This window comes from Marmota monax, unplaced genomic scaffold (assembly GCF_021218885.2).
Source record: "Marmota monax isolate L192 unplaced genomic scaffold, Marmota_monax_Labrador192_F-V1.1 WCK01_AAM20220418_F8-fsc00012, whole genome shotgun sequence".
In the NCBI taxonomy this organism is placed as follows: Eukaryota; Metazoa; Chordata; class Mammalia; order Rodentia; family Sciuridae; genus Marmota; species Marmota monax.
Window position 1 is genome coordinate 10,227,133 of NW_026695227.1, and position 288,358 is coordinate 10,515,490.

General features: G+C 35.9%; 1 protein-coding gene and 2 pseudogenes across 1 annotated transcript; 2 read left to right on the forward strand and 1 right to left on the reverse strand.

Moving 5' to 3' along the window:
* Positions 1 to 1,011: 1,011 nt before the first annotated feature.
* On the forward strand, positions 1,012 to 64,314 carry Etnk1 (ethanolamine kinase 1). Its single transcript, XM_046435721.2, has 8 exons — positions 1,012 to 1,435; positions 18,496 to 18,755; positions 36,524 to 36,664; positions 40,642 to 40,784; positions 51,634 to 51,717; positions 53,050 to 53,210; positions 57,692 to 57,765; positions 58,585 to 64,314. Exons 1-8 carry the CDS (start codon positions 1,280 to 1,282, stop codon positions 58,655 to 58,657), a joined length of 1,092 nt encoding a protein of 363 aa, XP_046291677.1. The 5' UTR covers positions 1,012 to 1,279; the 3' UTR covers positions 58,658 to 64,314.
* A 34,971-nt stretch (positions 64,315 to 99,285) lies between these two features.
* Positions 99,286 to 99,836, reverse strand: LOC124087434 (large ribosomal subunit protein uL22-like; annotated as a pseudogene).
* Positions 99,837 to 108,475: 8,639 nt separating this feature from the next.
* Positions 108,476 to 200,550, forward strand: LOC124087141 (heat shock protein HSP 90-beta-like; annotated as a pseudogene).
* Positions 200,551 to 288,358: the final 87,808 nt, after the last annotated feature.

Sequence of the window (288,358 nt, forward strand, 5' to 3'; positions counted from 1 at the left end):
AAGTATTTGTTTTGTGAATTACGAAGGTAAGTAGGTTCTTTTTTTGACAATCAGAATATAAATTTTTGCCAATGAGATAAACATTTTGAATGGTAATTGAGTCCAGTTAGGGGTTTAATTTACTACTAACAAATGTATCCACCGTGAACTAAGGTCAAAGTCTGAAATCAAATCCTAGTCTACTTTATTCCATCATAAAATAAAACTAGTTAAGTCCTTTCACATTACTTGTAGGTTATCCCGTTTCCAGCGTTCCTTTACTAGGAGATATAGCTGTTGAATGATACTGACACTAAAGGTTTCATGGTAGCATTCTGCGAGCTTTCAGGACCCACTCAGGGATGCCACGACAGTCTTAGAGTTGCTGAATCTCAAAACGAATTTTCCTTCTATCCCTTTCATCTTCATCCCAGACAATAACCTGTTCTTCCAGACTTTGAATAACTCTCAGTATGGTCAAACATCTGACACTATATATAACACTTTAAATGTTGTAGTTGTTTACCCAAATATCTTAACTAAATCTGTCCCTAATATTGTGATCTCCATACGCTGCCAATGGGAAATCAGCTGCTAACGCAAACTATGTGATCCCAAGTACACAGCAGCTCCAGGATCAAAACGACCAAATTAACCCAGTCTGCCTAGACTCAGGCCAAGTTCACAGCCTTATCCTGGGGTTATTTCAGGACGTGTCCCTTGCTGCCCCCGCCCCCACCCCTCAAACCCTCAGCCCTAACACCCCTCAAACCCTCATGACCCTCCTGATCTGGGGAACCAAAGCTTTAAGGCCTTGCAGGGTTTGGCAGGGCTCCGACTCCTGCCGAGGGGGGGTGGGGGGAGAAGCCCGGTGTATTCCAGACTAACAGCGCTCTGGGGGCCTCGTGCCATCTCCGCGGCTTGAGACCCTGGGGCGGAGCAGCCATCCCATTGTGCCGGAGGTTAGAAACCCAGCTGGCTCCTGACGCAGCGGAGGCTCCGCCCCGGGCGTGACGCCAGCGTCAGGCCAGTCCCGGCAGCCTCCGCGGTCGACCGCGGTGGATCGCAGAGGAATTTTCCCCGTGAGCGGCCCGGGCTCAGTTCAGCAGCTGTCCAGACCCCGGTCGGCGATAGTGTCGCCTCCAGCCTTTCTCCTACCGCCCTCCCGTCCGTTCGAGCGCCCCCAGCCCTCCCGCGAGGGCGCCCCGGGACGGAAGGAACCACCAGCCTGTCGGCGCCCGCCGTTCTCGTGGTCGCCGTCGCCGTCGTCGTTGTGGTAGTCTCCGCCGTCGCCTGGGCCATGGCCAATTACATCCACGTCCCACCCGGCTCTCCGGAGGTGCCCAAGCTGAACGTCACGGTTCAAGATCAGGAAGAACAGCGCTGCCGGGAAGGGGCCCTGAGCCTCCTGCAACACCTGCGGCCGCATTGGGACCCTCAGGAGGTGACCCTGCAGGTAACGCCCACACCGCAGCCCTGATTTCTCACATCCCTGATGCGGCCCTGGAGGTTTTCGCATATCCCTAGGACCCTCGGAACATCTCTTTCCCAGGCTTTTGGGAAGTGACCCTGTATTTCTTCCATCACACCTAGGAAGGTCACACTCCCCTTTTCTTCATCTTTGCTTATTAAGATTGCCCTGAGAGCAATTTTTCTTTTTCTCGAAGCCGCTACGTAAGTGACGCACCCTTTCCACACCGGGAAGATTCCTGTTCATAGTTTGCCCCTCCTCCCACTCCCCTGACCATTCTCTCTGCAAAATGAACCTTTTTCATTCCTCTTGCATCGGGTCCTCGTCTGTCGTTTCAAGCAACCTCCTCCCATAAATAATGCAGTAATTAATCCTCTCTGATCTTTTCCTCCCTTCCCCCGCGATTTACTCCCTTTAATGCTTTATCCTGCATTTATCTTCCCCAGTCTTCAGATTGGCGAAAATTCTCAATTCCAGAGTAATAACCATGGTCATGCATTCTAGATCTGATTTTTAGTGGCACTGTGTACATTATTTTGTTTGAATTTTTATTTCTAAATTTATATATTTAATGTTGCCTAATATTTGATGTTAGAATGAGCAGTGGTTTGGGAATATTTCCCTTTCCTGAACCACTGTGTTCATAGACAAAAAAACCGAAAGAATTCCCTAAGAATCTAGGAGTTTTCTAATAACGTGGGAGATACCATTTCCTACATGTAACATTTATTTTCAATGATTTGTTTTTAGTATTTACAGTTTGAATTTTAGGATATTTTACCTGAAAATGAAGCTCCTTTTGTCCTTTTTCCTTGCAAATTAAAATTAATCAATAATTTAAAAGCTGTGATATTTGGGGTTTTTAGATCTGAGCAATAATGTAAGAATATTTATTTGAATTGCCAAATCATCTGCTTCATTTTGATGACTGCATGCAATAAATTGTTGAATTTGAATATTCAGAGATGTTTATCGATATAATTCTTAGCTAAAGGAGCTAGCTACCTATACAAAGATAAATAAAAATATGATCAGTGACTAGTTCCAAGAATGGTTCCTAACGCTTGGGCTTTCATAAGTTTTAGTTTCAGTTCTTATTGCCTAGGAGAGTTTTGAGCAGATTAAAAGGAACCATATGTTTCAGAAGAAAAGTTAGACAAAGAATTGCGAAATTTTTAAGGGAGTATTTTTTTGTCCAAGTATAAATGAATAGTGAATCCAAAATGATTTTTGTATATAAGTAAAAAAAACTCACATATTTCCTTTAAGGAAATGTCTTCCATATTAAAACTTCTTTTTTTTTTTTTTTTTAATTTTTTGTGGTGCTGGTGATTGAACCTAGGGCCTTATGAATGCTATGCAGAAAGCGTTTTAGGCAAGTGCTTTACCACATAGCTCTCATATATGCTTGTTATATATTAACTTCTTTTTAGTTTATTTTAGAAGTTTTTAAAATTTATTAAAATGATATATTTTATGGCAATTGTAAATTAAATATCTTTTATTAAAGGCAGTGCTATTTCTTATAAACTCTAGTACTGGCAAATCATGTTAACTTTTTAAATAGTGACTTTAAAATTGAAAGTTTTGAAGGTTGAAATTTCCTTTGGTGTATTTGTCTAAAGAATAGTAATAGCTATGGTGAAGTGCTCTGTGCCAGAGTGATATATTTAAAAAAAAAATTGCCCAAATCAAAATGATATTAGATAGATAAGATTTCTTTTTTTAGGTGAAACTTGGTGAAATAAAGCTAAGGTATAGGTAAACAAAAAAGAGGAAAGGTGATTGTAACATGAAACTGACTTTGATTGTTGGAAAGTAACTAATTACAATTGAATCTTGTTTTTGCTATGGCAACTTTTAGCTTAGATCTTCTAAATTATGAATCTAAATTATTAGATTCATAATTTCATCTTCTAATATAATTATTTATAAGTGATGGTAAACACTATGGCTTGTTTTGTTCTAAGGATGATTATTAGAAATACATTCCTTCCACATGCAAGTAAAGCATTTGGTTAAGAAGCTGGGACATCCATAAGATGAATTGATCACTGTTCATCTGTTAACTCAGTAGATCTGCTTTCTCACATTGTAGGTCATTGCAACTCCTACTTTAATGATGCTTCAGGATTTCTTTAGTCAATTTCATTGGGAATATTTTCTTTTGAGATTTTATTTTCCTTGAAGTATAAGGTCAAAAATCAGACCTCATATTTCAGAAGAGGAAGCGTGTATCACATAATCAACTGATTATAATGTAATTTTAGGACAGTTGGGTATCAGTAATATAGCCTGTGGTTTTTCTGTTTTTTTTTTTTCTTCCTGTGTTGAAGATCAAATCCAGGACCTTGTGCGTGCTAAACAAGTGCTTATTACTGAGCTGTACTTCCAGCTCTAGCCCATTTTTTTCCAAAATAATTAAAAAATATATATAAATTTTTTTTTGTGTGGTGTGCATTTAAAATGTTTTAAACTACTTTAGAAACTTTCTGTAGAAAGTAATACTTAGTTTGTAAACTAGTTCTGCAGACTGGACTATCCAGAACAATCCTAATAACTAAACTATCAGAAATTCCAGAAAGAAGCAAAAAAAAAAAAAAAAAAAAGATTTGAATGCAGTCAAAATGATGCAAGGCCTAATCTTTGCTCAAACTATGGGTACATGGAATAATAAATCTCATTTTTGGATAGAATTTCTGTCTTTACAAGAGTAAAGTATAAAAGGTGGATTTTGACTTTTGGATTGTAGTATCTGGAATAAGGATCTAAGACAATAATATCAGCCATCATGCTTTGTATTTAATAATACTTTATTGTTTATAGAACACTTTAACATGCTCTTTCTCAACTGCCCACTGAGGTGGATGTATACAAATATTGTTAATGTGTATTTTAGATAATGAAACTGAACTTGTGGTTTGTAAATGGCAAATCTGGAATAAGAACCCATTTTATGAATTACTGCTCTTTGACCAAGAAAAGGTTATGTTGATACATTATGATTAAGGCAAGGAAGCCAGGTCTGTATAAAATTAATTTCTTAAGGGGAAAAAACGGCTTTTTTTTAAAGTTTCCTTGAGCGTAAATTTGCATTCCTCTTCCCCTATATGTCACTATTTTAGAAAAGGGATTATTTCAACTTTCCTTTAAGATAGTGATTCCTTTTCTTATGTAAAAACTCTTTCCTTTACTTACCTGAGTTTGGATTTTTGACTTTTCTGCATTTCTTTCTTTGGGTAGTCATTGTATAAAGGAAAAAAAGAATCAAGTCTCTTAGGTTCAACAAAATAATTCTTTTTTTTGGGTACTGGAAATCGAACCCAGGGATGTTCTACTACTGAGCTACGTCCCCAATCCTTTTTATAATTTTTTAAAAATAATTTTGAGACAAAGTCTTGCTAAGTTGCCCAAGCTGGCCTTCAATTTAAAATTGTCCTGCCTTAGCTTCTAGATTCCTTGGGACTATAGGAGTGTACCACTACACTTGACAGTAACAGAATAATTCTTATGATACTCTTAAAATTATTTTTCCTTGTAAAAATGTTGATAAATTCTTACTGTATGTTGTTTTAGGATCTTTCTGTTTGCCATATTGACCAATGTTATTTTTCTCATTGACTCATCTCTGTAAATTTTTTCATGATCTTGGTACCTATAGGACATAATGGCAAAGGTTTGCTAGATTAGTAAAACCAATATTATGTAACATTGTAAAACTAATGTTTATTTCTGCTTAGGATCCCAGTGAGATTGCTTACTATTAAGGTACATTTTATCCATTTAATTTTTTAAAAATATTTTATTTATTTTTTAGTTTTCGGCGGACACAACATCTTTGTTTATATGTGGTGCTGAGGATCGAACCCGGGCCGCACGCATGCCAGGCGAGTGTGCTACCGCTTGAGCCACATGCCCAGCCCTTCCATTTAAGTTTTCAATAGCAAAATTTTAATAGTGGTAAAGAGAATGGAGTTTGAATGTAATGCTAATTTTGAGTCTAGACTCAGTACTTGATTTAACTTTCCTAAGCTTCAGTATCTTTGACTGTAAAATGGACTCAATAACATCCTCTACCTCTGCAGGTGGTTGTGAGGGGGCAATAAATAGTCTCAAGAAAATTATTTTTATTGAGTACCTACTATATATTAGAATTCTTAAATTAAAAATATCTGTTTTTTGAAATTCCCAATTTGATGGGGAAGGGAAAGACAAATAAGAAAATACAATAAAAGTCCTTTTTACATGAATATTCAAATGTTTTCATATGCAAAGATTACATAAGAACATTTTTTAAGTATTTTTTTTTTAGTTGTAGTTGGACACAATACCTTTATTTTATTTATTTATTTGTATGTGTTGCTGAGGATCGAATCTAGCGCCTTGCACGTGCTAAGCGAGCGCTCTACCATTGAGCCACAACCCCAGCCCATAAGAACATATTTATAAAGTGTACTGTTCTTTTGGCCATACTTGAGTATTTTCAGTGTAACTTAATATCAGTGGTTAAATCCAGTTTTTCTATTCCCTATTCCCTGGTTTTGGTGTCTCAGGATAATAAAGTATTAGGGTGGATGGTAACAAATACTATATTTGTATAGCTAAGAGAGCTTGTATTTTCTTTCTTGACACTAGTTAAAAAAAAAAAAAAAAAGCTTCAGTGCTATTTCTGAAGGTGCAGATATTATACTTCCCAAAATCTTCATCTGTAGCTTGTTTTGCCAGTCTTTGACATTATTGGCCTCCTCTTGTCACCTGTAATCTGAATGGGCTAGATCCCCACTCCCCAGTAAAGCCAAAACCTTCTCAGCTGGGAGGATAAATTTCATTAGGGAGTCTGGAAGTATAATTCTTGGAATTGGGGAATTAGTGGTTAATTAGAACAAGGGTTTTGAGGCCAGGCATGGTGGCCCATACCTGTAATCCCAGTGATCAGAAGGCTGAGGTAGGAGGATCACAAGTTCAAAGTCAGCGTCAGCAATTTAGCAAGGCTCAACTTAATGAGACCCTGTCTCAAAATAAAAAAGGCTGGGGTTGTCAATCAGTGGTTAAACACCCTGGGTTTAATCCCCAGTAGCACCCCCCCCCACTCCCCCCAAAAAATTGAACATAAGAACATGGATTTTAAAATGATGATTACCATAGGATGCCATATTAATATAGTAGATTGAGACTACTACAGTTTAAAAAGATGATTTAGAATAAGATAGGATACATCAGAAAGCCTTGCAGATATTAAAGTAAGTATTGTTTGGTTTAACTTCTTTCAGTTTTATATAAAATTATCTTTGTATTACATCAGTTGTTAAATGTATTTCTTCCTGTTGTGCTGGTTTAAAAAAAGTGTAGCTGGTGTGTGTGGTGTAGAGTGCCCATAGCTCCAGCTACTTTGGAGTCTGAGAGGCAGGCAGGAGAAGCCCTTGAGTCCAGGAGTAGAAGACTAGCCCAAGTATCTGGGCTATTTAGTTGTGGATGGACACAATAATTTTTCAGGGAGAAAAACCTGAGAGGTTATGTGTCAGTCCAGACAAGCTGTATTAGGATAGTAGCCTTAGATGGAAATAAAAGACAGATCTGACATTTTAGAAAATAAATGTGGGACTTCTTGCAGGTGAGGAAAGAGGGAAGATTTAAGGAATGGGTTTCTGTGTGTGTTTCATGAGTAGCAAAGATAGGGAAGTAATAGAAAACTTGACAAGAAAAATATAATCTATGATTTGTTAAGTCTTATATTGGGGATTGAAACCAGGGCCTTTCACTTAATAGGCAAACTACTACTGGGCTACAACCCCAGGCTGGTTGTTTTTCTTGATTTTGCTTTGTAGGGTATTACTTATTCTTTGATGTACCAGATTGACTATAAATGAAAATTTAATATCACTTTTAAAATTATGAGGTAAACAAACATTGAGAAATATTCATGAAACATAAGTTGTACCTATGTTAACCTCAACCCTGGGAAAGAAAATGTTTCTAGTATTCTCAGAGTATCTCCGTTTCCCTCCTTGGTCTCCCTCTAGTGGTAACCACAAAATTGGTTTTCTTTCTTTAAACAAGATAGAACGTTTTGTAGTAGTAATTTTTCACAAATAAATTCTCTGAGAAAATAATATGCCAAAATGTGTTAAGATCCTTTTATAAGAGACTATGCAAAAACAAAATCATTTTGTTTTAATGAAAAGATATATTGCAGGGCCTGGGGTTGTGGCTCAGTGGTTGAGTTGCTTGCCCACCATGTGTGAGGCACGGAGTTTGATCCTCAGCACCACATAAAAATAAAATTAAGTTATTGTGTCCATCCACAACTAAAAAATATTTAAAAAATATATATAACAGGATTAAAACTTTGAATAGAAGGAAAAAATGCTTCCTATTGTCTATTCTCTATTCTGTTCTCAAATGTTGTTATGTTCTGTTCTTTTCTGAAACATTTTGTATATTTGTAATTATATGTACAATTTTGTATTCATTTTTTTCACTGGCCTTTCATAAACATTTTCCCATGTTTGTATGGTGTTGACTCTAATTTTTGGTAGCTGCAGATGTATTCAATCATGTTAAATACCACATGACTTAGTTCTTAAAATGACATTGCAGTCTGGGGATGTAATTCAGTGGTAAAATACTTGTCTAACATGCCTAAATCCTTGGGTTCATTCCCCAGCACCACTAGGAAAAACAATAACACTGGGTTTTTAACTTCTAGCCTGTAAAGAAGTAGAAATACATGTATTTTATCTAAGCATATTAATTTTTGTTAAAAAGACAAACACATGCCCTTAATAATTCAAGGCTATAAAATGAAAAGTAAAAATTCCAAATCCTTCTGCTGATCCATAATGGGGGGAGGCATGGAAAAATGGAGGAATTTTGATTGGGCAAAGGGGAGGTGGGGAAGGGGGCATAGGGGCAGGAAAGATGGTGGAATGAGATGGACATCATTACCCTAGGTACACGTGTGACTGCACATATGATGCGACGCTACATTGTGCACAAACAGAATTGAAAAGTTGTGCTGCAGTTGTGTACAATGACTCAAAATGCATTCTGCTGTCATATATACCTAATTAGAAGAAATAAATTAATTTAAAAATTCTAAATCCTTCAACTTTAAATCATATACCTCAAAGGTATTTTGTAAACAATTTCTTTTGTCTTTCTAAAATACTAAGTAAATTACAGATTTAGTTGGGCACCTATCTGTTCATAAATATCAGTAAATATAACAACATTTCTTTTGTATATATAATAAATTATCCTAAATCTTTTTTTTTTTTTTAATAAAACATCTTTGGGCTGAAGATATGTAGGTTAGTAGTTGAGTTTTTGTCTAGTATTTTCAAAACCCTGCAAAATAAAAACAGATACTTTCTTGGCTCATTATAGATACTAATCAACCCCATTTTTTTTTAAACATCATTGAAGCCATTTTTATTTTTTTTGGGGGGGGTTATTCTATCAAACCACTGTGATAGGTAAAATATGGATAAATATTCTAAGTGTATCCATAGTATAAATTTTCAGTGGAATTTAAAGATTATAAATTGTATCCATAAGGGTTCTCCAGAGATTCAAAATCAAATAAATAAATAAATAAATAAATAAATAAATAAATAAATAAAAATTGGCTTGTACAGTTTTGGTAGTTGGCAAGTCTGATATTAGGGCAGGCCAGAAGAGTGGAAATCCTCAGATAGGAGTCTTTAAACAGAATTTCTTCAAGACAACCTATTTTGCTTCTGTGGCCCTTCAACTGATTGGATGAGGCCCATCCGTGTTGCTGAGCATAATCTCCTACATCTTATGTCACCTAATTATAGTTATTAATTACTCTACAAAATATCTTTACAGTAGCTCCTAGATTAAATATAGAGTATCCAATTTTCTCTTATTGAAGTAAGTTGCATTGATTTAAAAATTTGAATGTTAATAACCTTTGCATTCCTGCGGTAAACCCCGTTGGTTGTGAAGTAGTTTTTGATATATCACAATATCAATTGTTAGTATTTTAGCAGTTTTACAACTGTATATATGAACTGGATTAATCTATAATTTTTCCCTTATTATAATGTCCTTGACCAAGTTTTGGTATCAAGTTGGAAGGTGTTTCTTTTCCTGTTTTTTGGAAGAGTTGTTTTTAATAATATATGTTTAGGATCTGTAATGAAGTCTACTTCTTTATTGTTAACTTTTTTTTGTTTTGATAAATTTCGCTAAGAAGTTTTTAACTTTATTGATCTGTTTTTGCAATTTATTGATTTTTTTCAATCAATAGTTTTTAACTTTAGTTTTCCTATTTGATAATTTTGCTCTCTATTATTTCCTTTCTAACCTTATTAATTAATTAATTAATTAATCAATGGTAATGTGAATTGAATCCAGGGGTGCTCTGCCACTGAGCTACATCCCAATCCTAAAGTTTTTAGTTTTTTGAGACAGGGTTTTGCTAAATTTTATCCTTGAACTTTCTGTCCTCCTGCCTCAGCCTCAAGTGGCTGGGATTATAGGTAGAAGCCACCATGCCTAGCCCTAATCTTTGAATGTTAGTGACCTTTTATTTTTCTAGGTTTCTTTTTAGCTGGAAGCCTAGATTACTAATTTTTTGCCTTTGTGTGTATGTTGCAGGGTAGGTACTAGGGACTGAATCCAAGGCCATACTCATACTAGGCATGTACCATACTACTGAGCTGCCCTCCCAGCATCTGATAATTTTATCTTTTAAATTTCTGATATATTATTTATAAGTACTCACAAGTTTTGATATGTGTTGAGAAAGGCTAAAGTCTCTTGTGCAGGCTTTATAGTCTTTTAAAACATAAGAATGGAACATGAGGGCTGTAGCTTAGTGGTAGAGTGCTTGCCTTGCATACGTGAGGCCCTGGGTTCGATCCCTAGTACCACATAAAAATAAAGATATTGTGTCCATCTACAACTAAAAAAAAAAAAAAGATAAAGAATGAGTGAGATGGTACACTTATAATCCCAGTGACTTGGAGGTTTAGGCAGGAGGATCACAAGGTCAAGTCCAACTTCCACAACTTAACAAGACCCTGTCTCAAAAGTGAAAAATAAAAGGATTGAGAATATAGCTCAGTGGTAGAGTGCTGCTGGGTTCAGTCTTTAGTTACCCCCCTCCCCAATATAAAAGAATGTACCATGATCCTGAAACACTTCCTTACCAAGAGAGTGTCCTCACAGCTTGTTCTGAACTTGTCACATTATGTGGCAATATCTTTCCCTGCTTCAGACTCTGTGTGTACTCCTTTGTTCTGCTTAAGATGTATGTCACATGTCACCTGGCCAACTTCACTACTGTGTCTGACCTCTGTGGGAGATGATGAAGTCCTTTTGCTCAAGCATAAGAGGAGGGTGTACAGATCAGTTGTCTGCATATGGTTCTGTGAAATCTGTTAGCTATGGGGGACTGATAGCCCCTACTGAAGCTGGTCTTGCTCTGTCTCTTCTTTTTGTGAGTAAAGCAGTGCTTTACTGCTCATTGTTTTTTTTCCTTGGTGATTCAGATACCAAGATATAGTGGACTGACATACTTATTCTGCTCCTGACTGATAATGGACAACAGATGCCACTTGCTTGATAATATGTATTCATTATCATTCAATTAAAAATGTTTTCTAATTCCCATTGTGATTTTTCTTGTATCACAGTTTACTTAAATGTGCATTCAAATCATTTCCAATGAATTTGTGATTTATAAAAGTTTTAAAAAATTTTTAAAAAGTGATAAAACCAAAATTTATCATCTTCACCTTTTTTATTTTGTATGTGTGTTGTTGCTGTCTAGCCACATCCACTGTTGTTGTCTAGCTCATACCCACTATTTGTGAAAATACCAATTTTTTAATTGAGGCTTATTCAGTATTCAAGCCTGTAGTTCATTTTGGTAGCATTTTATGCAGCCTTCAAAAGAATGTATATTCTGTTGTTAGATATGGCTGTTTTTTTTTTTTTTTTTTTCTTTTTGAAAATCAGGTCTTAAGCAGTATGCTCAAGTTTCCAGCAATTATTGGGGATTCATTTAGTTCTATCAGTTTTTGCTAGATCTATTTTGAAGCTGTATTGATATGTCCCTTTTTATGTCATTTTGTTAAGATCTGTCTGATGTGGTATAGCTGTATCAGTTTTCATTTTGCATGTCTTTTGTAAAGCATCATTTACTAGTATTTTAATTGAGTTATTGAGTTCTTCATTTAATTACTTACATAATTTTTTTCCCTTTACTGTTTTTTTTTTTCCTATTTATCCCATCTGTTTATGTTTCTATTTGTGTCCTTCCTTTTTCCTTCTTTTGATGTTTTCCAAATCTCGGAGGAATTCACATTGTAATATGATATGGTAAATATAGTTAAGCAATTATAGTACAATTTAGGAAATGCAATGGGTTGGGTACTAGCAAGCACTGAGAATTATTTATGCCTTATACAAACTTAGGGCCTGCCTCCTAGAAGAAGTAAGTACTGTGTTAAAATTTTCAAGGAAGTTAATAATGAGTTAATCAGGTCAAGCAAAGGAAGGAAAAGTTTGTCAGATTGCTAGATAGGGTGAGAGATAGCAAGGAACTTGCTACCCTGAGGAGTTTGGAATTTATCCCTTAAGCAGTGTGGAGCCACTTCAAGGTTTCCAACAATTATGTTCCTAATTTTACTTTAGATATATTGTGGTGGCAGTGTAGAGAATGAATTTTGTTTCCCTCCTTGGGGAGAGATGGATAAACTGGAAATGAGACTTACATAGTACTATAAATGGGATATTTACAAAATCCTAATTAGGGTGGGAGTGGGGATGGAAAAAGAGAAGAGGGGGGCTGGGATTTTGGCTCAGCGGTAGAGTGCTCGCCTAGCACGGGCAGGACCCTGGTTCTATCCTCAGCACCACATAAAATTGAAGTCATTATGTTGTGTCTATCTACACCTAATAAATAAATAAACAAATATTTAAAAAAAAAAAAAAGAAAAAGAGAAGAGGATTCAAGAAGTATATAGGAAACTTTTTAGGTATGTGGATGAAGAGAGAAGATTGAAGGAAGATTGCCTGATTTTTGTCTCTGTGGATGAAGGAATGAATGGACTGGTGCAGTGGCATTTGCTTGTAATCCCAGGAGGAAGGAGGAGCACAAGTTCAAGGCTAGCCGTAGCAATTTAAGGAGACCTTGTTTCAAAATGAAAAATAAAAAGACCTGGGAATGTAATTCAGTGGGCTACTCCTGATCCCAGTACCAGGAAAAAAAAAGGGATTGGTATCTGATATTTAGAAATTTTATTATGGCGTGCTTATGTAGTTTTCTTCATGTTTTTTGGGCTACAGTCTTGTCAAGCTTCTTTCTTAGATCCTTGAGATTAGAATTTTTCATCAAATTTTTGGGAAAAATTTTGACCCTCATATTCTTTTTTTTTTTTCCTTTGCAGATTATCTATCTTGGAAGTTTTCTGTCAGCTGAAGCTTTATCCCCCATCCCCACCCCAACATAGGGCTTTGTACATATGGCCTTATGTATGGTAGGCAGGCTCTCTACCACTGGACTAAATCCCCAATCCTCAACTTTTTTAGGCTCTTCTTTGAATAAAATCACATGTCAAAGTCCAATATGTAAAACAGATGAGAACAGATGTGGTGATAGTGTAGTGCATGTCTACATGTCTTTGTGTATGCTGTGGAGATATCAAAGCTTTGCCCATTTGTATTCCTATTCCATTCATTTAGCTAAAAAAAAAAAACACTACTAACGGGAGTACAAAATAGGATATGTAAAAGAAAGCAAATAAGAAAACAAGGCAATTATTAAAGAGGAAATAAACCATCCAGGAAATGAAATATATAGTACACTTCATGTTGGGGTTTTTGGATGGTTGTATATGTAGTAGTGTTATTAAAGATGGATAAAGCAAAAAGTGAAATATACTTATACCTCTTATACCTGTGGGTAAATGAGGATAGGGATATGTGTGTGTGTGTGTGTGTGTGTGTGTAGTTGGTACAAGAAAGCTGTCTTATAAGAATCCCTTAGATAATGTATATACTTTGATATAAAAAAGCAATTTAAGAACGATATCTAAAAATAGGAGTTAAATACTATGGGAGTTGAAAATAGTTTGAATTAGTTCCACTGTTGATTACTATCAAACTTTCAGTGCTAGTTAACTTTTTAAAACCATGTGCCACATACCAAAACAAAAAAGCAGATGGTAGCTTTGAAAGCAGAAGCATTGAATATAAAATCTCTTTCAAGAAACTTGGCTGGGAAGGGAAGGAGAAAGAAATTAGTGTCTAAAAGTAAGTGAGATGTATCGCCAAATCTATTTTTCAGTCTCTTACCACTTGGATCTTTTAACTTTTTTTCTCTTGCTTTTTTAATCTATCTTCATGTTTTATTTATTTGTTTAGGAATTTATACTTATGCTTATGAACTTATTGTTATATTATGTAATTCTCCAATGGAAATTTTAAGGAATTTCTCACTGCTTTGATTAGTTATATCATAAAAGTTAAAAATATAATTTCCTAACATGCTCAGAGAGAATGAATTGAATATTCATATACTCATTATCCAAAATCCACATTTGATTCATTTGTTTTTTTAACCCATTTGAAGTATTTTATTTTTATTTTTATTTTGGTACCAAGGATTGAACTCAGGGACACTGAGCCATATCCACAGCCCTATTTTGTATTTTATTTATAGACAGGGTCTCACTGAGTTGTTTAGCACCTCACTGTTGCTGAGGCTGGCTTTGAACTCCCCATCCTCCTGTTTCAGCCTCCTGAGCCGCTGGAATTCAGGTGTGCACCACCTCACCTGCCCATTTGAAGTATTTTGAAGCAAATCTCAGATCCCAAGTAACTGCCTTCCTGTATTCTAATATTCATTTGTAAAAAATAAAAACAAAGGGCTGGGGATGTACCATAGTAGTAGGGTGCCTGTGTAGCATGTGGGGGGCCCAGAGTTCCATCTCTAGTACCACCAAAAACAAACAAAACAAACAAAAAACTCAGATTTAATTTTTAAGATTTTTAAATTTTAATTTGTTATATATGTATGACAGCAGAATACATTGCAATTCATATTACACATATAGAGCATAATTTTCATATCTCTGGGTTGTACACAAAGTAGAATCACACCATTTGTGTCTTCATACATGTACTGAGGGTAATGATGTCCATCTCATTCCACTGTCTTACCTACCCCCTTGCCTCCTCCATTCTCCTCTCTCCCCTTTTCCCCTTTGCCCTATCTAGAATTCATCTAATCTCTCCCCCCCACCCCCATTGTGAATCAGCATCCTTAAATCAGAGAAAACATTTGGCATTTGGTTTTTTGGGATTGGCTAAATTGACTTAGCATTATATAATCCATTCATTTACTTGCAAATGCCATGATTTTATTTTCTTTTAATGCTGAATAATATTCCATTCTGTATGTATACCACATTTTCTTTATCCATTCCTTCTTCTGAAGGGCGTCTAGGTTGGTTTCACAATTTAGCTATTGTAAATTTTATTGCTATAAACATTGATGTATAAATTGAATTGTATTGTTATAAACATTGATGTTGTTGCATCACTGTAAGTCTTGTTCAATTTCTTTCTTTTGTGTTCTGTAGTTTTCCTTGTAGAGGTCTTTCACCTCTTTTGTTAAATTGATTCCCAAGTATTTTATTTTATTTTTTTGAGGCTGTTGTGAATGCGGTGGTTTTCCTAATTTCTCTTTGAGAGGATTCATCAATGATGTATAAAAATGCGTTTGATTTATGGATATTGATTTTACATCCTGCTACTTTGCTGAATTCATTTATTAAATCGAAGTTTTCTGGTGGAAGTTTTTTGGATCCTATAAGTATAGAATCATGTCCTGGGCAAATAATGATAGTTTGAGTTTTTGTTTTTCTGTTCATATTCATATCCCTTTAATTTCTTTTGTCGAATTTCTCTGGCCAGAGTTTCAAGAATCATATTAAATAGAATCGCTGAAAGAGGACATCCCTGTCTTGTTCCAGTTTTTAGAGGGAATGCTTCCATTTTTTTTTTTTTCCATTTATAATGATACTGGCTTTGGGTTTAACATATAGCTTTTACAGTGTTGAGATATGTTGCTACTATCCCTAGTTTTTCTAGTGTTTTGAACATGAAAGGGTGCATATTTTGTCAAATCTTTTTTCTGCATCTGTTGAAATAAGAGTAACATCAGATGGCTTGGGATGTAGCTCAGTAGGTACCTGCCTAGCATGTGGGAGGCCCAGAGTTAAAAAAAAAAAAAAAAGAAAAAAGAAAGAAAGAAACAACAACAACAACAACAAAACTTAGATGTTTTCTTACAAAATCACAGTGCTATTGTGTCACACTGAATAAAATTAGCAATAATTTGTAGGCATCCTTTAGTAGGCAGTCCATAATCAAATCTCCCCAGTTACCTCAAAAATATTTTGACACTTACTTGTTTGAATTAGAAAACAAACTAAATCTATACATTTCATTGGTTGTTAATGTTTCTTAAGTTTCTTTAAAGTCATATTCTAGCTTATGCCATTAACTATTGGTGATTCATTTGCATAGCCAGATCTACATTCTGGATTTGTATGTTTTTTGTTGTGATTCTTTGTGGTGTTTCCTTAATCTGTATATTTGCCCCATATCCCCAAAGATCTAGAAGCTTGATTCAATTCCAGGTCATGGATGGTACAGTGTATTTCATATTTGTATCATGTGAAGCAGTGTGACATGTTTGTTTAGTGAGTTCAGGAGGTGACGTTTCCTATCATAAAGTTCCCTATCAGTCTTTTACCTAAAGGCAATTAAAGATTAAAGATTGTTGCCTGAACAGTTGTTTCATTGGAAACAAAATGTTTTCATTGTAAAATATTGATTTTTCTGCTTCTGTTATTTCTTCCACATTTGTCGGTTGGTATTCTTTGTTAGAGAACTCTTCTTATAAATTAGGGCTACATGGATATTATGAAGTATAGTTCATAGAAAATGCAGGATACTTTTTTATTTTAAAAAAGTTAGAGGAGTACTGGAGATTGAACCCAGGACCTCACATAAGCTAGGGCAAGCACTCTTCTACTGAGCTACATACATCCCAGCCCCTTTCAACATTTAAAAAAATTTTTCTAAGACAGGATCTCACTAAGTTGTTGAGGCTGGCCTCAGATTTGGGATCCTCCTGCAACAGCAGGCTGAGTAGGCTGGGTTAAAAGTATGCCATCAGGCCTGGTGAGGATAAATTCTTAATTGATTTTAATTGCCATTTTTCATAGTAAGTGATACCTGTATTAATATTAAGCAAAAAAAAAAAAAAAAAAAAAAAAAAAAAAACCAAAACAAATTTAAAGGTATTCTCGTTTTTGGAGTCTGTAAAAAGTTAAGTTTAAATTCTGTTTTTAACAAATATACATGTTATTTTAAAAAATATGTGGTAAGATAAAACAGAGAACAAATTTAGAATACATTATTTACCTGGTATTTAAATGTTGTTAATATTTAAACTAAGGCTAGGCACAGTGGGTGTACCTGTAGTTCCCACCTACTCAGAGGCTGAGGAGGGAGGATTATTTGAGCCCTGTAGTTTCAGACCCATCTGGGCAACATAGTGAGACCCCATCTCAAAAATTTTTTAAACTAAGTATTAGAGGTGATTAGGAGCAAAATTCACTGACTAGTAGTATGAATTTTAGGGATTAAAGTTTAAAAATATAACTAGCCTTACAAAAGCAAATATATATAGGATAGCGCTAATTTGAGAGAACAATGTTGAATGGCATTTTGAGAGTAAAGGCTTTTTACTTCTTTAGGTATGAAAAGAATTTTCTCAGAAGCAATGATAGTTAATATTTATTGACTATGTTGATATAAGTTTTGTTTTTCCTCCTCCCCCTTTTTTTTGTGGTGCTAGGGATTAAACCCAGGGCCTGGTGCATGGATTTAAACTTTCTTTAGAGAAATATTTTGGAAATAATTGTTTTCAAATATTGTTGTAATATTGAGTTTATCTTAATTATCACTGCTTTATGATTTCATCATGAATTTCTTTACAATCGTGTTAAAAATCTTAGTATATAGTTAGCTATGTTTAAGAGCTTTCTTTGTGTGGAGCACTGTTCTAAGTGCTTTCATGTATATTAACTCATTAATCTTTGAATCATTGCTACAAAGTATAGTCTAATATACAGATTTTACATATGAGGAGATGGCATACATAGAGGTCAAGTGGCTTGTCTGAGGTTACTCAGTTTGTAGGTAGCAGAGCTGGCATTCAGACTCAAATGGTCTGGATCTGCATCTCATCCTCTAAACTATTACTGCCTGAAACATTTGATGAACATGTAATTTTTATAAGGTAGATGAAGACATTAATGTTGATAACTGTGGCTTCTAGTGTTTAACTATTAAGGACCTACTATTTGCTGTGAAGATATAGAAAACATGGAAATTTCTTGTATTTGAGGAGCCTAGACTGTCATTTATGATAAGCATTTCAAAATGTTAAATAGTTCTCAGTCTTTATAACAATAGTTAAAATATTTTTCTATATGATGCATGAAGAAGTTACAGAATAGCATGTGTGAATTGATATGGCATTGTAATAAAAACAACATGCTTTTCAATACAGTTTGGTTGATTGAAGTGGGGTCTTGCTATGTTGCCCAGGCTAGCTTTGAACCCTTGGGCTCAAGTGATCCTCCTGCTTGAGCTTCCTGAATAGCTGGGACTATAGGTGTATATCATTGTACTCAATTTTTTTTTTTTTTTTTTTTTGAGTCAGGGTATCAAAAAATCTGCCTAATACATTGTCAGACCCAAAGATTCTTTTATATCAAGAAGTAGGTGTTTTTCTTTTTTCCTCCCGGGTGCTGGATATTGAACCCAGCATCTTACACTTGCAAAGTACCTGCTCTACTGCTGAGCTATGCCTGCAACCCCTAGTGTTTTGTTTTTCTTTTTATTTATTCGTTATATTCAGGTTATCTTGCATTCCATTTTATAAAACATGTAATTGTTTTTTCCCCCCCATGTTTTTCTTTTTCTGACAGCTCTTCACAGATGGAATCACAAATAAACTTATTGGCTGTTACGTGGGTAATACCATGGAAGACGTAGTCCTGGTGAGAATTTATGGCAATAAAACTGAGTTGTTAGTTGATCGAGATGAAGAAGTGAAGAGTTTTCGAGTGTTGCAGGCTCATGGCTGCGCACCACAACTCTATTGTACCTTCAACAATGGACTATGCTATGAATTTATACAGGGAGAAGCATTGGATCCAAAGCATGTCTGCAATCCAGCCATTTTCAGGTACATATCTTTTTCTAAATTTTTCCTTTGAAAAGGAATGTTAAAAGCACTTAAGAAAATATTTTTTAAAACTACTTTTCTTTCTTTGAGCTATTATTTGGTTTACTCTTGGTTTACTCTTTAGAGCTATTTTTGTTTGTGTCTTTTCTTAAGAATTCTCATTTTTGACTACACAAAAGGACTACAAGAGATTTTTGATTAATTGATGTAGGGTCAGGGCTTTCCCTTAGTTTTTTAAAGAAATGTTTGAAATTGAAGGGTTGCAAATTTCTTATTTTAAGCTACTTATTACTTAATTGCTCATGTTTTCATAGTTCTTAATAAATGTCTATTAATTGTTATCCCCTTTTTGCTATTAAGTTGTTCATTATTGAACTCAGTATCTTAGATTTGCTATAAAGAAAATGTATGTATTTGATATATATATATTTTATGATTTTTCTAATATATTTGATGATTTTTCTAAAATCATCTTTAAAAATTCACTTGATGCTCTTAAACTCTAGAAAATGGGTTTGATTTTAAAGTAGCAGGTTCATAGTTCTCATTTTTTTCTTAGCAATTTTTTATAACTCTGAAAAGTTACTGAGTAATACAACAGCTTTTATTTTAATGTTTTATTTATATTTATCAGTATTTACTATATTCAAAATACTTAAAGTTTTTAGAACACAAGAATGTCTGGTGGACATCCTGTTAAACATCAGTATAATGACATTATCATATGTCAGGTAGCTTCCCAAACAATACTGTATACTTTGAAAGAATGAGAGTAAGGATGGTAAGTGTCTTATGAAAGAAAGTTATTAACATCCTGAAAGATCTTGGGTATCAGGGGCATGCTTTAAGAAGTGCTGAATTAACACACTGATAAAAATTGAATGGATCAGTATCATTTGTTTATTGGGTAACCCATATCAGCTAATAAAATAATTTGTCATAGAAAGTTATTCAAATCCTAGGTATTAGCCATCAAGTATATTCTCTTTTAGATGTGTTGAAGGATTCTGATTAATAAATTTGTGCTTGTTCTTATTTTCCTTTTATTTTGAGATGGGGTCTCCCTAAGTTGCCCAGGTTGGCTTCATACTTGAGATTCTCCTCCCTTAGTCTCCTGGGTAGCTGGGATTACAGGTGTGTGCCTGTTTTTTTTTTTTTTTTTTTTTGAGATGGGATCTAGCTATGTTGCATAGGCTTGTTTCAAATTTCCTGCTTGAACTCAAGGGCTCCTCTTACCTCAACCTCTGGAATGATAGGACTAGCAGATGTACATCCCCATGTCTGACTGACTTATCTTTTTGTGTCAAATATTTTGGGTCTTGAGGCTTACATACGTTTATTATTTATAAATCTTTAGTCTTGTTCACTATGGTTGAGAAATACTTGTATAACGGTGTTAAAAGTCTAAAGATACATTGGACCAACGAAAAGCTGGGATTAGATTCAGAAACAAAAATACTCATTGTGTAAGGTTGCTAGATAAGAGCCACATGAGCTTCCTTTGCATTTAAGCAGAAACACAAATGTTTTCAGGGTCATTGTCCATATCCCTACTCCTTAATCCCATATTTACTGAAAAATAAGTCCCTGCTTGTCCACAGCCCAGAAGCTGCATGCCCACAAGTTTCAGTTCCCATATGAATTTTTATCATGAGAGAGGGCAGCAAAGACATCAATAGCGAAAGGTTCTTGGTATTCTTGGTAGTCTTGGCATTCCCTTTTGGTATATGCAAGATACTGACAACATTAATATCCAGCAGTGCCTTGGATATAAAGCCACCAGAACTACAGGAAGGCCATAGAATACTATTTCAGTTCCCCATGGTACTCCCTCCCTCCTTTGGTTCTTCCTCAGAGCTCTTATAAGGAAGGTGTATAATAGTTCTTTGACTATTACATGGTCTCCCAGGACTCCTACAGAGGTTATTCACATTATAAAAGGTATGGGCAGCATCCACATGACAATAGGATCCAGATATACACAAGAGGAGGAGATGGAAACCAAGTCAAATGGAGAATAGTACTGAACTTGAGCAATATGGAACTTATCAAAAAGGTCTGCTACCTTGCAGAAAAGGAAGATGCATAGAGAAAAAATGATCGCTGCTAAACATGAGATGCCTGGACAACTACACGAACCTTGACCAATGCCTATATGACACCCATCAGTCAGTGGACACCCAGCAAGCGCTAGGCCAAGGTGAAATAAATGGTTGTATAGGAACAGCATTGCTGAAACTCAGGCCGTGAAGACTGTGGTGCACCTGCATTTGACACACACTGTGACAAAAAACACACCAATTAATGTCCAGTTGTTTCCCTGAAGTTTTGACCATGGCACTAGAATCTCTGAGAATACTATCTGAACAGGACTACTTTTTTTTTGGATATTCTCCATTTCAGGGGCCTGTCAAGGGTGTGGAGTGATATGTCAGCTGGAAGTTGGCAGACAACTGTTACCAATACTAGAAATTTTCTCTTGAACATAAAATTATAATTTTGTATGTATATTACTTTTTTTTTTTTTTTTTTTGTACCAGATATTGAACCAAGGGGTCCTTAACCACTGAACTACATCTCCAGCCCTTTTTATTTTTTTATTTTGAGACAGGGTCTTGCTAAGTTACCTAGGGACTTGCTAAGTTGCTGAGGCTGGCTTTGAACTTATGATCCTCCTGCCTCACCCTTCTAAGCTGCTGGGATTGCACACTATATTGATTTTTGATGTTGTCAACTTTCTTGCTTACAGACAGTGGAAAAAAAAGTGTTCAAAAGATTAAAAAAAAAAAAAAAAAGGTGCTTAAGTCCAATACCATTTTACTGGTAGTCTTCACTGCCTTTGTAAGCCTTACACTTCTTTTTTTTTTTACATTGGTACTCCTGATTTGTCTTTAATATATCACATTTAAACTTTCAGTTTAAACTGGTGGATACCATCTGCCAGTGAGATCAGATTTAGGATTTTACTCCTTTTACTCCTCAGTCTCATGGTGGAAACTGGATATGTGGAACAGATTTTTTTCTTCTTTTATTGATGATAGTGGAAATTTGTGGAATGAGATGAAATGTTGAAATTCGACATTAGGCTGCTTACCTCTTTCATTAAGTGTACATTTTAGCCTCTGTGGTGGCGCATGCCTGTAATCCCAGCAGTTTGGGAGGCTGAGGCGGAAGGATTGCAAGTTCAAAGCTAATCTCAGCAACAGCGAGGTACTCAGCAACTCAGTGAGACCCTGTCTCTAAATAAAAAATACAAAATAGAGCTGGGGATGTGGTTCAGTGGTTGAGTGCCCCTGAGTTCAACCCCTGGTATGCCCCTCCACCAAAAAAAAAATACAGTATAGAGCCAGATTACCTCAACTTTGTGAGCTGAATGAATTTGGGCACAGTATTAAGCTTTGTGTGCCTTAATTTCCTTATCTAAAAAATTGGAATAATAATGTTGTTGTAAGGATTGAATTTATTAGTATAGAAGTGTAGGTTGGGTGTCCTTTATCCAGAATATCTGGGACCAGAAGTATTTCTCCAAATTTTGAAACATTTGCGTTTATATAAAGAGACACCTTGGGGATGGAACTTAAATGAATTTTGTGTTATATCATATTTAGACTTATGTTTCATATACAGCTTATACACATACCCTGTAGGTAATTTTATACATTATTTTTAGAATGTCCTTGACTTGACAGACTGACCCCCATCATGTTAGATCATGGTAGAATTTAGAATTTTCTACTTGTGGCGTCATGTTGGTCTTCAGTGTCAAATTTGGAATGGTGTTTTGGATTTTGGAAATTCTGATGAGGGGTACTCCACTTGTCTGTTTAAAAAGTTTAAAATATCATTTGGTATATGTTAAGTACTAGGTGTTAACTTTTGTAATATTCCCCCATGTCTTCTCAAATTTTTCTAAACTTCTGCAGATCTTCTAACAATTTAGATAGTAACTTAAAAATTATTAATATTACTTCGGCAAATTATCATGGCTAGGCCTTGTTCTTTGGCTTTATTATGCTTTTGGAAGCACTGTAGTTATTTATTTTTAGTACTGGGGATTTCACTCAGAGACATTTTAAAGTTGAAATTTAGCCAGATGCAGTGGCATGCTCTGTAATTCTAGCTACTCAGGAGACTGAGACAGAAGGATTGCTTGAGTCTAGAAGTTTGAGGTAAGCCTGGACAACATTAGCAAGACTTGCTTTCTTTCTCAGTGCTGGGGATTGAATTCAGGGCCTCACACATGCCAGGCTAGTGCTCTGCCACTTAACCACATACCCTCTAGACCCTATTTCTGAAATAACTAACTAAATAATTCATTCATAGCCATTTTTTTCCTTTTTGGTATTATTTACTTTCACATATAAAGTTCTGAAGTGCTAAAAGCAGCATACACATGTGGCAAAGTATTTGTTGCTACTAACTCCCTCTCCCTTGTTTAAGACAGACAATACTAACTAGTATTGGAACTGTTTCCTCTTTAGCCAGGATTAGACCTCAGAATCCTTCCCAACTGTGTTAGCCAGGTTTCCATTGCTGTGCCAAAATATCTGAAAAAAAAAATCAAAAGTAGCAAAGATTTCTTGTGGCTTATAGTTTTGGAGGTTTCAGTATGTGGTCAATTGACTTCTTGGTTTTTTTAGCCTGTGGGCAGAACGCCATGGCAAGGGAGCATGTGATGGAGCAAAGAGAAGCAAACTAAACGTGTAGACTTTTATTTTTTTGTCATTTCCTGATGACTCAGAAGCAGAGAGAGAAAGGAAGGGAGCTAGGGTCCCCAAAGTCCCCTTCAGGCATCTCCCCAATGACCCAACTTCCTTCTGTTAGGCCCCACCTCCTAAAGTTTCCACCACCTCCAACAGCTCCATCAGCTGGGGCCAAGCTTCAGCATGTGACTTTGTGGGGAACATCTAAACCATAACACAAACTAAGCAATTTTACTACTACTTGCTCTCCTTGAGAAATTTGTTTTGCCTTTTTGGTAGGAGAAAGACCACACAAAATTTACTATGTGCCTAAGTCATGGGAATATTAGAGTCCTATTTTGTCTATTCTTTTTTCTTTATTTTAACTTTAATGAAGAGATTGTTTGATATTAAAAATTTAAGATTTATTTTTTACTAATACTACATTTGTTGGTAATGAATATATTATTATTAGTCTGTTAATTGTTGACAGAATTTATTCCATAAAGATTGGAGAAATGGGGGACTGGGGATATAGCTCAGTTGGTAGAGTGCTTGCTCAGCATGCACAAGGCCCTGGATTCAATCCCCAGCACCACCAAAAAGAAATATCGGAGAAATGACTTACAATATGAAGATGAGTAATATTTCTGAAATATAACATGAGCTGTACATTGTTAATAATCACTTTACATATATTAATAAACAATGCAAAACAACTCTAGGAGATAGGTAATATAATCACATTTAAGTAGATGAGAAAACTAAGCTGCAAAGATTTTAAGTAATTTGCCTATGATCATATGGCTAGTAAAGAAAACCAATGAGTAATTGAAGCTTTAGTTACTGAGAAAAGTTACTGAGCGAATATAAAGAGAAATATTTGGGCTTCATATATATATATATTTTTATTTTTTAATAAGTGATATAATATAACAAAAATATATATTTATATCACTTACTAAAAATAAAAAAATTTGCAGATTTAAAGTGAATAACCAAGAAGTGAATGCAGACTTTTCCATTGATTTCCCACCTTTTTGTATAATTAAGTAGTAATTATTAAGATTATTGTAGAGTTTTCTTTCTTAACCAGAAATCTTTTCATACTCTTTTTTATTGCTATATAAATAGTTGTTATGATTTATTGACAAAATCGTGGAATAATGATTAAAAAAAGTCTGCATGTTTAGTACAGGTGTGTAATCATCATAGGCCTTGCTATATAATATGTAAACAAGATACTAAGCAACTACTGCTCAGAGAACTGGAGAGAAAGTGAGGAAGATCTATGGAATTTTGGAATGTAACAGCAGGGTAATTCTACATATTTTATATGTGTGGATTCATTATAGTGCTTGGCACATAGTAAATTAGTTTTTGTTTTGGGAACTTTCTGGAATTATTTCTGAATATGTTTGATTTGTGATGGGCTAAATCTGTGGATGCAGGCTTGTGAATACAGAGGGTTGACTGTAGTTTTTGTCAAGAACACTAAAGTTACCAGGTATGTGGTATGCATCTGTAGTTCTAGATGCTTTGAGAGACCAAGGAAGAGGGAATTGCACATAGGAGGCCTTCCTGGGCAACGTAGTGAGACCCCATCTTAAATAAAACAAAAACAAGTCTGTATTATGATAAACTTTTTTTTTATTTTTTGTGTTGGGGATGGAAATAAGAGCCTTGTATATGCTATGCATACGATGAACTTTTTTAAAATATCAAATATATAAGTGAACAAACCATGGTTACAAGGCCCCAAAGAAAAGGTTAGAGATAGAGATGCACATTTGTTATGTGATTGTTTAGCTTTTTTTCCTTAAAAAAAATGAATTTTGTATATTTATGATAAAAGGAAACATGACTTATTAATAGGTTATTACCAATTTGGAGTTAGTTATGTCACATTTTGATCTCTTGTTATGAGCTTTAGGGCTTGAATATAGTCTTGGACTTTTAGGAAACTTGGTTGTTAGTCCAATTTGTTGGCTGCATATTAGACTGATTGATTGAGCTTTGACTCAAAAGTCCACAGTACTCTGTGGCTCATTAGAGCATAGTTATATACTTATGATTAAGATTGTCTGCTTGGATAATGTAAAAGGCATTGGAATATGTTTGACCTAGTCTGGGGCAGGAAAAAGAAATTACTCCCCACTGTCTGAGTAATTTACCGTCTGTGACAGACAGTAACCTCACAGGAACGAATAATCTATGTATTATACAATGAACAGCAGAAAAGAATTTCAAAAAAAGTACAAGTAATTTACTGTGTATATGTGGGAAATTAGGAAATGGTTTACTAAGGTCATTTGAACTGGATTTTAAAGAACAGGGGCAGAACATAGAGGAGGTGAGAGAATGTTATTAGTAAAGATAACTAGTTAGACCAAGTTAGCAATTGTACTAAGCTAGTGCTTAATTAGTAATTTCATTAATGGAGATTTATCATGATCTGTTTCATTTGAACGTTTTTGTAACACGTATTGCTGAGATTTTCAGAAAATTTTTAAAATTAAAAAGCATTTAGGAATTTTCCCAAATTACTTTTCAGTATTTCTCAAAAATTTGCCTGTTTTGGGGGAATCTTTACTGAAGTTTAATTAAAAGCACCCAGTGACAGATGTAAAGGAAGAAATGTAGTTTGAAATTAATTGTTGCAGATTTATTAGAAAGCATGCTAGAGGTACTGTCATGGAACTGTCACATTGTGGGTTGCATGTAAAATTGGCCATTATTCCCTAAACAAAAAGCATAACAACTGTCTATATGCTATTCACATTGTTTTTTTAGGTATTATAAGTAATCTAGAGAGAATTTAAAGTATAAGCTAGGATTGTATATGATGTTTGTGATTCTGTATGATTGTATGTACGAATAACTACATCATTTTCTATATGAGGGACTTAATTGAACATCCAGAAAAACTGAATTGAATAATCTGGAGGTTCAAGGGTTCCTGGAACCATTCCATCTAAGTATTCCAAAGGATAATCATATAAATTCTGTTTTTTTCTATTTGAGTTTATTTAAAAAGATTATGAAAAGTTCTTTATTGCTGAGTTTTGAGTTATTTGTATATTTTTGATAATAATCCTTTATTGCATGTGTTTTACTAATATTTTCTCCTATGGCTGAATTTAGCTCAGTTGGAAGAGTGCTGTCTAGCATTGCAAGGCATGGGTTCCATCCCCAACACTGCAAAACAATGTGCCTACCCCTCCTAGCAAAAAAAGCCAAACAAATATTTTCTCTCTGTTTGTCTTTTTATTCTCTTGGCAGTATCTTTCACAAAACAAAGTTTTAATTTTACTGAGTCCTGTTTATCAATTCTTTTGTGGATTTTGTCTTTGATGTATCTAAAATGTCATCAATAAATCTGAAGTTCTGCTAATTTTCTTCTGTGTTTTTTACCCTAAGAGTTTTTTAGCTTTAAATTTTATATTTAGTTCCTTAAATCCTTTTTTGAGATAATTTTTATAGAGGGCATGAGGTGTATGTTGATTCATTTTCTGCTTCTGAATATCTAGTTGTTTAGCACCATTTGTTGAAAAAACCATATTTTTTTCATTGCATCACTTTTGCTCCTTTGTCAAAGATCAGTTAATTTTGTTTGTGTGGGTCTGTTTCTGAGCTGTTTTGTCCCTTATCTGCTTATCCTTTTGCAAAGTCTACAGTATCTTATCTTTAAAGTCAGGAAGTGTCATTTCTCCAACTTTGTTTTTTGTCCTTCAACATTGTGTTACCTATTCTGGGTCTTTTTCTCTCCGTATAAACTTTCAGAGTCGTTTGGTATGTACAAAATAACTTGCTGGGTTTTTTATTTGAGTTCTTTTGAATCTGTAGATCAAGTTGGCAGTATTGAGTCTTATCCATGCACATGGATTATCTCTCCATTTATTTAGTTATTTGATTTCTTTCATTATAGTTCATAGTACAAAAATCTTGTATTTTGTTTGATTTATATCCAAGTTTTTCATTTTTGGTGCAACTTTAAAAGATAATTCTGTTTTATTTTCATGTTCCACTTATTACTGGCATATAGAAAGTGATACTGGCATATAGAAAGTGACTTTTTTTTTCCTTTTGTGTAATCTGAATCAAACTCATGTCCCTGTGCTTGCTAGGCAAGCACTATACCACCAAGCCACATCCTTAATCTGGAAAGTGGTTGACTTTTGTGTATGAACCTCTATCCTTGCTATAATTCCTTATTTTAGGAGTTTTTTCATCAAACGATTTCTTCATAGGTAATCATATTATTTACAAAGTAAAACAGTTTTATTTCTTCACATTCAATATTATATGTATGCATTGTGTTTAATTACATTGGCTAGAACTTCTAGTACAGAGTTAAGAAGGAGTGGTAAGAATGTGCTTGCATTATTCCTTAGTAGGAAAGTTTTGTTTCCTCATCATTAAGTAGTAGTGTGTAGATATTCTTTATCATTCTACCATTAGGGTTTTTTTTTTTTTAATATGTATTGTTTATCAACTTGAGGAAGTTCTCCTTTCATATCTGTTTACTGAAGAATTTTTGATAAATGGATTTTGGATTTTGTGAAATATTTTTTTCCTGCATTTCTCAATAGGTGATGTTCATGTGATTTTTTTTTTTTTTTCCTTTAGCCTGTTGATGTGATGGATAATATCATTTGATTTCCACATGTTGAACCAGTCTTGCATATCTGGGATGTTCTACCTTGCATGATTTGTGATTCTTTTTATACTTTGTTGGATTTGGATTTTTCTAATATTTTGTATTTTATTATAAAAAGTAGGAAATAAGGGCTGGGGGTATAGCTCAATACACAAGTGTTTGCCTATCATATGTGAAACCCTGCATTAAATCCCTGGTAATGGGGGTGAGGGGAGGAACATTAAAGGAAACATATTAATTAAGACATAAAAGTATTTTTTTTCTTTTTCATAAAAGTACTTTTCAGTTCTTCTTTTTTAGAAAATTTTACCTCTCCAGTTCTTTTTATCATATCAGTTCTTTTTCTGTTAACATTTTTTTAGTTGTAGATGGACACAATACTTTTATTTTATTTGTTTATTTTTAATATGGTGCTGAGAATTGAACTCAGGGCCTCACATGTGCTAGGCAGGTGCTCTAACTACTGAGCAACAACTCCAGCCCCATATTTTTCTTTCTTATTGTCTATACCTTTATTTTCCCAGTATTGGATATTGAACCCAGAGTTCCTCTACCACTGAGATGGCCCTTTTTTTTTTGAAACATTGTCTTGCTGAGTTGCCCAGCCTGCCCTCGAACTTGGGATCCTTCTGTCTTAGCTTCTAAAATAGATGGGATTACAGGTGTGTGCCTCTGCACCCAGCTGTTTATAAAATTTGCTAATAGAAAATAAAGTGCCTTAGTCAGATTTTTTAAAAGAACTATATCTTTTTAAAAAAATTTTTTTTGGTTGTAGATGGACACAATACCTTTATTTTATTTATTTATTTTTACATGATGCTGAGGGTCGAACCCAGTGCCTCACATTTGCCAGACAAGTGCTCTACCACTGAGCTATAACCCAGCCCAAGAGCTGTTTCTTTTTTATAAACATTTTATTTTATTAAAAAAATATAAATTGTGGTAAATACACATAACAGAATTTATCATCTTAACCGTTTTTGAAGTATACAACTCAGTTGTATTACATTCACATTATTGTGCAGCTAATTTCCAGGAATCTTTTCATTCTGCAAGTCTGAATTTCTATATCCATTAAATAACAACTCCCTATTCCCCCTTTCCTCTAGACCCTGACAATCATCATCTACTTCATATCTCTATGAATTTGACTACTGTAGGTACCTCATGTAAGTGGAATCATACAGTATTTGTATTTTTGTGGCTGTCTTATTTCACTTAGCATGATGTCCTCAAGGCTCATCTATGTGGTAGCATGTCAGAATTTCCTTTTTAAAAAATTATTTATTTATTTTTAGACTGGGAATTGAACCCCGGGTCTTGTGCATGCTAAGCATAAACTCTACCACTGATTTTATATCTCTAGCTCAACTTTTCCTTTCTTTTTTAGGGCTTAAAAATATTAAAAATATTCCATTATATTATATGCTACATTTTGTTTACTCATTCATACATGAATGGACACTTGGATTATTTCCATTTTTTTTTAACTAATGTGAATAATACTTCTGTGAACAGAGGTGTGCAGTTATAGTTTTGAAGCTCTACTTTTTAAAAGTTTTTTTAAAAATACATACCTGTAATTAAAATTGCTAGATCATGTGGTCATTCTATTTAATTTTTTGAGGAGGCATCTTACTGGTTTTCATGTAGCTGCACCATTTTATGTTCTCATTAATTGTGTACAAGCATTCCATTTTCTCCACATTCTTGCCAATAGTTGTTTTCTGTTCTCTTCCTTTTGTTTTTTTGTTGATCACAGCCATCCTGATGAGTGTGAGATGGCATCATATTGTTCTTTGGATTTGCATTTCCCTAATGATTAGTGATGTTGAACACATATTCATATACTTAGTGGCCTTATGTTTATTCTTTGGATAAATGTCTGTTACCATCCAATTATAATTTTTTGTTTCCTTTTTTGGTGGGGGTTAATGGGGATTGAACTCAGAGGCACTCAACCACTTAGCCACATCCCCAGACCTATTTTGTATTTTAGAGACAGGGTCTCACTGAGTTGCTTAGTACCTTGAGATTGCTGAGGCTGGATTTGAACTTTTGATCCTCCTGTCTCAGCCTCCTGAGCTGCTGGGATTACAGGTGTGTGCCACCACGCCTGGCTGGATTGTTTCTTTTTGTTGAGTTGGGGTTTATAATATATTGTGAATAATTATCCCTTGTCAAATACAGATTCTTCTAGACTTACAAGAAGTTAATTATTCCTGATGAATTAATTATTAAGCTGAAACAATATTATTAGTTGTAAATTCTTTAACATACCCACCCTAGTGAACACTGTAGGTCAACAAACACAGCTCAGGGTGGAATATTGATTGTTCATCTTTAGTGATTATGTGGCCAACAGGGATTTGTTTGCTGCTGCTGCCCAGCATTGAATGAGAGTATCCTATTGCATATTGCTATCCTGGGACTAGGTCAAAATTTGAAGTATGGTTTATGCTGAATGTGTATCACTTTCACACTGTGTGAAAGTATTGTTGAAAGTCAGAGATTTTCTATATGTCATTTGCAAATATTTTCTCTTATTCTGTGGGTTGCTTGTTCATTCTTTTGATGTTGTCCTTTGCACAGTTTTTAATTTTGATATAATCCAATTTACCAATTTTAATTTTGTGGCCTGTGCTTTTGGTGTCATATATAAATAAGTTTTTTCCCTCATGTTTTTGATTTTTTATAGTTTTAGGCTTATATTTAGATCTTTGATGTACTTGAGTTAATTTTTATATGTAGTGTAAGGAATGGATTCAGTTTTCTTTTTTTTTGCATGTAGATATTTATTTTTCCCATTTATTATCCTTTCTCCAATGGTCCCTAGTACCTTTGTTGAGTATCGTTTTGATTGGATATGTGTGAGTTTATTTCTGGGTTCTCTATTCTATTCTGTTTGTCTACATGTCTGTAGTTGTGCGAGTACCATACTGTTTTGATTACTGTAGCTCTGTAATACATTTTTAAAAAATATTTATTTTTTTAGTTGTAGTTGGACATAGTACCTTTATTTATTTATTTTTATGTGGTGCTGAGGTTCGAACCCAGGGCCTCACATGTGCTAGGCCAGCACTCTACTGCTGAGCCACAACCCCAGCCTTGTAAAACATTTTTGAAAGTACAAATTGTACTATTTCCAACTTTATGCTTCTTTTTCAATGTGATCTTAGCTAATCAGGGAACCTTGAGTTCATGTGAACTTTAGGATAGATTTTTCTGTTTCTGCAAAGATCATCTTTGGGATTTTGATAGAGATTGCATTGAATCTGTAGATCTCTTTGGGTTAGGTTGTGTTGTTTTAGCAGTATTGTTTTGCAATCCATAAACATAGAATGTGTTTTCATTAATTTATGTACTAATTTTTTTAAAGCAACATTTTGTTGTTTTTGGTGTAAAAGCCTTGTATTTTATTCTTTATGATGCTATTGCAAATGGGATTTCTTTTTGTTCATTGTTAGGATAAAAATGCAACTGATTTTTGCATGTTGATTTGTATCCTGCAGCTTTGCTGAATTTTGTTTATTAGTAAAAACTATTAATTTTTGTAAAGGAAGCTTTCCTAACAAATTGCATGTTTTTCTTAAGCTCAGTTTGCCAGAAATTTTAATGAGTTTGGTGCTTAGAATTAGGACATACTTAATTTTTAAAATCTCTTACCAAAGCCTAGTTTTAAATATGTAGGTAATATGGTTTAATTGGACTCAGTTGTGTGGTTTAAAAATTAATTTTTTTTTTTTTTTGCAGTTCTGGGGATTTAACTGAGGGCCACACACATACATGCTAGATAGGTGCTGTAACCATTGAGCTACATCTCCAGATCCTATAATTGTTATTTACATATGGGGATTTATTGTAAATAAGTTGCCTTCATTTCTGTTATGGTCTGAATGTTTCTACTCAAAAATGTTTTTGTTGAAGCCTCATTCCCAAAGCAATAGTATTAAGAGTTACCAGAGGTTAAACCCAGCGTGTTTAACCACTGAGCCATATCCCCAACTCTTTTTAAAAAATATTTTACTTTAGAGACACAGACTCACTAAGTTGCTTAGGACCTTGCCAAGTTGCTGTGGTTGGCTTCAAACTCATGATCTTCCTTACCTTTTAGGGGTAATCAGTCATGGAAGAGAAACCTTCCTGAATGAAATTATTGCCCTTATTACAAGAGGCCTGAGGAAGCTTGTTCATTTCTTTGACCATGTAAAGGTGCAGCAGTAAAGTGGCAAAAACCCTTACCAGACATGGTGGAATCTACTAGTACCTGGATCTTGTACTTCCCAACTTCTAGATCCATGAGAAAGAAATTTCTCTCTCTCTCTTTTTTTTTTTTGGTATTGGGGTTTGAACTCAGGGACATTTAACCACTGAGCCACATCCCCAGTCCTTTTAAAAATATTTTATTTAGAAACAGGTCTCACTGAGTTACTTGGGCCTCACTAAGTTGCTGAGGCTGGCTTTGAACTTGTGATCCTCCTGCCTCAGCTTCTTGAGCTGCTGGGATTACAGGCATCTGCTAAGGTGCCTGACTATTTGTGTTATTGTTTAAGACACTCAGTCTTAATGATGTTTTTGTTATAGTAGCCTAAAAGTACTAAAACACTTTGTTAATTTTGCTATACAAAAGATAAAAAGACTAGTAGTTCTGAAATCTGTAGAAATTGACTTAAATTCTAGACTTTGAGAAAAAACTGAAACTAGAAGTGGCTTTCTTACATAAGAAATAAGCAGTATTTCAAATGAATGATGATTTTGTATAGGAAAATACTAGTTTTCCTATACGACTGTAAGGAAATTATATTACCAGAGATAACAGAAAATTCAAAATAAGTTTTTTTTTTATAAGTTGTTAATAGACCTTTATTTTATTTATTTATATGCGGTGCTGAGCATAGAACCCAGTGCCTCACACATGCCAGGCAAGTGCGCTACTGCTGAGCCCCAGCCCCAGCCCCTCAAAATAAGTTTTAATCAACCTTATGATGAATCTGATAGTGGAAGAATCCCTTGGTCTTACGGTAAATTTCTCAGTGCACTGTGCCGAGTCTGTTGCCAGAATAACTGGCTCTAATTCATAAGATATTATGTTAAGTATCTTCTAAATGCTGAGTGTTAGAATAAGTAGAATAATAAGACATGGTCTTTGCTTCTTGAAGTATAACTTAGTCATAGTGTTAGAGTAATAGTAAAAATAACAATCTAGTATTATTAGAGATTAACATAGTAACAGTATTATGGTATATGTATTATTAGAGATTATATAGTAATAGTAACAGTGATAATAATGATTACTATTACTATCATTTAATATTAATAATATTAAGTTACTATTATTACTGTTATATTATTGCTGCTATTCTATTCTGAATTTATAGTAAAATATTGCCTAGCATATCAAATAACATGCTGATACATTTTTACCTAATCACATTACACATGATATTATTTAATATTAACTTTGCATGTTATGTAATTAATTTTATTTTTAAAATGCATTTATAATTAGGGCAAATGTTGATATTTACAGAAGATATTGAACACTAGTTGTTAAATTTTGATGTCTATTTTTGCAAAAATTAATTATGCTATATTATGAGGATCACAGATAATATAAGTCTTTTCTGTTAGATTAGTCATGTATCACCTTATTCAAAAAATGTTTTTAAGGTGTTATATAACACTAAATGTCAGAATTCCAGCCATAATTTTTGAAATTTATTTTGAGGAGTAACTGTATTTGAGAATTTTTTTTTTTTACACAATCACCTATTTGAAAAATTTTGCCTCTGTAGTTTATAGGCATTTATTCTTTATATTACTGTAACTGAGGAAATTGATGTGAAATGGGATGTTAGCCTGTGGGATGTATTGTATATAATTTTGAATGTGAAGTTCATGTCATTATTGAATATAAAAGTTTAAATTAGATTTTTTTGAAAATATTTTAGTTGTCGATAGACCTTTATTTATTTATATGTGGTGCTGAGAATCAAACCCAGTGCCTCACATGTGCCAGGCAAGTGTACTGCCACTGAGCCACAGCCACAGCCACCTGCCGCCCCCCCCCCTTTAAAATATTTTTTTAGTTATTGTAAATTAGATTTTTATGTAGTTGTTTTTTCTTGGTACTAAGGAACATGTGCTATTAAATCTGAAGGAGAACTTAAAAACTATATAATTGGGCCAACTCTTTTGTTTTTCTTATAAGGAATCAGGGAAAATAAATTATTTGCTTAAGTTCAGGTCGCAAATACAATGGCTCAATGTAACTCCAACTAATTTTGTGCACTGTTATAGGTATATTCTATATTGGAAAGGACTTCCCTTTTGTGTCAGATTATCAGTTCAAATTCTGGCTCAGCCCTAGTTAGCCAGCCTTCTGCCAGAAAAGTCAAGGCACTGAAAATTAATTGATATTTTCTATTAGTGGCTATTCATACTTAATAGATTCCATTCACATGTAAGGACTTTTGAAGTTGTGGCCATACTATTTTATCCCTTTTTGAAGTATTTACACTAGAATTGTTATTCTAGTCACTCTAGATGAGCAAGTGGACTCCTTCTAAAATCATGTTTTACAGTTTGTGAGTCAGGGTCTTTTATATCCCTGGGGGGGGGGGGGGTAAAACAATGAAAAATAACAGTATTACTCATTTGCTTTTAAAAAGCATAGTAAATAAAATTTGTTGGATTTAAAGACCTTTTCTGATCTGTCACCCATCTCCTGAATTATCTGTCTCACTTGTTCACTACATAGTTCTGTGACCTTAGATTTTGTTGGCAGAGGTTGCTTGAGTTTTATGTAATGCAGATTGTTTGTTTCTTTAAGTCGCCTGTTTCCCCCTCTTTCAAGTTTTCAAACCAGTTATTATAGCTTAAAATGTGTGTGTGTATGTGTATGCACATATGTAGTCATATTTTCCTTTGTTTTGATTTTATTACCACCTGCCTTTTTTGTCAAGTTACCTGGTGCTTTAGTACTGTAAGTTCAGTTGTGCATTGCTTCCTATGCACATATGAGACTGACATAAAAATAGATTTCTTTCTATATTCTGAATAGCATTAATGAATGCAGGATCAATTCTCTTTGGCTTAGGTTGGGTAGTCACTGTGGCCTATGCGATGAAATGTTCTGGGCAAGTCTTGGTTATATGTTTACTCCTAAATTTAGTAGTGCAAATGGGATACAATTATTTCAGTAAGCTCTATAAGAACCATTTGAACTCAAAAAATGAGGGAAATGGGAACTTCTAAGGAAAGTCAGGATTCTTATTACTAAAAACTAGGTAGATTAGAACAATAGTGTTTATGATAGTATAAAAATCTTATAAAATTATGCTATTAGATCACAGGTTAGTGAGTGATTACTTTAAAGTCATTTGGGAAGCTTTTAATTATCTTGGGTCGATGCCCTGACTGTACCCTGGACCAGTAAAACCAGAAATTCTGCAAGTAATATAAAATTCCTCAGCAATACTATGCAAATAAGAAGGAGGTGGACAGAGTTGATGGAGTATTTAGTTAGCAAGGGTTCAGTAAGAGGGGTATCAGAGAAGTTCCTGTGGGTGAAGCATGATCCCATAGCCCGCAGGAGGCCTCACAGCCAGGAAGGGACTTACAGTTTAGGAAGTCATGGAGTAATCTCCAGTCTGGAAGGAGACCCAGGAAGAAGAAAATGAAGCCTGGGATTCAAGCCCAGTTTCATAATGTATATTGAAAATCTAAAGAACCAGGATCTGTTCCTGCTAGCTTCAGTGGATGTTTGTCTAGAGCAGTAGTTTAGGAGTCTGATTCACCAGTGGATTGCCCATTAGTTGGTCAGAAGTGAAGACAAATGCTTCAAAGTCACTTAGGGTCCTGCTTGAGAGGTCAAATGATGAATCTGACCCTCTCTTGAGTCGTGGCACCATAACTTAACAAAATTATTCTGTGATACTTATTAAGTGTGATAAAGTTGATTTTACCATCACAGTAGGTATAGGGACCACAGCAGTGGGATTTTACAGTAGTTTGGGAAAAGAGATTGGGCTCAACTCCAAATATAGGATAGGCTAGTAGAAATTCGTAGCCAAGTGAGCAGGATGGGTGAGGTCGGTGGATCAAAAATTGCTGAGGTTACATCAAGAGCAAGGGGCATTCTGGCTAAACTAGCCCAACACAGTTCACTGAAGGTAGTCCAGGGTAATCAGACATCACGTAGCTGATGATAGAGGATAAAAAAAAACCTCATCAGTGGTAGATATTGAGGGTATCTGACTTAGCAGGGTTTGTCTGCTAAAACTGGATTTTATAAGGAAATGCATGGAAATACCTAGAAGACATTTGAGAAGCCTGACTAAAGGTTAGTTAAGTGATATCTATGGCAATAGATATAAACTTTATGATGCTAATTTTTTTCTTTTATGCTGTTTTATTTTAAATAGGCTGATAGCGCGCCAGCTTGCTAAAATCCATGCTATCCATGCACATAATGGCTGGATCCCAAAATCTAATTTGTGGCTCAAGATGGGAAAATATTTCTCTCTCATTCCCACAGGATTTGCAGATGAAGACATTAATAAAAGGTAAAACTACTTTCATATTTGCAATTGTTTTCATCGCTTTGCTCTATAATAGGGACTAAAAGGTAGTAATTACAGTGTTTCTATGTATTAAAATTTGATTTTGTTTATCTCTGCGTTGAAGTTTAAAAAAGCTTGATTCTTTGACTTTCAAATGACACTACAAAAGTAACTACCTCTCTATCCCCCTGAAGATCCTGCCCACCGAAGGGGGAGGGTACACAAAGGGGCAAGAAACAAATATTGAGCACATATTTAGAAATAATTATAAAGATCACTATGAATGCATACATTTTTGCCTATTATGAATTTTCCATAGAGGCTTTTTTAAAAAAATTCTTTTTAGTTCAAAGTTGTTTTGAGAAAAGACCAGATCTACTTTGGGACAGTATGGTAATATTGGAACATGGATAAGTTTGGGTTGTCTTAGTTTACTGTGATAACTTAAATGCCAGATAATGAATATTAACATTGATTTGTTGGAGTCTTACACAGCTTTTGTAAGACTGACTTCCCAGGTTGCAACTGACTACAGTATTTCCTTGATTTCTTCATTAAAAAAATTATATATCAGTATTTAGAATCTAAATAATATGAATGTATTTTTATATAGTATGGTTATTACTGATAAAATTAGAAATTTTTATTATGTTCTTTATATCTAAAACATGTGAAGGCTGTATCTTTGTGTTTAGAAAGTCTTTGTTTTTTAAGAACATGTAGGCAAGCAGGACTTTTAAATTTTTTTCCTTGTATGCTACGTTCCCGGCGACATAAACACTCAGACTTTTCGCCCACCTAGGGACTCTATTTGCCAGGTTGCTCTGGCAACCTGACTAAAACACTCAGGGGGTCACTCCAGGGGAACTGGGCTAACTGGGCTGCACAAAATAACCACACAAGAGACAGAAATACCTTTTTCTTTGGGGATGCTGTGACGGCTTCTCTGACCTTAAGGGTCCCCAGAAAGAAAGAAAGAAAGAAAGAAAGAGCACATGCTGACCCCTTTTATTGAGGAGAAGCTATTCAAATGAGGCAAGGGGTCAGGTTTCAGGGGGCTGAGTTCAGCGTCATGTCATCTGCTGTCAGCAGGTTGACTGACATCTAGGTAGGCCACACCCAAGGGCACAGTAAGAGAAGGGAACATACAAAGGACATTTCCATGGAACATTCTATCCTAAACAGGGCAACGGGTAATATTACAAAAGAACAGGTGAGCATAGCTCCACCCATGGGAATGTGGGAAGACATGCCCATGCAGGAAGACACAGTGGCTTGCACCCTAAAAATTGTGGCTATCATCTGGGTTACCTAGGCAACCAGATCACAGAGTGACCTACGACAATGCCACACCAACCAGAAGGGGAGATAAGATGTGGTCATGTGCTAGCTGGCCTCCCACATTGTTTCTTTTTGTTTTTATAGTTTATTAGGGAAAAATTGTCCTCAAGTTTAATTATTTCAAAGTTTAATTTGATCTGCTCTGTGTGGTTGGCCCTCTGTTTCTATAGGCTCTGTACCCACAGATTCAACCAACTACACATCAAAAATACTTGAAAAAAATTACTTCTGTACTAAGATACATTTTTTTTGTCAGTTCCCTACACAATACAGTATAATAGCTATATATCATTTACCTTATTATGTATTATTAGTAATCTAGAGATGATTTAAACATAGGAGAGTATGTGCCTAGGTAAGGGACTTGAGTTGAGCATCTGTGAATTTTGGTATCCTGGAACCAATCCCCTGCAGATACTGAGGGACAGAACTGTATGTGTTTGTATTTGTAAGTGGTTTGTCAATGTTGGAATTTCATAGGGATATTATATTCCTCAAGCTAGAATAGGCAAACTTTTGGAAGTATGTGTAGTATGTTGATATTATGGAAGCCACAGCATAAAAATAGACAATTCCTTCTTGAAATAGCCATTTTATTGAAAGATTTTTGGGGAAGCCATTTTAAAATAATGAGGTGGCCAAGCATGGTGGTGTATGCCTGTTCCAGCTACTTTTGGGAGGCTGAGATAGGAGGATCACAAGTTCCAGGCTAGTCTGGGCAACTTGGTGAGACCCTAGCTCTAAATAAGAAAAATGAAATGTTCTGGGGATGTATGTAGCTTAATGGTATATCCCTTAGCAGAGTGCGAAGGAGAGAGGTAAATGATGATGATGAACAAAGAGTTTTTTAATTTTTAAAGATAATGCAGAGTTGAAAGAGTACAGTATTATGTAGATTAAGAGCCTAAGACTTGGATCCAGATTGAGATCATATCCTAGTTCTGCCAGTAGGCATTTCTGCTGTGTAACATTGGGTAAATTATCTTAACTCATTTCCTCTTCTATAAAATGGAAATAAAAATAGTTTTAGATAAAGTGCTTAATTAAAACAATGCCTGGCTTCATAAGTGCCAAATTAAAACTATTATTATTATTCAAAGGGGATTATTTAGGTCTTTTTTTGCATGTGGTACTGAGAATAGGATGGAATCCTAGGTGAGCTCTGTGACTCTGCGCTATATACCTAGCCCTTCAGGTTGGTTTTGAGCTTATATTTCCTAGACTCTCTAAGTTACACTTTAAAGTCTGTATGGTTAGTGAAACTTTGGAAAAGCAAGTAGTGTACTGTGGTAAATAAGAGAGAGAAAACACTCTGCTTCAATAGAAAATACACAACTAGAACAAAAACAATTAAAATTCCCTTTTGTTTGTGAATGATTATAATCAGCTTGTTGATAATCTTTATAATCCTTTGAACCCTGTTATTTCCATTCAACTCCGTACCTTTTTTTTTTTTTTTTTTTTTTTAAATTCTGGAATACTCATTCCATTTTGAAAGGATTACTTTGTAAGAATTACTTTTAGAAGTTATTTATAGAGAACAGTGCAGTAGTGGGGAAAATACATACAGTTCAGTCATGTAAAAAAGTTATATTGTAAAATGGAAAACTAAGGAATAATTTGAGAGATTATAGAGAAAGAATCAAGAGAACTTGACAAATATTAAGAAGGAAAAGAGTAAATCAACAGCAGTCATCACCTGATGATACTGTTGAGGAATTTAGTAGCCCATTTTTGTCATTTCATTTTTATCAAATTAATACAAATGTAGCATAATAATTAGTATCAAAGAGTATAGAATGAAAAGCCACAGTTTCTAAGTTTCTCTCCTCATGCTGCCCTGCCCTTTCTACTCTCACAATTTTAAGACATTTTCTCGTGAGTTTGTTGTTCACATAATTATATAATATGAATGTACTTATATTTCCTGAATTATTAATGGTACACAATAATCCCATTGATTTTTCTGGAACTTTACCTGCTTTATATTGCATTCACTCTTCATAACTTAAAGTAGATATTTTTAATTTTTAAATAGTTTTTATAACTTTAAATAATATTCTTAAAACTTTTTATTAAATTCTTTGTATTTTTTTATTCATAAAATGGAGATAAATGCAGAATATTTAGAATAATATTTAGTAAATGTTAACAGTTAGCTATTTATGTTACTCTTTCCTCCAATTTTGTAATTATAAATCTTATTTTTCTGCCCAACTTTTTTTTTTTTTTTTTTGTGGTACTAGGGATAGAAAGGGTGCTCTGAACAACATCCCCAGCCCTTTTTATTTTATTTTATTTTATTTTTTTATTTTGAGACAGGGTCTTGTTAAGTTGCTGAGGCTGGCCTGGAACTTGTGATCCTCCTGCCTCAGCCTCCCAAGTAGCTGGGATTACAGGTGTGTGTTACCTTGCCCAACTCTGCCCTACATTTTAACTTTGGCTTTGTTTCTTTTTATGCGTATTTAGTTTATTATAAAGATCTTCTGTATTTCAGCTTTTGGAATACATTGATCTATTAATTCAGGAGCATGTCTAATTAAATGGAAATAACTTACTTAAAATAGATATTAATCCTTAAACTTGAAAAAAATGTCATTAAGATAAACAAAGTATAACTCTTCTTTTAAAACTAAAAGGTTCCTAAGTGATATCCCAAGCTCTCAGATTCTTAAGGAAGAGATGACTTGGATGAAGGAAATTCTTTCCAACCTGGGCTCTCCTGTTGTGCTTTGCCATAATGACCTATTGTGTAAGAATATAATCTACAATGAGAAACAAGGTAGGTATTTGATATTAGCAGTAAGTAAAATTGACTGCTTCTATGTTCTTAATGGTTCTTTGTATTAATAACAATAAATGCAATTCAAATGTAAGGATTAAAAACATTCACAAAGCCTGTAAAGAATTTCTTTTAGGTTATAAAGTCATGGTAAAATATTTTTAAAAATTGGTTGGTAAGAAACAGTTTATGGTTCCTTTTGGATTTTTATGTGTATAATGATTAAATACTGTTTTCACATATAATTCTGAAACCTGTTTGAGGTTTTATGATTTTAAATTATACCTGCTTGTAATGAGGGTTGTAGAAAATCAACAAATTGACATTGTACTGCTTTGTTTTCATATTTACAGAAAATTTCCCACAGTATTGTTAAAGACAGCAGTATTAGAAACAAGTGTGGTGTAGGTTTTCTACTACCTGTTTCTTATGCTGATTAGTTAGACATTTTGATGCTAAGGAGAGAGCCAGAAAGGGAGAAAATGTTATTTGAATTTGCCCAAATTTATATCTACTAAAGTAATAATCAAGAAGCTTTGGTAATAGCTTTTAACATTTTTTGAGTTAGAAATTGATACTTTTTGGTGGAATGTTTTTTGTGAGTGTTCATATCTTGCTGTGTTCGAATTTTCTCTGTTTTCATATCTAAGAAACATTTGATTGTATTATATCATTGGGTAAAGTGGATTGAGGTTTGGTTGCTAAATAATAGATGCCCTTCAAATACTAAATTGAAAGTTAAAAATACAATTTTGTTTAAAGAATTAATATTAATTAAAAGTCTATTGAAACTATGAAGCTATTGCTTTTCATAGGAAACTGGTTTTTAAAGATATTTTAGATGGAAGACCGTATTTTTAATCCAAAGTGTGCTGTTGTGAATATACTAAAGCCAAAGAATTCTCATTAACATGGTCAAAATCATGTTGAATTATTACTATGACCCTTTTTATCATATTATAAGTTTAGACTATTGTAATATAAGGGTTATTAATATTAATAGATGGCTTCAATGTGAAAACCAACCAAAGCAACACTGTCAGAGATGGTAGATGTAAGCACATATTTTAAAGAACGTGTTTATATTATGCTTGTTATGTTTAAAAAAAATTTTTTTAGTTGTAGATGGACACAATATATTTTTTTTAATGTGATGCTGAGGATCGAACTCAGTGTCTCATGCATGTGAGGCAAGCACTCAACCACTGAGCTACAACTCCAGTCCAATGTTTGATATCATGGATTATAGAGTATGTCTTTTGAAAACATAATGAGCCTACATCTTTATCTTGAAGCATCTTAAAATTTTTATGTGGTATCCTTTTTTATTTTAAACTTCAGTACATCCTAAAACATTGGGTACGTGACAGTGTCCATTAATGAGTTGTTGTATTATTACATATGATTATCATAGTATATATGTATTACATTATTTATTAGTAACCAAATCTCAATGCCTTTTGTGAGAAAAAAGCATTAGTTATGCATTAAAGCAATGTATTAGCTTTTAAGTTCAGTTCAAGACCTAATAACACCTTATAACAGAATTTCAAGTGAGGGACTCATCTTACATTTGAAGTGGACACTCAGCTTTATTTTTAACTGCAAGTTAATCAAAGACGATCTATTATTTCCTTTGGAATATAATTTTCACCTTTCATATTTTTGTTTTTATGAGTTTCTTTTGCATATTCATTTCATAGAACAAACTTGTTTATAAAACAAAAAATAAGGGACCAAAAAAATCAGATTACTTTGCCTTAGGTATTTTAATTTTAACAGTTGCCTATATCTAAACTATTCAGTTATATGGAAAATTCCTGTATTTTCAAATAAAATCTTCATGCTTCAATTGGTTTTTTAAGAGGTCAAGGTTGTCTTTTATTTTTTTTTTTTTAAAACAAAGAGTTAAATGAATCATCATTTCGTGTCTTGATTTTTCTCTGCTACACAGAATAAATTTTACAGCTCCACAAATGTAACTATTTTGATTCATATTATTAGAGCTCACCCTTTTTCAGAAGTCCATGTTGTACCATTTGTTTCTTCTTTGTGGTTATGTTTGTGTGCTAGTTTTGGAAAGGTGGTATTTTTTCCCCCCATTAGCAGTCAGTTTTATAATGTTGTTTGGAAGCTAATTTGGACCTCGTGGCATCCATTTGAAAAATACAGTCAGTTCATATATAATTAATTGATATATAAGCATACTCTATGTCCCATCATGTTATATACACGACATTAAAAAACTTCTACAGAATCTTATAGGACACTTACAAAATTGCTCGATTTAAGTTTTCATAGCTGTCCTATGAATAGGACAATGGGACATGGATTTTGAGAAAGAAAATATAATTTGAATGCTCAGTTAAAATATCAAGAAACTATGGTAAGAATTTTATTCAAGTCTTTAATAATAGATTTCAAATTAGGAGCTCATGATTTTGAGGTAATATAACCATATTATTTATTTGAGTCTTTAGTTGTAAGTAGAAGATACCATGCCTCATATTCTATAAATTAAGTAAGCTTAATGTACAATTAAGTAAGTTTAATTCACATAAGTGATTGTAGCATAGATAATTTAGTTATGGCAATAATCTCAGAAAGGTTTATTAAAACTACAGGTGTGATGGGGCTGGGGTTGTGGCTCAGTGGTAGCGTGCTTGCCTAGCATGCATGAGGTACTGGGTTCGATTCTCAGCACCATATACAAATAAATAAAGGTCCATCAACAACTTAAAAAAAAAAAAAGAAACCTACAGATGTGGAATGCAAAGCTATTTACCTTTTTAACTGGTTACCTAAGGAGCCAACTTGAATCTTTTGAGATTGAGATAATTTCCACATAGAATTCTTAATTAAATTGTATATTAGATTCACAGACATATTTGATTTGTTTTTCTCTTTACCTCATTCGTGTGATTTGACCTGAAGGCCTTACTATTTTATTACCTACCTTGTGAGATTCAAATAGATAAAAAAGTAATGGATGAGAGCTCAGTGGTAGAGCACTTGCCTAGATGGATGGCTAAGGCCCTGAGTTTGAGTGCAACATTGTTATCTCCCAAAACACAAAAGATGAAAGCCAAGGGGCTGTCCTTAGATGACATCAAGTTCAGTATTTCTCCATAAAATGTTTGAGACAATTTCTCTCAGAAGTGCAAATTTTAGACAGACTTAAAAATTTTTACAGGACCATCTTGAAAGTCTGTGTCTCCTATATCTATATCTTTATCTCTATCTGTGTATTTTTTATTTTTATTTTTACAGTACTATGAATTGAACCCAAGTGTGCTCTACCACTGACCTATATACTCTCAGTTCTTTTTTATTCTGAGATAGGGTCTTTCTGAGTTGCTGAGGATAGCCTGGAGCTTGTGATCCTCTTGCCTTAGTCTCCTCAGTGCATGGGCAACCATGCCTGGCTCTGTGTGTATTTTTTTTTTTTTTAATATTTATTTTTTAATTTTAGGTGGACATAATATTTTTATTTTACTTTATTTTTTTATATGGTGCTGAGAATTGAACCCAGAGCCTCAGGAATGCTAGGCGAATGCTCTACCACTGAGCCACAACCCCAGCCCCTCTGTATGTATTTTTAAACCATAATAGTTCAGATTTTCTGTTTTAACTAGAAAAATCTCCAGTAAAGGATGTATTCAAGCTTAGTTACAACCAAGAAAAGTTACAGATTTTGGAAAAAGAATATTTCAGTCACTTGAAGTAAATGGTATATAGACCAATTGTTTTATCCTTTTAGAAGTATTTAGATTTGATTTTTGACTATTTACTTCAGAATCTCCTGGGGTATTTGGCAAAAGTGCAGATTTCTGGGTCCCATCCAAGGCAAACTGAACAAGAGCTTCTATAGGTAGGCTTAAAAATCTGCATGTTTAACAGCTTCCCAGGCAGTTCTTTTACTATTGATAGTATAGAATTTGTGTTTGCTTTATTTTTAATTTAGAGATAATGTGACTTAAGATGGTTACTGATAAAATTTTAGATTTAATGTACATAAAATATATAAGACAGACCAAGCACTTAGCAGCTCTCAGTTGCGATTTTTTCCCTTAAGGAGTTAATATGTCTTTTAGGCTTTGTAATCATACTGTGGTCTCCATTAAATATATTCAACTCTATGTTATAGCATGAACATAGTTATAGGCACTATATATACATAAACAATATGCTAACTCGTATATTATCTATACAGTATGCATTTTATAAAATGTGTCTGGTTATGACAAAGTGAAATTCACTAATTTACTACTCACTGTGATTAGTAGATTTATGGCTTATAGGTGTGAGATGATAACTTGTTTTATCTTTGTGCAGTTTTTTCTATCTTAACTGTAACTAGGGTGATTAATTTAAAAATTTTAAAAAGTGTGTAGATGGGAGTATGTATGTTCCTATGCTTTAAAAAAATTTTTGTAGTTGTAGATGGACAGAATGTCTTCATTTTATTTGTTTATTTGTGGTGCTAAGAATTGAACCCAGTGCCTCACACATACCAGGCAAGTTGCTCTGCCACTGAGCTATAGCTCCATCCCTATTTCTATTCTTTCTTAACTATAATTAGGATGATTAATTTAAAATTTAAAAGTGTATAGGTAACATTCTTATACAGTGCATTCAAAGACTGTAAGCATCATGCAGTTTGACCTTTTCACGTGCAAATGTTACAGGAAATGATGCCTCTGTTTGTTCTCACCATGTCAGCTGATAGGATTGAAGAATATGTGAGAAGACTGAGCTTAATTTCTAAAATGGATGATAGCTCTCAAGATTTTTGAAAAGTCAGTGCTAGGAATTAGGTGGTTGATAAACAGTGGCCCATTCCTTGCCCAAAAATATAGGAAAAGAACACTTAATGATTATGATAGAATTTGAAATAAATAAGAAAACAAAAAGCAGTGGTTCTTGTTACAGTGCAGTAAAATAAGACTGGACAGTCACTTTTTAAATTACTCAATTATTGTTTTAATAGACTTTATGCTAAGTGAACAAATTGGAATATTGCTTATTGTTGACTGTCATCTTCAAATTGAATATTTTAATTTCAGTGAATAACTTTTAACTATTGACTTGTCATACATAATTACTGAAGCCTTTGTATTGCTTTCTCATGCATTGATGCTCTTTGTTAGACAGTTTTTTTTGTTTGACTTTTGGTGGCTATTTTATATTTCTCCCTTTTCTTATTTCTTCAGAAAGCTCATATAATTATCTGATATTAAACTTAAGTTTTAGTAATGGCAATCACTGTTTTCTCTGTCAGCAAACTAAGAAGAAGCTGATTTATTGCTCTTTAAAGAAATACAAATAGGTGAAAGAGAAGGAAAGTTTTTTTCTTGGAATTATAGAGTAAACCAGGATTTTGTTTAGAGTTTTACAAAATATAAATAGTAAATGGCTATTGCCATTCTTAGTCATTTTATTGGCTCTAAATCTCATCTATTGTTATTGTTGTTTAATTGATTTATAAGAAATTTTTCCTTTTGTTTTATTTTAAAGTTTAGGTAAACACAAATCAGCCCTGGTACAAGGTTTGCAGATGTTTCTGAGGATCATTCTAGCCTGAGAACCTGTTTGGCCCCCTCAGCAAAGCTAGCCTTGTTAGAGAAATATTTTCATGTTATAGGAAAATATAAATATATTAATAGATGGAACAAGTAGAAATCTGTACATAATCATATGTATATATTTGTGTATAAAACAAATTTATTCTTAGACATAGGTAACTGTCCTCACTCAGAATAAAATACATGCATACAGTATTTGGTACAAATGTCTACAAAGACAAATACATACATGTATTTCTAAGAAATGAACATACAGGGCTGGGGTTGTGGCTCAGCGGTAGAGCACTTGTCTAGCACATGTGAGGCCCTGGGTTCAATCCTCAGCACCACATAATAATAAGTATTAATAATAAAGATATTGTGTCCAACTACAAAAAAAAAGTGCACATACGTATCTATTTTTTTTCTTAAACATTTTGTGAAAATTTTCAAGTATAAGGAAAGTTAAAAACATTGTACAGTGCTCACCCCCTTACCTGCCACCTATATTCTAAAATTTGTTGACAAGTTTGTACTTTATCATATCATTTCATCTATTGGTGCTTAAGTTCATCTTATTTTTACATTTTAATTAATTAATTTATTTTGCAGTACTGAAGCTTTAACCCAAGGGTGATGTACCACTGAGCTATATCCACAGCTCTTTTTATTTTTTTCTTTTGAGACAGGATCTCACTAAGTTGTCCAGATTGACCTTGAATTTGTGTTCCTCCTATCTCAGCTTTTGGAGTCCCTGGGATTATAGGCATATGCCACTATGCGCAGCTTTATTTTTTAAAATATATATTTCAAAGTGTCATAGACATCAGTGATTTTCATGCCTAAGCATGTCAGCATGCATAACATTAATTAAAGCTCAATATTTCCATATAGTGTAGTATTCAAAACTTAATTTTACAAAACTTGACATGATAGTACATGCCAGTAGTTCCAGCCACTTGGAAGCCTGAGGCAAGAGAATTTTTTGACTTGAGCCTTGGAGTTGATGCCAGCCTAGGCAGTGTGGTGAGATCCTGGACCTTAAGAAAAGGAAAATCTTGAGCATATTATTCAATGAATTTTGAAAAATATGTACACCCCTGTGACTCAGACACCTAATATTTCTATAATTTGAGAAGGTTCCTCACACAATAATGAAGGATAATCTTAAACCTGTGTTGTTTTTTTTTTTCCTGGACCACTAGTTAACAGAAAGTAAAATATCCCTAAGTCAAATAATAAGTGTAAATTGATTTAAAAACTTTTTTTGTTTTTGGTGGTTTTTGTTTTTAAACTCATGCATTAAGGCCCACTGTCTTCAGTCATATACTTATTAAAAAAAAATACTAGAAATACCACACTTTCCCCTGTTTTTGTGCTTATTTTTTTTTGCCTGCCCCATCTGAAACGTGTTCTTATTATGTGTCAGCATTCTGTGCAAAACATCCATTTATTCCACTAGCATTTGATTACTCCTGTATGCTGGGAATTATTCTGTGGATTACTTGGTGAAAAATGAAAGGGACCTTATTGTCCCTCCAGGAGTTCGTATCATATAGTGAAGGAGTCACATCACTGAAGAGATGCTTAACATTTAAAATGATGAGTGCTGTGTTGAAGGCGTATACAGAGTACTTATTGGACACCAGCATGAGGGATGAAGGGAAAATTTCCCAGACCAAAATACTCCCTATCTTTTTCTGCATGAGAGAAAAAACATTTTGTTAACATTGGCCTGACAGGTTACTGTTCTCCTTCCTCCTGCCTAAGAGAGCAGAACAAGTAGTCATTTGAAAGGATTTTCAGTTTTCTTATTGACAGTTTTATCTTTCATTTTTATTCACTTAAATTTTTAACAGTAAGATAGAGCAATCCAGACAAATGTGTCATGTGGTAATTATGTAGCCTAGGGAATTAGTTATTCATTTGGCTTTAAAGTACTTAGAAAATTGAAAGACTATTTTAATATACTAAGATTTGGATAGTTTAACCCAGTGTATGGAATATACTATTGTAGTGAAGATGTGCAAGATTACAGTAATAAAAGACAAAATGTAACTTTTGCAAATTCAAATTATAGATTTATCTGTAAATAACATGCTTTACCCATTATGTGTTTGTCATTGTGCTAATTGCAAAAGATAAATAAAAACTAGTGCTAGGCCTTAAACTAGTGGTTCTTTACATTTTTAGAGGTCATAGATCCCTTGAGAATCTGGAAAATTGAGAATTCCTGCCCCCCCTTAGGAAATACACATCCACATAAAATTTTGTATGAAAGTTTAGGGAGTAAACTCATTGTCTTTTTAACCCTTGGAGCTTCAATTAAAAATTCATGTCTTAGGAATTAAGATCACCATATAAGTTAGTTAATTATAAGTAGTGATATGAATGTACCTTTATATAATGGAAAATTGTGGAAATCAAACGCTAAATTTATAAGAAGAAAAAAACCCAAATGTTTTCTGTTGATAAGACAGCATTTTCCAATTCTGTAATTTGATTTTTCTGGCACCCTAAATAAGGCAGTAGGCCTCTAATTTTACTTTGTTGCAGAAGATTAAATTTAAGGTTGAGTTCCACTTTGTTTGTAATAACTTGAAAAAGAATAGTTAATGCAGATTTTTTTTTTAATTTCTTTCCTTTTAAGCTTTGTGTCTTGTAAAATGTGAGTTTGCCAAATTTTCTTCATCTGCTACAGATTAGGTATGCCATTGTTGCTGCCATGTGGCGGCGCACCCCGTGCTTCTTAAACGCACTGACTGGAGGTTTATCGCATCACTTGTTCACATGCACGGAGCCTGGTAACAGCCTCATCTGTATCTTGTTAGCTTCATTTTCTTATTTTTTAAATTTCATTATTTATAAACTCAACATAGCGTTTAAAAATAAAGGCTAGTGTTAATGAATTAATGCTACTACAAAAAGTCATTGCTAAAATTTTCATACTGAAACAGAATTTAACTTTTGTTAAAGTGATCTATGTTTTAATTAATTTGTATTTACTTTACAAGCAGGCATGTTTTTACCTGCCATTTTAATTATATTCGCCAAATTCTAAATATAATTTTGAAAATTGAAATTGAAGCTTTTATTTATGTGGCAAAAGTAAGTGGCAGGACTGGGCTGTGTATTTTTATTGGCATGTAACAGTTGATATGAGCTCTACAAGAATTAGTGTTTAAAGAGCTAAAGCAATCAACAGCTGCAGTTTAAAAAATTACATACGAAAACTGTTGGCTCAGTTGCGCAACTTGGTAAATCTTGTATCCTGACTTTCTTTGAAGGATTATGGTTGGTTATCTCTTGAATCATTGTATTTAGGCTCTTATTTATTTATACTTTTGTTTAGAAAATTCATCTTACTATTTTTAAAAATAACACTTCCCTTTAAAAAGTAAAGTTTATTATAAAGAATTTAAAAATAAAAGGAAAAAAGTCACTTGTCTATCACCCATAATAAAAGCAGCTAAAACATTTTGTTTTGGCTTATTTCTATTCATCTTTTTTTCCTGTGTTATTTTTAGAAATGAGAATTTTTCATGGCTCTATTTATTTATTTACATTGCTGCAATTATTTTTATCATGGTGGTGGTTTTCACCTTCTTATTCATGATTCCTAGAAAAGAAATTTTAAAACAAGTTTTGATTTCCCCTTCTGAAGTTTAGTGAAGTGATTTAGTTAACACTAAAACCTTTTGTGGAATATTTGGAGAATTCAAGAATATAATATTTGCAGTTAAATTGCAGTGATGATTCTCACCAACATTTTATAATCTTATGTTTATTATAACAGTATATATTCAGTTTTGATAACTGGAAGATACTTTGATCATTCTCCCTTATTATTCTAGAATTGGCTTTTTGTTTTGGTTATGCTGGGAATTGAACCCAAGGCCTTATACATGTTAGGCAAGCACTCTATTACTGAGTGACATTCGCCAGACCCATTATTTATACAAATTTAAAATTATGTTAAATACAGTTATATTTACAAAAGGCATTTGTTTTTATGTGAAATCTTACATTTGCTCTGGCCTTTTTTCTTTTTTTGTCATATAATTCTATTTTTCTGTTTGAATATGATCAACATACTTCTTTATAAAGTTAGTATATCAGCACAGTTCAAAAACACTTTTATTTGGGAAATATCAGTGCTTATAATTCAGGAATCTGTTTTATACCTTCTCAAAGTTTAAAAGAGAGGATAACTATGCAATTGTTATACATTTTCTCAATATAAGCAGCTTAGAAATTGTTCTTACAGCCATCTCTGTTCATGTGTCCATTTTAACTCCAAGCTCCTCTAAGCTTTCAAGTTTGTGATCCCTGGCGTAGATAGTGACTTATATTATTTTTTTTAAAAACCTCTCTCTGGTGTGGACAGTGACTCACATTAATTTTTTTTTTAAAACCTTTTTCTTTTTTTCCCCCTTTTATCTGTACAGAAACTGTATCTTATTGATCCAAACCCTCCATAATAAGTATTCAAAATTTAAAAGCTCCTAAGTAGGAGTATTTCACTTGTACAGGAAGAACAGGATTATCTTTGGAGTATTATAATGAAAAACTATAACTTATAGATGTAAGATAATTTAGAATAGGAATCTTAATTTAGCTTACAGATTTCTTAAAATTTATAAGGGTCTAAAAGAAACTATTTCTTTGCTCTTTTTAAAAGAGCAGTGCTGCTCTTTAATGCTACTCAGTTATGAAAACTTTAGTCATATAGCAATTCTAGGTAAATGTGAGAGTATGATAGCAGTCAACTTCATTAAATCAGTGATGTTAAATTAGTTTATCAAGTGTTATATATTATAAAACGAATGTAAAAGTTAATAGAATTCAGGTCTTTTTAAAGTTTGTATTTGATTTTCATATGGAGATAAGCTTGCCAGTTTACTGTTGAAATATAGATTAAGTTTTTGTTAAAATGGCATTGGTTATTAAGTTATTTCTGATTAAACTTGAATGTTTAGTTACTGATGCCCCCATGTGGTGAAAAATATATCGTTTTTGTTAGAATTTAGAGAATGTATTTTCATTTTTCTTTAATAGAGTGGACATTTGTGTTCACAAGAAGCTGTTGATTAAGAGAGATAATTTGAATTTTGTAAAGCTCATTGCCATAAAATTCACAGCCTTACCCTGTATTGTCTCAGAAGTGCAAGTAACCAAGCACATACAATGAGACAAAATATTGGAAGCTATTTAATTACAAATAGCATAGGGATTTTCTGATCTTGTATGTGATTTCTTAATGTCTTCGTTTTTGTGTCTCATAGGTGATGTACAGTTCATTGATTATGAATATTCTGGATACAACTACCTGGCATATGATATTGGAAATCATTTCAATGAATTCGCAGGTAAAAACCAAGGTTTAACTAATTTAAAACCAAGAAGTAACATGTTTACCTCTAAAATGGTAGTTTCACAATTTTCTTTTGCTTTTTAAAATGTGGATCAGCTGGGAATAGGAGCACTGTTTTTCTTCCTCTTGCTGACCCCTTTTCTTTGTTTTTCTTGGTTATTGGAGGAAAGAGATTATCAGATTTTCTTCCTTAATTGCCATCAGAAAATAATGTACAGGAGGAAAATAATAATTGTGGTATCTGTTGTGATATTATAAGGTACAAGATGCTTCATAAATCTCATTTCATTTTTTTTTCCTCCCCAATATTCCTCCTGTAAGGTAGTATTCCCTGTTTACATTTAGGATATATAATTCATCAAGGTCGTGGTAGAATATTGAGAACTGAGATTTGAATTTAGTATTGTTTATCATTTAAAAGACTTACTGGGGTTGAGAGTATAGCTCAGTGGTTGAGCTATATGGGAGTATGTGGGAGGCTAGCCTAGTATGTGGGAGGCTTGGGTTTTGATCCCTAGCAGCAAAACACACACCCACACCCATTGTAAACTTGGGCTTTTGAAATGTTTTTAATTAAAAAGCTCAAGAATTTTCTTTTCTTAACTTGGTTACGGCTGTTTGAAGAATTGTTCATTTGTATTCCTGAACAATCTGTAATCAAATATAAAAGCTTACTTTTTTTTTCAATGTAATGGATTTAATTTAAAATTCATTTCATGACTGTATTTAGAAATATGAAATGACCTGAAAGTAAAGAATTAGGAAATTTCCTTAGATGGTTTACATGTAGTAGAAATATTTCATTATTGAATTGTATTTGTGTACTTTAGTGTATCCATGTGTTTTTATATACTGTTGGTTTCCAGACTGGGAAATAAGTTGTGAAAAAGTTCTTTTACACATTTTCAGTTATTTTTCTCCACCAGGCTTATCGTATACATGCTAGAGCCTCACCTATATACACATATTTTCATATGTACCTATAGGAGGGGAAATCAACTGCATACAATGAGATATCACCCTGTTAGTAACACATATAGTCATGCTGTGGATATGAAAGAAAATTACAGTGATCTTAGAACAATTTTGTGGAAAATATAATTGAGTTAAACTTGAAAGTTAAGTAGAAGTTGGATATACAAATTGAAGATAAGGGAAGGCATTTCAGGAAAGTGTTTATTATTTTAATAAGTATTTATTTAATGTCTAGTGTTATAAACAGAAATGAAAACATTTTATGAAAAAAATGTTGATTGTAATGATTATTAAGGTATGTGGGAAAGTGTCTGTTTTTAAAATAACTTCAGTGTATTTTTTTCCCCTAAAGGTGTAAGTGACGTAGACTATAGTCTCTATCCAGATAGAGAACTACAGGACCAGTGGCTGCGTTCTTACCTTGAAGCCTACAAGGAATATAAAGGGTTTGGGACTGAAGTTACTGAAAAGGAGGTAGAAATACTCTTCATTCAAGTCAATCAGTTTGCATTGGTAAGTTTATTAAATATAAACAATAAATGAAAGATTCTTAATATAATCATCTTATAAAACAATTTATTTTCAGTGTTGTGAATTTTTGTTCAACATAATGAAAAGACTTGACTGTTTACAGTTTACATTACACAAATTGCCTTTTTTTTTTTTTTTTTTTTTAAAGAGAGAGAGGGAGAGAGAGAGAGAGAGAATTTTTAATATTTATTTTTTTAGTTATCGGCTGACACAACATCTTTGTATGTGGTGCTGAGGATCGAACCCGGGCTGCACGCATGCCAGGCGAGCGCGCTACCGCTTGAGCCACATCCCCAGCCCAAATTGCCTTCTTTTGAGGACAAACTTTTCATTTCCTTCACTGCTGTATCTACAGCCCATAGATCAGTGCTTGGAAATATAACAAGTGCTCAGCAATTATTTGCTCAGGGAATGGATTCTTTTTCTTTGTTATAAAAAAGCTTTTAATCGAAGGAAGATTTATGGGAGATGAGGTTTTCTACAATATATTTAATCCTCACATCTCAATCTTATCACAATAAAAGTAAATTGGAAGAACCAGTTGTTTTTGTGATTTAATCCAGTATATTATCTTCTTGACCTTTTATTCATAGGCAGTTATTTCTTTTTACTTAATTCTTTTTAGTTATATATGACAGTAGTCAATTTTGACATATTTATACAACCCAGAGTGTATCTGTTCTAATTAGGATCCCATCCTGTAGCTGTTCAGATGTGGAGATTCACTCTGGTGTATTATTTATATATGTACATAGGAAAGTTATATCTGATTCATTCTACTATCTTTTCCTATTTCTATCCTCTCTCCCAGTGGCACCCTCCCTTCTCTTTTTCTAATCCACTGAACAACCCCTTGTTGTGTGTTAGCATCCACATACCAGAGTTCAGAACATTGGACCTTTGTTTTCGTGGGATTAGCTTATTTCACTTAGCATGATTGTTCTGGCAAATGTCATAAAGTCATTCTTCTTTATGGTTGACTAATATTCTATTGTGTATATTTTCTTTATCCATTCATCTGTTAGAGGGCACCTTCGTTAGTTCCATTGTTTGGCTGTTGTGAATTGAGCTCGAATAAACATTAATGTGTGCTGTTTTCTGCCTCTCCTTTTATCCATTTAGAGTCTAATCTTACATATAAATTTTGCATTTTCACTCTATAAAAAATGCTGCCTATCAACATTAGATTTTTTGAGGTTTTATGTTTAGTGCTTCTTTAGTGTAGAATCATTGATATATCTCACTATATGAATAAAAAATAAAAAGTGTTTGAGAAATACAGTTACCTGCTAGGTTGATGTTATTTTTAGGCTTAGAATGACCTCTTAATTTCTCAGTCTTTTCCACTACAGAACAAACTTAGAAGAGATTAGATACTATCTGCATATAATTTGGTATGACTTAAAAATACCCCAATGAGATTTAGACTAGTAGTTCTCAAGTTTTTTGGTCTTAGAACCTTTTTACTCTTTAAAGAAATTTTGAACACCCCTATGAACTTTTCTTTATGTAAGCTAATTATCATATTTATCATATTAGAATTCAAAACAAAATTCAAAGTGTTTATTGAAAGTTAAAGGTAAAAACTCACTAAAATAAATACCATTTATAAAAAGTAACTTTTCCAAAGCAAAAACAAAGTTTTTAGTTAGAAGAGTTAGCATTATTTTACATTTTTGTAAATTTCTTTTCTCAATTGATAGAAGACAGCTAGATTCTCACATTTCTGCATTCTGTGTTGTGATATATTATTGCAGTTGAAGTACATGAAGAAAATAGTTTTACACACGTTATGTAAAATGGAAAAACAGGAGTGTTTTACCTTTTCAGATAATTGTATGTGTTCTTTATTGATATTATATAAAGACTCAACAGTTTCTTTTAAGATTAATAGCAACTTGTAAACTATGTGCATATCAATTTACTTTTTTTTTTTAAATGTGACCTTAAAATTCATTGGTTTATTTGTACAGTCTTTTGCCAGTATGTGATTTTGTAATTTTAACATCATTAGTTACTTAGAAAATATGGATTCATTGAATTATGTGGACTACCAACTATTGGTGAATCTCATGATATCAAAAACATCATACATTGATAAAAATAACTTATCAGGAAAATTGATAGTACTGTTTTGAAGCTGTTTTCAGAATCAAATGTGTTTTTTCTCAAGTTCTAATTTCAAGGTGAAAGCTGAAGTTTTTCCATTAGCAACAAATACTATCATTTGTTTTCTTTCTAATGACAAGTTCTTTTTTTGTACGTAAGAAAATGGGGCTGGGAATGTAGCTCAGTTGGTAGAGTGCTTACCTTGCATGCAAACCCTAGCAAAACACACACACACACACACAAACAATGTCAGTCATTCCTCCCCCCCAAGTAAAAATAGTGTTCTGGTAAAAAGGTGCAAATTCAACTCCTAGCTTAGATACATAAGTACTTTTCCTGAAACAATCATTTTACTGTGGTATATAGTGCCTATGCTTGTATATTTCTTATTTCACCCCACAAAATAATAGAACATACACTCTGAGGTAGAGATTTGATGAAATTACTGGTTTCAGTGGCTTCATATTGGATATCATATTGGATATACTAAAGAGTGAGATTAGATTTTTATTGTGTGTGGTGATAATGAGTGAGACCTGTAATAGTACTATTTGCTGCTATTGTCTTCACTTATATTATGATACCAGCAAATTTACCCATCATCTATTTTCCTTGTTTACCCCCACTGTTACTTTTGAATATTAAGTGCAAATGTTAAGGTAGTGAAAAAGGTAAGTAACATATTATTATTAAGGAATTAGTTTTGGTCTTCAGAAGCCCTCTATGGGTTCATGCACTAGTTGCTCAATTTATATTTTATATGTGTCATTTGTTGTTCATTTTCTTTATATATTTCATTTGTGTCAATCCCTATGGGACTCTGGGTTTGAGAATCACTGATTGAGATATTTAAAAGAATATCATCTAATTATTTAATTCTCAGTATCTGAGATACTTCCTTAGGTAGAAACTGGAAGTTTATTTTTGAAAATCTTCATCATTTTTATCATTCTAATTTTGTGTAATAACAGTAGCTGAAATTCTCTTGAATGTTTGTTACATGCTAGGTAGAGACACTATTATACCTGTGTTTTACAGGTGAGGATACAAAGGCAAAGAATGGTTAATTAGGTTGCTCAAAGCCACACTTCAAAGCATAGCTTTTCAAAAAATTTTATGTTTCATGTTTGTGTGACTTTAGCTACTTGGAGTTGTTACATTGTTTATTCTTTTTCTACTTGTATTTGTGGTAGGAAGTTATCCTGTTAATGATATTTTTTGAGGAAGGCAAGAGTAAATAGAGGACTTTAGCTTGAAAACTTAAACAAATACTCTTTCCATTTATCTTTAAAATAATTCTGTATGGAATACTGAATGGCTGGTATTATGCACATGTTATAAATGATAGTTCTGACGTTAAAAATTTGTGACTTCTTAAAGGTTACCAAGGGAATTAGTAATAGAACTAGGACTTGTACCTGTGCACCTTATAAATTAAATAATTCTTTCTGGTACACTGTGTTGCTTCACATACCAAATCAGATTTTTTTTAAATAACAAAATTCACAGCTATTAAGTCATATTTTCTTAGAGGCCTTTTGTTGCTTTTGCTATAGTGAATTTAACTGAAATAAAAACCTTATCTTTAAGAGTTTTTGTTAGAGTATTTCTAGTTACAATAAATTATTATGTCTGAGGAAGTAAAATCTTACCAGAATTTTAAAGTACCATTAGGTCTAACTGAAGATGGATTTCAAATATAGTTACTATTTACACTGTAATTTCTCTTTAAGTCTGAACATAATTTTTTGCTGCCATGAAGTTTGTTACTTTTTGTTATGTTGGTTGTGCAGATTTGAGCCAATAAAGTTATTTTCAGATGTTTGTTGCTCCTAGAACAGTCTCACATTTTAAATATATTTGTTATTTCTGAGATTTGCATTTTCATTTTTGTTTGTGTTTTTATGTCAAGAAGGAAAGATTCTTAACGTGTGTTATAATAAAGCCTGTTAGGAGTTAATAGCCATTAAAAACATTTAGACAACATCTGATAGTGCTGATACAAAGCAAGTTATAGGAATTGGGCTTTATTTTTTATGTGATTATAATTTATTGTAACCTCTTCTATTATAGACAAGTAAGTGATCTGCATCTATCCAGTAACTGTACTGTTCAGTATTTTCTGTTTTTTAAATAATATAAAAAGAAGGTAAGAATTGGAGCCAGAGGAGGGTATAGTTTCCGGGAGACTCTAGATTAAATCCCAGCAAGAGAGAGGGAAAGAGGGAGAGGAAGGAAGCAAGGGGAAAGAACCATGCATGTAATTGATGAAGAGAATGGAGTTAACATTTTTATATTAGTTTTAGAAAGAAACACATTAATGTAATTCTTGATTTTTCTTTTCCCCTTTTAAGGCTTCTCATTTCTTTTGGGGTTTGTGGGCTCTGATTCAAGCCAAATATTCTACTATTGAGTTTGATTTTCTTGGGTAAGTTCAGTTTTATTAAATGTATTGCATTTGTCTCTACTTTTGTTTGAATTAATATTTAGAACTCATAGGGAACATTATCATGTTATTATTTTCAGTCATTACAAAGGCTGCATGAATTTAATGATTTGGTCTGTAAAGAAGTCTTCTTTGATATAATGAGAGCAACTAAGAACAGAGCAGGGAGGAAGAGCAGGAGGAAAAGATTAACATTAAATAGAGACATGAGGTGGGAGGGAAAGGGAGAGAAAAGGGAAATTGCATGGAAATGGAAGGAGACCCTCATTGTTATACAAAATGACATATAAGAGGTTGTGAGGGGAATGGGAAAAAAAAAACAAGGAGAGAAATGAATTACAGTAGATGGGGTAGAGAGAGAAGATGGGAGGGGAGGGGAGGGGGGATAGTAGAGGATAGGAAAGGTAGCAGAATACAACAGTTACTAATATGGCATTATGTAAAAATGTGGATGTGTAACCGATGTGATTCTGCAATCTGTATTTGGGGTAAAAATGGGAGTTCATAACCCATTTGAATCTAATGTGTGAAATATGATATGTCAAGAGCTTTGTAATGTTTTGAACAACCAATAAAAAAAAAAAAGAATAAGAGAAAAAAAAAAAGAAACCTGGTAGAAGCTGTTAAGTGCTCTCAGTATTAGAAGTGTCCAGTAGGTGGTGTAGTAAACTAAAAATATGTCCTTTGAAACTCTTAAAACTTACAAATATCCAGCTTAGAAGAGTGGAAATTAAGACGGGAGGTGAGGGTTAAGTTTTTTAACTTTGACTAATTTTGTCATTTATTCTCTTTTCTCATTAGGTATGCAATTGTTCGTTTTAACCAGTACTTTAAAATGAAGCCTGAGGTTACTGCATTGAAAGTGCCTGAGTAAAGAAGAGATTTAATTATTTTCAAGTAGCTGAGCAATGCTTGTGAATTGTTTTCTTAAGAAATTCCAAAAAGCCAATATTTGTTAAAATTCTGTTACTTAATTTGGTTATTTTGCTTTACAAATTATGCCTCAAAACAACCAATCTATTTTTTAAATAGACTTGAGTGATGTCACAATGTATACCTACTGCTGTCAGTATGTGGTGGATTAGATATTTGTTAAATCTGCAAAAGGTATAAAGATGTCAGTTTAAGCCTTTCTGTGATAATTTACTCTGTTACATGTGAATTATTTATTATGAATTTAACATGATCTGTGACTTCTTTCATCTGATTCATTTGTTGAGTGTATGCAATGAAAATGTTCCAGAGAAATTTTAATCTTACTAAGTTTTATCTTAGTAAGATTAATTTTACAAAAATTTTCTGGTTGTTCATTGTAACTTTTTTTTATCTTGATTCTAAGTAAAATGAATTATTTACCCTTGAAATACCAGTCACTGATTGGTATAGATAATTTAGGGTATTCATATAAAAATATCTGCTTAGAAGGGAAAAATACACTTTTGTCTCTGTTGGTGGTACATCTTTTTGAATTAAATATTGGAAAACATTTCCTTTTGGGGAACTACAACTTAGAACTAAATTCTTGTCTCTTTATATTTGCCACATAACCCTAGAATAAGAATAATGATTTAATGTTACCAAAATCTGTAGTTAGTAATGTTTTCAAGTGCTAAATGTGGACATTGAAGTTACTAGTTCAGTTTTTAAAATTTCATGGTATCAAATTGTTTCTAATCCCAAATTTTGTTTTACTTAATTGAGATACTATATGTTTTAGTTTATTACATAATAGCTTGTATTGTTAATTTTCAAACAGACACACAAAATTGTCATTCTTATAAAGAAGAAAATATCATTTAGATTGATTCTTTTTTAAAAAAAATCTATTCAGATTCATTCCTTTTTTGGTTTCATGTTTTACTTTGGTTCTGTCTTTAGAATGATAGCAAATAATTACTTGATACATTTAATTTCAGAGTAATATGTTGAGGCAGTGAATGAGTTAAATAAGGAACATTGAGGACATTGATCTTGTATACTTAAAATCTGACAAGCAACAAAATGTGAATTTAGCAGAAATACTTATGGTAGGAGGGCTTCTGTTGTTTTTATGTATCTTGTTTTTGTTTAAGTATATATTTTGTTTAGGGGTGAGAGAGGCAGTTATATTATGGAAGAAAGTTAGATCTTTGGGATAGATAGGAAGGCTTCAAGTTTTAAAGACTGCTCTGTGGAGTTGAGCAGTCATGGTTAACTTTACTTAGAAAATTAGTCTGACAGGCTTTGCACTTTCGTCACGTAAGTGCTCATGTACAAAGTTGGCTTACTGGATCTGCATATTCAAAGATTTGTAAGATATGCAACTACAAATTTATCCTCTGAGAAATCTTCTGGGGGAGTCTGATGTATTATTCCAAATGACTTATATTCTCAGACAAGTGCTTTAAAATTACTTGGATTATCTCAAGATAATAAAGTAAGTAGAAACACTTACAGGCCATTTAAAATGGTACATTCTAGTTACATAAATAGACTCTTAAAATGTTTGTATCTGTAACAGTGTTAGACCAAAATTTGGTTTCTACCTCCCCAATGTTATAAATGTTCACTTTTGTTTTTATAAAAACCATATTACTGTAAGATCAATAAAATTTTGCCTAGTTGATTAAATGAATGGAACCAATTAAATAATGAGTAGCTTTTTATATTGTTAAAGTAAATTCAAAAAAAGTTGTTTTTGGTGGAATTTTCATCTGTGGTTTGAACATTAGCATAGAATGATGAAGAATATGTAATGTTACTCTTGATTTTTTGCTCTCTGACTTTTAAAGTCCAAGAGTATATATCTTATAGTACTATGGGAGGAAAGAAGATCATTTTTCTACCTTACTTCATAATCTTACTTCAGACTATTTTGAATAGAGATTCACTGAGCCTTTGTTGTTAGTCTGCGAATAGCTGCTAGCTGTGATACTAAGTGATTCAGAGAGATTCATATAGAATTGAATGTAGCCAGGAATAAAGGCTGTTGCTTTAGTCCTGGAAGAAGTATTCAGTGGATCTTGGGAACAAGTTAAGATACTTTAAACTGTTGCCCTCATTTTGGCTAGATTGAGGGTATTGTGATGCTCCTGCTTCCTGTACAGGTTTTGCGGATCATGGTGCAGATTAACAATAGGGTTCAAAATAGCTTCTCTTTATATTGGCCATTGAAGGGATTCTAAAGCAGAGTAAATCTCAACAGCACTCTAAAATCATCCCTCTTAAAATTTGTCTTGTGGCTTGCTGAGATATCAGTTGCCTTTTTATGTTAAGCTAAGGAATTTGAATGCCTTACCTAATCACTCAATTGGTAGTAAGCTCATTTTGTATATATGAAAATGGTTGTTAGAAGTGGCTTTCATATATGTTCAATGTTAGTCAATAGACCATAGTGGCCTCAATGCTTTTAACAAGCAAAATTCCACCCCCTTCTTTTATCCCCCCCTTATATTCTTGTATGATCTTACCTAACCAATGATATTTGATTTTTTTTTTCCTCTCCTGACCCCTTGCTACCAACATTTTCTGGAAATCAAAGAGATGTGGTAGCAAATCATACTGTTGACATGATCATATGAGATCAATATGAGCACAAAACTCATCAACTAGGTCTGCCTGGAATGTGTATAAAGCAGTGTAAATAAAAATTTGTAAATAAGTGTGAATTGTATCTTGCATATGAGATTGTGTATTGTTTTGCATTCTCTTCCCTTTTGTATTTTTTTTTTTTCTGTCAGGAAATGAATCTAGTTCATTGCTTTTAGACTGAAAATAGCCAACAGTTATGGCTGCACAGTGAGGTGACAGGAACTGGAAATAGGGTTTTATCAGCTTTGGTTAATGTCAGTAATTATTTATTTAGCCTCTCAGTGCCTAATAAGACTTTTCTCATTTTTCAGTTCGCCATCAATTTTTGTAAGGTTAGCTTCCTGGAAGCAGTGAATTTATGTACTGTTATAGTATTAGAGTTTCATTCTTTGAGTCACAATTCTAAACTAAAGGAAACTGAAAATATAGTTTAATGCTTATATACTGATGTATTACCTTTTCCTGTTTGTGGAAATATTTTTGTTAATATTTTCTACAAAAAAAATCCTTTGAAGTTTAGTGTGAATCTTAATCCCATAAAGAGATGGCAAATAACTGCTCTTAGTTCAACTTAAAAATTTCTCAGGTGACTTCTCTAAAGTTGTTCATTGTAGGATTGTAAAAGACAGAAAAGACATAGGTGATCTTTTAATGACAAGTATATCCATTTTTTTACTAAAAATATTTACTTTAACTTCATAAGTATTTTAACTAAAACTTCCAGACTTTAAAAAAAGTCCCCCCAAACACTCTCAATTAAAAGTTAAAAACCTCCACTTTTAAAATTATTCAGATATTTCTTTTTTACATTATACAGAAGACTTCAGTACCATTTTTTAGTTCATTACTTCATAATATAAATAAAAATACTATCAATTTGTTTTTTTGCTTTAAATTATTTTGAAGCATTTTATACTGCATTCCAAAGTAGTAAAGACTTCAACATTTAATATTAATCAGTTATTCAGTTGATAGACAAAGTAAAAAGTGCTTTATGCTAGGAGAGTTTTGTTATTGGCATCAACTTGTACTGTACACAGAAGGCAAATGCTAGTAATTATTATGCACAGAGGAAAAAGAATTAAAGTATGTGGTAAAGTAGCTTTGCTTTTTCTTTGGTCCATTAGATTTCAGAATGTCCGTTTACTGGGAAATTTAGTTACATATTAAGGTACTCTGTTTTATTTTCATTTCTTAAAAATAAAACTAGCTAAATGTTATATTCAACTACCTTTTTTTTTCTATTACATATCACATGTGTGATTACAGTGTTAATTTTTGGGTTTGATGTCTTAAACAGAAAAGTGTATCAATTATTTTAAATGAATATTTCCCCAATTTTGTACCAGTCTATAAAAAAGTGTTGCTGTAAAAGAAAACACTTGGTTCACATTGCTTTGATACCTGAAATCTGAAATTTAATAAGATGTATTATCTAATGAATTTTTTTTAACAGTTTTTAGACTGAAAATTTTTTATTTCCAGAACAAAATTTGATATGGGAAGAAAATCTGAACTATTTGGATGGGGAAAAAAAAATGATGGTGCTTATAAGCACTATAAAATTCTTTTGTGTTTCAGGCATCATCCAAAACTTTTTTTAGTAGACTTCTCTCCTGAAATTTTCTTTTTCTTTCCTGCATGCACTTACTGTACTACTGATATTATAAATCAGCAGGGTTAAGATATTAGTATATCTGTATTCATTATGAATCTATAACTTTTCTAGTTATGAAAACAGTGCTCTCTAAAATATTCTTAATCTCATTTTTTTGGTTAATATCTTATCCACTAATGGTATTTTAGATACCATTAATCCTTTTAATGAAACACAGGATGTTTATAAAATTTGGAAGCATTACATATTATATTTCATCTAGTTAGTGAAGAGAGAAGGAAAAAAAACCCTAGGTGATTGGAATGGTAGGCTTTCGAAAGTTAAGTTTAAAAACTCTTAATAAGAAACTATCAGAGATAGATTGAAATCCAGTGGTATCCATGTAAACTAGCTCCTATGACTTGGAAAAGGCCCCCTGAAAAAGCAGTGGAGGAGATGAGAGTGTTTACTTACCATGGTTTTAGTTGTGGTATGCTCCTACTTAAATACAGGTAGTGACATACTGAGTTTTATTGTCCAATAATCTGAAGTAGTTTTCTGTATTTAACTGTACTGAAATAACTATAAGTTTATGGAATTTACAAAGAAGAAACTTTTGACTCTACTGTGTTTAGGAGCCTTTGTACAGTTAGGTCAAGTTTCCATGATAGAAAGTATTTGAATTTTAAAACATACTGTTATTCTAAGGAAGAAGATGTGGCTATCCCATGTGCAAGGAAAAAAAAAAAAAATGGAATGAGTAATTGTCATTGCATTAGCTGTTTGTTGAATTGGGAAATTGTGGCATAAAGCTTAAATTTGTGTTTATCAAATGTGAACTATAGTAGTATAATGCTGCTTTGTATATACTGTAAGTGCTACAAATAGTCTCAGCACTGAAAATGTATTGATACCTCTCAAATGAATGCAACTTTTGATGTAGGTGTTTTGATATGCCTCAGAAAGTATCTGAGTGTCTGAGAATTTGTTAATCTGTTTGCTAATGGAGATACTTCCTGTTTTTTTTTTGTTGCATAATTCATGTTTAAAATTTAATTTTTACATTTTTACTACTGTTAATTTAAGTAAAATTCTTCTGTGGAAAAAATGGCATTGCCAGTGAAGAAAATTAAAACCGCCTCATTCATGTAACTGCTTAAGTAAAAATACATTTTTGCTATATGTTCAAGAACTTTTCATGAAGCAGTTTGTTTTTCTGTTTAAATATAAGTGATGTTTAGCCTTTATTTCCAAATTAATAAGGCTTTTTACCATTGATTAAATGAAGGAATGTATCTTTTTGAAGAGATTTATATTCTGTAAATAAAAATTGGTTGTAACAATAAAGTTGGGTTCTAACTACAGTTGTATTTTCTAAATTTTTTTAATTCAACTCATTTTTGAGATTTTTTTCTTTTTGTAGAGTATCTGAATATATAAGACTTCTCATTATTTAAATGTATATTTGGAGTGGTTATATTTCACATATTCTGATTTTACAATAATACTGTTAAAAAGTTTTGCAAAGGTTTACTTTTGGGAATTTGGAATGAGAGTGTGAAATATTACTTAAGAAAAATTCTATTCACTTAGTTTCAAAATTTGCTATTCTAATTATCTCATTATGTTTTGTGTCTTCAGTGTTCACTAAGTTGTTAAAAATAATCAGATATTGTGGTAGAGAGAAAGATTTGTAAGATATGCTCTCTGCCTTCAGGTGGATCAGTTCTCTATAACAAAAATAATTAATAATTAGTGTGTATGTAGATTTTCTATAGGATGTTTTCTAATTTTGGTTTATCTGGTATTTTCCAATGAAGCTTGAGGATAAATGTCCCCCCCAACATACTACTGAAGTGAAGGTAGGGTTGTTAGGATTTCACATCTGAGGTGAGGAGCTGGTTGTTATCTTAATTTTGATTGCCTGGTTAAAGTGTTGTTCTGTCTTTGCTGTATAGCTGTTTTCCTCCTTGCAACTAATAGGCGATCTCTGGGGAAGGTACTTCCAGATTATGTAGTTACTTTGCCCCTTATCAAACATCTCAAAATAATCTTAATTATGATAATTGCAAAAAAAATTCAGTTCTGTATTGTGTTCCATGTTTATCAGCATTTTACTCTAAGGAATTGATCTCTTGTTATTTATCTTTCTAGCTAGCTATCATCCATGAGACTGTATTTCAAGTGTAGACTCATAGATTTCTGTTTCATAAAGTGAGTTATAATCTTTACTATATTGATTTTTAAATTATCTGAGATTAGTCTTGGGAGAGTCCTATAAAGTATGGATACTGTGTCTTATTATGAGGCCCACAACACTTTCTGAGCACTTCTTTCTTTTTGGCAAGCAAGACATTCTAGACTCATCTTGTACCTTCTCTGCCCTTATCCCTGGTATCAGCCATTTCTCTAAGGAGTCTGGTTCTTTTTAAAAAGAATGGTATTTAGAAACTGAGATTTGAGAATTCAGTATGCTCCTGGCTTTTGGGATTTATCTTTAGGGTCTTCTTGCTGACCAAGCAAGAAAGGATGGACATGAACATTTATATATAAGTACATACTATTTCAGAAATTGAGTATATTCTGATACTTTAATGTTCTATGCTTGATCTTAGCCAAAATGCTGAGAATGATATCACTGATACCTCTTATTCAACTGTGAAGTTTTTCCTTGCTGTCCATATTTGTTCCTTTATCCTTACTGAAATTATACAATATGTGTGTGTGTTAAGAATGCCATAGGCTTGGGGCTGGGTTTGTGGTTCAGTTGTTGCCTAGCATGTGTGAGGCACTGGGTTCAGTTCTCAGCACCACTTATAAATAAATGAATAGAATAAATGTCCATCAACATCTAAAAAAATATATTAAAAAAAAAAAAAGGATGCCACAAACTTGATATGTTTTTTTCAGGGTATCATAGGAACGTGTGAAAGATGTTAACTTGTAAATTACTATAGGTGGAATATCCCTTTTCTGAAAAATGCTTGAAAACAGAGGGTTCTGGATTTCTGGTTTTGGAATATTTGCATGTATATAATGAAATATTTTGGGGAGATGGAATAAAATCTAAACATGAAATTTATGTTTTTAGGTCTTATATACATAGCATGAAGATAATTTAGTGCAGTATTTTAAATTTGTACATGAAACAAAGTTTCATGGCATAGAGTTTTCTCCTCATGTTTTCATGTTCTTTAAAAGCTTTGTATTTTGTAGCATTCTAGATTTGGGATTTTCAGATTAAAGATGTTAAACCTATAGTGACTTACCCTTACTGATTGAAATAGTGTCTACCAGATTTTCCCCTTTTAATTAGTAAACATCTTGGGATGGGGAATACTTTCAAACTGTGCAAATCTTTTTTACCACAATTTTTACCATCTATTGATGAGTTTTGTCTGCAGTAATTATTGTGTTTACCTAATGTTGATTTTCTATTTCCATCGTTCCTTGTATATTTATAAATTGGATTTCTGCTGAAAGGAGCTGTGCCTGTTTTAACCTTACATTTAGTTATTCAACTATTCATATTAGTAAGAATTCAGATATCTAATTTATAATGGGCTATAATCCATTACAATGATTGTGTTACCCAGATTGTTTCAGTTTGTAATTGGGAGATTCTTCAAGTTGACTTCTATATCTTTTGAACATGTTCACGTCATTTTTGAGCACTTGCTTTTCTGATAACATGAGATGTTCAGGCTCATTTTGTACCTTCCTTGCTCCAGCTCTCAATATTTTTCAAGGAAATTTTTTGAAGAGTAGTATTTAGAAACCAGATCTAAATTTAATTATAATAGCTTCTTTAAAATCCTTATTCACTAACTTCAACAACTCAGTCATCCAAGGAGCCATCTCCATTGATTTTGGTTTCTTTTGAGAGTGGTTTATATTTTCCTGTTTCTTTGTGTGTGTGATATAGTTTTGATTTGTATCCTAGACATTGTGATTGATATATGCTGTAGACTCTTTATTCTATTATGATCTGAAAGGCATTGACTTTGTTGTTTTTTTTGTTTTTTTTTTTAAACTTCCATTGATTTTATTTTTATTTATTTTTTATTTTTTTTTGTATTCTTTTTTTTTATTTTTTTTTATTGTTGGTTGTTCAAAACATTACATAGTTCTTGATATATCATATTTCACACTTTGCTTCAAGTGGGTTATGAACTCCCATTTTTAGCCCATATACAGATTGCAGAATCACATCAATTACACATCCATTGATTTACATATTGCCATACTAGAGTCTGTTGTGTTCTGCTACCTTTCCTATCCTCTACTATCCCCCCTCCCCTCCCCTCCCCTCCCCTCTTCTCTCTCTACCCCCTCTACTGTCCTTCATTTCTCCCCCTTGTATTATTTTTCCCTTTCCCCTCATTTCCTCTTGTATGTTCTTTTGTATAACCCTGAGGGTCTCCTTCCATTTCCATGCAATTTCCCTTTTCTCTCCCTTTCCCTCCCACCTCTCATCTCTGTTTAATGTTAATCTTCTCATGCTCTTCGTCCCTACTCTGTTCTTAGTTACTCTCCTTATATCAAAGAAGACATTTGGCATTTGTTTTTTAGGGATTGGCTAGCTTCACTTAGCATAATCTGCTCTAATGCCATCCATTTCCCTGCAAATTCTATGATTTTGTCATTTTTTAATGCAGAGTAATACTCCATTGTGTATAAATGCCACATTTTTTTAATCCATTCGTCTATTGAAGGGCGTCTGGGTTGGTTCCACAGTCTTGCTATTGTGAATTGAGCTGCTATGAACATCGATGTAGCAGTGTCCCTGTAGCATGCTCTTTTTAGGTCTTTAGGGAATAGACCAAGAAGGGGAATAGCTGGGTCAAATGGTGGCTCCATTCCCAGCTTTCCAAGAAATCTCCATACTGCTTTCCAAATTGGCTGCACCAATCTGCAGTCCCACCAGCAATGTACAAGTGTACCCTTTTCCCCACATCCTCGCCAGCACTTGTTGTTGTTTGACTTCATAATGGCTGCCAATCTTACTGGAGTGAGATGGTATCTTAGGGTGGTTTTGATTTGCATTTCTCTGACTGCTAGAGATGGTGAGCATTTTTTCATGTACTTGTTGATTGATTGTATGTCCTCCTCTGAGAAGTGTCTGTTCAGGTCCTTGGCCCATTTGTTGATTGGGTTGTTTGTTCTCTTTTTGTCTAATTTTTGGAGTTCTTTGTATACTCTGGATATTAGGGCTCAAGCAGGTATCTAGGCATGCACTTTCCAACTAAACTGTTATGATTGCCCTGTCTGTCCTCTGGCTTTTCAAGTGAGACTGTAGATTTTTGAATTTTAATTGCCCTACACACTTCTGACTTGTGGCCTGCCTTCAGGATTACTTTATGGATCAAGTTGTTAGATTTTCATCCTTTTTCTTCCTTCAAAACCTGTTTGGAATTAATAATATGTTAAAGTCTCTAATCACCGGTGTGTGGTTCTATCAATTTTTCTTCTAACCCTTATAGTTCCTGCTTCATTTAATTGTTTTTTGTGTCATTTGGTGCTTGACTTATGCTTTCATTGTATATTGTGACTTTTAGAATTAATTTTATTTAATTATTTTTGGTTTGAATTCCACTTCGATGTCAGATTCTAACCCAATGTTCTTATTGTTTTGGATTGCTTGGTTTATCTTTGTTTCACCCCATTAGCTTTTTTGAGTGACTGTTTAAGATATAGCTCTTACGTACAGCATGTAGTTGGATTTTGCCCTATGAATAGATTTGAATTTTTTTGCATTTTAATAATAAATCCATTCTTATTTTTTATGTGACTGATAAGTTTGGATATACTTCTGGCCATATTAATCTGTTAAATTACAGTGTATTATGTTTTATCATTTTTTTCCCTGTAGTGTCTTTGTTATTTTGTTGTTTGTTTATGTTTGTATTTTTGTTCTAATGATTTCTTTTATGTGTACTTTTTTTAGGAGTCTTTTGTCTTAGCTTTTCCTATCTTGCCTTTTGGTTTTGAATTCTAATTCTTTGTCTCCAGCTTGTTTTATGTTGAACAATCAATAATGTCATTCTCCTTTTCCTTTCTTCCACCTTTATTTACCTTCTCTTCATGTCAGAACATAGAATATTTGCATACTGTTCTTTCACCCATGCCTACACTCTTGTTTTATACTTAGCTTCACATTTAAATATATTGAACATATTTAATTACATGGGTCCTTTTATTAAAGTTTCTTTGTTCTCTCTTGGTTGGATAAAGTACATCTTTTAGTGCTTTAGGCAAACTGTGGCAAATCTAGCACTTTAGCTAAGGATGGTGTTATATTTTTAAAGATAGTTTTAAAAAGTCAGAGAATATGCCCAGAGATCATAAGTTACCTGCAAAAAACATTTACTGTCTGGCATTTTACAGAAAATATTTTTGGACCCTTGCTCTAATAGATTCTTCTTAGAATGTACACTTAGATATTGTATTCTCTTGAGTACTTATATAATCAAATCATTTCTCTGACTTCGATGCCTAAAGCTTGACTGGTTATAACATTCCTGACTTGTGATTACTTTCCTTGAAAATTTTGATTTGAAAGTTCTAATGCTGTCTTAATTGTCTTATCCTTATTGATTTTGATCATTGTTATTTTCTGTTTGTAAACCTTGATTTTTTTCCTTTATCCTTCAAGTCTAATAATTTTACTGGGATACTTTCAAAGTTAATTGCTTCTGGTTAATTTCCAAGATAGGTTTGGAATTATTCCTTCTGTCCCACATGTGGTTTCTTTCAAAATTCTCTTTATTATTGTTATTATTTTTTGGAACTTGGGATCAAACCCAGCGCTTCTTGCATGTGAGGCAAGTACTTTACCACTTAGTTCATCCCAGCCCTTTGTTATTCATCTTGATATTAGTTTTGTCTCCTCAAATCTATCTTCCACAGGCCTCTACAGTGATTTAACTTTTAAAAATCTGAATTTCAAACTCTGAAGTCTTCATATGCCCAGGAATATGGATCCTTAAAATAAGAATTCCAATGTTTGGTTTCAATCTCCTCTTCAGCCTCATGTCTTCTGACCCCCCCCCCCCCCCCCCGCCTTATACTTTGAGATACAGTGATATCTATCTGTTAACAGTCTGGCACATATCCATCTTGTTCAAATATCTGTGCTTTCTTTCATGCATGCTTTTCTTTTCATTGCCTTGACCAGACTAATTCTTACTGTTTGAGAACTCTGCCCAAATTTCTTAGGAAGTATCACTTCTAGAAAGTCATCTTGCTCCTTGGTCAGTTGTTCCCTTCTGTCCCACTCCTCCCATCACCACCAATACTTTTTTCAGGAATGTTATAACCAGTCAAGCTTTAGGCATCAAAGTCAGAGAAATGATTTGATTGTATAAGTACTCAAGAGAATACAATATTTAAGTATATATTCTAAGGAATCTATTAGAGCAAGGCTTCAAAAATATTTTCTGAAAAATGCCAGATAGCAAATGTTTTAATTTTATAAAACTCATACTATAAAGTATCATATAAACTTGACTCATCAAGTTCTCTTCGTTCATGAATGTGTCTCCCTGCATAGACTTCATGCTTCTTATTGACATGCACATTATTTTTATAGTCTCAGAACTTTAGGTACACAATGAAATTTGGATATATGTTTCTTGAATGAACAAAAACACTGATGTATTTTTTGAGAAATATTTCCAATCAAGCAAAAAGTAAAAACAAGTAAAATGGGAAGACAGAATTTGATTTTGGTCAGAGGTTAAAAACTCTGGAAATAGTTATCCAGAAAAATTTTTGTGTATTGGATTTGGTAACTGCAAAGCTGCTTCATTGGAGAACTTGTGCTTCACTACTTTGTAAGTAAGAAATAAGTTTTATCATTTTTCACCTTATTTATTTATTTATTTATTTATTTATTTGATACCGGGGATTGAACTGAGGAGCACTCAACCACTGAGCCACATCCCCAGCCCTATTTTGTATTTTATTTAGAGACAGGGTCTCATCGAGTTGCTTAGCCCCTCTCTGTTCCTGAGGCTGGTTTTGAACTTGTGATCCTCCTGTCTCAGCCTCCTGAGCCACTGGGATTACAGGTGTGCACCACCACGCCCGTCTACTTTTACGAACAGTTTAGTTTTAATTTATTTGTACCCCAGTTGAGGAAAGTATGTAAATATTTTGTTAACTAACTGCCATTTCCTCAAGAGGTGAGCAGAATTAAGTATTCTTAGAATCTAGTATCCTAACAGCTTTTGAAGCTCCACTAGTGTATAAGCGTTTTAAAAATGTATGCCCATGTCATTGAAATAAGCAGCAAATGATTTTTTTCTCTTCTAGATGAGTTGCAGCCAAAGCCTGTAATTGTTTTTCTTTTATTACATAAAAGTCAATAACCCCAAGCCAAATATTATTGACTTTTACCAGAAATTTATTTTTTAAAAGTCTGTTAATTTGTTATGCAGGCAAGAATCTTTTTCCTCCCTAAAGATTTGGCGGTTGCGGGGCTGGAGATGTGGCTCAAGCGGTAGTGTGCTCGTCTGGCGTGCATGAGGCCCAGTTCTATCCTCAGCACCACATACAAAAAAAAGATGTTGTGTCCGCCGAAAACTAAATAATAAAATTCTCTCTCTCTCTCTTAAAAAAAAAAAAAAAAAAAAAAAAGATTTGGCGGTTGCATTGGATTATCTCCTCTGATGCCTTCACACAACCAGAATCTCAAAAAATCTGCCTAAAACTCATTTGACATATCAGTTATTTTTTTGGAATTATTTTAATTCAACACATGATCATAATCAAACATCCCAGAATCTAGTAAAATTTCTCATTTATTTTATCAACTAGTTTATGAATCTTAATAGTTGAAATATTAGACTTTTTAATAAAAATACTATATATTTAGTAATTAGTTGATGAAAAATTGTGCTTTTAATCTTAGCACATTTTAAAAGGTATTCAAACTTCTCTTTTTTCTGAGATTTGTGGAAAGAATTTAAAATGCTATTGTGCTGCTTCCCTCTCCATGAAAGCAGAAGGCTGTGTAGGTGCTTTGTAAAAGACTGTTTTGGTGACATTATTAACAAGAACCTAAAACAATCCTGCCAAAAAAAGATTCTGAGTTCCACCTTTGAAATATTCTAGACCAGAAAAACATGATTAACAAGAAAGGACATGTAACTACTTGACCACATTTGACAAATGAGTTTCCTCCTTGGTTAGAAGAAACGGAGTTCTTCTCCTTTATCTATGTTACTTGGTACTATCTTGACAACATTAGTTCATTTACCTTTTGTAATAAAAATGAAAGATAACAGAGCACTGCTCATTGCATCAGTCTTTGTGACAGTTGAATGGAGTTTAGTTTCTGCTCTTCTTTTTCCCAGAGTAGTTCTTTGGAGACAGACAAAAAGAGTAGAGATAAGATGGTGGATAATGGAAAGGCCATTTTCAGGAGGAAGAACTCCTGATTAAGATCATGGGTTTGTGGGCCTGTCTCATTTAGAAAATGATCAGATTAAGATTACCCTGGAGTCTCTTAAGATACAGTAACCAAAAATGCTTTTGAAAAGATTTAATATAAAAATCAAGCCCTTTTGGTATTTTCCTATCACTTTGGAATATCACGTCTTTCCCTTTATTGTGCTTCCTACTTAAAATTTCCAACTTATCCAGAAGGTACATCTTAGTGGCTCCACTGTATCTGAATACTGTCTTGGAGATACCTTGTGTTTGGTGATCTAAGGCTTTCAATTTTACCTCTTGTAGTCTTTTCTCTCTGAAATATTATATAGGCCCTTCCTGATAAGGTGCCATTTTCACCCTTAGCATTTGGTTGACAATTTGGACTGATGTTTATTCCCTCCCAAATCCTTATGTTGAAGTCCTAACCTTCAGTGTGGCTATATTTGGAGAAGAGATTTCTAAGGAGGTAATTAAGGTTAGGTAGAGTCATATGGGCCCTGAGTTTATTAATATGGTTATAAGAAGATGCATCAGAGAACCCACTCCCTACTCCCCACACATTGAGGAAGGGCCCTGTGAACACACAACAAGAAAGGTCACATGCAGGTCAACTGTACTTGAGAAGGCCCCTTGCAACAACTCAGCCTCCAAGAGTCTTGGCCCCTTCATGTTTTAGTGTTTCTACTTCATATCAACATCCTATCTGCATGGTCATAGTCCAGATTCATGCCTGAACACATACCTCTGAAATGTAAAAACTTCTAATATTCCAGTATTTGGCTTAACTTTCTTGTTTATCTGGTATTTTTTTTTTTTTTTTTCCATTTTCTTCCCTCACCTTTTACCTCTTTCAGACCTCTAGGACTTAGATCTCTTCCTTTCCTTTCTAAGTATCACTCTTCTGGTCTGTCATTATTATCCAACCTAGACTTAGGAGTTCTGACCCAGACCCTGCTGCCAGCATGCTTAATTTACCGCCTCCATTTTTCTCCCAGCCCCATCCAGCCAGTTCTTAGGCCCAGATATATCCTGAAGCCTAGGTCACTGTACCATTGGCTAGGGCTGCTGGAAAAAAGTTGTGATGTGAATTTAAATGATAAGGCAGAGCCTATGAACTAACCACTCTGTACACTTCAAGTTCTTCACTGGAGTGGGTTCTGATCATTCTCGCTTTTTGTGCTTGGGAACTGAGGACTGAGTTAATTGTAGTCCTGTGTTAAAGCCAGATGATTATTGCTGGTCCTTATAGGTCACTTCTAGTTAATTTACTCATATCCTCTACTTTTATTCCCCTGCTCCTCATAAGTAACCATTTCATTGTATATATTTGTAGTTTTACCATATGTGTATTGTTTTGTGGTGACTTATCTTTTAATGCACATAACTAATTTTATTCATTTCATTCTCATTCTCACCTTTTCCTACAGTCATTATATTTTAAAGATTAACTTGTGTAGTTATGTAAATACACATCTCTAAGGTACTATTTCCGTCAGCTGCATAATACATGTAGTGTGCACCCAACATGTTTCACCCATCTTTCTCCCAGTGGTGGACACTTAGATGCTTCCAACACTCTGCCACCACAAACATTGATACAGTAGCCATTGCTCTTATTATAATATCTACTACTGATCCTGTGTAATAATTTGCTAGGCTATATCAAGGAGGAAAACTGCTGAGACGGGGTGTGCATATAATTTTTTTGTACGAAATACTGCTGAATTACTCATGTTATTCTAATGTTCCTTTTATCAGGGTATATAATATTCTTGTTAAATCTAACATAAGAATTTCATAAATATATGTAGTATAGATATAATATACATATCAGATATTAAAGCTGCTAACTGTAGATATCCTAGCTTTATTTTGGCTCATATTTGCCTGGTATATCTTTTTCCCTTGTTCACTTTCAATCTTTTTTATGTCTTTTGCTCCAAGTGGGTGGCTCTTGAAGATAACATTATTGCATATTCTTTTTAAAAATTCAGTCTGATTCTGTCTTTTCATCTATAGGTGAGTTTACTTTTTTGTAATTATATTAAAACTTAGTTCTGTCTTAGTATTTCATATTGTTTATTGTTCTGTTTCTTTTTATTCCCTACTTTCTATTACATATGTAAAATTTACAATGAGTTAAAAATTACACATTTTATTTTTCTTGTGTTGGATGCTCATAATTTATAAAACATGCTTATATTTATTTACCCTAACAAGGTAAGTACTTGAACTTATCAATTTTTGTGTATCTATCAATATCTATGGCAGATTTGGAAATGTGCTGCTTGTATTCCCCTTCAGTTAAATATTTGCTTCATTGAAGGAAACAATTAGGAATGTGAAGAGAACCTATAGAATGAGAGAAAATCTTTGCTAGCTACTCTTCTGACAGATAATTATCTAGAATATAAAGAACTCAAAAAATTTTACAAGAGCAAATAACCCAATTAATAAATGGACAAATGAATTAGACACTTTTCATAAGAAAAAATACAAATTGCCAACAAATACATGAAAAAAAGTTCAACATCATTAGCAATTAGGGAAATGCAAATAAAAACTACACTAGATTTTTATCTCACATCAATCAGAATGACAGTCATCAAGAGTACAAGTAATAATACTGGAGAGGATGTGGAGAAAAGGAACACTTTAACACGGTAGTGCATGCCTATAATCCCAGCAATTTGGGAGACTGAGACAAGAGGATCACAAGTTCAAAGCCAGCCAGTGAAGCACTAAGCAACTCAGGTGAGACCCTGTCTCTAAATAAAATACAAAATAGGGCTGGGGATGTGGCTCAGTGGTTGAGTGTCCCTGAGTTCAATCCCCAGTTCTAAGGGGGGAAAAAAGGGGGAACGCTTCACACTGTTGATGGCATTGTAAATGTGTACAACCACTATAGAAATCAGTTTGGAAGTTTCTCGAAAGAGTAGGCATGGAACCACCATATAATCCAGCTGTGCCACTCCTTGGTATTTATCCTAAAGAATTAAAGTCGTCATACTACAGGGATACATGAATACCCCTATATATATTAATAGTGGCACAATTCACAATAGACAAACTATGGAATCAGTCTAGGTGTCCATCAATGAATGAATGTATAAAGAAAATATATGTACACAGAGGAATTTTATTCAGCCATAAAGTAAAATGAAATGTTATTTGCAGGACAATGGATGAAACTAGAGACCATTATGTTAAGCGCAATAAGTCAAACTCAGAAGGTTATGCTTCCTATATGCGGAAGCTAGAGAGGAAAAAAGAAAAGATAGGGTGGATCTCTTGAAATCAAAGGGAGATTAGTAGAAGAAAGGGAGGAAAGGATTGGAGGCAGGGAGGGAGGGGAAAGTATTGGGGAATGAGATTAGCCAAATTTTCTTGTTATATTATGTGCATGTACAAAAATGTAATCATAAGTCCTGTCATGTACAATTATAATGCACCAATTTAAAAAATGAAAGCCAGAAACAAACAAAAATCCTCCAAAACCCCCACATTGCTTCATGTGGAGTATGATTAGTTCCTAGGCTGCAGCTATTGGCTCTTTCAGGATTTGCCTAATCATTCAACTCGACTTCACACTTTTTTCCGGGTGACCCATAGCCAATGGTACAGTAACTTGGTCATTTCTGCCCAATATGGGGCTTCTGCTATTGGCATTCTTTGCCTTGGAGCGCCTCATTGGTCTTGCAGGCTTCTTGGGTCTGCCTCATGATCTGGAATGTCTCCCCGAGCAAGCCTCCTGCCCACTTTTTTCACAGATGTTACTCCTCAATAGATCTTTTAGATTCTAAACTCTTGGGATCTGTTTTCCCGAAATCCAATATGCAGCAGTTGGTGACAAAAGTTCCAAGAAAGCAGACCATTAAGATAGGATTGGAATTGATTAACTCACCACTCCACCTGGTTGGTGGTGCAGAGAGACCCTGGCACTAGAAGGCAATCTAAATGATAATATATACACTCTACTTTCCTGCTAGTAAACTGGAATGGTGTGCTGGGAATTGAAATTCATTGGTCCAGTGTGATTAATCAGGAGTTCAAAATTTCAAACAGAAGAAACAGAGGACAAATGTGAAATGACAAATGTGAAGATAATCAAATTGGAATATTATTACTAAATTGCATTTATGCCCTGAAGATGGGAAATGAACAGTTGAGATCAATTCAGAAACAATGGTAAACTGAGTAATAGAGAGTCTATTGGTAACAAAATGAGTGTATTGACAGGAGGGCACTCTCTTAGGATATGCAATTTAACATCCTAGTAATGGCTCTAGGAGATGGCTGGGTTTCTGTTCTCGTGACTCAAAGGCTCAGAGGTCACTCCAGTTAAACTGGGCTAACTAGGCTGCACGAAATAACCACACAAGAGACACAAATACCTTTTTTCTTTGGGGTCGCTTTGAAGGCTCCTCAGACCTTAAATTTCCGCAGAAAGAGAGAGCAAGAGCACGTGCTGACCCCCTTTATTGAGAAGTTATTTAAATGAGGCAAGGGGTCAGGTTTCAGGGGGCTGAGTCTATCTTCATGATGTCCACTGTCAGCAGGTTGACTGACACCTGGGTAGGCCACACCCAAGGGCACAGTAAGAGAAGGGGACATACACAAGGTACAAAATTCTACCCTAAACAGGGCAAGGGGTTATGTTACAAAGGAACAGGTGAGCACAGCTTCACCCATGGGGCTGTAGCAAGACACACCCATGCATGAGACACAGACCCTCAAACCCAAGAAGGGTGGGGAAGCTCTGCCACATTTCTGTGACTGAGTGCCTCAGCACCCAGCTGGGGAGTGTAACCCAGTCACGTGTAAGGTTGGTCTCCCACAGGAGATAATATAAATTTGCTATCACTGGGGTTCCTAGAAACAGGCAAAAACTATGAGCTATGTGAGAAAGGTTGAAATGATCAGATTGCTATGACAGACATTAGACAAAAGTATCATAGGGTCCAGAAAGTGGATGCTGGGATCAGATATATTACATGAAGCCAGAAGACTCATAAAATCAGGTTTCACAGGTCAGTTCAAAGGACTCATCATTCACCAAGGCCATTGGGAATGAGCTGGTGAAATGCCATCAGCCAAAATGTTCAGAGATGACTCCTCTGTAAGCCATGGCTGGTGGTAGAAGATGCTATCATAGAAATAATCTCACTTATTTATAGCAATGGGAATAAGTGCTCTGAAGTTTAGAGGCCAGATGGTGGTGCCAAACTGCCAGAAACTAGGAGTTCATGGTTATCAAAACAATAAGCCTATAGTAAAAGTCTTTGGAGCTTGATCAGTTGAAATTAGGGAACTCATCATTATCATTAGATATGAGCAAGCTTAGCTCCTGCCATGGTCTCCCCTGCTTTGGAGTATCTTTCAGTAATTTAAAGTCTTCCTCTGATGTTGAGATCAGCAGGAAATAGGCCTGCCATCCAGGGCAGTGCCCAAGACTAGGCCGGACCCTCATGTGCTCCAGTTTTTATTTCTCCTCTTTGACCATCTCTCCTGCATATAGAACCAATCAGATACTCCAACAAACTCAAGGACTCATGTTTATGGTGTTGTCCTGCTTGGAACCCTGTGACCAGGACCCAGGCCCAGGAGACCAGCCAGATGAGTGGAACACTCTAGCTGGTTAACACCGTATGAATCTTGTTGGATCAAGTCAGTGGAGTGCTCCCCCCAAAATCCCTGTAGTATTGCCAAACCATGGTATAAACACTTTGTGGCTAATTTCAAGTTGTTAATATGATGTCACTTAATGCAAAGTAGAGTATATGGGCTATCTACGGCTTTCATAAGGTGGTACTCAGCTCTAGTAAATCAATGAATTCAATGGGCTGACTGAATGGTTCTGATGTGCTGATATTGAAATGACTCTTACTTATTTTGGACACAGAATAAGTCAGGGATTTTGGCTACCAGTAACTTACTGACCAGTTGGCCTAATGATCCTGAGATTGAACACCATGTAGGCCCTTGCCTTCTCATGAAAATATGTTTTGATTATGGTACCACCTTGGTACTATAGCACCAAGGGCAGTAGCATGATTTCAGTCATCCTTTATTCTGTGTCTGTGTGTCCTCCTGCCTGTTGCCAGCACCTAGAGTTGGGGGTACTCCATTCCCTCTTTAGACTTAGGCAGTTAATTCTACAAGGGTGACTGTATTTATTTTCTTAGAGGGCTTTTAAGGCTCTTGCTCTGTGTTGCCATGACCCCTTCTGATTGATGTCTTCTCTTGCTTATGACCAATGTGGGTCATACTTAAGCCAAATGAAGGACAGATATTCTGTGTACAAACAAGCCTGCTATGCTCAATCCATGCATGGCTGCCACCCAAGGATGCCTCACTATCCTCTCTGCTGGTGGTAGTGTGTGGAAGGCAGCAGTCAGTCAATGTTAAAAGAGATCCATACATTCTAGGAAGGTAGTGAACTACGTCCTCAAATTCTAAGAGAAGACATGGTTGGAAGGGATTTTATTCTACTTTAAAAACAAACAAACTCCAAATCATAAATTCAAATGACCCAAGACCAAATTATTGTTCACATTTTCCTGCATATTCTGGCTAAGACCTACATTCATGGTTATCAGAAACAAAGCATAGGAACAACACTGAGAGTCACTGGAAACCATTATTCATGGAAACCACTAATATTATACAGGATCATAATTATTTAACAAGCATTGAATGGTATGAGACAACTGCAGCTAGAGGCAAGAGATATTTGTGTTTTATGCAGATTTTGAAGAGCCATGACATTATGATTAATAACAGTGTTACTACCTTTTCCTTATAATGGGAGACACAAAATTACTAATGGTACATTTGAGAATAAAGAACATTAGTGGGGCCCAATAGTGCACACCTGTAATCCCAACGACTCAGGAGGTTGAGGCCAGAGGATGGCAAGTTCAAAACCAGCCTCAGCAACAGCAAGGCAAAAAGCAACTCAGTGAGACTCTGTCGCTAAATAAAATACAAAATAGGGCTGGGGATGTGGCTCAGTGGTTGAGCATCCCTGAGTTTAATCCCTGGTACCCCAAACAAAACAAAACATTAAAAGACCATCGCTGGAGCTAAATATAGAGATGGTTCATGGACATACAAGGAATCTTCACATGCACTGATTGGACAGAAAAATATGTATTTGCCTCTTCTCTACTCATTATTCTAAATATCCATTGATAAATCACTATATTATACATGGGCCATGAATTTTAAGTCAAATTATTTATACAGACAGGGGTACACCAGAAATAATTAAGCCACACACAACTAAGGACTGGGCCTTGGTGGAGATGGGTAATCGAACACAGCAAAGGAGATGAGTACACATGCACTGTTATATGTAAATAAGAGCAAGAATGGAGGAGCAGAAGCCTGAGGGAAGTCTTGCCAATAAAAAGTTGCAATTACTTGACAAATTTTCAAACATGTTCTAATTTTTAAGCCTGGAATCCATTTGCGAAGGTCTTAGACAGGTCCTCAGGCAAAGGTCAGTGCAACCCCACAGTAAGTAAAACAGTAATGATAATACTGGCCTTTCCCAAAGAGACCTCTAGCTATTGAAGCTGTATGCAGAGGAAGAGGAATACCTGGACTTTTTTATCTGTTAGACATAAGGTCCATGTTGGCGTTGATGACTATAGTTGGCATCATCATGGCTTCCCTGTTAGGATGGGGATGTTTGAGGATTTGACTTCAAATGAAGTCCCAGTCAAGTCTGGTTTATTGTATCCATTGAGTCCACAAACCTTTCTGATGGTCATTTTTCCAGTTCCCAAATGAGTAGTTAGGATTAACATATCAGAAGTTGAAGTCATTTTCACATGGGATCCTTGGCTAAAGAGATAGAAGTAAACATAGTGGATAAAACCATGGGGAAATCCTGAATCTGCCTTCTCTCAAGCCAATAAAAACAAAACAAACAAACAAAAAAACCAGTATTGCATTCTTAGGAGAATGGTGGAGATGCATTCCACCCTCTTTTTGTTGTTTAAAAGATAAGGTCTTGCTATGTTGCTCAGGCTTGCTTTGAACTTCTGGGCCCAAGCCATTCTCCTGCCTCAGCCTGCTGAGTAGCTGAGACTACAGGCACACGCAACCATGCTTGGCTTGCTCCATTGTTAAAGACTTAAAGAATAAAGAAGTGATGGACCCTTTATATTTGTCAGTTTAACCCCTGTAGAAAGTAGATCTTGAAGTAAGAGAGTGGACTATCACAAATTTTTCTGAGTAATGGTCTCAATAGTATTGGCCATGCCACTATGGTGTATATATCAGGGCAGATTCATATGGCCACAGATTTGTGTTATGCAGTAAATTGTTGGACAAAAAAGTTCCTCCTGTGAAGTGTATTCAGCTCCTTTGCCCATTTATTGATTTTTTTTTTAGGTCTTTATATATCCTGGAAATTAATGCCCTATCTAAGGTGCAGGTGGCAAAGATTCTCTCCTATTATATAGGCTTGCTCTCTACACTCTTGTTTCCTTTGCTGTAAGGAAGCTTTTTAGTTTGATGCCATCCGATTTATTATTATTGATTTTACTTCTTGCACTTTAGGAGCTTGTTAAGGAAATCAGTTCCTGATCCGATATTTTGGAGTATTGGGCCTATCTTTTTTTCTAATATGTGCTGGGTTTCTGGTTTAATACCTAGGTCCTTGATTCATTTTGACTTGGATTTTGTGCAGGTTGAGAGATAGGAATTAAATTTCATTCTATTACATACAAATTTCCAGTTTTCTCAGCACCATTCTTTGTCTAGTGTGAGGTAAATGTATTTTTGTGGGTTTGTCTCAGTGTCTTCTATTCTAAAATATAAATGGATCAACAAATATATGAAAAAATGTTCAACATTTCTAGCAGTTAGAGAAATGCAAATTAAAACTTTCACTGATATTTTACTCCATTCAGAATAGTAATTATCAAGAATACAGGTAACAATAAATATTGATGAGGATGTGGGGAAAAATGTTCACTCATATATTGCAAGGGGTACTGCAAATTGGTACAACGACTCTGGAAAGCAGTATGGAGAGTCCTCAAAAACTAGGAATGGAACCATTAAATGACCCACTATCCTACTCCTTGGTATATATCCAAAGGAGTTGAAATCAGCAAACTACAGTGATGAAGCCACATCAATGTTTATAGCAGTTCAGTTCGCAATAGCTAAGCTATGTAATCAACTTAGATGCCCTTTAACAGATGAATGAATAAAGAAATGAATAAAGAAAATATGGTATATATATATATATATATATATATATATATATATATATATACACACACACACACAAGGGAATATTACTCATCCATAAAGAAGAATGACTTTATGACATTTGCCAGTAAATAGATGGATCTGGAGATTATCTAAGTGAAATGAGTCAGTCCCCAAAAGCCAAAGGTGGCATGTTTTCTCTGGTAAGGAGGAGGAGGAAAGAATAGAAGTTCAGTACATTAGATAATGGGGAATAAAGGGAAGGGAAGAAGGATAGGAAAAGGAAAGAGTACAATGAATCTGACATAATTTTCCTAAGTTATCAACTAAAACCAATAAAAAAAAAAGATCTGACAGAAAAAAAAGTCTCTCCTAACCCAGTCACAAAAAAAAGGATCAGAAACTATATTCTTCCACACAGAAGGGAAAATAGACATAGTTTTATTCCAAGATTTTGTTATGTTTCTCATGATCCACTATAATATAGTCCAAATAGATTTAAATCATCTAGATATTCCACAAAACATCATATTAATTCAATATTTCAATGACATCCTGCTAATCAAGCAGGATGAGAAAGAGCCAACATATTAGAAACTTTGGCAAAAACATGTTAATCAATAAGATTCATGAACAATGACTTAAATATTTAAGGGATCTAGTGGTAAGGAACATGTTGGCACATCTCCAAAGTAAAACATAATGTTTCATTGTGCTTATGGACTAAAGAAGCAGTGCTCACATGCCTAGCAGGTCTCTGAGTTCCAGAGGCAACATATTCCACATGGAGGGATACTGCTTCAGCCTCTGCAGTGGATGATTTGGAAGACCACCAGCTCTGAGTAGGACTTGGAGCTGGTAAGACCTCTGCAACAAGTTGACCCTATGGTGGTCCAAGTAGGCTTGTCACTTAGGTTATATGGTTTGGGTGTTGGTGTATAAATAAGTTGACTTTTAGCATTCTGCAAATACTATACATCATTCTCATCTACTTTTCTGCAACTTCCTAAGTTGTGATGCTCTTTATTCCATTCATTACCAGTGCCTCTCTGTGACTTCTCTTTAAATATTCAAATATCCCTTTTAATAACTTTCCTCATAAGATATGAAGATACTGAAGTTTATTCTTTCCTTAAACAATAAGTAAATATTTCCCCTTATCTGCATCTTCTTATCTACTCTGAAGTTTTTGAAAAACTACTTACTCTTGCTGTCTCCATTTGATCACTTTCAACTTCCTCTTTTCTTTTGTTCCTTTTTTTTTTTTTTAAATTATTGGTACTGGGGATTGAACTCAGGGGTGCCTAACCACTGAGCCAAATCTCCAGCCCTGAGTTGCTAAGTGCTTCACTAATTTGCTGAGACTGGCTTTTTTGGGGGGTGGGGTGGGGTGGGGTGGGGGTGGGTGGGTACCAGGGATTAAACTCAGGGGCACTCAACCACTGAGCCACATCCCCAGCCCTATTTTGTATTTTATTTAGAGACAGGGTCTCACTGAGTTTTTTAGTGCCTTGCTTTTGCTGAGGCTGGCTTTGAACTCGTGATCCTCCTACCTCAGCCTCCCGTGCTGCTGGGATTAAAGGTGTGTGCCACTACACCCAGCCTCAACCTCCTCTTTCATCTATTATGGTTTTGATATTCTGTTTTGTCTAACCAGAAGAAATTTCAAAACAAATATTTTATATTCATTTTTATGATACCAGAGATTCTTTTTATTGGGGATATTTTTGTGGGTAAATTTGTTGGTAGGAAATTTTTAGGAAATCTAACTTTAAAAAAATTCCCAAGATCTTGGAAAAAATCAATCTGTCCTCTGGTCAGGGATGGGAAGCCGAAGTCTAATAATGCAGCTACAGCATATGGCATAGATATTCTTCTTGTGCTCCTCTTATAGATATACTTCCTATTTTGCACAAATAAGAGAAGTATTTAAAATTCTCCAAGTCCCTGTAGTAAGGCATGGTGGTGGGGATGGGGCAACAAAGGAAAAAAGGGTTATGTGAATAGTCTGACCCATGATATTGACAATTATCATCTTTTCCTCCCACCTCCTTCTTCTCCAAATAAATTTCTATTCACTGACACTGACCTCAAGTACATATTGATTTGAATACTTGACACTAAGGCACATGTGACCAATTGGCTTAACCTTCTGTAAAACTCCATGCGTCTTTCTGTTATTAGGATTCTGTTGCTCTTTTAAATCCAGGCCAACTTTCTCTGCTCTCCTTTCTCTATGGCCTCAGGGACTCACCTCCTTTCTTTTCTTTTTCCTGTTCCTTTAAAAATATAACCTTTATTTTTTCACTTATTATTTAAAGGCAATACCTGTTTATAGAGGAAAATCAGAAGTTAAGGAGAAGACAAAGATTAAATTATAACCCTACTTTAGTTTTAACAATATGTATATATATATATTTTTTTCAATCTTTCAATCTCTGTGTACTGGTTATATATGTACATAAGTCTATTGCATTAGTCCCTGATAGGAATTAACACACACTATTGTGAAATTGACCATAGTTGTTTTATACCTGAATTTGGCTTTTCTTTCTTTCTTTTTCTTTTTTTTTTTCAGTGCTAGGGTTAGAACCCACAGTCTTGCACTTGCTAGGTAAGCCCTCTACTATTCAGCTACATTCTAAGCTCTCAGAAGAATAACTGAATTTCTTTTTAATGGCTGCCCAGAATTCCACTATAGATTATATCAGAATTCATTTTGGAGGTTTTATTCTGAACATTTTTGATTCCTAGTTTTTTAACAAATATTTTTATTTCTTCTAATTAGTTATATATATCAGTAGAATGCATTTTGACATATCATAGATAAATGGAGTATAACTTCTCATTCTTCTGGTTGTACATGATGTAGAATCACATTGGTTGTGTAATCAGATATGTACAGAGGGTAATAATGTCCAATTCATTCTACTATCTTTCTTGCCCCCAATTCCCCTCCCCTCCCTTCACTCCCCTCTACCTAATCCAAAGTATCTCTATTTTCCCCTAGCCCCTCCCTGCTTTATTGATAATTAGCATCTGCATATCAGAGAAAACATTAGGTCTTTTTTTTTAACCCATATTAATACTATGGTGACAAACATTCTTATATCAAAATCTTTTTTTTCAGTATCAGTTCCTACAAGTGGAATCTGGTTCTAATGATGTATATATTTTTGATATGTTTTGATGTGTTTTTTTTTTTTCAGAAGACTTGAAAAATGTTTTACGTGAAGGTCAAGAGAAAATTCTTTCTAATACTGGTTAATTATCATTAAAAATACTTGACCCTAGTGGTACCTTCTTTTCTTCATGAGAGCTCTGACCATGCACTTTATCTTTTGGAGGTCAGATCCCCATGCACAGCTGCAGAGTAGAAGGCAGCTAATCTTCATTGCGTACCCACACCTGGGGGGCCAATGTGCAAGACTCTGAGAATGTTGAAATAAATATGCCACAGTTCAGTCTACCTTATGATTGCGTTTAAGGGGGCTGCAGGCAGGTGATTAGAGAGAGCTTGGTAAATACATCATTATGATATGATGTGCAGTGGTGTGAAAGTGCTAGGGGAACACTCATTTGGGAGTGAGGCCAGCCATATGTTAAGTTTGAATTAAGACACACCAAGATTAGGAGTTAACTGGCATAAAGTGGGTTCTCAGACAGGAATGCCAACTGCACAAAGATAAGGAAGTGTGAACACACAGTGACCCTGCTGGGAATAGCAAGTAGCCGGGTATGGCTGAAGCAGGGGGTGTGAGTTGAGGTAACAACAGTAAATGTGACTAGAAAGCTGCAGGAATAGTGTTATGGAGAGGCTGACTGTCTACATTTAGGATTCTTTTCTTGTGGGTTTTAAGAAGAGCTGCAAGATGTTAAACAGAGTCATATGATCAGACACACAGTTTGGAAAAGTAACTGCATGTAGGGTGGAAGGTCAATTGGAGGTGCTACTGACCTGTGTCAGGGAGGTTAGCTAGGAGCCTTGTGCATCAGCCCTACCAGAGATCAAGACAGCTGGAACTCACACAGGTGTGTGGATGGAGAGGAAGGAGAATTTAAAAGACAATTCAGTTGGGCTGAGAATGTGGCTCAAGCGGTAGTGCGCTTGCCTGGCATGTGTGCAGCCTGGGTTCGATCCTCAGCACCACATACAAACAAAGATTTTGTGTCCGCCAATAACTAAAAAATAAATATTAAAATTCTCTCTCTCTCTCTCTCTTTAAAAAATAAAATAAAATAAAAGACAATTCAGTGCTTGCCCTTCTGCCATCATGTTCTGCCTCACTGTGGGTCCAGAACAATGGAGTCGGCCATCTATGGACTGAGACTTCTGAACCCATAAGCCCCTACTCTTAAAACTTTTCCTCCTTAAAGAAAAGAAAAACAAACAATAATGAGTATTAGTAATAGCATTTGGACTTCTTACATATAAGAGATGGAATGTTCCAGACTGGGTTATCTGGTTGGACAGTGGGGCCTTTAGCCACAGATTGCCTTTGGTCCCACATTCTGCTATCCTGTCTTACGGTGCCATACTATCTGAAAACATGCTGCTTAGTCACATACTGCAAGAAAGATAAATTCCATGGAGTTGGGGGAGGTAAGAGAAAGGTGAAGAGAATGCTCAAAGAGATAGAAAAGTAAAAAGTGAAGATTAATCAGGATGGAGAAAAAAATGCTGAAAAGAAGATTTGATAAAACCAAAGACAAGAGGTCAACAAGGGTTTGTGCAAGGCAAAAGGAGGATCTGTTCATAAAACCCTGAAATAACAATTTAAGGGTTAACTCTGAATGTATAAAGTGGGAACACTGGGACGGCAATTAGTAAATACTGAGTCCTGTGAGAGCAAGTGGAAATAGGGTCTGAAAATATTAGGAAAGCCAAGAAAGTTTAGGTCACAAATAAGAAACCCCAGACTGAAGCTTAGGTATGGCCTTTACCGCAGTTACAGCGGGTGCAAGCATGGGCACCGTGCCCCCACAAATGCCTACAGGTGTGAAAAAACATCATGGTGTGAGCATTTAGGGGCAATATCCTAAAAGACCACAAGGTGGTAATGTAATTTCACGAGTCTGTCTTTGAATCTGTGTTGCTTTTGCTCTGGTTGCTGCTTCTGTTTGTATTTATGCTTTCCCATCTCTGTTTTAGTCTTTTTAATTTCTATCCCTTTTTTTGATTTATGTATCCTCCTTTCAAAATGTTTTCCTCCATTTCCTTAACTGTCCTTTAGAACAAACGCAATTTTCCTGTTCTTCACTGGGTGGAATTTCATTTTGTCATTAATTAAACAAAATTTATCATTAACTAAATTAAACTGAAATCTAATGAAAATGCACAGAACAGAATATCATAAATCCCTTTGTACCCATAATCCAGCTTCAGAGTTGTCAATTCATGACCCTTTTATTTCACTTGTATCTACAATCCTTCCTGCTTCCTAGACCCTATTATTTGGAAGCAAGTTCCAGTTCTGTTGCAAGTTCATCTGTAAACATATCTGTACAGCTCTGTCACTCATGAGCACTCTTCAACATAACCACAAGTCCAATATTATGCTTCAAAAACTTGACAGTTTCTTATTATTACAAAATCCAGTTAACATTCCAATTTCCAATGACCCTCTAATGTCAATTAAAAATGATTTTATAATTTTCTCTTTGAAATCAAGTAAAGTTCAGTTACTGTGATTGGTTGATACCTCTCTTAATAGTTTTTATTCTACATGTTCCTGTTTTTTTCTCTCTCTCTTCACTTCAATTTATTTGTTGAGGAAACTAATTATTTGTCCATAATTCCCCACAGTCTAGATTTTTCTGATTTCTGTCAACTCTCAAAATGGATAGTGAAGTATTTCTTAATTTTCTAAAATTTTAAAATATTTTTAAGATGAATTTAACCATCCACTATCTTTGTTTCTGTTATTGGGCTTCTCCAATCTCAAGTGAACTATCAATATGAGTCAGATCATCATTTTTTTCTGCTTAAGTTTTATTTTCCCTGTTTCCAATGTCTGACTGTATGCTGCTTCGAACTCAAAGGTGTGTGTGTGTGTTTTTTGTTTTTTTTTTTGTCTCTCCCTTACACTGTAATCCAGTTACTATGCCCTCTCCTTTATCTTAAGTTGACTTCTCCACTGGTCCCTGCATTTTGGTCTCCCTTTCTGAAATACTTCCTTTCTTTATTCCTACCAGGAGCCATCACATGATTCGGGACTAGTTACACCTGCACAGATGGGCCAGCTCATGGGGAGGGTCACTCTATCTGCCAGGCCCTGTACCTGGTGCCTAACATGTGAGCTGGTGGTAATCCTATTCCTTCTCTGTAAGTTTCTACAACTTGAGTTTTGTTCCCTGCTCCATGTTCTGGTGTTCTTTCTACAGATTCTAATGACCGTTTAGCTTCCAAATTCAAACAAATGTCCTTTCTTTTGTCTTCATTTTCTTTTACCTGTACATGCTTGATAAGTCTATCGTCATCTCCAAATGCATCAGACTCTGCTTTTCCAGATTCTTCCTTTGGTGTTTCCAGGAACACCCTTCTCTCTGGATTTTCTTAGCTTTCTCAGTTTCTTCCTGAGCTGGTAGTAGCCCTGTGGTTTCTTTCTGGTACAGTTTGGTCCGCTCATGGCTTCTCTCTCTTCCCTCCTAGGCTCTGTGGTTTCCATGACTGTAGTGCCATTTCTGACTGTATGCTGGTGAATTCAAAATCTTTGAAACCAGTCTCAACACTTGCGCTCCAGTCCCAGACTTTGAACAGCCTTAACCATATGTTAGTCTAGAACATGCAGATACCTCAAAACTTCTTTGTGTTACACTCCTGATTTCTGTCACCATCCATTCACTTTTCTTTCTTTCTTTCTTTCTTTTTTCTTTTAAAAATATTTTTAGTTGTAGATGGACACAACACATTTATTTTATTTATTTATTTTTATGTGGTGCTGAGGTTTGAACCCAGGGCCTCACATGTGCTAGGCAAAGGATCTGCCACTGAGCTACAACCCCAGCCCCAATCACTTTTCAAAGTTAGAAATTTTAGTTTCTTTCAGGCATCCCATTCTCTGATTTATTAAGCACAATAAATTCCAAATTTTTTTGTGTTAACTTTAATCATTCTAATTATATTTCTGCGGGTTTTGGGAGGCAATGTTCTTGGTACTAAGGATTCAGCCAAAACCCCAACCTCACAGAACTTACGATCTAGTGGGAGACAGAAGATAAACAAATTAATGAGTAAATGCATGGTGAGAAGTGGCATGGAGAAATTTTCACGTGGTCTTGTCTGGCCTCTCCTTTCCACTTGCACTGCCGCTGGCTGGCTCAGGCCCTCTCTACCTACGTGTTGCTTTTGTGTTGCCCTGGCCTGCTAACAGGTGACTTCCCTTTTGGTCTTTGTCCTCATTGCACTCCATTATCCACACTTGACTTGGCTAATATTCTTAAAAAAACTCTAAAGTCAACCTTAGTAATGCAATATTTTTGCTCAAAAGTAATAAGCTCTCTTACCAAAAAAGTAATATCTAGACTTCTGATCATTGCAATTAAAGTTTTGCTTAGCCTCTTTTTTCTCCTATAACTCTCTTTTTTAAAAATTTTTTTTATTTTTTATTTTATTTTTTTTATTGGTTGTTCAAAACATTACAAAGTTCTTGACATATCATATTTCATGCATTAGATTCAATTTGGTTATGAACTCCCAATTTTACCCCAAATACAGATTGCAGAATCACATCGGTTACACATCCACATTTTTACATAATGCCCTATTAGTAACTGTTGTATTCTGCTACCTTTCCTATCCTCAACTAACCCCCCTCCCTCTCCTATAACTCTCCTTCCCTTCCTCCATCCACTCTCCTGGCCTCTGTCACTGTCACGCCAAGCTTCTAGCTTTTCTTGCCCCATGACCTCTTCTAACGCTTCGCTTTAGTACATTTCCTGTATGACTGTCTTGACTCTTTATCACATTGAAAGCTGGGATGTCATGCCTTTGGGGACCCTTTGTTCAATCCTCTTAATAGAGTTAGCTATCCCATCTCCCATGTTGGACCACCACTGTACTCTTGGCTCTATAATAGTTTTTAATGTGTTTTTCTTGGACTTGAAGCCCCAGATGGGTGTGGGGCAGAAATGTTTTCTAATGCAACCATGTCATCCAGCTGCCTTTAGGTCCAGCACAGGGCTTTGCCTTGGGGAGGGAGAAGGCAGCCATTGGTGAGTATGGCCCAGGCTCTGGGGCCAGGCAGACCAGGGTCTGACTTCTTGGTCTTGCCACTTAGTAGCTTTGGGCAAGTTAACTTCCCAGTGCCTCAGTCTTCTCAGGACATTGGTGACTGAGCATATCTTACAGACTTGTGGTAAAGATTGTTGATAACGATGCAAATAAATTGCTTCTGACAGTTCATGGTTAACCAGAAAAGCTCAGTCATGCTAGCTCTACCAGAGACTGATAAAATGAACACAACTGATATGACCCATATTCTCATGATTCCCCAGTTAAATGATTGTACTGTAAGCAAGTGGCCCCCAAGGGAAAAAGAACAGCTCATTCATGACTGTTTTGGAGAATTTGAAGGGAACAATTCCATAAAGTATAATTAAGGGAACCTTGGAGTACTTCAACAGGGACATGCTGTTTTATGTCTTCATCTGGGCCCAACCTGTACCCTTTAGTGGGGAGCAAAGTCTTGGTGGCACTTTATTCAGAGCATCCTCAGGCCTGTTATGAACAGAGGAAGAGTTTGTTTTGGAGGAATAATGGAGGTAGAGGATCTGAAGGGACCATTAATGAGCCCAGCTGCCATTTCAGATGCAAGAAGGAACAGGTTCACAGCATGTGTCTCTCAGGGAGGGAAGAGAAAATGTCAAGGATTGTACTGGGAAGGTGTAGGAACATTTTGTGTGAATGTGGATATTTGGATGAAATGCCTCTCAGGCCCCAAGATAGCACCACAGACTGTAAATAGACGAGGGAGAAAGGAGACAGAAGAGCAGGATGCTTCTCTAGAAGTATCAAGACTGTGTGCAACTCAAATAGTGCAAGGGTCCTGGCATAAAAATGTTAGTTTACGTCCTTTTCTCCAAACAGCATCACAGAACAACTATGACTGATTCACTCTGGATTTTAGGTTTCATTCTGTGGCTGCTGCTCCCATAAGGATTAAAAAAGAAAAAAAAAAGACTGTGTTAGTCTTTTTTTTTTTAACAACATTTAGGAGGTCTGATCCACTGGTACTAGGGCAAAAGAGAATTTGTATGGATGCTGTAAATATTACTTGGAAATGTTTCATTAGTATGGAGAGTTTCAGGGTGTGTGTTCTCTTAGGTTGATTAGCAGCTGATTTATGCCTTCACATGGGGCAAACGTCTGTCAGCCTCTCCTCCAGACCTTAGATACCTACTATTAATCACTGGTGTTGATGTCACCCACTGGTGTTCAGCCTGGAAGGATCTGCAAAAGGTTAATCTTTCATAGTTTCTTGGGATTTGTAGGGCAGCATTCTGAAAACCTAGTTTTAATTTTGATAAATGAATTTAGCAAGTACTTAATCCCTGAAAAGGTCCAAGATTTACAAGTCAGTCAAGAGATGAAGTTGGAAATTTATTATACAGGTGGGATGATCCAATCACAAAAACCCCTTAAGCCTTCTGATGAACTGAAGGAATAGTAATCAGACACCATATGAAGAGAGAAATAAATGACTAGTATTTGCCCCTCCTCTCTGCAGATACACCTTTTCCCTTCCCTTCACCAGGAGACCTTTTTAGGCAAACCCCACTGTGTGCTGGTTACTTCTCTGTTTTGACCTCTTCCTGCTCTTAGTGTACAGCTTAAAATAACACAGAGGATCCATGGGAAAAGGTTTGCTCAATCTCACGGTCAGGTGTGTTTGTTTTTCTTCTGAATAATTTATCCTTGAATAAAATGACTTTGTAACTGACCAAGTTTCTTGCATCCCTTTGATTTCAAAGAAATTTAAGAATGGTGTTTTACACTCACCAAAAGCAACAGAAGAAGTGGTCTGGATTTTGGTGTGCTCAATTTGATTCTCTTTTACATCTTGATTTCTGCTCTGCCTTAACTGTATTATTAAAAGTCATGTGTGTATATTTGTGGCAGGCCGGAAGAGAAGGACCAGGTTACTTTTCTGATCACAAGCTTTATTTCTAGGCATACAATAGATATTCAGTAATGTTTTTCAAATTAAAAAATTTCTGAGAACATGACAGCATATTGGATGGGTGGCAGCTAGAGTCATTTTATCACAGTCTCTCTTTTCAGCCCACAAGTAGATGCTTCAGTAAATGGCTCCATTTTTCTTTCTCTTTCTTACTGCCCCCTGGAGTCATTGTTCTAAATTGCAGATTCGAAATTTGGTTCTAACATTTGTCGTCGTTCTTAAGAACCTTCAATCTTCCCATGGTTTCTAACTGTTGCTAGGATAAAGGCCACATGCCATATGTGCCTTACAGAGTCCTATGTGATGGCCTTTATTTCTCTAGCTTTCTCCCACTCGATGCCACCTGTCACTCTATACATAAGGCATTTAAAATAATTTGTGGCTTCTGGCTGTAATTAAGGTCCCTAGGCAGTTGGATTTGTGTTATTAAAGAGAGATTATTAAAGGAGGCCTGACCTAATTGAAGGCTTTACATGAAGTGAGAAAATCTGAAGCATGAGAGAGACTCTCCTGTTGGCTTGGAAGGAGCAAGTGGCATCTTGTAAGAGGACCATGTAGCCAGGCCTGAGGGCAGCCTCTAGGAGCTGAGAGCAACCTCAGCCAGCAGCCAGTTTGTAGACTGTAGCTTAGTCCTACAATCACAAGGAACTAAATTCTGCTAACAACCTGAAGGAGCTTGGATGAGCACTCTGAGTCTCAGGTGAGATAAGACCCCTGGCCAACACCTTGTGTCTAGCCTGGTAAAACCCTGATCTGGTGAGTCTGTTCCTGGGCTCCTGACCCATGGAAACTGTGGAAAAATAAATTGTTTTGTTTTAAGCTGCTAAGCTTTTTGTAATTTGTTATGCAGTAATAGAAAACCAATATAGAGAGCAGAATGGAAGTGTTCTGAGAATAAAGAGGAAGGATGGAAGGATTGAAGGAAGGAGGGAGAGAAGGAAAATGAAAGAGAAGAAAAAGGAAGGAAGGGAGGGAAGGAGAAGGAAGGAAGGAAGGAAGCACAGAAAGGGAGGGAAAGGGATATTTCTACTCCCTTGTTTTGTTTCCTTGGACAGATGACATCATTTATAACTTGTACATCTTTGAGAGAGTAATAAGCAAGTCTCCATGAAATCTTTTGTGGTTTTTAAGCTTCTACATTATACTTTATGGGGAGGTTTATCAAATTTACTACAGAACAGCTTAAGTGTGCCACCTTTTTTTGGGCTTATTTCTTTTTAAGGTTGAGGAGCTTTAAAAAATTAAGATTTCTAAAGGAATTAGCTCATTTCTTTCCACTCTGATAGACTTTATATTTTTTTACTGCCACATTTGGCTTTTCAACATCCTTCTGTAGTTGCCTTAAAATTTTTTTTTAATGAGTAAGTTACGTCATATCTAAGATAATATGCATAGGTCTAGTTTCAATGATATTAATAAAATGAACATTTAGATACAAGTCAACAAGTATAAGAAATTGATCACTATCACAACTCCTACATCTCCTTATATGCTCATTCCAAATTGCATCCTCAACCTTTACTTCATAATTCTTGTGTTAGTAATGTCTAACTTAATTTTTACATTTCTGTCTATCACTAAATAATGTATTATTCAATTTTATCTGTTGTGAACATTTATAGTCATGTTTTCACTGTATATATTTTATTGGTGTGTTATAATTATACATAACAGTGGGATTTATTGTGATATATCTGTTCATGCACAGGGCATACATTTTTCTATCTCACACTATTTTTCTGTGCTTTGCTTTATTGTTGGCATTACATTTCTTGAGAGATATGGGATCATAGTTCATACATTCCAGTTATATTGTATTCAATTACCATCATATATTGCATAAACTTTCAATGACAGCCTGCACGTGTGACTGTGTTCCCATAAGATTATAACAGAGCTGAAGGATTCCTTTTGCCTACTGACACTGTAGCTATCATACTGTCCTAGCACAATGCACTACCTGCACGTTTGTGGTGAGGCTGGTGTAAACAAACCTACCACTGCCAATTGTGTAGAAGTTTAGCACGTGTAATTGTGTACAGTATATATTATTGGTAATAAATGACTGTGTTCATGGTTTATATATTTGCAATGATATTTTTCTAAATATTATTTTAGAGTGTACTTCTACTTATGAAAAATTTAGAAACGTGCTGGGCATGGTGGTGCACATCTGTAATGCCAGCAAATGTGGAAGTTGAGGAAGGGGGATCCCAAGTTTGAGGTCAGCCTCAGCAATTTAGTGAGATTCTGTCTCAAAATAAATCATGAAAAGGACTAGGGATGAAGTTCCCCTGGGTTCAATCCCCAGTACCAAAAAAAAAAAGAAAGAAAGAAAAAAGAAAAAAAGTAGAAATAGTATGACATGTTATATGTGTCTCATACATATAACATTGTTTCTTGATTACATCTTGTGATTGATTTAACCTCATATTATTTTATTCCTTATGACCCTATGATCCTATAGAGCAATGTGTGTATTTCTCTCTCTCTCTCTCTCTCCTTATACACACACTCACACACACACACACTCACACGCACAGAATGTGTATATATACATCTATATAATCTAAACTAGAGGGCAGGGGATATAGCTCAGTTGGTAGAATGCTTGCCTTGCATGTACAAGGCCCTGGGTTCAATCCCCAGCACCACACACACACAAAAAAATCAATCTAGACTAGGTATGTTAGTAGGCTCTATACCATCTAGGTTTCTATAAATATATTCTAGGGAGTTTGCACAATGACAAAACTGCCTAAATATGCAGTTCTCAGAACACATTCTCCTTGTTATACATGATTGTATATAAATGACAATTTTATCTCTTCTACTGTAGTAGACATTGGTGTTGTTTTTGATTTGACTTTTTTTTGTACTGAGGATTGACTCAGGGGCACTCAACCATTGAGCCACATCCCTAGCCCTATTTTGTATTTTGTTTAAAGAGAGAGTCTCACTGAGTTGCTTAGAGCCTCGCCGTTGCTGACTGAGGCTGGCTTTGAACTTGCAATCCTCCTGTCTCAGCCTCCTGAGCTGCTGAGATTACAGGTGTGCACTACTGCACCTGACTGATTTGACTTTTTTTTTTTTTTTACATTTTTATTATTTCAAACAATTCAGCTGTGAAATTCATATGTCACATGTCACAAATAAGAGTTTTTCTAAGCCAGGCAGAATGGTGCACACCTGTAATCCAAGATACTCTTGAGGCTGAAGCAGGAGGACTTGAAGGTTGAGGCTGGCTTGGGTAATTTAGCAAGATTCTGTGTCAAAATAAAAATTAAAAAGGGCTAGGAATGTACTTCAGAGATAAACCTTCCTGGGTTCAATACCCAGTCCCCCCCCCCCCCCGCCCTCCCCCCCCAAAAAAAAGAAAAGAAAGAAAGTTTTTCTAGCATGTATGCTTGGAAATGGGTTTGCTTGGTCACAAAGCATATGTATAATTCATTTTATTGGGTAAAGCCATATTGTTTTCAAACTCATTGCATCAATTCTATAATTAATATTTTATTACATTGCTATTACATATCTATGCCTCTATCCATTTATTAATGTACATGCAATTTTTTAAAACATTTGCTATTAATGTCCCATACAATACTATTGAACTGGGATTGAAGTTAAATTGAACATGTAGAACAAGTTGGAGACAATTGACATTGTTTTGATAAATATGTATTTGTACAATCCATGAACATGGTATGTCCCATTTATTTAAGTCATCTTTTATGCCTTCTAATAGGTATTCTATTTTTCTCCATGGTGTCTCATCAATGGGTGTTAAGGCCAAGCTTTTTATATTCTTCTAGCCCTGTGAGTTGATGGTCCATTTTGCATGAAAAACCCTTGCCAATCTGCTTAATTTTTCCATCCAAAAGCCAATATATTTCTTGAGTCAAGATATAGATGTCCATTTGGGTTTTTATATTTCAGGCAAAGCAAACACCAAAAAGAGTAATTAGGAATTTTTCTAGTTCTTTATAGAACTCATTTCAAATAAAATTGTTAACTTTCTTTTGTGACAAGAGTCTCAACAATTGGGGCTGGGGATGTGGCTCAAGCGGTAACGTGCTTGTGGGGCGCTGGGTTCGATCCTCAGCACCACATAAAAAATAAAATAAATATGTTGTGTCCACCAAAAACTGAAAAATAAATATTAAAAAAATCTCTCTTTCTCGCTCTCTCTCTCTTTAAAAAAAAAGAGTCTCAACAATTGAGACAAATAGTATGGGAAAGCTGGCAATATTTTGAAATTTAATTTGGTCCCAGTGATGAGCAATAATTCTTTTCTCTTTTTCTTGGTCTCTGTTTTAATGAGTTGTTGGTTAAAAAAAATATTGTATGCCAAAATATCCAGAACTCAGTGGTTTACCACAAGCACTAGTTTTCCTAGCTTATGGGCTTGCAACTTTGTTGGGATATACCTGCTTCAGGATGCTCATTGGTTTGTTACTCTTGGCTCCAGACGTCAGGTTGGATTTAGGTCTGCTCTATACACTTCTTGTGATCTTTGGGCCAGCACCAATATCAAGAATGAAAGATGAAAAGTCAAATTACACTATTTAAAAAATTACAAACAGGGCTGGGGATGTGGCTCAAGCGGTAGCGTGCTCGCCTAGCATGCATGTGGCCCGGGTTCGATCCTCAGCACCACATACAAACAAAGATGTTGTGTCTGCCGAAAACTAAAAAATAAATAAATATTAAAAATTCTCTCTCTCTCTTTAAAAAAAATAAAAATAATAAAAAATTACAAACAAAACAAGGTTAAATGAAAGGGGAACAATCCAAAACAAATACCTCTATTTATTACATGTGCTAACATCATATTGGTCCAAGCAAGTCACATGATCAGGCCCAACATTGATGGACTGAGGAAATATCTTCTACCCAGTACTGTGCACAGTAGGTTACGTAAACATAGGAAGGAAATGAGTAAAGACCCAAGGACTATAACATACCACAATCATATATGACGATTAAATGAAATAACACATATACAGTTCTTAAGACATAGTAAATGTTCAAAATAGAGTGGCAGGGGTACTGTTGTTACTATTTTATTTAAAATGAAGGTATTTAACCAGTTGATTTTATAATCCTTGTTATATCTAAATTTTTGTGATTTTTCTTTCCAGTTCGGATTCTTTCTCTTATTCTCCTTCTATCTTACTGTTCTTTTTCTATTATAATAACAATAACTTCAGTTTATGTTTCCTAATATTGGAAAAATTAACAAATCTCTTTGGCATTCTTATGACTATTGGCTTGTAATCTTTAATACTCTCAGAACCTTTAACTACTACTATTCAATTCAGTACTGCTCTTGGTGGAAGAAACATAGGTTGTTTATTTACTTTTCTGTGTCTGTACTGGTCTGATTTTTTTTTTTTTTTTTTTGGTGCAGATAGCTGCTTTTGATTCAAACAGGCGATATGATTTCTGACCTAATCACTACAGAAGTAATTGCTCCTTGGCAAATGGGACCTGCTGGACTGCCCAGACTTCAAATGTCAAAGAGCCAACTGAATGCATGGCATGTTCAGATCCTCTAATGGGAATACATTGACCCACTCAGTGCGGCAGTCCAAATGACCAGGAATTTAGCCACCAAATTGTAAAATGGGTCTCTTCAAATCCTGGTTTCTTGTAAGGCCTCAAGACAATAGATATACCATATACCAATTTGAGAAGATGGCAGATAAACTGATTTTGCAGATCATTTGCCTCTAATGTAAGAAAGAGATGTTGGTTGGAGATTAAAGAGAAGATTTTTTAGAGAGAGTTTTTAATATGCTGCTCATACATATCTCTTCTGGAGGTGGTATGGGGGGGTGACTTTTTCTTCACCTCAGTTTGGGGAAAATAGGTCTATGGGAAAAACTGAAAATGCTAACATGGTTCCCTGATGTTAGGGACACCATAGACTGATATCTGACAAATGATTGAAGCACCTAAAAGCTAGAACTCTGGCCAGAGATGCCTGTTTTGCTGATGGGAAAGGGAAGACACGGAGTCTTTTCCATGGATAAAATTTGGCCATGTATGAGGAGAAAGCTTCCTTCAACTGGTTTAGGTCCTGCAGTGGGCAGAGAGGGCGAGGAGATGTCATCAGAGAAGGCTGCAGGGATATGGTGGATGTAAGGGAGTGAGGGAGGAACTGAAAGCAAAATCACCAGGTTCTGCAAGTGAGAGGTCTCCAGTGATAGCAGGAGCACTTCAAGGAACTCTTGATGCATCTCATGAGCAAGAGTCAACTTTATACATCAGTCAGAGGGAACCTGGGTCAGATTGCATCAATGTTGGTCAGGCAAGACCTTTCTCTCTGTAAACTTACCTCTTCTCCCCAGCCTATGGTTCCACTTATAATCTTCCATGAGGGAGAGGAGCTGATTGAGTGAGATGGAGGAAGGAGAGAAGCAAGAGAGGAACTGAGAGAAGGTTGAAAATGCAAAGCCAGGCTTGAGAGAACGGGTGTCCAGTGACGTAAAGGGAAATTTTTAACTTTAAACTCTACAACTTGACTTGACTTTTAGCTCTAACATGACTCTTGTTCAGACAAAGTGACTTTATTCACTTGAGAATGCCTGGAAAAAAGCAATTTCACCTACCCAGAATTTCTTCCAGGAGCAGAGAAAGAACTTGCCTTAGAGAATGAACCAGGGTTAGGATGAATGGTGAAGGGAACTGGTTTGTAATTGTACCCAACTAGTTCTTCATGTTTACATAATCAGAGAGGGAGGTTTCTTTTTTTTTTTTTTCCTCCTGGTAGTTTCCTGACTTCATTCCAAAGAGGACTGGTTCTCAATTTAAGTCTTTTCTTTATTAGGTGTTTGTCCTAGTCTGTTTCATATTGCTGTATCAAAATATCTAAGACTGGATACTTTATAAAGTATTTGATTTTGATGGCTGGAAGGTCCAAATGCCACTGGGCCAGCATCCTGATGAGGTTTTTTTTTTTTTTTTTTTTTTTTTTTTCTGCTTGTTTTACAACATAGCAAAGAAATTGAAAATAGAATTAGATACATACAGAAGGGCCTAGTGCATAGGGTATCTTTGCCCTGTAACAACCTACTCTCAGGAAAACAAATTGTCTCACATGAGACTTCACATACTCCAGGTCATTCATTAATTCATTCACGAGGGGGGAGTCCTTTGACCTGGTTACCTTGCACTACACCCCACCTCTTAAAGGTTCCACCACGTTGACATTGCCACATCAGAGTCCAAGATTCCAAAAATGGTTTACATCCAAACCCTAGCAGTACTGTAACCTTTATCCACTAAGAGACATACAAGAAACTTGGGAGTGAGTGCAGAGGACCTGTATAAACTGAAATGCTACACAACTGATCAGTTCCACATCCAGCACCTCATCTTAAAATTCTTCCCACAGATAGACCCTAGTCTGGTTTGTGAACACCACCACAATCACCTACAAAGATTTTTTTTACTTTTGATTGCATGTATTTTATGCTAAATTTACTCCTGTGCCATAAGTTTTTGTTTCTTTAGTTTCTTCTGGGATATCTTTTTCTTCTGTGCAACTTCCTCTTCTGGTTTAGGAACAATTTGTTCCTTTTCAGTGAGGATCATCTCAGTTTGGCAGGAGGAACTCATGTATGGGTTAATCCCACTGTGAACATTGTAAATATGGCGGCACATCTTAGGTGTTTGTTTAGCTGGATATGTTCAATGACCAGAGAATTGACATCTAAACCCTTAAGTTCAACACTACTCTCTGCATTTTTAAGCATGTGCATCATAAATTCAGCACTCTTTTTGGGCCACTGTTCCTGTGTCTATCCCCACTTTTTAACCTGGACACCCTTCCAACTCCACCTATAACACCTGTATGGCACACAGTGCTTCTTTAAAGTTACATCTTTCAGGTACTTGGTGGCTTTTTGGATATGCATACCCTTGATGGCCTGCGCAGTTTCACTGGTATTCTTGCAGTGAATGCAAAGATTTGAACCTCTTGATTTGCCTAATTTTGTGGGGTTTTTCAGGTCAAGAAAGTAGTAGACCATTTTCATAAATCACCTAGGCTGCTTACAGGAAGAGAAACACTACCAAAATGTTTATGAATATTTGCTCCTAAGTTCCACCCTGTCTGCTGACTGAGAGTCTCTGAAGATGGGAAGAATCTTTGAAGTCTTCAGGCACTTGTGGTCCAGGGGCTATACAGTTTGGCATTTGGGAGGTCAGGGGATATATTTTGAGGGTGCTGAAATCTGTGATAAATTTATTCTCTAAAAAGACCAAGTATTCGAATGTAAGGATTTAGGCTTAGTTTCTGCTTTTTTAAAATTTTTCCCTCCTTACATCTTTAGATCATTCAGATTGCTATTTTAAGCCACTAAATAGATGTTAGAGAGTTTACTGGGTTGGTCTTTTTCCATTGTATTGGGACTTCAGTTCTGTTTTAGTGGCTTCTTGGCCATCTGGTAATTCTGTTGCTGGGAGCAAAAATGGAAAACAGAGGGCACTATTAATCCACAACTCCAAAACATAACAGTTGTCTGACTTTCCACGAATCCTGCCAAAATTAGGCCAATGACAATATTGTTTCTAACCCACACGCCTCGCTCAGGCCAATTTGGAAACCCATCCCTTGCAGCAGAACAAGTCTGCCACTGATGGAAAAGGATCAATAGGTTAAAAAATAAGGATTAGGTCCAGGAGTTTTGCCAGCCTCAAGAAATGGGCTTCATCATTAGGGCTGGGGAGAGGATCATGATAATTCTAATTTTCTTTGTCTATTTCTTTGGAACTCTTTGCAGTTGTTGAATAAGGACCAACTGAAATGAAATGCATGTTCTATTAGTGTTCTCTTCGCCAGTATACTAATTATTTTTCCTGACAAATGTCTGTAAGGAGGGTGTTATAGTAGCCTGATTTATGGCTACTTCACTTTGCAAGTCATATGCTCATGTTAGGATAGCACAAATAGAGGAATATTTAAAGTGCCAAAAATATGAAATGTTAAACTTTATTTCTGAGTGATTTTATTTTTGTTCTTGAATTAGAGGCATTAATGTATTTTCTTGACAACTGAGCAGTGAGAGAGATCTCTCAACTGGTGTAAATACCTATGGACTGAAATGGAATGCATTTATCTATTTACTAAGTGTGGAGTAAACTGATGAGAAATTTTAGATCAGGTACCCTCTATACCTAAATAACTCTGGAGAACAGGAGGCCTAAGAAATTTTTTTTAATGGTGTGGGAAAGAATTCAATAATAATTCTCAAATGACTGAAGGATTGTCACAGGGTCTTCCCTCCACAGAACAAAAGTAGAGTTCTCTTCCTCACTTCCCATACTGAATATGTCATGAACCTCGAGAAAATTGTATTCCATATCTCTCAAATCTTTTGATTCATCTATGTTCTCTCTCTCTCTCTCTTTGGTACTGGGAATTGAACCCAGAGGTGCTTAACCACTGAGCAGAACCTGTCTCTTTTAAATTTTTATTTTGGGACAGGGTCTCAGTAAGTTTCTGAGGCTGGTCTCAAACTTGCAATCCTCCTGCCTCAGTCTCCCAAGTGTTTGGGATTATAGTCATGCACCACCACACTTGGCAATATCCTCACTTTTACTTTCATAGTTTAGCCACATTTTCTATTTCAGGAGAAAGAAACAGAGAGGATAGGAGAAAAGATGGGGATGAAACTAACAGATGTTACACACACGTTTCCTTTCTCTTTTGTTTTCTCCTTTCTCTGATTCATTCTCTATACCAATGCTCTTCAACTTCAGATGGGGGTTCCTGATAAACCCATTGTAAATTGGAAATGCACTTAATACATGTCACTGACCAAGCATCATAATTTAGTAACACAGTGCATTGTACTTGCTCCTTGTGATCGTGTGGCTGACTGGGAGTTGCTCTCATTGGCACAACACAATATTGTGCAAGAGAATCATACTGCATCTTGATAGCCAGGGAAAAGACCCAAATTTGAAGTTCAAGGGCTTCTATTAAATGCATGTCACTTTTGCACCATCATAAAGTCAAACAAAATCTTAAGTTGAACAATTATAAGTTGGAGGTCATACTTCAGTCAGAGAAATCTTTCAAATCAGAAAACTAATCATGTTACTCCCTCATGTAATGTTCTTTGCTGCTTCCCCTCTGCCTGGACAATTAAGTCTGAACTACTTATTGTGGTGTACAAATCTTTTTTGTTAATCTGCTTCTCACTGATTTTCAGTAGTCTTTGCTTCTTTCTCACAACTTTTTATTTTAGACATACTGAACTACTGGAAGCTAATTATGCCATGTTTTTCAATGCTTCTCTGCTTGTATCCATGTGTTTCCTGGTGCCTGGAATGTTCTTCCTCTTGATTTCTGTTCATCTTTAGGAATCTCTGATACCATGTTCTCTCTGAGGCCTTCTCTGACAGTCCCTTAAGCAGAGTTAGCTCAAGGCTTCCTCTTTGTTTCTTATAGCTCTGTACATCCACATCCTGGCTCTTATTAATCCCAGTCTCTTCCCCAATGACACTGTGAGTTTCTTGAGGGCTATCATGTCTATAACCCCAGCGCACGTTGTATCTGCAATGAAACCACGATAAAGCTATTTACCGGGTGATGGGGTTCATTTAACAGAAGTTACAACTTTTAAGAAAAATTTTTAGCTATAGGTGGACCCAATATCTTTATTTTACATTTATGCAGTGCTAAGGATCGAACCCAGTGCCTCACGAATGCTAGGAGAGTGCTCTACCTCTGAGCCACATCCCCAGCCCCAGAGTTACAACTTTTTAACAATTACAACTGCTCAGAAATGAGGAGGCTGCCTGATACAGAGTAGGTACTTAGCAAATAAGTAGAATATTGAATGAGCTGTGAACACTTGAGTTTTCCTGTCACTAGGAAGAACTCGAGTCAAGTTTGACAGGCTCATTCAAGCATCATAAAATGTCCTTCATGGTGAGCTATTGAAAATTTTCCACCAAGAGTAATTAGACTGAACACACATGTGCACATGTAAAATACATCCATATATGAGGTCATGTAGATAGATCTATCTCTGTACATGACCATAAAATATAAATTTTTTTTCTGGGTCATAATTATTTTTTTTCTGTGTGAGGAATAATCAACTGTGAATATTATTTAAAGCATTCTTTCAGTTTCAGCAGCAGCTAGGGCTACTCATTCCTCTTCAATTCCTTTGAACAAGTCTTTAGGGTAATTCTTGCAGCTACTGACAACTGAAGGACTCACATGATGGAATGGATAGTGAATAGTTTGGAGGGGAAAAAAACTTCATATTTTTTCTTTAAAACTAGAAAAAATTATGCAAAAAGGGAAAAATGGCAGAAAATATATGTTTTATAATTTTTAAAGACTGACATATATTGTTATGGTTTGGATATGAGGAATCCCCCCAAAATTCATGCGTGAGAAAATGAAAGAAGGTTTAGAGGTAAAATGATTGGGTTATGAGAACTTTAACCCAATCGTGAGTTAATCACCTAATGGAATTAATCGAGTGGCAGGTGGGTGTGGCTGGAGGAGATAGGGCATTGGAGGTGTGGCTTTGGGGTATATATTCGAGTCCGGCAATGGAGATCTCTCCCTCTCTCTGCTTTCTGATCATCATGTGAGTTGCTTCCCTCCACCACACTCTTCTACCATGATGTCCTCTCTTACCTTGAGCCCCAAAGAATAGAGTCTGCTGTCTATGTACTGAGACCTCTGAAACCATGAGCCCCCAAATAAACTTTTCCTCCTCTACAGTTGTTCTGTTTGGGTCTTTTAGTTACAGTGGTGAAAAAGCTGATTAAAACATATATGACAATTTATAAGTTTATAACTTTGAATATAGCATGTTATATAACTTTGTTACTTACCCAACTTTTAAAAATATCAAAGTTTATATAGGTAAGGTACTACCAGTTCTTATGATGTACCCTCAGTGTAAGCAAATAAAAGTTAACATAAAGTGATAATCTTGATAGCATTTTTGAGAAACGTCATCTGAAAGAATCTTCTCTGACTGGAGGTCAGTATAGTAGAGGCACCATGGGGATGGGTTAAGGTGGTGCATCAAAGAAGCAAAAGTTACAAAATCTCAAACAAAGAGTTTATCTTTCCAACACAGTAGAGGGTAGCGTTGGGCAGATGGTCCTTGGAGAATGGGTGACTCCTCCCAAGCATAGCCAGACAACTAGATTGAAACTGATGATTTGCATCCCCAGGGCAACTATATTCAAGCATAGCATGCATCGAAATCACCTGGAGGACTTTTTTCTTTTTTGGGACCAGGGATTGAACCTTGAGGTGCTTATCCACCGAGCCACATCCCCAGCCTTTAAATTTTTTTTTTTTTTATTTTGAAACAGGGTTTTACTAAGTTGCTTAGGGCCTCACTAAAGTTGCTGAGGCTGGCTTTGAACTTGAAATCCTCTGCCTCAGCCTCTTGAGTTGCTGGCATTACCTACGCCCAGCACTTGGAAGGCTTTTTAAAACACAGAGGGCTGGGCCCCAACTCCAGAGTTTCTGATTTAATAATAAGGGATGAGGTCCAACAATTTTCATTCTTAACAAGTTTCCCATGACACTGGTGCTGCTGGTCAGGGACCCATACTTAAAAATGCACTGTCCTAGATGCTGTCCTCATCTCACTAGCCCACAGGGAGAGAGACACAGAACGTGAAAAAGATTTCACCGAAAGACACACTTTTCTTTTGGCCAGGGTCTAAGGTACCCAGTCTATGGCACTTTGCTAGAGCAACCCAAGCTGAATAAGATGATAAATAAATGAATCCATAAAACAGAATAGAGGACAGAAATATGCTTATGTATACATGGATTTGGACAAAGATTCAGAGTCAACTCAGGAAATGGTGCTAGAACAATTGTATATTTACATGCAAAACAACAAACAAATATTAAGCCTTGAACCACATACAAAAATTAATTCAAAGTTAACTTGAATCACAAATCTAAATATAAAACTATGACATTTCTAGAAGAAGAAAAGTAAAAATCATTGTGACCTTGGTTAGTGGACTACTTCATAGGTATGACACCAAAATCATGATCTATAAATTATTCATAAATTAGACATCATCAATATTAAAATTGGTCCTCTCCAAAGGACATTGTTAAAAGAATGAAACGACAAGCCACAGGCTAGGGAGGAAACATTTGCAAAGCACATATCTATTAAAGGATGCATATCCACAATGTAAATACAACATGAAAATAGTGCAAGAAAAAATGGGTAGCATGTTTAAAAGGACTTCACTGAAAAAGACATATCGATGGCAAATAAGCTCATGAACAGATGCTTAACATCATCATTCTAGGTTTAATATCTAGACTATGTAAGGTATTCAAACAATTCAATGGCAAACCAAACCAAACAATCTGATTTAAAAATGAACAGACCTAAGTAGGCATTTCTCAAAAGAAGATATACAAATGGACAACAAATATATAAAAAAATGCTAATATCACCAATCATCAGGTAAATGCAAGTTACAACCACAATAAGATATCGTCCCACTCCATTTAAAATGATTATAATCAAGAGTGCTGGAGAAGATGTGGAGAAAAGGGAACTCTTACACAGTGTTGGTGGGAGTAGAAATTAATCTAGCTTATAGAAAACTGAGTGAAGTTCCTTTTAAAAATTAAAAATAAGACACATTATGATCCAACAATTCCACTACCTGGTGTATATCCAAAGGAAAGGAAATCAGCATGTAGAAGAGACATCTGCACTTCCATGTTTATTGGAGCACTATTCAAAATAGCCAAGAAATGGAATCAACCTAAGTGTCTTATCAACTAACAAATGGATAAAGAAGATGTAGTACATATATATAACGGAATACTCTTCAGCCATAAAAAGAATGAAATTGTGTCATTTGTAATAACAAGAATAGAAGTTGATGTCACTGTTTTTTTTTTTTGTTGTTGTTGTGGTACTGAACTCAGAGCCTCACACATGCTAAGCATTTACTGTGCCCTAAGCTACACCCCAAGTCCTGGAGGTGAAATAAGTGTTAAGTGAAATAAGCCAGGCACAGAAAGACAAATAACACATAATCTCACTTGTGTGTGTGGAATATAAAAAGTTGATCTCATAGAAGTTGAGAGTAGAGTGGTGGTTACCAGAGGCTGGGGGAGTAGGGGGAGGGGAAGGAAAGGGAAGTTATAAGTATTAAGTTATAGTTTGAGAAGAGAAAGAAGTCCTGGAGTTCTGTTGCATAATAACATGACTATAGATAACGATACTGTACTAGATATATTTTAAAAAGCTAGAAGAAAGGATTTGAATGTTTTCATCATAAAGAAGTGATGAATGTTTGAAAAAATAAATATGCTTACTCTGATTGGAATATCACTCAATGTATACATGTTTTGAAACATCACACACCCCCTAAAAATGTACAATTTCAATGTATTGGTTAAAAGTAAAAAAAAAAATTCAAGTTAAATGCATGAAATCCAAATTAAAACTATAATGAAGTACCAGTACAAGTACATTAGAATGGCTACAGTTGAAAAGATCAGGGTATCAAATATTGGCCAGGATGTGAAAGAACAGATTCTCATACTATGAAACTGGGAATTTAAAATAGTACACCTGGTCTGGAAAAGTATGGCAGTTTCTTAAAAAGTCAAGCACACCTTATCATATGATCTTGACATTCCACTTTGAGTTATGAACCCAAAAGAAATTATATGTTCAGTCTAAGACTTTTATATGAGTGTTCATAAGGCATTATTTATGATACCCCTGAACTGGAAAAAATCCAAATATCTATTAATAGAAGTATGGATAAACAAATTGTGGCATATTCATGAAATGGTATTCAGCAATAAAACAGAGGGCACTGTTGGTAGATGCAACAACATGGATATATTTCAAAATCATTATGCTGAGTGGAAGAGGCTGGACATAGAGTACATATTATATGAGTTCATTTTTATGAAGTTTTAAAAATGAGAGCTTGAAGGTGATGCTAAGTGAAATTAGCCAATCCCAAAAAACCAAATGCCGAATGTTTTCTTTGATATAAGGAGGCTGATTCATAGTGGGATAGGGAGCAGGAACATGGGAGGAGTAGATGAACTCTAGATAGGGCAGAGGGGTTGGAGGGGAAGGCAGGGGGCATGGAGTAATTAATGATGGTGGAATGTGATGATCATTCTATCCAAAGTACAGGTATGAAGATATGAATTGGTGTGAATATACTATATATACAACCATATACAACCAGAGATATGAAAAATTGTGCTCTATATGTGTAATAAGAATTGTAATGCATTCTGCTGTCATATATAAGTAAAAATGTATATATTTAAAAATGTATATATGTAAAAAGTTTATATGTAAAAATATGTAAAAAAATTTGCATAAAAATAAAATAAAATAAAGGAAAACTCTAAAAAAAAAGAAAATGAGAGCTTGTCTTTTTTCAAAGAAGCATGGTTGCCTGAAGGTTGGGTGGGAGTGAAAGGGGTCACAAAGGGCATGAGGAAATTTTGGAGTTGAAGATATGAAGATATGGTCACTCTCTTGAATGCAGTAATGGTTTCTTGGTATATACATGTATTAAAATTTATGATATTATACATTCACTGTATTAATTGTATGCCTATTATACCTTAAGAAATCTATTTTAAAAAGGAAAAGAAAGAAGATAAAAAGAGCAATTAGCATATGGAGTTATTGTAGATTGTATTGATTTTTTAAATGCTGGAATTCTATTGAACTAAATGGATGTTTGACTATTTGAACTTAAAAAAAATAAGTTCATGTGCACAAAAACGTAAGCATAGATGTGGTTCCAGGGATCCTTTAGTTATGTTATCTTCATGTTACCAAATGGGAATTGTGTATCTAGAGTAAAAATGGTTGAGTGAAAGACATCAGGAGACCAGGCTTTTAGTTCTCATTTCTCTAAATGTCCTGGAAGTAGCTGATTTATTTATCCATCCTAATTTTGCCACTTGTAAAGTAGCCAAAATAATACCTAACTTAGAGGTCAAGGTGGATAAAGGACACAGAATAGCTAGAAAACGTGCTGTCAGATTGTTTGAAGTAGAAATTGCTACTATTACTATATATTCCCTTCTCCTTAGTTTTCCCAGTCCCTGGAAATCTCTCTTACCATTCACCTTCAGTTGGCATCGTTCTGAGTTAAAGCAAAATGTGTTGAGTCGGCAGATTTGACTGACTTCTGTAGCCTCTAGGGACTTGAAGCTGACAAACTCTCAGCTCCTTTTGGCCAGAAGCTGAGGCTAAGGGATTTGTGAGTTTCAGGTTGCTTTTTGGGGTTGTGGTGGGTTTTCCCCCAGGCTTGGATTTGCAGAGGTAGCAGATTGATTGAAGAGTGAGCAAATCTGAGTTTATGTCCAAGTTGAATCTGAGAAAAACATAGTTACAGTGATTAGAGGACTGAATTGCATTCCTTGACAGAAGGAGGTGCTGGAATTTTCTAGAACTGACTATTTAAGGTGAGCCAATTTAGCTGTCTCTATCAATGCCAAACACAGGGACAACTCCACCAATGAAATATTTGCATGGGTGAATCAAAAGAAGAGCATCAGCATGTCCACTACCAACAATGTTGGCATTATTACAAGCATTAAGTTTGTTGTGTGCAGTCCGCGAAGCCAGAGGGGACATGGAGGATGATGGGTGTTTGTAAAATTCCTTTCAGTGACCACCTCTCCCTGTTTCTTCAGGATGACGAAAGCTTCAATCAGCTGAGTACTGGTAAATGTTTAATAACTGACTCTAGATTGTGGGAAGATCCTGATTTTTAATGTTTGCCAATTTCTATGGTTTAAATATTATCGCCATAGTCAATTTCAAGTTTCCAACATATTGTCAGTTGGCTCACAAAATTCCTGAAAATTTAGATTGGCTCTCACAAGGTGATATGAACCAGCTCCAGCACAACACTGGATCCAACAAACCTGTGGGTAAGACTCACCCATTAAAGATGTGGCCATTCTTCACATCTCACCTCCAACTCGACTTACAGGTAAGGAGAAATGTCTATGACAGTTCATGAATCGATGAAGGTCACACAAACGCTCAGACACAGAGGAGATTTTTCCTAAAAACTAGAGTGGATATGACATTCTCTTTCTCCTTCTCATCCTTACTGATTGGGTATTAGTATGTATTACACGAGCTGAATCACACTGAAAAGAATTTCTCAGGAGGAACAAAGTTCCTTTTAAGTAAGTTGATTTTTAAAAATTTCTGATTTGAAATGATCCCTATCTTAGTTGAGAAAAGAGGAATGTTCCTCAAGCATGCTAGTTCTCAATGGGGTTAGAGTAACATTATCTCTTCGGAATGGTTGGGAATTTGCAAGGAAGATTTTTAATCATTTCAATGATTAGGGTGTCACAATGAATCAGGAATTACAGTGGCACACAGAGGCAGGGATGCTGAACATCTTAAGGTGTTGCACAAGACAGTCTCACACAAAGATTTGTCCTGTAATCTGGTCCTTTCATTTAAATATTCCCACGGGCCACATATGTAGGTGGAGAAAAGCTGCTTACAAATTCCTGAGCCAAGGCTGTAACAATTGTACCTGTGAACACAAAGTAAGTTTGTACCATTTAATCATATAGAGAATTTTCTTTTTCTTTAACATTTTTTTACCTTTATTTTACTTATGTATTTATATGTGGTGCTGAGGATAGAACCCAGGGCCTCACATGTGCTAGGTGAGCGCTCTACCACTGAGCCACAACCCCAGCCCAAAACATATAGAGAATTTTCTATGAATGTATCTGTCATGTAAGCTAAGGAGAAATTATAATCTGTTTTGTTGAGAACATCATCAGGCATAATATAATGTTTCTGAGAGTTATCCCCCAATTTGGAAGAGTATTATGGCTTGTAAGATGACCTAGCATTAGTAGCTCTTACACATTCAAAGTGATTTTTTTTTTTTTTGTGTGTGTGTGTGTGTGTGTGGTGGTGGTACTAGGGATTGAACCCAGTGTTGCTCTAGCACTGAGCTACATCCCTGGCTTTTTAAAAATTTTATTTTGAGACAGGTTCTGACTAAGTTGTCCAGACTGGTCTTGAACTTGTGAACTTGGGATCCTCCTGCCTCAGCTTCCAAGTTGCTGGTATTACAGGATGCAACACTGCCTCCAGCTTCAAGGTGATTTTAAGTATATGGGAATATAATTATTTGCCCTTTATTTCACAATACATAAACGAAATCTATCTCTTTAAATACAGACATTTATGGCAACTAAGTGAAAACATGTGACTGTTTTATTTTATCTTCTGGTATAATTGTTTCAAGCATTTTTAAATTGAAATAATATTTTATTGTGTTTAGTCTTTTTCACTATCCAATTAGTCAAACTAGACAGGAAACTAGGAATAATCCCCAGGTCCTCTCTTCTCCTTACCCCTCACATTCATTTATTAAGATGTGCTGGCTCCACCTTCTAGTTCCCTTTCCTAACTTACATCACCTGAGTTCAGTCTCACACTCCTTGCCTAAACTGTTCCAAAGGCTACGGAGCTATTTTTCACTCCTCATAAATGTTAAATTGATCTTCCCCAAACACAAATCTGAATGTTATTTCCTTGCTGAAGACTTCACTAGGTCCTAACTGAATAGAAGATAAAACCCAGTCTTTGGGATGGTGCAATAAGACACTCACTGACAATTTTCACCCGATCTCAACAGGCTTCAGCACAATGACCTGACCATTCATGCATTCCATTCCTCTGAGGTTTGGACATGCTATTTAATGTCTTTGTTAAGGAATCTTTCTCCTCATTTCTGACAGCCTGGAGAATTTTATTCATTATTTGTGACCAGCCCAAATTCCCATTCTAAATCTTTCTGATATAAATGGTTTCAAATGATCCTAGTACTCATTTTTATTATGATGATAGCATGCTTTATTAGAGCAGTCCTATACCAACAGGCACCCCCAATTCTGCTTCTCTACTACCCTATCAATGTGAGAAGAAGGAGCAAGGAGGAGAGAGACAAAATGATTTTTTGGCCTTGAGGGCAGGGCTGCCCCACCCAGGTCCTGCTTCACTAGAATGCCAAAGCCAGATGTGGAGGGCTCCAACAGGATTACTTGAAAGGTGAGGACACCTTCCTCTTGATTCCTGCCTGGATTCTTACTGAACTGCAGAATCTACAAGGTCACCAAGTTGCCTTCATCACAAAGTAGGGTGAGAGATTTCTGGCCAGAACTACAGGAATATACACCACTTACCAAGAGCCTCATTACATACCAGGACTGACTACACAGCATTGATGACCCACAAAGACCCCTCTGTGGTAGATATTGTATTCTCTTTGGTAGAGTTGAGAAAGCTGTTACTTTGAGGAGGAGCTGAGTTATTCTTGGTGAATGTTGAAGTTGTAAATGTTGAAGTTCATATGTTGTCCTAGGACTGCTAACCTGATACCCATGCCAGGTCACCATGACAGGTCATAGTGTAGAGAGGGCAGAAGTGAAAAGACCTGGTTGTTTTTAAAGACATGATAATTATATTAAAAGTGATAAGAATAAAAATGAGACTAAATTGGCAATTATTCTTGGTCATTTTAAAAGCCATTTCATAGCAGGTGCAGTAGTGTTTCTGTTTCTAGAAAGGACATGTAAAAATAACTTTTTTTTTTTTGCAGAGTTGGGGATTAAACCTGGACCTCAAGCATATTAGGCAAATGCTTCACCACAGAGGCATCCATATCTGAGTACTTTTTTTTTTTTGTCTTTCTTTTAAGACAGTATCTCACCAATCTGCCCTGGATGGCCTCAAACTTGTAATCCTCCTGCCTCAGCTTCCTGAGCAGCTGGGATTACAGGTATGTGCCACCATGCCCAATGTAGAAAGCACAGTAATTTAAAATAATGTGTTGCTAATGTTGATATTTAAGCCTATTTAAAAAATTTGGTTTCTTTTTGGTGTATTGTAAGAATTTGAAACTTGTTCACTATTTCTAGAAAACACAAAATATACTTTTGAACTAGAAGTCCTGTTATTGTTCATTTTTATAGATTTCAGAGCACATGCACAAATGTTTGCTAATATGGCCCTCACAGTCACACGGTGTGAAGTATCTTATTTTACACATGATGAGATACTAGGTTTAAATTAGACCTACTCAGTGACCTCAAGGTCACACAGCTGATCCAAAATAGAGGTGAGATGTAAGCTTACATCTTCTTTCTCAAAACCTTCCCTGTCACACCTCACCATCAACATACCTTTATTATTTATTAAAGAGATGTATTTCATGTAACAATTTATGTGAATTTAAAAGCTGGAAGCTAAGAGAGCGTAATTATTTATTTTTGAAATTTCACTTATAAAAATAATATGAATTACAGTTGCTTTACATGGTTGCTGTAGCTAGAGATAGGAGTTTTTTTTAATGTTTAAATTTTTGAGTAATTAAATGAACAGCAGTATGTACAATGTACATTTTTAAAATTTAATTAAATGGTACCTCTATATAAAGCACTATTGTGAAATGTATGTATAATGATTAAAGGGTTTAGTACATATAGAGTAATTTTCCCTAGTGCTTAAAAGGTCACCAGAAAGAAAAAAAAAGTGACAAATATGCTGTTTTAAGCTTTTTTTTTTGCCACTTTAAAAATGTCACAGTGAGTGAAAGGAAAAAGCTGCCCGATAGCAGATGAATGGGTATTGACAGCTGCACCAGTGTTAAATGCTGCATGGCAGAAAAATCTAGTGAAGAAAAAACAAACTGTATTCACGTTTCCATATTGCTTTTTATTAAATTTAAGTAAAGAGGCTTTAACTCTGATTTTTATCTGAATTTGATAATGAAGGCAATTTGTTAGACAAATCCATGTACACACAGAAAAGATCGGTGTATAATACAGGACATTTTAATCATGCACTAAATGTAAAATTATCCTGACAACACATGTGATATTTTATAGTGTCCATATGGTATTGCATATGCAGCTTATAATATACAACTGGTATCTGGATAACATATGATATAGATATAAAGCACACCCTACAAGCTTAGAATCATTTGATTACATGCACACACACACACACACATAGGGAAAAATATTCATGATTTCTCTGTGTTGAATATACATTTAACCTCTGCACTCATGTATTCGTATTATGAAGGGCTCAAGTTACTTCTGGGGGTGTGTTAGATTTCTTTTGGCTTGAATAACTCTTTCCCCAGAAGCCTGGAAAATTAATCATGTTGGATAGCCAGGTGTTATCCATTTGCAAATATTATTACCTTATAGGATTAGAAAAAGGTTTAATTATGAGAAAGGAAAAATAAACAATGCAGTAGGCAGAAAGTCCCACAGCAGGGAGTGTCCCATAGATCATCTTATCCATGAGCACTCACAATCCAAGGAATAGGGTACTTTTAAGCTGGAAACCACTGGGTGTCTGTGGACAGAATCTCAGGCTCAGACTGCTGCTGAGGATCCCTGAGACCGTTTGTTCTTTGCCGTTCCTTAACCTAACCATCTTCCTACAGAGTTGGCTTGACAAATGTTTTCCTGAGTACATCATTTATTCCCTGGAGAAGCTCGTCTTTCACACTCAGTCTCAATCACCACATGCAAATCCCTGTGTGTCTGTCTGCCCCTCCAGGTTGCAACAAAGAGCCATCCTTTGCATCAGTCAATCTCCACCACCTACATTACCTGTCATCTAGTTGGTGCTCAAAAAATGTGGAACGAATGAACAATTGCAATTGTATCTCTACCTGATTGTATTCCTATATCAAATGGAATATTTTCCTGAGGTTCTTTAGTACTGGGGGTAACTTGTCCTTTCCTTGCCAGGATTCCCAAGTACATGAAGTCTGTCTCTAATTGTCCTCAGGTTTCTCAACTTTAGGACCATACTTCTTTCATACTCTGCTGCCACAGTTTTCTCTGGTAACAATGAAGCAGAAAGGATGATATTTCTTCTCGTCCTTAGAGTTTTTGGTTATGCAGATTTAAAAAAAATGAACTTGAGAAAGAAAATTACCAAGCATCACCTTAGGCTTCATAGTTATATTCCACAAAAAAATAACGAAAAGTGCTGATGGAAAATACCAGACTATTTTTTTTAACCTTGCAAACATCTTTAGAGAATGTAACCTACTACCCCAAAAAATTACATTAACAAAATTACTTAGTTGTATAATTAGAGTATTCTACTAGCATACATAAATTCTGGAACTGAATGCTGTCATTTTTTATTTTTAAAAATATATCTTGTGATGGATGAATGATAATCACACCTGGAAACAGTTTTATAAATAAAAAAGTTAAATTGCATGAAATTATATTCAAAGGTGCTAATGAGTGTCAGTATTGCTTAAAAAGAGAAAAGATGATTTTTTAGACCTCAATATGTGCTCATGTGTTAACTAGATGTATTTTTTGCAGCCAATTTTGCTATAGTTTAAATGCATAGAGATGGCATTTAAGCTTTTGAGCTGTGGTCATTTTTATTGTTTTCCATGATAACAGTTCCTCTAACCTTATTAACAAGCAAATCTCTCCCTAGAGTTTGTTGGGGCTTGAGCTACATATTATACCAAGGCAAGCAGATGAAAAACTAGAACTCTGTCAACCTATTAATGCCTGTGTGATGCTTATTAAAACGGACGTGGTATCAAACCAGAGCCTCAGCTCATTTTCTTCTTCCCTGAATAGACTAATTTTGTGAATAAAATAAAACACTCAACTATTTAGTTTCCTATTGACAAAGTTGTAAGACAGGATGACTTGAAAAATCATTTAGTGCATGGTTCTCATCCCAACTATACTGCAGACTGTGGCCATGGTACTTGTCGACCTCACTTGGCCAGCCACTGGAGGCCATGTTAATTTGCACCCCTGTAAAGAATATTTTCTTTTAGAGAGAGAGGGAGAGGGAGAGGGACAGAGAGAGAGAGAGAGAGAGAGAGAGAGAGAGAGAGAGAGAGAGAGAAAGAACATATTTCTGAATTGGTTAAAATAATGGAATTGTTTGGTGTCTTCCAGTCTTTAATTTCTGAAGCATCAGGGCTAGTGGTTTACAAGTAGCACTAAAGTTAATTATTCATTTTTTTCTTCTTCCAGTAGGAGTTGTAACTCACAGTTTTGCTCCTCACTCTTTACCTCCCTTTCTCCCTCTTGGAATGATCTGGAGAGAAACTAGACCATTGCAAATAAACATCTGTCAAAGTCCCGTTCAGTTGATCCTGCCAATGGAATAACCAAAGACACATCTCTTGCTGAAAAGGATTAAAATATATACATACATGCTGGGATAAGACTCTTCTGCAAACCTATTGTCTTTGTGTTGAGTAGGGCCAGAGGGGGTCTATTTTGGCCTCCCAGGAAATGCTTGTGTCCTGGAAAATCCTACTAAAAGCTCAGGTGTTGTCCCAGGGAATATGCGACTAATATGAAGGAATGTAGGGAGGTAGACTATAATTCTGCAAGTCACAATTTGGCTGGAGTGCCAAGATCGATACCTCTCTTTTTAATAAAATTACCAAGGGATTGTTAATGATCCCAGGAAGTCTGACCAAGATCAGACTTTCAGAGCATTTATTACTTACTAAAGCTCTGACTGCATAAAACCTGTAAGTGCACCATCCTTTACTTAATTGGCTTTGCTTGCCAATCATAATGGCCATTTGGACTGACTATACAGTCAATAGAATATATCTTTAATCGGCTTGAGTATATCAGATTGACCTTTTCCACTCTGTGTCTGGAAGTGACATGGACATGGTGACATCAGAGTGAATCTTACTTGGTTAGTTGGACTTTCTAGGTGGCCAAATTACTACTGTGAATGAATGGAGCACTTTTTTGAGAGTCACATGAACTCTTAAGTGATTAGCAAACTATATGGTTAACAGAGGAAAAACCTGAAGCCCAGGGAATAACTGGAGTAGTGAAAATAATTTTTTCTGTGCATCAGATAATCAATAAACAGTACCCTGAGGGTTTGGAGAGTTAATCTAATTTCTGAAGCTGTGAAAGTTACTCCTAGAGAGTAGTTCGGCATGCATGGAAAAGAGTTCAATGAACCATCATAGTCTTTTACAGTATCTGAGTTCACCTTTGAAATCTGTTTTGAAATGGTTTCCCATCTCTGATTTTAAATTTATTATGTGTGAGCTTCTTGGTAGCATTTAAAAATAGTAGAAATTAAAATCTTAGAAATTCTTTCCTGTTCTCAGTATCTTCTTTGAAATTTATTATATAGATTTTAAGATTCACTATAAAAAAGGGTTTTTTGTTTTGCTCTAAATTTTGTTTGTATCCTAATTATTTTTTCAGGAAGAAGTGACAGTTGTACTTTAGTCTGAAATTTGTCCTCTAAAATTTCTCATTGTTAGTAACAACCTTAAGAATGCATTTGAAAGGATAAGATATGTGTTATCTGAGATACATAAGTTTGGTGTATTTTCAGTCCCTATTTTAAATATATATATATTTATTTGTAGTTGGACACGATATCTTTACTTCACTTATTTATTTTTATGTGGTGCTGAGGATCGAACCCAGTGCCTTGCACGTGCTAGGCGAGCGCTCTACCGCTGAGCCACAACCCCAGCCCATCCCTATTTTAATACTGCTTATACTTCACGAATATACTATGTTTATATAATGCTATATATTTTTGTCCTACAAATATACATAATTGTTGATGTGGTACACACTAAGCTCATAATAATGCTTGCTTCTGGGGAGAAGGAAGTAGAGTTAGACTGTGAAGGAGAATAGAGAAAACATCAACTATATATGTAAGGTTTTATCTCTTTAGAAGAAAAGTATGACAAAAATATTAGCATTTGTTAAAACTGTCTTGTAGATTCAGAGGTTTTATAATATTACTCTTTGTATTTTCCTGTATTTTTGTGACATTTCAGTAGAATAATGACTTGAACCACATCCCTTGATGTTCCATTCATACTGAATTCTTGTCAATTGATTTTTGTTTAACTTCCTAAATTCTTGCTCTTTTTCTTTTTCTTCTTTAAAACCAGAAAACTACTTTGGCATTGTTTAAAGAATGATAAAAGTCTCATTTAGATATGGGTTGAAAAAGCGCTGCTAATTCATCAAAGCATTTATTTATTTAAAAAAAACCACACACATTAGTTTAAGTCTGTCCCTCAGACTGTCACATCATTCTTAAGGGGCTTCTCATAGTCTTTAGACGACTCCATCTGCTCTTCTAAAAGGGGAACATCAAACTAGTTTGTTAGACGTGACACAATTAGATCTCAGATGCTCAGTTGCCTGACCATTTGTAAAAGCATTTTCTGGAAATTAGGAGGCAACTGCAGAATTCTGACTTTTTCTTCAAGGCTTTTATTTAATCTTGATTTTGTGCAACTTCTATTCTACTTCCTCTGTTGGGAACATGAATCATTTTGGTTCAAATTTATTCTCCCCACAGAATTTACACTCCCTGTAGTGCCCCCACAGGTAATTAATGCATGGTGACTTCTTCACTTTCACATGTCTATCCATGTTTTTTTTGTTGAATTGTGTATGTTTGCATTAATGGCAGTTCTCCGGGAGTCAAGAGATGATTCCCCTAGACTTAAACATTGTATAGGTCTGAAGAATTAATGCACACAGAGAATGAGCACGTATATATTTAATTAGACACATAGTAGGGATGACATCTTGAAAGGTCAGCCACCTTACCAACAGAGTCTCAGGATGACAGTACTTTGGTACAGTCACCATGTTTTAGATCAACAAACTCAGCATTGACAGTTTAGTCATATGGAGAAATCTGATTTATCCCAACTCTCAAAATACTGATGTATAAACCAGATGCCAGTTCATTAATTTATTCACAGACAGCCAATTTTTTTTCATTCTCTCCTTGTAAGGGGGGGATCATAAGACATTAAATTATAACCAGAAAGTTTTGCAACCGTGATATCAGAGCAAGAGAGTTTGGTTGAATGGCCTTGATGTGAAATATCCCTATCTAAGACCAACTTATTTGGACTGATAACATCATTTGACCAGAGTGCTGCCTTCCCTGGGCTCTGCTTGATAAGCCCTAAGAAAGTCTTCCTCTTTGGACTCATATTTTCTAGACTTCTTGATATTTCTCATTTTTTTTATTGTCTTATTTTTTTTCCAGACTGGTTGAAGTAAAATAGTATGATGATGGATTTATGTTAATACTTTAGATAATGTATGTAATACTCAACTCACTGTCAGGTACAGAGAAGTAAATGTTTGTTATGGGTGCTGGGGAATCTATTCATCTGAGTGGCAAAAGCTGGGGTTAAGTCAAAGCTTGGACTTGCAGCCGAGTTCTGCCATTGGAAGTGTATGGCCATAGGCAAGGTACTTAACACCTTTATGCTTTACTTCACTTAGGGAGAAGTAGGGAAAATAATTTTACCAATTTTATAGTTTTGTTGTGAGGACTAAATGAGATTAAGCACAGTGGCATCGAGTATGCATTTAACTTTGCTTATTTTTATTAAGATTATTGCAGTCTTTTGTTTCTCTCAAAACTCAACTAGTCATTTATAGTTTTCTATCTTTGGATAATTACTTTATGTGTGACCATTCCACCTTGTCATGCATTTTATGTTGACAATGAAATAGAAATTTCCCTCTAGATTTGTTAAATTCAGGTATGGAGATATTAAAAAAAATAAAATTAGGTACATTAAAATCTTATTGAGTTTATTTGAGCATACAGTGATTCATGAATCAGGCAGTCCCAGACCACAAATAGTTCAGTGCTCCAGAAGAGGAAACATTTATAAGGTGTTTGCAGAGCCAGTGCAAAGAAAATATATTTATTGGTTAAAATGGAAAGTTCCTAGTTAGAGATTAGTTGGTAGTTTCTGATTGGTTAAGCCTAAGTTTTTGTTTTGCTGCTTATATTGGGTTACAGTTTGCTTATGTAGGAAGTCAAGGGTCTGGAGCTGACTCAGGCTAATGGCCTCCCAATCAAAAAAGAATTTTTTTTTTAAACATGGATATACTAATTACAAAGTCTAAAAGTTGTAATAAAACAAGACTCTCAACAAGGTACCCTGACTCATTTGATATTACGCATAGTTCTTACTAAAGAGCATGGTAATTAGGGGAAAATGCTTGCTAGTTTACATGAGCGAGAACAATTTGTGCTGTTTTACAGAGCCAGGGAGTAACCTCCTTAGCTCTCTTGCAATTGACAAATGGCACCCATAGTTTCCTGAGGAAGAATCTACATTTAAGCATCTTTGTTACTATATAGCTATCCACATAGACTTACAGAGAAATATTCTGGATAAGACTGAGCTGGAGTTCACTTTCTCTCCTTGGTCCTCAAACGTACCACCTCCTACAGTCCTCTCCTGTGGGTCCTCTTCTCTCAAGGGTCCCTTCCCAGAGTGTGGAAGTGCACAGCTCTGGGGTGATGGGAGTCTTTCACCTTGTCCTTGAGTAAATTATGTTCTCTGGGGTAGTCTGGCCTGAGAATGGTGGCCCAGCAACATTTGCTTCCAAGTTTTCATGTTTTTACTTTCCTGTAGATTGGCACTGTGAGGCTTGTGACTACCTGTCACTGCCAACATGAGTTACTGTATTAACAGGGGAGGCAGGAAGCCATTAGCCATCACATCTTTGGTGAAGAGCAAAAAACAAGAAATAACCATAACTTTTTCCCCAGATATTGATCTCTGTGCTCTTGAAGCATTTTTATGTGTGCAATTGTGCAAAACTCAAGCTTCGGAAATAACTTTAAGCACTAATATGACAGATTCTAGACTCTGGATGGGTAACATATTTAAATACATTCAGTCACTCTGATATTTTGATTGATTTTTCTAATGATGATTTTTCAATGTATTAATGGTATTTTCAAAATGATATTTAATGATATCATCTTAATGATATTTTTGAAAGAGAGGCAATCTGAGGCCATCATTCCTTTATCAGTGTGATCCACGGATGAAGAACTAAGGTGAGCCACACATCAGGTTTGGGGAGGTGGGGGACATGGACTGTGAGTTATCTTTGTATTCTCAGTACTTGCCAGACTTGAAGCACAACAGGAAGGGTTAAAGTTAAGGAGTGAGTAGGAGAAGGTAGCTGGGAGGGGGCAATCTGTGTGAGGCAATCTGTGCCAGAGCATTCTCCCTCAGTTTCCAAAGTTCTTGAGAAATGGGCCTCCTTGATTGTAGCCCAGGTCTCTCTTCCAGAAAATGAGGATCCTTGTGAAGGTGCTAGAAGGGGAGGGGACTGGTCTTTCACAATCCGTGTAGCCCAGCCTGATAAAGCCATGGATGACCATAATAGGATTTCAACCCCTATTTCCCATATTTCTCCCACTTTTTGCTGATAGTTGAATATTTTCTTTAAACAGAAGATAGTCTTTCATTTTATAGAGCAGAAACAGAAAGGGACAGTGTGCATACTCCTCAGGTAGGCATCTACCTCCTTCTCTAAGCCATGTCCTCATGGTCCAGGGTTTCCCCTTCCCTTGCTAGTCAACAGCCCCAACACTTCTTGAGGACTCCCCACTCAGGAGCCTCCCCTATTGCTGTAAACCACTGTATTACCCAGAATCTTGATTCTTAAAGCATGGTCCATGAACCGGCAGCATAAGCATCACCTAGAAACTTGTTAGCAATGCAGACCCTTCGACCCCATCTGAAATGAATGAGTCAGAATCTTCATTTTGACAGGATATTCAGATGGTTTGTGATTTGTATGAACATAGAAGTTTGAGACGCTCTGGCCTGAAATACTTTTTTTCTATATAGCCCTAACTGAAATCTGATTTGTAAATAATGGTAAAGGTCTCAGGACTTTTAAATATCTCATTAGCCAATTAGTATTATCATGTCTTTGACAAATATTTATTGAGTACCTATAAGATTCTAGGTGCTCCATGTGCTAGGAGTTGGAGATATAGGAGCTAGTGCTACAGTATAGCAGGATTATAGAAACAAAACAAAACAAAGGAAAACACCAAAATAAAATAGATTTTATTTCCAGATTGTCCAAGGATATGCCCTCTAATTAATTAATTATTTTTCTATTCACATCTTTCAATTTTCCCCACCCCGATTCCATGTACTGTGAGAAAAATATTTAGAACTTGAAATGTTGCCCTCTTTCCACTCCTCCCCTCCCCCCATTTCATAGTTGTTTTTGGTTTTTGCCAACGTAAGCTTCTTGGAGTAGTGTTCTCAGCTCCAAATGGAAAGATTAATAAGCAAATTATTTTTAAAAAAACAGATGTAGGAGAGTATTTGCTTTTCCATTTTATCAGATGATTTTTCTACATAAGCATCTCCTCTTCTATAGACAATGTATCTCTCATTATTGCAGGGTATATTCTGGAATGTACCTTGTTTCAGTTGGGGCCTTTTTTAGAGGGTGGGGGCAGGGAATCATTGACTCTGTTTTTTTTTTTTTTAAACTCAGCCACACTTAATTAATTTTGAAGCATCTTCAAATAGACGCTTGAAAATATAGTCCATAATAGCATCACAGAATGTGAGCCCCAAAGATACAATTAAACAAGGATCTTAGTGTATTTTCACGAGTTTAGAAGAACTGACTCTGGTGACTTCAGGAAAAGTCCTGGAGAAGAGTGTGAAGGAGCCAACTCCTCTATGGGAAGACAGCTGCTGCCCCTGCTGCCAGGGCTCCTGCTGTCCCTGGAAGTCAAAATCTAGTTGAAGAGAGGTCAGGTCTTTCTGTCAGTATCAGATGATGTGAAACACCCAATTTTCTTATGGGAATTCACGTCATTTCTCTGTGTTTTAAGAGAGTGTTCTAATGCATATTTCAAAAGATATATATATTTTCTGTAAATGAAATGGAATTTCCAGCATTATTGCTTCTCCTCAGTAGATTTTGCTGTTTTAGACTTTCACTACCTTTGTCCACTGGAGTCTTAGCTGTCAGTGTGCTGACCCCGCACGGTGCCTGGGTCTGAAGAGGCATGAATAGCATTTAAGTTGCTTACTCAGCATGTTATTTCTCTTGGGAACAAAGTGCAGTGGTTTCTGGTCAATTTTTGAATTGATTTTAGGATGGTTTTAATGATTTCTAAAGTAGCATTTAATCCTATACATTAAGGCTTTGTTCGCCTTATGAAATCAGCTACTATGTGAAATTGTCTAAGGCAGCATTGGTCATCCTCTAAAGACACATGCACAAAACGACTAGAGAAAATTCTCTGCCAGTCTCTGCTTATAATCAAAGATTCATATGTGCCTGTTTGACTTTTTGAAAATTGAATTTCAGTGATTTCATCCTGTCAAAATTAGATATTTCAAAAAATAAAAATATAACTTATACAAATATAAAGCACATATCAAAGAAATCATTTGTGTCTCTGGAATAAAAAATGCACAAGTTAGCATGTAATCTCTGAGACTGGGTTATGATCAATGGTTAACAGTAAGTGAAGAAAAAGTACATTCTTGCAGAGAATTAAGTAGACTTTTGGCAGACATATTAGAGAATGCCACAGTATGACATTGAAAAGGCAAATTGTCTCTGTTTTTAGGTTTATTTTCAAGTTTTGGATAATTTTCCTCCTCTTACTCCAATTATAAATAATCTCCAAATAGTATTCTTGACCACTAAAAGGATCAGAGGAATATATTCTGTTGTTCTATGGCAGTGTGGGGTGAATATAATTAACAATAATGCATTATATCTCTTAAAATAGAAGACAAAGGATTTAGTCATCATAAAGAACTGGAAAAGTTTAGGATGTTGGATGTGCTAATTGCACTGAGTTGATCACTACCCAATGGGTATATATTCATTACATTGTATCTCATAAATATGTACAAAGCTTATATGTCAGTGGTTGGGGGAAGGTTAGTTATGTTGTGTTTCCCTGTTTGTTACTATACATAAATACAAGGTATATTAATTATCCTGAATAGGCTTCTTTACCACATAGTCAACAAATAGCCAAGTGATGTTGAACACCTATTAAACTGGAAAACTAACTTCTATCTAGTTATTATCTGGTTCTTCAATTACGTATATTTAGCCATTTGGGTATTTTTCTATAAGACCTCAAGGCTTTGTTCATCTTTTCTCTAATCTTTTATCCTCTCTCTTCTTCAGATTGTTTCTATTGTCTACCTTCTAAATTTGCCAATTCTGTTTGTTTTACAAAATAATTAAGTTTACAACAATTTAGCTTAAAGCAGAAGTTATTCTAGTGGGATATAGAATCTCTGTTACCTGGGAAGATAACAGAAAATATAAAGAATATCTTTTATTGTTTCTTATTAAGGCTAGATTACTCCAAAGAACAATTTTAAATTTCAAGAGAGAGAAACCTAATTCTTAACCTTTCATTAAAGCATTATATTTTGAGTTAACACATCAAATTAAGTATACCTTAATGATTTTTTAAACATTTCATATGTTCTTTTCTCATGCATTATTTGTAGGCATTCAAGACTGCAGCAAATAGTGTTTACTTACAATCTTCTACAACTTTCCATATCCATTTATTTTGTCTTTCATCATTCCTTTACAAATTCTGAAAACACTTTAAAATCAAACTATTCTTTGTTTCATTTGGAAAAAGCATTATACATCTCCCATTTTCTTGAATACACATTTGTATTTCTCTGTCATATTGTTTTAGTACAGCTTTGACAACTCTACATTTAACCAAAGTAAATACCATTTATTAATCTGAGAAAATTTGGAGGTAGGTAATTGTGAACTGTCAATTCCCAAAGCATTTTATCAGACTATGAAACTCTTGAGCACATGCAACCTCTATAGCTACACATGCCCTTTTATATTCTCTTATTTGGGTACTGCAGATTGAACCCAGGGAAATTCTATCACTGAGCTACACCCCCAACCATTTTTTTCTTTTTATTTTGAGAAAGGGCCTAAGTTGCCCAGATCAGCCCTGAACCTGTGATCCTCATGCCTCTGCTTCCTGAATCACTGGGATGATAGGAGTGTGCCACATGCCAGTTTATATTCTCTTAAGGCAGCACAAATGATTATATTTAACAAAGCTCAGAGGCATAGCTTCTCTTCAATGTGTAAAAATAAGACACAAGGGGATGGGGTTGTGGCTCAATGGTAGAGCACTTGCCTAGCACATATGAGGCCCTGGGTTCGATCCTCAGCACCACATAAAATAAATAAGTAAAATAAAGATATTTTAAAAAACAAACTTATTAAAAAAATAAGACACAAAAGTACAAAGCCAGATGCCACAGCACAGACCTGTAGTCCCACTGCTTGGGAGGATGAGGTGGGAAAGTCATTTGAACCCAGAAGTTTGAGACCAGCCTAAACAATATAGTGAGACACCATGACTCACACAAAAGCACATATACTGAAATTATAATTACTAAATAAATGTCTAAGAATTATTCACTAATTAACTCAATTTACCATTATTTTTGTATCTAAATATTCAAAATATTTTAGAAAATAAGTCTTAGCTGATGTACTGCAAGAACATAATTACTGTTGATATGAAATGTTCATTAGAATTATAATTTATTTAAGTGAACATATAATTTTTTATTTTCCCAAATTAAAAAAATTGAATAAAAATAATAGTAGCTTTTATGATTTTATGAACCAGTATGAAAAGTCTAGGAACTCCAGATTCTTGGTTTCTTTGTGAGAAGCAATATAAATCTTGAAAAACTATGCTTTCATGATACTCCAAATTGAGAAAATTAGAGAAAAGACACAAAGCACTTTTTAAGCAAAAATTCCTTCTGATTTGTTCAATGATATTCACTTTTACTACTTGACCTTGGATGCTTTTATAAAAATCCTTCTGAGCTAACAATTTCTGTTGAAGATTTTGTTTTTTAATACCATTTTTAAAGGTTAGCATATTCAGAGCATTTGAAGTTTAGTCTTTTTTTTAAATAAGAACTCTGGAAATGTTAAATTTGAGCAGGCCTTATTGGTCTCCATAAACTGAGCAGAACAGAGCCTCTTTAATTTAAGAGTTTTTATAGCTTAATGTATTAATATCCTCCAGTGGTAGAAAAATATTTCATGCTCACACAATGAAAGAAAAATGTTTTCCTTTTCAATTACTGACACAGAGACCCACAGAAAGTCTGTAGCTTCAATTTTATACCTACAGACACAGGCCTGAAGTAAACAGAGACACAAAAACCCACCAGTCCAGATCTCAAAAAGAGACTTTCTCCTTTTCAGAAGGCATAGAGTTTTTCCTAATTGAGTTGAGCTTATAAACATAAAAAGCAAGCAACCAAAACATTAAACAATCTAGATTAGCTGTCGTCTCTTACATGACAAAGAAAGGTCCCTATTATATTGACAGAAATGATTAAATGGTCACACCTTATTTCAATAAGGGATAACTTATTAGTCATGTATAGATCAGTCTCATGTATATACAATGTGATAACTATACTACCTAATGGTCATTATTTATTAAGCTCTGAGCTGAAGGGTGAAAAAATTAGACAAATATAGGCAGAAAAACAGACTGGACCAATAATCAGAAAGAAAAATAAAAATATAAAATCAAAAGAATGAAATCAGAGAATCAATGAAGGGAAAGTTTTGCTGTCCTTATGATCCACTCCAGGGCAAAAAGAGATGAGACCCAAAAGATGTTCCCAGGAGGAAATAGTTCATAAAGGTGAACAATACAGTGCAATAAGGTCCAGCGGAAGAGTCTGTCTTAGTGGGAAAAAAACCTCACAAAATCTTAAAGTATATTTTTCAGAAGTTAAAAACATATCTCTTGTAAATATAAAGTAAAGGATCTTCAAATGAAAAGATTTAATTCATGCTATGCACAGTGGCACAAGATTGTAATCCCAACTACTTAGGAGGCTAAAATAAGAGGATTGCAAAATCAAGGCTAGTTTAAGCAATTTAGAAAGATCCTGTCTGAAAATAAAACAAAAAGGACAGAGGGTGTCACTTGTCTAGCATTTGTAAGAGCCTGGGTTCAATCCCAGTATTGCTAAACAAATAAGCAAACAAAGTCACAGAAAAATTATTAAAAAGATTTAACTAATGAATGAGAGACCCAGCTGGAAGGCAAAGTTGGTTTAAAGAAGAGTTAGAGGAAGATTTATATAGTCATTCATGAAAAGCATGATGAAATAATCTTGCTAAATCGAGGAAAAACAGGGTATGTTTTACAGAGCAATAATATCATAAAGTCTAGTATTATTTTTTCTATTGGGGAAAATTGATTTCTAATAGAAATCATTTCTTTAGACAAAAATCCACAAAGTAATTTTAATCTTCATAGAGTTTAGGGCTGCAATGAACAGAAATTTCCTTAGAAATTTAAACAAGACTTGGGCTGACCAGTTAAAACATATTCCTATATGACATTGAAAAATAATTCTGGTATTTATTTGCCTTAGTTCCAAGTTTTTGATTGTTTTCCTTTTTAGTTCCTAAACAGTTCTAACATTTTAAATAACATTAGTCAGCATTTCTTAGTATCACAAAGACTTAGAGACATGCTCAAATAACATTTGTTTGCTACATCATGACTTATTGCTTTTAAGTCCTTGAAATACTTAATTTAGTGAAGAAAATCTCCAAATTTGATGTGGTATTTAATTTGTTAGGCCTTGTGTTGGTAAAGGGAGACCTATCATTTATTTGTAGTATTCAGAATTTCAGTGGTGATTTTTAAAAAGGTCACAAGTTGTTTGGGACTCCTTTCTTTGCTTTAAGAGGGAGAGGTTCATTCCCTTTCCCTTGTGGGTGGTCGGAAATTCATGAGTTGCTTATATCAGATTGAATAGAGTGGAAGCAATCATGTAGAACCAATGAGACAAGATCATAAGAGGCATTTGGCTTCTTTCTTTCTCTCTTTCAAATTGTGTGCTCTGGAAGAAGCCAGCAGCCATATTGTCAGGACACTCAAGCAACCTAAGTGGGGAGGAACTGAGGCCCATGACGACAGCCAGCATGGAACAGCCTCTGACTAACAGCCATGCAAATGGGTCATCTGAAGCAGAACTTCCAGAATAACTGCAGTCCCTAATGACCTCGTTTCTGTAACTTCATCAGAGACTTTGATAGCACTCAGCTAAGTGCTATGATAGCATAGCACTAAGCTAAGCCACTACTAAATTCCTTAATCATAGAAACTGCAAAATAATACATGATTGCTGTTTAAGCTACTAAGTTTTGGAGTAATTCATTGCATAGCAATTGGCATTTAATATAATCCCTAATAGAAAATTTGCTCTCTTTTGGAAACTGGAGAAGTAGAATTTTGTCCCAATTATTAAGTAAATCAATTTTCTATCTTGTCTAATCTACCCACTCCTTAATTCTCAAGTGACCTTGCATATGGCCTCCTGGTCATCACTTGCCACTGAGCATTACTCACAATGTGCCTAGGATGGACTTCTGAGTCAACATCTGAGGCAGACAGGTGGGAGGTTGATCACTATGGTCATCCAGAGGAAATCCCTGTAATGATTCCCTCTTATGTTGTTGAACATAACTTGGACACCAAAGCTGGATTTTGTTCCCTGGGTTTGTTTGGATGGCTTCTTTTTCCCCATGTCCCATGGCTAATAGACTGGAACATTTCGGGTCACAGGAAAAGGGACAATAAACAGAACTGGTCAAGACCCTGAGTGCCCTAGCCACAGTGACATCATCCCACTTCATAAACCATGAAGAGCACAAGTTGAGGGATGGGCTTTGCCTCTCAGCTAGGACTGATCATTCTTTAAGGGGAAAATAAGCTATCATGGGGAGAGAGCTGAGAAGCACGACATGCCTAAGAGAGACAATTAACTAGACTATCTAAAATAGGTAGATCAGAATTAACCCAACAGACAGATTAAGGATTTACAATACATATAAATTAATGTCCTAAAAGAGATGACAGAATATTGGTTACATGAAGCACGAAACAGTTACAATGAAGAGCCAATTGGAAACATTGAGTGTAAAAATTGTAACAATTAAAATAGAGAATTTCAATGAGGAATAAGTAGCATGAATGTTACAGGCAAAAAACTACAATGGGACTCAAAATAGTGAATTAAAGAAAGTTGCTTTCCTGGTTGTTTCATGGCGTGAAACCAAGAATTCAGACACAAAGCTTTTTAGCAGGATGAGAAAGGGGAACTTTTCTGGGAATTAACTCTGGACATGCAAAGCAGATCAGGGACTCAGGAGGTTGGATATAACAAAATAAAGAAATCCCCAGACCTGCTGCCACTGGTAATGGTGCGTTGTAGGTGTGATCTCCCCTGTGCTAAAATAGTAGAGCGATACATCAGTTAAAGGAACCCCAATTAAAAAAAATATTTATTTACTGTAATTTGTAATACATAACAGAAGAATGCATTTCAATTCATAGTACACATATAGAGCACAATTTTTCATTTCTCAGTTTCTTCACAAAGTAGAGTCACACCATTGTGTCTTCATATATGTACTTAGGAGGAACCCCATTTTTAGGAGGTCTGAGGTGTGTCTGGATACTGAGATCAGAGATCAAAGATCAAAGATACTGCCCGACTAATCTAAAAGGTGTCCTGCACAACAAAAACCAACTACTAAAGTGTAAGATCAGTCCAAGAATATCTTCCAGAAGATGGCAGAGAAATAATAATTTTAAAAAATAAAAGAAAATATAAAGGAAAAGGTAATAATAAAAGGGATAAATAAGAAGTGCCAGTGTGTCTATGGTGCAGTCTCAAAAAGACAAAAAAAAAAAAAAAAATGAAGGTGAGGAACCAATCAACAAATATCTACCCAGGTTTTTCTAGAATTATGAGCAATATTTACATGGAAAATATTATGGGAAATCAAATAAAATAAACAAGGAAAACGTCACGCCTAGTGGTATGAAATTTAAGAACATCAGATTTCAAAGGGAAAATATTAAAAGCACCTAGGTACGGAGAGGAGATGACCCACAAAATTCACTAAATCAGATTGAAGTGAAACTTCTTGTTGGCAATACTTGATTCCAGAAGACTATGAGATAATAGTGTCAATGTGTTAATGAGCTTAAGGAAAAGAACTTCAAACTATATATTTGTCTTTAACAGTTACTAAGTACACACCGCAGTACAATTACTTTGCATACATTATCAATTGCCCTGACAATGCTGCTGTGGGAGACCAACCTTACACGTGACTGAGTCACACTCCCCGGCTGGGTGCGGAGGCGCTCAGTCACAGAAATGTGGCAGAGCTTTCCCCACCCTTCTTGGGTTCGAGGGTCTGTATCTCGTGCATGGGTGTGTCTTGCTACAGCCCCATGGGTGGAGCTACACTCACCTGTTCTTTGGAATATAACCCCTTGCCCTGTTTAGGATAGAATCTTCCATGGAAGTGGTTGTGTGTGTCCCCTTCTCTTACTGTGCCCTTGGGTGTGGCCTACCTAGATGTCAGTCAACCTGCTGACAGTGGACATCATGAAGATAGACTCAGCCCCCTGAAACCTGACCCCTTGCCTCATTTGAATAGCTTCTCCTCAATAAAAGGGGTCAGTGTGTGCTCTCTTGCTCTCTCTCTTTCTGGGAACCCTTAAAGTCAGAGGAGCTGTCACAGCGACCCCAAAGAAAAAGGTATTTGTGTCTTTTGTGTGGTTATTTTGTGCAGCCCAGTTAGCCCAGTTCATCTGGAGTGACTCCTGAGCCTTTTAGTCGTGAACAGAAACCCAGCAGCTGCAGATTAGATATTAGCCTTCTGTCATTACAAATGAGAAAAATGAGGCTCACAGATATTAAACGAATTTGTGCAAGATAACAAAGTAGTAGAATGGGGAATGGGTATTTAAACCCAGATCTATCTAATTTGAAAGTCTGTCCAAAGTTTAATTATATGTTCAGCTAAATTATCTCCCCCCCCCCATACTTGAACCTTGGGCACTCTAAACACTGTACTATACTGCCAGTCCTTATTTTTTTAACATTTTTTTTAGTTGTCAATAGACCTTTATTTTATTTATTTATATGTGATGGTGAGAATTGAACCCAGGGCCTCACATGTGCTAAGCAAGTAGTCTACCACTGGGGCCACAACCTCAGCCCTTGTGGTTTTTTATTTTGAGACAGGGTTCTCACTCAGTTGCCTAGCCTGGTTTTGAACTTGTGACCTTCCTGCTTCAGTCTCCCAAGTCGTTGGAATTACAGGCGTACACCACTACATCCAACTTAAAGTATCTCTTTTTTTTCTTTTTTTTTTATTGGTTGCTCAAAACATTACAAAGCTCTTGACATATCATATTTCATACATTTGATTCAAGTGGGGTATGAATTCTTATTTTTACCATGTGTACAGATTGCAGGATCACTTTGGATATACATCCACGTTTATACATACTGCCATACTAGTATCTGTTGTATTCTTTTTTTTTTCTTTTTTTATTGGTTGTTCAAAACATTACAAAGCTCTTGGCATATCATATTTCATACATTAGATTCAAATGGGTTAAAACTCCCATTTTTACCCCAAATACAGATTGCAGAATCACATCGGTTACACATCCACATTTTTACATAATGCCATACTAGTAACTGTTGTATTCTGCTACCTTTCCTATCCTCTACTATCCCCCCTCCCCTCCCCTCCCATCTTCTCTCTCTATCCCATCTGCTGTAATTTAATTCTCTCCCTTGTTTTTTTTCCCTTTCCCCTCACAACCACTTATATGTAATTTTGAATAACAATGAGGGTCTCCTTCCATTTCCATGCAATTTCCCTTTTCTCTACCTTTCCCTCCCACCTCATGTCTCTGTTTAATGTTAATCTTTTCCTCCTGCTCTTCCTCCCTGCTCTGTTCTTAGTTGCTCTCTTTATATCAAAGAAGACATTTGGCATTTGTTTTTTAGTGATTGGCTAGCTTCACTTAGCATAATCTGCTCTAATGCCATCCATTTCCCTGCAAATTCCATGATTTTGTCATTTTTTAGTGCTGCATAATACTCCATTGTGTATAAATGCCACATTTTTTTTTATCCATTCATCTATTGGAGGGCATCTGGGTTGGTTCTACAGTCTAGCTATTGTGAACTGTGCTGCTATGAACATCGATGTGGCAGTATCCCTGTAGTACGCTCTTTTAAGGTCTTCAGGGAATAGTCGGAGAAGGGCAATAGCTGGGTCAAATGGTGGTTCCATTCCCAGCTTTCCCAGGAATCTTCATACTGCTTTCCAAATTGGCCCGTACCAATTTGCAGTCCCACCAGCAATGTACAAGTGTACCCTTTTCCCCACATCCTCGCCAGCACTTGTTGTTGTTTGACTTCAGAATGGCTGCCAATCTTACTGGAGTGAGATGGTATCTTAGGGTGGTTTTGATTTGCATTTCTCTGACTGCTAGAGATGGTGAGCATTTTTTGATGTACTTGTTGATTGATTGTATGTCCTCCTCTGAGAAGTGTCTGTTCAGGTCCTTGGCCCATTTGTTGATTGGGTTATTTGTTATCTTATTGTCTAGTTTTTTGAGTTCTTTGTATACTCTGGATATTAGGGCTCTATCTGAAGTGTGAGGAGTAAAGATTTGTTCCCAGGATGTAGGCTCCCTATTTACCTCTCTTATTGTTTCTCTTGCTGAGAAAAACACTTTTTAGTTTGAGTAAGTCCCATTTGTTGATTCTAGTTATTAACTCTTGTGCTATGGGCGTCCTTTTAAGGAATTTGGAGCCCGACCCCACAATATGTAGATCGGAGCCAATTTTTTCTTCTATCAGGCGCAGAGTCTCTGATTTGATATCAAGCTCTTTGATCCATTTTGAGTTAACTTTTGTGCATGGCGAGAGAAAGGGATTCAGTTTCATTTTGTTGCATATGGATTTCCAGTTTTCCCAGCACCATTTGTTGAAGATACTATCCTTCCTCCATTGCATGCTTTTAGCCCCTTTATCAAATATGAGAAAGTTGTAATTTTGTGGATTGGGTCTCTGTGTCCTCTATTCTGTACCATTGGTCCACCCGCCTGTTTTGGTACCAGTACCATGCTGTTTTTGTTACTATTGCTCTGTAGTATAGTTTGAAATCTGGTATCGCTATACCATCTGACTCACACTTCCTGCTTAGAATTGCTTTTGCTATTCTGGGTCTTTTGTTTTTCCATATGAATTTCATAATTGCTTTATCTATTTCTACAAGAAATGCCCTTGGGATTTTGATTGGCATTGCATTAAATCTATAGAGAACTTTTGGTAATAGCGCCATTTTGATGATGTTAGTTCTTCCTATCCATGAACAGGGTATATTTTTCCATCTTCTAAGGTCTTCTTCTATTTCTCTCTTTAGGGTTCTGTAGTTTTCATAAATCTTTGTATAAATCTTTCACCTCTTTTGTTAGGTTGATTCCCAAGTATTTTATTTTTTGAGGATATTGAGAATGGAGTGTTTTTCCTCATTTCCGTTTCAGAAGTTTTGTCGCTGATATACAGAAATGCCTTTGATTTATGCATGTTGATTTTATATCCTGCCACTTTGCTGAATTCATTTATTAGTTCTAGTAGTTTTTTTGTAGACCCTTTTGGGTCTTCTAGGTATAGAATCATGTCTTCCGCAAATAGTGATAATTTAAGTTCTTCTTTTCCTATTTTTATGCCTTTAATTTCTTTTGTCTGTCTAATTGCTCTGGCCAGTGTTTCGAGAACTATATTGAATAGAAGTGGTGATAGAGGGCATCCCTGTCTTGTTCGAGATTTTAGAGGGAATGCCTTCAATTTTTCTCCATTCAGAATGATGCTAGCCTGAGGCTTAGCATAGATAGCTTTTACAATGTTGAGGTAAGTTCCTGTTATCCCTAGTTTTTCTAATGTTTTGAACATAAAGGGATGCTGTACTTTGTCAAATGCTTTTTCTGCATCTATCGAGATGATCATATGGTTCTTATCTTTAAGTCTATTGATGTGGTGAATAACATTTATTGATTTCCGTATATTGAACCATCCTTGCATCCCAGGGATGAATCCTACTTGATCATGGTGCACAATTTTTTTGATGTGTTTTTGTATCCGATTCGCCAGAATTTTATTGAGGATTTTTGCATCTAGGTTCATTAGGGATATTGGTCTGTAGTTTTCTTTCTTTGAGGTATCTTTTTCTGGTTTCAGAATCAGGGTGATGTTGGCCTCATAGAATGAATTTGGAAGAGCTCCCTCTTTTTCTATTTCCTGAAATAACTTGAAAAGTACTGGTATTAATTCTTCTTTAAAGGTTTTGTAAAACTCTGCTGTATACCCATCCGGTCCTGGGCTTTTCTTGGTTGGTAGTCTTTTGATTGCTTCTTCTATTTCATCCATTGATATTGGTCTGTTCAAATTGTGTGTATCCTCCTGACTCAGTCTGGGCAAATCATATAACTTAAGAAATTTATCGATGTCTTCACTATCTTCTATTTTATTGGAATATAGGTTTTCAAAATAATTTCTAATTGTCTTCTGTATTTCTGTAGCATCTGTTGTGATATTGCCTTTTTCATCCTGAATGTTAGTAATTTGAATTCTCTCTTCTTCTCTTCGTTAGCATGGCTAAGGGTTTGTTGATCTTATTTATTTTTTCAAAGAACCAACTTTTAGTTTTGTCAATTTTTTCAATAGTTTCTTTTGTTTCAATTTCGTTGATTTCCGCTCTGATTTTAATTATTTCTTGCCTTCTGCTACATTTGCTGTTGTTTTGCTCTTCCTTTTCTAGGGCTTTGAGATGAAGTGTGAGCTCATTTATTTGTTGGTTTTTTCTTTTTTTGAGGAATGACCCCCAGGCGATGAATTTCCCTCTTAAAACTGCTTTCATTGTGTCCCATAGATTCCGATATGTTGTGTCTGTATTTTCATTTATCTCTAAGAATTTTTTGATTTCCTCCTTTATGTCTTCTGTAGCCCATTGATCATTCAGTAACATATTGTTCATTTTCCATGTGATGTAGGATTTTTCCTTCCTTCTTTTATCATTGATTTTCAGTTTCATTCCATTATGATCAGATAAAATGCATGGTATTATCTCCACCCCTTTATATTTACTGAGGGTTGCCCTATGGCATAATATATGGTCTATTTTTGAGAAGGATCCATGTGCTGCTGAGAAAAAAGTATATCCACTTGATGATGGTTGATATATTCTATATATGTCAGTTAAGTCTAGGTTATTGATTGTGATATTGAGTTCTATAGTTTCTTTATTCAACTTTTGTTTGGAGGATCTGTCCAATGGTGAGAGAGGTGTGTTGAAATCACCCATAATTATTGTGTTGTGGTCTATTTGATTCTTGAACTTGAGGAGAATTTGTTTTATGAACGTCGCAGCACCATTATTTGGTGCATAAATATTGATAATTGTTATGTCTTGTTGGTGAATGGTTCCTTTTAACAGTATATAATGTCCTTCCTTATCCCTTTTGATTAACTTAGTCTTGAAGTCGATTTTATTCGATATGAGGATGGCCACCCCTGCTTGCTTATGAGGACCGTGTGCGTGGTATATTTTTTCCCAACCTTTCACCTTCAGCCTGTGTATGTCTTTTCCAATCAGATGTGTCTCCTGGAGGCAGCATATTGTTGGATTTGTTTTTTTAATCCATGTTACCACCCTATGTCCCTTTATTGGAGAGTTTAAGCCATTTACGTTCAGAGTTACTATTGATATATGGTTTGTACTTCCAGCCATGTTTGATTATTTATCTTTTTTTTTTTTAAATTTAGTTTGTTTCTCCATGATTAGCTTTCCCCCCACCCTCTGTCTTTACTGAGGCACTTCCCACTGATGGTTTTGGTTATTGTTTTTTATTTCTTCCTCGTGTAGTGTTTTGCTCAAGATGCTTTGCAATGCTGGTTTTCTGGCTGCAAATTCTTTTAACTTTTGTTTATCATGAAAGTTTTTTATTTCGTTGTCGTACCTGAAGCTTAATTTTGCTGGATACAGAATTCTTGGTTGGCATCCATTGTCTTTCTTTGTTTGAAATACGTTGTTCCAGGATCTTCTCGCTTTTAGCATCTGTGATGAAAAATCCATTGTTAACCTTATTGGTTTACCCCTGAATGTAATTTGCCTCCTTTCTCTTGTAGCTTTTAATATTTTCTCTTTGTTCTGTATATTGGATATCTTCATAACAATGTGTCTTGGCGTTGGTCTACTGTGATTTTGTATGCTCGGTGTCCTGTATGCATCTACAATTTGTATATCTGTTTCTTTTTTATTTCTGGAAAGTTTTCTGTGATTATTTCATTCAGCAGGTTACTCATTCCCTTGGTTTGAGCCTCTATACCTTCCTCTATCCCGATGACTCTTAAGTTTGGTTTTTTTATGTTATCCCATATCTCTTGGATGTTTTTCTTGTTATTTTTTACCAGCCTTTCTGAGTTGGCTAGACTCTTTTCAAGATGATATATTTTGTCTTCCTTATCTGATGTTCTGGCTTCTACTTGCTCCACTCTGTTAGTGATTCTCTCATTTGAGTTTTTAATTTGGTTTATAGTTTCCTTCATTTCTAGAATTATTGTTTGATTTTTTTATAATCTCTATCTCCTGATAAAGATGCTTAACTTCTTCTTTTATCTGTTTATGTAATTCATTTTCAATGTGTTCTTTCACTGTTTGAATTTGCTGTCTCATATCCTCTTTAAGGTTCCATTCCATCTGTCTAAAGTATTCCTTGAGTTCTTTATATGACCATTTTTCTTATGACTCTAGGTCCTCCTGAATATTTAGGCTGTCCTGCATTGTTTGTACTCCTTTTCTTCCTTGCTTTTTCATGCTGTTCATGTTACTTCTTGTTCTGTTTGACTGCTGAGTTATTGTTTACTCCTATAAATTTATTTGATGCTTGGGAGGAAAGGTATTAGAAGGGAAGGGAAGAAGTCACTAAAGAGAATGAGAATAAGCAGGTAGAATTCAAGGAAGGGGGAATAAGAAAATTGAAAAGAAATGAAAAGACAAAAGAAAAAAATAGAGAATAAAAAAAGAATAAAAATTAAAAAAAATAAAAAAATTAAAATTAAAATAAAAAAATAAGAAAAAATTTAAAAAAAATTAAAAAACAACAACAACAAAAAATGAAAATGAAAAAAAAACCCAAATTAAAAAAAAAATTAATAAATGCAGTCTTAGAGTTTGATTAACTTTTCTTCCAGTAGGTGGAGCTGTGCCCACCGGGCCAAGCTTCTCCTCTCAATACGCGGGAACCAATCACTGTGCCACAGCTCCTCCTCCCATACTGGGCGGGTCTCCAATCCTGAGTGCCTAGGGCCTTCTCTTGTGTCTAGTCACTTCCCCACTTTTCCTCAAGCCAGGCCCCCTCACTGGTGACGCTCACCAGAATACTAGCTACACGCCAGGTCTGCTGCTCCCGGGAGCCCTGTTTTCATGAACGACTGGGCACACTCTCCCCGTTTGCCGTTCCCTCAGACCCTAAGTTTGTAGAGCTTGGGGCTGAGAACCCTCAGCGAATTTTGCTAGCCCTCAGGTAGCCGTGCCCGTGGTAGCTGGTGCAAGAAACCTCAGTTTTCAGCACTGGTGGGAGCGGTAGCCAGGAGTTCTGCGCTGCGGGTCCCGCGCCACTCCTGATTCCCTTGGTCTGGCTATCTCGCTCACGGGAGAGCTGGGAGGGGCCCTTAAGTTTTCCCCGCTGTGTGGAGGGAGGGGCTAGGGGGTTACACACCTGTCGCCGCTGGATTCAATGAAGTTATCTCCTCCGCCGCATTCTGGTGACGTCAGTTTTCTGCCATGGTGGTATCCCATGCAAATGGCGACAGTTCGTTCCCTTTGCTGGGTGACCAATGCAACGGGTGGGTCCTGACTGGCTCTCCCAAGCCCCGTTTCAATCCTGTGGCCACTGCCTATGAAGGCTCAGTTGGCATTTACCTCAGTAGGTTCAGAAGGGCTGACCAGTTGTTTCAGCGGGATCGTTTAGTGCTAAGTCACAGCAGTTTGTCTGCGAGAAGCAGGCGAACGGGAGCTTGAATTCCTATCTGTTGTATTCTGCTGCCCTTCCTATCCCCTTCCTATCTCCCCCTATCTCTTAAAGGCAAGATCTGAGCAAAGATATTTTAGGTCATGACACAGCCTCAGAAGTTTTAACATGTAAAGACCACATTTGAAAACTCTCATGTAAGAAGAGAAAGAAATCCAGGAGTCTTTGCTTGACATATGTGAAATATGGTTTATAAATAACTTAAGAAAACTTATTATGATTCAGAAAAGAAAGATTTTCCCGTAAAGACACAGATGTCTATCATAATTCAGAACTAAATTCTAGTGTATTCCATGACCATAGCCTGGAGGTAGGGTACAGCAACCAGAAGAAGAGAACTTGCACTGAATGTTTTGCCTATGAAAATTTTATATGTTGATATTGAACCCTGGATTTGATGACAACTTGGTGTGGAGCCTTTGGGAAGTGAGTAGGTCATAAGGAAGGAGCCCTCAGGACTGGGATTAGTGACCTCAAAAGAAGAGGTCAGAGAGCTAGCTCACTTTCTGCCCTGTGAGGATACAAGAGTCACTGGTCTGCCAACTGAGGAGGCCCTCACCAAGAATCTAACCCTGCTGACACCTTGCTCTTGCACCTCCAACCTCTAGCACTATGAATAATGAATTTGTGTCATTTATGAACCACCCAGTCCAGGTTACTTTGTTATAGCAGCCCAAACAGCCAAGACAGAGTGTGATAAAATATCTTTTACTTTATAAAAAATATTATTAAGTATTAGTAGCTTAGCAAATTGATGGAGATAAATGATCATGAATATGAGCCTTAATATGATAGGGGTATCCACCAGAGAAGACAAATATAATTCATGACATTTGTCTAGCAAAATAAATTTTGTTGTATTGAATAGAAGACAGAAAAGTATAAAAAATATTGAATGGAAAATATGAAATAAGATGACAGAAATATATCAGATTATAGTAAAAATACAATAATGTATTAACTAAGAGGCAAAGAAATAAAGAAGTGAAAATATTTTCTAGGTAAAATTTAACTAGAAACAATTTTAATGTCATACAAGTAGAATTCAAGGCCAAAGTTACTATAGGATGAAAAGAGACATTGTATATGGCAAAAAATGGAAACAGATAAAAAAGATATCATGATAAATGTCACATATATTTAACAGTATAGGTTTAAAATATATAAAATATTAACTTACAGACTTAGGAGGTTAGACAGATGAAATAGTCATAATTGGAAATTTTAGTTCACTTTTCTCAGAAACCAACAAATTAAAGAGACAATAAGTATTTAAGAGTGGAAAATTTGTTGAAGTTAACTTTTTTGAATTGATTTTTTTTGTGGTGGTGGGGATTGAACCCAGGACCTTGTGCATGTGAGGCAAACACTCTACCAACTGAGCTATATCCCCAGCCCTTAAATATATATCTTTTAAAGTTGTAGTCAGACACAATATCTTTATTTTATTTATTTATTTTTATGTGGTGCTGAGGATCAAACCCAGTGCCTTGCACATGCTAGGCAAGAGCTTTACTGCTGAACCACAATGTAATGTAAAAAGAACAATAACAACAACAAAACAAGTACATGTATAAAGGCATGAATTGGTGTGAACATACTCTATATACAAAGATATGAAAATTGTACTCTATATGTGTAATAAGAATTGTAATGCATTTTACTGTTGTGTATTTAAAAAGCTAAAATCAATGAAACTAAAAAAATGAATATGTAAGTTTTTACATATTTACACTTTAAAAAACCATATATTTATATTCAAAACTTGTATATATCTGTATAAAAATTTCAATACTTAAATACATAAATTTACTCATAAAATGTATTTATGATATAAAGTTTTACAGATGTCATATATATTGTTTATATCTTATAAATCTACATATTACATAAATTTCTTCAATAAGCAGGAAATACACATCTTGAAAAGAATGAAAAGAACATAAACAAATTTCAAAAAATGAAGATCACACTGACATACTGTTACCTACCAGTGAATACTAAAAGGATAACTTTAAAGATTTCTAAAAAACCAGAAACCCAATAGTACTGTAAAAACTCTTAGAGTAATTATAAAATATTAACATATTTGAAAAATAACTAGAATTAAAAGATAAGAAAAATTTATATCATAAATCATGTATAACACTATTTGTAAGTTCTTTTCAAATAGTTTTATCAAAAATGTTAAGGTAACCACTCAGCTCAAGAAGATTAAAACATACTAGTATAGAAGACCCAGAGAAATAAAAGAGAAGAAAATAAAATGCATAAAGGCCCAAATCCATGACATAAATGACAATAAAGATTAACAAAACCCAAAGTTGTTTCTATGAAAAGATCAATAAAGCACACAAGTCTTTGGCAAGATTGATCTAAGAAAATGAAAAGAAATGCAAAGAGACAAAATAAATAGATGAATGAAAATGAGTTCACTATTCTAGATGTGGTATTTTAAGAATCTGAACAATGATATACTAAGAAATTTGATAACTTAATATAAATATCTTTCTCAAAAATATAAAGTGACAGAAAATTTTAAGGATCTGATAATTTTTATCTTTATTGATTCATAATGGAAAACAACTCAGAGCTGTTTAACTTATTTATACAACCAGAATAACCTTAATTTCAAACTGCATAATGAAGAGGTATACATATCTATATCTATGTGTATATCTACACATGCATACACATACATACTCCATTAAACATATGAAGATAGAAGTAAAAATCCTGAATAATTTATTAGCTAGTTGAATTCTATAGTGCATTAAAACTTTAAACAATATTATTAACATTTCGTTCCAGGAATGTCAGGATGTTTTAATATCAGAAAAATAATTAGTATAATGTATCTCATATGGAATAATAAGATAAAAATTTATCTCAATAAATACAGAAAAAGAATCTAAGTTCAATATGGATATATAATATAAAAAATCTTATAAATCCAAGAATAGAATATTTTCTTTAGTTTGATAAGTGGTATACTGAAAACCTTTAGATAATATTATACATCCTGGAGAATTTAGCTACATGGCCATGAAGATCAAGAAAAGAGAGAGATAGCCAGTACCACTACACTGTATAATGATTTTGAAAAGCATTTCAATGCTTAAGAGAGATATTAAATCTATATAAAAGATTTAACAAAAATCAATAGTGTTTTCTATAAAACAAAAATCAACTAAAAATAATGGATGGAATATAAGGTATAATTCACATTACAACAAAGCATATTCCTATGCTATATCTAGGAATCAAACTATAAAAGATGCATAAATCTTAGTAATTTGTAATCCGTTTTAAGGACATAAAGGATTTTAATATAGAAATGATATTTGATATTGATGGATGAATATTGACTGAAGACTTATCAAGTTAAAGATACCAATTCTCCTCCAAAAAATACACAAATTTAATGCTGGATACCAACATTTCTGAGGAACTTGTCAAACATGTTCTACAATATAAAGTAACATTAGTAAAAAGCTATATCAAATATGAAAAAGAACAAAATGATAATTCTCTACCTACAAGATATTAAGTGATATTATATAGTCATTAGGCATAAAAGAGTTTAATTGACTCATAATAGGCAAATTGGGTTGAGCATGGTGGCAAATGCCTGTAAATCCCAGCTATTTAGGAGGCTGAGGCAGAGGGATCACAAGTTCAAGGTCAGTCTGAGCAATTTAGTAAGACCATGTCTCAAAGTAAAAAAAGATTAAAATGGGGACTGGGGATGTGGCTCAAGCGGTAGCCCACTCGCCTGGCATGCTTGCGGCCCAGGTTCGATCCTCAGCACCACATACAAACAAAGATGTTGTGTCCGCCGAAAACTAAAAAATAAATATTAAAAAAAATTAAAAAAAAAAGATTAAAATGATTGGGAGCATAGCTAAGTGATTTCATTTCCCAGTATTGAAAAAAAAGAAAAAGAAAAAGAAAAAAGAAAAAAAATAAACAGATCAATGCACTGTATGTAGTATGTAGAATTCAGAAATAGATTTGTTTACATGTGAAGAACCTGCTATACAATATATGCAGTGTTAGTAATGGGGAAAATATGAATTGCTTAATACACACAGTTTAAAATGCACATTAAAATTGGGAAATTGCCGCAGTCTGGCTGGGCACAAAATACCCGGGAGGTCACGAGCCACTTGTAGGTTCAAAACAGGAACTACTTTATTGCCAGAATCCAATGGGAACTCTCCAGAACTCCACAGAAACTCCGTGAGAACCAACGGGAACTCAATATGAACTCAACGGGGAACTCCGCGAGAACTCAAAAGTAGTGGGCACCCGAGGTAGCAGGAGCCGCCTTATTGCCGGACAGCAGAGGTTTATATACACAACTGAATACACAGCTTGTTTCAATTTAGCATCATCCAGTTACAGCAATCAGTCATTATCTTAATAATTATACACAGCTTAACTTAATTATCATCATCTTAATGGCTCCATGGTGTTACTTCTAAACCACTCCTTCTGGCAAAATGCCAGGCGCCATCTTGACTTGGTTGTGGCTCTTAACAGGAAATGATTGTTAGATTTTTATATATTAAAATATATTCTATATCTTAGCATGTGCAAAGCCCAGGGTTTGTTTCCCAGCACAAACAAACAAATAAATCATATATATATATGTATTTTTCATGTAATACATGTATATAATACATGTAGAATATATTATACATATTGTACAAAATAAAATAAAATGCAGAGTCTAGATAAGTCTAAGATTGCAATGTTAAAGGTAAAATTAAAAAGCTAATGAAAGAAAATTAAGGAAAAATTGTTTTCTTCTGTGAAGTAGGTATGTAGAAGATATCCTAAAGAAGACTGAAAAGCACAACCTTATAGTAAAAATTTAATGGAATTAACTACAGTAAGGATAAGTATTCCTCAAAAGCCCAAGAGTTAGTCTTGGTCTCCAGACTTGGCAATTTGGAGGTGGTGGGCCCTTTAACCAGTAGGGCTCAGTGGGAGGTCTTAGATCAATAGGCCCTCAAGGAGGATCATGGGAACCCAACTCCTCTCTTTCTCTCTTTTGAGTCCTGGCCATGAAGTGAGGGTTTCACCATGCAGCCCCACAGTGATGTACTGCCCTGCCACAGGACAAAAGCCTATGGAGCCAATCCATCATGGATGGAAACCTCTGAAATTGTGAGCCAAAATAAATCTTTCGTCTTTCCCAAGAAGCTAGGACTAAGGCATGGACCACCATGCCCTACTCATTTTGTGCTCTTTTTATGTTGATTTTGTTACAATAACAGAAACTTGGTTAACAGATCAACTATATAAAAATTGTGAATTCGTGTTTGGTAAAAGTTATGGCAGACAATATTAACAGACAGAGGATGGAATGGAAAAAAATGTTCCAGCATCTTAAATGGTCCAGGTTTAATACACAAATATAGAAAGAACCCTTGAAAATAAAAAAAGAAACAAAGAAACGGGAAGAAAAATGAGTAATAGATGTGAATAGGCAGTTTAAAAGTCTAAATAATCTAAATGATTAGCAGGTTAGTGAACTCATATGTAATTAAAGATATGTGAATTAAAACGAGGATAAAATATTACTTAATAAAAAAATAAAAACTTTAAAAAGATGGATAAGTATCAAGTGTTGGCAAAAAGAAGAAACAGGACTCCCTCTTACTGCTAAAGAGAATATAAGGGGCATAATCATATGGACAGGAGTCCTCAGTGTTTGTTTAGAAATGGGCACATGCTCAGTGTCCCACTTGTGGATGCTTATCCCTTAGAAGTACATTCAGTGAAGTAAGTTTAGCTGCATTGTTTATGGTAGCCAAGAGTTGGTGATTGCACATTTGTGGTAGATTGAGTGATTGGTCCCCAAACTTCATTCTTCTATAACAATGTAACACATCTTACCTCTTTCCAGGGAAAGGTCCAAGTATTTCTTGCTTGCCTTTAAGTTAGATTATGTGATGTTATCACACAACAACCCTTCCCTGAAGATTTTTATTTTTATTCAAATAAAAATCTGAATGTCCCTAGCAGATTTATTTGTAGTGGCTAGAAATAGAAAAGACCAAACTTAACCTCCATAGGCAAAAGGTTTACCAAATACATTTATGTCAGCAACAAAAAGGAGCAGGTTGGGCTGGGATTGTGGCTCAGTAGTAGAGCACTCGCCTAGCACCTGGGTTCAATCCTCAGCACCACATAAAAAAATAAAATAAAATAAAGATATTGTGTCCAACTACAACTAAAAAAAAAAGGAGCAGGTTATTCTTATATGCAAAAACCTAGTGAAAGAAGTAGATCCCAAGTTGATATTTGTGTGATTCTACTTATATAGCAGTTGTTGTTGTTGTTGTTGTTATTATTATTATTATTATTATTATTATTATTCGGTACCAGGGATTCAACTCATGGGCACTCAACCACTGAGCCACATCCCCAGCCCTATTTTGTATTTTATTTAGAGAGAGTCTCACTAAGTTGCTTAGGGCCTCGCTTTTGTTGAGGCTGGCTTTGAACTCATGATCCTTCTCCCTCAGCCTCATGAGCTGCTGGGATTACAGGCATATGTCACTGAACCTGACTTATATAGCATTATTAAAATGATAAAATTATGGCAATAAATGTTAGTGTTGGCAGGGCTTCAGGAGGAGGTGTAGGCAAGAGAGAAGTGACTGGAATTATAAACGGGTAGCAAGAGAGATGGAAATGTGCTACATCTTGCTGTATCAATGTCAGTATCCTGGTTGTGATACTGTACTATAGTTTTACAAGATGTTGCTACTGGGAAAAATGGGTAAAGGGTCCTCTCTTTCTAAACTGCATATGAATCTATAACTTTGTCAAAATAGTAGTTTAAAAAATATATGTATTGACTCCTCCTACTTAGGCAAAGAGAATATGAATGGGGCAAAAATATTAGGGGGGAAACAGTAGATAATCAACAGATCTTTAAATAGACTGATGAGGAGTATGTATTATAAGCTGATAAGAATGATTTTCTCACTTCATTCTCAAAGGGTGTTTTTTTTTAAAGAAGAAGAAAAAGATTGTTTAAGATTCAGGTAGCATCTTTTTTTTTTCCCTTTTGGACATCCATTAAATGTTATCATTGAATTACTTTTTCAATAAATCTGATTTTAAGGACATAGGATATGCCAAAACCTTTTGCTAGATATCTCAGACATATTCATGAATGAAATAAAAATCATCTCTACCCTCATGGAGATTATGATCATATTTTATTTCTAGTATGGTAACTTTTACTAAAATAACAAGTCTACAGGAATTTTCCTGAATCCGGTTATCTCCTAAATTAAAATTATAAATAAGCATGTGTCAGCTCAGCAAATTTTATAATGCCTTTGATATTCTGAGACACTTAGGTGAGTAGGGAGATGGTAAAATTTTCTTGTGAAAAAGTCAGTGAAGCCAGTTTCTGAATATTGTTGATCTTAAACTCACTTCCTTAAAATTAAATATTCAGAGAATTATCATCTGCTTTGGTCTTAGGAGAATGAGATCGCCTGGGAGGAAGCTGCCCAGGTCATCTAAGCAGGACCGAGAGTCTGAGACCAGAGGGAGGAGAGAACTGGCCAAAAGGGATAGCAGATGTAGTTCTGCCAAAGTGTAGGCTAGAAGGAAGAATATTGTACCAATAGTGCAGGAGAGTGAATCTATGGTGGGGATGAGGTTGGGAATAAAGACTGGAGGCAGAAAAGTAAAAAAAAAAAAAGAAAAAAGAAAAGAAAAACACAAAACCAAGGTATGTCCATGGCAAAGGGGAAATCCGGAAGTAATTACAGGAAAATTGTGTGTCTTTGCAATTCATTTCTATGCATGGCTTGATTTGTTTCCCAGGCTGGGAATGTGGTACCAAATAGTATGGCAGAGTAGTGACATCTCTGAGTTAAAGAGGACCTGTCTTCCATCTCCCTCTGGATTGACCTGCATTCTTTCTCTGTGTCCCAGGAGGCTGACTCTGGGCATCCCCAGTTTCCTTGCTTTCTGGTTTCCAGCAACTTAACTTCACAATGGGAGTTAAGAGCAGAAAATGAGGGCAGGGATGAAAAGTGAGATTGGGGTGTCCATTTCCCAGAGTTCTTACCTGTGGGGTCCTTGTGGGCTGCTTGTCCATTCAGCAAAGGCCACACCCCCATCATCAGTTTTCTCCTGTCTCCCTTCAGCGTTCACACCCTCCCCTCGCTTCTTCAGACTCGGGGATAATGGCAGCTTGCTGCTGTTACTAACTTTGGGGTCTCCACCATTCCTGCTCCCTTCCTAAATGATTGTAAGTTTCTTTATTAATCTCTTCTCATTTACCCACTTAAGCATGCCATCTGTTCCCTGCTGGTACTCCGACTAATATAGAAGTCACTTAGCCCAGCCTTCCTCCAAATCTAAAACCTGTGCAGTGAGAGGAGGTCACTACATTGGGTGTCAGCCTATTCTGTTTCTTCTCATAGGTTCATGCTGTCCTTTCTCAGGCAATGTTATTTTTGTGTTTCTTACTTCTTCTTTTGTATAAATCCTTAAAAACTTGGATCACTTTAGTGCTCTTTATGCTACTTTGAATTTCTTAAAAACACTCCCTGTCTTCCTCCTTGGGAATCACTTGACACTGAATTGCCTAGCTTTCATGTTCAAGAAATTCTCATTTCTTTCAACTGCTCTCCCTTTTGCTCCTTATGCTTATTGAATCACATCTCTCTTTCTTCTGATATTTCACAAATACACTTTTCTTCAGAAAGGGAAAAGTAGCTCCTGAAAACTAGGAACTGACTGACACACATCTTGGCTGTCACATTGCTGGAGTTGGCTTGACACAGCTAGACACAATGTTTTCTTGTTGAACATACACCATTTTACAGATGAGTAGCACTCTGGGACTGTGAGGGATCAAGCCCCAAAGAAGACCACTCCACAGTCATGTCTAAATACAGCCAAATACATAAGCAAACTACAAAATGACCAAACATTTCTTATTCTGGCTAACATGAAGGGCCACTGCTTCTTTACCAACCACAACTTTAGACACATTCTGTTCTTTTCACCTTATGGATTAGAATTATTAAGGAATCCAATCATGAGAATTACCTCTGCTTCCTGAGAGCATCCAATCAGGAGCAAAGCCCCACTTCCTTTAATCTTCCCCACAAGCATCTATTGAAGACAAGCTCAGATTCCAAACACCCTGTAATACCTTCTGACTGACTGTAATACCTTCTCAGTTCTTCATGATGTGTTCTCTTTCATTGCAGTATGTCATAAACTTTTGTTCAATTGCAGATGTTCCTGATGTTTTCCTCTGACTAGAGGTCATGGACAATACATATTTGACAATTCCTAACATCTATTGCTCTATCTTTCCTGGATTCTTCAAAGGCATAGTCAATTTCCCAGATTACTATTGCTACTTTAAAAAATGGTGCATTATAATTATATGTAATAGTGGAATTCATTATGCTATATTTGTCCATGCACATAACATCATTTGATCAATCTCATTGCCCAGTAACTTTCCTTTCTCTTCCTTCCTCCTTCTTCCTGATTGGCTTGCTCTCTCTCCTCTACTGATCATTGGGACCTTTTTGATGATGAGGAATCAGCCTACAGAGGTGTTTCCTTTATTGTCTCCTCAATGTATGACAAAGAAAAGCCTCCTGAGAGGTAAAATCTTTTTATAGTTTGAATATAAGTTGTCTCCCCAAAGTGCCTGTGTTAATGAAGGAATATTCAGAGGTGGGATGATTAGATTATGAGAGCTGTGACCTCATCACTCCATCCTAATTTGAAAGAGCTACTAACAGAGTGGTAACTGTAGGTAGGTGGGGCTTGGCTGGAGGAGGTGGGTCACTGGAGGAGGTGGGTTCATCTTCCATGTGGCCCTGAACTTTGGTTTTGCTTCCTGGCTACCATGAGCAGAGCAGTGCTCCTCTGCCTCATCCTTCTGCCACAATGTTCTGCCTTACCTTAGGCCCAGAGTAAAGAAGTTGGCTGACCAGGGTCTGAACCTCTGAACAGTAAACCCAGATAAGTTGTTCTTGTCAGGTGTTTTGATCACAGTAAGAAAAACCCAACTAACACAAATATCAAGATTAAGCTCAATCCATCCATGTTGTAGAACTTAGGTTACTTAGTTGTTACTTCAGCTTTGTATAAAGGTGCCCTTTACAAAGATTCTCTTTTTACTAATAATTTCACAAAGGCTCCTATTCCCTAGCTTTCTTCTGTATCTGATATTTACCAGTTAATATGTTTAGGAGGTACCTACCTTGGAAACTTGTATTAACCACTGGAGAAGGAAAAGTAAAGAAGGGCTGGGAGTGGAGTGCAAGAGAAGGCAGTGGGTTGATATTGAGATAAATACCCTTTTTTGAACTTCATGCTTATAGTCAGTCATCTCTATGCTTCACCATATGGAAATTTCATTTATTTATTTTTAAATTTACTTATTTATTTATTTTTGAGAGAGAGAGAGAGAGAGAGAGAGAGAGAGAGAGAGAGAGAATTCCAATATTTAGTTTTCTAGTTTTCAGCAGATACATCTTTGTTTTTATGTGGTGCTGAGGATCAAACCCGGGCCACACGCATGCCAGGCGAGCGCGCCACCACTTGAGCCACATCCCCAGCCCCTGGAAATTTCATTTAAATCTCATTTCATGGATCATGAAATCATCCTCATAATAGAATAAAATTGTTTCTATCAAAAGTGCTGAACTTGTTTATAATATTATTAATATTTATTTGCACTGAAACCGGTTGGTTTCAATTTCTGTACTGTGTTGCTCACTTATCACTGAAAGTGGGAGTTTGGACAGTGAGAGAGATTAGGAGAAATATCCAAAAGCATAAAGCTCCTTATTATTCCACATTTAGGATAGATATTGATTACTGAGAACATGCAGATGGGGAGCAGGGATAGTGGTGGGAGGCATCTGCGTCAATCATCAACCTATCAACCTTTGCTCTGACCCCCATTCTTTCCTTTCTTCAGTTTCAAGTGTTTACGCATGTTGGCCCCTGGGAGGGTCAAACAATCCCACTCACTCTACCCAAGAAAGAGCTGATAAGGGATATGGTCAAGGGCATAATTAGTCCATGGTATAGTGATGGAGCTACCATGGTTCTTCATTTATATAGAAGTCTTTTGGTTTGTTTGGTATAATTATTTGAGCTTTTCCCTTTCTCTATTCTTCGAGTTCTTCTTCTTGGATTCTCTTTTCTGAGTATCAGGCCTTAATTAGTCTCTATTTTCATTGGCTACTGTTCTACCTCAGCATCCCAGTCACTGAACAGCTAAGGTTACAGTTTGGTGTGGGGCTTTTTATAATCAGTCATTGTCTAGATCAACATTCAGCAAACTCTGGCCCAACAGCCAAATCTGGTTCAATACTTGTTTTTGTGTCTAAAGTTTTGTTAAAACATAGCCATGCCCTTTCATTTACATATTGTTGATGATTACTTTTGTGCTACAATGATATGCTTCGTTAGTTTTGACAGCAATTGTACGGTCCACAAAGCTAAAAATATTTACTCTCTGACCCTGCTATGGTTTATATGTTTGTGTTCCTCCAAAATTGCATTGAAATTATCATCCCCAAAGTGATGCTACTAGGTGGTGAGGCCTTTGGGAGGTGACTGGGTGATAAGGGCTGAGTCCTCATGAAAAGACTAGTGGTCTTATAAAAGAGGCCGAGAGACCCGGTGAGGCTGCAGTAAGGCACTCTCTTTTTTTTTTCATAACTTTATTTTATTTATTTATTCATTTTTATGTGGTGCTGAGGATCAAACCCAGGGCCTTGCACGTGCTAGGCGAGCGTTCTACTGCTGAGTCATAACCCCAGCCCCAAGGCACTCTTTATGAGGAATGGGACCTGACCAGACTTGGAATCTGCCAGGACCTTGATATTGGTCTTCCCAGCTTCTAACAAATATTTGCTGTTTATAAACTACCCAGTTTATGCTATTTTTTTTTCTGTCAGCCCAAACTGATTGACAGACCCTTTACAGAAAGTTTATTAATGCCTTCTACTCCAGAACATGAAGTATGATGGGTAAGACACTAATTTCAAGAAATGTTAATACTTATTACACAAAAATGAGTTCCATGGTTCAATAAGTTTGCAAAATATCATACTCATAAAATTCCAACACATTTCTTAATTCTCATCTATAGCACCTTGATATATATTTAGTCAGTGTTTATATAAACAATCTTTATATGTTTATAAAAATAATTATATACATTTTATATAAGTATAAATATATAGTATAGATAGCATAAGAAATAATATTTGATAATTTAAGTAATATGCTTTTAATTGCAATAGTATGATTTATGATTCTCTAAGAGACAGCAACAGTAGTCCAAGTTTTTTGAAGCTTCTGGACCACGTAATTTTTGTGACATGTATTATTCTGTGAGACTAGTGATTAATGGAACCAACTTTAGTATGTGCTAGTTTAGATTCCTTAGACTGCTTATTATCCCAGAAAAAGTATTTCTCTTTGCTCATATAAATTCACCAGGATCAAGGTGTCTGCATACTTGTCTAGATCAAATCCTTAGCTAGTAATGAATGTATTCTCCTGATGTTCTCTTTGTATACTCTTTTGCCACTATGGAGGCTCTAGCATTGAAGAAGAGTCTTCTGCATTGATTCTAGATACAACAGGTAAGACTTTGGATCTGGAGTAAGCTTATTATTACATGATTTTCTCCTGGAAGTTCTTTCAGACACTCATCCCTCCTAGATGAGATTAGGTTAGGAACTCCTGCTAGTCTATGTAGAACTTTTCATACTTTATTATAGTGAGCTACTTTTTGTGATTTTCCTATAAATCCATATATTCTATGATGTTTGGTTCATTTTTGCAGTATAATACATTGTGGGTGCTTGTTAAATTGTTCTTAACCAAACGATTATGCCTCTCAGGCCACTTCGCCCTGGTTTATTCCTTCAAGTGGTAGTTTTTCTTCTCCAGGGTCTTCCAGTCCTCAGGACTGGGCTAATGCTTTGGTTTCTTTTCTCTTATCTTCTAGACTCTTTCTGAAGTTCTGGGTGCAGCTCTTGAATCTCAGGAAGGTTATAAGGCTCTTGCTGTTCTTACTGTTCACAGACTTCTTTCCTCCTTCGCAGAGGCTGCATTTTAAATGGATAGATGGCCTTAGATTAGAAACTTTTGTTCTTGAAACTTCCAATTATCAATGGTTCCCTGGATACCATGTCATTGGGCTGGGACCTTGCTACCATCTGTTGCAGCCCTAGTACTGACAGTTGCCTAAATCAAGACAGAGTTTGCCTTTTTCTGGACATTTGCCCTGCTGGACTGCTGGAACCCTGCTGTTGGCTGGGCTCATGTCTTGGCCCTGGGCAGTTGGTGTTGTACGAGGTCCTGGTTTCCTCATTCTCCTATTTTACTTAAGACACCACTGTTAGTCCATCTGTAGTTTATCCTTAAAATAATCATGTGAGAAAAAAGATTCAGACTTTCTAAATTTAATGCCGCTGCTTTAGTATAACTTTATTTACTGTTCACTCTTCAAGGTCATGACTTGCAGACTCAGCTACTATCATTTCCTGCTATTATTCATGCAATTCTTATGAATTCAGTAAAAGAAAGTTTTTTTTAAAATCCTGCTTTATAAGTAGGAAATTGAATCACGAAGATATTGTCACAGATTAGAAACACAGGATTTTAATTTGGAAAAACAAATGAAGAGAGAGCTTGAGAATGGGACCAGGAGGGACTCCTATTTTCCATGTGGTTTCTTTAAAATAAACTGGGTGAAGTATAGAATTAGGAAAAAAAAATCAGGATAACTCAATTAGGTATAATGTTCCTTAAAAAGAATAAAGGAAGAGGGGTAACACTGTGAATTACTTTATTGATAGGCATTCTGCTAAATGCTTAATATTTAACTTCATTTTTGCCATATAAACTTAACCATTTGATAAGCGATGAAATACAGCTTAAAGATATTTTCTTCTTTAAAACTTGTCATAAAAATTTCTTCTGAGATCATTTTTTTTCCTTTCTTAAGGAAATATAATTCAGTCCAATAAGAATGTAAGCTTAAAGAATATATATTAGAAGTCCATGGCACTGTCTTTCAACTTAAAGAGCCTATCTTTTCACCAGGAGGTCGAGATTACATAATAAACCAAACCGGGAAAAAAAAAAAGAAGAATGTCTAACACTGTATAAGGCTAGATCAAGGTCAAGAGTCTTATATGAAGTCCTATCGCTACCCCAAGTCTCAGCAACTATTATGGTGCCAGAAGTATTTAGAAGACCAAGAAAGAACTACATGTTTTAATTAAATAACACATGGCAGAAAGCACAAGATACCAGCTTGGGTTTATCAGGCAGAACAGGAGCTATCCTTGTGCTAAACAGACAGGCACCAAGGAAAAGAGAGAACCCGAGAGACAAGTCTAAAAAAGCTTGGGAGCTATTTAATACAACATCCTAGGACAAAATCTAACACTACCCGTCGACGCGAGGGGAGCCACATTTAAGAAAGGCAGCCTGGTGTAGAATAATGATGGAGTAAAGTAAATGACACGGAACTATGACAAATTCAAAACCCAACTGGAAAATTAGGAAAGAGAATGAAGTGTCGTGTATAATGACACCCTGACAATTACCCTAGAGCAGCAGGGCATGTCCTGACACATTTACCTATCCTGGTGCTGCGGCTTTGGTGTGAACAATGAGGCTTTGTGGCCCATTTTCGATCTCTGTGTCTCTGTCAGGCATGGGGCTGAGAATGGCTGGCTCTGTGGCTCCTTAAAAGGAGTTCAGGGGAACACGCAGCGGAGGACCCGGGGGGTCAGCTGTGTTCATGTCTTTCTAAGTGAAGACAGGATTTAAAAAAAAATGGAAATTGCTAATGCTAAACACCATTTATGAAATTCTACAACAAGGAAAAACCCCGAAAAAGAAACTGACTCCAAGACCTAGTTGAGGTGTCAAAATTTAAGATTATTTTATCCTCCTGTATACAAAATTGCAGAGACAAACAAAGCAGCAGGAGGTCCAAGCATATCAATCAAAGAGGAGACAGCACATTCTAGACTGGGAATATAATTAAGTAGAAGATACAAAAATAGGATTTCCCAACCTGGCAAGTGGAAATAAAAACCAACTGGCAGAGGAAGGGCGGAGAGGATAATCCCACTCTTTTGGAATAACTATAGAAAAACATAAGGAAACAGAAAATGGAAATTGGTGAAGGAGTAAAGAAGGTGTGTGGGGGGGGGCAGATGAAGAAAGCCTATTAAGTGTGTAGAAGTGATGAATTTGCCAAGACCTGATTTTAGCCTCTGGCTAACAAATCTGGGGGCGACCATACGGACTTTTTTTTTTTTTTTTGTAAAGGATTGATAATCTTTGGAGTTTATCTAATACAAGATACAAATTTAGTAGCTATTTGAGTTAGTCCCTTTGCTCAACAGAAAATGAAATACAGTGACATCTTGAAAAAAATATTTTTACTGCACCCTAACCGTTAGTACGGAATGCTAGACACTCTAATGTCAACTGCAGGAACCAGCAATACAGATTCTGCTTTTAAAGAGACCTGCGGTCCACACTGCGGTTTGTTCTATTAATGGTATTCAATCTACTCCGCTTCCTCCATCCCTTATATTAATTGCATTAAAAATAAGTAAGTACCAATATATGCCTTGTGTTCCTTAAAAGAGGTTGTGATAAAATGAAAAAAAGCTGTTTAATAAAATATAATAAAAGTATTTCACATTCATTTCTCCACCGTAATAAGTGGAGTTATGGAAGGAGGAGGAGACCTCTCACAGCTGGGCAAGCCCTAAGACTCCTTCCCTTATTCTCTACTTAAAAGCTATCAATTTAGAGCTGTCCTATGTATTGCCCCGTGAATTGAACAAGCCTTTTCAGTCTTTAATTAAGGGTGAAAAACTCTTTGAACATCACTGCATTCATCTGTTCATGTGTGGAAAGCCTGGTGTAACAAAAGAATTTAATCAAACTACAAGCCTAATAAAGACTACATTGCCTGAACTAAATGATGTTATTGCAGTAGCGGCTCATAGTTTTACATTTAAAAAAGCGGGTCAGAGTGTTCATTCATCTTGATTAGCAATGCCAACCTAATTACTTCTGGAGGAAACAGTAATTAGCTGGAGTCTCACCTCATTAATCATGACATTCTTGTAGCAGACTATTTTTATCTGATAAATGGCTTGGATTGGAACAAGGTGTATATTTGAATTCTAGTTAATTGTACACAGCTTGCCGCATAACATTTCACATTTTATCATTTAACTACTTCCTTTCTGTGGGCCTCTTGAGGAGCTTTCCTTGGTTACTTGCATTCTTGTCATGAAAAAAAAATCTGATTTAATGAGAGGGTCAGTTGTTCTTGTTAGTTAACATATCAGAACTGATATCGCAAGGCATAGGAGGACAGGATGAAAGATCTCCATATGTAGATTAAGTCATTCAAGTTCTGTAGGACAGACACAAAGTTTCTGCAGTGAATTCAAGATGAATGACCACATTGTCTTACCCTGCACAGTAGCTTTCATATAATCAATAACAATCACAGACAACAAGCAGTGCATTATTATATTTTAGCAGGGGATTTAATAAATTAAGTCTGATTCTCATTCTTCCTAAACCAGTGCTTAAGTTTGTACATATTTTAAAAGAGGCAGTAATTGGAGTCTAGCCTTTACTCAGCTGTGTCTAGGGTTTTTTTTTTTTTTCCTGCCACATGGTTCTGAAAACTTAATTGTTCTTCTCAGCCTTGTACATTATTTTCTAAGATTAAAATACCCAATAATCAGAATATAATTTTTGTTGCTTTCTTTGGGTCCTCTCAGATCTTTCAGTGAATCCCAGGAGGAACACCATTGAGTACAGAGAGAATTGTTGAATTACTGCTTGTAGAAATGTAGAATGCTTGCCTGCAGTTAAGAGTGATATCAGGGTAGGCCAACAGCGATTGCACAGTTACCTAGGCCCAGGGTCAGGTACTCAGTCTTGCAATGTCTGCATAAGAAATGTCCCATATTTTAAGGGCTGACTCACATTAACCAGGGTTAAGAGGCTGATGTATAAAATAAGAAAGCTGATTTTTAAAATTTTGATGAAAACTAGCTTACCATGGATGGACACAGGGTCAATGTGAATTTTCTTTGTTGTCAAGCTACACAGAGAGCAAAAGAATAATCAGCCAAGTTAATTCTACACAATGTGAAATTATGTTCACAAGGACAAGAATGTTTATCTTGGGCTCTATCAGCATAGCATTATGTTTCTGCAGGATCTCAATATAGAAAGCCAGCTTACAATCTGAAAGTTGCTTGTTGATAGTTTAAACAGAAAGGGAAGTTAGATGAATTGCATGTTTAATGGAATAAGCCAGATGTAATGCAATGTGCCCACCTTTCCATTAGAGTTGGTCTTTGCAGCCTAGAAAACTCAAAATCCATTAGTGTTACCTCCTCTGTCTTAGACAATTCTGGGATGGATTCTGCCACTCTTTGCCTCAATAACTCTTCTGTTTCTAGACTTTTACTTTGGGTAAACAATTTTTTATTTTTATTTTTTGCCTAATTTATTCTTTGTTTTGATTTGTTTGTTTAAAAAATAATATATTTATAACCAAGTCTTGCTATCTTAGAAACCATTCTCCTCCTTCATGAGACCGTGTATCTATGTGTGCTGTGGTCATGGAGTGTTCCTCCCCGCCCCCCCGCCCCCCCCTTATTTACAAGTTTTCTGAGCAACTCACTGAAGCTAAGAGTGGAAGTCCCTCTACTTGTCAAAAAGCGGTTTCCATGTCTATTGTGCATTAATTAGAATGGCATGATACCACTTTAAACATGAAAAGTGTAGCAGAGGCTTTAGAATTAGCCCTACAATTAACAGCAAAGCTGCAGCAATATTCTTAAGGTCTTAAACTTACTTTTCCCAGTGCATTCCCACAAAATATTAGCTGTAAGAGGGGAAACAACGCATGCTATTCTCCCGATTAATCACACACTTATCACACACTTTTTCTAAAAGATTGGTTTTGTCTCGTTTCAAATCTGGGGGGTTGGGGGTTTATAGAAAGCTGCTTCTAGCTCTCCGTTGGCAGCTGGGGCAAAGCCTTGCTGTTCCTGGTGAAATTCTTATCACCTCTCCACTCCATAGGAAAGTGGGAGGATTCAAAGGAGGCCTTGACCTACTCATTCAGGGGTTGTAACAAAAGTTTCATCTGTAGCACATTTGCCACACTTAACATTTAAATTCTCAAACAAATAACAAGTCTCAATAAATTCCCTTAGGTGGCCAGAATTCCAGCTTGGATGCTTATTATCTGGTCATGCCCTCCAAGTTGTCCAGTGTCCTTATTCAAATCTCTCCTCTCTTCGGCTAATTACTGTAGATTGAACAGATCTGACATTTTTCAAATGTCACATGATTTACTCTTTTTCCTAAAGAATATTGCTTATGGTCCAGCGATTCATCTCACCTGCATATGTAACATTTCTTCATCTTTCCACTCTTTTCACTTAAAAATAATTTAAAAAAACCCTTTCTCCTTTCTTCATCATAGTCATATAGACTGGAAATGGTGTGGCTAATAATAGCTTTATAATTATAAAATACCTCAAAACCAGACACAGACACAACAAACAGGTGCTCTGTGAGACGAAGTAACTGTGTGGGACTGCCGATGCCATCTCTTGGTTACTAAGTGGACTAGTTTTTCTTTCGTTTTAAATTTTTATTTATTTTTAAATTTTAGATTAATTTTAATGGATAACCTAAAACCATAAAAATTGTACCAATTTATGTGTTGTTTTCTTGCTTGATGTGAAGTATTGTTTTCTTCCTATAAATGAAAATTCATAAGTGTGTAGGTTAAAAGTTGAGGATGTTCTATTATGAAAATATTTTGTTGATGACAAATATTTTTGTTTTGAGTTTGTTTAATTTTATTATAAGCAATAATAATAGTTACTAATTCTTTTTTGATATTTGCTAGGGTCCAGATACATTTTCAAGTGCATTAAATCTATTAATTCATTTAATTTTCATGTCAGCCTTATGAGGTAAATATCATTTTTATTCCCATTTTACAGATGAGGAAATTAAGGAAATTTTACTCAAGGTCACTTGGAGAGAAAAAGAGTAAACCATGGTGTGTTGGCTTCAGAGCCCATTCTTAAGCATGTATTAAATGACTTTGCATGTAACAGGCTCCTTTTCACAATATTTGAAAATACAGAAAATGCCAAAGGAAGAAAATAATTCCACTATCCAGACAAACTATTATTTATATTTTGATACATAAATTTTTAGATATTTTTTCTAGAACAAATTTGCTTTTTTGTTTCACTCAGAAAATATTGGGAATATCTTTACATGTGTGTAGATATATTTACTGCATCCTTTTTAGAGATTGCATTACATTTTAGTATTTTTAGTTACAATTTACTGAAACAATTTGTTTCTCATTATGAGAAATGACATGATGCATAATCTTGTGGAAAAAATCTTTGTTCACATACTTCTTTTCTTTTTTCTTTAGGAAAAGTTCCAGAAGTGGAATTACAGGATTGAAGAAGAGAATGGATATTTTTAAGGCTTCTTATTGCCAAATTCCTGTCCAGAAATGCTATATGAGTTTATACTCCCACCATCACCAGATGAGATGTCTGCTGTCCTATGCCCCAAGCATCGTGAGTTTCTAGTATTCTTTTCTTTTTCTCTTTTAATATGTGCCCCATCTTGAATCTGTGCCCTTTGTGTTTCTGCTTAGGTAATATCACCCTTCAGTTGTCTTTACCTTGGTTACTTTATCTCTCCATGCCTTAGATTTCTCTGGATAAAAACGAGGATAATAATAGTAGCTACATCAATGCTGTTGTAGAAATAAAAATTTTCTTTAAATACACTGCATGGAAAAGTTCCTGACACATAGTGTTTGCTATCATTTTGTTATTGTTATTTATTATTTTTGCTATTATTTTATTATTTTTTCATGTTAGGTAATTCAACTTTTTTAGGTTATTTTGAAGTTTAATTCTCCACGGAGTAGCCATCCCATGAAGTTCAATCCATTTGTTCTCTTTTATAGTTAGCCATTCCATGATTTTAAAAATAAACTCATATGCAAATTTATTTTTGTATCCAATTAGGGAAACATTTTTTTTTTCTATTTGAAGTTTAAAGTTGAAATAAAAAATCTCCATTGTCTAATCTGAAATCATAATATTGGAGATAAGAGTCATCCTAGAGCAATGAACTTATTCCTGAGCATGTATTATCCTTCCTTCCCATGGTGGGGAGAATCTTAATACCTTCCCCACCTCCTCATTCCCAGATGTCCAGTTGGTTTCAATTGCTGGGCTAGTTCTGGTGTCCGTGATAGCCATCTCAGGGCAGGCCAACACCCTCAAATTCAGACTCTGGCAAGGTTGGAGACCCATCACAAAGAAGTTCACATCTTGCTTCCAGAATGGCCTGGCTGCCCTCAGGCTCAGACTGAGATCAAGAAATAAAGATCTCAGGCCACGTGCTGTCTTTTAGTTTTGTCCTAGTGAACAGGCTCTGGTCTTGGTCTTAACTTCTGTTGTCTTCAACAATTCTGGGGGCTGGGGATGTGGCTCAAGCGGTAGCGCGCTCGCCTGGCATGCGTGCGGCCGGGGTTCGACCCTCAGCACCACATACAAACAAAGATGTTGTGTCCGCTGAAAATTAAAAAATAAATATTAAAAAAATTCTCTCTCTCTCTTAAAAAAACAAAACAATTCTGGGCCCTCTGTGTCCTAGAGGCCACAGTTGTGCTACTTCAGTCCTCCTTCCCTAGACCAAGCAAACTTGGTTTGGCCTGACTTTTAAAGCTTTGCGACACAATTTCGTATCTTTTTACCTGACTGATGAGGAGCTCTGGTTTGGCACTGTGTCTCTGCAGCATGGATCCTAAGATACAACCCAATCACCAGAGCAGAGTAGGTGTTGCTTCCATGATTCTGGATTTTATAGTTCTATTAATGTCTGAGAGTATATTAGGGGTTTTTGTTTCAGCTACATTGTGCTGTTGATTTATGACTGTGAGCCTTCGGTGAAAATCTTTTTTTCATATATATTAATATTAACTTTTCTCCTTTCTTCAACCTGCCCCCATTTTGCATTTGTATTTCCCCTAATCACAAGTAGAAATTTAAATTTATTATTCAACTTTTCTTGTAGTCAACTCATGGTTGTATCTGATAGGAATCTTTTGGGTTTTGATTCTGTAAGGTGACATACTAGATAACTTGTCCCACTGTATAGTATTCATAGTTTTGAAAGGGGCTACCTATTCTTCAAATAAATTAATAATGAAGATGTTAAGGACAACCAGGACAGAGCCTTGTGTCACCCGACGGGAGACCTCTCTTTAGGTCAGCAATTTCTATTCATAGTTATGGTCAATTCAATAATTGTAGATGCTTTTGATTGTAGATTTTATTGAGTACATATTTCTTGTCCCAATAAAGCATGTCCCAAATTTCATTTCCAGAAGATATTACTAAAATGTCTCTATGCAAAAGTGGGTGCTGTGTTTGAAAAACTTTTTGAGATGTAGCTCTCTTCTCTGAGAGCCACAATGCATGTTATCACAAAATCATGAAAAAATTTATATTTTGTTTAACTCATATTTTTCAAATATATTTGTGTATATTCCCTGCATACCTATGAATATCCTGTGGAAGTCTGTTCTTTACACATACCAATTTGGGAAATACTGTACTCCCTGTAAGGGTAAAATGAGAGAGCCTGTCAAATGCCTAGCTGAAATTCAGACACATATGTCCTCAGCATTTTTCTTGTCTCCCGCTCTAGTAATTTTATCAAAAGAGAAAATGAGTTAGGTCTGGCTTGAATTGTTCATCACAAATCCATGCTGGCTCCAAGCTGATCCAGTTTGATTTTCTCAATTCTTGCCTTGCCCAGAATCAACACAGAATTTAAAAGAGTTTAATTAATGGAGTTCACCCTGCCCCACTCCTCGTCTTTTAAGTATATCAAGTCAATATGAGCTCACCTCTGTCTTCTAATGCCTCTCTTTTTCCACCAGTTTCCTCAATGCAGAGTTCAGCCAGGTTCAGCCACTTGGTTTTGTGTTTTGTCACAGAAGCTTGAAACGGAATTCACCTGGTCAGAAGCACTTAGCTTGTTTTATAAAGGTAGCTGCCATGTGTGAACACGATTCTGCCCAATCTTGGACGTTAATTCCACCTTTGAGGTTCATTCTTGCCTCCCTGGGCTTTATTAACATTTCCCTCGGCAGAAGATAAATACAAAACATGAACTGATATCCTGCAATTTCTGTCATTTCTTCATGGCTCAAAGCCATGTATCTCTTCTTTTTTATCTTCATCTGCTTCAAACAGAAAAAAAAGCTCTTTTTGTTGATTGTTAGCATTTTTGAAAGCTTGTTCTTATTCGTGGTTGTTAGCCTGCCTGACACTTTTCATGCAGTTTCCTGACACTTGTCTATGGCTCACCTCCATTTGAGTGCCATGTCTTCTTCCTTCTCCTCCTCAGTGGGTTATTTGACATGGTGTTGTCAGAATCCTATGTGTGTGTGAGCCTTCCTTCCCCCTTGAGCCATCCTCCTATTTGGAGTTTTTGTTTCAGGGATCCTACTCAACTAATCTTTCTGAAAACTCTGTCTTTCTACTGTCAGCTCTTAACATACCCTAAGATGAAACAACTGGTTTGTTCTTCAAGGTCCTCTGTCCTTCATCTATCTTCATTTCTTAAACACCATTTGATTCAGAGTTCACTACTTTCTTCCTTCAGACAGATGAAAAGATTGCCTGGGAAAGTCAAGAATCAATCGTACCAACAGAAAATGGCTCCTGATGTTTATGTTGGTAGAAGAAATTCCTAAGCCATTGTCCAGCAAGAATTTGTTCTTTGCAGACAAACTTCTATTTTATCTTACGGTATTCGAAAAGTGTGAGTAGTGTGAGGGAAATGCAATTAAAGTAGGCCCATAAATAAATAAAATTAATTAAAACAGGTTTGTTGTGATAATTAGCTTGGTTTACAATAGGGTATTTGGATGTTGTTAACAGGCCTAGAATGCTTTAGGGTAATACTTTTTATTTGCAACTCTAGCTCTTGAGGTGTTCTGTAAATATATTACAAGGAATGAGTTTTACTAATTGATTTTTGTTATAAATTATGCAGTTCTGGGAAACATAAGAATGCATTTTAATTTGCAAAATACATTAATTCTTTTAGTTCTCCTTATTGATCATCCATGGAGCAATAGCAGTTGATGATTTAGCCAATGAGAAGAAGAGGGGTCATCTGATACTACCAAGAACAGGTAAAGGAGCTCAGCCAAGAAATCATAGGACACCAGCATCCTCCTTCCAAAAATGTATGATGGCGGAGGGAGGGCTGGTGAGAAAGTGTTATAACTTATCAAAATAAGTAAAATTTGATATTTTATTTAGCTTTTTAGCTTTACCATTCGTCAACTCCCATACAGCTATTTAGAGCTAGCACCACATGGATTCTCAAAGACCCTAAACTAGAAGGATTACATTTTCATTGGGTACTCAGATCCTCATCATGACTCAGCATATGTTTGTAATCTATGATTACTAATCAATGTTTGCAAGGGTGAGAGGAACTGTTGTTGTCCTTAGCCAACAAAAGGCAGAAATTACTGTGTATTTCTGCAGAGTGCTTTGCTAAAACAATTTTAATCAATACATGATTATGTAAGGGAAACTTGGAAAACTGAAAACAAATAATGAAGGAGTCTTGATTTTCCATAATTTCTCCCTCCTCGTAAGGATCTTTGATTACTAAGGTTCTAGAATGTTCCACAAAGACCCATGAATTAGAATAGGCATGGTTCCCATCTTGGTGCTATTGGAAGGTGCTAGAACCTTTAAGAGGTGGGGTCTAGTGGGAGGTATTTATGTCATTGGTGGTGTGTCATTAAAGGGGATTGTGCAACCTGAGTCTCTTCCTCTCTTTTACTTCCTGGGACACGAGGTGAGTTGTTTGGCTCTGCCATATCCACCCCTGCCATCCTTCCATGATATCCTGCCTCCACACAGGCCTGAAGGTAATAGGGCTGACAGATCATGGACTGGAGCCTCTGAAAATTTGAGTTGAAATAAATCTTTTATAAACTGATGATTTCTTATATTTGTTGTAGATAGGAAAAACTGGCCAATTCATCGACTGTTCATTGACAATTCATTGAGGAGGGACATATACATAACACATGTAGTAAGAAGAGGAAGGGGAAGGGAAGAAAGGGCCTAAGGGAGCCAGAGTCACCGGGAAGAAGCTGGGTGGGTGACTTTGCTCATGCCTCTTCTAGGACAGGCACTGTGTGACTGGGAGTCTTCCAGGCATGAGCAAGTGAGGTCAAGATGTGTGTAATTTTAAGCATCGAGGGCAGGAAGACCTATTTGTCTGCAAAGACAAAACTATTTTTACCTTGGGCTTTCATGATTTAACCAGATTTTTAAAAGTAGTTATTTTATTGGTGTGTAATTATCTAAGTTGTAGTTAATAATTTAATTTCTAGAAGTAATTGAGCTATGAATAACACAGTAATAGCTACCATTTATAAAGTACCCATTATGTGCGAGGCACCAAGGTAGCTTTTATATATACTTACACATTAGAGAAGTAAATTTCAGATGCTTTCAGCAATTTGCCTAATGCCACATAGCCAGAAAGTTTAGAGTTTGAATTCAGCCTGTTTTGTTCCCTACAAAACCCATCTTTGTTTCCTGTCTGTAGTCAACAGATAGCTGCATAGCTCTGGCTGACTCAAAGGATTTGGTTAAACATAGATGTGGTTCCTTTAATTTATCATTTTTAACCCCCAGGGAGGGTTTTGAGTTCTTTGAATTTTTAAGTGCTTAGAACTAGATATATCTTAAGAAAAATGTTATGGAACTCATGAATTTTAATCCTAGAAATAAAATGCTTTTGAGGATATGTTAGATGGGAATCACAAAGGAATTAACTATGGAAAAGAAAAAGACAAGCAAGTGTAAAAATAGATTAGAAAAGAGACTCACGAAAGAATATTATGATGTCAAGGGATTCCTCTGGAAGTGTTTGGAAAGAGAAGACTGGTCTATTTTTCAATCATGTCTCATCTTTCTTCTGTTTTGTGAACTTTGGGGTATAGCAATACATCTTTTTTTATTTTTGGATACTCAGGGCTTACTATGGATATTTAAACAGGGTTGAATAAATGCGTCAACATTTAATAGATGCTTCTGTGGTGAGCAGTTCAAAGGTCATTTGTATTAGAGAATAGGGAGGTATACAATTTTAAGATTCCTTATGGTGGACCAGACCCCTGATTTATCTAGAGTGACAGATGTCAGATTTAGTATTTGTAATTTTTTAGTATAATTATCTAATATAACTCTTCAATCACATATGCCTCTGTCTCCCCTTCATGGGTATTTGCCCTCCTGTTTTTTGAAATTGATCCATTTATGACAGATTATATTAACTAATAAAGGTGAATAGAATATTTTGTGAGTGATCTTCTGATGGTGCATCCCCCCATCTCCTGCACACACCCAGGCCCAATCCCAATAGCTACTGGAACATTATAGATTGTATGGTTCCTCCTCTATGAAGCTGGTCTACTGTGTGAAATGGTGTATAACTCTAAGGAAGATCTCCTGGTCAAAATAATGCAAGTGGATTAAAGTACATTTCCTCAAGAGGAATGCCATGCATTTGAGATAAGATTACTAATGTTTTGTTTTGTTTAATTTTTATTTTTAATTGAGTAATTAATTAATTCAGTTAACACTTAGGCAGAACAAGGATCAGGTGAATGAATGGACTAGTGGTGCAGGAGAGGGCAGAAAGCTGCACTGCTTGAAAAATAGGCTTGAGAAAGTGGCTATGTGCACAAGCCCAGTATTTAAAAAGCACAGTGCTGAGCTCTGCCAGAGGTAGCAGCTTACTTGCATGGAGGCTGGTGCTCATGACAGTCCTCCCTGTAGGGGGAGGTGTTTATGCTTTTCACATCTAAGGAAAATTGGCAAGGGAGGTAATTGTCTATTCTAAAACACATTTTGTGAAATGAAAATCCAACACTGATTGTTTTAGGGGAAAATAATTCCTCACTTACACAAGTCATGAAAGTATTTCAGACTCCACTCTCCTCCTTCAGTAGCTGATGCTCTAGGCCATATTTTAAGCAAAGTAAAGTTTTTAAACTTTTGTTGGAATCAGTATGACCAGGGAGACTTGGTAAAAATAGACAGGTCGGGACCCTCTCTCACTTCCAGGGCAGTCTCTGCCATTCTTAGGTCTGCAAGTAATTAAGATATCACCCAAGCTAGAGAGCCAGTGCTCTAGGCAGTGGTGTGGGGTTGGCTTCCTTTTCTCTCCCTCTTTTGTGTTTGAACCTGCTTCTGCACAATTTTGTCTTCTGCCCCCCATCCCAGGTTCTTTACTTTGCTTCAGTTATAGAGTCCTGCTTCTGCTACACTTTTTAGATCTTAGCTCATCCTGACTATCTGAATTCCTTGTGTTCTGCTTGCATAGCTTGGAGTCTAGCTCCCTCCTGCCTCCCCGGCCTCATGTATCTCCTGGGCCTCAAAGCACCTGTACCCTCCTATAAGGAGGATGAAGTAGGGACAGAATTCAGACATGCAGCACATTATTGTATGCACTTTTATTCCCTGTTGACCAAAAATGAATTCATGACTTTCGATTTAAAACTACATCAAGCATGATACTAATACAGTTTCTTAAAATATAAATCTCATTAGTAAATCACTCACAAAATATTCTATTCACCTTTATTAGTTAATATAATCTGTCATAAATGGATCAATTTCAAAAAACAGGAGGGCAAATACCCATGAAGGGGAGACAGAGACATACTTCCACAGTGACTGCTCATGGATTCTTTTTATTGATCTCAGGAAAACAAAGTGATATGACCCATATCTGGCCAACAAATATTAATGGATAGCCATATGATTCAGAAAAGATAACTGGGAATGAATATAATGTTGAAAAAGTGTCATCTAAGATTTATGTTTGGGAACCATAAATACTATTGTACAATGTTGAAATATTCTTTGATCTGTAATAAATGTTTGTGTATCATGTATGAAGTTTTGGTTGCATTCTTCTTCCACCGAGCTGTCATATTCCCTTGAAGCTTCTTAGCTGTAGTATATCCAGAACACAGTCAGAATCCATCCAGAATGCACTCATTTGCCACGTTCTCCAGAAAGACATCACTGCATACAAAATGGAAGGAGCAAGCAAGAAGGAATTGTGAGTTAAATCAGTAGATAGAAAGGAGTGGGCCTTTTCTCTGTGAAAAATTAGAAAAAAATTGTTTGTCTCAATCTTGGTTCCTAAGGACCAAGCAGGACGTTAACAGGTTTGAAAGAGTAACCACTCCTTCTGGAGGATCTTGATTCAAAACAATTTCAAAAGCATAATATTGTATCCTACACTTAAGTGACATTTCAAATTCAGTTCCTAAAGAAGAGGATACCTATTTAGTAAACACTATTTTATTCTTTTTGGCTCTCTGACATCTTTACTTACTTTCCAGAATCTGGGTGTTTTCTATTTTATGAGGTAGATACTGTTCCTGTTCTAAAGCTGGACATTCAGATGATCACTTTCACAGGTGTTCTTGGCAGGTACAGAATGAGCCTATAACCTAAACGTTCTGCCAAACACATGCTTCTACCCAGACGTGTGTGGAAAGCTGGCGGAGGGGAGAAGGAAGGGTCCAGATGCTGCTCTGATGGAGGAGATGATGGGCGGCTTGGAGGAGTGAGACTGACAGCAGCTGAGGCCTAGCTGACAGCAAGTCTGCTCTGCTGTAGGTTGGAGTGGCAGCACAGGAGGCGCGCACAGGAACTTCCAGTGGGAATTCCATGATTTTGGGATCTGTTTTTGACGGAGAGACTCTCAGGATTGATTCTCTGGTTTTCTTATCTGTGAAAGCCCAACCCAATATAATTTCTTTTCTTTTTAAAATCTCCTTCTCTGCTTAAATGAGTCAAGGGTTAGTTTCCTTCTGTTTTGCAGGAGGTCTGACCAATGTGGTTACTTTTTTGTATAGGTTTTCTTGGAATGCTGATTAGAACTCACATATTAGATTTTACTGGGCAATCTTCAGAAAGTAGTTTCCCAATTATAAAATTTTGAAAACTATCTTTTAGTGGTACAGTTCCATTTTGTTGACCAAGATAATCTTTCCAAAAGGCATTTTTTTTTTCTATTTGCATTGTAATATTGGCATAAAACCTGTTTCCTGTACCAGTTAACACACATACCATAGAGGGAGGGAGAGCTGGGATTATGAGCTGCATAGATGACTAAGTGGGCTTGTTCCTTAAAGACTCAGTGGGGAGGAGAAGATTTAGGGTGGGCTTAGTCTTCCTGAAATTTCATTCTTAGGGTTTTAAGGTTTTTTTCTTCAGTTATACAGTAGTTGAGAGCCTGGGGGAAATTGTCTTGGGTGAGTACCAACACAAGTGGCACCAGATAATGTGGTGGACATGAACAGACTCATGGTGCACACATGCATTCTGGGGTGCTGTGCTTACCCTTTGGAATGACCCTGGAGAAATATGTTCCATTATCAGCTCTACAAGGGGTCAAAACATCCAGATGAGTAGCCCTTGAGTTCCTACCTGGCTTAATTTAAGGATTAAATCTAGGGTTTTTGAGAAGTTGACAATTTATCCTTTATGTAAGCTTTGTATAACATTTTGAGGTTCCTGTAATAGTATAATTGAAAATTAAATTGTAATAAAGAATTTGAGGTTAGCTTTATCGAAAACACCTGAGAATCCAATGCTATTCTCTGATGATCAGTGAATAACTGGAGGAAAGCAGGTTTGACTTCTGGGTAAAGAAGGAGCTGATCAAGTCACAAACTTGAAGAGATGACCACACCATCTCAGGAAGAAGTCCCCAAAGAAAGATCTGGGGTCAAGCACAACTTTATTTCCTGGAGGATGAGTTAAGACAATAGGTTCAATGGCTGCCTTAAAAAGAACAGCAGTTAGCTCTTAATTATTTGTGTAATAATAAAGTGGTAAATGAATAGTTTAGGACATAAATTAGCATATATTTGTAAAAATATATTTAATTATAGTTAGTCTAAACCAAACATAATGGAATACACTCAGGCTATATTTTTAAGAAGTATAATAGTAGAAACCTCAAAAACTTTGCTTCCTCTCTTTTTAAAATTAATTAATTTAATTATTTTAAATTGCTCACCACTTCTCTATATTTGGACATAGATGTGTGTTTTAGGAAACAAAATATTGAACTGGAACTTTTATTTGTTGAGTTTCTGTTGTGCTCAAAGGCAGTGGGTTAAGCACTTTTTCTGTTACCTGATTAAGTCCTCACAAAAACGCTAGAAGAAAGGTACTGCTAATTTTACAAATGATTCTGTAGATTTAGTGTGAAGACCCTGCCCCAGAGTCTGTCTCCAGTAATATAAAAGCATTAAATCAAATGAAAAATAACCTAACGAACTCACAAAAATTAAATTTACACCCAATTTTTTGCTAATTAGTAAGCCAACTGCTTTATTTGTTATTATTAACACTGTAGATAATCAGTTTGCAGATATTTGAAGATTTATTCCTTCTGAATATTTTCACAGGAAATTTTATGATGACTGAAGATGACAAAATCAAAGCAAACAGTTCAGGGAGTAGTACCTTGATTGTGTTCAGCTGTGCAGAAACAAAATCATAACTAGATAGACCTGATCATTAATTTTGTTTTCTTAACCACACTGGCCCTAGGCTGGGAGTGTTTATATCAGCCCCATCTTTTATGCTCATTAAGGTGTCCAAGGATCACGTTGACATGCTAATTATCCCAAATTTTAAGTCAGTGGTGATCATACCTTTATATGCATAAAAATCAGCCAGAGTGCTTGTTAAAAGAAATATTTCCGGATTCTACCCAGAATTTGTGATTTATTCTTTTTGTTATTGATGTAGGGAGTTCTGGGTCCACTCTATGGGAACTCTCCCACCAGACAGTGGCAATGATGGAGGGAGGCAGTATCTCAGGGAATGGGTCAGGTAGTGGTAGGATGTTCACCTGTCACCTTATTTAGTGGGAGGCTTTTCCTTGCCTATGCCTGTTTTCTTTCAAATATCTGATCCTGTCATTTTTAATTCAAGTTCCCAATGGACTCCTCTCTGCTACCATGAAATCTGTTTATGATACCAAGAAACCATCTTGCTGGTTAGTTGCCCAGGCTTAGTCTCAGTAAATGCTGAATGCTTTTCTCAACTGTGTCACCCACATCTTGGCTCCAGCAATCTGAAGTTTCACTCTGAATGAGTAAACACATTCTGAATTAATGAAAAATTCTCCTCCTCTTTCAGACCCTTTAAGGAAGTGGAGGTTCTCTTCTGTGGGCACTGGAGATCACAAAACCCTGAGTTTGAACTGGGGCTTGGTCAAAGACAAGTTGCACAATTTTGAGCAAGTCTGAATTCATGCTCTTAGTCAAAAACTTCTGTCATATGCAAGATGGAAATGATCTCTATTTTGCTTAATTGCTCTGATAACTTGGTGTCATCCATTCAACAAATATTCATTGGGCGCCCACCATGAACCAAGTGCAGTAGGGAATGTAGCATTAAATATAAAAAAGTCCCTGCTTCATGAAGTCTTTGCTACAGAAGAAAAAATAAACAAAAAAGTAGATACCATATGATGGGTTGAAATGAAGTGTTATGAAGAAAAATAGAGAAGGGTGCTTGAATGGAAAGTGATTCCCATAAGTGCTTGGGTGGTGGGATAGTGGAGTGAGATAGTTAGGTTGGAAAGTCTCATCAGGTAACATACAAAAAAAAAAAACTGTATAAATATTAAGCTAACATCAGTTAAATTTGAACTCATCCAAGTCATTCTTTCTCTTGTTCATGTCTTTTACTTTTGTGTATGTTAAGCATCCTTATAACTATTCAGTTACCTAGTTTCCTGTTATAGTCCATATGAAACTAGCATTTATAAAGTTTTTATAGTAGCATAAAAGATACATGAAATATCAAAAAAGGAACATACACATTAATGTATTTAATTATCTAGCATTTATTATTTAACCTAGGATATGTTAGACACTTTATAGAAAGCATAGATATAGAGCTAAACAAGGCTGACGTAGTGTCAATCTTCATTTATCTTATGTTCTAGCAGGGTTGACAGATTTAACTATCAGGGAAGATGGATATTAAATACCAATTGTACAATTAATTATTGAAATATAGTAAGTTCTATAAAAATGTAAAGTGACCTATAAATAACAGAAATAATCTCATCAGGTTGTGTGTGTGTGTCGCGGTGATGGTGACAAAAGAATATTTTCATGAGGAAACAGAATATGAGCAATGTTTCAAAAGAAAAATGTGAATTAAGTGGGCTCAAGGAAAGGAGAGTGGGTTGGGCCAGGAAGATGCTTCAAGGAGAAAGCTAATGTTTCCTTGAGCAGGAGGAAATATCCCTGTGTGGGAAGGAACATGACATATCTAAATGACCTGAGAATATGTCTTAAAAATTGGTCTGCATGCTAAAGAAATGGACTATAAGAGGCAAATATATAATGGGAGAACTGAACGTTTTAACTGGGGATTAGGGAGATTATATAAGAAATCAAATGTACAAGTCTTGGTAATTGATTGCACATGGTGGATGGAGGTGATGACCAACTCTCCTGTGTCTGGCTCTCTATGTGCAATTAGGGGAAGTGTCAGTTCATCACAACTCTGCCGATCTTGTGTGATATTGTCATTTTATCCTTGGGTAGTAGGAATAATGACTCCTGTGGCTTTCTTGTGTTTTGCAGGGTATCACTAAAAGAACAGTGGAGTGGAAGTCAAAGAAATTCATGGTATAGTGCCAGCTCTGTCACTAACTAGTCTAATAAGCCACTTAACCTCTTGGTGTGGATTTGGTTTTATCATTTATAAAACATTGAATTGAAAAATATTTAATATTTAACCATTCCAGGTCTAAGTTTTTATGATGATTTCTGATGTGAAATAAAATAAAATAAAATGTAATTAGTAAATCTTTAGCATCTATTAAGTCATAGCAACCTAATTAGTCCAGCTACAATTTTAAACATTATTGTTAAACCCTTTTCCACAATAACGTCTCTGATTTTGCATCACATCTTGTGAATTCTACTTACTCAATATATCCTGATTTTATCCACTTCTTTTTATTAAACTACTATTGCCCTAGTCTAAGTTGTTATTCATTATTTCCTGGACTACTATAATATTATCTTACTTGGTCTTCCTTCTACTCTTGCATTCCCATAACCTGCTCTCCATGTAGTAGCCAGAGGGATCTTTTAAAGATGTAAATCAGAGTAGAGAATGTCAATGCCCAGCTGTTTCTGTTTCCTTCCAGTTATAGAGTAAAATCTGAGCCCCTACTCTTTTATACAAAGCCCTCTGTGGTTGTTTCCTGCCCAGCTCTTCTTCCTCATCACCCATCACTCTTCTGTTCCATATCCAGGTTCTGGCTCCACCACATTTACTTCTTTCCTGGAACATGGCAACCTCTTGTGCCTTAATAGGCTGTTTCTTCTGGAGGGTGCTTTCTTGGCTCACTGCATGGCTGGTTTCTCCCTGTCATTCGTTTCTCATATATTGTTGCCTCTTTAGATAGATCTCTCTTGATACCCGATTAGTGGCATCTTGGTTAACTCTCAATTATGTTGTCCTATTCTAATTATCTGAAGAGCATTTATCATCTCTGCCATGGACTGTTTATTGATGGATTGACGTCTCTTTCCACTAGAATATAATTCTGTGAGAGAAGCAACTTTGGTTTTCATCATGTCCTCAGGGCAACTCCTCATAATAGCCAAGATATAGAATCAATGGAGGTGTCATTGATGGGTGAATAAAGGCATATATGCACATTAGGATATTATTCCATCATAAAAGAAGGACATCCTGTAATTTTCCATAAACTTAAAGAAACTGGAGGACTTATAAGTGAAATAAGCCAGACATAGGCTGATGAATATGACATGTTCTCTCTCCTGTGGAAGCTAAAAAAGTAGAAGAGATTATGAGAGTTTTTATTAGAGGTTGGGAAAGTTAGGAGGGAGGGAGGTTGGACAGAGCTTGAGTAGCAAACAGGAGGAACAAGCTCTAGAGGTCTGCAGCACGGTGGGACAACTATAGAACCTATCAGACATTTTATGAAAAACTGTGAGGGAGGTGCTGGAAGGCTCCAAACACAAATAAATGATAAGAAGATGAAAATGATCACCCTAATTTAATCATTATGCATTGTAAGCATGTATTGAGATAGGACATTGTACTGATAAACATGTGTATATTGTTAATTAAAAATAAAAAAATAAAAAATAAAACAAAACACAATAAAGTCTTTCATATATTAAGTCCATGGAAAATGTTAAATAAATGAATGGAGACACATAAGGAAGGAAGGAATAGTTCTTACACTCATGAATTTAATAACCCAGCAACGTGCATCATTTTTGTACTCTCAGGGATTTAATATTTTGCAATTTCAATCTCAAAAGTCTTTTGGCACAGTCTTAAGCCTGTTTAGCAGCTGCTGCTACTACATTAAAGACACTTCTTTTTTTTTTTTTAGTAGGGTAGGTCATCCTGTTAAAAAAAAGAGAAATAGCTCTTGACCTAATACACTGATGAAAATATTATGGAACTCTATTATATTCAAATAAATAATCTGTATTCCCAAATTGTTGGTATTGCTGGAACTATATTATATACTCTAATGCACAATTTCAATAAAATGTTGAATATTTTTCCAGTGTTTTATGAAATCTTCAGGCAATATCATTTATGAAGTTTCTGTAAAAGATTCTGGCCTGGAATCAGTACAATAGTTAAACTTTTTTATCTTTTTCTTTTTCTTTTCTTTTCTTTTTTTGCTTCTAACTATTGTGATTTCTGGGACTCTCTGATCTCTGTTTCCCTATCTGTAAACAAAATAATCTAGGAGACATATTTTATTTTCAGGTAACATAGGAGGCAACAAGTTAGATTATTTCAGTTTCACAGCTACTCCCTAGAGATTCTTGATGAATCTTGGAAAAATCTATTGGCTCATTTACTGAACAGCTATTCTGAAGGCAGACTGCCAGTTTGGGATCATGTGGGAGCAGTGTAGGGTCTTATTTTTCTTAATTCTCTTTTCCCCCTAGCCTTCCAGAATGTCTGAAATGTGTACCACAAGAATTGTTCCTTTGGGTTAAGAGGTTATCTCCAGGGAGACATGCTTAAGATTAGCTCTTTGTGTAGAAAACACAGTGCCAGTTAGTGCATCTGCGCCAATTGGATTATTAGAACTGAAGCTGCCCCTTCAGAAGAAAACTGGAGCTAAGGGTGTAGAATATATTATTTCTGTTCCTTTCTCCCATGCACCCATCCAACCTTGAAGCTGTTAAACAGTATTTCAATAATCTAAGGCTTTGTTGGGGATCCAGATGTGGTGACACACACTTGTAATCCCAGATAGTCAGGAGACTAAGGCAGGAGGATCATCAGGTTGAGGTCAACCTCAGTAGCTTATTGTTAATAAAATTAAACAGAGGTCTGGGGAATGTAGCTCAGTGGTAGAGTTCTTGTCTAGCAGGTGCAGAGCCTTGAATTTAATTCCCAGTACCACAAAACAACATAGAACACCTCTGTTAGGTCAGAAAATTAAAGAAAATAATGGCGAACAGCTTTCAGTATAGTGGCTGTTGAGTACCTAAAAATTAACTAGATTACAAAGGCCAGATAAATAAACAGATGAGATTATACAGACAGGGTCAGCTCTTGTTGCTATGAAATGTTGGGAATAACTTTTTGGAGACATTTTACTTGAGCTTGAAACAGACTTCGGAGAGCAAGAAGGATTTCAGCAGACAGAGGTGGATAACAGAGCTAAGAGTAGAAAGAAGAGACTTTCCTATTCCAAGATAACAACTTAAGCTAAGACAGAATGAATTCTGGTGAAAATGAGAATTTGGGAAATATTTGGAGAATGAGTTGTTTACTATGATTTCTTTACCAATGGCTTTATTGAGTACAATTGAATTCAATAAGTTGCATTCAAAGTGTGTAATTTGATGAGTTAGATGTAGACATCTCTGAAATCATAACCAGAGAGAAGATAGTAATGAATATAACATATGCATGTCACCACAAGTTTCCTTTTGCCCCTTTGTTATCTCTTCCTTTGACCCCTTTAAGGAATCACTGATCTACTTTCTGCCATTATAAATTAACTCGCATTTTCTAGAGTTTTATATAACTATCACTGGAAACTTGGGTTGGTTCCAGTTAATGGCAGTTCTAATGATGCAACAATTTTTACATGGCATTTGCTATCATTTTTCTTTGATAAATACTTAGGAGTGGAATGGGTGGATTGTATGGTAGATGCATGCTTAAATTTTTAATATACTGCCACGTTGTTTTCCAAAGCAGTTGTACCATTTTGCATATTTACAAGCAGTGAATGAGAATTTCAGTTCCTTCACATCTTTATCAACACTTTATAATGTCAGGCATTTAAATATTAGTTATTATAATAGATATGCGGTGATATTTAATGGTGCCTTTAATTTGCATTTTTATAGAAAATTAATGAAAAATGTTAGATTTTTTTTATGTATTTGCTTTCCATCCATATATGTCCTACAGTGATGTACCTGCTTACATTTTTTGCTCATTAAAAAAACAATTCATGGGCTGGTGATGTGGCTCAAGTGGTAACGTGCTCGCCTGGCATGCACAGGGCGCTGGGTTCGATCCTCAGCACCACATAAAAATAAAGATGTTGTGTCCACTGAAAACTAAAAAATAAATATTAAAAAATTCTCTCTCTCTCTCTTAAAAACAACAACAACAACAAAACCAAACAAAAAAACCCAATTCATTGTGATAAGGGCACCTAACAAAAAATCAGCCCTCTTAAATGTTTGTGTATAATACATTATTGTTGACTATAGGTACAATGCTGCACAGCAGATCTTTAGAGTTTATTTATTTTGATTATTATGCCTATATTTACTACTTATTTCCCCTACTCTCTCACCTTATTCCTGGAAATCATCATCTGTTCTTTATGAATTTGACTATTTTAGATACCTCATATAAAAGGTAACTATACAATGTTAGTCTATGACTGGCTTACTTAAGTTAGCATAATGTCCTCAAATTTCATGCATTTGTTGCATATTGCTGAATTTCTTTTTTAAAGAAGTCTGAATAGTATTCTGTTATATGTATATACTACCTTTTATTTAGCCATTTCGTCATGTAGATTATTTTCACATGTTGGCTATAACTACAAAAAAACCATAGGAATACTAATATTTCATAGATATCTAGATTACTGGTCTTTTAGATAAGTAACCAAAGTAGAATTACAGATTATGTAGTAGTTCTATTTGTCTTCTTTTGAGGAAACTCTATGCTCATTTCTATAGTGGCTACACCATTTTGCATTCCCACCAATAGTATTTAAGGATTCCAATTTTTTTCACCTTTGCCAACACTTTTTTTTTTTTTTTTTTAAAATAATAGTTATTCCAATAGATGTGAGGTGGTATCTCATTAGGGTTTGGATTTTCAAATCCCTGATGATTTGTGACATTGAACACTTTTGCAACTACCTGTTAGCCATTTGTTATCTTCTTTGGATAAATGCCTGTTCAAGTGTTCTGCCCATTTTAAGTAAGATTATTAGTTTTTTTAAAAATATTGAGTTGTAGTACTTTCACATATATTCTGCATATTAACCCCTTATCAGATACATGATTTACAAATATTTCTCCCATTATTTATCTTGCTTTTTCCTTATGTTTATTGTTTTCTTCAAAGTGTGGAACCTTTTTTGTATGACATGGTCCTAGTTGTTTATTTTCATTTTTGTTGCCCGTGTTTTTGGTGTCATAGCTTTCTTCCTGTGTTTCAGAGTTTTAGAGTCTTAGGGCTTACATTTAAGACTGTAATCCATTCTGAGTTGATTTTGGTGTGTGGTGTGAGATTAGGGTATAAATTCTTTCTTTGAAATGTTGACATCCTGTATTCCCAGCCCCACTTTAAAAAATACACGATTGTTTATCCACTGTGTACTCTTAGCTCCCTTATGGGAAACCAATTGCCAATACATACATGAACTGATTTCTGGCTCTTGCCCATTTTTTCATTCTTTTTTTTTTTTTTTTTTTTTTTTTTGACATAGGGTCTTGCTACGTTGTCTAGGCTGGCCTCAAACTCCTGGGTTCAAGCAATCAGCTGGGACTACAGGTGCACCCCACTATACCTGACTTGCCAATGTTATTAAAAAAAAATATATATATATATATATTATTAGGTTGCTTTCATTTTACTAGTTTAAAGAGTTCTTTCGATATAAAATCTTGATTGCCTATTAGATTTACAAATTTCCTTGTGTCCATGGCTTTTTTTTTCCCTTAGTGTCTTTTGAGGAGCAGACATGTTTAATTTTAATAGATTAAATTTTGTTACTTTTTGTTTGTATGGAAAGTCATATCCATACTTGCGTATGCTAGGCCAATGCTCTACCACTGAGCTATTCCTCCAGCCCTTTGTTTAACTTTATTTTGAGACAGGGTCTCATTAAGTCACCTAGACTGGCCTGAAACTTGTCATCCTCCTTCCTCAGCTTCCTGAGTGATTGGGATTGCAGGTGTGCACCACATTGATATGCATATATTTGAATCTAATAAATATTTGCTTAACCCAAGACCACAATAATTTTTATTTTGAAAAGAAGGTTTAGATTTTTTTAACCTAACATGTAGGTCTTTGATCCATTTTGAGTTTGTTTTTGTATATAGTATGAGGTATGGATTGAAATTCATTTCTTTTAATGGCAATATTTTCTTCTTTTCATTATATAAATTTTAAACATATTTAGGAGATTTATCCATAAATATTTCATATTTCTAATGCTATTGTAAGTTTTTCTAAAATATTGTATTTTGATTACTCATGGCAGTATATAAAAATTCAATTTAGTTTTGTATTTTTATCTTTTAAATTTTTCTAGCTTATTTATTAGTTTTAGCAGATAATTTTTGGATTTCATTGAATTTGGACATAGCTGACCATGTTGTCTCTGAATAAAAATAGTTTTATTTTTTTCCTTTTCTATTTCTTTATTTTTATTTCTTGCTTTTATGAGATGACTAGAAATTTCAGTACAGTGTTGAATAAAGTAGTGGGGGAAGACATTCCTGCTTTCTTGTCATCTTAGGGAGAAGCCTTGTCTCTTGCCATTGTTAATGGGATTAATTGTGTCCTCCATAAATGCACATGTTGAAGTCTTAACCCTTAGTCCCTCAGTATGTGACCATTTGGAGATAGAAACTTAAAGAGGCAACGAAAGTAAAATTAGTTCTACCTTAATGGATGGGCCTTAATCCAAAATGACTGATGACTTACAAAAAGAGATTAAGACCCATATATGTGAGCCCCATTGAAAAACCATGTGAAGACAGAGGAAGAAGATGGCCATCTACAATTCAAGGAGGCAGGTCTTAGAATAAAACCAACCCCGCCAACACCTTGATCTTATTTTCTAGTCTCCAGAATCATGAGGAAATTACTTTCTTTAAAGTCACCCAATCTCTAATATCTTGTTGTGGCAACCCTAATAGAGAAATAGAACCATTAAGTATGATGTTAACTGTAGGTTTTGGCCCATTATCAAGTTTAGGAATTTTGCAGAGTGTCTTTATCAGGAATGTATGTACCATGTGCCAATGTTTTTCTGAATATATTGAGATCATAAAGTTTTTAATTTTTTATTTACTTTTTGTGGTGCTTAAATTTTATTTACTTTTTGTGGGTCTTAAACTGAGGGCCTCACACATGCTAGGCAATTTTTCTACCACTGAATCTCTACTACATCTCCAACTCTGGTTTTCTATTTTTTATTTTGGTAATATAGTGAATCAGTTGGATTGTAACAGTGATTTAATATGCTATAAAAATTTGTATGTGTAGGAATTAATGATATTAATTATTATTATGGGATAATTGAAGCAAAAACGTAATTAACCATAACTTAGCCAATATAGGTTGGTAAAATTCTTGGTGGAATTTCTAAACTAAAAAAGAAGCAGTGAGATTGAATGAGAAATAGTTAAACCCTAAATTGATTGTCCTGTGAACCCTCAATTAATTTAAAAAACTTATACACTTGGCTTTAAAATAGAAACAAGATAATAGAAAGATGAGGAATGTAGTGAAAACAAAAAAGACTCAAACATATAATATGTTGTCTGGAGTTCATTTTGCTTTTTATTAAATTTCTTAAATACATCTATATCCATAATGGGAATGTGAAGAATGAATAGTTGCATAGGTGATATTTGAGGGCCTTCAGGGAGATATCTTTCTCCTCTCCTACAATGCTTTATTAGTAGTTCATTTCTTTAATTTAGCCTTTGTCTCTTTTAAAATTAGATTTCATTTAGAGAGCAACACTTTAGGCTGTTTAGCGTTGGCTAATGTTTTGAGTTGATTTACTTTTTCTCAGGGCCATTTGGCTGATATCTGAGCACTGAGGAGCTAAGGATCTTATGAAGTGGAGGAGGGATGATATTGAAGCATAGAATAAACTCATCACAGGACACATCCTGGATGACAGCTTGGTGGTGGCACCATGAGGGCACAAGGCTAAGGCTTGGGGCTGGGAACTTGTGGGACTGAGAAAGTGACTCATTCTAGGAAACAAAGTGTATAAAGGAAAGTAGGTCATTTAAGGTTTGACTTAATAAATACATATGAGCACTCTTATTTGCCAGGTTTGTGTCTGGACATAAGCATAAATAAGAGAGTACCTTGTAATGGGAGTGGAATGGGAGTAGAGATGAGAAATGATGTCCAAGAGAAGCAGGGAGATCGAAAGGAAAGAAGGAAGTGAAGTGAGTGCCCAGTGGTCTCAGAAGTGTGTTCAAAATAGAAGGGAGAGTGGAAAAGCAGGGGCAGGGGATGTGAGAGGGACTGCAGAATGCAATTGACCAAATTATGCTATGTGCACACATATGAAGATAGCACAATGAATTCCCCTTTTATATATGACTATAATGTACCAATTTCAAAAAAGAATACATAGAAGGAAGACCAGTAGAGTATAGGACATAGAGGGAAGGGGATTGGGGGAGGGAGGAGAGGAGGATAAGAGGGCAATACTCAGGATTGAAAGGGTGCAAATTATGTTAAATGCATTTATGAATATGTCAAAATGAATCCCATGATTATATATAACTATAATAAAATATGAAAACAACAATAGTGTACAAATATGTTGGATGCAAAAGTTAACTAAACAAAAGCCAACTGTAAGTGAAAAAAGTTGTGTTCAAGTTTGGCTGGAGCATGGGGGAGGCAGTGCTGAAAGGGGCAGTGAGAGGCCGTTGGTTAGAAAGCCTTAGGAGGAGCCGACAAATGAATACTTAGGATTCGAGGACGTCCTGATACTCCTGTAAGATTTAATTATATGGGAAGATCAAATTATTTTCTGTATTCTACTTTTATTAGAGGGGAATGCTAAAAAAGGAAAAGAGCTTGTGCAACTTTTAGGGGAACAAAAAAGTCTATTGTTGCCAGTTTCTGGGCAACCTGGCTTATTGAAAATTTATGCATGTAGAATCAATTTTAATCCATTAGTGATATTTATTGCTAAACATGTAGAAAAAGAAGATTGTATAGTTAAGTATGATAAGAGCAAGGACACTGAACCGTGCTTTCTAGTTTTATCTCTTAATAGTTTGTAACTTTTGGGCAAATTAACATTTCTTTGCTTCAGTTTACCCATTTGGATAATGGAGTTAATAGAAAGTATTTTTTTTTTTTTTTTGAGGATCAGTTGAGTTAAATTTGCAAAGTTCAAGTGCCTAGCACATATAAGCACTTATAAATATTTGGTATTTTTATTATATTTTCCTATGTAATATATGTATGAAAACATGAAATTAATATATTTATATATGTTTATCTGTATAGTGAATTTATACACCTATTTTATAATATGCTTGTATATTTTATGTAGATAAAGAATGAGTGTCGGTATAGAATATGGGTTTGAGAGAAAGGCACTCAAATTTAAATCTTGGCACCGCTATATATTTGTGGAGCTTCAGTAGCTATTTAGTTGCTTAATGGATATAAAAAGTTTTGTAGAATTATTTGGAAAATTAAGTGAAAAAAAATATATAATATTGTCTAATCAACTATCTTATTATTAGGAGGTACTACATTACCCTTGTCTATTATTATTACATATTTGTAATGGTCATCTTTCATCATAATTGTTTTATAATCACCTTTTAAAGATATTACCAAGAAGTATTACAGATGTATGAGTTTAGTGATTTCCTTTGTACACTATAAATTGGGCCAAAATGGACTCAGATTTACAATTTTAGCTGTTCATATCTAATTCTGTTTCAAGGGAGAGAGAATTGAAAGTATGATTATCAGGTTTTGGTTGGATTTACTAAGCAATGAACTAGCATTTTATTGACAGTTACATTTATTTGTGTAACAACTTATGAGATAACTCTGATTACTGTGAAAAAGATGGAATATATTTTATAAAACAATATTGATATTGGGATGATAAGATGGTCTACTGGGATAAAATGAGGTTCAATCCAAAGCTCACATAATCCATCATGGTAAGTTCAAATTTTAACCTGATGTAAAATATGAAACTATAAAAGTAACAGAAGAAAAAACATGGATGGATTTCATTCTGAGCTTGGGTTTAGGGAAGGATTTCTAACTATGATCAGCGTTATAAAAGAAAAACTAATACATTCGACTGCATGAAATCTACCTATATAGCTGGGTATAGAGGCTACCTGTAATGCCAGCGACTTGGGAGGCTGAAGTAGGAGAATCACAAGTTAGAGGCCAGCCTTGGCAATTTAGTGAGACCTTGTATCAAACTAAAAAATAAAAAGGGCTGAGGATGTAGCTCAGGGATAAAGTGCCCCTGAGATTTTTCCCTAGTACCAATACACACCCCCCCCCACACACAGCAAAAACTATCATGAGCAAATCAAAGGAATAAAAACTATTAAAAGCAAACCAAAATATGAATAACACATAACAAAAATGATCTTCAACTCAAAATATTAATCTCTGCAATTTATACAGAGATCCTAGTAATTGTTAGGAAAAAGACTACGTTTGCTTTTTTTGAAGTGTACCTTTAAAAATGTAAAAAATGCTCAAAGTCACTCATAATAGAATAAATGCTAATTAAATCTATGCCCCAAAGCAATTTTTCACCTATCAATTAGGAATGGTAGAATACCTATAAAGTATAATTTGGCATTATCTATCAAAATCATAAATGCATTTTCTCTTGCACCCCAAAATTTCACTTTTGAGAATTTATCCTGAAGATAAAACTGAACCCATAGGGAATGAATCACAAACAAGCCTATTTGTTGTAAACTTGTTGGTAATACAAAAGACTGGAAATAATCCAAGCGTACATCAACTGTGGACTGAGAAGATAAATGATAGTCCATTCCTTACAATGTCATATATGGTAGCTCTAAAAAAGAAAAATAAACTGAAAGTGAGTGGTAAAAACAAAAAGATCTGTAAGTGCATATAATCTATATGATGTGTAAGAAGACAGTGAGAAGTGTAGGAATAGAAATTTACAGTTGATTACAATTACATTATGAAAATATGAACAGATTCAAAAGAAAATTGGTTACCTTTGAGGGTGACAGGTGGCAAACAGGGCTGGGAGAAGCAGGAATGGGAATGAGGCCTTTTACTACATTGTTTAATATGGGTTTAATTTATAACTAGGAACATTTGTTACTTACTCAAAAATAAAATAAAATAAAATTTATTTGTTCCTTGAATCAACAGTCACAATCCACAGTCATGGGAAGCTACAGATAATGAGGTATGTTTCTTGAATTAATTTAGCCTTACCACTTCCCATTTCATCTTATTATTAATTCTCCATAAAGCCTCAAAGAACCTAATGAGTCCAGAGCCCATCAGGAGATGATGAAGTGGCCCAGTCAGCCACAGGCAAACTTGGACCAATTAAAAAAAATTTCCTTCTGATCCCTTAATAATTTTAATTTCCTTTGTTAATCCTATTTCTCTAAAATGAAAATAGCTCAGATGGTGCTAATTTAGCATCCGTTGTAGACAAGGCACACTGGACAGACACTGTGTTTGAATAACTTCTAGTATAAACCATTTATGACAAGCTAGATCATTTCTTACATGATTATTCATTTTTGATTGGAAATAGTGCTCCATGTCATGTACGAAGTTCAAGAATTGGCAAAGAGAAAAAAGATTTTACTATGAGATATTTTACTGGAAAAGGCCAAGTGTTTGATATTTTTGGCCTACAAAGCTGATTAGCTCACTAGAGTCAAACAACAGATTTAATTTTATGAAATTAACCCATGTTAAATGTACAGAATTAAAAAACGATTTTTTTCTTATTTATTAACATCTTAAATGTTACCCCTTGTACTTTAAAATAAAACGCGAGGCTCAACCTTATGATTGAAAGATTAGATGAGGCTTGAACCAGTAAAAATAGATTTTTTAAAGGAAAAGTTATTTTGAGTAGAGTGCTAGCTGTACTAGACAAATTCAGTCGGGCCTCCTCTTCAGTCTTGTCAAAGCTTAGCACAGTCCAGAAGGCACTAGTGTGTATGCCAAAAAATCAGAGCAGCAGCAGTTAAAAAAAATAAGTGCACTAAGAAATATTAAATGGAAAGCCAATGCCTATAAATAAAAAGGCAAGTGAGCACTAATCAATCATAAGTAACTCTGAACAGAAAATAGGAGTTGGAAGGGTGAGAGAGATTTCACATACAACATATGAGACTAGATACAAATGATTTAATTAAACTGTGTTCTTTCTACACAAGACGCAAAATCTCTAAATGTTAAGAAAAGCTGGAGTACAGAAATGCAACGTCTTGCTTTGCAATCTATAGCGGATGAGTAGCAAGGCATATGCCAACAGCAGAAATAGAAGCAGTTGATGAGTCCTGGGTGAGTGGAGTGTTTTGTGATCTCTGTCTGCTTCTTGCTGTTCATCTTAGATTCATGGCTCTTACTGAAGGACCGAACCCCATCCACTATGAACAATAGCAGCCTCCACGAACTTGGAGTTTTTGGGGAAAAGCCATTAGACAAAATGCAAAGCCAGTTGGAATTAATCTTGAATAAATGTGATAAAAAGTTAAAGCAATTCAATTAATAATTAAAATTAATGTGGTGGGATCAGAGAAAAGGTAGGAGGAAGGACAGGGGAAGGAGATTGGTTGTTACCAGTGTGAGAAAAGGAGAAAGGTGTTCATGCCTGTTTACTAGCCAGCCTCAAAGACACAGGAAATTAGATAATGTCTAGTTGACCTTAAAGGCTAGTCTTGTCTTAGGAGATTACTTATGCTGCTCAGCAGAATTGGACCATATGGCCTTTTTTCTAGAAGGGAACTTGAATCTTTTCAAATAAGAGGCCCACTCAGCGCTGTGACATTTAGATTCCAAGAAATAAATATAGGTTTATAAAAACATGTTCTACAGACTTCTTGGATAGCCACGATTTTACGTCTTAAGTTAAAAAAATAAATAAAAATTACGTATCCTCTCATATACATTTAGTTTTTAAAATAAAAGGGATTTGAAATTCTGGAATTAAAATCTAAGAGACTTTCGGAGTCCTACGTCTCTGTCTCTGTCTCTATCTATATCTATATCACTACTATCGTTCATTCTCAATTCACTGAAGCTATATGAATATATGACATACCAGAGACCAGAATGAGTTTTACTCTTATCACAAACTGGAAGGCAAAAAGCTAAATCCACACATGAACACCAAAAATCAGTTTTCCAACCTAACAAATGACAGCCAGAATTCTGAAGGGAAAAGGGTTATTTTTAAAAGCAAAGACGATTTCAATGGTTAGTAACTCTGATAATGGGTAGCAAAAACGGCTCATGGGAAAGGCACATGTACTGCTAATAGATTGACTGAGAAGAAAAACATTATTATTGGTGTTTTTTCCCCCCTACCAGATCCAGTGATATCACTACTGCAATCTGTTATTTATGTAGAAAGGCAGTAAACAGTGGAAAGGAGAGTATCTGTACAGGAACATCTTCTCTGAGAAGTTGCTTGAAAAATAAGCATGTGATGAACATGTGAGAAGCATTTATGCAGTTGGCAGCATGTAAATTCTCAGAACAGTAGGGGATAAAAATGGGGCAGATAAAGAAAACTAAGGATTAGATTCAGATCAACAATAGGACATTTGTAACATATTTATTTACCAAAAGGTTGGGAATAGGAGCATACACCTTAAATGAAACCCAGACCAAAATGAAAAATTTAAAAATCAGATTAGATTAAAATTTTTAAGACTCTAAATTTTTATTTTAGCTTATATTGTAATCCATAACTAATAGGATGTTATGGCTGTATTTTTTTTTCTTACTAGGCTTCAGAACAACTAAACACAGCCTTTCTGTGAAGATCAGTCTGTGTTTGGGTTTCTCACTTTGGCACTATTGACGTTTTGTGCCAGATGATGCTTTGTTGTGGAGGGCTGACCTATCCTTTTTAGGGTGCTTTACAGCATCCCTGGCCTCTGTCCACCATGTGCCAATGGTGTCACCTCAGTGGTGGTAATCAATAATGCCTCTAGATATTGCCAAGTGTTCCTTGAGAGGCAACAATTCCTCAGTTGAGATCATTGGCCCATATCCATCACAGTAGAGAATCAAGCAAAGTTAAAAGTTACAAAAAGATGGATTTTTTTTAAGAATCATAAATTTATGTTTAAAATGCATTTATAAGGATTATGTGAATGATAAAACAAATTGAAAATGGCTGAGAAAATGTCTGTAGCAAAGAAAAAACAAAAACTCAGATGGAATGTTTAAATGTATCACTCAAAACCCATTCTGTTTTCCAATTGTTCCCTTCCCCTATTGAATTTTATATGTAATTCTCCCTTCCTGATTTCTACACACAGTCAAGTGCCTACCCAAAGAGAAAATCTTGAGGTCCTATTATTTAACACCCCACCCTGGGAAGCTAGATTTCCCCTTTGCCTTCTCTTTCCCTCTTAGATTGATTAATGTGCACTGAAAGTGCCGGGTGGGGGTGACATCACAGCACCACCCTATTCCTTTTCCTTGTTGCCTCCCCAAACTGCTCTCTAAGGCAAGTGACTTTCTGGCTTTTGTTAGTGATAAAACTTTCTCTGATCACTGTCTTCTCAGTTTAGTAATTAATATCCTGTGTAATAATCAAAATGTGCAATTTTATTGAGATTTCCCATTATCTCAGTTTTTGACTGAGAGTTGACTGACTTTAGTTAGAAAAGTATGCTCAGCTCCTTTTCTATTTCTGCCTCAACCTTTCATTTCTCCTCTACCCAAGTCCTCCGTCCCACTCTCTAGGCTGTTTTTGGATCTTCTTAGACATGGGACAGGAAAATGAGTAGCCAAGGGAACAAAATGGTTTTGCTTGACTGACATCATTGTTGGGTAGTGTCAATACTCTTTTTTTTTTTTTGTACCAGGGATTGAACTGAGGGGCACTCAATGACTGAGTGCCTATTTTGTATTTTATTTAGAGATAAGGTCTCACTGAGTTGATTACACCTCACCATTGCTAGGGCTGGCTTTGAACTCTTGATCCTCCTGCCTCAGCCTACTAAGCCGTTGGGCTCTCTTGGCTTATTTCTCTTAAAGTACTTTTTTTTTGAGCTCTTTGGGGATCACTCCCTCTTCTCCAAAGTTCTTTACTGGCTCGTTCGTGAACTCCTTTCTTAGCCCCTAGGAATATGGTGTTGGCTTGTCCTTCCAGGGGATGCTCTTTAACAAACTCTAAAGCAACTCCAAGCTATCTCCTCTTGCATAGCCCACACCTGGAAGACAGAAGATCCTCAAACATTCTTTGCTCTGACAAACTTTGGATGAGTAGGGCACCCCAGTACTACATACTCTCTTTACTCTAAAAGCCAGCAAGCCTTAGTCACTCATCCTTCAGAGCTCATAACAATGAGTCAAGCACACACCCACAGTATCCACCACGCTGTTAAGAAGCATGCACAAAAGTAAGAAGAGAGTTGCAGGTGCAGCTGAAGTATAGAGCATTTGCCTACCATGTGCGAGACCTGGTTTCCATTCCCAGCTCTACCAAAACAAACAAATAAGAAAATAACCCAAAACAAGCAAATAAGAAAAATGCAAAGATATTCTAAGGAAGCTCATTCCCCAGGCTTGAGGGGAGAAGCAAGCTTATGAAACTTCTTCCAAGAAGAAAGCTAGCTTTCTGTAAAGAAATTCTTTTCCAGGTTCCTTCCTTTCCTTTTTATACCAGTCAAATTATGATTTTCAAAAAATTAACAGCATAATTCTCCTATAAATATGGGGTGAGCACACGCAAAAGGTTTATATTACTCATAAATGAGTGATTCAAGTGAGGGATGGATCAATTGAGGGTAAGAGAAACTGAAGTGGGTAAGTATAATGTAGTTGGTGAAAGAAAGAATGCTGAAATAAGATACCAAAGTTAGATATGGAAATGGTAAATATCCTATAAGAGCAATGAAATGTTATCCTTTGGGGTTATTTTTTTTTCTACCACCAGAAATTATTTGCATTCCTAATGGACATAAATAACGTATAACTTATCGATCCTCTGCAAATTAATATCTACTGTCACAGATTCTGAGATCCAAGCTATGGGAAGGAGAAAAGTTATATTTCCCTAGAGCGAAGGTAGGCAGACCAACCTGTAGGAAAATGAAGGAAGGCCTATCTTTATAAAGTTTTGTTAAAACACAGACAGTCCCATTCTTTTGTTCATACTGCACTGGCAGAGCTGAGTGGTTGAGATGGAGACCATCTCTTGCAAAGCCCTAAATATTTACCACAGGGCCCTTTATAGAAGAACTTTGCTGACTTAAACCACAAAGTATTAGGTAACTTATAGTCGATATTAATTGCTTACCCCTCTGCTTACCTTCGAGAGGGAGCACAGTAATCTTATTGCTCTATTTCCAAATTTTGGATGATTTTTAAAAATATAACTTTGATATGGATGAGAGGCAAAGATTTTGCCATCTCTTTTGTTTAGTGGTCTTGTGTCTCACTTTTGAATTTGAGAATTGTTTGGATTCTCAGCTGAAATTGACATTAAAAAATTTCCATAGAGACATTGGACTAAAGAATCATTTCTGAGTAACTCATGATGTAGTTTTTGTGGATCATGATTTAGTATTTTGTTGAAGTAAAAATTCTCATGACTAAAAGAAAAGCCCTATTTTTTTCCTCCTCAGAGTTGGCAGTCACTGAACATTAGAGGTGGCAGTAACAGCATCTAATTCAAAATAATTGTGGAAAATAATTTAGTCTTAATTTTTTTTGTCATTCTGGGTTCATTTTTCATTGGTGAAGCTGCTGCAGTTTGATACTAGTTAATTAGATATTATTGAATTGTGACTGTTGTTACTTTACGTGGCCCAAGGAACTTCACAGATATGAGACCTGAGTCTTGAGATGTAAATAACTTTTTACTGCTCAGTTTTAGATAGTTTTGTCAGATGGCTATGGTGATCATTGTCTGAGTAACTTTTTTTTCAGTGATTATTTTCCTAGAGATAGTATATGTTTGACCATAAGTTATGATGCAGTCTCTAATGGTACATTTAAACTCTGTCTCTCCTTAGGAAGTAGGAAGCAGTGATGGTGGGGAATTTGGTGATGGAAGGTCTTATGGAGCTTAATTCAAGGCTTTGTCCTTCTGGTGGCTCTTGAGGGAGATTTGGTATCTCAGGCTTTCAGAGGCTGCCTGCATTCTTTGGCTCATGACTGCTCACTCTGCTTCTCCCCTCACATCTCCTTTTCTGAAATTGGCCATCGTGCTTCCATCTTATAAGATCCTCATGGGGACACTGAACCTACCCAGACAATTCAGGATAAACTCTCCATCTCAAGACTCAGGTCTCATATCTGTGAAGTTCCTTTGGCCACGTAAAGTAACAATAGTCACAGATTTCAGGGATGAGGAGATGGACACCTTTGGGGGGCATTATTTTGTCTATTACAGATGCAAATTTTTTTCTGTAATTCTATTACTCCAAGATAAACATTGTTATAGCCTTTTCAAAATAAAAAATATGTTTATGTGTTACGTATTCCTTTCTAAAAATTAAATTACATGTTAATATAGTTTTTTTTAAAGAGAGAGAGAGAGAGAGAGAGAGAGAGAGAGAGAGAGAATTTTAATATTTATTTTTTTAGTTTTCGGCGGACACAACATCTTTGTTTGTATGTGGTGCTGAGGATCGAACCCGGGCCGCACGCATGCCAGGTGAGCGCGCTACCGCTTGAGTCACATCCCAGCCCATTAATATAGTTTTATATCATTTATTGAATAACGTCATATTTTTTTCTTATGTTAAACATCTTTCATAGCATAATTTGTATCGATTGTGTAGATAATTTAACCTGCTATTGATAAATACTTAACAGTGTTACTAAATTTATGATGTTTCCTATGTAGTAACCACCGAAGATGCATAAAAGAATGGGAATGGCCATGTTCTAATAAAACTTTATTTATAAAAACAGCCTGCTTACAGACTATTGTCTGCCTACCTTGCTCTAGGGAAATACAACTTCTCTCTTTACCATAGCTTGGAGCTCATAATCTGTGACAGTAGATATTAGTTTGCAGAGATTTGATAAGTTACACATTATTTGTGTCCAATAGGAATGCAAATAATTTCTGCTGGTAGAAAAAATAATCCCAAAGGATACCATTTCATTGCTCATTGTAGGACATTTACCAGTTCCATATCTAACTTTGGTACCTTGTTTCAGCCTTCTTTTTTTTTTTCGCCAACTACATTATACTTACCCACTTCAGTTTCTCTTATCCTCAATTGATCCAAACTCATGTGAATCCCCCATTGTTATCTAATACACTGTTCAATGTTTTAGTTACTATGTTTTGGTCACTACAGGAGGCTTCAACAACTGGAAGTATTCTAATACAAATTTAGACTGTAGGGCTAATAAATACTTGCTGAATTAATGAACACATCAGCATATATCAGGTGTTTTTTATAATTCAAGAAAATCAGAGAATTAGTTTTTATAGTCACATGGGCTAGTTCTTGCCACTAGGCTTCATCTTTCTCCTCTCTGAAAACTAGTGTGGGCAGGTGGTTTTCACTGTCAGTAGTCCAAGCCTGCTCTCCTGTCTCCTTCCCCATCATACTGTGCTCTGCTCCTCTTCCACAGGCCTTGAAAATTAAAGACCCCTTAGTCATCTTGGTGGACCACACAGCTTCACAACTCCCTACCGATGAGGGCAACTCTTTTCTAATTCTCAGCAAACTCCACTACAAACATATTAAATTGTATGTAATAAAATTGGCATGAAACATTTCTAAATTTTAGCAATTCCTGGTTCAGAAATACAGCTGCTTCGGTTCATTGAAAGTTATAGAAAGCCAAACTCTTAGCTATTCTTCTTTAGAATTACCTGATTATGTCATCAGTGTACTTTCACAGCTACTGGAATCTTCTTTAGATATTATTACAGAGTTTCAAAATTTTAAGATATACATGAACAACTGAGGTCCCCAATGTTATTCTTTGATGTGGTTAATAAGAACAACAGTGAAATGCTCTTCTAATTCTTTTTTTTTAAAATTTATTTGTTCTTTTTAGTTATGTATGTCAGCAGAATACATTTTGACATAATTATACAGGCATGGAATATATATTATTCTAATTAGAATCCCATTCTTATGAGTATACATGATGGTGGGATTCACTCTGTTGTTTTCATATATGTATATGGGAAAATTATATCTGATTCATTCCACTGTCTTTCCTTTTCCTACCCCCATTTTCTTCCCTCCATTCCCCACTGTCTAATTCTTGATATGGTAGAGTACTGGAGGACAGAGAGAAAACACAGGTATAGAACATTTGGGAACATCCAAAATCTTTTTTTTTTTTTTTGTATTGGGGATTGAACCCAGGGGTACTTAACCACTGAGTCCATCCCTTTTTAATTTCTGTTTTGAGACAGGGTCTCATTAAGTTGCTTAAGGCCTAAGTTGCAGAGGCTGGGCTCAAACTTGTGATCCTTCTGCCTTGGCCCCAGAGTTGCTGGAATTACAGATGTGTATGTGTGCCACCATGCTCAGCTTACAATCAATTTTTGATTCGTGATTTGTGGTTTTGGTGGTTTTTCTCTCTACCAGGCTTTTCATTGGAACTGCTGATAGTTCCAATGATTTTTTTTTTACTTTGAAATTCATTCTCTTTTGCTCTTTAATAGAAAACTTCTTGTTATGGTTTGGATATGAGGTATCCCCAAACAGCTTCTGTGTGAGACAACCCAAGGTTTAGAGGATAAATGATTGGTTTATCAGAGCCTTAACCCAATTAGTGAATTAATTCCCTAATAGAGATTAATTGGTAAGTGAAGGCAGGTGGGGCATGGCTGGAAGAGGTGGGTCCTTGGGGGCATGGCTTTGGGGCATATATTTTGTATCTGGCTAGTGGAGTCTATCTCTCTATTTTCTGATTATTATGTGAGCTGCTTCTCTCTGCCACACTCTTCTGCCATGATGTTCAGCCTCACCTTGAGACCTGAGGAATGGAGCTGTCTATGGACTGAGATCTTTGAAACTGTGAGCACTCAAACTTTTCCTCCCCTAAATTGGTCAGAACCTTTAGTCACAGCAGTGAAAAAGTTATCAGTATGACTAGTGAGGAGAAGACAAGGGTCTAGGTAAATGATGACGATCTTTCAATAACCAAGAGTTAGTTTAAAACATTATTTTGAAGGATAGGTAGAGACTAACTTGTTAAACTGAAACAAAGAATTTGGTACTTTTCTTTAATAACCACAAAATCTGCATTGCAATGTATAAATATGAGTTTCATATGGTCTACCTTTAAATGGTATTCGAAACAGCATGGCCTTGTTACTTAAACTGAATCAACACAGCTGTCTTCTTGTTACTTCCTTTGCATTTTTAGGAAAAGATAGTTTTCTGAGTCAGAAGTTTTAGCCCTTGAAGGTTGTCCGACCAGACTGTAGGTATTTACTGTGAAAATTTCATCATTCTATCTAATTGAACTTCCCAGACATTTGCAGAAGTTCATAACTAGTTTCTTAGTACTAAATAATAAATTGGATTCAGCCTAGTTATTTAGCTCAGATTTGTTATAGGATGTTCCACTTTGTGTTCAGCAAGCCATAGCTCATTTACACTGAGCATGTGAACTAAGAAGCACTGTGCTGAATGTTGCAAGGGTAAGAAGAGGGATAATGTGGTTGGCAAATGAACAGAGGGGCCTCACAACTGGCCTACCTTGAAATGGTTCCCATATTCAAAATGTTATCCTCGACCTTCCAGGAAGGATTGAGAAATGTTGTGCTTTAGTTATGTTTTGTTTCTCAAAAACTCAGGTTGAAATTGGACTGCTTTGGTGATGGTGTTGGGTTGTGAGAACTTCAAGAGTTGATTAGGCCCTTAAGACCTGTTTAAGAACATAATGCAGTTCCTGTGGGACAGGATTAGTTATCACAAGAGAAGGTTGTTATATGGCAAGACTGTTTCTCATTTGGGTATGACAACTTTCTCTGAATTATTCTACTTACCCTCTTAGGACTGTGGATATTTGTCATTATTTATCTTTTAGCAATCTGAAGAAAACAATGATTTGTTATCTAAATGATTTATTAGAAATGATATTTAGTAAATTGCCTGATAATGTTTTTAATATCAACTTCTAATTCTTCTTCATTAAATAAATAATGAAAACCTTTACTGTAATATTTCTAAGAGGTAGATCTCCATTCAGGTCTGAGTAAAATTCCTTTTCATCTTGTCTTTTTCAAGTTTGACCAATTTTCTTCTGCATGCCCTGTTTTGTTCTCATTCTGAGCAGGTCTACTTTGAAATGTCAATTACTTGTTCTTGGGTCTTGAGTGGATTAAATGGTGTTCTCCAACTCCCAAATAATATATCTACCAGAAACCTCACATCCTCTTTGGAATAAGAGTTTTGGCAGATATAATCAAGGAAAGTCTATTGAAGGGAGATCATCCTGGATTAAGGTGGGCCCTAAATCCAATTTTGGGTCTCTATGAGACAGAAAAGGCCTCAGAAATACAGGGAAGAAGGTCATGTGAAGACAGAGTTTGGCGTGATGCACCTGTAAGCTAAGGAGCACCAAATATCGTTGGCAAACACTAGAAGATAGGAGAGAGACAGAGAATGGATTTTCCTTCAGAGCCTCTGGAAGGAGCCAAACTCATCAGTACCTTGATTTTGAACTTCTGGCCTTCATAAATTTCTATTGTTTTTCAGAGAACAAATTTCTGGCCAGGCACAGTGACACATGCCTGTAATCCCAGTGGCTCTGGAGACTGAGGCAGGAGGATTGGGTGTTCAAAGCCAGCCTTAGCAATTTAGCAAGACTAAGCAACTCAGCGAGATCCTGTTTCTAAGTAAAATACAAAAAAGGGCTGGGGATATGGCTCAGTGGTTAGGTGCCCCTTAGTTTAATCCAAAAAAACAAAGAACACATTTCTATTGTTTTTTAAGCCATACATTTAATGCTAATTTGTTAAGGAGCTTTAGGAAACTGATAAGGGGTCCTTAATACTGTTTAGGATTTTAGAAAATATTGGTGAAAATTACTGTGTCAACCAAGTTTTGTTGTTAGAATTTCAAATGGGTTTCTTTCCCTCCCAGGTAGTTTCCTATTGCTCTTTGCATATTCCCTTGCTGTGCTCTGTATTAGAATGTTGAATTTGTGCTCCCCTCCAATGTTTGGTGTTCTACTTGTGTGTTCTTTCATGCTTCCATTAGAGCAGATGACCAAATCCCATTCTTTCTGGAAGACATAATGATAGCTTTCTGTTTGGAGACCAATTGTATAATCATCTCTAGGAGGAAATTCAGACTCCTAGAGAATGCTCATTTAACATTGTTAAAGATGCATCTTGACTACTCAGCTAAGGCTCTCACTCTCAAATGTTTTTTTGCCTACTTTTGTTTGGTTCTACTTGCTATTGTATTTGTCCAATTCTGGCTAAAAGTGGCTGTTCTGGAATCTACTGAAGTAGACTAGGGCTGTGTAGTTTTGAGAGCTTCGGGGTGACTTCCCTAGACCCACTTAACTCATAGAAGGGACCAATGAATGGCAGGAAATGTGAGGAAGTGTGGTGTGCTAGGTGATGGAAGGAGAATAAAAGGAGGGGGCGATGAAGAAAGATTTGAGGCACCTATACTTGTAATTAATGTGCAGTTTCATTTTTTTTTTTTTTTTGCAAATAGTAAGGCAGGAGACCTTTCTTTATAGCCTGTAAGTCTACCCTTTTGACTCAAATTTTCCTTCCAGGCTGGAATAATACTTATTAAGAAAAAAACATATTGTGCTCAGTATACACTAAGGACAATGTCAAGTGCTCTATAAATATTAAGTGATTTACTTGCTAGGCAATATGTGAGTTAGGTACTATTATTATCCCTTTGTACTGATGAGGACACTGAGGAACAGAGGCATTAAATAATCTGCCCCAATTCACACAGCTGGCAAATGACTGAGACAAGATTGGCAGCTAGTCAGGGTTGCCAGGTTAAATACAGAGACACCCAATCAAAACTAAATTTCAGACAAACAACAATAATTTTTAAGTATAAGTATGTCCTGTATTTTTATTGCAGCCCTGTACCCAAGGGTTTTTTGTTCTTTAACCACTGACCTAAGCTGTCTTCTAGTTAAAAAAAAAAAAAGGCTTCAGGGAAGAGATCCAGTGTGATTTGCCCTTATTTCTGAAGTCGCAATCAATGTTCCTGGATACAAAATCTGGAAAGCTTGGATAGTGTATTGTATGCACTTTTACTTCCTGGCTCAAACACAGACTGTTATTGTGTAGTATCATTCAAGTGAGCTTGTGCTGATTTAAAATAATCCTCCTCCCCTCAATTTATTTGCACCAGATCAAATATACAATTACATATGCAACTGGGGTTCTTTTAGTCTTGCCTCTAAGGCATTCAAGGTTTCCATATCTAGCCTTTAATGTCAGTTTGACTTTAGGTAACACTTAATAATCACTCCTTATTCCATTTTAAAGCCTAAATTAATTGAAATGTATGTTTCTACAATGAGCATTGTTTCTAGATTGTTTTTTTTTCAAATTCTCAATATAAATAGCTTTTTATGTAGATAATTAAAACCATCTGCTTCCTGGTAGCTCAGTAATGTTTACAGCAGCCCCTTTTTATTTGGGGAATTAAACTGCCATAAGTTTTTACTTTGGTGGATGAAACATCACACAAATACTCATGGCAGTATAATTCCTCCAAAAGGAATGAGGACTATTAAATATTATTGGAAAAAATTGCTTTCAGTTAACTCAAAAGGCCTTAAGTTCGACATTTTTCTAGGTAAGTATGTTTAAGGGTTTGGTCAATCAAAAAACCTAAGTGAATAAATAAAGATTCTAATAAAATTTAGCATTCAAATGAAAGCTCTCAATACACTTTATAGCTATTACGCTAGTAAAATTTCTCTGATACCTTATCTAGGAACTCAGAGAAATCTGATGATCTCACAGGATGTTATAAAATCACCAAATCAGTTGAATAAATTAAAGGTCACACAAACACACAAAGCCAAAGTGAGGTCAGGATTAATATAACAAAAATGTTTGCAAGTTGACCCCATCAAGGCCTTCACTTTTATGTGTCTTGGAAAGGAAATCTAAATGAATGTCCGATAGCACTTTTAGGATATTTAAATTCTTTTATAGTTTCTTATTTCCGAATTAAGAAACACTTCCTCAGAAACCCCAGTTAACTAATTTGCCATCATGTAAATGCCTTTAAATGCAGGCTACATTTATTTTTTTTTTAAAAATCATGTTATTCAAAATGAATGCTGAAGTTTGGTAATTAAATTGTACCTCTCAAATGTTACTCAGGTCTTTTCTTCATTCCAGTAAGTTTTACTCACAAAGATTAAGCTACTTGACCCTATCTCACTCAGGGCGCTCTTAGGGATTGCTTTCTAACTAGAGAAATGATATTTGTTTCATAGGAAAGCATGTAAAAGGCCTTCTTGAAAATTATTCAAGAAACCAGAGTCAAATTATGCCTTAGTAATTGCTAGCAAAGTTTGTGGTTTGCATAAGTACCAAATTTTGACTGCACTGTCTAAAATTTCATATCTATATCATGTGGGTACTGCAGGGAAAATGTTCTTATGTGAATTACATCTTGAGGAATGTATAGTAACTCTGAGATTAAATTCTGGTTCAAGTTTGTACAGGCTGTCCAGACAGGGGTCCACATGGCTATTCAGGAAATTTTCAAGGAGTTTTGTTTTAAATAGATGGGTATAACTGTGGCTAACACAGCCTGTTCTGGACCTGTGACCTTTTATATGCCAGAAGCCACTAAATTGTGCAGAGAGAATATTGTTCCTTCAGAAAAAGAAGTTCAATAAAAAAATAGATTTTAGATAATTATTTAAATTTCATCTTTTAGAACAACTTTGTGATGGAATAAAGAGAAAAACTTTGAAATTGTTTGTACCACACAGATGTATGATAATTTAGCAACTAGATGATACTTGTATAGAAATTTTAGATTTGGAATTTTATATATATATATATATATATATATATATATATCTTCATGGAGAAGAAATTGACATCACAACAAAGTCAAGATTTGGATAAAGTGGATGAATCAATGGTTTCTTTTTGGGTTAAAGAGCAACTTATTTATTTATAACTCTAAAAACCCAACATTGTTGTTAATGGTAGTAACAATGCTACTATTAATAAAAATAGAACATAAAAGAAAGGATTTGATCATGGGAACCACAAGTCTTGTGCACTTGATACTCATTCCTTTATTTGTAAGGGATTCCCACTTTAAGAATACTGGTATATGGTGTTCCCCATCTCTCACTATGGAGTTCAAAACTGCCACCTACTTTCTTTCTTGGTCTCCTTTGTTGTTAGCACATGGGAAAACTGAACTATCATTCAGATGTACTTGCTTTGAACTTTGAATTGGGAGCAGTTGTTGCAATGAAGCAGGAGCCACAGAGAACTCATTTTGATGGTGGGTGGCAGTAAGGATAGAAACAACAGGGTCCAGGGGCACCTGGCTGGGCAGCCACATCATTGTCAAGTTGTAGTGGTGGTGGTGGTGACAGCACCAGCTATGGGGTGGCATCTGTGTTTTCCCCAGAATCCTGTTTTGTGATGTCACTTGCTGTGTTTTTGGAAACATTTTGTTTCTCTCCATTTTCCAAAACTGCACATTCATGGCAGTTTTGTGAGCTACCCAAGATCTTTTTACTACACTCTGACCCCCCACCGAAGAGTGTTTTTGCAACTGAGAACCTTAATTAAGACACTTTGTTAACATGACATGAGAATTTATTACTGGTAGTAAGATACCATAACTGATTATCTTTTTCATTTAAAAAAATTTTGTTTGTTGTATGGAGAAGGTAGGTAAGATTGATCATTAGATCAGACAAATGTTCAAATTGTCATGTGGTCTCCAGGAAAAATATATGCATTGAAATACCCATTATAGTATCTTGAAAACACAGTGCTACACTGTTTTTGGCAATATTCCAGGTAACCCTTCTGTAATTATATGATTTTTAACACTTTGAAAATGTTAAATAATGGTTGCCATGATGTCTGAGCTTGAGTTTCCAGTTTTGTGACATAAAGAGAAAGAAAAGACATTTCAGAGATGATTGGACACTATTGAGTTTTGAAGCAATGGGAAAATATTTTATCTTTTTTGTGTATGGATTTTCATATCTATAATATAAATGAGTTGGATTCATTTGTGTTCAACAAATGAATAATTTAGTTCAATCTCCATAGTTGTATATATGTGTCTATGTGTCTACGTCTATGTGTATGGACTTTTGAAGATAAAAGGGAATGAACTCTTTAATAGAGAAGCAAGAAAATAGATTTCACATTTTAGAAAAAAAAGTTGAAAAGCAGAATGAGGAAATAAGTCAGATTTTCTAAAGACATTTAGTGAAGAGTGTCTTTAGAGCTCCTATGTTATTTAACTGACTTGGATCTTTCAAACAGATTAAATTTGGTAAAATGAAATTTTCTCGCAAATAATTTCTAGCCTATTTGATAAGGATACCCACAACTTTACTAATTGAATCTATGTATCAGGATTTAATTTTTGTTTTTCTGGGGATGGATCTCAGGGCCTCGACTATGTACCACTGAGGTATGTACCTTGAGTATGTACTACAAGGCCTCGTTATGAGCTGTACCACTGAGCTATATTCCCAGTACTGGGTTATTAATTTTTAATCAAGTTTTATAAAGCTTTGTTTTCCTTGAGGACCATGCGACTCATACAATTTTATTTCCCTTTTTATTGTGGCCACCCAGAAACTCAGAGCTAAATCTTAGTGTTCATTAGAGGGACTAGAATTCAATATCTATCCTCTAGTCCTATTTGATCCACAGTAGTCTGACATATGTTGACCTGCTATTATGTTTACTTTTCTCATATTTTTATATGCCTTATTTTATAGTTTGTATTTAAAAAAATAAAGTATCTTAAATTCTTTATGATGTCAGGGAAAGGTATAGGTTTAATTATTTAAAATTAAAGGGTGCTAAGAAATCTGTATTCCTTTATTGATGAAACTTTGAAAATTATTAGTTTAAATTAAGCTATTTATTAGTTTACTGAAATGGGGGTAATGTGGATGATTCAATCAAAATGAAAACAATGACCTATTCCTGGAACTGCATGTGTGGAATGAGGTCATGCATCATAAAAGAATAGTGCACTGCGGTGAGATCTTGCATTGATTTACCCTGGAAATAGATGGAGTGTCAGTTTTCACATCTGTAGTGTAAAGGAAATAGACTCTGAGCTCTCCAGAATTCATTCTAGCTTGGAATCTCTAATCCTACACAACAGAGCTGGGTTGCATTTTCCTCTTCAGTTTTGGTGCTCTCTGTGCCTCTGTGGCTGGCCCAGGTACAACAGGAAAAGGAGTGGCGCATCTTGACTGGTGTTTGACTGCTGGAAGCTGACTCTACAGTTTGGGTTAATTCGGAAGTCTGTCTTACTTTTCCTAAGTTTTCAGGAGGGATATTTGTGAACCCTAGATTTATTTTCCTTTTCCTTTTCTCTTTAACAAAAGTAATTTAAGTTCACAAGAATGAAGATGATGACAGCAGCCTGGGCTTTAACTTTTGAACACTTTCCAGTTTTATGTCTTATTAAGCAATATTGTAAGTAATATGCACATATTTCAATAAAATACATGAAAAACTTTGCACATTGTTAAGACATCTTTTCACAGTGTGTTTTGTCAATTCTGGAAGTCTGCTCAAATCTGGCAAACTGTCAGGAAGTGGGGTAATATGGGGGGACATTACAAATGAAGAATATCTGATTAGGTGATGGTCGTGGTAGGAAGGTTTAAGGAGCATGTTAAAATAAAATACCAAGAACACCAGCATGATTTTAATTTAAAGCATATGTCTTAGGATTCTTCAGGCTGCTTTTTTTATTTTTAAAGAAGCAAGAATATATATATTACATTTACATGAAACCAGTGTATTAATATTCATTGCAAAAGAAGCCTTATTGCAGAATATTATGATTAAAAGTGTTCTTTAAATTTAACATACATAGTGTATTGTGAAGATGTGTCAAATAATTCCCATTTTAAGATTAGATGTGAAATTGTTCTATGACATATAAGAATCTTACTGTCCTATATACAATGAAATAGATCGTGTATGATAAAAATATCCACATAGGTTTCACTAAATTGAATCATTTTCTTCAATACCAAGCAGATTGAAGAGCTTTATAGAAGAATATGTATGTGATAGCATTATGAAAGAAGTGATACTGGGGGTGTCAGAACCAAGACAGCATTCACAATTAAGAAGCACCTCTTTCTACATCAGGCAAATTCAATGGATATTTAAGAAAAGTGTCTTAGGCCACCTATCATTTTCTAAGCTATAACATGGAGTGGCCATCAGCATCTGACGATTAGTGGTATAGAAACTTAGGTAAGTTATATATAAAATGCACTTATTATGAGTCCTGACCCATAGAAAACCTTAATGAATGATAGAAATTCATATTACTTGCCTTATTCTCATTAAAGTAGAAAGTAGCTGAATATAAATTTGGGTTAAATAGGATAATGTTATTTCAGGTTGCACTGTGCCATTTTCATACCTGTAAATCAAGACTGCTATTCTTCAAAGACAGGAATTTCTGCTTGCCTTAAAAGGATGGATCAAAGTGATAGTATTTGTTCAGAAATAATAATGATGCTGAAGCCACACCATGATGATTGAATGTCCATGTTGCAAGCTGTGTGTTTGAAAGCTAATGGTTGTCTTTTCCACAAAGTATGTAAATAAATTAAGCAATAGCTTTAATTGCTACATAACTAGAGAAGGATAAGAATAATGAGTATTAATTTTTATTCATTTAATTATTTCTGAAGAAAATTGTGAATATATTTTGATGTCAAGGAACACAAATTGTTCATATTTGTGTAGAATAAATTGTTCATATTTAGTTTTTTGAGCAATAATGTTTTTCATTTTTCATAATCAGATCCTTCCCTAGATGTAACTTTCCCAAAATATAATTTTTTTCTCTTATCACCCCACATAGCTGTTAAATCATTTTTAAAAGCAATACAATCGTATTGATAAAAACTCGATAGAAAAATATATTTCCTATTTCTTGATAGAAAAGGAATTTCTAAATTTAGGAAAGAATGGCAGTTTTTTTTTTTTAATTGAACAGTTTTATTTTTTATTTTTTTTGGAGAACTTCACTTTTTTGAACAGTTTTAAACATCTAGAATTTCTAGCTATAAGCTTCCTAACATATACAGAAACACATGACATGTAATATTTACAAATTACATATTAAGTTAGCTTATATTTGTCAAATAATAACATATAAATACAAATATGTAAACACATATGTTTCTTCCTAGATTTTTACTGTGATGCAGAAAGGAATAGGTAAGATAATTAATATCCAATAGGTAACTGGTACCATGTGTGAATTGAACACAGTTGCAGGCCATTCTTCTCTCTAGTACTTGCAACCCTTTCCCCTCTAGCTGCCTGAGGAACTGCACCATGGAAAGGAGGAGGTGGACACTTTCATTTTCTAGGCAGCTATTTCCCAACTTCTGTTTCTCATCATCAATACCTTTTATTTCATCAAAGAAAATTTCCTTTGGGAGTGCTTCTGATGCCTTGGATAAGACTTGGTATGAGTGCCTGAGGAACCCTTCAAAGTTGGACAGTGGTAAAGAGATGAAAACTGATGCCATCCCAACTCTCAGGAATGCACCTGAGTTTGATGAACATGGCACTGGTGTGACGAAGGCTGAATTTATTGCCAAGTCTGGTAGTCAAGGACTTCTGAAGGTTCTTCAAGATGGTAAAGATATCTACATGTTTGGATAATTCAATGTTGGCTTTATTCTGTCTACCCGATGGCAGAGAATATAGTTGTGGTCATAGAGCACAATGATGATGAATGGTATGCTTGGGAATCTTTTGCTGGGGGTTTCTTCACTGTATGTGCTGGCCATAGTGAGCCCATTGGCCAGGGTAATGGTGATTCTCTACCTTAATGAAGACCAGACAGAATACTTAAAGGAAAGGCATGTCAAAGAGCAGTGAAGTAGCATTGACAGTCGTAGGTTATCCCATCACCTTTTAGTTGGAGGAGGAACAAGAGAAGGAAACCAGTGATGACGAGGTGGAGGAAGAGAAAGGTAAGAAAGAAGAAGATAAGGATGATGATGAGAAAACTGAGTTCGAAAATGTGGGGTCAGATGAGAATGACAGCAGTAAGGATAGGAAAAAGAAAACAAAGAAGACTGAGGAGAAATATATTGTTCAGGAAGAACTAACAAGAACAAGCCCATGTGGACCAGAAACCCTGATGATATGACCAGGAGGAATGTGGAAAATTTTACAAGAGCCTTACCAGTGACTGAGAAGACCACTTTGTAGAGGTCAGTTGGAATTCTGGGCATTCCTATTTCTCTCTTGACCTCTTTGAAAATTGAAAATAAAAACAAACCCCCCAAAGAACCAACATAAAACTCTGTGTCTATTGTGTGTTTATCATGGACAGCTGTGATAAGTCGATATCAGAGCATTTCAACTTTATCCACTATGTGATGGATGCTGAGGCCCTGCCCCTGAATATCTGAGAAATGTTTCCCCAGAGCAAAATCTTGAAGTCATTTGCAAAAACATTGTTAAAAAGTTCCTGAGTCATTTCTGAGTTGGTGAAAGACAAAGAACTACAAGAAGTTTTAGGCATTCTCTAAAATTCTGAAACTTGGAATCCATGAGGACTCCACTAACTGGCAACACCTTTTTGAGCTGCTGTGCTATCGCACCTCTCAGTCTAAAATGAGATGAATTCTCTGTCAGAGTATGTCTTATGCATGAAGGACACCCAGAAAACCATCTATTACATCCTGGGTGAGAGTAAAGAGCTTTCGTGGTAGTGAAGGAACATTAGGTAAGTTAAGCATATAATACTTATTATAGATCCTGGCCCATATGAATGTTAGCTACTTGTTTCATTTGCCTTATTGTCATTAAAGTAAAAAGCAGCTGAGCATAAATTTAGTTTAGAGAGGATAGTGTTATTTCAGGTTTTTCTATATTGTTTTCATATCTATAAATCAAGACTGGTGTTCTACAAAGAATTTCTGCTTGCCTTAAAAGGATGGATCAAAGTGACAGTATTCATTCAGAAATAACGATGCTGAAGCCACACCACGATCATTGAGTTTCCCTGTTGTTAGTGTAACTAGGGTTGGCCAGCTCTGTTATTGTGGAGCATGTGTGGAACTGGAGCTTTGAGACTATTGAGCAGCATTGTGGGTAGCAGCCTGGTCACAGTTTCAAAGAAGGTCCTAGGGCTACCTGAAGATGAAAAGGAGAAGAGATGAGATACAGAAGGTGGAAGAAAGCAAGGTGAAGTTTGAGAACCTCTGGAAGCTCATAAAAGAAACCTTGGATCAGAAGGCTGAGAAGGTGACTATGTCCATTAGTTTTGTGTTTTCACCCTGTTACGTTGTGTTTAGCACCTATGGCTGGACAGCCAACACAGAGCAGTCCATGAGGACCTAGGCACTTTGAGACAACTCTGCAATGGTCTACATGATGGTCATGAGGGATCTGGAGATCAACCCTCTCTACCTACTGTGGAGAAATTGTAGCTAAAAGTTGAGGTGAACAAAAATGAAAAGGCTGTCAAGAACCTAGTGGTTCTGCTGTTTGAGACTGCACTGCTTTCTTTTGGCTTCTCCCTTGAAGATCCCTAGACCACTCCAACCACATCTACCACAGGATCAAGTTAGGCCCAGGCATTGATGAAGATGAAGTGAGAACAGAGGAACCCAGTGTTGCTCTTCCTGATGATACATCCCACCTTATCCCACGTCTTGAAGGTGATAAGGATTCATCTTGCATCCATGGATTAAATGTTTCTAGGAAAACTTATGCCCTCTATGTAAAGTCCTGATAGCTCAGTAGGACCATAAAGTGGCCCTGATCTCTCTGCTGATGTCCAGTGGTCTTTTCTCTCCTGTTCTTGTAACTAAGGCAGGAGCAAGAGTCTTAGCCCTATCCCTTAATTTAACATATGGGTTAAAGTTTGTATATCGTGCTTTATTTTGTTTGTTCTTTTGAGCTGAAATTTAAACATTTAAAAAAATTTAAAAAACCCACACTGGAAATATGGGAAAAGTGAAAAACATACACCAGGACTTTGAGGAAGGTTTTTTTAAACAATTGATGAAACTGAGAGAAAGAAGGAAGGAAGAACAAGGGCAACCTATACCTCACTGTATGTGGAGGAACAGCAGGCTCTGGAATTGAGTTGCTCTGGAGGAAATGTTGCTGAATGCTACCTGAATCCCTAACTCCATGGGATTGGTGAAAGTTAGTGGATGAGGGGCCACTTTAGCAGGTGGGTGGTGGATGAACTGAGCACACCAAACCCCACTGATGCCGATGGGATGTATACTAGCTACCATACCAAAGATGCCAGCCCAAGCAGGGAGCCTGGTGCCTCCAGTGGAAGGGCTGTGCCAGAAAAAGAGCTGAATCATGTCTATTTTTCTAAATAATTATTTCATGATTTAAGATATAAATTAATCATAAAATTTTTCTATCTCCACCTTTACTCCTTGGACATAGCTCTTACTAAGTCTTTGAGAGCCTTCACGTAGCTAAACCTAAAGGTATTTTTTCAGTATTCATTATCTTTTTCAATCATTTGTTTGTCTTTGAAATATTCTTTTTTTCTTGTCGTATGAAATCATATCTTCTCAACTTTCTCTCTGGTTACTCCTTTTTGGGGTTCTTGTGTCTTAGAGTCTCTTCCTAGACATTATATATTAAATGTATAATCAAAATTCCATAAGAGGGAGCCAGCACCACTGGTAAAAGTGAAAAAGAAACTTACAGAAATCTCATAGGTGAAAAAACACTAAGGGACATTCAGAGGCATCATTTTACAAGTCAAAATCGCCGACGTGTTGCGGTGCTGGCTAAAGACAAAAAAACGAAACCCCAAACAAACAAACAACAACAACAACAAAAAAAACATGGAATGAGCAGTAAAAGAATAAATCTTTGTTAGAGTATATTATTAGACTTAATTCTTCAGTGTATCCTCCATCATACCATTTGCCCTCTAATTTTGGATCTGGTCAAGTTTTGCCAGTAGAATGAGAAGGAAGTTAAGATGTACCAATTCCAAGCCTCGGCCTCAGATCTCACAAGTTTCCACTTGTTTTCTTATAACTTAATAATAGCTAAGAGTAATATGCTTGGTCTATCCTGCTAGTCCCAGGAAGTCTTACATAAGGCACATTGCCAATCCCAACTAAGCCAAGCCTAGATCAGTCAACTCCCAGTTAGTGTAGACTTGTGACTTGAGAAATCAGGAGTTTAGTCTACATTAATATTTTCTTTGCTGTTTTTTGAGTTTATTTTACTTAAATTTTTTTCTCATGTATTTGTATAGTATATTTTATTGGTGGTTAACTTAGCAATTTAGCCTATAATTTTCAAAATGTTAAGTTAGAATTGCAATGAAACTAAAAGCAGGTTAGATAACATTCAGAGAGTCTGAATGGTGGTTAACTTAGCAATTTAACCTCTAAATTGCAAATTGTCACATTGAAATTGCAGTGAAACTAGAGGAGGATTAGATATCATTCAGGGAACCTGAATTTGGAAGTAGATAAGCAAACTGATGATTCTTTTAATTGGCTCTATTTTGGGGCAGAAGGTGGAGCATTTTCTCCGATAAATATATCTCACAGAAGAATAGTTGTTTAATGTTAGTTGAGAGTACTTTATTCTTATAATAGGTATTGTTAAATTTATGTATGGAAGGTTGCAATTGATGTTGGGAAGTTAAGGATTAGGTTGTGGTAGACATTTGTCATGATTTTTTGCCTGCCTAAACTTCTGGACATTCAGATGTTTGAGGAATTTCTTACCTTATAAGTCATATTTTTCTAGAGTTTATTTCCTAATTTTTTTTTCACACCTGGGACACTTTCACATGACTACACTTACTATGTATTGTAAGCTATCCATCATGATCTGGGTATTCTCTGACCACCAAGTTGGAGTGGTGCACAGAACTTATTAAGTGGAAGTGATATATATGACTGGACTCAGGTAGGCTTGGAAAGCACCAGCAAGAGCTCAAACTTCTGTGATCTCTATCCTTCTGTACTTTCCAACCCACTCTTATGGTTTCATGAGGACTTCTTTAAGAAAAGACTCCAGTCTAATTTACTTAATTTAAAGATATTTCTGTATTACATACAAATATCCATGGAAAGTGGACAACTGTAGCATTACAATCACACTTTGGGGGGACAGTCCTGAGGATAGTGGTGAGAGAAAATCCTCCTGATGGTAAACTTTGAGTAGTATACATGCTTTTTCATTTTGTTTAGAAGGAGAAATACTAGATGTGTAATTGTACATCAACTCATAGGCCATTGCCAATTATTTGGCTGAAACATGATCTAAAAATTTTTGACAAGGAGCTCTAATAAGAGGTATATTAGTAGATTTCTCTGAATGGGAACCAAATGTGCAGACATTTATGTCTCAAAGGATGACACTGGCAGAGGTACATTTTAGTAATTGGATGCATTGGTCGACCACTTTTGGGTGTTCCAATCAGTCTCTTTCCCCAGCTGGTCTTTCTTTACCCAATGGACTCATGAACAAAATGGCAATGGTGGTTGGAATGAAGCTTGGTAACATAAACTTCCAACTCACCAAGGTAGATCTAGATACAGTCACTACTAAGGGCCCAATCTACCATTGCAGAGATCAGCATCAAGCCCTTGATATGAGGGGATCAGCCCGTTACTTGATGGCAGGTTGATTATATTAGATCATTTCTATCATGAAAGGGAAAGTGCTTTGCTTCTACTGGAATAAATATTTACTTTGGATGTTCAATTTTCATTCCCTATCCACAGTGCTTCTGCCATCTACCTATCATCTGTGAATTTATAGAATATCTTATCCTCTTTCACAATAGTCTATGTAGTCTTGCTTCTGATCAAGAAACATATTTTCTCAGTAATTGGGGTGTGACCATAATTCCATGTTCATAAAATCCACTGATCTTAGTGCATCAGTGAATTAACATCATCCTGAAGTAACTGACTTGATAGAATGTTGCAATGGACTTTTGAAGACTTTCAAAGTGTCAACTAGGTGGCAGTACCTTGCAGTGCTGGAGCAATGTTCTCTGGGATGTTATATACATTAGATGTGGGAAAATACATGGTACTCCTCCCTCTCCACTCCTTGCTAGAATTCTCATGTCCAAGAATCAAGGAGTAGAAGTGGGGGAGACTCTTTATAATTACCCTGAGTGATATACTGATACAAATTTGCTTTTACTCTCAGTGATCTTAGGCTTTGTTGGTTTAGAGGTCTTAGTTCCAAAGGAAAAAATCCTTCCAATTGGAACAAACAATGACTCCATTGAACTAAAATTAGAAATTGCCACCAGACCACTTTGGAAAACTTACACGTCTCAGTCAATGAGCAAAAAAGGGAGTGACTGTATTGGTTAGGGTGATAGATTGATCTTATATCATGGAATTTGGGTTGGTACTAAACTATGGGGGTAAGGAGGAGAATGTAAAGAACACGGGAAATCATCTAGTGTTTATTGTAAGTACTTCCATGTCCTGTGATTAGGTCAATGCAAGACGGTACTGCTGTGGGTCTAGACCCTCGAGGGAAGCTGAGGTGCTTGCTGAGGGCACAGGGAATATGGAATGGTGGAGGAAGAAGGTAAGTTATGAAACCAGCTATAACCATGTGATCAGTTGCAAAAAGAAGGATTGTAATATGAGTATTTCTTCTTTGCTTTTTACATAAATGTTTATATACATGTGTGTATTGCCTGCATATTTTTCTTTTCTTTCTTATACTCTTATCATCTAGCATAAAATATGTTAGTAATAATTTTAAATATTGTTGGGTGGAGTATTCTCTAAATGCCAATCATGTTAAGCTATTGATAAGATTTTTTAGTGTTCTTCATGTTGCTGTTTTCCTGTCAATTATTGATTGAAAGTTGTTGAAATTTCTGACTGTAGTTGTGGATTTGCCTGTTTCTTTTTAGCATTCAATCAGTTTTGGATTCATAATTTGATCCATTGTATTTTATAGCTCTGTCAATGTTATTGCAGATAACATTAAGACTGTTGTGTACTCTTGGTAACTAGCTATGTTTCATTATGAAATGAACTTCTTTATTCTTGGTAATAGAAGTCATTCTAAAATTTATCTGATATTAATATAGCAACTCCATATTTCTTTTGGTTGGTCTCCTTATATATTTAATTCACTTTTTATTTTAAGAGTTTATCTTATAGGTAGGATATAGTTATGTGTTGCTTTTAGAAAATTCAATCTACTCTGCCTTTTTTTGAAGACATTGGGTTTAAATCTATTCCCTTGTTATTTTTTCTGTTTATCCTTTCTTTTTTCTCTTTTAAAAAATGTTTGATATCTTCTTTTTCATTACTTTATTATTGTTTTATTTCTTTCATTGACCTAGTAGCTATAATAACTTGTCATGCTATTTTTAGTGATTGCTTTAGGGCTAGAATATACATCTCTAATTTATCACTAACTTACTACTGCCTGCCTTCAGTGACAGTGTACCACATCAGGTGCCATGTAAGAATGGCATGGCTGGGTGCTTCCACTTCTCCCCTCTTGACTTTAGTTCTATTGTTGTCAGATAATTCTATATATGGTATGAATCTCATGCTATATTGTTTTATTTTTTTGCTTTAAATTGTCAATAATTTTTAAGACATTTAAATAAAAATATTTTCTATTTTACCAGCTACTTACCATTCCCAGTGCCATTAATTCCTTTGTCTAGATCCAGATTTCCATCTGGAATAATTTTTCTTCTGTCTGAAGAAATTCTTTTTAACATTTCTTGCTGGGCAGGTCTGCTACAGCTGAATTCCTCTACCTTTGTCTAAAAAGTCTTCAGTTTGCCTTCTTGAAAAATGATTTAGCTGGATTTAGACTGCCCTTATGACAGTTTCCCCAGCCCCTGGGTTTTAAAGCTGTTGCTCATCTCTCTTCTTGCTTGCATTGTTTTTAATAAGTAATCTGTTGTCATTCCTATTTTGGTGTTTTTGAACATAATGGAGCTTTTTCTTTTTTTAAAAAAATATTCGTTTTAGTTGTAGCTGTACACAATAACCTTTATTTTGTTTTTATGTTGTACCAAGGATCAAACTCAGAGCCTCATGCATGCTAGGTGAGTGTTTTACCACTGAGCCACAATCCCAGCCCCATAATGTAGCGTTTTCACTGGCTTCTTTTTAACTTTTCTCTTTATCTTGTTATAAGTTATTTGTATTGTATGCTTTTGGTACATGTTCTTCATGAAATGCTTGGCGTTCACTGAATATTCTTAAATTAGTGGTCTGAAATTTATATCAAATTTGGAAAATATTCTGTTATTATTTCTTCGTAGATTTCTGAAACTTATCTTCTCCTACTGGGGACTCCAATTACAAGTATATGAGGCTGCTTGGTGTTATGGGACAACTTCTCAAGTTAGTGGTGATTCATTTATTTAAAATATTTCTCTTTGAGTTTCATTTTAGATGGTTTCTATTCCTCTGTCTTCAAGTCCAGTATTGTTTTTTCTGTAATGCTTAAACATCAATTCATCCCAGCCAGTGTAAATTTTGTCTCATACTTAGTCATTTTCTTTTTATAAGTTTGATTTAACTCTTTATATATAATATACTGATTTTATGTATATGGTAATCAGTCTTATTTGGGTTTCTCTCTATATACATATATAAATCAAATTTATCAAATATGTAAATACAGATAAGGTCCTAAATAAAACTCATTACACACACACACACACATACACACACATTGATTTAGGTCTTTCTCTCATCCGTGACTAATTTATTCAACCTTCTATTTTGTAATCATGTGGCATGCAGTTATCATAACTATTTTAATGGTCTTATTTACTAATTCTATCATCTGTGTCTTTTCTGGGTTTTTTGAATTCATTGATTTTTATCATTATTGTAGGTCCTATTTTTTTTTTTATTGGATGCTAGACATTGAGAATTTCATCTTCTGAGCTCTCTGTACTGTTGTATTCCAATGTATTCTCATGCTTTATTCAGGTAGGCACTTAAGTTACTTTGACACAGTTGGATCCCATTTGGACCTGCTCTTGAGCTTGCTAGGTGGGAACACTCTATCTAGGACAGATTTTGGCCATTGCTGAGGCAAATTTTTATGAAGATTCTGTCGGATGCCACTGAATTATAAGATTTTCCATTCTGGATGGTGAGGCCAGGAACTTTCTCCACTTGGTAGGTTCCTTCCCCCGCTGTGGGTAGTGACCTCACACGTTCCCATCAGTACACAACTGACTTCTTGAGGAGGATTCTTTTCAGGTTTTCTAGATCCTTTTTGTGTGTAGCTCCCTTCTTTAGTACTCTGTCAGGGAACTCTGTTTATCTTTACTCCCAGGAAGGTCTCCCCAATTCAGGTAATGTATCAAGCTTTCCTTGAGTCCTGCCCCCCCTTTTTTTTTATTTTTGTGTTGTGACCTGGATGCTCCCTTAAGGGAATACACTGAAGCAAAGGTAGATCTCATCTCCTTTAGTTCTCATTTCAAGGATTATGACCTTTGTTAATTAATGTTCAATGTTATGCAAATTATTTATTTTCTATATTTTGTCTGGTTTTAATTGTTGCTAGCAGGAGGGCAATTCTGATTGTTGTTCCTCCATCTTGGAATTTTGGAAGAAGTTTTCCCTCAGTTATGTTTCTAAATAGAAAAGAAAAGCCCTATTCCTTTTAATACACAGAGAAAACCATTTTCATCTCTCTGTCTTCAATTACATTAAATGCACTCTGGACTACAGGAGAAGTGGCATGATCATTTTGTGATAGATGTAAATGTACTGCTTTTAGTGATATTTTCTTTCATTCTTTCTTTTGTGTAATGCTGAGATAAAAGATAAAGTAGGGGTAGATGGTTCCGTTTGAGGGACTAGATGTTATCTAGGCACTGAAGTTTAGATGTTTTTAGGATAAGAATTAGACAGTCTCAAAACACTTTTCCTCATTGAGGTGCAATCTTCTATTATACTTGTATGAATAGAGGTTTTTCTTTCTGAGACAGAGAAAAGATTTCAAGGATGAACATTTCTTTATTTTAAATCAACATTTTAATCTAGATTAGTCATTTCACTAGTCTGGTGGCAATTTTAGTAGCTGCCTTTGAAAGTGGTTTAGAGATATCTCAGGAGATTTTTTTTTTTTGTTTACTTATTTTTGTGGGCTTTAAAAAATCCATTCTGAGAATACACTTTGAAATATTTCCTTTTGTTTTTAATTAAACCATGTTCTCCCTTGTTGGATGGCAAGCCATTAGGATTTGGATTCCCAATCAATGAGAGGGAAAGTCATTATTGCCATAATTTCTATTATTATTATTATACTAATATCATCTTGATATTTTTTAGCACTTATTGATTTAAAATGTGTATTTTTAAAAGTCATTATGTCCTCTGATTTCTACAATACACATTGTTGGACCAAAAAACTGAAAGTGGGAGAATTAAATGACTGACTAAAGTTTCAACAACTGTTATGCTGGGAACCAAGGATAGGGACCAAGTTATTTTGATTTGAAATGCATTATTCTTTTTTCTGCCTGTGTCTCATGACATTAACTTGAAAAAGGAAGTCTTCCTGAGGATCATGGCAGATATATCAAATAATACTTATTTGAGAGGGACAATATTTTTTGAGGGGATGGATTAAAATAGATCTAGTGCTTTGTAAATTGAATTTTAAATGATTGTCACTTTTAAAAGATTACAAAATTGCTTAAGATGGATAGATTAAAATAAATACCTGTCTGTTTTCCCAGTCCACACTGATATGCAGAACTGTTTATGCAATCACCTTCTGGAAACAAATTAAATGTCTGCATACCAAATATTGGTTTATTGAACATTTTCTTTCTTAATCTTTGGGCTTATTAGTATTTAATGAATATTATACTACTTACTGGTGTGGGAAGAAGTATCAGAATCGTGTTATATTCACATTGGAAATAATGAGTTCAATCAATCAATGGAAGATTGGGCATATTTGCTTTTAGTCCTTTTCAAAAGCCTATTTCCTGAGTTATTGGCTGGAAATTCCTCTTCTGTTTAGTAGACACATATGTCTGCTTATTTGTTGGGCACTTACTGTTTTAGGAGCTAGGGATGTGGCAACAAACAAAACAAAGTCCCTTATCCTTACTAAGCTTACATGCTTGTTGGAGAGTTGGTAAAAACAAGAAAATAGGTATTTAATTTTATGGCTGGTAATCATAGTGCTGTGAAGGAAAATAAAGCATGCCAAGGATCCAAAGTTATGGGGACCTTTTGGATGGAGTGAAGGAATCAGGCTTGTGAAAATCTGTAGCATGAGTAGTCCAGGCAGGAGAAGTGGCAAGCTTCAAGTCTCTGGTCTGAGAGTTGTTGGGCAGTGCTTGATCTGTGGAACGATCAGCCTGGACTAGTTTGACTGAGCAGAGGGAATTACGTGAAATATTTAGAGTTAAGAATCAGCTTATAATATACTGCATATTTATATATTACTGTGGCCTGAATATTTGTCTTCCTCCCCCACTCATTCATGTGTTAAAACTTAATACCCAAGATTCCAAAATCTCTACAGTTGGTCTATGACTTAGAATTATTGTTGCCAGGTGGCATTTCCAACATAGTTGCACTAGCCCATGCATGTGCCATAGAAACTCATAGAATGATGGCAGCATCTTGGAAGAATGTCTAGAAGTACTCTTTCAAAATATACTGTATCATCAGTACTCATCACAGAGAACAATATTGTGCAGAAAAGCATGGATGATTGAAACTATCTATGTCACATTCTTAGGGGTCAGGCTTTGAATGTTTCTGGATTCCCTTAATCTTTTCATTTTCTTTATAGTTTTCTGCTTATTAAAGTGTAAGAGCTTTTGCACATATATAATTAGTCAATGTAAGAAAGAAATTCCAAAAGGATGCATTGTTCTGTAGTTGAATTGGCAGCATTTTTTACTTTCTAGTCATATAAAAATAATAGTCTGATGAAAATATATTGCTTCTTAGATTAGGTGAAATACAGTAGATGGATGGACTTAGCAAGCATGTCAAATGGCAATGTACTGCATGTACTTCCTGAGGTAACTTAAGAAAGGAAGGAAATTCCACAACATAATGTGTTGATTGGTATGATATTGCTTGAAGTATCTCATTTTATAAGTGCCTGGTTATACTGACACATTTTTACAAAATGGGCAAGTGCTTTTGAAAGATTTCCCCAAGGAAACCATAAATTAAAGATGATGTGAATAATGCAAATAAAAACGAGCAACTAGACAATGTTAGAGTTTATACTTCTACTCATAGTACAAGGTCTTCAGATACACTTTGAAATAAAAGAAAAGCAATTGAAACCAGAGTTTGAGATGAAATTTGATTCTCTACTTCTACTGGTGGGTGGGCTCTGTATAAACTGCAGGTCACTGCAACTGAGAAGTGTTGCAGCTCTTAATGATGGCCTGGGCTGCAGATTCCAGTAGCTCACTACCAATTTCTTCTTTCTGGGTTCTTGTCTCACAAATCTGAAAATGCAACTCACAAACAATGGAAGGCAAGAGTGAAAGGAGTAGAATTTATTCAAGAATAGAAACAGAAACAGTAATCTTGCAGAGTGAGAGGGGACCTGATACCCAGTTGCTGAGGAGTCTGCTAGTCTAGGGGTTTATATAACACTTGGTCAATGCTATTTGTCAAAATTCATGCTCATCAGGGTACGGAAAAGTATCAGTGCTATTGGTCCAGACTTATGTTAATCAGGGTTTGGAAAAGTACTAATGCTATTGGCTAGCTCTGTAATCCCATTCAAGCCTGCCCCATTTCCATTTTTCCACCACTGGTAAAGAAGCAAAAGGTTGATATCTGCTGATAGTTAATGAATGGTTGAGGTTTCCAAGCTGTGTTGCTGTATGGAACAGGCTTCTGTAGTGGGCGTCTGCACTGGGCTGGTGCAAACCACCACAGGGTGACAGATCGGGGTGCCCTGGCTCACCTCAGTACTGGCCCACCATGCCTCGGGGCCATGCCAGCATAGCAGGCTCTGGGCAGTCAGACCTATGCTTGCTGGCCACGCTCCAGCCAATCTGGACCCATGCTCTGCTCCTCTACCACAGCTTCTTGGGGGAGATGGTTGGGCTGGCTATGTGGCTTGGCAGCTGGGGAGCCATGTCAAAATGATGCTGTAATCAGATTTGACAAAAGTCAACCTAATAAATTTGAAATTCTATAGAAGACTACTTAAAACATGAATTTATATCCCCCATTATTAACTATCAACTCTTTCCTAACTGTACGTTGTTTAATGAGATGTTGGCTATCAGTTGAGATATGTTCATGAGATTTATAAATGAATAATTAACAGGGATGCCCCCTTTAATATTCAGCTGATAGGTATATGCAAACAAATGTATAAACTACTAGGAACCACTAAACAAAGTGACAGGATCAGATATGTTTGAGAAAAATCTCACTGATGTTAGAAAGGAGGAAGGATTAGAAGGGAAAGAGACTGATAGCAGAAAGGCCATGGGGGAAAGCTATTAGTGATTAGGAGAGAGCTAGTAAGGACCTGAACTAGCACTGTGGCAGTGACAGTGAACACAAAGAACAGGTATGGGAGAGATTTCAGGTTCAACTGGGAGGATTTGGTGAATGATTCAATTTGGATGGAAAGAGTTGCCCTTCATGCTGTTGCCTCTATTTTCTCTGTCTGATGGGTCCCTCCACTCCAGAAAGTCACTGAGAATAAGGCATCTAACCTACAGGGCAGGTGATCCACAAAACAAGAGGCAATTGGGCCTTGAAAAATGTATCATCAAATAATTATCTGACAAATAAAAAATTTAATAAATTGCATTTCTTATATAGATGATAAAAATGAAAATAAAGAAAGTGGAGAAGTTTACTCGTTGATGAGAATGTAAATTAGCACATTATTTCTGGAGCAGTTTGGCAATAGTTGTGAAGAATTTTTTTTTGTTTATCCTTTGATTCTTTAATTTTACTTGTAGAAATGCATTATAGAAAAAATAGTCAAGATTTTTCAAAAACTTGTCTGTGGAGATGATAGTGGCAGCCTTGTTTTCATACTGAAAACCTAGAAGCTGTCAAAATGCCCCCCAAGTAGAAACTTGGATAAAAAATAAATATTTCTTCAAAGGAACATTATGCAGCCATTAAAATAATTTTATAGAAGACTTCATAACAATATTGAAGGATATTGATGGTATATTTCTAAAGAAGTAGAACAGAGAAATTATAGGCAATTTGATTTTCATCTTTTTGATTGTCAGTATTTCAAAATTTTCTAGAGTGGAAATTGGCTTTTGCAATAAGGTAAAAAGCCAATACTTGTTATTGTATACATAGGTTAAGTATTCCTTACAAAGAATAATTATTAAGCACAGTTATTTTTTCCTTATGGAAGGTAAATACACCTATAGGAACCTGACAGTGTGATTTAAATATATTAGGATGATGATAATCCAGGGCTTTTGGGGACAGGTGCTTTATAAATATAAGCTTACTATAAGAGCCTTTGTCAATGATCAGAAGTGGATTTGTCCAACCATAAATTTAATCTGTCTTCTTTTCTCAAACACTGTGTTCTGGAGTCTTTTAAATCTATAAATGAGAAAGAAGAAAATAGAGATGAATTTATCTTAACTTCTGTAACACATTCCTCTATGCCAAGGCACCCACCAGGAGCAACTTTGACTTTGCCATTATTTCTCATGGAAAGTCTTTTTATTTATCTTCTCCCTGACAAATCTCTTGGCTGTTTCCTTGAAGGGTCCACTTATTTCAATTCTTTGAATAAAGTTCTTTGATGTCTTAAATTTTTATCTGCTTTCTGCTTGGTAGATCCAACTGTGTTATCTAACTTATTATGGGAGTGACTTCTTATGAAAGTTTTGTGTTTGTCTTTTCTGTGTGTTTTCTAGATCACAGACTTTCAATTATTAATTTTTGCAACCTGTAGCTACCACGGTGCCTGATATTCAGTAGGGCTCAGTAAAGGTAACATAAATAAGATTCTAGAATAGATTACTTTATTAATAGTTCTAATATCAGTAGTTACTTATTTCCATTTAACCCTATGATGGTCAGTTTTATGTGTCATCTTGCCTAGGTATAGTGTCTAGTTTTATTCAATCAAACATTAATGTAGGTATAGCAGTGAAGGTATTTTGTAGATGTGTTTAAAGTCCATAAAAGTTGACTTTATGTAAAGGAGATCATTCTAGATCATTTGAGTATCCTGATTCAATCAGGTAGAAGGTCTTAAGAACAGAACTCAGGTTTCCCTGAAGAAGTTCTGCCTGTGGACAGAAGCATCTGCTTCTTGTTACTGGCTTGTTTATGTGATAAGCACATTGTGTCTGTTATCTCAATTCTCAAAAAGACCCTAAGAAAGTTAAGATTATAATTCTTGTTCTATAATAGGGACAGATGAGTTTTAGAGTCAATAAGTAGACTGTCTAAGGTCTCAGTTAGGTGCCAGAATCAGAATTCATATACAACCTAATGTGATTCCAACTTTCAGTCTTAATCTTTATGTTAAAGTGCCATAGGGATGTGAGTTTTAACATGTCTGATGCTTTAACTGCCCCCCAGAAAGTCACTGAGAATAAGGCATCTAACCTACACACTTTCTCAAATATATATGTAATATGTATTATATATACATATATACTACATATATATTATATATATATGTATTATATATACATATATGTATGCATGTATATGTATACACACACACACACACACACACAAACATTTTAAGAATCTCCTTTAAACCAGAGTGGCAAATTGACCTTCTATACTTATTAAACCATCCTCTATAAGTAGCTTATACTAGAAAAAAATAGCCCTGAATTGGTAGAGAGTAGTCAAAAGATGACCCAGAACATTCTGAACTGGATGTCTTCAGACAGATTATTCTTACTTCATTGACTTCAGTTTACCCTCATCTATAAATTGAGACTGGATGAGTTTATCTGTCATGTCCCTTTTAGCTCTAGGACTTCATGGTATTATTTTCTTCTTAAAGTTTTTCATAATTTTTCCCCCTATTTCGGGACTTGTCCACAAGAAAAGAATCTGCCTTTTTATAATTATTGAGATTTATTAAGCCATTCTCTCGGCCTTTCTCATACCCCCCCCCCCCCCCTTCTATATGAGAAGAGACAAAGAATACTCTATTTTATCACTGGATTACCAAAATTTTGTTGTGGCTTTTACTATAGAAAAGGTTCTATTTCTTTAGCTAACAAAAATAAAGTGCTAACTAACCTACATAATTTTTTAAAAAATAAAACACTCTAAAGTGGACTAGAAACTCAGAGGACTAGAAACCCAGAGTCCAGAGGGCAAAGAGTAGAAGATATGAAGAGATTATATAGGACTCAAGTTCCGTTTTCTTGCAGAACAAAGCTTAGTATGAGGCAGGCCAAGTAAGCATGCAGCAATCTGAGGCAGCAACAACAGGAAGTAGCAGCAAGGGATGCTTCCATCTCCTCGTGTGAATGCTCAGATCAGGTGTATTTTACACCTGTTTTTTATTGCTGTAAGTGAGCATATATTTGCAACTTGTGGTTTCATACAAGGTATGATCAAGGTTCAGACTGTGAAGTTAAGACTTACCCCAAATAATCTAGAAAGCACTATCCCCAAATTATCACCATGGCATCTGCATCTCATGGTATCTTTGACATCCCTAGGGGAACTGGGAGAGGACACAGAAGGAGATGTTTGTGCACGAAAGGGTCGTCAAGCTGGAGGTTTCCCTAAAGCTATTCTGATAAAAACTTCCTTGGAGTGTAAATAGGAATTACATGTCAAGATGGTTTGAAATATTTTGAGTTAGTTTCTTCTCTAATGACTTGGAGGCTTTATTTTAATAAGTGTAATGAATTTAATTGAGGCCGATATGATGTTTAATGTTTTCAAAACATTTCACTAGAAGCATTTTAAAGAGACTTGCACATCCCGGGAAACACTGCTTTATTTGCTCATCCTCTCCCTCTTTTCTACTCATAGATTTAATGGTTTTTTTCCCCGCTTTGGTACTGGGGATTGAATTTAGGGCCTCTATCATACTAGGTAAGCACTTTTGAACACTGAGCTACATCCCCAGCCTTTTGCTCATAGATTTAAAAAATATATTAATGAAATTAAAATCAGCTCCAAGGATAGCTTTGAAGGAGAAAGGAGAGCAAATTTACATTTCTTATTAGCTACCATGTATCTGTGTTTAGTATCTCATTAAGTCCTCATAGCACATGTTGAACAAAAGAAGAAAATAGAATAGTTACATAAGTTGTTCCAAGTTTCATTGCTGGAAAGTGTTGTTGCCAAGTGTGTGTGTGTGTGTGTGTGTGTGTACATGTATTATGTGTGTGCTGTGAGAGATAAAAATGAAAAATAAAAGAGATAAATTCAGCAAGCATTTATTTAGTGACTATGTGATATAATATCACTATTCTAGGGACAAAAAGTTATTTATATGTTCCTGAACTCTCAGAGTTAAATCTAGTAGGGGAAGTGTAATATAGACAATTATTCATGTAAAGCAGATTATAGAAAATGTATAATTTATTAGAGACAAATATAAATATGATCAAGCAAAGGAACAGGGTAAAGAAAGTGTCTTAGTGTTGGAGTGCCTCAAGGCTTTGTCCTTGTGGTCTTCTGTTCCTCAGATGTACTCTCTTCCTTGGTGGTCTCCTCCAGTCCAGGTCCTCCTTCACCATAAACTAAAGATTTGCATATATTTATATCTCTTCTCTCTCTGGAAATCAATTGCTGTATCCACTGACCTACGTACCATTTCCACTTGGATGTTTAAGAGACACCTCACACTAGGTGTGTTCACAGTTGAACTGTTAACTTCCCCCAGCTCCCACCCACCCCCTCTATCCCTGCACACCTGCACTCCTGTCTATCTCGGGTGATGGGCACCTCTGTCCTTTAACATTATCAGTCTAAACAGGTTGGAGACATTCTTGCCTGCTCTTATTTTTCTACATTACACATCATATCACTAAGTTCTACTGGGTCTCCCTCCCAGTTATGCATAGAATTGGGCTTCTTTTCACCACAGCTCCTGCTCTGGACCAGCCCACTCTAACACCATCCTCTCTTACCTGAATATTGCAGTAGCCTCCTTGCTGGTCTCCCCATTTATTATTCTGCTCACTCACGGTACATCACAGCATCCAGAGTGATCCTTTGAAAACGACATCAGATCATGTCACCTTTTTTGCTCAAAACCTTGCAGTAGCTCCCTATTTTACTCAGAATAAAAGCCAAAGTCCTTAAAAGTCCTACACCACCCTGTTCCCTCTCTGTTTTCATCTCTTCCTTCTCTTCAATGCCTTGGCAACTCAAGCCATTGATCTTCTTTCAGTTCTTTGAATATTCCAGGCGTTTTCTGTCATTAGGGTCTTTCCATTGACTGTTCATTCTACCTGGGTCTCTTTTCCTCCAAATATCTTTATTGCTTACTTCCTTATCTCCTTGATATCTTTGCTCGTATGCCATTTGCTAAAGGAAACCTATCCCTGAATTCCCTACTTAAAGTTAAAATTGTCTGCCTTCCCGCTCTTAGTCCTCCTTATTTTCTTCTAATTTTCCCATGATATTTATCATCATCTAACATACAATAATTTACTTGGTTATTAAGTTTATTGTTGTTATTGGTCTCTACCCACTCACTCTCCCTGATCAGAATGTTAATGCTCTGAGGTCAGAGGACATATTCATTTTCACTTATTTCCCCAAGTGCTAATACCACCTGGCATTACAGCATGAACTAACAAAGAGAAACTCTTCCTGACTGAAGGGATCTGGGAGAGACTCATGGAGAAGCAAGGATGTCACTACCATTAGCCTCCAAGTTCACGGTGATGTAAGTCATACTTGACCAAGTTGGGATACATGATGTGTAAATTTGCTAGGGATGCTGTAACAAAGTGTCACAGACTGAATGTCTTAAACAACAAAAAATTATTTTCTCATAATTTCAGAGGCTGGAGTTCTGAATTCATTGTGTTAGAAGGGTTGGTTTCTTTGGAGGTGAGGACTCTCTCCTGGCCTTCTCAAAGTGTCCTCACATTGTCTTCTCTCTACGTAATCTCTTCTTACAAGGACAGCCATATTGGGTTAGGGTCACCCTAGTGACTTCATTTGAACTTGATTAACAAGTGTAATTACATTCTGAGATTCTGGGTGTTAGGACTTCAACATACTAATTTTGGGTGAACCAACATAGCCCATACATCACTTTGGCCATTTTGATTTAGCCAGCCTTACATAGGGATTTTTAAAAAATCGTAAACATTTTGATGGGCAATTTGACTTTACCTAAAAACCACAACAAAACAAAATAAACTATGTTTTCAACTCTCCAAAGTCATAAAGCAACAACCCAAGTTTCCATCAACAGATGAATGGATAAACAAAATGTGACATATATGTATCCTGGAGTATTATTCAACCATATAAAGGAATGACATTCTGATACATGTTTTAATGTAGATAGCCTTATGCTAAGTGAAATGAAACAGACACAAAAGACAAGCATTATATGATGGCACCTATGTTGGCAAATTAATTCAAATGGTTGAATGGTGGTACCAGGGGCTGGGGCTGGGATGAGGGTGAGGGGAAGGAGAGTTATTATTTACTAGGTACAGACTTTTTGTTTGGGATAAAGAAACATCCTGGAAATAGGTGGTAGTGATGATAGTTACACAATGTTGTGAATGCTTCTTGCTCATGAAACTGATTAAAATGAAGAAAATTTCCAAATAATATGCAAAGAGACACCCTCATTCTTTTTTTTAAAAAAATATTTTTTAGTTGTTGATGGACCTTTATTTTATTCATTTATTTATATGTGGTGCTGAGAATCAAACCCAGTGCCTCACACATGTGAAGCAAGCACTCTACCACTGAGCTACACCCCAGCCCATGATACCCTCATTCTTGATTTTCTCTCTGAGGTATAGGGTGAGAGGACAGTGAGGGTGAATCCCAAAGATGGGGACAAGGAGTGTGGTGAGCAGTAGGCCAGGGCATTAGCATTATATAGTATCTACCATATGCACACTCCTGGAAGAGCCAGCGGTCCTTTTAAGCCAAATGTCTAACATTTTCACAGAATTTACTTGTATCTTGAGTGGTCTGTACTTTGAATTCTCAGACTAACCTTTGAACTTTTGGTATGTTACATAATCTCTGAGCTGTAGTATAGTTATTTTTTTGTCAGTCCCTAACATAAGAAAGTTTCTTTTAAATTTCCAACATTTTTTTAGTACTCCCAGTACTGTATATGTTATATGCAATAAAATAAAAGTATTTCATAAGGATGATTATGGGTGAAGGGATTGATATCCTCTGAAAGGCTAACAGTTATAAAAACCTTTATTTGAGGTAAAATTGTGAATAAAATACATTAGACATCCTCTTATCTGATGTAACTGAGACTTAGAATGGTTGATAAATTGGGAAAAGGTAGTAAAAGCCAGCATCATAAAAGTGATAACATGCATATCTTAAATATTTTATTTTATGTTAGAACATATAAATGTACATTCACTTATCAATCTTTTAATACAAAGGCAAAGCTTTTCATTGAGCATGGATTTGCTGATCAGATTTCTGCTAGGTGTTTCTTTCCTAAAGGACAGCCAATAATTCCAAAATGCATTTTTATTTTATTTAAGGTAGATAGAATAATTAAAGATTTTTCATGAAGCAATATAGAAATCTTTTAAATTTTTATGAAAAATTCACCATCCCATAATGTTTTGCAGATGTCTTTTCCCCCCAATTTAACTGAATATTTTTGTGCAATTTACCTTAATGAAATCTGTTCAATATTCAATTTAGTTTCATAGATATAACTTTCTCTTCAAGCTCATATTTAAAATACCTCTTATCATTAACATATATAATTAGAATAAATACAACTAGTGTAGCAGGTTGGGGGAGAAATGCAGCTGGCTCTTGGTAGGCTAGCAAATCTGTGTATTCGGTGTGCTAGGGCATCAGTCTGTAAGGTTTGTACAGGGAAGGGAGGATGTGTGTTCATTTGGTGAGTTTGTGGAATGGGCATTGGGTAAGAGAATTTATAGGGTATGTTTTCCTGAAATGCACACAACGCTGAAATAAAGGAAGTAGAAATTCCTCTAGAATAGACGAGCTGTGAGAGAGGAAGGGATATATATTATTCAGTATTAGGAGATATGCTTGGAGACTTCTTGATAGTTTGATTCAGTATGACTGATGTGAGATACCTTTACTCAAACATCCACAGAGTCCAAAAGCTACATCAAATTGTCCTGATTCATAAAAATAGTCCCAAAGGAAAGTCCACAGTGTGCTTTCAGAGTGTGACCAGCAAAGTGCACTTGCTCAGACAGCACTGAGGTTCTTGAATGTAAAAGGGTGGGTGGTGGCAAGTTCATTCTTTGTTTCGTTTCCCTTTCTTTAGGATGAAAAAGAAGTTATCAAACATAAAATTCAGGCATCTTAGGCAGCACAGAAGCCATAGTTCTATGCGCTGCCCTAGAACCTTCTAAGCTTCTGGGTATAATTAGTTGTATGGAATCTGGCTTTGCCTTAAGGCAGCCCTGGCTCTCCAACTTCTTGATTCTTTTTTCTCCTTGGCTACCTGCCTTAGCAAGAATTTTTTTCCTGAGCATTTGCTTGGCTGCATGAGCTTTGGCTGATGAAGGAGTCATTTTCAGCACCAGCTAACAAGACTACCTTCTTCCTCCTATTGTCTGCCCAGTGTCAGCAGCTCAGGGAGAGCCATAGGATTTCAGAGGTTTGGGGTTAGAGTTTATATTCAAGATGGCTGCCTGGGTGTCGGGCCTCCAAGGGGTCAGAAGCCCTGTGAGGTTTACCCTAAGTGTGTGGTGAGGATATTTATAGAACTGAGTGCCAAGGGGGTCATTGCTCCCCCAAATTGGCCTGAGAATAGTGTCTAGGGTTTAAGATTCCTGTGACGGATGGTTGCAGGACAAGAGTCCACACAGTGAAACAATTTCTCCCTCCAGCTCAGTCCCCATGTTTAGAACTAGAAGAGTTGGGCATTGTAAATTTTTGGTAAAAGTCAGGACAAAGATGTTTCCTCCTAAACCTGCTTACCCTCCTTCCTGCCCCTGTGGTCATGTAATCATAATGAGAATCACTCAGGGCATCACTGGTTCCTCTCCTCCCTACTTGATAAAGCTTTAAATGAATACAGATGGCTTTGAAAGTAAATATGATTTTATAATGCGTGTAAGATCATCAAGGCTTGGTACCAATACTTTAAGAAACAAATTCTACTCTCACTTGGTATTTTGTACAATAGCAATAATTCAACAGAAGCACGAACACGTGTGCCCACAATTCTACAAATCAAGAAGAAAACATGTCAACTAGTCACTGACCGTTATATGTGGACATCTTGCTCTTTGGCAAGTAGCCGTCAATGAAGCCCTAGCATCTGTTCAGTCCAGGACTTGGTGTAACACGACTTCTCTAGATGAAAATCGAATCACACCTGACTTATTTTCAGAAAGCTAATTATCTGTATCTTAGTTGATACTAAGTAGATCAAAACCTTTAACTTCTAACTAGAGACACTGTCTCAAAATGGATGGATTGACCAGATGTAGGAAATAACTGGGGGCTTTTCCAGGAATCACCAAGCCCAAACTTCAGGATTTGTCATGACAACTCTTTCTGCACTTGCTATGAGGTCTCTGCAAAGATGGCACACCCAGGTAAGTGGCTCCTGCTCATCTAGAGAAAGCCAGTGGGGCCTGAGTCTTGCTGACTGTACAAGGTCCAATAGAAGTAGCATATAAATACATCAGGGCAAGTCCAGCTAATTCCTATTTAAAAACAATTTTGGTACCAGGGATCGAACCCAGAAGTGCTTAACCACTTAGCCACATCCTTAACCCTATTTTGTATTTTATTTAGAGACAGGGCCTCACTGAGTTTGAATTCATGATCCTCTTGACTCAGCCTCCAGAGCTGCTGGGATCACAGGATCACCAGCTCAGCTCATTCTTTTATTGTTTCTGTCTTCTAAATTTTGGGGATAAAGCTAGTTAAGAAGGATAGATATGCCTACATTAATGAAAACGTTGAGAACATTGAGAATGTTGAATGCTTTAATGAAAGAAATATTTTAAAGTCTGACTGTGGATAGAATAAAACTATACTGAGCATTGTTAAAGATAATATTCATAGAGGAAGTTTCTACAATCAAATGAAATTGTAAAATGTTTAGCCAAATCGACTATTTTAAGTTGGGATTGAAAAATTCAATTGCCCTTGGGACCAGGTAAGTATTATAAGTGAGTCAAATTGATGAGGACTCCAGTAATAGAATGTTGTGGAGATTATAAGGAACAGTGGCTGCTACCCAGAGTGGGCTGTTGCTAGAATAAAATGCAGGCCTGGTGTTGTCCAATCCTATGATTTTTAAAAGAAAATATATATCCTAAAGAGAAATCTTGAGTTTCCATGTAAAATCCTACAAGATATAAATATTAGCAGCCAAATAAAAATATTAAAAGTAAGTTTTATGACAAAACATATCTGTGGGTTGGATTTGGTTTCATGACTGATAGTGTGTGACCTCCGATGCATTTACCAAGTTTTGGGGTAATGTTCGTGATTATTAATCCAGAGAGATGCATGATTCAATCTTTTTTATCTTTAGTATTAAAAATTAAGACACTGGTTTTATTTGCATACTCCCCCTGCCTCGGGTCATCTCAAAAGGCTGCCAGAATTACAACAAAGATCTTATCTATGTCTACTCTCTGCAGTTCTCAAATCAGTGATGACTCCTTAATGTCTGAAAGAAATTAAAAAAAATATACAGTAACTTTTTCAGTTTGGTTCTAATCTACCTTTCAGATTTATCTATGAACATTCCTGCTCTGTTTCCCCATGTTCTTGTCATACAGATTACTGGTGAATTCCCCAAAATAGAATGTATTATCCACTCACATGGTTGTGCTAATGCTCTTCCCTTTCACTGAAATACTTTCCCTCTCTATTCCTGGTCAATGCCCAATTCAAATATCTCCTGTTCTATAATATTCTCTGATTCATCTGTCCCTAGGAAATTTAGTTCTGTGTTCCTATTAATGAAATATACACATTTTTTGGGGAAATTTATGACATTGTATCATACCAATTCACTCTTGTGTCTATATTCTTAGATAGCTAGTGCTACAAAAGCACAGCTTCAACTCTTAAAAATTATAGGTGTAATTTGCTTATTAACTCATGTTTAATATACTGCTAAATAGATATGAGTATCATGCATATAACCTAATAGATGACTTACCCAAAAATTGTATATAAATATAGTTTATAAATTAAATCATACATTTTATGTTGAGAAAGTTACATAAAAGCAATGTTTTGTAAAAAGAAGATTGTTTTTGAAATGCCCGGGCCTGTTCGTAGGCATGTTGGTGTGTTGGTTTGTGGTTTGAGAAAACAATAGGTCCTCAGGATTTTGGATCAGAAGAGTGACTGATGGGCTTCACTGCTCCCTGGGCTGCACAGTTCAACATGGTAGCCACTAGCCATACCTGGCCACATAAATTCACATGAAAATTAGGTGAAATGTAAAATTCGGTTCCTCAACCATGCTAGTCACATTTCAGGTTCCCAATAACCTCAGCCATATTGAATAGCACAGCTATCCTCATCTTTACTTCCCCATGCTTTTATCATAGCAAAAAGTTTTGTTAGCACTAATTTAAGAGATTTCATTAAGAGATGGGAATTGTAATTGAGGAAAAGGCAACTTCCTGGAAGAGAGGATAAATTAGCTGATAATCATTCCCAGGTAATAGACTATATCAGGAGCCAGCAAACTAGAGCTTAAGGGCCTCAATGTGTTGTGTATAAAGTCTTTTTGGAATACAACCTCAGCCTATTCATTTACTTGTGGTCTATGGCTGCTTTGAGTTACAATGGCAGAGTTGAGCAGTTGAGACAGAGATTGATTTGCAAACCTAAAATATCTGGTCTTTTACACACAAAAAAAGTGCTGTCCTGGGGCTGGGATGTGGCTCAAGCGGTAGCGCGCTCGCCTGGCATGCGTGCGGCCCGGGTTCGATCCTCAGCACCACATACAAACAAAGATGTTGTGTCCGCCAAATACTAAAAAATAAATATTAAAAAAAAATTCTCTCTCTCTCTCTACCTCTATCTCTCTCACTCTCTCTTTAAAAAAAAAAAAAAAAAAAAAAAAAAAAAAAAAAAAAAGTGCTGTCCTGGGTCTACATGAATAATTTCATATTTATTTTGCCACTGAGTGGAAAAAAAGGATATTGGGAATAGGAGCTTTGATGAATTTAGAAGAGAAGAAAATATTTAGAGTAGCTCCTTAGTGAGTAATATTGGGGAAGTAAAGATGAGTATCTCTAATATTTACTTTGATTAGTCTAAAACTACCAATAATCATTTGTCAACATTGGAGTTAAATAATAAGGATGAGAATTTAGGAAAATTTCACCCCTTAAATTTTTATGTAGCACAGAGCAACATATTTGATTTTACTGTGAAAGTCATCTGAACTCTTTGGTTATTCTGGAATTAAAAAAATAATATGTTAGATGAATCAATAAATGAATCTATAAAATGAGGAATTAAGACAAAATGATCTCTAAGATTTCTTTTGGAGATTTATATTTTTGGCACTTTTACATATTATAATTTAAAAAGCAAGATATAACTGAAATAAAGATCCAGTTCCTGTTCTCTAAGACCACCCTGGGAAATACTGAGGTACACAGACACCCAAGGCCACGTTCACAGCAAATCACATAAACAGAGAAAGACACATTGACAGAACAGACTGCCACAGCATGAGTACATTACAGAGGTGGGAAATGAACATAGCCTGGGGTTTCCACAATTAGATTTCATAAAGTGGGAAGCTCAGCACTCTTCTTGAGAAGAACGTGGGGGAGGAGATGGCCATTCACACTGACTTGCTGCTTGTCTGAGTGTCTCCAGTGATTTCTGAGGGTAGGCTGAGGCAGGAGATGGTGTCTCTGTCCTTGAAACAGAAGGATTCTTAGGAAATTCTTTGGTTTCATCCAATCCTTGACAATCAGACATGGGGCTCAAACTCCAAATCTTCCCAATTTCCTTTCCTTCACAATTTGTGAAAACAGGCCACAGGAGAGGACTTGACAATCCCTAACCTTATAGGTCTTTTGCTTTGCAGCCTCAAAAATTCTCTATGTTGGCTTTGTGGTCTCTGACAAAGATCAAATCAGGGTCAAAAATCAACACAAGACTTCAGAGAAATTTGTACTGTTCTTTCTCTGATGATCTTGGGGCAAAATTCAAATCCCCATTCTCAAGGGTCACTATTTTGACATAATTTGTCATAGTGAAAGAAATGGAGTGGAGGCCTTGAAAAATCTTTGCCAAGGGTTTTTTAATATACTGAACCTAATATTCTTGTGTGGATCTCTTTCTTTCTCCTTAACCTCTCATTCTCTGACCCTTCCTTTTTTGTCATCTTCTCATTCTTTTCCTGGAAATAGTCCAATGAGTTGTACAAACCACCTTCTGAAAAACAGGAAGATATTAAATTGGACCATGAGAGGTACAAGGCACAAAGCAATTCTCCAATATATCTGAAGGAAGGAAGAAATAAACAGAGTCAAATTCTTGTTTACATGTTGGCCAGCAACTCATTTTCCCCCCTCTGTGATGTTCTTTTTTACCATCTTGGAGGTCCTTTTACTGTTGATATTTAGTTATTCCATCATTTACAATCATTGATATCTCTGCTTGGGACTATCGCATAACATCAACATGTGGTTCTTCTGTAACTATTAAAACCTTACAGATAAAATATCAAAAGGAAGACATAGAAAACTGTTGGAGTTTTCAATTGGCTCCCTACCTCCACCCATTTCTCCAAAGAACAGTTTGGCTGTTTTTATTTTAAAATTCAAAGATAAGGGTCTTGGTGACAGATTGAAGGAGGGACTTAAGTGAAATAAATTAACTATAAATCATTGATTAACTACATTAATTTATAAACCAGCCAGCTTCCATTTGGCTACTAAATATGGATTAACCCCAAATTATTTTAGTTAGATCTTCCGATGGATATAATTTTATTTTTCATCATTTAAACTAACCTATTTAATTTTTTAATTAGAAATTTACTCAATTTTTAAAAATACACAGTTAAAAGATGGCATTTGATGTGATCAGATAAAATTCTAAATCTTTAGATTCAGATTGTCAGCTGGAATCAAACTGATTTGAATTTACCACATGCCCTCTTTCTGAGCCCTTGGTTGGACACAGACTACTACGGAAGATTCAAAAGAAGCACAAGCCTTTATTAGACCCATACATACCGTGGCTATTTAGGAAGTAGCATGTTTATCAACAAAGTTGAAAAATAATAGCAGATATGGATTTACCTAGGAAGATAATTTAAAAATGCTTTGGAAGTCAGTGTAGGAAGACTATTAATAAGCAATGACATGACTGACGGGTGAAAGGAGAAGAAATAAGAAGAAATGAACCTAGGATGTCCCTCGATCATCAAGTTGTAGTCTCTGCCTATGCATGAGTACAAACTTGTATGTGTGTATAAATCACACCACTCATTTATCTGAAATTCCAGGTATTTGTGATACAGCCTCCTAACCTAGCTGCTCTTGAAATCTGCCCCCTTGGCACTCAGGTTCCTTGCTGTCATATGCCACTTTATCCAGGTGCACTGATGACCGCCACACCTGCCAATTTAGCAGGACTGGGGTTGACTTCAGTTTCCACAGAAGCACATAAAATCTCAAAGTAGGATTCAGAGTTGCCTTAGTTTCTGAAGTCCTTTTCAGGGAGCAGAAGGTAGGGCTGGTGGTCTTCACACATTGTGACTGTGAGCTTGACTGCCCTTTTCCTTTTGGAGATTCCTTGGTTCTTATCCAGCTATCTTGCTCTGCTGTCCTTTTTTGGGTGTGGATTGCTTTGATTGCTCACATGCCTACTTAAGTTCTGATAAAAAAGTCCAATTCTGGTCTTTGGCCTCTGGATGTGTCCTTGTTCCTGGCTGCTCTCCTCAGTGAAGAATTTCAACTCACTTGGTCTCACACTTCTGGGATGGGCCTTTCCGGTGCCTGTGATTATCTTCTAGTTTTCATTCCTAACCCTACTCATCCACCTGGTCCTGGATTGTTCCTGGGTTTGATGGCTTCTGACAGTCATGGCCCTGCTGACCTTCTATCTCATGGCACCATGGTATTTGTTATGTTATCAGCCTTCAGCACCTCTAATGTCTTCTCTTCCTTGCTTGGAACTGAAGAGTTAGACTAGGTGCTCTTTGAGGTATGTTTGGATGGATGGTATCATGATTCTGCCTACTTCAATCACAACCTAAAATAGCAGGAGGAGGGATGGATTTAATCCAGGTCATAGGAACGGGAAGAACTTGACCCTGTGTTAATCAGGAGGAAGCTGCCCTCCCAGGTCTCTTGTCTGCACAGAAGGAAGTATATGGAGGGAGTGGCTTATTCTAGGATTAGAGTTCAGTTGTGAGTGTCCTGTACTTGATGTTTCCTTTGAGACCTATTGGTTCCTTTTGCTTGTTGTCCTTTCCACATTCAGAGTTTTTTTTTTCTTTTCTTTCAGTTCAACTTAACCTATTTCCTTTTTAACTTAAAATACCCACTCCAAGCTCTCAAACCTGCAGTTGATACACCATGCAGTGTTTGAATGTCCTATCTGAATCTCAGGCACTGCCTCCTTGGCCCAGTTCTTTTCACTGTTTCCAGGACTAACTGTGGCAGGTGTACTTGAGCATATGTGGATTTCTCCGTCAATAGGGATCTTTGAAATGTCCCTATGGAGAGAGTTTGCATAAGGGAAGTAGCTGAGATGGGACCATAGTATTTGAAACAGCTTAAAAAATTTTAAAGAGAAGGAAATTTTATAGTCTGATATAAATGTGATATTAGTCATTGTCTTAGAAGAATTGAAGTTAGTTAGTTATGACAGCAAAAAGCAGCCTCATTTGTCTTTTAATAATATAAAGAAAAACTCACTGAGAAGGTGTGTTAGTTGATAAAATGCCATTGAGTTGTCTTTCTATATACATTGAATTTATCTTAACGACTTGCAAAAAGCTTCTCTAGAAAGATGTACAAATAATGATTTGGAAGTTGGGACTGGTATTGTAGAGTTTCTTAAATAGAGGAACCATGAGAATTCTGAGGTAGTTCCATATAAATTACTCTATGAGAAGTTGTGGGTTTATGCATTAGGTGGGTTCACGTCTCACTTTCCTATAAAAGACTCCCAAAGTTGATTTCTCTATATTATGGGAGAATATGTTCTGTTGTATTTATTCATCTTCATAATAATCACATAGGTCCTCTGCAATAATTGAAATACATTGTGTCCAGAGTGACCGAAAATAGATTTCAGAAACTTCACAAAGTTCCCAAGGCAGCTCCATTTACCGGCCTCACCATTTTGTTCAGAAAATTGGATGGAACAGATAATGATTTTGCTTGCGTTTTTACCAGTTGTCTTCCCGTAAAAACCAGGTTAGGAAGAGATATCATTGCTTCTCTCCTACAAGTGTCAGCTTGATGCCAGCCCTGGAGCATGGCATTTGTGTTCCCTTTAAGATATATGAACATAGGAACATTAATTTTCCTCCTTGACTCATACTGTTAATTTCTTTTGTAAAGTGTTTATCATAGTGCCAGACACAAAAACAGGCACAGAGTAAACACTTGCTCATTTCTCTCTTCTTTACCTTTTGGTACAGTTCCAAAAGGCTCTGAAGAGAGTGTACTTCTTAATCTTGAATTCCTTGAAAATCACATCCAGTGTGGCCCCAGATCTGGTATACTGTAACACTTGGAAAGCCTTGGATTTGTCCCTTACATACAACATAAAAAAATCCTAGTTTGCCAGTGTACATCAGGATCTTTCCAGTCTTTAAATATGTTAATGACCATGGAATTAATTACAGGGTATTTTATGTACACCAACCTGAAAATATTGTTTAAGGAAGCAAAATCCACAAACAATACATTTAAGTAGTATATTAAAATTATACCTGCCATTCATAAATCATATTAAACTGGAGATAGAAATTATAATAAATAGGTTAGATCCTAAATTTAATCAATACTGGTTCAGTAAATGCCTAGTTTAGAATGGTATTTTTGTTTGTTTATGAAAAACTGGAGTAGGAAGTTATATGCTTTCATATAGTATATTTAATTTAATAATAGAGAATTTGAAGTGATTAAGTACCCAAGTATGGCAATACTAAAAAAGTTTAAAATATAAAAACCCTTTTTTAGAGAATGAAGAAGAAGGTATGTTTAGCTGAGTAAGTTTTAAATTATGTTAGATACACATTGCCAATGTTTACTACAGAAAGTTCAAACTTGTGACAAATTTGTTAGCTCAAATACAAATACATACAACTTAAATACAGTTTCTTGCATGGTAAAAATCTGACTGATGTAGAAGCAACAAACATCTTTTGGGAAAAGGAAAACCCAGGGCTTGGAAAAGATGGGGAACATTTTTCATTGTCCACTAGATGTCAGTACTGAACTGGCAAAACATCTGTACTACGGCGCTCTTAGACAACAAGCTATTAATTTATAATAAAAGGTATCTGACAGCTTTATTCTGATGAATTATGGGAATCCAAAGCATAATTCCCAGCCTTTGGTTTATAAATTGTCATTGATTTTAATGTTCTTTGTAAAGTTGTGGCATGCAACAAATTTTCCTGCCAAGAGCTGTTAAATAAATAGTCATCCTTTGCTCTGAGTAGTACATTGAACTTGTTAGACTGATGAGCAGAACCAATTGATGGTTATCCATAAACCATTTATGACAGAATGCACAGCAGAAATTCAAACAATTATTGAATGCATTCATTACATATTTTTTTAAAAATCTCAAGTGAACCAAAAGGAATATTGCAGGTAATAGACAGTAGCATCGCCACACAATTCTTTATGTGATACTTCCTGATTGACAGGTGACTAGAATTGTTGTAGGATTTGCTGAAGGCTCATCAAACCTCGCTGGAATTATTTGGTTTTCTCTATTGTGTGATTTGGCATCCCAAAAGTATATCGCATGCCTTTTCTAAAGGAAGATGGTTATTGTAAAGACAGAAGCTTTTGTTCACGTAAAGATCTCTTACAAACTGGCATCAGAACAAAAGAAAGCGTATGCTGGAGATATAATTTCAGTGCAGTTGGAGATGCAGTTTATGTATGTGGAAGCATGAAATTTGGAGGTCTGTGATGACCATTAAGTACTTAATCACTTTGAGCAGAGGTTCTATTTCCTAGGAAAATTCTCCACCAGTCTTACTTTCCCTCTCTGAAAACACTCAGCATCCTTGGTAGCATTCAGCAGGACCATCATTAGCCTTTGTTCTTTGTTTGAAACTGTCCTGAATGTTCTGTTGCTGTCAAGGACCACCTCTGCTCCCCAGAAGTGGCCATCTTTCAGGGATATAGCCTCCAGTCTGTTGTTTGTACAATGTTTTAAGACTTCTTTGGGATCAAAGTAAAGTGACCTAGGCATGTAAAAATCTGTTAATGGTGCTGTTTGTGAAAGTACACCAGAAAACTACCTTGAGGCACTGTTAGGTAGTGGAAGAGTACATTAAAGACTGGGCAACTGACTCTAATGTTCTATCCTTGATTTCTTTTTTAAAAAAATCTTTTCTATTGCTCCAGATGCTGTGATATCATAGTAGGGCTGAGGCTAGAAATGTTCCTGTGGTTTCTCTTTGAAGGAGAAATCCATGGGCTCAGGGCATCTGATTTTATTCTGAATTCCTCAAAAATTTTGAAAGATAGTTCTCATTTAGTACTGTTTTCTTCAGATTTAAAATGAAAGTTTTTTTTTATAGAAAAAAAAACATTAGGAAGACTAAGAGCTTGATACACATATGGCTGCCTTTTACAAGTCATTATGATCTGTCATATAAATACTGTATTTACTGACATTTCAAAATGTGGACTCTAATCTCCACACACATTTATTTTTTTAATAGTTGCTTTTCATTGCAAGCTTCATTCCAACAAATAACATTAGAAAACATGCAACATGGTCCACAGGTTCAGCTAGCAATGTCATTACTCTTTAAAAAGCTCAGACAGTTGAGATCAGAGTATAAGCATTTAAACCTGACTTGAGTTAAATTGAGTTGGGTGGAAAGTTATTGAGAAGAGTCTTTTTAAGCAGTGATACAATTTTTTTTTCAGTGTAAGGGATGAATGGTGTCTGTGTATTGCAGTATATTTTCCCAAAGCTATTTTAATACTGGTTCTTTTACCTAACTCTCAGACTTTTGCCATCTCTTGTATTTATCAACTGTGAGAAGTCTTGAGCTGCATTAATTAACCGTGGTAGCATTTCAAACAGGCAGTGTTACTCTCCGCGGTTACCACAGTGTTTAAAAATTTACATTCTTTGTCCAACGTGTGACCAATCAGTTTGATATATAGACTCATCAGCTCTTTCTGTGCCTAGAGTCACTCAAAAAAATCTGTTTCTTGGGCTACTGTTTCTGGGTATCAAGAACTTTAGGCAAAAATGAGTATGGGGAAATGAGGATAGAGAGAAATGAGGGTTTTGCAGAAATTTACTGAAAATCTGTACACTTAGTCTTTTGGATAATTTTTACTTAATTAAATCACCCTAACAATTTTCTTAAATATTGAAATCTGGTTCATTTTAAAGTTTATTAATGCTACGGAAAATAACTGATCAGCTCTAAAGATGAAGAAAAATAATTGATTAATCCTTTTCAACAGATTAAAAATTTCACTTTTATGTTTATCCATATAGTTACTGAATGTGTTTTAAGCCCCTACAACAGGCCAGCTATTAGTTTTGGCCTTAGAAATATATTAGTGGAGACAAAAAAAAAAAAAAAAAAAACCCTTTCTTTCTTCACTGAGCTTGTATTCAAGAGGATACAGAGACTAAGAACAAAGATACATTGTATAAGTTATCAGGGGTGATAAGTGTGGAGGTAGAAAAGGTGACAGGTGAAGGAGGTTAAAAAAATCATGCAGATCAGGTTGTATGTTCTTTGGTAGATGCCTGAGCAACTACCTGAACAATGTGGGAGCATGTACCCTTTAGGGTAACTAGAGGAAGAATATTTCAGGTTGAGGAAACAGCATTTGTGAAGGCCCCGAGGCAGGAACCGGCATGGTGTATGAAAGGAAGGGCAAAGTGGCTGGTGTGTTAAGAGTGTATGAGGGAGAAAATTCTGCATAAGAGTTGGGGAAAGAATGAGGGAATGTGATCAGACCAGGTAGAACATTACGGGGTAGTAAAAGAGCACTAGATTTTTATTCTGCCTTATATGGAGAAGATTCAGAATACAAAAAGCACAGAGAACTAAGTCATGTTTTAAAGGGTGACTCTGTTCTGTGAAGGTAGGTGGGGTAGGAGACACTGGGACAAGTAAGGAGAGCAGCTGGAAAATTATGATAATAGTTCAGGCAAGAGAGGATAGTGATTTGGCCAGGGCAGGTGCTTAGAAATGGCCAGATTCTGGATATGTGCTGAAATGAGACAAGGAGATTTGCTGATGGACTGTAGTGGGATGTGAGAAGAAGGGGAGGCCACTAAGGGTTTGGCTTCAGCAACCCCAAGAGAGTTGTCGCCATTTGTTGATTGACTTTGAGGGTCAGTTTGGGGCTTAAAAGAATAATCTGGACATACTGAGTGGGGAGTAGATACTTCACCCTTACATGAATTCAGTGGCATAATCTGATTTCATCTGCTTGGAGAGATCACTTAGAGTCACTGGACTGAATGAGACGCCTTGGGAGGGAAGGTAGAAGAGGTACAAAGCTTTAGAGCATGTCAAGTTCGAAGTCACAGAGAAGAGGAAACCCAGCAAAGGACACGGAGAAAGAAAGAAGATTAGCAATGTGTTTTCCTAGAAGAGTGTTGCTCCAGACACTGGTTTCTTTGGTTGGTGTGGCCTGGGTGGGAGCTTTTTAGAGAGATAAATTCCCAGCCCCACCAAGACCTACTGAATAAGAACCTTTGGAGGTGAGCCTCAGGAATGTGTGGTTTAATAAGCTCTCCAGGTGATTCTTTCACATAAGGAGACACCTTGGGAGTGGAGGTAGAAGAGGTGAAAAGCTTTAGTGCATGTCAAGTTAGATGTCAAATCAAAGGGTGTGCTGGTTATATTAAACAAGGAAATAAACAGCCCCAAAGCACACACCTTCCATTGTTAAAACAATTTCATCTTTGAAGATAGTCTTTTTTATTGTTTGAAAAAAAAATCTGTGCATTTTGTTTAGTAGTGGAGGTTGGAGCTCTGTATCCCAAAATGAGTTCAGAGATCCAAAGTGACCAGCAAAGAAATATCATTGTTGAAAGCATTAACAGCATTAATCAAGATGTGCATACTCCCTGATTGAAGAATGATTTGGATTCTATATTAGATGCTAAAGAGTCTTAATTTTCCACAGTGGAGGATAATAAAAATAATGGATAATAATAATAATAACCCTCCAACCCCCTGATTTTAGCCCCGTATATACTGTAAATGCATTGACTTCACCCTTACAGCAGAGATCATGGTGGGATTGTTGCCCTGGGGCATGGATTGAATTGCATTTTTTTTTTTTTTTTGGTATGAGAGTACAGGTTGTGGCCTGACTAGATTTTTAGCGTATAGGTTGCCCTTCATCACTCAGCAGTGAAGAGTGAAAATCAACAGTGCTTTCCTCAGCCTGCTGCTTAAGCAGCTGCTAACAGACTGAGACTGCCCAGCCTCATTAACCCATTGGATGCTGCCTCAGTCTAGGAGTAACGCTTAACAAGGCTGCTACACTGCCAACCAGGCATGCACCAAAATGCTGGTGCATTAAAGTAAGACCCTGAATGCAGGGCCTGTAATGGAGTTATTTTTATGTCAGAATCAGATACATCAGAAAACCCTCTTAAGGTGGATAAGGCAAATAACACTATTACCATCTGTGACTCTATAGCGCTTTAAAAATATTGGAAATTTTGAATTCAGGAGGAACTTGGAAGCTTGTCATTTTCTCAAACATCATGTACCCCTAATTAACAGCTCTCTTTTCTGGAATAGGCAGTATAGAGCATCAAACCTTAGATTTAATCTAACAGTTGAAAGCAATCTTGATTCTTCAAACCATTGTGGTTCACAATGCTCTCTAAAGAGAGAGATAATGAGTGTGTGTAAAAACAACAATACAACACAACAACGAAACAACCACCACGTTTTTTTCTTTTGAGCCTAGAGACCATGAAGAATCTGTATTAACAAAGAATTTTTAGGGCCTTGTCACTAAGAAGGTGTGAGCAAGCTTGGTCTCATAACTGACCATAGGTACTCTGGCTGTGGGGTGGATTTCTAGGGCCTCAGATCAACGTGTGCTTGTGGTCGAGTTTCTGACAACACTAATGTCCAATTTTACAACTCATCCATCCCTAAAATCTTAGCGGTTCTCCTCTACTTAGAGTCTCCTTTTATTGGGAAAAATAATGACATTCTAATTCTCTTTCTTTTGCTTTCCTGTACTTTCTCTATCTTTCCGTTTTAATCAGGTGTCTACAAATATCTGAATTTAAAAAAATTAGAAAGCACGGCCATTCTTTCTTGTCATATTGTATTAAAGGGGGAAGGCCTTGCTTTTACATTTTCCTTGTTCAAGAAGATGCTGAATAAGGTTTGCCATCCTTTCCCAGAAGCAGAAAACGCTATTAAAATTTTAGATTGTAATCTAATAAAATTTCATCTTATCCTATTGCCTTTCTTAACCACCCCCAGCAATCAAGCACATGGTCTTAGTATCTTAGGCTAAGAAAAAAGCAGTTCATATATTGCATAAGTGTTTTCCAATAAATTTTTTAAAACTTGGAGGAGATGGTGGTGGGGGTGGGGTGGGGAGTGGTGCTTCATGTAATTTTATAGGACCTCTGAGGCCGAGAGTTTTTAAGTAATCTTTTTTGATGTTTTTAGACAGACCATTAAGCTGAGGATAAAAGTCCCCATGTTCAATATCTGGATACATTAAGCATTAGGTTTAAAATTTACAGCTTTCATTTTGACAAGGAAAATGACACGTTTGGTCTCAAGTGCTACCTTGAACTGTTTTTCAACACTGAGACAGGTTGTCAGGCTAAGGGTGGAGGTCTGTGCACTTAGTCCCTGAGAGGCTCTGTGAGGTAAACTGCTCCAGCTCATCAGGAAACATAGACCCAAGCCTGGGCAGAGGGCTAGTGTCCGATGGTGGTGATGGCAGAATGCCAGCTGGATGCTCATCGCCCCCGTGGGTTAGGATCTGATGGAATGCCTTTGGAGGAAGATGTAACAGATGCAAAGGGGCAAGAGAGTGTACCAGACACAGGAGGGCAAACATGAACAGGTGGACTTCAGTGCACTTCCATTTTGATTCTACCCAAAAGAGATTCTTCAATGAGCCTCTTCTTCCTCTGCCGTGTTCAATTGTGTTTGGAAACTTGTTGAACTAAGTGACAGGAAGGGTTCAGGGCTGAGGGAAGGTGGGGAGGCCCATAGGAAAGGTGAATAGGGGAGTACAGAAATGTGAAAAGAGCATAATAGGATGCAGGAAATGCAGCTAGTGTCGGAACTGCTGACAGAGGTGTCAATTTCATGCCTCCCCCTATCCCAACACAAGAAATGAGCCTAGGAATGAGTTTTACAAGCTAGGAGAGAGCATAGATTTATCTTTTTATCTTTTTATTTTTTTTTTAGGAGTTGGATTTTATACTAAAAGCAATGGATGGAAATGATAAGACTAGATTTTCATTTTTAGAAAATCACTATTGCTTTTAGGGGAAGAACAGACGGGGGCAGTGGGCAGACCTGGGGCTGAGAGCTGTTGGGAGATGACTGCAGTCATCCACAGCCGGGGTGGGCTGGTGGCAGTGCTGCACCACACTAGGGAGAATTGGCACTGTGGCTGCAAAGGCTGTGGAGGGGCAGTCGTGAGCAGCACTCCCAGTGGACCTAGTGGATTTGCTGGTAGATGTGGAGGGCAAAGGAAAGCACCATCTGTTTTCCTTCCTTTTCCAGTAATTTTTCTCTTCCCTTTTTTCATATCTTGCCTTCTGTACTCTCCTCCATTTAATTCTCCTTCATCCCTGTCTCTAAGCAGCATGGAAGCAGAATACTTATTCCCACTGGGCTTCTGTTTAACTCTGCTTGTTTCTGCTTTTTTTTTTTTTTTTTTGATGATGATGATACTGACCTGGATTTGTAGTATCTTTATCCTATTTAATGCACTTCTGTAAATTATTTACACTCAGGACCTGCTACCTATTCCTTTTTGTATCTCTCTCTTTCTTTCTCTCACCTTCCCACCCCCTGTTTGTTTCCAAATTTGTTCCTCCCTAATTTAGACACTCTATAATGTATGGGAGACTCACATCCTGTGATTCTTTTTTTTTTTTTTTCTGCATGAAGAGCTTGTGTCAGTAACAAATAGTATGGTTATGCAAAACACACACATTTAATTCAACATTTATTCCTGGCATTGTGGTTTTACACAAATCTTGCATAAAGAAAATATCAAATGACAACACAATAAGTCTTTCTTGATTTCGACCTCCTGTGTTATCAGATCTGTAGTGTCTATCATGCAGAGGCTGTCTGATAGAATTGTGATAAATCCAGGGCTTGAAAGGAAACTTAAATGTGCTATTTTGTGTGTAGGTGTGTGAAGGGAAGTTACCAAGAAATACACTCACTTAAAACTTAAATAGCAAGCCTTGTTTTAGCAATAAATTCTGAAGTTTTGTGTTTATAAAGAACAATTGATGTAAGAGGCTTACTGTCAGCCTCTCTCTTTTTTCTTTCCTTTTTTTTTTTTGTAGAAATGATAGAAAAATTTAGGTATCCCCCAATCAGAGTAAGTTCCACCTCACTGCCCTTCTATAGGACAATAGTAAATAAGATGGAAATGTACTGCAAATGAAAATGAATATGAAGTAAGAAATTCCCTATGGCATTTTCCTCCTCAATTAGTACTGTTATTACAAAAATAATTCAGATAGCTCAAGGCTATCTTTTTCCAATAAATAGGATAGAAAAAAAATGTTATCTAAATCTAGAACAAAAATATCAGAAACACCTATACCCTCCTTTCTGTAAAACATCAGCATGACAATGACACATGATCAATTTGTGGAAAAGAAAAAAAAAGGAAACCTATCACATGACCGGAAGGGCATTTTGAAGCTTTTTATTCCTATTTAAATTTTCTGTAAATATCTCATGAAAAGGATAGTTGCTGTAAAAAAAAAAAATGAGGGCAATACACTTGTATTTTTCAAAATCTGTGGAACATTCAATATCTGTTCTGCATAAACACATCAGACTGTTGTTTTGGAGCCTTCACCAGAAAAACACGAGTGCACCTCACATTACAAATGCTGTTCAAATATTTTCCAGAGACATAAAAGAGAAAATATCATCACAAGTAATGAAAGTGAATAAGGAAGGGAAAAAGAGAGGACGGCATTGGACAGACGGAGTGAGAACACAGAGCAGGGCAGCGAGGGAGGGAGAGGACCTTCCACAGAGGTGCAGGCAGCTGGTCACGCAGAAGTTCTATCCTCTAAGCTCACTGTTCATACCAGGTTTTGAGTCTGTTTTGTTATTTGGTTTTAGCTACATCAGGACCCTGTTCCTTTCTTTTATCTTAGAAATACCTTTAAAAAATGTTTGTAAAAGATACATAGAAACAACTTGTAAAACAGGAGAAGTATTAGATAAAATTCAGAAACTTTGATTTCATTAAATAGTTTGGGAATCTCAGAAGTAGAAAAGCTTATTCTATCTTTGGAGGGATTTCTTAAGAAAGGTGTTAAGTGTGATGATGTTGGAAGTGTGAAATGTCCTCTGATTGGCCTGGCAGAAGTCTTACACAGTGTAGATAAAGTTGGTAAAGTACCCATACAAAGCAAGATACACACATGTGCACATGCATGTACGTGCACACACTTCAGGCTTAGAAATACCCAGAATGACAGGTCTATCTTATTTAAGTCAACAAGAGGTAATATTTTAGCTTATTGAATGTTTCAGAAGTATAAATGCTACTGTTTGTCTTACAAAAAAGAGCTTGTTCCCCCAAAATTATTAGATTCATATCTAAAAACTATTAGAAAAGAAATACTAAGCTAATGAACCATTGTACTTATCATCTGAAAGAAAGTTACCAGCTAGTTATCTTTGTGATCTATGTTAAGTCCTTAATTTGGATCAAAGTGTCAGTGGTTGGTGCTTTGGGGCCCAGCCCAGCCCAGAGTGTTCCTCTGAGAAATGCCCCCTTCGTAAGCCTGCTTGTGTGAGGGCCCTGGCTGCCAGGTATGTATATTTGACACCACATCTTAATACACAGATGATCAGGCTATCTATGTGATCCCAACTTCTGCAAATTTGAAACTCAGACCAATCAATGCTTATTAATACATACAGACCTGAGCAGGAGGGTCCACAGAGGGAAAAAAGAAGAAGCTTTCTCCAAGTCTCACACACACTCAGTGAGATAGCTTCTTACTAGGTACCACTGGCTTTCTGCCTTGGGATCTGTAAATTCTCCTAAGTAATTTAAGCTATTTACAATAGCTTTCTCTTATACATGACAACAATAAGAGGGAGGGAGAGGAAGAGGGAGAGGGAGAGGGAGAGGGAGAGGGAGAGGGAGAAAGGAAGAAAGAAAGAAGGAAAGAAAAGAGAAAGCAAAAAGAAAAAAAAAACTTTGATCAAGACACAATGGAGTTAGAGGTACTCTTGTGCTGATGAGTATAAACACTAGTGTGGTGACAGCATGCAGAAACATGTAGAAACATTTTAAGCAAAAGAAATGGGGGTATTCTACATCTATGATTTTTAGGTCTTCAGGGGTGAAGAGAGTCCCAGAAATCTACTGTTTTAAAATTTTTATTTCTTGATAAAGATTTAAAATATTTCTCTCTTTCTGCTATATGTTGGATGTTTTTCTGTTTTTTTTTTTTTTTTTTTTGGAGGTGCTTAACCACTGAGCCACAACCCAGCCCTTTTTATATTTTGAGACAGAGTCTTGTTAAGTTGCTTAGGGCCTCACTAAGTTGCTGTGGCTGGTTTTGAATTTGTGATCCTCCTTTCCCAACCTCCAGAGCTGCTGGGATTATAGGCGTGTGCCACTGTGCCTGGCTATAACATTGGACCTTGAATATCCCCTAAAAGTTCATGTGTTAAAGGCTTAATTTCCATCCCATGGTGCTGTTGAAAGTTGGTGAAACCTTTAAGAGGTAGGGCCTAATCTTCAGGTCTTTAGAGTCACCAGTGGGGTACTCCTACTGTCCAGTAGGATCCCAGCCTCTTCTTTTTCCTCTTTCACTTTTCAGGCATGAAGTAAGTGGACTTGCTCCTCCATGCACTGAGACCAGATGTGCAGTCTCACCAGAGGCCCCACGTAACAAGACCAATAGATCATGGATTGTAATCTCAAAATTTGTGAGCCCAAATAAACATTTTCTTTTTAAAGCTGATTATCTCAGGTATTTGGCATGGCAATAGAAAGCTAACACACTTTCCAAACTCTAGTAAGAAAATATGGGCATTCTTAAGACATTTAATTTTTTTTAGATGTTGATAGACCTTTGTTTTTATTTATTTGTTTGTTTATTTATTTTTATGTGGTGCTGAGAATTGAACCCAGTGCCTCACACATGCTAGGCAAGCACTCTACCACTGAGTCACAACCCCAGCCCCATTCTTAAGACATTTTCCAGTTATTGCCACCACTTCCACCCATCTGCTACCCCTGCTGGTTAGCAGTGCTGGCAGTGGGTGAGCTACTGGTGCTCCTATCTCAGGTGAACCCTCTGCTCTTGCCTGGAGCCCATCCTCTCTCACTGTATTGCTTAAGGAATTTTCCATCTCTATTTTTGTACTATCCACCTTCCCCACTGGATGCTCATTCAAAAATGTTACTTCTCCCAAACTGAAAACTTCCTCTTGATGCATTATCCCTCCACAGCCCGTTGCCCCATTTCTTTGTTTCTATTTGTAGTGAAACTGCTTAAAAAAGGTTTCCACAGCCATCTTCATCATTGATCTCGTCCCATTCTTTTACACCCCCTTTAATCAGTTTTTGCCACCACCAGCCACCAAACCTGCCCTCCTGAAGTTCAGTCCAGTTGTCATGTCCCTGGTTACATCTCTCCTTTGATCTTAGCCTATCGGTGACATTCGATCACTGTCTTCCTTGACGTATCTTACTCGCTTCCATCAGTGGCACCCCACCTTCTTGGATTTCCTCCTACCTTGCAAAGAGTTTTGTCCCATTTCCATCTTTGGTTCTCTCTCTTTTCCTTTATCATTTATGCCAGAGAGCCTCAGGCTCAGCCTTTGGGCCTCTTCTGTATCCATACACTCTCTCAGTAATTTTATTCAGTCTCAGATCTATGTATTTATAGTGCTATAGAATAAACCCCCTCTCTGAAACTCTAGGCTGTGTAGTCCATGTCTATCAGACTCGTCACACTCAGCTCTCCTAAACTGAACTCCTAGACTCACTGCTCCTGCCGCACGGCTTTTTACTCGCTGCCTTCTCCTTCTCGGGTGATGACAACTTTATCCTTCCAGTTTCATGATCCAAACTTTGACTTCATTCCTCTAAATCTTTTAAATGCTACATGAAACATACAAGGAAATCCTGTGCTCAACCATCAAATTATTCATAACCTCTTCTCTACATGGGTCTCTCCTGGTTACTATCATCCTACTTCTTGAGTAAGGTAGCTTTCTAACATGTCTCTTGTTTCTAACCTTGCCTCCCAAACTCCAGTTAACACAACAAACCAGACAAACGAGGAGCCTGGTAGCTGGAGTAATGTGGGCCAGGAAGTGATGCCCTGAGAGAGGACAGTGGTGAGGGCGGGTCTGGGTGCAGCAGGGAACACTGAGGCTTCCTTCCACAACACAGGGATGCTCACCCTGAGCAGTTTACCTTCAATCACTTAACAATCCCCTGTGTTTTTCTTGCTCTAATTCTGCATCTTGTTTCTGTACTGTTTATATGTTATTTTCAGATGTTTTAGGATAGGGTCTTTTTTTCTTTCTCAACCTAGTATCTACAAACTCAGCATATGCTCAGTCAGTTGTCAATTTCAACAGGATTAGCCATGATGGAACTCAAACTAAGTTTTAGAAAAGGCCGTTTCCCACATTCCTGGGGAGATGAGTTATCCTCTTGATTGTATTTTTTTTTTTTTTTGTCTGTGTGGGAAGAATGACAACATCGACTCAACACTTTCTAAGCAATACAATTCCCATGTCACTCTTCTTCAGTATATGATTAATTCAATTGCTTAATAAATAAATAATATTATACTCCAACAAAAGAAAGCAAAAAATATATATATTAAAAAAACAAAACGGAGAGAGTAATTCCTTTAAAAGAAAAGTTACACTTTATACCGTTCCATTTATAACCTTGTAACAACTCCCCCTTTTTCTTATAGCAAAACCCAAATTATTAATTAGGACTTGTGGTAGCCAGTCTCTAATATGACCCTAAATGATTCCCGCCTCCTGGAATTTGATGTTGCAATTCCTTCCTATGTTGAATATCCCTGATATGTGTAAATAATAGGATGTTGTGGAATCAGTGGTGGGTGAGGTTAGATCACAATCTACGTTATGGCTTTGGTCTCTTTTTCTTGGACTGGTTGTTTGGAGGAAGGTGAATTTTGTGAAGGCAATTCAGCAGCTCCAAGGAGGTGTCCACATGGCCAGAAACTGAGGTTCTCTGCCAATAGTCATGTTAATGAACCGTCTTGGAAGCAAATCATTCAGTCCATCAAAACGTCAGATGACCATGTTCCAGTGCAATCGAAACTGTAAAAGCCCTTAACTGAGCCAGAACCACCTCTAGGGCACTCTCAAATTCTGAAGCCACAGAAATTATATGAGATGATGAATTATTCATTTATTTTGCAGTTCTGGAGATTGAATTTAGGACTTTGCTAGTGCTCGGCAAGTGCTCTACCACTGAGCTACAGTCTAGCCCCTTTACTATTGTTTAAAGCTGAAGTATGGCATAAGATACATGGGACTTGTAATTTAAATGTTATGTAATTCATTCTATCCCTACCCACTGATTTTGACCTCAGAGACCTTATCTGCTGCTACTCTTTCTTGTATGCACAACTTGGACCACTCTGGTCTCCTCGCAATTTCTGGAACACGTCAGATACAAACTCAACTTAGGCCTTGGCTCTTCCACTCTCTGTGCTGGAAATACCCAATTCCTAGGTATTTTCTTAGCTAGATTCCTATGTTCTTTGAAGTCTTTCTTTAATCTCATCTCCCCAATGAGGCATACCCTAGCCAATGTGGTGATGAGCAACCTATGTCCCTCACTCTTAAGTCTTCTTACTTTGTCGTTTCCTTATTGCTATCATGCTTATTAACATTTAAGATACTCTCTAATTAACTGATTTATTATTTATTTTATTTGTTATTTGTCTATTCCCTGCATTAGAATATAGATGTTACTAGGAATTTTTTTTTTAATTTTTTATTGTTGGTTGTTCAAAACATTACATAGTTCTTGATATATCATATTTCACACTTTGATTCAAGTGGGTTATGAGCTCCCATTTTTACCCCATATACAGATTGCAGAATCACATCAGTTACACATCCATTGATTTACATATTGCCATACTAGTGTCTGTTGTGTTCTGCTGCCTTTCCTATCTTCTACTATCCCCCCTCCCCTCCCCTCCCCTCCCCTCTTCTCTCTCTGCCCCCTCTACTGACATTCATTTGTCCCCCTTGTATTATTTTTCCCTTTCCCCTCACTTCCTCTTGTATGTACTTTTGTATAACCCTGAGGGTCTCCTTCCATTTCCATGCAATTTCCCTTCTCTCTCCCTTTCCCTCCCACCTCTCATCCCTGTTTAATGTTAATCTTCTTCTCATGCTCTTCGACCCTACTCTGTTCTTAGTTACTCTCCTTATATCAAAGAAGACATTTGGCATTTGTTTTTTAGGGATTGGCTGGCTTCACTTAGCATAATCTGCTCTAATGCCATCCATTTCCCTGTAAATTCTATGATTTTGTCATTTTTTAATGCAGAGTAATACTCCGTTGTGTATAAATGCCACATTTTTTTTTTATCCATTCATCTATTGAAGGGCATCTAGGTTGGTTCCACAGTCTTGCTATTGTGAATTGTGCTGCTATGAACATCGATGTAGCAGTGTCCCTGTAGCTAGGAATTTTTAAAATTTTAAACACCTTAAAGATAATCTGCCTCTGGAAATTGCAAACTCCCCTTTGTGGGAACTAAAACTCCAGAACAGTGGGCATCCAAATTTTGCCTATGTGGCGGTTCGGGTGATCTTTAAAATCACCTGTAAGCCTGAAAGTTTAGAAGACATGTCACAGAGTATAAATTAAAGAGTTGCAAGTGACAGAAGTCTAATTAAACTGAATTGAGGGGAAAAAAGCATGAAGTTGCTTATCTCATTCTAGAATTCAGAAACTTTACCTCCATTCTCAACACTTCTCCCCTCACACTTAATTTAATCTGCAGACAGACCTACCACTTATTGTGGTCTTGGCTGTTCCAGACTTTACAAATGGTTCCAAAGGAAAACAAAAACAAAAAGGAAACCAAAAGCATCTGACTCTGAGTCTTATTAGCTCTCACTGGCCAGGCATGGGATCCGTGCCCATCCCTGTATCCAAGGTTGGAGACAACTCCACTCAAACCACATGGCTGGAATATGGAAAAGGGTTTTGCAAATAAAATTTGTGTGCATTACTGAAAGCTCAAAAGACAAAAATAACAATGGTGTGTTGTAACGTAATGTATAAAAAAGATTTGGTTTGCAGTACAAGGATAGGTCTTCATTGGCCATTTGAAAACAGATTTTAATTGAAAGGGAAGAAAGGGCTGAGCATCTGATTAAACTATATTCTTAAAATTGTGTAGTTATGGCTTTTGTTCTCTCATTTAACAAAAGAATATAATTTATTTTGTAGTGTCACTCATAGGAAATGTGTAGAGGTAGTAAACAAAATAGATCAAATATCATTCATATAATATACTCATATGTTGGTTCAGCTCATGTAGTGACTATCTGATAGTTTTTGGATAGTCTTGTAAAATAACTGAATTTCAAAAATAGGAAAAATTAAGAGTTAAGTCTCATTTATTTCACAGACTAGATGGACACATTAGCTCACCTCCGTTAGCCTGCGCACTGGGGAAATAACACCCACCACACTAGATAGTTGTGATGATTAAATAAACCATGGGTGTGTCTTAATTGGGTTTCTTTTACAGCAGAGTGTGAGACAAGATAGTTTGGGAGGTGCTCCTAGGAAGTAAGAATGAGATAATGGTTGAAGTGAATTAGAGAAGAAGGAATGACAAAATGTAAGGGTGTTTTATTGTACTTGTTGGCATTTGTGGTTTCAGCCTGCTAGGACCTCAGTGAAGCAAACATCATGTGTCTCAGAATTGCCTTAATGCAGGATGGGAGTCTGGGGCTCCTGCCCTTCATGATTGAGGAGTTCCCATGGGGGATTTCCTTTTCTGCACTTTCAGGATGTTCCCATGCATGAGTGGAAGAATAGACTCCTTTGGTTTTAGGGAAGGCACATATTTCTCTGAGGGAGTGTCTGTCTGCCTTACTTCAGAATGGCTGCAGCTTCCTAGTTGCCTGACACTCCACTTCATGACAAATTTTAAAGGGTACTATAAGAACCTCAGGAATAGTCTGGTCTTGATGCCCTTTTAAGATAAAATAATATCCAACAGCTGTTTGTGTCCTCTGTCAAGTGTCAGGGTGCTGGAAGAGGCCCTCTCAATAGCTTGGGTCATGTTTTCACCCTTCTTCCTCATGAGTGGGGTGATATGGGGAATTTGCCTGTTCTTTGCAAAAATGGAAGTAGATGTTGGGAATTCCCCAAACCAAAGACCAGAATGCCTTCTTTGTTAAATTCTGGGATCTATAGATCTGCTAAAATTTGTTAATGTTTTTTTTTTTTTTTTTTTTTTTGCACCAAATTTTTCTTCAGAAATTCCCTTTCCACAGAAGCCATTATCAGGTAAATTTCTCATTTTTTAAAACACACCATTTTCAGGAAGTCTTCTAGTAAATTCCTTGCCTTTGTTCTCGTGGTGTTTTGTATTTATTTATATTAATATTTTCCTCACTGAATTGGAATTGTATGTTTACATGTCTCTGAGCTTCATAATGAAATATCAAGGTCAATGGCTTTTCTTTATATTTAAATCCGCAGTGTCTGGCATATAATAGGCACACAATTAATGTTTACTTACAGTTTTTACTTTACCATTAAATTTAGCCTATCCGCAGATTATCATTCTATAGTAAGATATTATTCCTCTATGTAGACTATTTAAATGATATTCAACCCTTTCATTTAAAATAGGTTAAACACTATAATATAATTTTTGTTTGTGGATGAGTGACTACAGCTTGTTACTATAAAAATTATCAAACTGCTTAGTACCTATCTAATTAGAGCAGAAGTCACTTGCTGATATTTTCATGTTTAATCAATTAAATCCTAATAAGCAAAGTAATATGTTATTTAGATAAAAATAAAATAACTACAGTATAATTGCCTCTACCTCTTCTATTATACTATTTGTAAACAAACAAACAAACCAAAAGATCCAAGACAATTGGAGAGAATAGTGACTGGTAACAGCTTTCCTCCTTGGCCTTCCCCTAGGATTACAGAACTTCTTATACTTTCAAAGTCTTGTTAGTTCACGTAAGGGAGCACCATCCTCAAATCCTAAACTTTATTAATAACTGACATATCTATAGTTCAAGTGTGATCAGAGATTATGTGGCAGATTCCTGAATACAAAGTTAATTGAAGGAAGAATATTAGGAAATATGCAAAAGGATATGCTTTCATCATGGGAAGAACACATTTTTATAATTCCCATTATTTTTTTGTTATGAATACTGAAGGCAAAAGCCTGGCAACTTAACATCTTGCTTTTTAATTGTATTTAAAGCAGATGGTAATAAATTGGTAATATTTTCTAGGCAATAGATTTTTTTTTTATTGGTTGTTCAAAACATTACAAAGCTCATGATATATCATCTTTCATACCCTTCAATAGATGCCCTTCAATAGATGAATGGCAATAGATCTTTTAGCAGCTCATCAATGAAGCTCTGTCTGTTATTTTACCATGTACAAAGAAACAAGTCTCAGGGCACTGACTAGTTCTTTGAAATTTTTGCCTTCTCTCTCCCCTTCCTTCCTCCTTCTCTGCACCCTTCTCCTGTGGAGTTATAGCCCAAAGTTAGGTGACTTTGGGTGGGAATACTAATGAGAATGTCTTTATGCATGTTCTTCCTTATGATTTGGCTAGTGCAGAAGCTGCCCAGAAAGCTGACTTGCAGTAGTACCCGGAGGCAGGCTTGCCACTCGGTGCCACAATTTGTCTGTAGCTTTGAAAGAAAATCCAGGGACAACTTTCAAGTATGTTTTGTGTGTTGACTATAGTCAACTGAGGAATCGCGTCAATTATCAAGGATTATTTTTAAATCCTTGATATGAAGAAAGGTACAGAGTCATTAGATAATCTCACCCAAACTGTGGTTCAATGAACTACTTAGATTTTATCTCTTAGTTTGGCTGCTGTGAACTATTTCAATTTAGATTGCTGATATTTCTTTTTGGAAATTACCTTTGATTTTGAGTTTTTCCAATTGTCTTTCTGTCCTCTCTTGCACCACATTCTCAGTTCATATTTATCTGTAGATCTCCCCCTCTATTTGTGCGGTTATCATCACAGATGTATGCTGCTGGGGAAATAGGCTAAACATATATTTAAAAAGGAAATTCTTTTCTTGTTTATAGGAATGATACATTTCTGATGTCGCATTTGAATGAGTTCATGTTGCTGAATCATAGAATTTCAGTCAAATATAGAAATAGTATTTCTTTATGGATATATCAATTTTAGTTCCCACAAGTAGTTCTATGTGTGTGTGTGTGTGTGTGTGTGTGTGTGTGTGTGTAGTTTAGATAACTGTTGCTTTTTGATTTCTCTAGATTTGTCTGTCTTTATGTGCTATGGTCTAAGGATGAGCAGAGAATCATGATTCAGTTTTATTTTCCTTGCAGATTTCAAAATGGTCCTTTGTGTAGGCACACATTGCTGAGTCACACTTCCCCAACTCAGTTTTTCTGGGCCAGAGGGTAAGAAATTGAAATGTGACATAATGAAAACTTGCAACATTATGAATACTATAATAAAGCATTTCTGAAGATAAGGGCAGTTATTTGTGGCCCCTTAGACTACAATATTTTTCAACCTGCAATTGCTACAAAATAGTGAAGTGTCAAACATTTTTGACTGAGACTCTGACTAAGACACATTTTTCTTCATGTCCAGAACACACACACACACACACACACACACACACACACACCCCTACATTCATGCAAAAATGAGGCAAATTTTTTCATGAAACAATTTTTAACCTATATTCCTGGGATGAACTCTGGATATTTTCTTCCTTTTCATTTCTGCTTTTTAAAATGTTGATTAAACTCACTAAATTGATTTTGTGACCCTCTAAAAGGCTGCTAATCAGATTGAAAAATGCTGCATTAATAGAGAGGGGAAAGGAGCTTTCTAAATTATATACACAAATGTAATATGTAAAAACTAAGTGTTTCTATAAATACATTTCTGTGTATATAAAAATATATTTCTCCCCACAAGACTCTGAGAAAAGTTTGCAAGCTGCTGCCTGAATAGGTGAGAGAAATGAGACTTGCCTCCAGAGGGGCCTGGGTGAGTAGAGGCATGTCCTTGAGAGAGGAATCTATGAATACAAGCAAGACTTATTTTTAATTGTTTATTTTATACTTGTGACTTATTAGATAAACTCGTAAGATTACTTTGTTTCCTCCCCTCATCTAATTATTATCATTTTCTCAAGAGTTGTTTGAGTTCAGCAATCATGTCTTACATAGGTATAACAATGGTGAGTGTTGATTACAGTGATGAATTAATTTCTTCATCAAACATAATGAATCACCCTTTGATATAGTTTTTTTGGACATAGTTTTGTGTACATGATCTTTAGGAGATTTTAGGTTTTTTTTTTTTTTTTTAAATAAATCTTTAGGGCTCCTTTTTCAGCTCTGGTGAGCAAGGGTTAATACATATTCATGTTGTAAAATGCATCCCCTATATCTGTTCCTGTATTATAGATCCCAAGGGCTGTATTCATGGCAGTTTAACAGATAAATTTAAAAAGCTTTCATGAGGATTGGCATATTGTTCTTATAATGTTACATATCATTCTAATGAATGGATAATTCACAGATTCAGAAATCTGTACCCATTAACATCAGAAGCAGAGACTCAGTGTCTTAAGTATCTGATCACATGCAGTATAGACCTGGACTCACATCTAAACAGACAGAATGCCCTCTCTGTCCTTTGGGGGTTTCTCTAAAAATAAAATATTTTTTATTTTAGGTGAAAGGAAAAAGTGGGAGATTTTCTTAGCAGCACTATTCGTCTGCTAGTTACCTTTCCTTATAAAACTTATGCTCTGTCACTACCATCTGTATGATCTGTACCATCTGTACTTCCCCTAGCCCAAACACCAAACTCCCGTGCTACTTTCACCCTGACTGTGGTTGCCAGGAACTCTATCTATCCCTCTATCACATTTCCCTCACCCCTCCCTAACTGAATCAGAATGGCACAGATATTAAGACCACAGGCTCCAATTTAGACTCCTCTGGTTTTCAAGCCTCTCTCTGTGTGTATACATTTAGGCATCTCAACATATTTAAATATATATCTCTGTATGTATATATTTACATGCATATTTACATATATACATGTTCATCTATAGATAGACCTCTGTGTATCATGTAATATAATAACTGCAAATCATTCTGAGCGTATATGTAAGTTTATTGTGTCATCTGTTCAACTATTGTATAGACTAGAAAAATTTTAAACTAAAAGTTGAGAGAAATATACCATATTCTCGCCATAACTGCTCAAAATATGCTGTGATTTTTATGATTCCGGCACTGTCTGTAGAAGATAGCTTCTCAGACTACTCCTAGGGAATTCAGATATGTGGCTCTGATCTTCAGGAGACAAAGCCATAGCACATTTGTCTACTTCTACTTTTAAAAATGGATCGGAAGTTTATAGGGTGGATGTTTACTGATTGGGAAACCATATGGGTTATATAGATGATCACTTAATTATTTATAGGTACAGGCAGCTCTAATTTTAGAATTGAAAGTTCACTCTCACTGAATTAGGTGTTTATTTCCTACAACCAAGTTAATTTCCCTCCTGAATATTTTACTCTCTAGCATAATAAGACAAATAGAGTAGTTTGAGAAACATGCACATGCATGTGCGCACGCATGTACCCATACACACACACACACACACACATATACACACACATACTATCTCCAACTGATCAACAAAAATTTTAATTTTCTATCATAAACATTTATCCCCAGTTTAAACAATTTCTTTTAATTAAATTTTTAGAAAATTGAATGCTCCATTCTCTATTGAGGTTCATCTTTCTTCCCAAGATGATGTCTGGGTGTAGGGAAAGCTCCATCCTCACGATGGGAATGAGGTGACTGGATCATCCTGCTTTCTGTTTGAAGCAGGGTTATGCATTATGTTTAAGATGGAGAAGCAGGGTGGCTCATCTGGTCTCATCTCTGGCCTGACATGCCCTGAGATGTGATTCAGGTAGGTGCCCCTAAAGGATCAAAAACTAGTTTGATTGCCCTGAAGGAAATGCTTATGTCTTATTGCTGCAGGGCCAAGTTTTCTGAAAATCCAACTCAAAGTCTAATTGCGGGAGTGAGTGTGGTGAACAAATTCCAAGATAGTCTCAACTATCCCACCTCTTCATATTCATAGTTTTGTGTTATCACCTTCTCTTGAATGTGGGTGTGACAAAGGTGATGGTGTGACAAAGGTGATGGGATGACTTTCCATGACTACATAAGAGTTTAACATCTATATTGCTATCAGACCATCTTCCACTCTGGCTTCAATAGAGGAAATCTCCATACGGAGAAGCCCATTTGGTAAAGAGCTAAGGACAGCCTCTGGTCAGTTGTCAGCAAGCTGCTGAGGTCATCAGTCTAACAACCTGCCAGGACCCAAATCCTGTTAACAGCCACATGAGCTTAGAAATCTCTCCTCTTGCGGGGCCTCAGGTGAGATTCTGTCCCTGGTGCCTTGGGTGAGACTCTGAGGCAGAGTACCCAGCTATGCTGTGACCTTGATTTCTGACTCGCAGCAACTGTGAGATAATAAATGTGTTCTGGTTGAAGCTGCTACGCGTGTAGTAATTTGCAGGGCCAAGTTTTAGCAATAGATAGCTAATACGTAACTTTTGCCCCAACTTGAGCAACCAGGGAGGCTGACAGAATTAGGAATCCCCAAACCTCGAGATGTATATGGATATATTCTGGGCATACTTTTCTTTATAGAGATTTTAAAAGGCCAGAAACAGAATTTAATTCAATTTAATTCAAGCAAAGCCTACTTAATTCAGCTTAACAAGTCTTCCTGAAAACTTTCTGTATGCCCCTGCATTGTGACAGATCCTTGAAATACAAAAGTAATATAATGCAGTCCTTAATTCAAGAAGTTGAGCTGTGTTGGAAGACAACAAATCTGCAGGGCCTGATGTTTAGACTATGAGTTTTTATATATTTTTAAAGCATCCTGTAATGGTTAATTTTATGGGTCAACTTGGCTGGACTATGGTGTGGTGAGCCGCTTCTGCCGTTTCTGCAGACTATGGTCGCCATTACAAGATGGCGCTGGCTCCGCTGTGGTCTGTGAGAAACAACTCCTTATTTGGGAGAGTTGGCACATGGTTTTTCACCACCCTATGAGAAAGCTCCACGTGGCAGCTTCGCATTGGGGCTTGAGATGCTTTATTAAGGCTGGGAGGGGCATCCGAGGGGAAGAAGAAGAAATATCAAGGGCCTGAATAAACTGCTGAAAGAAGATTCCTGAGTTGCATCTTCCTTGCGGGCAAGGGGTCGCGACAAGTGGTGCCGAGACCCGGGAACCAGAACTTTCAGCAGTCAGGGGTGGTGCACCGGTTAGTCCCAGGTAAGTGGGATCCGCGACCAAAGCGGGGCAGCTCCTCTGTAAAGAAAGAGAGAGCATTACATTTTATTGCAGCTGCACTGTGTACTTTCGCTTTTGTTTTCTGTGTTTCTTTTGTTGTGTCATTTCGCTTTTGTTTTTTGTGCTTCTTTTGTTGTTGTGACGGGAGCTCCCTGTAAAGGAGAGCGGGAATCATAGACGGAACGCTCCCCTGTAAAAGGAAGAGAGCGGGGACTTTTGTACTTTCACTTTCTTTATAGTTCTAAAAACATTATGGGTGTTGCTTCTTCAAGCCCAATTTTGTTGGCCCTAGATGGGTTGTTACATTCAAAAGGACTTAAGATAAAGCAGAGTACTTTGCAGAGGTTTTTAAGAGAAGCTGATATAGCGGCTCCTTGGTTTGCTTTTTCAGGGAGTCTTACGGTTCCCAGCTGGGACAAATTAGGGAAAGATCTAGATTTCGCTCATGAGCAAGGTACCTTGCAGGGTGGCATTATACCACTTTGGAAGTTAGTTAGAGGATGTATAACAGATGGTAAATGCCAGGAAGCTGTAAGTGAGGGTCAAGCTATTCTTGAGCAGCTGCATGAGGAAAAATCTGAAGGATCATGTAGTGAAGTGGCAGAGAGTATTAAAAGTAACAGTAGTGAGAAGTCAAAAGAGCCTGAAGATAAAAATAGGAGAAGGCTCTACCCAGACTTGACCGAATTAAAAACGCCTGAGAACACAAGAGACTCAGAGAGTTCTGAGGACCTTGATATATTGTTACAACAACTACATAAGATAAAAATGAAAAAGAAGAAAAAGGAGACACAGGGCACGCAGGCCTACTATAAGAAGGGGAAGGGAGTTAACATCGGTCAACAAAACTCTGAGGAGGAGGAGGTAGAATATCTAGAAGAAGATATGGTGCCGATTGCCCCACCTCCGTATGTGGGGGGGAGCCAAGGTTCCGGGAGATCTTTTCATGCACAAGTTTGGAGGACAGTTAATACAGATATGGGACTTGCATACCCTGTATTTCAGGACAATAACAGGGGAAGATATCATGAGCCTTTAGACTTTAAGATAATTAAAACCTTGGCAGAAACTGTCCGCACTTATGGCATAGATGCCGCTTTCACTCTCACTCAGGTGGAGGGACTTACTAGATTTTGCATGACTCCCTCAGATTGGGCTAGTCTAGTCCGCGCTTGTGTTTCCCCAGGGAAATATTAGGAGTCCAAAGTTGGCTGTTTAATGTTTCTGGCAGTACCCAAGACTCGGAGCGAGGTAGGAGACTTAAAATTTCTGCAAATAATTCACAATTATTTAATGCTACATTACCCTCCGCAGCAGTCTGTCTCCAATCTCCGTTCCTGTTTCTTTTGGCTAATGTTACATTACAGGGGATGCTTAATTGTTCTAATATTACCTGTTATTTGTCTGAGTGTTGGAATGGCTCCTGGACTACGGCAATGGTTATGAAATTTCCAACCTTTGTCCTGATCCCGGTTACTGCAGATCCAGAGTCTTTTCCTATTGTTGAACTGATTAGAGCCCGTAGAGATTTTGGAATTACAGCAGCTATAGTGACAGCTGTGGCGGTGTCTGCTGCTGCAGCAGTTACAGCTGGAGTAGCCATGGCCAGCCAGGTACAAACTGCTGCCACTATTAATCAGGTTATTCAACAAACATCCACCATACTTGAATCTCAAAGTAGAATTAATCAACATATTTTATCTGGGATTCTGGCTGCTAATCAAAGGATAGATCTGCTTCAAGCTCAAGTTGAGGAATTGTCTGATCTAGTACATTTGGGTTGTATTGATCAACGTGCACATTTATGTATAACCTCTGTCAGATTTAATGATTCCAGAAATGCCTCCCGCATCATCGGGGAATATTTATCCGGAACCTGGTCCATGGAAGCAGAAAACATGATCCAGTCTCAACTAACCCAGATAGCTGTCTTGAACAGTACCCGTGTCGATCCCGTGACTTTGGGTCAATTCACCGATTGGATATCTTCTGCTTTTTCCTTCTTCAAAGAGTGGGTGGGGGTAGGCATTTTTGGTGCAATGTGTTGCTTCGGTATGTTCCTCTGTTTGTGGTTTCTCTGTCGCCTTAAGGCCCGCAGTGCTCACGATAAGGCTATGATCATACAGCTTTAGAAAATGGCAACTCACCTCAAGTCTGGCTTGCGCATCTTAAACAGTAAACCTTTGACATGGTCGTTACACCCCAAGTTATTATAACATTGCACTGGGATCGACATGACTTTCCTTGTTATTCTCTTAGTGTTGGAAAGCCCTTGCACTCTGCCGGTCTTACTGCCATTGCACGCAGATGGGTTTCCACACTAGTGCTTTTCTATCGCCTTAAAGTCCGTGCCTTTCTTTCAGGGTGCTGTCAACTTGTTTGTCGTTATAAACAGCCACAGTTCAGCCTCAGCTATCCCCCTTCGTCCACCATCGTCACGATACAGGATGCGAGGCAAGGCACTGCACTTGAGTGATCCTTGACGTGGACCTCAAGGAGAGCATGTCCTATTGCATGCGGGTTAGATGCATCCACGCCCCGCCCCACGAAAAAAGGCGTCGGCTGATATGGCCTCAGATCTGGGGAAGGGCCCTCCTTAGGACTGAGCCATACTATGCAGCCACTTCTGCACAGTGGGATAGGACCTCTACTCTCGCCTGTATTGTTTTAAGAAAACAGAAAGGGGGAACTGTGGTGAGCCGCTTCTGCCGTTTCTGCAGACTATGGTTGCCATTACAAGATGGCGCTGGCTCCGCTGTGGTCTGTGACAAACAACTCCTTATTTGGGAGAGTTGGCACATGGTTTTTCACCACCCTATGAGAAAGCTCCACGTGGCAGCTTCGCATTGGGGCTTGAGATGCTTTATTAAGGCTGGGAGGGGCATCCGAGGGGAAGAAGAAGAAATATCAAGGGCCTGAATAAACTGCTGAAAGAAGATTCCTGAGTTGCGTCTTCCTTGCGGGCAAGGGGTCGCGACACTATGGTACTTAGATTTTCGATTGGATGTTCTTTTGGATATTTCTGGGAGTTTTTGTGAATAAGATTGATCTTTAAATTGGTGAACTTTGGGTAAAGTTGGTTTGCCTTTCACAGTTCCCCCCTTATCCAGTGTGGCCCTTATCCAGTCATTTAAAGGTCCTAATGCAATCAAGACTAACCTCCCCTGTGCAAGAAGAAATTCTGCCAGCAGAAGAGAAGGTCTAAAGAGACTTGAACTTGAACTGCAACATGGAGCCAGTTCCTTAAAATGAATCTCTCTCAATATATGTTCATACACTTTCTATTGGTCTGTTTCTCAAGAGAAGGCCGACTAATGCACACTCCACACCTTGACACTGTTTTAAATTGTAACCTTTAAGTTTATTAGTTCCATATTAAAGTATGAACCATCACTTAAAGAGAGCTTGTGTCTGTTATTTGATGCCTTCTCTGGCAGACTCACTAAACTGTTAGTTCTTGGAGAATTCCTGAGTGTTGCTTTTTTTTTTTTTTTTTGAATTTTGTACCACACAAATACCTATCAAAATGGAACTGCTTAATTACTTCATGTCAATAAATCTTAATGGTTTAATCTATAAAATGTGGATAGAAAGAGTAAATTGCTGTTAAAGTTGATTGAGATAAGACTACAAAAATTTAGTATAATCCTTAATATTATAGTAAGCACTCAATAAATCTTATTTATTGTTATATTATTTTAACTGCACCAGATAAAAATATTATTATTATTATCTTCATCAGCAGAATAGTTAGGATTCAATGAATATTCATTAGATACAAGTTTACAATGTTAACACAGATAGAAAACATCATGCCCCAAATGAAGAATAATTATATATAGAAGTTTTAACTCAATACATTTGAGACACATGGGTACTTAACTGAAGCCACCTCTGTTAATATAAAACATGGTTGTCAGGTACATATTATGCAAAATGTATAGAATAAAAACTGTTCTCGGGAGTTACTAGTTAAGTTACCCCAAATTTAATTTTGCAGAGGTTTTTAAGTGTTTTAATGCTACTCAGTTTGTTCTTATCACTTACAAAGAATTTTCTAAATTCTATATTTATAAATAGACTCAGGTATTCCAAACTGGTAATTATGCACAATCAAAAGGGAGTATAGTGGGATTATGAGGTTATATAGTTAAATATTAGCAGGTTAGGGACTAATTTTTCCTAATAATTCCTTTTGTATTTTTATTAATGAGGAATAAACGTTTTTGAGTTAAATTATGTAGTTCATTAGAAGAGGAAAGAATTCAAAATTGAAGATTAGTTTTCAGATAATTATCTTTTGTATTTAAGAAAAAAAATAAAGTAAGAAAGCAGTTGATTACATTTTATTACTCAACTCTCTTCTTTGTCTAAAAAATTCCAGCTTGTCAAACACACACTATGGAAAGTGATACACAGCCACAAGGACTGTATAATTTTCTATTTTTTTTTAAATTTGCAAACTCAATAATGATTGCAGGAAAACAGTGGCCTAACCTCTCAGTGCAGATTTAATAATAGTGTACTGTACTAAGGTCTCTTGTTGGGAGGTTTTATTGCTTAAAAACAATGTGGTTCAGGACACCTACTGGAATACTAACAACTTGATTAGTTACAATTAAATAACACTGGTTTAAACATTTTACTTCTTTTCATTTTGGACTATTTTCATCATGTTTAATATCAACATCAGTGGAGCTGTCATTGTAGAAGAGGTGATCTATTTTAAAATAGGATAGAAACTTATCTGTATTACATAAAAAGACAGTTGATATATCAAAACTCTGATAATTCTATTATTATAGAAATTTTCATTAGCTTTGTATTAAATGTTGGAAAAATTACCAATCCTATATTTTGGTCACATGAAAATCAAAAAATCATTGATTTTTTTTTGGACTGATTACTTCATTTCATACAGTATCTTCCTGATATAAATAATTTAATGTATGAAGACATGTAAAAACTCATTGAATCTCTATCATATGCAAGAAAAGCCTAAGTGTTCCTTTATGTAGCTCCCTTTTCTAGTAGAGGAGATAAGATAAAGTACAAATAGTAAAGCTGGTGGGTAATGGTATTAGATTTCAAAGGCAGTGGGGCAAAGGTCAATTTGATAAAGGAAGTGACTGGGGTACAGAGTCATAAATTGTTAGGCATGGATGGCATTCTGTATCACTTTTCATTCCACTGATGGGATACCAAATCCAGGAAGAGAAAAGACTTGTCCAAAGTCATAAAAATATGACAACATGTAGATTAGAATCCAGGTTTTTATAACTTTGTCTGATGTTCTAATTTTGTCTATTAACTTTATAAAATAGCGGTTTTGTGGATGTATAATTCATATAATTTCACATGTTAAAGTATACAATTCAGCAGTAAACTTTGTTGTCAACAATTAACATTACCTATTTACAGAACATTTTCATCACACCACAAAGAATCTCTATATCTCTAAACGAAAACTTTCCATCTTCCAATTCTTCCTTGTAGGTCCTGGCACTGACCACATTATTTTCTCTGTGCATATATCTATTCTGAATATTTCAGATAAATAGGATAAAAATTTGTGACTTTTTGTTTCTGACTTGAGTTACTTACCACAATGTTTCAGAGCATCACTCATATTGTAGCCTATATCAATAATTTGTTCCTTTTTATTGTTGAATAATATTCCAATGTATAGATATACCACTTTTTCTTTATCTTTCTATCAGAAGCTAGATATTTATGTTGTTTCCAATTTTGCAAAGCCTACCCAATTGTTAACTTCTCCTACAACAGGCATATATGTTATACGTGGTATATTTTTTGGATGTATTTGTTACATTTGATGAATCTATATTGATACATCATGACACATAGTCCTATATATGAATCCCAAATCCATAGTTGACATTAGAGTTCATTCTTAGTGTTCTATGGGTTTAGGTAAATATATAATGATTTGTTATGATGATGTACCCAACATTATCATATCACAGACAGAATTTTAACTGCCCTAAAGATCCTCTGTGTTACACCGAGTCATCCTTCCACTGGTCTATTTTTACCATTTCCATAGTTTTGCCTTTTCCAGAATAGTTGATTTTCTGATATTAGTAATGCATGTCTTATTTTTTTTCTTAGTTCTAGTTGAAGGCTTATCCATTTTATTGATCTTCTCAAAGAACAGCTTTGGGTTACATTGACTTTCTTTATTGATGAACTGTTTTCAATTTCATTGATTTCTGCTCCAATTCTTATTATGTATTTTTTTTTCAGCTCACTTCAAACTTAATTTGCTCTTCTTCTCTAGTTTCCTAAGGTGAAAATTGAGACCACTGATTTTTGGATCTTTTTTATTTCTAACACATGCATTCAATGCTACAAAATCCATTTTATGCACTGCTTTTTCTATAAGTTGTGTTTTCATTTAATTCAAAATATTTAAAAATTTCTTCTTTGATGTATTCTTCAATACATGTGTTATTGAGAGTGTGTTGGTAATCTCCATATATTTTGGGATTTTTCCAGTTGTCTTTCTCCTATTGAGTCTAGTTTAATTCCACTGTAACTTGAGAGTAGACATTGTATAATTTTTGCTCTTTTAAATTTTTCAAAGTGTGTTTTATGGTCTAGGCTGTGGTCATCTTGATGAAGTTCTTTGTGAGTTTAAGAAGAATGTGTGTTCTGCAGCTCTTGGATGGCTGTATGTGTCAGTTAAATTCAGTGGGTTCAAACTATGTCTTTAAGAATTTTCTCCCTGATGGAATTATCCATTTCTGATAGAGGAGTGTTGAAAACTCAAACTATGATAGTGGATTCATCTTTTTCTCCCTGAAGTTTTATCAATTTTTGCCTCACATTGTTTGATGCTCTGTTGTTAAACACATGAGCCTCAAGGATTATTTCTTCCTGGAGAATTGATGCTTTCTTCTGCTTGGTAGAGTCTGCTGCTGAAGTTCTGTATAGATTTTTTTGGTTGTTTTTCAGTCATTGTGTTCTTCAGCTCCAGAATTTTTTTCCAGCTCTGGAAGTTGTTTGATTCTTTTAAGGTTTCTCTCTCTTTGTTCAACATCTCTTTTTGTTCATATATTATTTTTCTGATCTTGTTTAGTTGTATTGCTGTGTTCTTTTGTAGCTCACAAAGCTTTAACTGGGTTATTTTGAATAGTTCTTCTGGTAGTTTGAAGCTCTCCCATTCATTATGTTGTCATTGCTGCTTTATTTTCTTCCCTGGTGGTGAGATGTTTCTTTGATTTTTTGTGATTCTTGTGGTTTTGGAGTAATGTCTGCATATTTGAATAAATAAGCACATCACCCAGTTATCACTGACTGGGTTCAGTAGAGAAAGCCCTTCACAATTCTGGCCTGATGTACTAGAATGGATCCAGTTCCTGGGGTCCCGGATGGGGCATAGAGTAGCTAGTATTGGCCTCACTTTGGTGGGCCAAGAGTCTGAATTGGTGGAGGGCTTTTCTGAAGCTTGAGTTGTGGGTCCTGGATTGGTGCTTGGGGATGTAGGTGCCATCTTGGATCTGAGTTCAACCTGAAGTCCAGGTCTGTGTCGACAGAGCTGGAGGTTTTGACAACAAGTACCAGTGTGGAGTCTGGGGCTATGGCTTCTGACCTGAGGCTTACATAGACTTGAAGCCTGAATGCATAAAAGCCAGAACAAGCTGGTGGTGGGCCAGTCTGGAATCTGGGCTATGGGGGTTGGCCTAGCAGTGGGACCAATTTGAAGCCTGGGGTGGGTTTGGAAGTTGAGTCTATTGGACTAGTACCAAGTTTTTCTGGGTCAGGCCTAGTACAGGATCCACAGCAAAGCTGACGACTGATTTACTTTTCTTATCCCATGAAGAGGATATCTCTCTCTGTGTTGTGCTGCCTAGTTTGGGGAGTTTGCCCCATTGAAGAATGATGTGGGTAATGTAAACTATCATTTCTACCCTCATCAATTTTCTTTCTTTCTTTATCTTTTTTGCTACACCTAGATACTGTAATCTATCACTATCTTCCATAGTTCTTGTGAAGGATTTTTTTGAATGGATAGTTGTTCAAATTGATGTCTCTGTGAAAGGATGACAAGTCCTATACTAATCTGGCTGACATTACTTAAAATTCTCTTTTTTTTCATTTTCTTGGTAGGTCCATTAAAGCAGAAAAATTTTTAATTTTGATCAAATCCAGAATATTCTTACCTTTACTTTTGGTATTATATCTAAAAAAAAAATGTTGCCTAATCCAAGGCCACAAAGATTTAATCCTATGTTTCTTTCAGACTTTGATAGTTTTAGGTCTAAGCTTTAAGTCTATGATCTATTTGAAGTTAATTTTTGCATATAGTGTGATGCAGGGATTCAACTTTATTCTTTTCCATGTAGATGACCAGTTAGTTATTCCAGCTTCCGTTGTTGAAAATACTGTTATTTTCCTATCAAGTTGTCTTGAAACCTTATTGAAAATCATTGGTCATAAATATGAGAGTTGATTTCTGAATTTTCTATTCTCTTCCATTGAACTACATATCCTTACCCCCAAAATCACAAAATATTTTTAAAGATTATTTTGGCTGTTTGAAGAACATCATTAAGCCTTACAACCTACAAACATGAGGTGTCTCTTTGTCTTTTTAATTTCTTTAAACAATGCTTTATAGCTTTCAGGTAAGTCATTTTGTTAGATTTATTCCTAAGGATTTCATTTTTGGATGCTACTGCAAATAAAATACTTTCTTAATTTTATTTTCAAATTACTCATTGTTGATTATAAAAATACAATTGATTTTTGGATACTGATCTTGAATTCTATAAAACCAAAGAGCTCATTCATCCACTTTAATTGTGTGTGTGTGTGTGTGTGTGTGTGTGTGTGAGTACATATGTGCACACGTGTGGTGTTTTAGGATTATCTATGTGCAAGATCATGTCACCTACAAATAGATAGCTTTTCTTCCTACTTTCTAACTGAATGCACTTCTTTTTTTCTTGTTTAATTTCCTTGGTTAGAACCTTCAAGATAATTTCAAGTAGAAATTCCAAGAGGAGATTTCCTTATCTTTTTTTTAATGAAAGGGAAAAGCTTTGAGCCATTCATCTCTAAATATGATACTGATTATGGGTTTTTTATAGATGGATTTTATTGGATAGGGAAAAATTCCCCTATGTTCTTATTTTTTTTGAGTATTTTTATCATAAAAGGATGTCAGAGTTTGTCATACTTTTAGGTACATGAATTGGTATGATCGCAAGTTTTTTTTTTCTTTTTTATTCTATTAATATGATATTAAATAGATTTATTTTTGTATATTAAATTAACCTTATACTTCTTGGATAAATCCCACTTGATCACAGTGCATAATCCTTTATACATGTTTTTGTATTCTATTTACTAATGTTTCACTGAGGATTTTTCTATCTGTATTTTAAAGAGATGTCGGTCTGTAGTTTTCTTGTGGGATATTTGTCTGACTTTAGTATCCAGGTCATACTGTCTTTATGGAAGGAGTTGGAAAATATTACCATTCTTCTAATATTGGGAGGGTTTTAGAAAATTAGTGTTAATTTTTCTGTAAACTTTTGGTGGAGTTTACCAGTAAAGCCATTCATCTGTGGGCTCTTGTTTGTGGGCAATATTTTTTTAAAAAGTTATTAATGTATTTTATTTACTTCTGATAGGTCTATTCAGAGTTTCTATTTCTTTTTTTAATTTGTTCTAATTAGTTATACATGACAGTAGAATGCATTTTGACACATTATACGTAAATGGACTACAACTTCTCATTCTTTTGGTTGCGCATGATGTAGAAGGACATCGGTCATGTAATCATATATGCACATAGGGTAATAATGTCTGATTGATTCCACTGTCCTTCTTACCCCTACACCCCCTCCCCTCCCTTTGCTTCCCTCTAATTCAAAGTACCTCTATTCTTCCTTATCCCTGCCGCCATATGAATTAGCATCCACATATCAGAGAAAACATTTGGCCTTTAGTTATTTGGGATTGGCTTATTTCACTTAGCATTATATTGTCCAGTTCCATCCATTTACCTGCAAATGCCATAATTTCATTCTTCTTTAAGGCTGAGTAATAGTTCTTCATGTATATATACCACATTTTCTTTATCCTTTCATTTGTTGTAGGGCACCAAGGTTGGTTTCATAGTTTAGCTACTGTGAATTTAGCTGCTATAAACATTGAAGTGGCTGTGTCACTGTAGTATGCTGCTTTGAAGTCCTTGGGATAAACTGAGGAGTGGGATAGATAGCTAGGTCAAATGTTGGTCGTTTCATTCCAAGTTTTCTAAGGAATCTCCATACCACTTTCCATAATGGTTGTTCCAGTTTGCCGTCCCTACTTGAGTCAGTTTTGGTGGTTTGTGTCTCTCTAAAAATATGTCCCATTTCATCCAGGTTATCTAATTTGTTCGTATTCAATTGTTCAATATTCTCTTATGATCCTTTTTATTGCTTTCTGGTTGATACTGATGTCCTCTCTTTCATCCTTGATTTTAGTAATCTAAGTTTTATCTTTTAGTCTTCCTTAGTTTAGATGTATTAATTAGTTTTCTATTATTGTAATAATACTGAAATAATCAACTTGTAAAGAGAAAAAGTTTACTTTGGCTTACAGTTTGGTAAATTTCAGTCCATGGTTGGTTGGCCCTATTCCATTTTGGGCCTGTGGTGAAAGAGTTCAATGTGTCAGGGAGTGAGTGGTAAAGCAAAAGTCATTCACCCATGGCAGAGAAGTCAAATAGAGGAGAAAGGTGCTGGGCTCAAATATCCTCATCAAGGGCAGGTCCTCAGTGACCAGTAGACTTCTCACTAGGGTCCACTTTTTAATGTTTCCACCACTTGTCAATAGTGCCAAACCGGAGAATAAGATTTTAACACATGGGCTTTTGGGTGGTACTCCAGATCCAAACGATGGCATTAGCTAAAATTTTGCCAATGCCTTTATTCTCAATGAACCAATTTTTGGTTTTGATTTTTAAATTCTCTATGGCCTTTAATTTCACTCAAGTATTTTTTTATTTCCTTTCTTCTAGGTTAGTTTACTCTGATTTTTCTGAAAATTTTAAGATATGATTTTGAACTATTACTTTCTGATCCTCCTCTTCCTTTTTCTCTTCTATTTTCTCCTTCCCCTTTCCTGCTCCCCTTTACCTCCTTCTCCTTGTGATGCTGAGGATTAAATCCAGGGCACCATGCATACTAGGTAAGTACTCTATCACAAGGATGCATCCCCTGACCTCTCTTCTTTTTATTTTTAAAAATACGGCTACTTGTTGCTATACGTTTCCCTCCAAATACTGATTTAAGCTGCATACCATAAGTTTTGGTAGGTTGTGTTTGGTATATGTGTTCTCCTCAATGTATTTTCTAATTTCCCTTAAGTTTTCTTTGCTTGATGTTTCATTCAAGTCTGTTGTTTAATTTTACATTTTTTGAGTCCTCCATTTCCTTCTATTACTGATTTGTATTTTAATTTTATTGTGGCCAGTGAACATACTTAGTGTGATTTCAATCCTTTACTGAGACTAAGCTTATGGTATATGATATGGTTTCGTTTGGAGAATGCTCCATATGCACTTGAGAATAACATGTATTCTGCTGATGTTGAGTGAAGTCTTCTATAGATCTCTTTAGATCTGGTTGGTTTATAGGATCTTCAAGTCTTATACTTCCTTATTTACCTTTTTCCTCATTGTTCTCTGGTATTGAATAATGGAAATTAAATCCTCCAGCTATTATTGTTACAATGTTTTTTTTCTTTCTTTAGTTCTATTAATTTTGCATCTGTTTTGGGGCTCTGTTGTTAGGTGCATTTATACCTATAAATATTACATAGTGGATATATACATATTTATCATTAAATATGGTGGATATATACATATTTATCATTAAAATGTCTTTCTTTGTATCTAAGAACAATTATTGTCATAAAATATATTTTTTTCCTGATCTTAGTATAACCACTCTAGTTGTCTTTGATTACTGTTTTTACAATGTAATATTTTGCATCTTTTTATTTCCACCTGTTGGTGTCTTTGAATTAAACATGTCCCTTGTAGAGGGCATATAGTTGAATCTTATCAAATTTATTCTGCTGATCTTCGACTTTTAATTTAATTATTGAGCACATTTAAATTTAGAGTAACTGCTGATAAGGTAGGACTCTTTGTATTCTCTGTGTACTAACCTTTGCTAAATTTTGACTTTGCAACTAGTTTGTCAATTGTTTGTGAACTTTGCTTATGGTCTACTTCATTGAATATAAACATTTAATTGTGATATAGTCAAATCCACTAATTCTTTTTACTACATTTGTGTTTTTGGATTTTAAGAAACTTTTCCTAGTTTATTCATTTCCTAGTTTTGCCTAAGTTATAAAAATATCCTCAGAGATCATTGTGGCAGATGATATAATGGATCTTCAAAAATGTCCATTTTAATCCATGGAATATGTAAATATGTTACCTTGAGTGACAAAAGGGACTTTGGTGATAAAATTAAGGTTTGGGATCTTGATAAGGGGGAGATCATCCTGGTCTACCCATAGGGGCCTCATCTAGTCATGGGAATCTTTAATAGTGGAGAACTTTTATCAGCTGTAATTTGTCAGACAATAAGAGATGGAAAACCAGAAGGAGGGTCAGAGAAAGGCTATGCTGCTGGCTTTGAAGATGGAGGAAAGGGGTCATAAATCAAAGAAGGTGGGTGGACAGAAGAAACTGGAAAAGCAAGGGAATAGAACACTCAGAAAGGAAATACATCCCCTCCAAGACTTTGATCTTAGGCAGATATGACCCATGATAAAATTCGGACACAAAACAGTAAGAAAATAAATTCTGATTGTTTAACCCACTAAGTTTATTGTAACTTGTTATAGCAGCAATATAACATGAATTATACAATAGAGATACTTTCTTACATCTTATGATTTTAACTTACTTTACCTTCTCTTTAGATCCTTTAATTTAGTTGGCATTCTCTTTTTATGTGAGGCAAGGTAGTAGTCTAGCTTTATTTTTTTCCAAATAGTGAGCCTGTTTTGCCAGTGCTGTTTACAGCCTAGCTTTCCTCATTGTTTGGTGTTGCCATCTTAACCATATTTTAAATTCTCATATACCCCCCCCCCCATGGCTATTGCCATGCTCTGTATTGGTTTTTACTTTTACTTGTATTTGCCTATTGCTATAAATTATCACCTGGTTTTTTTGGTGGGTTTTAGACACACCTGTTTTATATGTGGCAGGGAAAATTCTCATATCTTCTTATATTTTAAAAAAAGTTATTGAATCAGCTATTCAAAAAAATTTAATTCACATTTTAAAATATGGAATTTGTTGGCTTTTTAAAAAAGACAAAATTTCTATTAAAAGACTTTTTAAAAGGATGGTTTTATATATATTTTCAGGAGAATCAAAATGTTTACTATATTAAATCATTTCATCCATGAACATGGTGTATGTCTTCATTTAAATTTAAATTTATTTAAATTACATGTGAACTTAATAGATCTTTGTTTATTTGTGTTTGATGCTTTTTCTTTTTCTTTTTTTTTAAAATTTTTTTTGTTTGATGCTTTTTCTACTTACGTCAGCCTTCTCTTTTATGAAGATATTTTAAATTTCTTAATTTGTTACATTATGTTTTAATCTGAAGGTAACAGGAGCTACCTTTAAGCCACCTTTGATCTCATTCCCTTTTTTTATGAAGCAAAACTCAGTTATATGTTGTCACACATAAAAAAATAAATACCAATTACAAAAGTATTGGCTAGTAAAGTTGATTTAACTTGTTTCATAGATAGACAGGGACAAAGATCCATGCCTTATTACACAGAAGTTTATTAATATTATTTATTAGACATTTATTTCAACTTAATTTCCATTTTATGCTTGCTTGATTGACTTATTTCTACATCAACATTGTCTCTCTATATATACAAATTCTGGTTTCTGTTCTTAGCCAGAGCAATGTTGTCTCAGCATCTCCAAGTATGAATTTCTTATATGCATCAATGAACACTATCTTCAATATTGGAAATGACCATTCTATGGAGAATAACTTACTTTTGAATAAACCATAGGTCCTCTTAAGGATACATCTTCCTTAGAAGGGCAAGAGTTCTATAAATAATAAATATTTATATTTTTTATACTAGCACTTGTGATTAATACTCCTATCTATTAACTGAACAATTTTGTTTTTCAGAATCCTCTTTATAATCTACAAGGCCAAATGTACTTATTTCATTGGGCTGTACACTTTAGTAAAAAATGATAAGGGCTGTGGCATAAGGTAAAACTGTGTTTGGGACTGACTTCCAGTATCTAGCTGTGATTCATGAAACCAAGATTCTTATTCTTGCCTCCTTTCAGTTTTCTCTTTCGTAAAGTAGGGATGGTAAGAGACATGCTTTATAGAGATTCTTAGAAAATTAATGAAACAATGCTTATAAGCTTTCACTATCTTGGGACATGTGTTGAATCCTCAATAATGTTTTATTTATATATCATATTTATTGTCATCAGATATACATTGTGATCTCTTTTCTTGTGCTAGTTAGTAGAAACTTCCTTAATTTGAATCTATTAGAAGTAAAGAGACTTTGAGAAATATAAATTCTAATATCAGAGCATTTGGAAATTGTTCAAGAGTAGTGTCTCAATTCCTAACTCTCTTCCTCTAATAGGAATTAGAGGAATGAGACTCATTTATTTATCTCAGTACAGAAGATTTCTTGAAAATATGATTTGGGACCAAATGACCAAATGCTAAGGTTGACTCTGATTGGTTTTATATGACTATGGGAACTTAATATTGGGATCCAATATCCTCACTCAGATTTAAGGTACATATTTGAATCAGTTTGTCAACTCAAGTGTGCAAAATACATTACTTTCTTACTTTTAGCACAGCTTAATTTTTCACTTTGATACCCCATCGCTGACAAGTAGACAGGACAAGTAGACTCTATCTTGGATAATATTTCAGTTTTTTACATTTCCTTTTTTCTCCTTCAACCTTTCCCCCTCTTCCTTCTACAGTTTCATCAGAATTCAGAGGGCTTATGTAGTACCTGGAACCTAAGAATTGGGTCTCTGATTTTGAGTCTACCATTGTAGTTGTAGATGTTCTTATTGCTTAAATGAGTAATGGTCTCTTGAAGTTGGGGAGATCTCTGCTTCTGTAGCTTTGCAGGTAGGGGAAGCTCTCTGAAAGCTGGGAAACTTAGTGAATGAGTAAATCATGCATAGGTAAATCATGATGTTATGTACTCTGAGGGCTGGCTGCCTCTACCCAGTGGAGCCACAGAGCAGGGCAAAGGGAACTAGGGTTCTTAATTTCCTTACAGTCTGAGATCTCTCTTTTCTAAATCTCTTAAACTCTCATCTTTCTTGATCTTTCACAGTAGACTGCCAATGTCCATTAAACATAAAGGCCTAATAGTTACCAATCTAAGAACTTCTTTTCTTCACTGGTAAGGAAATGAGAAGAAATATTTGATTTAATCCTGCTAGTATAAGAAAGAAAAGACAAGAAAAATCAGTAAATTTACACATCGAAAGCTTTACAACATTCATTCATTACTTGCTACAAAAATGATGTGGTTAGTTTAACTTTGAAATAAAAGACTCATCCTAGAAAGTTCTTTCATGTTGGCCAGTGAGAAGTGCTAATTAACACTAATTTTTTAGATCATTACAAATATTAAATTTATTTGCACTAATAATCAATCAATCTGTTCTATGAAGGCTTTTTATGTGAAAGATTTAGAGCGATTACTTTTCACATCCACTAAGGATGATGGAAGAGACCATGGTCTTAAAGGGAACCAGGAAGGGTTTATCTTTTGTATAATTAAGTGGCTCAAAAGACAGGTCCAGGGTGTCATTATGACTAACAGAAAGAGGAACAACATGAAGTGGTCATCCTGCAGAATCTCTAAATTTTCTTAGGGTGTGACTCAAGCTTGGCACAGTTCCATAGTCTATTGATGTCAGATGAGTGTTAAGAAAAATTATTCACCACCAGGAAATAAAGCAAAGGGTGATTGCATAGTCTTTCAGTATCCATGCAGCACTGCCTAATAGGTCCAGACAAGGAGATACATGATTGCTTTACTTACTGTTTACTATTGATTAGGACACAGACACTGTGAAGTTACTTGTTAACTTGCAAATTTTGGTCATTAGAAGCAAATGATTTCTGTCTGCTGAAGAAGATCTCAAAAGTTATGGTTATGTTGCCAGGCAAGATATTAACTGGTCTTGTGTCTCATTCAGCAAACTCATCTTAGTATACTCATCATATATACCGCTATTCCAGAATTCTGTCTTTGAAGCAGCTTTTCCATCTTGCAGCTTTCCTCAAAATGAATTAAACAAATCTTTGATTTTTGTTCGTTCTAAATTTATATGAGAAACCTGCTTTTAAATTTTTGAAAATTCTAACAGTTTTAACAGTGTGGAGTCAGGATCACTGAGTTTCTTGAAAATTGAATAAGGGTGTTTTTGTACATGTATGTGTTGCTGTGATGGAAGAAGAGAGAAGCTCGCCATTTTGTGTGCATGTATGTGTATAGAAATCAATATACATAGATGTGTATGCATGTGTGAATACATTAAAATAAGTGACCTTTGGGTAGAGAGGATAGGAGAGAAGAGGCAGATTCTTTAAGCATCCTTATATTGTTGATCTTAGAAAAAGGTATGAACTTGCAGGAAAATGTCAAATAAAAAGCTTAAAAATTTTATCTATATAAAGTTTCCGAAAATAAAATAGAAACAACTCAATAGTAATTACAATACGATTCATCACTGCTCCGAACATGCTAGGAGATGAAATTGTCTCTGGCCATCAGTATCTTCAATTATGAAATAAAGGAGAGGGACTCTTTTATCATTAAAATAGTGAAATTCTACTATTGTTAGGGAAATTTTCCTTGAATTTTAATTTTTAATAAAAAATGATTATAAATTTAACTTTCAAAATTTCAAAAAAAATTAGAAGAAGGAAAGAAAGTTGTTTGAAGAAGAAAGCAAAGAAAAACAAAAAGGTTAGAAAGTTAAGAAGTTAGGAAGAGAGGTCTGATGCAAAGGAGATTTAGAAGGGAGGACAGAGGGAGGGAGGGAAAAAGGAAGGATGAGCCACTTCAAAAATCTTTGTTTGATGATTATTATTTTACCTGTGTGTAGGCCATCTCTGGCCATTATCATTTTACTGTGTGTAGGCCATTATAGTTGCAGCTCCTACTTGTTTCTGTTCAATTATCTTTATGGTAACAGAGCTATTAAAACAACAACAAAAAATGTTTCTTAATTTTCATGCCAGATCACTGTTAGGAAATAAATCAGCGGTTTTTTTTGGGCATCTATGGACAAGTCTCTTTCTGTTAAGACTCCATCCAGGGAGATTGATATTTTCTATGGATGGTATGTGAAATTTCATAACTGACATTCTCTAAAGTAATTATTTACTCACAATTGTTTTGTAAACTCTCTGCATCCTATCCCTTTTCCTTCAGTTAGTTTTGTCTTTTTGAATTATGCAAAATATTTTCAGGATTTAAAACAAAATTTGGTAGACTAATTTCTATACAGCCTGTTGGGCATTTGCTGACACAAATCTCCAAGTTACATAGCTTTTCCTAGTTGTTAATTACTTGAGTAAAAAAAGAAATAGAAAATGTAGCTTTTATATTTGATACTCTCATAAATCACAGATAAGAAATTATACAGAAAATGAAGGCATTTATTAATCATTTTAATGAGTGGGTAGAAATAGAATATAAAACTAAAATAAAAATTATTACAATTATTAATTATTTTATACTTCTATATTTCATGGAGCATGTCATATTTTCATCTATTATTTTACAGATATCTGTAATATGATAGAGTTCCTGTCTGACTTAAGGGTTAAAGCTCAAGATGAACAGATGCTACGGGTAATTTCAACATCAACACCCAAGTTCCAGATGTCTCCCCTCATATGTATGCCAAAATTATACATATATTTTGTTAAAACACTCAAGCTATTCTTTTAATCTGCTAGCATTTCTCATCCTTACTGATCAGTTCTTCCATATTTTTATACACCTTCAACTAATCATTCACTTATAAGAGCACTCTCTATTGACTCAGTGATTAAACCCTTAACAGTTAATCCAAGATTCAAACACCTAGAGCTACACTTTTTTTTAATGTTTTACTAATTCTTAGTAAAGTCTTCCAATTCATTTTCCATTTTTCTGGTGGGAAAAGAGAAACCAATTCTCTGCCAAAAGCATTCCATATTGGATACTAAACGAAGTCAGGTAGCAGCTGTCCAATCTAAACTTTGGTGGATAATTAGCACATCCAATATCCAAAAGAAACAGGTAATTGTTGTGATTCATAAATTTGTTGCCAGAGTAGATATTTCACAGCTCACATATCTTTCCCTAAAGACAGAAGCTACCTAGAGCTTTGAAAAGGAAAATGCTGTTTTCTTCCCATTTAAAGAAAATTGCTGTGTACTGTGGGGATGTTCTTGGCATTCAGCTATTTTTTTATTCCTCCTCCTTTTTATTTTTTCTTGATGATGTTCAGAAAAACTAGGAAGTACAAAAATTTTACTCAGGGAGGAAAATAGAGGAATTCTGAGGAGAAATGGAGCAATGCCTGCCTTATGCTAAGGAATAATGGGTAATCTATGTACAATTATAATCTATTACACATAATTTTTAAAGCTCACAAAACATGTATATAGTTTTCTTATGCATAGCAAAACACTTAATGCACATATTCCTGTTATTTCCATTTTATAGCCAAGTAATGTGAGATTTAGCAAATTCTATAGTAGTACCCAGTGTGAACGTGAAAGTGATGGCAGAAGAATGTAGGTCTACCATGCTCTCTCCGTTGAACTTCGAATGATTTCCAGGGACGTTAAGATGTCTCAATGACCTCAATGCATTTCTCCTTCATTGTGCCAATCTGACAGAAATCTTAACTGTTTGCCATTGTTTTGAATTATTAGAATCTTGGAAGACACTGTGAACTGGAATTGGTACACACTAATACATTGGGATATCATAACATGAACTAAAATCATTTTGTCCATTTGAGGGCTACTTAAGGTAAGGTCTTTCACAGAGGAAAAATTTTAAAAAGTGTCCATTCCCAAGACAAAGATGTGATGTAGGGGTTGTTTTCATTGTACACTCTCTGGCTTCTCATTCTCTAGTTTCTCATACACACCAATTCTCTAGAAACATTCTTCCTTCTCTCCTTACCCTAGCTTTTCTTTTTTCTATCCCTCTCAAGCTGCAATATTACCTTTTCCTTTAAGACATGCTTCTATTTTTTTCCTGCTTCAATAAATTAATTTATCTTTGTGTATGTACCCTTAGAAAGATTTTTGGCATTTCCAGTGCATCTTTGTTAGATACATATACGACTGTGAGAAGATTTTATGCAAATTTAAGACATTCTGGAAAACAAACTTATGTTCAGGGTTGAATATGTTTTTTCATTCAGTGATGGATGACCTCTTTCTCTAGACATGGCTTTTGGGGTTCTAGATGATTGCCTTCTGAACTTGTTTCCCCTTCTCCAAAGGGCCTGCATATTACTTGAAGTTCTATGTATAGAAACAGTTTCTGTTCTGTTTTCCATTATTCTACCTTCTTTTAAAATGGACACAATTTTTAATGTTTTGGCAAACATAAGTTAAATAGTGTGTGAGAAGCAAAGGATGGATGAGAAGAGACAGGTTGGATGAAATGAGTGATTTGAAAATAGTGAAAAAGAAAAAAGACATTTTCTAAAATATGGTCTCTGTCTCCAGTGAAAAGGTATCTTTAAATCCCTTGGCTCATTTTATGGTAGTAAATTTCAAAGGATAAAACAGTTTCCAAATTACATGCTATAGTATAAAACTTACACAAAATAGCAACTAAACAAAAGATTTTATAAATCAAATAGAAAATCGTGCAATTACCAGAACAGTATTTTATATTTGTTTGTCTTTAGTTTAAAGAAACTCTTGGTGAAAAGCTGATTTAAAAGAAAAGGCTTTAGAGCAGAACCTGAACAACAGTAAAGCATCAAACATTTATTAAGTGCTGTGTGCAAGGAATTATTACTTTGCTATTTTTTAAAAAAATTTTTTTGAAGTTACAGAAAATTTGAAAGAAAAGATGTTAGACAAGTTCCAGGTAAAAAAGTTTGAGCAACTGGCACCAGAATGCCTCTTAAGGAGAATTATTTTTTTAGTTGTACATTTTGTGTAAAAGATGCAGAAGATCTGTGCCTGAAGGGCATAGCCAAGAGAGGGAGGTAGGGAGAGGGAGAAGGAGGAGGAGGAGGGGGAGGAGGGGGAGAGGAGAGGGAAGAGGGAAGGGAGAGGTGAGAGGGGAGAGGGAAGGGAGAGGTGAGAGGAGAGAAGAGTAGGGAGAGGGAGGAGGAGAAGGAAGAGAGAAGAGAGGAGAAGGGAGATTACAGAAAGAATTGAGGAATATGGCAGTAAAGGAAAAACCAAGAGAGATAAAGGGACACAGAGGAAAAAAGATAATTGGTCGTAACATAAGAGTTTATGTAAGAATTTAAAAAATAGGAATGTCAGGGCAGGGGTGGAACATCTCAATGGTACAGTGCTTGCCTAATATGCACAAGGCCCTGGATTTGATCCCTAAGCCCAGCACAGCAAAATTAATAAATAGATTAAACAAATGAAATAGGGATGTCTAACATTTAATTTTAACTTGTCTGGATAAATACGCTTTTGTATTATTATTGTAATAGATAGGCCAGGCCCAACATTTTTGCATGGTAAAGTGAAATGGCATGGGCATTGGAGGTAGGAATTCCAGTCTTACATTCTACTTCTTATTACACTTATAAGTCCTGCCACTATGAGCAGGTTGTCTAACTTCTCTGTTTTTGTTTCCTCATCTCCTGTTTGCTCATATCTGCACAAATGAAATTGCCTCCAGTAATTCTAATAAATAGCATAAAGTGTTTAATAAATATGAATTATCTTTCCATTCTACTGTATTCTCTCTTTTAGGTGTATAGGGACCCAATCACATGTTTCTTCCTGAGGTGTGGAGTCAATTATTGGAGGAATCTATGTTTTAAATTCTTTAAACACTTTTATGTTTTAAAAGTTTTAAAAAATTCATCAAACTTTGGTGCCAGAACAAGTTTTATAATTAAGAGCATTTATAATATTTTAAATAGATAAATCACATAATAAATTATTTATTACATTTTCATAACATTTTGAAAGATTTTAAGTCATAGAAAGTTTGAAGAAAAGTACCCTTTATTTATAAACTCTGATATATTTTTCAAGATCAGTGGTTCTTAATTAGGGATTAAGATTTTTGTCCTTGTGGACATTTGGTAATGTCTGGAGACATTTCTAGTTGTCACAATTGAGGGTGTAAAATGTATCTGGTAGGCAGAGGCCATGAATTCTGCTAAATACCCTCCAGCTCACAGAGCAGCCTCCTCCCCAACACAATTGAAACAACATCAGTAGCTTCAAGGTTGAGAAACTCTGAGTTATATTCACTTCCATACTCTTCACTGATTAGGTTGAACCATGTGAAATGGTTAATATTCAACCATCTTAGCTCTACAACATTGTCAATTTTCAAATACAAAGTTTTCTATACTTTGTTTATTTTTCTGAACCATTTTATAGTTATCATGACAGTTCACTATTCCTTTAGCAAATATTTCTTAAGAACCAAGAATTTTTTTGTACATCAACACCACATAATTATCATATTCAAGACATTCAAAATTGAGACAATATAACAATCTAGTAAATTATCCACATTAGATAATATTATACATATTAAATTAATATTTTATGCATATTTCTCTGCTGTCTTCCACCAATTATTTATATTCCCTACTCTCACCCCCTAATTCAGGTACCAATTTGTCTCATTACTGGCAGGACTATTCTTAATGACAAACTTACTAGAATCTCAGAGTTGAGAAGTTTTCATGTTCACAGAAGTTGTAAAAGTAGAAGAGCCAAGCAGATGGAGATAGATGACAGAGAGATCTTAAAAGGCTGTTTAAGTGGGCCGACAAGTGGCAGATGAATTTTAATGCAGAGAAGGGTGAGATAATGCTCTTAGGGATTATTTTGCATTTGGATTTCAAAAACCTTAATTAAAGTTCTTAATTTTTTCCTGTTTAACTGAGAGTTTTGTACCAAGACTACTTAAGGAACAAGGACAAAAGAAATCTTTAAAAGATCACTCGTCTCTCTTTTCAACTATGTTTGTTCAGAAAATGAACATCAGAAAATGGTGCTGTGTAAAGGGAGTGAACTCATTCCTGTTTTAGCGGGCTCTTAGTTTGAAGAATTCCGATTCTGAACAGCTAATAATACAAACTTGTACTGTTTTCCTAGGCTCAGAACTGAATGAGTAGACCAATAAGGGCACTCTCCAGGAGTGTCAATGAAGCGTAATCAGTGATACTGGTCCATTTGTGTTGACATACTTTTAAGTTTGTTTTCTCTCAATTGAGTGAACCCTGACTTATGAAGTGATAGGAATTGGTCTATTAATTCTAGCTGTTAAATTCTCACCAAGATGGGGGTCTTGTCTTCCCCCATTAATTTGTAGGTCTTCCATTTTTTGCCCCCTGCAATCTGGCTTTCTAGTTTGACAGAGAGTTTTGTTTTAGTTTCTCAGATAATTTCCCAATAGCTCTTTCATCCACCTTAACCACAGGAAATAACATTTCTATCCAGTGTTCCTCAGTTTCATACTCTACATCTCTGTATATATTTACTCTCTTAAGCATTATAGATGTACATATATTATAATGTGTATAAATTTTTATTGTTATAAACCACACTGATAAGCAGTATTTTTATAGACTTTTAAATTTACCATTTCAAAGTTCAATATAATTTAATTTAATTTTCTATGAATAATGCTGGGAGAACTGGATATAGATATGTAAAATAATAAATTTAGATCTCTATCTTACAAAACCACACATAAAAATTAATTCAGAATGTGTCATAGACTTAAAATGTTGATAATTTTAGCTTTTTTATTTAAGCGAAGACACAAGAGTAAGTCTTCATAACCTTGCATTAGATAATAATTTCTTATGATAGTAGAAGTTCAAGAAATGAAAGAAAAGATCTATAATTTAGATGTTATCAAAGTTAAAAATGTTTTGCTTCAAGGAATACTATCAAGAAAATGAAACAAAGATCCATGTAATGAAATTTTTAGTAAAACATATATCTAGTAAATGATGTATCCAGAATAAGAATAAAATATTTTAGAATTAATCTATCCAAGGAGTGAAAGATTTCTGCAATGAAAATTATAGAGCATTAGAGAAAGAAATTGAAGAAAATCTTAGAAGATGGAAAGACCTCCATGTTCTTGGATAGGCAGAATTAATTTTTTCAAAATGGCCATACTACCAAAAGAATATATAGATTCAATGCAATTCCCATCTAAATACCAAAGGCATTCTTCATAGAACTAGGAAAAATAGTCCTTAAATTTGTTTGGAAGAATAGGAGACCCAGAATAGCCAAAGCAGTCCTGAGCAAGAAGAGCAATGCAGGAGGCATCAGAATACATGATCTCAAATTATATTACAGAGCTATAGTAAAAACACACAGCATGTATTGGCACCAAAACAGACATGAAGACCAGTGGAATACAACAGAAGACACAGAGATAAAATAGACATGAAGACAAATGGAATCAAATAGGATATGACACAGTGAATTCTACTTTGTTTATGTAGAAAGCACCAATCAAAAATAAACAAACAAAAAAAAGGCCCAGTGGCCCGAAGAGGGGCAGAGCTGCCAACCACTCCTGCAAGGTAGGCGGGCCTGCGACCCACCGGCAGAAGAGGAGCAGCGGCCTGCTGAGAGGCAGAGCTGCCCCTTCCCCCCGCGCCTGCAAGGTAGACGGAACTGTGACCACCCACAGAACAGGCCCAGCGGCCTGTTGAGGGGCAGAGCCGTCCCCCACCCCCCGCGCCTGCCAGGTAGGCGGAACTGTGACCACTGACAGAAAAGGCCCAGTGGCCCGCGGAGGGGCAGAGCTGCCAACCACTCCTGCAAGGTAGGCGGGCCTGTGACCCACCGGCAGAACAGGAGCAGCGGCCTGCTGAGAGGCAGAGCCGCCCCCTCCCCCCACGCCTGCAAGGTAGACGGAACTGTGACCACCCACAGAACAGGCCCAGCGGCCTGCTGAGGGGCAGAGCCTCCCCCCACCCCCCGTGCCTGCCAGGTAGGCGGAATTGTGACCACTAACGGAAAAGGCCCTCTTCTGCCGGTGGGTCGCAGGCCCGCCTACCTTGCAGGAGTGATTGGAAGCTCTGTCCCGCCGCGGGCCACTGGGCCTTTTTTCTTGAAAGCAGTTCTAAGAGGAAAATTCATTGCATGGAGTTCATTCCTTAAAAAAAGAAAAAAACCAACAAATAAATGATCTCATACTTCATCTCAAAATCCTAGAAAAAGAAGAGCAAAACAACAGCATAAGAAGTAGAAGGCAAGAAATAATTAAAATCAGAGCTGAAATTAATGAAATCGAAACAAAAGAAACAATTGAAAAAATTGACAAAACTAAAAGTTGGTTCTTTGAAAAAATAAACAAAATCGACAGACCCTTAGCCATGCTAGCAAAGAGAAGAAGAGAGAGAACTCAAATTACTAGCATATGGGATGAAAAAGGCAATATCACAACAGACACTTCAGATATACAGAAGATAATCAAAAATTATTTTGAATCCTTATACTCCAATAAATTAGAAGATAGTGAAGGCATCGATAAATTTCTTAAGTCATATGATCTGCCCAGATTGAGTCAGGAAGATATAGACAACCTAAACAGACCAATATCAATTGAGGAAATAGAAGAAACCATCAAAAGCCTACCAACTAAGAAAAGCCCAGGACCGGATGGGTATACAGCAGAGTTTTACAAAACCTTTAAAGAGGAACTAATACCAATACTTTTCAAGCTACTTCAGGAAATAGAAAAAGAGGGAGAACTTCCAAATTCATTCTATGAGGCCAACATCACCCTGATACCTAAACCAGACAAAGACACTTCAAAGAAAGAAAACTACAGACCAATATCTCTAATGAACCTAGATGCAAAAATCCTCAATAAAATTCTGGCAAATCGGATACAAAAACATATCAAAAACATATCAAACAAATTGTGCACCATGATCAAGTAGGATTCATCCCTGGGATGCAAGGCTAGTTCAATATACGGAAATCAATAAATGTTATTCACCACATCAATAGACTTAAAAATAAGAACCATATGATCATCTCGATAGATGCGGAAAAAGCATTCGACAAAGTACAGCATCCCTTTATGTTCAAAACTCTAGAAAAACTAGGGATAACAGGAACATACCTCAATATTGTAAAAGCAATCTATGCTAAGCCTCAGGCTAGCATCATTCTGAATGGAGAAAAATTGAAGGCATTCCCTCTAAAATCTGGAACAAGACAGGGATGCCCTCTCTCACACTTCTGTTCAACATAGTTCTCGAAACACTGGCCAGAGCAATTAGACGAAAGAAATTAAAGGCATCAAAATAGGAAAAGAAGAACTTAAATTATCACTATTTGCAGATGACATGATTCTATACCTAGCAGACCCAAAAGGGTCTACAAAGAAACTATTAGAGCTAATAAATGAATTCAGCAAAGTGGCAGGATATAAAATCAACACGCATAAATCAAAGGCATTCCTGTATATCAGCGACAAATCCTCTGAAATGGAAATGAGGACAACCACTCCATTCACAATATCTTCAAAAAAAATAAAATACTTGGGAATCAACCTAACAAAAGAGGTGAAAGACTTATACAATGAAAACTACAGAACCCTAAAGAGAGAAATAGAAGAAGATCTTAGAAGATGGAAAAATATACCCTGTTCATGGATAGGCAGAACTAACATCATCAAAATGGCGATATTACCAAAAGTTCTCTATAGGTTTAATGCAATGCCAATCAAAATCCCAAAGGCATTTCTTGTAGAAATAGAGAAAGCAATCATGAAATTCATATGGAAAAATAAAAGACCCAGAATAGCAAAAACAATGCTAAGCAGGAAGTGTGAATCAGGCGGTATAGCGATACCAGACTTCAAACTATACTACAGAGCAATAGTAACAAAAACAGCATGGTACTGGTACCAAAACAGGCGGGTGGACCAATGGTACAGAATAGAGGACACAGAAACCAATCCACAAAACTACAACTACCTTATATTTGATAAAGGGGCTAAAAGCATGCAATGGAGGAAGGATAGCATCTTCAACAAATGGTGCTGGGAAAACTGGAAATCCATATGCAACAAAATGAATCTGAATCCCTTTCTCTCGCCATGCACAAAAGTGAATTCAAAATGGATCAAGGAGCTTGATATCAAATCAGAGACACGCCATCTGATAGAAGAAAAAGTTGGCTCCGATCTACATACTGTGGGGTCGGGCTCCAAATTCCTCAATAGGACACCCATAGCACAAAAGTTAATAACTAGAACCAACAAATGGGACTTACTCAAACTAAAAAGTTTTTTTCTCAGCAAAAGAAACAATAAGAGAGGTAAATAGGGAGCCTACATCCTGGGAACAAATCTTTACTCCTCACACTTCAGATAGAGCCCTAATATCCAGAGTATACAAAGAACTCAAAAAATTAGACAATAAAATAAAAAACAAACCAATCAACTAATGGGCCAAGGACCTGAACAGGCACTTCTCAGAGGAGGACATACAATCAATCAACAAGTACATGAAAAAATGCTCACCATCTCTAGCAGTCAGAGAAATGCAAATCAAAACCACCCTAAGATACCATCTCACTCCAGTAAGATTGGCAGCCATTATGAAGTCAAACAACAACAAGTGCTGGCGAGGATGTGGGGAAAAGGGTACACTTGTACATTGCTGGTGGGACTGCAAATTGGTGCAGCCAATTTGGAAAGCAGTATGGAGATTTCTTGGAAAGCTGGGAATAGAGCCACCATTTGACCCAGCTATTCCCCTTCTCGGTCTATTCCCTAAAGACCTAAAAAGAGCATGCTACAGGGACACTGCTACATTGATGTTCATAGCAGCACAATTCACAATAGCAAGACTGTGGAACCAACCTAGATGCCCTTCAATAGACAAATGGATAAAAAAAATGTGGCATTTATACACAATGGAGTATTACTCTGCATTAAAAAATGACAAAATCATAGAATTTGCAGGGAAATGGATGGCATTAGAGCAGATTATGCTAAGTGAAGGTAGCCAATCCCTATAAAACTAATGCCAAATGTCTTCTTTGATATAAGGAGAGTAACTAAGAACAGAGTAGGGTCGAAGAGCATGAGAAGAAGATTAACATTAAACAGGGATGAGAGGTGGGAGGGAAAGGGAGAGAGAAGGGAAATTGCATGGAAATGGAAGGAGACCCTCAGGGTTATACAAAAGAACATACAAGAGGAAGTGAGGGGAAAGGGAAAATAATACAAGGGGGACAAATGAATGTCAGTAGAGGGGGCAGAGAGAGAAGAGGGGAGGGGAGGGGAGGGGAGGGGGGATAGTAGAGGATAGGAAAGGCAGCAGAATACAACAGACACTAGTATGGCAATATGTAAATCAATGGATGTGTAACTGATGTGATTCTGCAATCTGTATATGGGGTAAAAATGGGAGTTCATAACCCACTTGAATCAAAGTGTGAAATATGATATATCAAGAACTATGTAATGTTTTGAACAGCCAACAATAAAAAATTAAAAAAAATAAAATAAAATTAACAAATAAACTAGAGAAGGAATAACAGCACAGTAGAGGATGGAGAATGGGTGGGGGTGGGGTGGGGGAGAAGATGAGAAAAAAAGGGGTAGAATGGGGACCAAAATGGGGTAAATCAAATTCCATGCATATGATTTTGTCTAAATGAATCCGACTACTTAGTATAACCATGATGCTCTAATAAAAGTGGGCAAAGACATGAAAAAACACTTCTTAGAAGATTATATACAAATGGTCAGTAGGTTAATTAGTGATGAGTAAGGGAATGCAAATAAAAATCATAATGAGCTAACATCTCTTAGAATGGCTTTTATAAAAAAGATGAAAGATAAGGGGTGGCAAGGATGATAGGAAACACTTGTCCATGGTTGGTGAGAATATAAATTAGGATAACTGTTAGGGAAAATAGTATGGAAATTCTTTTGAAATCTAAAAATAGAGCTATTATGTGATCTAGTAATCCTGCTTCAGGGAATATATGTAAAAATATTGAGATCTATGTTTTAAAGAGATACCTACACTCTCATGTACACTACAGCATTATTTAAAATAGTCAAGGTATGGCATCAGCCTAAGTGTACATTAACAGATGAATAGATACAGGAAATACACAAAATGGAATACTATTCAGCCTTGAAAAACATTAAAATTCTCTCATTTGAGATAACATGGATGAATCTAGAGGGCATTTTCAACTTTAATTTTTAAAACTGAGACACAATATTTGTATGTCTTATGATAATTCAATACATGTGTGCAATGTTTAAGGATCAAATTAGGCTTATAAGCATTCCATCTCCTCAATTATTTGTATGAGTTGAAAATTTTGTACTTTTAAATTATTTTGAGATATACGTTCTAGATTGTTGTAGCCAATAGTTATCCTGCTATGCTATAGGAAACCAGAACTAATTCCTCCTTTCTCATGGTGTTTTGGTGCCCCTTTCTAACTTCTTTGTTTCCTCTCCTCATTCCCTCCTTCTCCCAGTCTCTGGTAACCCCTATTCACTCTGTTTTTCTATAAGATTGACATTTTAGTTTCCAATGAGTAATTACATGTGGCATTTGTCTTTTGAGGCATGGATTATTTCATTCAACATAATGATATCTGATATGAGTATAGCTACTCCTGCTTGCTTTCAGTTATCATTTGCATGTGTATATTTTTCCAGTCCTTCACTTTCAGTCTATGACTATCTTTACTAGTGAAATAAGTTTCTTGCAGGGTGTATATAGTTGGGTTTTGCTTTGTAATCTATTTGCTAGTCTTTCTTTCAGTTGGTGAATTTAACCTATTTATATTCAAAGTTATTATTGGTAGGTATGAGCTTTCTGTAGGCATTTTGTTAATTGTTTTCTGATTGTTTTGTATATTTTATGCTCCTTTTTACCTCTCTGATTACTGATCTTTGTGATTTGGTAGCATTCTGTCATAGTTCGGCTTGATTCTCTTTTCTTTATTTTCTGTCTTCTCCTTTAGTGAGTTTTGTACATTCATTTATTTCATAATAGTGGGTATCATTTTTTAAAATTCTAATTTTAATTTTTTTTAAATTCTAACATTTTTTAAATGCCTTCAGCATTCCTTGTACAGTTGGTCTGGTGGAGATGAATATTCTGTTTCTGTTTATCTTGAAAAGATTATTCTTTATTTCTAAAGGATTTTTTTCTGGATATAATGTTTTTGGTTGGCACTTTTTTTTCTTGCAGGACAGAATATATTATCCTATTCTCTTCTGGCCTTTAAGGTTTCTTCTGAGAAATATGCTATAAGTCTAATAGGACTTCCCTTATGTGTGACTTGATGTTATTCCTTCTGTTTTCACTATTCTTTTATCATGTACTTTTCACATTTTGACTATAATGTGCCTTGGAGATCTTTTCTGGTTGAGTATGGTGATGAGTCATTTGAGCTTCTTATATTCAGATGTCCATATCTCTTTAAAGACTTGGGTAATATTCAGCTATTATTTTGTGACTTGAGTTTTCAGTGACTTTTAGCTTTCATCTTCTTCTGTAATTACCATAATATGAATATTTGTTTAATAGTGTCTCATATGTCTCATAGGCTTTCTTCATTTTTAAAAAATTTTTCTTTTTTGTATGATTTAATTAATTCAAAAGATCTGTCCTCATTTCAGAAATTACTTCTTTAGCTTTTTCTAGACTGTTGTAGAAACTCTCAATTTTATATTTTTTTATTCCACTAAAATTTTCAACTCCAAGATTTCTGAGAGGTTCTTTGCTTTTAATGATTGATACCTCTTTCATGATTTTCTCATTCATATCCTGTTTTTCCCCTCATTTTATTATATTATCTATCTGCATTCTCATTGTATTTCCTCAGGATTAATACTTTGAGTTCCTTTTCTGGCATTTCATAATTTTATTCAAATTGGGATATATTTTTGGAGGATTATTGTGTTCCATTGGAGGTGTAATTGTTCCTTTCATATTCTGTTCTTATCTTGACTTCAGCACTTCTGCTATAACTGTCATCCCTTCCAATTTTATGGAGTAGCTTTTCATTTATATGGTGGTATAAGGTTTCAGTTAGGTGAGTGCTTTGGCTTCAGTTATAGGCAACCACAAAAGTGTAGCTTCTCTGTTATTTCTTTAAGTGTAAATGATGTTAGTATCACCTGTGAGTGTCTCAATAGTTTCATAGCAGTTTATGAAAGTAGTTGGATAACTTTGCAATGGATATAAACTTTCAAAGGCGCATGTCCTTGGGTCTCACAAATTTGGGCACCAATGGTACTTAGTCTTTTGACAGTAGCTTCCATGGTCTTAATGGTACAGAAAGTGGAAGGGACTGTCATCAGGAATCACAGATCAAACACTGGTGACACCAAGTGTTGTGGCACCTGCAGCCATGGTTACAGAGCCACAGAATGTAAAGGGGAACTTTTCCTGGTCCCTCAGGATAAACACTAAAGATGCCTGACATGTGGCCTTAGCAGTCACAGTTATGGAGTCAAAGGATATGGATTTGATCTTCCCCAAAACTTGTGTAGTGGGCTTGGGTGATACTGGCATCTATGGTAACAGAAACCATGGACTTGAGGTTGTGGGATACAGTGGGGACCTTTCCTAGGTCCTATGGGGGTAATTATGGGTAATACTAGGTATTATGGTACTAGTGGTCATGGTCTTGAAGCTGCAGGGCACAAATGGGAATCCTCCCAGGACCCATGGGGTAAATGTGTGTAGTGCTGGGACTTGTAGCATAGACAGTCACTTTTCTGGGGCTGTAGGACCAAAATGGGATCTTTTCCATGTCCCAAGGGACAAGTTCCAGTAATGCCAAGGCTTTTGGTACCAGCAGACATCATCTTGAATCTGTGGGATGTGGAGGAGAATTTCCCTAGTTCTGTGTGGCACGTGCAGGTGCTGTTGGGCTTGTGGTGCTGAATGCTCCACATCTGTGGAGGTGTAGAAGGTGAAGACCTTCTTCAGTTCCTGTGGGATGAGTGTGGGTAATGTCATGGCTTTTGGCACTGGCATCCTCAGTCTTAAAATAGTGGACTGTAAAGGAGACTTTCCCTAGTTCCCATGGGAGCAAGTGCAGGTGGCTCTGGGGCTTGTGATATTGTTATCCATGGTTTTTAGGCTGCAGGATACAGAGGAGATCTTTCTGAGGTCCCACAGGGTGACCACAGCTGGTGCTGGTTTTGTGCACTGGTAGTCATATTCATTGTATTTCAGGACACAGATGGAAACTTCTCTAGGTCCTAAGGGACAAGCTCAGGTGGTACCAGAGCTCTGGGCAGCCAAAAACTGTGGGCTGGGGAGGAGATGTTTCCTAGTTCCCATGGAGCAAAAGTAGGTGGGGGTTTGGGCTTGAACCTCTGGTAGTTGCCAGTTCTGAAGTTTCAGGATGCTGAAGGCCTATCTTCTACCCTGTGAGGCATGCATGCGGCTTCTGGCAATATCATGGAGCAGGCTATTGGCCCCTCTGGCAGAAAAGATCTTGGCACTAGCTATTATAGCACCTTGGGCACTGAGAGTTGAAGGCCCAGTCTGAGTGCCTTCTTTGTGACACAGAAGATATTCTGCCTCCAGCCAGCTCTCCAAACTGGACTTAAAGCCTGTGAGGACTGAGGAATTCTCCTATAATTAGGACTGCCAGTCTGCTGCTCTGATGGCAGTTGTTGGTACTTACCCACTTACTTTTTTCCAGCAATGTGGAATCCCCTCCTTCTCCAACCCAGGAACCAGGGTGCAGTTGCAAATTTGCTTGGTTCCTTTCTCTAGGTTATCTTTCTAACTCTCTCTGCTGTTTAGGATTCCTGTTACTTCCCTGCTGATTTTCTGAGTTCTTATTGAACCACTCTCCTCAAAATACAGGTTTTACACTGTTGCCCTGGTTCTTCTCTGTGGCAGAGGCATTCTCAGGGCACCTCCATTGAGCCATCTTCTAGAAGGTATTGTGCTAAGTGAAATGCACCAGGCACAGACATACAAATACCACATAGTCTCATTTATATGTGGAATCTAAGAAAAATTGACTTCATAGAAGTAGAGTAAAATAGTGGTTAGTAGATGCTGGGGATAGAGGGTGGGGAGGTAATTGGGAGTTACTGGACAAAGGGTACAAAGTTTCAGTTAGATAGGAAGAATAAGATTTGAGATGAGTTGTACAGCGGGTTGTCTATAATCAATAACAGTGTATTGTAAATTTTGAAATGTCATCACAAAAATGTCAAGGATGATGTATATGTTAATTTGCTTGACTTATCCCATTGTTCCCCATATGAATATACTAAAATTATGATTTGTCAATTAAAAATAATGCAAATGTAATAAAAGATAAATAAGTCAATTGGGAAATGAGACATTTCTTTAAGGCTATCTAAGTGGCCAATAAATTCATGAAAAGATGTTCAATATCCTTAATCATGAGGAAAATGCAGATAATAATCATGAGATGTCACCTTATACCCAGTAAAATTGTTTTGTTGAAAAGACAGATAATAGCAATATTGGTGAGTAGTTGGAGAAGTTGGAACTCTTACACATTGCTGGAGGTTTTTTAAAATGGTTTATCCCCTTTGACAAGGAGTTGGGAGTTCCTCAAAATGTGAAGCGCAATGTTTCACATTTTGTTCTTGTGACCCAGCAATTCTACTTCTAAATATATGCCTAAGAGGAATAAAAACATATATTTATTCAAAACTAATAAATAAATGTTCATAGTATTTATAAAACCCCCAAAGTAGAAACAACCTAAATATCATCTGATGAATGCATAAACATGTGATATATCCATTCAATGAAATATTCAGTTGTAAAAAGGAATGAAGTACCAATACACGCTAAGGCATGAATGGACACTGAAAATACGCTAAATGAAAGAAGTCAGTCACAGAGAACCATATATTATATGATCTAATTTATATGGAGTGTCTAGATGCGTGAACCATGGAAACAGAAGACAGATGTCTGATTTTTTAGGGTGGGAGAGGGTTTCATAGGGTCAGGGAGGGAGAGTGGGGAGTAAATGCTGATGACTAGGTGCTTCTATTTGGGATGATAAGAATGGTCTGGAACTAGATGGTAGTGGTGGTTGCACAAATTCTGTAAATCATACTTCAAACAGGTATACTTTATGGCACATAAATTATATATCAATACATATAAGTACAAAGGGGGGTTCTCTGAAACAGACATTTCCTTCCAAACCTCTTTTGACTGCACAAATAAAAGATAGTAAATATTCATATAAAATTGAGGGATAAATGTCCTCAACAGTAGAATGAAATTAACGCATTGTGGTATATACACACAACCAAAGTGTTTATATAGGTGTGGCTTTGATACTAATCAATCAGAATAGAAGTTGGCCCAATCAGAATGTCACAAACAGAGAATAACTGCAATGGGTAGACATGTATATCAGCTTTGCATCAAGTGTAATATCATATAACAATGAAAGTGAATGAAGTACAGCTATAGGTAGCAGCATATATACAAATTTAGAAAATAAAAAGCAAGGCATGTGCTGGGAGCCATTAGCCAAGTAGGTATGACAATTTCCTTGCCAGCGTACCCCATGTTGCAGTGACATTGAATGTAGGTGACCTTGCTCAAGGACCAAGGCGGATTAGGGTGTTCCCGGTTTAAGACAATTGGGTTTAGGGCGTTCCCGGTTTAGGTTCCAGGTTTAAGGTTTAAGATTATTCCTGCTGGGAATAGGGCATATCCTGCTGCCTGAGTTCCCCTTGAGTTCTCACGGGATTTAGACAGTATTTTTTGGGAGACAGAAGCCCAGTGGAGGTGGATTTGGGCAGAGAACGTGGATTTGGGCAGAGAACGTGGATTTCCCCAGATCGTGTTTGTAGACGGCTGGTGTGAGTTCGGGAATAAAGAGTTGCTGTTTGAATCTACAAGCTGTGTGGTGGCTCGTGATTGTGTGCCCAGCCAGACTGTGGCATTTGTGCCCAGCCAGACTGCGGCATTTGGCGGCTCGTATGGGGAACATCTGAAACTTGGAGGTAAGTGAAATTGCTTGCCCCTGAGGGAAGGCGAGAGAATGGGTGATCAATTCAAAAAACAATGTGTTCCTGTTGTGATTTATTTTGTTTTTGTTTCAAGCTGCCTATCCTTAGAAATTTCTCAGGCAAACTGGGAAAAATGGTTGGCTAAAGGTTTGAAGTTTGTCAGCCCTGAGGAAGAGAAAATTGATACAACGATTTTTTATTCCGTTTGTTTCATTCAGTTTCAGTTTTGTTTTGTGTTATCTTATTGGGTTGCGTTATCTTTATAGTAAATTAGAAATTAGTAAAAAACAAACCGAAAAGATGTTAAGTAAATTGTTAGAGGTTCAGACCATGGAGAAAGACATTTTAGATCAAGCAAAAGAGAAGGTCTCTTGAGCTAGTCAGACAGAGGAAGAAAATTTAAAGGAAAAGGGGTTGTTAGGAAAAAGGCCACAACAGGAGGCTGTTACTAACTCCGTTTTATCACAAGAGGGCATAATTCAACCAACAGCCCCACCGATGGAGACAGCTGAGTGGCCCTCAAACCCCATAGTTGATAAATGGGATCCTGAGACAGGACCTCAAAGATTAGCATGCCCTGTACTTGAACAGGCAGGAGGGCAGCGAATTCACCGTGCTTTAGATTTTAAAACAGTGAAGCAGTTAAAGGAGGCTGTAACAACCTATGGTCCCCAAGCTCCCTTCACGGTAAGCATGGTCGAGTCCATTACTAACTTGGACATGATGCCAGCAGATTGGGCTAGCATGTGTAAATCTGTACTAAATGGAGGACAATATTTGTTATGGAAGGTTGCCAATGAGGAATTTTGCGCGGAGACAGCTAGGTGAAATGCAGCAGCCGGTTACCCTCAAAGAAATCTAGGTATGTTGTTAGGAAAAGGACCTTATGAGGGTCAACGGCAACAAATTGAATATGATCCTGCTATATATGCACAAATTGCTGCAGACGCAGTTAGGGCATGGAAGACTTTACAAGGACATGGAGATTTACAAGGTCAGCTATCTAAGGTAATACAGAGAGCTAATGAACCTTACGCTGACTTTGTAGATAGGCTAATTCAAACGGCTGCCAAAATTTTGGGGGATAGAGAACAAGCAATGCCATTAATAAAACAACTGGCTTATGACCAAGCAAATCGTTGCTGCAGAGAGGTTATTAGACCATGGAGACATGAAGATTTAAACACATATATTAAATTATGTAGAGATATTAATGAACAAGGGCAAGTCTTGGCAGTTGCAGTACAACAGGCTTTAGATGCCAGGCCAAAAACATGCTATGATTGTGAACAAACAGGACATTTTAAAAGGAATTGCCCCATAGGAGGAGGGTTTAACAAAAGTAGGTATCAAAGGAATAGAATACTGGGTATTTGCCCATGATGCCGTAGAGGGAGACATTGGGCTAATGAATGCCGTTCTCAAACCACCATAGAGGGTACTCCCTTATCAAAAAACGGACAAAGACCAGGTATTTATCCACAATATCATGGAGAAAGGCATCAGGCTCCATTGCCAAAAAACGGACAGGGGGGCCCAATGCTCTGGGGCCCACAACCACAAATCTACGGGGCAGTGGAGGAACCCAGCAACACCATCAGGCTAGTGCCCAGGACACATTGTCCATTAAATCCCTCATCAGACAAACCCGAGGGAGTGCAGGGTTGGACATCTGCGCCTCTGCCAGAGCAGTATTAACTCCAGAGATGGGAGTTCAAATCATTCCCACAGGAGTAAAAGGACCTCTTCCCCAAGGAACAGTAGGCTTATTATTGGGACGTAGTTCATCTACATTAAAAGGACTTATGATAAGTCCTGGGGTAATTGATCCCGATTATGTAGGTGAAATAAAAATTATAGCTAGTTCTCCAAGAGGTATATCAGTAATTTCACCTGGAGATAGAATAGCACAGTTGTTAATAATACCCAGCCTACATAATAAATTTCCTAGTCATAGTGTAGAAAGAGGTTCCAGGGGATTAGGCTCCACAGGTGTAGATTGGGCTATGTTGTCTTTAAATTTAGATTCTCGCCCAATGCTAAAACTAAATATTCAAGGTCATGAGTTTAATGGGCTACTGGACACAGGAGCTGACCTTAGCATCATATCTCGTCAAGAATGGCCAAAACATTGGCCATTACAACAAGCCACTCAAACGCTTTGTGGCCTAGGAGTGGCGACTAATCCCCATAGAAGTTCTATGATATTAGATTGGAAGGATCCTGAAGGATGTGAAGGAACTATACAGCCATATGTATTGGATCATCTTCCTATAAATTTATGGGGACGCGATGTCCTAGATCAATTAGGTTTGACGTTAACAAATAACATCAATCCTAATATGCCCACTACTAGGGCTAGACAAGGCTTTAGGAAAGAAAAAAGATTAGGAAAACAAGGGCAAGGTATAGCAGCACCAGTACAAATAGATCAAGGAACAGACAGACATGGGTTGGATTTTCAGAGAGGGCCACTGAGACAATCAAAATTACTTGGAAATCAGAAAGACCAGTGTGGGTTCCTCAGTGGCCCCTGACTAAAGAAAAGATACAAGTAGCCCATGATCTGGTCAAACAACAATTAGCGGAAGGACATATACAACCTTCCATATCTCCCCATAATACTCCCATTTTTGTCATTAAAAAGAAATCTGGTAAATGGAGATTATTGCAAGATTTAAGAGCCATTAATAATGAGATGGTTATTATGGGACCTGCTCAATCAGGGATTCCTCAATTGTCTGCTTTGCCAAAAACCTGGCATGTTTTAGCTATAGATATTAAAGATTGTTTTTTTTCAATTCCAATTCATCCCGAGGATAGTCCACATTTTTCATTTACTATCCCTGCATTAAATCATGAAGGTCCTGATCAGAGATATGAATGGAAAGTACTCCCTCAAGGGATGGCTAACAGTCCAACTATGTGTCAAATATATGTTAACAAAGCAATCCAGCCACTTAGAAATCAAAATCCTGAACTACAAATATTTCACTATATGGATGATGTATTATTGGCACATAAAGATAAAAACATATTGCTGGAATGTTATGCCACACTTACAAACTTATTAAAAAATTATAATCTAGATATAGCAATAGATAAAGTACAATTAAATTTTCCAATTAATTATTTAGGAGTTCTATTATCCTCAACCATGGTCCGTCCACCAAAAATTCAAATACGAGTAGATCAACTCAAGTCACTTAACGACTTTCAAAAGTTATTGGGAGACATAAATTGGATAAGGCCTTATCTAGGTATACCAACAGGAGAGTTGGGACCTTTATTTGATATTCTAAAAGTTCCATCAGATCCAAATTCACCCTGCATGTTAACTCCTAAAGCAAGAAAGGCATTAAAAATTATTGAAACATATATGGAAAATATACATTTGGATAGAATTGATATAAGTTTGCCTTTATTATTTATTGTACTACCAACAAAAAATATTCCTACAGGAGTATTTTGGCAAGAAGGTCCATTATTGTGGATACATTTATCTTATTCTCCTAACACTACTCTTACTAGGTATCCTGAGGCTGTAGGACAATTAATACTCAAAGGAATAAGAGCAGCAAAGGGAGTGTTTGGAATTTCTCCCAATAAAATTATTACTCCATATACTATGGATCAAATTGATGAGTTAGCTAATGAGTTAAATACTTGGGCAATAATCATGTGTAAATCTAATGTTTCATTTGATAATCATTTACCATCTAATCCTTTGTTGTCTTTTTGGTCTAAGCATCCTGTAGTTTTTCCTAAAATGACAAGAAAAACACCTATCATGAATGCTCCAAATATATTCACTGATGGGTCAAATAATGGTACAGCAGCAGTAGTTACCCCGATCAAACTTTTACATTTTTAGTACCCAAACAATCAGCTCAAAAGGTAGAGCTTAATGCAGTTTTACAAGCTTTTTTGATGTTTAAAGATTCTGTATTTAATTTATTT

Coding starts and splice junctions, on each gene's coding strand:
- Etnk1 (XM_046435721.2), top strand. CDS start 1,280: ATGGCCAATTACATCCACGTCCCACCCGGCTCTCCGGAGGTGCCCAAG. Junction 18,756..36,523: donor TGCAATCCAGCCATTTTCAG/GTACATATCTTT, acceptor TATTTTAAATAG/GCTGATAGCGCGCCAGCTTG. Junction 53,211..57,691: donor AAGTCAATCAGTTTGCATTG/GTAAGTTTATTA, acceptor TCCCCTTTTAAG/GCTTCTCATTTCTTTTGGGG.